General features: G+C 48.2%; 20 protein-coding genes, 1 non-coding gene and 2 pseudogenes across 27 annotated transcripts in view; 12 read left to right on the top strand and 11 right to left on the bottom strand.

Annotated features, from left to right (window-relative positions):
- The window catches only part of LOC121851537, a 6,049-nt gene extending 3,120 nt beyond the window's left edge, over positions 1-2,929 (top strand). The window contains exons 4-5 of the mRNA XM_042345477.1: positions 1,453-1,528; positions 2,460-2,929. Of these exons, the coding sequence (XP_042201411.1) occupies positions 1,453-1,528; positions 2,460-2,927 (544 nt within the window). The 3' untranslated portion in view covers positions 2,928-2,929. The remainder of the gene's footprint in view (positions 1-1,452; positions 1,529-2,459) is intronic.
- A 985-nt stretch (positions 2,930-3,914) lies between these two features.
- LOC121851545 (histone H2A-like) lies at positions 3,915-4,341 on the bottom strand. Its single transcript, XM_042345487.1, has one exon. The coding sequence runs from the start codon at positions 4,315-4,317 to the stop codon at positions 3,931-3,933; it is 387 nt and encodes a 128-aa protein (XP_042201421.1). The 5' UTR covers positions 4,318-4,341; the 3' UTR covers positions 3,915-3,930.
- A 276-nt stretch (positions 4,342-4,617) lies between these two features.
- On the top strand, positions 4,618-5,089 carry LOC121851542 (late histone H2B.L4-like). The gene has a single exon (XM_042345484.1). The coding sequence runs from the start codon at positions 4,640-4,642 to the stop codon at positions 5,042-5,044; it is 405 nt and encodes a 134-aa protein (XP_042201418.1). The 5' UTR covers positions 4,618-4,639; the 3' UTR covers positions 5,045-5,089.
- Positions 5,090-8,682: 3,593 nt separating this feature from the next.
- On the bottom strand, positions 8,683-10,540 carry LOC121851539 (histone H1-like). The gene has a single exon (XM_042345481.1). The coding sequence runs from the start codon at positions 10,504-10,506 to the stop codon at positions 9,856-9,858; it is 651 nt and encodes a 216-aa protein (XP_042201415.1). The 5' UTR covers positions 10,507-10,540; the 3' UTR covers positions 8,683-9,855.
- A 1,954-nt stretch (positions 10,541-12,494) lies between these two features.
- On the top strand, positions 12,495-13,179 carry LOC121851549 (histone H4). The gene has a single exon (XM_042345491.1). It carries the CDS (start codon positions 12,510-12,512, stop codon positions 12,819-12,821), a length of 312 nt encoding a protein of 103 aa, XP_042201425.1. The 5' UTR covers positions 12,495-12,509; the 3' UTR covers positions 12,822-13,179.
- Positions 13,180-34,091: 20,912 nt separating this feature from the next.
- On the top strand, positions 34,092-34,613 carry LOC121851553 (histone H3). Its single transcript, XM_042345495.1, has one exon. The coding sequence runs from the start codon at positions 34,120-34,122 to the stop codon at positions 34,528-34,530; it is 411 nt and encodes a 136-aa protein (XP_042201429.1). The 5' UTR covers positions 34,092-34,119; the 3' UTR covers positions 34,531-34,613.
- Positions 34,614-35,139: 526 nt separating this feature from the next.
- On the bottom strand, positions 35,140-35,647 carry LOC121851556 (histone H2A-like). The gene has a single exon (XM_042345497.1). It carries the CDS (start codon positions 35,580-35,582, stop codon positions 35,196-35,198), a length of 387 nt encoding a protein of 128 aa, XP_042201431.1. The 5' UTR covers positions 35,583-35,647; the 3' UTR covers positions 35,140-35,195.
- A 235-nt stretch (positions 35,648-35,882) lies between these two features.
- LOC121851555 (late histone H2B.L4-like) lies at positions 35,883-36,345 on the top strand. Its single transcript, XM_042345496.1, has one exon. The coding sequence runs from the start codon at positions 35,905-35,907 to the stop codon at positions 36,307-36,309; it is 405 nt and encodes a 134-aa protein (XP_042201430.1). The 5' UTR covers positions 35,883-35,904; the 3' UTR covers positions 36,310-36,345.
- A 7,412-nt stretch (positions 36,346-43,757) lies between these two features.
- LOC121851552 (histone H1-like) lies at positions 43,758-45,533 on the bottom strand. Its single transcript, XM_042345494.1, has one exon. The coding sequence runs from the start codon at positions 45,494-45,496 to the stop codon at positions 44,846-44,848; it is 651 nt and encodes a 216-aa protein (XP_042201428.1). The 5' UTR covers positions 45,497-45,533; the 3' UTR covers positions 43,758-44,845.
- Positions 45,534-47,492: 1,959 nt separating this feature from the next.
- Positions 47,493-66,780, top strand: LOC121851557. The gene is made up of 4 exons (XM_042345498.1): positions 47,493-47,793; positions 55,689-56,061; positions 58,292-58,303; positions 66,462-66,780. Exons 1-4 carry the CDS (start codon positions 47,508-47,510, stop codon positions 66,775-66,777), a joined length of 987 nt encoding a protein of 328 aa, XP_042201432.1. The 5' UTR covers positions 47,493-47,507; the 3' UTR covers positions 66,778-66,780.
- LOC121851550 lies at positions 56,980-57,485 on the bottom strand (annotated as a pseudogene).
- LOC121851554 lies at positions 57,787-58,250 on the top strand (annotated as a pseudogene).
- On the bottom strand, positions 62,712-64,581 carry LOC121851551 (histone H1-like). Its single transcript, XM_042345493.1, has one exon. It carries the CDS (start codon positions 64,542-64,544, stop codon positions 63,894-63,896), a length of 651 nt encoding a protein of 216 aa, XP_042201427.1. The 5' UTR covers positions 64,545-64,581; the 3' UTR covers positions 62,712-63,893.
- Positions 66,781-66,998: 218 nt separating the features above from the next.
- Positions 66,999-77,740, top strand: LOC121851538 (neuronal acetylcholine receptor subunit alpha-7-like). The gene is made up of 8 exons (XM_042345478.1): positions 66,999-67,034; positions 67,503-67,612; positions 68,629-68,708; positions 68,901-69,068; positions 71,798-71,992; positions 73,128-73,214; positions 74,638-74,747; positions 77,176-77,740. The coding sequence occupies exons 1-8, from the start codon at positions 66,999-67,001 to the stop codon at positions 77,581-77,583; spliced, it is 1,194 nt and encodes a 397-aa protein (XP_042201412.1). The 3' UTR covers positions 77,584-77,740.
- Positions 77,741-84,450: 6,710 nt separating this feature from the next.
- LOC103189958 (spectrin repeat containing, nuclear envelope family member 3) lies at positions 84,451-123,439 on the bottom strand. 4 transcript variants are annotated; one of them, XM_007910538.2, is made up of 18 exons: positions 123,337-123,439; positions 121,781-121,941; positions 115,915-116,087; positions 114,294-114,603; positions 112,689-112,850; positions 109,957-110,286; positions 109,565-109,698; positions 108,786-108,960; positions 106,816-106,974; positions 101,256-101,399; positions 98,717-98,839; positions 97,723-97,878; positions 95,673-95,833; positions 92,826-92,898; positions 88,671-88,820; positions 88,106-88,261; positions 86,646-86,684; positions 84,451-85,471 (listed from the first exon to the last, which is right to left on the bottom strand). In XM_007910538.2, the coding sequence occupies exons 2-18, from the start codon at positions 121,925-121,927 to the stop codon at positions 85,274-85,276; spliced, it is 2,790 nt and encodes a 929-aa protein (XP_007908729.1). In that variant the 5' UTR covers positions 121,928-121,941; positions 123,337-123,439; the 3' UTR covers positions 84,451-85,273. The 4 variants fall into 4 exon arrangements, with proteins under 4 accessions (XP_007908729.1, XP_007908730.1, XP_007908731.1 ...); XM_007910539.2 differs by having other exon boundaries at positions 123,332-123,439; XM_007910540.2 differs by lacking the exon at positions 123,337-123,439 and adding an exon at positions 123,277-123,332.
- A 113-nt stretch (positions 123,440-123,552) lies between these two features.
- pomt2 (protein-O-mannosyltransferase 2) lies at positions 123,553-168,539 on the top strand. The gene is made up of 21 exons (XM_042345499.1): positions 123,553-123,719; positions 125,143-125,227; positions 138,480-138,584; positions 139,475-139,583; positions 141,182-141,290; positions 141,617-141,776; positions 142,554-142,660; positions 143,378-143,460; positions 144,989-145,098; positions 145,184-145,250; positions 146,231-146,291; positions 146,376-146,454; positions 148,426-148,577; positions 150,288-150,379; positions 151,236-151,312; positions 151,851-151,922; positions 154,463-154,522; positions 158,992-159,097; positions 161,232-161,372; positions 162,961-163,072; positions 167,089-168,539. The coding sequence occupies exons 1-21, from the start codon at positions 123,559-123,561 to the stop codon at positions 167,192-167,194; spliced, it is 2,154 nt and encodes a 717-aa protein (XP_042201433.1). The 5' UTR covers positions 123,553-123,558; the 3' UTR covers positions 167,195-168,539.
- Positions 161,014-161,086, bottom strand: trnaa-cgc. The gene has a single exon. It is a non-coding gene; the product is annotated as a tRNA-Ala (tRNA).
- Positions 168,540-170,281: 1,742 nt separating the features above from the next.
- On the bottom strand, positions 170,282-198,789 carry tmem63c (transmembrane protein 63C). Of its 2 annotated transcripts, XM_007910544.2 has the most exons (23): positions 198,657-198,789; positions 198,009-198,240; positions 196,951-197,030; positions 196,362-196,449; positions 190,584-190,621; positions 190,365-190,507; positions 190,201-190,252; positions 189,080-189,188; positions 188,923-188,996; positions 188,254-188,334; positions 186,894-187,011; positions 185,772-185,905; positions 184,883-185,005; positions 184,082-184,235; positions 183,073-183,179; positions 182,652-182,738; positions 181,111-181,176; positions 178,177-178,339; positions 175,683-175,788; positions 174,893-175,060; positions 174,504-174,619; positions 171,760-171,834; positions 170,282-171,002 (listed from the first exon to the last, which is right to left on the bottom strand). In XM_007910544.2, exons 2-23 carry the CDS (start codon positions 198,210-198,212, stop codon positions 170,793-170,795), a joined length of 2,496 nt encoding a protein of 831 aa, XP_007908735.1. In that variant the 5' UTR covers positions 198,213-198,240; positions 198,657-198,789; the 3' UTR covers positions 170,282-170,792. The 2 variants fall into 2 exon arrangements, with proteins under 2 accessions (XP_007908735.1, XP_007908737.1); XM_007910546.2 differs by lacking the exons at positions 170,282-171,002; positions 171,760-171,834 and adding an exon at positions 173,030-173,442.
- A 9,214-nt stretch (positions 198,790-208,003) lies between these two features.
- Positions 208,004-217,093, top strand: zdhhc22 (zinc finger DHHC-type palmitoyltransferase 22). Of its 2 annotated transcripts, none has more exons than XR_489111.1 (2): positions 208,004-208,064; positions 212,654-212,735. XR_489111.1 is itself a non-coding variant. In XM_007910542.1 (2 exons), exon 2 carries the CDS (start codon positions 213,822-213,824, stop codon positions 214,620-214,622), a length of 801 nt encoding a protein of 266 aa, XP_007908733.1. In that variant the 5' UTR covers positions 208,004-208,064; positions 213,795-213,821; the 3' UTR covers positions 214,623-217,093. The 2 variants fall into 2 exon arrangements, 1 of the variants encoding a protein (XP_007908733.1); XM_007910542.1 differs by lacking the exon at positions 212,654-212,735 and adding an exon at positions 213,795-217,093.
- A 1,721-nt stretch (positions 217,094-218,814) lies between these two features.
- On the top strand, positions 218,815-224,491 carry eif2b2 (eukaryotic translation initiation factor 2B, subunit 2 beta). Its single transcript, NM_001292848.1, is given in 8 exon segments — positions 218,815-218,983; positions 219,754-219,874; positions 220,593-220,741; positions 221,738-221,901; positions 223,261-223,356; positions 223,808-223,945; positions 224,138-224,204; positions 224,294-224,491. Coding segments are annotated over 8 exon segments (1,050 nt in total). The 5' UTR covers positions 218,815-218,826; the 3' UTR covers positions 224,452-224,491.
- A 91-nt stretch (positions 224,492-224,582) lies between these two features.
- Positions 224,583-240,854, bottom strand: mlh3 (mutL homolog 3 (E. coli)). The gene is made up of 12 exons (XM_042345479.1): positions 237,833-240,854; positions 234,819-234,911; positions 233,702-233,781; positions 233,323-233,427; positions 232,637-232,709; positions 231,653-231,724; positions 230,335-230,434; positions 229,031-229,190; positions 227,820-227,843; positions 227,165-227,243; positions 225,281-225,432; positions 224,583-224,929 (listed from the first exon to the last, which is right to left on the bottom strand). The coding sequence occupies exons 1-12, from the start codon at positions 240,852-240,854 to the stop codon at positions 224,840-224,842; spliced, it is 4,050 nt and encodes a 1,349-aa protein (XP_042201413.1). The 3' UTR covers positions 224,583-224,839.
- A 510-nt stretch (positions 240,855-241,364) lies between these two features.
- On the top strand, positions 241,365-249,600 carry erg28 (ergosterol biosynthesis 28 homolog). 2 transcript variants are annotated; one of them, XM_007910549.1, is made up of 5 exons: positions 241,365-241,413; positions 242,119-242,252; positions 244,500-244,590; positions 248,585-248,703; positions 249,435-249,600. In XM_007910549.1, exons 2-5 carry the CDS (start codon positions 242,120-242,122, stop codon positions 249,527-249,529), a joined length of 438 nt encoding a protein of 145 aa, XP_007908740.1. In that variant the 5' UTR covers positions 241,365-241,413; position 242,119; the 3' UTR covers positions 249,530-249,600. The 2 variants fall into 2 exon arrangements, with proteins under 2 accessions (XP_007908740.1, XP_007908739.1); XM_007910548.1 differs by lacking the exon at positions 241,365-241,413 and adding an exon at positions 241,414-241,463.
- A 950-nt stretch (positions 249,601-250,550) lies between these two features.
- flvcr2a (FLVCR heme transporter 2a) overlaps positions 250,551-260,323 on the bottom strand; it is a 10,076-nt gene continuing 303 nt past the window's right edge. Inside the window, exons 2-9 of the mRNA XM_042345480.1 lie at positions 258,812-258,952; positions 257,797-257,864; positions 255,948-256,051; positions 255,129-255,239; positions 253,932-254,037; positions 253,031-253,142; positions 252,747-252,805; positions 250,551-252,648 (exon numbers count right to left, since the gene is read on the bottom strand). Of these exons, the coding sequence (XP_042201414.1) occupies positions 252,583-252,648; positions 252,747-252,805; positions 253,031-253,142; positions 253,932-254,037; positions 255,129-255,239; positions 255,948-256,051; positions 257,797-257,864; positions 258,812-258,952 (767 nt within the window). The 3' untranslated portion in view covers positions 250,551-252,582. The remainder of the gene's footprint in view (positions 252,649-252,746; positions 252,806-253,030; positions 253,143-253,931; positions 254,038-255,128; positions 255,240-255,947; positions 256,052-257,796; positions 257,865-258,811; positions 258,953-260,323) is intronic.

Below are 260,323 nucleotides of genomic sequence, written 5' to 3' on the forward strand. Positions count from 1 at the left end.
ACACAGAGTGACATTTTGTCAGGAACACCAAATTTGAAAGTTTTTTTTTGAGGAGAGTTATTGTTAAATAAAGCCTGTCAACCTGTGCTGTCAATAGGGTTGGACTGTAGAGTGTCACTAACTGATTGGGTATGTTTAAGGGAAAGCTGGAATCCTAGAAAAGTCCTGCATGTTGTGGGTAATGGAAATTTCCAACAGACAGTGTGTCCGGCCTGACTCAGTGGTTGGTCTCTCGCCGCTGGGTCAGAAGGTTGCTGGTTCAAGCCGTAGTTTGGGACATTGTCTCAACTGACTTTCCAATGCAGTGCTGGGGCAGTGTTGCACTGTCGAAGGTGCCGTCCTTTGGATGAAAAGTTAAACTGAGGTCCCGGCTGCTTGTTCAGTTGGAAGATAAAGATTGCATGGCACTAAACTACTTCCAATGTGGGGCATGAACCCACAACCTACTGGCTCAGAGGTGAGGCTGCTAAAACTGAGCCACACTGACAGACGTACACTTTATTGTCTTTCAGATTAAACTTCAGGACATGAGTAAGGAATGTTGTCCACAGCTGATGATGGATATTTCACTGTTTATCTACAGATTTGTGCTCAAGAGGAATATTTGAACTTTGGGCTTCGAGAGAAACAGATCTGAGTTCAACTCCACTCAACATGTTAAAAAGACAACTTACTCACAGGATAACAGGGAGCTCACATGATTTACCTGCAGATTCAGACAATCAGTGGAGTCCTGTAGCTCAGTGGTTAGAGCACTCGCTTTGCAAGCGAGAGACCTGAGTTCAATTCCAGGCAGAGGGCGAAACCTTGGGCAAATTTCCTTACTCCACACAGAGCCTAATAATAATCCCTCCAAAACAATACAATAATAAATTGGTCACTTTCAATCTACGACTGTATGTGGGAAATTGCTGTGCGCAATTCGCTGCCGCGTTCGCCCACAAATAAACAGCTAATTCACTTTACAATATGTTCTGTGAAGCGCTTTGGGACGTCCTCCCGACGTGAAAAGCGCCAGATCAAATGCAAGGATTATTATTATTATAATCAGATGTTACCCACATGAGAACCAAACACAATATCAGAGGCATAGACCATCTGGAAAAATTCAACATTCAGTAGTATTTATCTTGATGTTGAATATCCTGTTATTGAGTGTAGCCTCAGAGAATCAGTCAAACTTTGTAACAAAAGTCGATTTAAAATTAACACTGGATAAGGAGAAACATTATACCATAGTGTCATGTCTGAACTTTCAATGTTCATATACTTACAGAATTTCAGATCGTGTAAAATTATCATATTGCAAGCAGTGACAGGATTATATGTGATTCCAAGAAAAAAAAGAGTTTGTTTGAGTCAATTAATGAGAAGTTCATTTTTGTCCACAATAAAGTCACAGGCTGTTTGTCCCTGTGTGTGTGCACACGGGTGCCCCCTGTCCTGCCCCAGTGTATCGGCCGCCTGCAGTCACCCGCCGTTCCACACCATTGGAAACCGCACCAAATTCACTCAGATAAAGAAAGGAGTAAATGAGATCCTTCTTCGGATTAAGATTAAATCGGTTTCATTAAAGTGATTGATGTGCTCATGATTATCATTTTAATTGTGTGCATCACCAGGAGGCTTTCTAAGGAATGAATGTAACCTTCAACCGTGTGAAAGTGGGTCAGAGCCTCTGTCGCTTGGGGGGAAGCTGCCAAAGAGGTATCAAAGAGCAGGAAATGGGAAGACACTGTGTGGTGTTGTAACACGGTAGAAAATAATAATAATAATAAGAATAATCCTTGCATTTGATATATCGCCTCATCATATCTTTGACACGACTCAAATCGCTTCACAGAGTACACTGTAAAGCCACTTGACTGCATTTATTTGGTGAGGGAATCGCAGCAGTCAATTTCACACAGCAGTGTTCAACAAACAGTCTGGATTGAGGGACCAAATTCTTCTTTCCTTTTATTGACGGGATTATTACCACCGGAAAAGCGATGCGCCAATCGACTAACAAGCGGGTGCCTAGTTACTGCTCGGTAAACAGAGGCGGGAAGGGTAAGGAAATTTTGCTAACATTTGGCCCCGTCCGGAAACCCTGGCCCAGGTCCTCGCGCTTGCGAGGGTGAGTGTGCCAACCGTCCCACTGCAGGATTCCTGAAGCTGTCGAACGTCTTCAGAATGTTTTCAGACAAACTCGGACACAGAGAAACCGTCAGCATTTCCGTAAATAGGCCTTATTTTTCTAAAAAACAAACAATGGGAGTCACAATGTTTTGATATCATTCTCACATCACTACTTATTTTCAATGTGATTCGTGAGGGTGATTCAGTCCCTGTCTGAAATGCTTGTTGAGAAGCTGGAGGTGGAGCTCGCAGCTCAGAGGCTGATCTCTCTTCCCTGTGTCAGTGACTCTCTCCTCCCCTGACTGCAGCCAATCGTTGCGCTGTGGCCTCTATAAGAGCCGCTGCTCACAGTGCACTCGCCATTCACAGCTCGTCTTGTTTGCGGGAGTCAGAAGATGGCGCGGACAAAGCAGACGGCGCGGAAATCCACCGGCGGCAAAGCTCCCCGCAAACAGTTGGCCACCAAAGCTGCTCGTAAGAGCGCTCCGGCCACGGGGGGCGTGAAGAAGCCGCATCGCTACCGTCCCGGCACCGTGGCTCTCCGGGAGATCCGCCGCTACCAGAAATCCACCGAGCTGCTGATCCGCAAACTGCCCTTCCAGCGCCTGGTGCGGGAAATCGCTCAGGATTTCAAGACGGACCTGCGCTTCCAGAGCTCTGCCGTCATGGCGCTTCAGGAGGCCAGCGAGGCTTACCTGGTGGGGCTGTTTGAGGACACCAACTTGTGCGCTATCCACGCCAAGCGGGTCACCATCATGCCCAAGGACATCCAGCTGGCCCGCCGCATCCGCGGGGAGCGCGCTTAGACCCTCCGTCTCCACACTGTGTAGAACAAAGGCTCTTTTAAGAGCCACCAAATAGTCAAACGGAAAGAGCGGCCTCTCCAGCAAACTGTACACTTGACACTCCTCCTCAGCTTAACGCATCTACAGCCCAAACCACTGTTAAACCGAATGTACAGTAACGGCCGGTGCCGATACAGCGAGATCTGTCTTTCTGTGGATCGTGTCTTGAACCATCCACATGCGTTCATTGTGGGAGGAAAGCGCGTCGACGCTTCGGGTCCACGACCCTGCGTCAGCACGGACCCGAAACGTTGACTCGCTTTCCTTTCTCCATTGATGCTGCCCGACCTGCTGCTGTGCTTTGCTTTCAGATTTCCGGCACCGCAGTATTTTGCAGCGGTGTGTGGCTCACATGCATGCGGCATTATTGCAGCGTCTTCGACGCGACGCACAAAGAGGAACTCTGAACTGCACCCGGACTCCCCAAGTCATCCCAAAGCCCGCAATTATTATATCCGCCCATTCAACTTGATGTGGCGTAAGAGATATATAATAATAATAATAATCCTTGCATTTGATATAGCACTTTTCACGTCGGGAGGACGTCCCAAAGCGCTTCACAGAACACACTGTAAAGTGAATTGACTGTATATTTGTGGGCGAACGCAGCAGCCAATTGCGCACAGCAATGTCCCACAAACAGTCGTAGATTGAAAATGACCAATTTAATTTTTGTTTTTGGTTCTTTGGAGGGGTCATTATTAGGCTCTGTGTGGAGTAAGGAAACTTGCCCAAGGTTTCGCCCTCTGCCTGGAATTGAACTCAGGTCTCTCACTTGCAAAGCGAGTGCTCTAACCACTGAGCTATAGGACTCCACATGGCTGGTGCGGGCCCTGTCTCCGCAACTGCCGAGCGAGCTCCCTGCACTGGAGGTCGCTTTGCTGAAACGGCAAACGGCTCTTTCCTGGACCGTGTGGGTGGCTCTGAAAAGAGCCTTTGGTTGGATAGGAAAACCTCCGATGATTTACTTCTTCTGAGGATGGGAGGAGGTTTTCTTGGGCAGCAGCACAGCCTGGATATTGGGCAGCACGCCGCCCTGAGCGATAGTCACTCCCCCCAGCAGCTTGTTCAGCTCCTCGTCGTTGCGGACGGCCAGCTGCAGGTGCCGGGGGATGATCCTGGTCTTCTTGTTGTCGCGGGCGGCGTTGCCCGCCAGCTCCAGCACCTCAGCGGTCAGATACTCGAGCACCGCGGCCAGATAGACCGGGGCTCCGGCCCCCACGCGATCAGCGTAGTTGCCTTTACGGAGATGTCTGTGGACGCGGCCCACGGGGAACTGCAGTCCGGCCCGGGAGGAGCGGGACTTGGCCTTGGCTCGGGCTTTACCTCCGGTCTTCCCACGTCCTGACATTTTGACTAAGATTCCGACACCAACCAGAGCGGATTCTGTGCTTAAATAGGCTCCGAGCGTCAGGCCCTTCATTTCCTGCCCAATCAGATCTCCTCGCACTGCAGCCCCAGCCCCCTGTCTCTACGTCACATCGGGCTCTCAGCCAATCACAGCACAGAGGCTGGGAGGCTGGGGATTGGTTGCCAACCCCCGGGGTCCCATTGGGGAACCGTTTATGCTAAAGAGGGATGAACAAACTGCTTTGCTGGGATTGGATGGCGATAATATATAAGAAGACATCAGCCACTGCCCGACACTGTGTCGGTGGTATCAAGAGAGCAGAATGGCTGGTGAGGGCAAAACCGATGCCAAAGCCGCTAAATCCGAGGGCAAAGGAGCGCCCAAAAAAGGCAGCAAGAAAGCGATTCGCAAACCGCAGACTGCGGGCAAGAAGCGCAGGAGGTCGAGGAAGGAGAGTTACTCCATCTACGTGTACAAGGTGATGAAGCAGGTCCACCCGGACACCGGCATCTCCTCCAAGGCCATGAGCATCATGAACTCCTTTGTGAATGACATCTTCGAGCGCATCGCGTCCGAGGCTTCCCGCCTGGCGCAGTACAACAAGCGCTCGACCATCACCTCCAGGGAGATCCAGACCGCCGTGCGCCTGCTGCTGCCCGGGGAGCTGGCCAAGCACGCCGTGTCCGAGGGCACCAAGGCCGTCACCAAGTACACCAGCTCCAAGTGAGGGCTCACAGTCACTCCATCTACACACAAAGGCTCTTTTCAGAGCCACACACCACCTCTCCGACAGAGCTGTAGCAAAAGCGCCTTAAACTTGTGTGTGCACTGACGATATCCAGCGCCTTGGCTCGTCGTCCCGACCTGAAAGGCACTGTACCAATTTAGTCTGTAGCTCCACCGGTGCTCATTTCAGCTGCCCTCAGCGCCTAACCCTCTCTTGTCCTTCAATCCCAATGTCCTGAGAATGTCTTAAAGCAATGAGAGTAGTTGTGCGAGTACAAGATATCCCCCTGTTTTATGTCAATTAATTGCGGAGGCTTGTGATTACTGGGGACAAAGGATTTGTTGGGTGGGGAAGAGAGATATATAAGATATTCTACTGAAATTACATCAATCCGTGTAACGAGACAGAGTTGATAATTCACCTGAAGGAGCTTGTGCATGTGTGTGAGTGTGCATGTGTGTGTGTAGGTGTGTGTGTGTATGTGCGTGCGTGTGCATGTGTATGTATGTGTGTGAGTGTATATGTGTTCCCTGATTCTATCTCCAGCAACTGATATATAATATAATATGCAAATAGGAATCCTAATTTTTATTATTACGCAAAAATTGGCCAAGCCTGTTATATGGAGAACAGGTTTATTATAGAGAAACAAGTCCAGTTATACAGAGCACAGGCCTGTTATATGGAAAACAGGTTTATTGTAGAGACCAGACCTGTCACACAGAGACCAGACCTGTCACACAGAGACCAGACCTGTCACACAGAGACCAGACCTGTCACACAGAGACCAGAGCTGTCACACAGAGATCAGAGCTGTCACACAGAGATCAGGCCTGTCACACAGAGACCAGGCCTGTCACACAGAGACCAGGCCTGTCACACAGAGACCAGGCCTGCCACACAGAGACCCGGCCTGCCACACAGAGACCCGGCCTGCCACACAGAGACCCGGCCTGCCACACAGAGACCCGGCCTGCCACACAGAGACCCGGCCTGCCACACAGAGACCCGGCCTGCCACACAGAGACCCGGCCTGCCACACAGAGACCAGGCCTGCCACACAGAGACCAGGCCTGCCACACAGAGACCAGGCCTGCCACACAGAGACCAGGCCTGCCACACAGAGACCAGGCCTGCCACACAGAGACCAGGCCTGCCACACAGAGACCAGGCCTGTCATACAGAGACCAGGCCTGTTATTGCCGCAAATAAAACCAATTGCACAATAACAATCTCTTTGGTCAACATTCATGTGAAGCGAGTGCCAGCTCATGAATAACTTGATAGCTGACAATGCATCCATCAGAAAAGCAGGGACTGGGATGAAGCTCTAAAGAACACTGCTTGTGTGTGTTTGGGAGCAGTAGGAGAAGCTGTTTGAAATGACAGAGGAGCAACTTTGCTGGAATAGGTAAGAGTGAAACGAGTATTGGACAGAATCTTGAAGGTGGAGCAGAGCTGAGAGAAGGATCGTGTGGATAAATGTGGGAGACAACAAAGAGGGTCTGAGAACAAGGTGGCAGAAGAGTCCTGGTTGCAGATAGAGGTCAATGGCAATTTGGACCAGGGCAGTCGGTGCTGCGTACTGAATAGCCATTGCAATGGAGAAGCTCAAGCAGCTTTATAAATGCCTGAAGTTATTTCATGGAGACATTGAACCTGAGTCAAAAGCACCTCACACCCCACACCCCCACCATCCCACTCTGGTTTTATTCTCAGTGAATCACTTTGATACAGACACAGTGCACAGGTGGGTCTTTCATCAAAAGTGAAATGATGTGAAACAAAGTTGATACTTTCAGACATGAAAGGGGCAATATTAAAAGCAAGGTTGTATTTCAATGTGCACTGACTTGAGGGATGCCCTGCTTGGCTTCCTGAGAGGATAAGGAACACACACTGTTAATGCTAGACCAGCCAGCCGAGCTTGACAACAATATTTGGAGGGAACACCAGTCAGTGGGAACAAGGAATCTCCCATTCAGCTCCAGCAATGACCCACAACAAATCATGGATGTTATGAGAAGGATTATTGTCCAGGAAAGCAGGAGTAACTGTGTGCTAATTTCCAATAGTGATCTGGAATCTCCAAACTCCACCTGAACAGGCAAACAGCATAGTTCCTCCCCTTTCGATTGGTGATGGTGAATTCCCCCCCACCTTGTAGCAGGACAGATACCCCAGAGCTGTGGCAGCCACGGCCCCAGAACAAACTGAGGTTCAGTGGGGAGACCACCACTTGGACCAGACCCTGAAACTGCCACGTTGAGGGATTCCACACTGCTGCAGGAACAGGATGTCAGCCTTTACCCTGGACAGATACTGCAGGGCTGAAATACAGCCCAATTTGTTGCAAATGCTGAACACATTCAGGGAACTAACTTTAATCAACATCGCAAAGCTTTAGATTTTACACCAGGATTTCTCCAGGGTTGAAGGAAATGTGCCCAGTGTTTCGCTCTTCCAGGAATCCAAGCCAGGTTCTCTCACTTGCGAGGGGAGTGCTGTGGCCCTGGATTACGGTGGAACTGGAATACGCAATGCAAATTTGTGTGTCATCTGAATATATGTAGAAGAGGACCCCGTAATTTCAGATGACATCCCCAAGAAGGGACCATATTTATGAAAAGAAGGGGGCCAAGGATGGAACCCTGGGGTACACCGCGGGAGGAGAAACCGTTTGCTGAGGCGGGAGGAGAAACCGTTTGCTGAGATGAAATGGAGGCAGTTGGCTGAATAGGGCAGAGCTCTTCAATGTTCAAAAAGTAGCCAAATAATGCTTTGCTATTTGGTAACTCGGTGACATGGGGGAGCAAATATTTTTGCCTTTCAAGGTGAACCCTCAGCGGTTAAGAGAGGATACTTGGAGATATTGTTTGTGCAAATTATGATTGTAGACATTTCTATGTTGGAAAAGAGAACAATATCCACAATGTAACAAAACAGTCTTTGGGAGATTTTTTTAAAAGATTTTATTTTTATATTGAGATATTCTTCAATACGACCATTGCTCTAAACTATAGAATCATGAAAAATGTGAACCATTGAAGGAGGCCTTTCACACAACTGTGCTTGTATTAAACACCTCCTTCAATGACTGTTGCAATGAGTTCCATCACATTCTCCAGCTGCTTCCCCCACAGCCTTTTGTATTACTGTTGCAGATATTTATCAAATGCTCTCATTATGAAATTTGAAACCGCCTCAGCCATGGTTTCATATTGGGCATTCCATGTCCGAACAGATTTCTGTGTTAAATCTCCCATCATTTGTTTCTGTTTTGTGATTCATAGTATGTATGTTTGAATAGTTTTAAGATAGTGGATGGCTTTCCACAATTGTCTGACATCTTTCTGACAAAAGTAAAATTATGCTATTTTGATCAGACACAAAATCTACAACCACAGTGATTTTATTATAATAATGATGACAATAATAATAATAATAATCCTTGCATTTGATATAGCGCTTTTCATGTCTTCTCAATGTCTCAAAGCGCTTCACAGAATATGCTGTAAAGTGAATTAATTGTATATTTGTTGGCGAAACGCGGCAGCCAATTGACCACAGCAGCGTCCCACAAACAGTCATGGATTGAAAATGACCAATTATTGTTTTGTTTTTTGGAGGGATTATTATTAGGTGTGTGGAGTAAGGAAACTTGCCCAAGGTTTCTCCCTGCCTGGATTTGAAGCCAGGGGCAAGGCGAGGGCAATAACCACTGAGCTACAGGACTACAGTTCATCATAACTTCAAAGTTTATCGACATGTATTAATTCACCTGGAATAAAGGTTTTATTTTCTCTGATTTCACATCAGTTAAATTAATTTGCACAAATATTATCTGCCAGTTTCCTCTCTTGCAGGTTTACACCTGAGCTTTCACCCTGAGAGACAGAAATATCTGCTTCCCCTGTGGTCAGCCTCGGTATTGCAGCCCGGAGACTGGCTTCCTTATCTGATGGTAAGATCTTCCAAACCCCACAAGACAGCAGGGCTGTGGAGGACAGCAGGACAGCAGGTTGTGTTGCTTTGAGTTATATAGAGTTAACTCTCAAGTTAATGCTGTATTACTCAAAGCAACACAAAGGCCTGTGAGGATAAAGCACAATAGTGGAAACTTGTTGCATTTATTTACTAATAAATGCTAATGCCAATATATATTTAATGCAACAATGGTTACTGGGCTCATAATTAAGCAGAATAGTCCCAGTAAAGAGAAATCCAATTCAAATACAGTTCAGAATGTCTGTCTTGTCTCTGTATAACAGGTCTGGTCTCGGTAAACTGGCCTGGTCTCCAGATAACTGTCTGTACCGTTTCAGGTAAATTTGATGTACACATAGCGGGCAAATAATATTTTGAGGTGAAAAGCAAAAGATGTTTAGTTGATATTTTTTATGGGGATATTTGCTCTTGACACACTTGGTCTTTGTCTGTTCCAAACAGTTTAGAAGCAGCGTTGGTTACTGGGCAAAGATATCATTGTTGTCTTTTACGAATGCTTGTTTGGTAACTAACACAGAGACGAAAACGACCTCCCTGTCGGCGATTTGAACCCCGGTCTCCCGCGTGACAGGCGGAGATACTAACCACTGGACTAACTCGGATTCACACCGACTCAGGTGCCAAGATGCTGCCATGGACACACGCCAAAGGTCCCAGTACCTGCTGTTTATGTCTATGTTTCTGCTCTCCTGTGACAGACACTCTGCTCACCCCAGAATCATTCGTTAGGTGCAGCTCGTTTGGGAGGGAATGGGTGGCTCTGAGAAGAGCCTTTGGGGGTTAATATCAGCAGAGGGGAGAAGTTACTTCTTTTTGGCTGGTGTTTTCTTAGCCGCCGGCGCTTTGGGGAAACGTTTGGCGGTTTTGCCGCTTGGTCTCTTTGAGGCTGCGGGCTTCTTTACAGCTTTCTTTACCACCGCTTTCTTTACAGGTTTTTTGGCCGATTTGGGCTTCTTACTCACGGCAGCTTTCGGGGTCTTCTTGACAGCGGGAGACTTGGCTTTGTGGACTCTCTTGGGCACAGATGGTTTCTTGGGTGAACTTGGCTTTTTTGTTGCAAGTTTCTTCCGTGGAGAAGCTTTCTTGGCGGCCGCTGCCTTCTTCCCCCGCGGGGTCGGCTTCTTTGCCGCGTTGTCCTTGTTGAGTTTGAAGGAGCCGGTGGCGCCGATGCCCGTGGTCTGGATCAGGATACCTCTGTCTGTCAGTCTCTTCAGAGAAGCCCTGACCTGGTGTTTGTGAGTTTCCGGCTTGTAGCCTTTGGCGTCCAGAGTCTTCTTGATGGCGACCACGGACAAGCCCCTGCGATGCTCAGCGCTCGCCACCATCTGCTTGATCTCCTCCATCAGGTTGAAGCCGGGTTTCTGCTTCGGGGCAACGCGCTTCTTCTTGGCGGCTTTGGGCGAAGCGGTGGCGGCTGCAGGAGGCTGGACGGCGGCGGGAGCAGTTTCAGCCATAGTCCCTGTGAGAGGCTCAGTGTGTGGAGCTGCTCAGGATAGTGAAGCCAGGCGGCGCCACAGCCACTTACAGCCTCCGAGCGGACGCGGCAGAGTCAGCCGCTGCTCAGCTTCCGGGTTTCAAATCTCTGTGTTTCTGTCGTTTCCAAAACTGATCGTTTGTCTCTAAACTCGTTTGTGCTGAGAGTCAACAACAGCCTTTTGCTGAAGTGCACAATCCGCTCTTCACTGAGAGACACTGCACAACTGAACTAAAGGCAGCAGCTTCCAGTTAAAAACGTTTGAATGTGGGATTGCCCGCGGATCAGCGCTGAATCCTGGACATATTGACGGCGACTTGAATGATATTCTCAAACCAAACAGAATCACAGCTTAAATTGTGGCTGTGATGTCAAGCAGAGGGTCGGGGCCATCCCGTCAACAGAAAATATTCTTACTTCTGGTGCTAGGGATTTGGAAATCCCGGGATGAAGCTGGACACACTAGCACAGTGACTGGAATCTGAGTCTGGCGCCTTTTTAACACAGAGCCGCTGACACTATCATTGAATCAGCGCCTTGAACTGGCAAACTATACCCCAGTCATTGAATTCTCAGGAGCGGATTTTCCTCTGTCCATGTTATGTGCTGCAGTCTCCCGGAGTTTGTGACTGTTTGGCAGCGCAGTGAGTGACAGGAGGCTCTGAGATAGGAGCTCGCCACAGTGTCAGTGTTCTCACAGATAGGACAAAGGAGAAAGGATTTCACTGGTTCTGTCTGTGTGCTCCACGGTTAATAGTAATAATAATAATCCTTGCATTTGATATAGCGCTTTTCACGTCAGGAGGACGTCCCAAAGCGCTTCACAGAACACACTGTAAAGTGAATTGACTGTATATTTGTGGGCGAACGCGGCAGCCAATTGCGCACAGCAATGTCCCACAAACAGTCCTGGATTGAAAATGACCAATTTATTATTGTGTTTGGTTTTGGAGGGATTATTATTAGGCTCTGTGTGGAGTAAGGAAACTTGCCCAAGGTTTCGCCCTCTGCCTGGAATTGAACTGATTGTTTAACTACAGAGATATAGATAGCAATAAAAGGCTTACATGGCGATTGAGGTCAAAGGGGAATATTCGCAGGCACATGCCAATCCTCTCCAGCTAGCTGAACAAATCTCGAGCATGTTTCATGACATAAACAGCTGCCTGAAAATAACATGGAATGACTTTGGGCTGAGAGCCATTCATTCTCCGTTTCTCTGCCGAGCACTGAATGTGTTACAGTATCAGCTGTGGCGGTGACTCCCTGTCAGGCCGTGTTACTGTGTGAATCTTTGGTTCACACTGAGACTCGCAGCAAATTCAAAAAGCCCGCCAGTTTCACTACGGTGACTACATTCTCCTTCCCATCAATAGCTACAACAGCGGGAAATATACAGCGGTGGAATGGCAAAACACAGCGTTGATCATTCGGCGAAAAATAGAAAGAAACTGAGAAGTTTCCGAGCTCGAGATTCTGGCTAAAATCTGGCAGTGACACAGACACTGAGCCTCATCTTATACCTTCAACCTCTAATATTCCATGTCTGTGCCTGTAACATGCTGGGAATTAAGGAGCATTTGGGTTATTTTCAGGGAAGCCACATTAACAGTTAACAGTAACTCTTTCTGGTCAGTGAGGTTGAATGGTATTTCCCGCGCACATTCCAGCTGGAGAGCTGCTTTAACATTACTGCTTGATGGGAAACCATGGGGTTTAGAGGTTCACATGGCATTTGAATTGGGGTTCTTTTGGTTTCCGGTTTGCTTTTGCGAAATTGTTTGAACAATTGGCAATTGTGGGAAACTGCGGGAGGAGCTGAGCTGCGGCAGCTGTTGTGTGTCTGTGTGTGTGTGTCACTGTGACCGTCTCCTCCCCTCGGCAGCTCTGCTCTGCCTTCCTCAGCCAGGTCGGGGCGCCCTGTATAAAAGCAGCCAGAAGCTGCGTGTCCGTCATTCGACTGCTGTTGAGTGGAGGAGAGACATGTCTGGCCGAGGCAAAGGAGGCAAAGGTCTGGGGAAAGGCGGCGCTAAGCGTCACCGCAAAGTGCTCCGTGATAACATCCAGGGCATCACCAAACCAGCCATCCGCCGCCTGGCGCGGCGTGGCGGAGTCAAGCGCATCTCCGGCCTGATCTACGAGGAGACCCGCGGGGTGCTGAAGGTTTTCCTGGAGAATGTGATCAGGGATGCGGTCACCTACACGGAGCACGCCAAGCGCAAGACCGTCACCGCCATGGATGTGGTGTACGCTCTGAAACGCCAGGGCCGCACTCTGTACGGATTCGGCGGCTGAACATCTCCTCAACGTCAAGACACAAAGAACAAAGGCTCTTATAAGAGCCGCCCAAGTGCTCATATCAAAGGCTGTAACTTCCAAACGAAACTCGTCTGGCGTCAGGCGTTTGTCCTTCACTATATATAATGTGGTCGCTCCAGCGGGAGCCCGAATAAGATTGTCCACAGACAAACCACAGCTTAGTGTTTCTGTATCCAACTTGTCATGACTTCTGTTACTATGAATCTCACACGGACAGCCTCCATGTTCCCGAAGGTTATGTTGCTAAGGAGCTGGAGAATTGGAAACCTTGAGCCACGTAGAATGAATAGAATAGTACGGCACAGAAGGAGGCCATTCGGCCCATTGTGTCTGCCGGCTGTTTGAAAAGAGCCACCCAAGTCAGTCCCCTGCTCTCTCCCCATCGCCCTGCAAACTGGTTCTCTCCAAATAATGATCGATTTCTCTCATAAAGTGGCCATCGGCGTCCACCAGCCTTTCACACAATGGATTCAAGATCCAAACAACTCCTTGTGTGAAAACATTTCTCCTCACCTCCCCTCTGTTTCTTTTAACTCGGTGTCCTCGGGTTACTGACCCACCCGTCAGTGGGAATAGTTTCTCCTTCTTTACTTTATCAAATCTGCTCCAAATTCTCCGCTTAACCGTCCCTGCTCCAAGGAGAATAATCCGAGCTTCTCAAGCCTCTCCTGATAACTGAAGTCCCTCATTCCTGGTACCATCCTGGTAAATCTCCTTCACTTCCTCTCCAGTATCTCGCAGGTTCCCATTGTTAGTGGGACCAAAGGATCTTGTGTCTCATGCCTCAGCTCTACAGCAACAACAAATGACACGGTCTTCAGACGGGAATTGAAGGAGGCAAGCTTGGGGGTGAAGTGGAGGGATTGTGGGGTAGAGTTCCAGACTGTGGGGGCAGGGATGCTGAATGCCTGACCACCAATGGGATATGATGAAATTGTGTATTGGGGTCTCAATGGCCTGTGGTGAGAGGCAGTGGTGGAGATGGGCAATGTTGCAGAGGTGTGGAAAGATGGAACAGTTCATGGCATGAATGAAGGGTTTGAAGGGTAGCTGAAGATCGAAAAGGACACCGAGGTTTCGGATTGGCTCCGTGAGGTGAAGAGTGCAGACATCAATGGTGGTGTCTGCATTACTGCCGATGTGTCAGCTCATCTTCCATGTTTTCAGTTGTTTTCTGACTTTGTCCCGACAGATAGTCCTGATATATGTTCATTGGCACACATACACACTGACTCACACACGTACATACCCATGCATACACACGTACACACATACTAACGCACTCACACACACATATATATATGCACATATATACCTACAAACGTACATACACACACACACACATGCACACTTACAGACACACACACGAAAACATACACACACACACACATTCACACACACTCACATACACACACATATACACACATGCACATACACACACATGCACACTCACACACACGTACGCACCCACACACATGCACGCTCACACACACACGTACAGGCAAGCAGGGCAATGGGAGAGCAGCACAGAGTGGGAGAAGCAAAGTGTGGGGTTGGGAGCAAGAACATTATCAGGCGTGGACGGCTCGGTTCGGGGCAACAGCCAAAATGTGCCCACAGAGGCCAGGAGCGAGCGATCAGTGGGACACGATCAGCACACGGTCTGTGGGTATATTCACACAACAGAGACACATAAATTTATCAAATCAAAACCCATTTAATATGCTGTTGAGTGATGCAGTATTGACAATTGTACATCTTACATTAAGTGCACATACTCCACACTCAAAAAATGAACACAAGGCAGAAAATCAGGATTCCTGTTTGCATATTATATTTCAGTTGCTGGAGACAGACACAGGGAACACTTCGGCAACAATCATACTCACTCTGGATAACTGGCCTGGTCTCTGTATAACAGGCCTGGTCTCTGTATAACAGCGCTGGTCTCTGTATTAGTGGCCTGGTCTCTGTATAAGAGGCCTAGACTCTGTATAACAGCGCTGGTCTCTGTATAAGAGGTCTGGTCTCTGTATAAATGGCCTGGTCTCTGTATAACAGCGCTGGTCTCTGCATAATAGACCTGGTCTCTGTAAGGCTGCTCTGGTCTCTGTATTACTGGCCTGTTCTCTGTATAAGAGGTCTGGTCTCTGTATAACAGCGCTCGTCTCTGTATTAGAGGCCTGGACTCTGTATAAGAGGCCTAGACTCTGTATAACAGCCTTGGCCTCTGTATAAGAGGCCTGATCTCTGTATAAATGGCCTGGTCTCTGTATAACAGTGCTGGTCTCTGCATAATAGACCTGGTCTCTGTTAGGCTGCTCTGGTCTCTGTATTACTGGCCTGGTCTCTGTATAAGAGGTCGGGTCTCTGTATATCAGGCCTGGTCTTGGAATAACTGGCCTGTTCTCTGTAAAACTGGCCTGGTCTCTGTATAACAGCCCTGGTCTCTGTATAAGTGGCCTGGTCTCAGTGTAACAGGCCTGATCACTGCACAGCTGGCCTGGTCTCTGTATAACAGCTCTGGTCTCTGTAAAACTGACCTGGTCTCTGTATAACAGCCCAGGTCTCTGTATAACAGGCCTGGTCTCTGTTTAACAGGCCTGGTCTCTATAAAGCTTGCCTGGTCTCTGTATAACTGGTCTAGTCTATGTATAAACGGTCTGGTCTCTGTAAACTGGCCTCGTCTCTGTATAACAGCCCTTGTCTCTGTATATGTGGCCTGGTCTCTGTATAACAGGTCTGGTCTCTATATAACTGGCCTGGTCTCTGTGTAACAGGCCTCGTCGCTGTAAAACTGGCCTGGTTTCTGTAAAACTGGCCTGGTCTCTGTATAACAGCTCTGGTCTCTGTAAGGCTGGCCTGGTCTCTGTATTACTGCTCTGGTCTCGGTATGACTGGCCTTTTCTCTGTATTAGAGATCTGGTCTCTGTATAAGAGGACTGGTCTCTTTATAACAGCCCTGGTCTCTGTATAAGTGGCCTGGTCTCTGTATAAGATGCCGTCTCTGTGTAAGAGGCCTGGTCTCTGTGTAAGAGGCCTGGTCTCTGTGTTAATGCTCTAGTCTCTGCATAACTGGCCTGGTCTCTGCATAACAGCCCGGGTCTCTGTACAACAGCACTGGTCTCTGTATAAGAGGCCTGGTCTCTGTATAAGAGTCCTGGTATCTATATTAATGCTCTGGTCTGTGTATAACTGGCCTGGTCTCTGTATAACTCACCTGGTCTTTGTATAACTGGCCGGGTCTCTGTAACACTGGCCTGGTTTCTGTAAAACTGGCATGGTCTCTGCATTACCGCTCTGGTCTCTGTATTACTGGCCTGGTCTCTGTATTACTGGCCTGGTCTCTGTATAAGAGGTCTGGTCTCTGTATAAGAGGCCTGGTCTCTGTATTACTGCCCTGGTCTCTGTATAACAGCCCTGGTCTCTGTATAAGAGGCCTGGTCTCTGGATAAGAGCCCTGGTCTCTATATTAATGCTCTGGTCTCTGTATAACTGGGCTGGTCTCTGTATAACTCACCTGGTCTTTGTATTACTGGCCGGGTCTCTGTAAAACTGGCCTGGTTTCTGTAAAACTGGCATGGTCTCTGTACAACAGCTCTGGTCTCTGTATAACTGGCCTGGTCTCTGTATTACTGCTCCGGTCTCTGTATAACTCACCTGGTCTTTGTATTACTGGCCGGGTCTCTGTAAAACTGGCCTGGTTTCTGTAAAACTGGCATGGTCTCTGTATAACAGCTCTGGTCTCTGTATTACTGCCCTGGTCTCTGTATAACAGCCCTGGTCTCTGTATAACAGCCCTGGTCTCTATATAAGAGGTCTGGTCTCTGTATAACTGGCCGGGTTTCTGTATAACTGGCCTGGTCTCTGTATAACTCACCTGGTCTTTGTATAACTGGCTGGGTCACTGTAAAACTGGCCTGGTCTCTGTATAACTGGCCTGGTCTCTGTATTACTGCTCTGGTCTCTGTATAACTGGCCTGGTCTCTGTATAACTTACCTGTTCTCTGTATAACTGGCCTGGTCTCTGTATAACAGGCATGGTTTCTGTATAACTCGCCTGGTCTCTGTATAACTGGCCGGGTCTCTGTATAACTGGCCTGGTCTCTGTATAAAAGGCCTCGTCTCTGTATAACTAGCCTGGTCTCTGTATTATTGCCCTGGTCTCTGTATAACAGCCCTGGTCTCTGTATAACAGCCCTGGTCTCTATATAAGAGGTCTGGTCTCTGTATAACAGCCCTGGTCTCTGTATAGCATCCCTTGTGTCTGTATTACCGGCCTGGTTTCTGTATTACTGGACTGGCCTCTGTATAACAGCCCTGGTCTCTGTAAAGCTGGCCTGGTCTCTGTATCACCGCTCTGGTCTCTGTATTACTGGCCTGGTCTCTGTATTACTGGCCTGGTCTCTGTATAAGAGGTCTGGTCTCTGTATAAGAGGCCTGGTCTCTGTATTACTGCCCTGGTCTCTGTATAACAGCCCTGGTCTCTGTATAAGAGGCCTGGTCTCTGGATAAGAGCCGTGGTCTCTATATTAATGCTCTGGTTTCTGTATAACTGGCCTGGTCTCTGTATAACTCACCTGTTCTCTGTATAACTGGCCGGGTCTCTGTATAACTGGCCTGGTCTCTGTATAAATCACCTGGTCTTTGTATTACTGGCCGGGTCTCTGTAAAACTGGCCTGGTTTCTGTAAAACTGGCATGGTCTCTGTATAACTGGCCTGGTCTCTGTATTACTGCTCCGGTCTCTGAATAACTTGCCTGGTCTCTGTATAACTCACCTTTTCTCTGTATAACTGGCCTGGTCTCTGTATAGTTCACCTGTTCTCTGTATAACTGGCCGGGTCTCTGTATAACTGGCCTGGTCTCTGTATAACTCACCTGGTCTTTGTATAACTGGCCGGCTCTCTGTAAAACTGGCCTGGTCTCTGTATTACTGCCCTGGTCTCTATATAACAGCCCTGGTCTCTATATAAGAGGTCTGGTCTCTGTATAACAGCCCTGGTCTCTGTATAGCATCCCTTGTGTCTGTATTACCGGCCTGGTTTCTGTATTACTGGACTGGCCTCTGTATAACAGCCCTGGTTTCTGTAAAGCTGGCCTGGTCTCTGTATTACCGCTCTGGTCTCTGTATTACTGGCCTGGTCTCTTTATTACTGGCCTGGTCTCTGTATAAGAGGTCTGGTCTCTGTATAACTGGCCGGGTCTCTGTATAACTGGCCTGGTCTCTGTATAACTCACCTGGTCTTTGTATAACTGGCCGGGTCTCTGTAAAACTGGCCTGGTTTCTGTAAAACTGGCATGGTCTCTGTATAACAGCTCTGGTCTCTGTACAGCATCCCTTGTGTCTGTATTACCGGCCTGGTATTACTGGACTGGCCTCTGTATAACAGCCCTGGTCTCTGTAAAGCTGGCCTGGTCTCTGTATCACCGCTCTGGTCTCTGTATTACTGGCCTGGTCTCTGTATTACTGCCCTGGTCTCTGTATAACAGCCCTGGTCTCTGTATAAGAGGCCTGGTCTCTGGATAAGAGCCGTGGTCTCTATATTAATGCTCTGGTTTCTGTATAACTGGCCTGGTCTCTGTATAACTCACCTGTTCTCTGTATAACTGGCCGGGTCTCTGTATAACTGGCCTGGTCTCTGTATAAATCACCTGGTCTTTGTATTACTCTGCCGGGTCTCTGTAAAACTGGCCTGGTTTCTGTAAAACTGGCATGGTCTCTGTATAACAGCTCTGGTCTCTGTATAACTGGCCTGGTCTCTGTATTACTGCTCCGGTCTCTGAATAACTTGCCTGGTCTCTGTATAACTCACCTTTTCTCTGTATAACTGGCCTGGTCTCTGTATAACTCACCTGTTCTCTGTATAACTGGCCGGGTCTCTGTATAACTGGCCTGGTCTCTGTATAACTCACCTGGTCTTTGTATAACTCACCTGTTCTCTGTATAACTGGCCGGGTCTCTGTATAACTGGCCTGGTCTCTGTATAACTCACCTGGTCTTTGTATAACTGGCCGGGTCTCTGTAAAACTGGCCTGGTTTCTGTAAAACTGGCATGGTCTCTGTATAACAGCTCTGGTCTCTGTACAGCATCCCTTGTGTCTGTATTACCGGCCTGGTATTACTGGACTGGCCTCTGTATAACAGCCCTGGTCTCTGTAAAGCTGGCCTGGTCTCTGTATCACCGCTTTGGTCTCTGTATTACTGGCCTGGTCTCTGTATTACTGCCCTGGTCTCTGTATAACAGCCCTGGTCTCTGTATAAGAGGCCTGGTCTCTGGATAAGAGCCGTGGTCTCTATATTAATGCTCTGGTTTCTGTATAACAGGCCTGGTCTCTGTTTAACAGGCCTGGTCTCTATAAAGCTTGCCTGGTCTCTGTATAACTTGTCTAGTCTATGTATAAACGGTCTGGTCTCTGTAAACTGGCCTCGTCTCTGTATAACAGCCCTTGTCTCTGTATATGTGGCCTGGTCTCTGTATAACAGGTCTGGTCTCTATATAACTGGCCTGGTCTCTGTGTAACAGGCCTCGTCGCTGTAAAACTGGCCTGGTTTCTGTAAAACTGGCCTGGTCTCTGTATAACAGCTCTGGTCTCTGTAAGGCTGGCCTGGTCTCTGTATTACTGCTCTGGTCTCGGTATGACTGGCCTTTTCTCTGTATTAGAGATCTGGTCTCTGTATAAGAGGACTGGTCTCTTTATAACAGCCCTGGTCTCTGTATAAGTGGCCTGGTCTCTGTATAAGATGCCGTCTCTGTGTAAGAGGCCTGGTCTCTGTGTAAGAGGCCTGGTCTCTGTGTTAATGCTCTAGTCTCTGCATAACTGGCCTGGTCTCTGCATAACAGCCCGGGTCTCTGTACAACAGCACTGGTCTCTGTATAAGAGGCCTGGTCTCTGTATAAGAGTCCTGGTATCTATATTAATGCTCTGGTCTGTGTATAACTGGCCTGGTCTCTGTAACACTGGCCTGGTTTCTGTAAAACTGGCATGGTCTCTGCATTACCGCTCTGGTCTCTGTATTACTGGCCTGGTCTCTGTATTACTGGCCTGGTCTCTGTATAAGAGGTCTGGTCTCTGTATAAGAGGCCTGGTCTCTGTATTACTGCCCTGGTCTCTGTATAACAGCCCTGGTCTCTGTATAAGAGGCCTGGTCTCTGGATAAGAGCCCTGGTCTCTATATTAATGCTCTGGTCTCTGTATAACTGGGCTGGTCTCTGTATAACTCACCTGGTCTTTGTATTACTGGCCGGGTCTCTGTAAAACTGGCCTGGTTTCTGTAAAACTGGCATGGTCTCTGTACAACAGCTCTGGTCTCTGTATAACTGGCCTGGTCTCTGTATTACTGCTCCGGTCTCTGTATAACTCACCTGGTCTTTGTATTACTGGCCGGGTCTCTGTAAAACTGGCCTGGTTTCTGTAAAACTGGCATGGTCTCTGTATAACAGCTCTGGTCTCTGTATTACTGCCCTGGTCTCTGTATAACAGCCCTGGTCTCTGTATAACAGCCCTGGTCTCTATATAAGAGGTCTGGTCTCTGTATAACTGGCCGGGTTTCTGTATAACTGGCCTGGTCTCTGTATAACTCACCTGGTCTTTGTATAACTGGCTGGGTCACTGTAAAACTGGCCTGGTCTCTGTATAACTGGCCTGGTCTCTGTATTACTGCTCTGGTCTCTGTATAACTGGCCTGGTCTCTGTATAACTTACCTGTTCTCTGTATAACTGGCCTGGTCTCCGAATAACAGGCATGGTTTCTGTATAACTCGCCTGGTCTCTGTATAACTGGCCGGGTCTCTGTATAACTGGCCTGGTCTCTGTATAAAAGGCCTCGTCTCTGTATAACTAGCCTGGTCTCTGTATTATTGCCCTGGTCTCTGTATAACAGCCCTGGTCTCTGTATAACAGCCCTGGTCTCTATATAAGAGGTCTGGTCTCTGTATAACAGCCCTGGTCTCTGTATAGCATCCCTTGTGTCTGTATTACCGGCCTGATTTCTGTATTACTGGACTGGCCTCTGTATAACAGCCCTGGTCTCTGTAAAGCTGGCCTGGTCTCTGTATCACCGCTCTGGTCTCTGTATTACTGGCCTGGTCTCTGTATTACTGGCCTGGTCTCTGTATAAGAGGTCTGGTCTCTGTATAAGAGGCCTGGTCTCTGTATTACTGCCCTGGTCTCTGTATAACAGCCCTGGTCTCTGTATAAGAGGCCTGGTCTCTGGATAAGAGCCGTGGTCTCTATATTAATGCTCTGGTTTCTGTATAACTGGCCTGGTCTCTGTATAACTCACCTGTTCTCTGTATAACTGGCCGGGTCTCTGTATAACTGGCCTGGTCTCTGTATAAATCACCTGGTCTTTGTATTACTGGCCGGGTCTCTGTAAAACTGGCCTGGTTTCTGTAAAACTGGCCTGGTCTCTGTATTACTGCTCCGGTCTCTGAATAACTTGCCTGGTCTCTGTATAACTCACCTTTTCTCTGTATAACTGGCCTGGTCTCTGTATAGTTCACCTGTTCTCTGTATAACTGGCCGGGTCTCTGTATAACTGGCCTGGTCTCTGTATAACTCACCTGGTCTTTGTATAACTGGCCGGCTCTCTGTAAAACTGGCCTGGTCTCTGTATTACTGCCCTGGTCACTATATAACAGCCTTGGTCTCTATATAAGAGGTCTGGTCTCTGTATAACAGCCCTGGTCTCTGTATAGCATCCCTTGTGTCTGTATTACCGGCCTGGTTCCTGTATTACTGGACTGGCCTCTGTATAACAGCCCTGGTTTCTGTAAAGCTGGCCTGGTCTCTGTATTACCGCTCTGGTCTCTGTATTATTGGCCTGGTCTCTTTATTACTGGCCTGGTCTCTGTATAAGAGGTCTGGTCTCTGTATAACTGGCCGGGTCTCTGTATAACTGGCCTGGTCTCTGTATAACTCACCTGGTCTTTGTATAACTGGCCGGGTCTCTGTAAAACTGGCCTGGTTTCTGTAAAACTGCCCTGGTCTCTATATAACAGCCCTGGTCTCTATATAAGAGGCATGGTCTCTGTATAACAGCTCTGGTCTCTGTACAGCATCCCTTGTGTCTGTATTACCGGCCTGGTATTACTGGACTGGCCTCTGTATAACAGCCCTGGTCTCTGTAAAGCTGGCCTGGTCTCTGTATCACCGCTCTGGTCTCTGTATTACTGGCCTGGTCTCTGTATTACTGCCCTGGTCTCTGTATAACAGCCCTGGTCTCTGTATAAGAGGCCTGGTCTCTGTATAACTGGCCTGGTCTCTGTGTAACTCACCTGTTCTCTGTATAACTGGCCGGGTCTCTGTATAACTGGCCTGGTCTCTGTATAACTCACCTGGTCTTTGTATAACTGGCCGGGTCTCTGTATAACAGCTCTGGTCTCTGTACAGCATCCCTTGTGTCTGTATTACCGGCCTGGTATTACTGGACTGGCCTCTGTATAACAGCCCTGGTCTCTGTAAAGCTGGCCTGGTCTCTGTATCACCGCTTTGGTCTCTGTATTACTGGCCTGGTCTCTGTATTACTGCCCTGGTCTCTGTATAACAGCCCTGGTCTCTGTATAAGAGGCCTGGTCTCTGGATAAGAGCCGTGGTCTCTATATTAATGCTCTGGTTTCTGTATAACAGGCCTGGTCTCTGTTTAACAGGCCTGGTCTCTATAAAGCTTGCCTGGTCTCTGTATAACTGGTCTAGTCTATGTATAAACGGTCTGGTCTCTGTAAACTGGCCTCGTCTCTGTATAACAGCCCTTGTCTCTGTATATGTGGCCTGGTCTCTGTATAACAGGTCTGGTCTCTATATAACTGGCCTGGTCTCTGTGTAACAGGCCTCGTCGCTGTAAAACTGGCCTGGTTTCTGTAAAACTGGCCTGGTCTCTGTATAACAGCTCTGGTCTCTGTAAGGCTGGCCTGGTCTCTGTATTACTGCTCTGGTCTCGGTATGACTGGCCTTTTCTCTGTATTAGAGATCTGGTCTCTGTATAAGAGGACTGGTCTCTTTATAACAGCCCTGGTCTCTGTATAAGTGGCCTGGTCTCTGTATAAGATGCCGTCTCTGTGTAAGAGGCCTGGTCTCTGTGTAAGAGGCCTGGTCTCTGTGTTAATGCTCTAGTCTCTGCATAACTGGCCTGGTCTCTGCATAACAGCCCGGGTCTCTGTACAACAGCACTGGTCTCTGTATAAGAGGCCTGGTCTCTGTATAAGAGTCCTGGTATCTATATTAATGCTCTGGTCTGTGTATAACTGGCCTGGTCTCTGTAACACTGGCCTGGTTTCTGTAAAACTGGCATGGTCTCTGCATTACCGCTCTGGTCTCTGTATTACTGGCCTGGTCTCTGTATTACTGGCCTGGTCTCTGTATAAGAGGTCTGGTCTCTGTATAAGAGGCCTGGTCTCTGTATTACTGCCCTGGTCTCTGTATAACAGCCCTGGTCTCTGTATAAGAGGCCTGGTCTCTGGATAAGAGCCCTGGTCTCTATATTAATGCTCTGGTCTCTGTATAACTGGGCTGGTCTCTGTATAACTCACCTGGTCTTTGTATTACTGGCCGGGTCTCTGTAAAACTGGCCTGGTTTCTGTAAAACTGGCATGGTCTCTGTACAACAGCTCTGGTCTCTGTATAACTGGCCTGGTCTCTGTATTACTGCTCCGGTCTCTGTATAACTCACCTGGTCTTTGTATTACTGGCCGGGTCTCTGTAAAACTGGCCTGGTTTCTGTAAAACTGGCATGGTCTCTGTATAACAGCTCTGGTCTCTGTATTACTGCCCTGGTCTCTGTATAACAGCCCTGGTCTCTGTATAACAGCCCTGGTCTCTATATAAGAGGTCTGGTCTCTGTATAACTGGCCGGGTTTCTGTATAACTGGCCTGGTCTCTGTATAACTCACCTGGTCTTTGTATAACTGGCTGGGTCACTGTAAAACTGGCCTGGTCTCTGTATAACTGGCCTGGTCTCTGTATTACTGCTCTGGTCTCTGTATAACTGGCCTGGTCTCTGTATAACTTACCTGTTCTCTGTATAACTGGCCTGGTCTCTGTATAACAGGCATGGTTTCTGTATAACTCGCCTGGTCTCTGTATAACTGGCCGGGTCTCTGTATAACTGGCCTGGTCTCTGTATAAAAGGCCTCGTCTCTGTATAACTAGCCTGGTCTCTGTATTATTGCCCTGGTCTCTGTATAACAGCCCTGGTCTCTGTATAACAGCCCTGGTCTCTATATAAGAGGTCTGGTCTCTGTATAACAGCCCTGGTCTCTGTATAGCATCCCTTGTGTCTGTATTACCGGCCTGATTTCTGTATTACTGGACTGGCCTCTGTATAACAGCCCTGGTCTCTGTAAAGCTGGCCTGGTCTCTGTATCACCGCTCTGGTCTCTGTATTACTGGCCTGGTCTCTGTATTACTGGCCTGGTCTCTGTATAAGAGGTCTGGTCTCTGTATAAGAGGCCTGGTCTCTGTATTACTGCCCTGGTCTCTGTATAACAGCCCTGGTCTCTGTATAAGAGGCCTGGTCTCTGGATAAGAGCCGTGGTCTCTATATTAATGCTCTGGTTTCTGTATAACTGGCCTGGTCTCTGTATAACTCACCTGTTCTCTGTATAACTGGCCGGGTCTCTGTATAACTGGCCTGGTCTCTGTATAAATCACCTGGTCTTTGTATTACTGGCCGGGTCTGTGTAAAACTGGCCTGGTTTCTGTAAAACTGGCCTGGTCTCTGTATTACTGCTCCGGTCTCTGAATAACTTGCCTGGTCTCTGTATAACTCACCTTTTCTCTGTATAACTGGCCTGGTCTCTGTATAGTTCACCTGTTCTCTGTATAACTGGCCGGGTCTCTGTATAACTGGCCTGGTCTCTGTATAACTCACCTGGTCTTTGTATAACTGGCCGGCTCTCTGTAAAACTGGCCTGGTCTCTGTATTACTGCCCTGGTCTCTATATAACAGCCCTGGTCTCTATATAAGAGGTCTGGTCTCTGTATAACAGCCCTGGTCTCTGTATAGCATCCCTTGTGTCTGTATTACCGGCCTGGTTTCTGTATTACTGGACTGGCCTCTGTATAACAGCCCTGGTTTCTGTAAAGCTGGCCTGGTCTCTGTATTACCGCTCTGGTCTCTGTATTATTGGCCTGGTCTCTTTATTACTGGCCTGGTCTCTGTATAAGAGGTCTGGTCTCTGTATAACTGGCCGGGTCTCTGTATAACTGGCCTGGTCTCTGTATAACTCACCTGGTCTTTGTATAACTGGCCGGGTCTCTGTAAAACTGGCCTGGTTTCTGTAAAACTGGCATGGTCTCTGTATAACAGCTCTGGTCTCTGTACAGCATCCCTTGTGTCTGTATTACCGGCCTGGTATTACTGGACTGGCCTCTGTATAACAGCCCTGGTCTCTGTAAAGCTGGCCTGGTCTCTGTATCACCGCTCTGGTCTCTGTATTACTGGCCTGGTCTCTGTATTACTGCCCTGGTCTCTGTATAACAGCCCTGGTCTCTGTATAAGAGGCCTGGTCTCTGGATAAGAGCCGTGGTCTCTATATTAATGCTCTGGTTTCTGTATAACTGGCCTGGTCTCTGTGTAACTCACCTGTTCTCTGTATAACTGGCCGGGTCTCTGTATAACTGGCCTGGTCTCTGTATAAATCACCTGGTCTTTGTATTACTGGCCGGGTCTCTGTAAAACTGGCCTGGTTTCTGTAAAACTGGCATGGTCTCTGTATAACAGCTCTGGTCTCTGTATAACTGGCCTGGTCTCTCTATTACTGCTCCGGTCTCTGAATAACTTGCCTGGTCTCTGTATAACTCACCTTTTCTCTGTATAACTGGCCTGGTCTCTGTATAACTCACCTGTTCTCTGTATAACTGGCCGGGTCTCTGTATAACTGGCCTGGTCTCTGTATAACTCACCTGGTCTTTGTATAACTGGCCGGCTCTCTGTAAAACTGGCCTGGTCTCTGTATTACTGCCCTGGTCTCTGTATAACAGCCCTGGTCACTGTATAGCATCCCTTGTGTCTGTATTACCGGCCTGGTTTCTGTATTACTGGACTGGCCTCTGTATAACAGCCCTGGTTTCTGTAAAGCTGGCCTGGTCTCTGTATTACCGCTCTGGTCTCTGTATTACTGGCCTGGTCTCTTTATTCCTGGCCTGGTCTCTGTATAAGATGTCTGGTCTCTGTATAACTGGCCGGGTCTCTGTATAACTGGCCTGGTCTCTGTATAACTCACCTGGTCTTTGTATAACTGGCCTGGTTTCTGTAAAACTGGCATGGTCTCTGTATAACAGCTCTGGTCTCTGTATAGCATCCCTTGTGTCTGTATTACCGGCCTGGTTTCTGTATTACTGGACTGGCCTCTGTATAACAGCCCTGGTCTCTGTAAAGCTGGCCTGGTCTCTGTATCACCGCTCTGGTCTCTGTATTACTGGCCTGGTCTCTGTATCACCGCTCTGGTCTCTGTATTACTGGCCTGGTCTCTGTATTACTGGCCTGGTCTCTGTATAAGAGGTCTGGTCTCTCTATAAGAGGCCTGATCTCTGTATTACTGCCCTGGTCTCTGTATAACAGCCCTGGTCTCTGTATAAGAGGCCTGGTCTCTGGATAAGAGCCCTGGTCTCCATATTAATTCTCTGGTCTCTGTATAACTGGCCTGGTCTCTGTATAACTCACCTGTTCTCTGTATAACTGGCCGGGTCTCTGTATAACTGGCCTGGTCTCTGTATAACTCACCTGGTCTTTGTATTACTGGCCGGGTCTCCGTAAAACTGGCCTGGTTTCTGTAAAACTGGCATGGTCTCTGTATAACAGCTCTGGTCTCTGTATAACTGGCCTGGTCTCTGTATTACTGCTCCGGTCTCTGTATAACTCACCTGGTCTTTGTATAACTGGCCGGCTCTCTGTAAAACTGGCCTGGTCTCTGTATTACTGCCCTGGTCACTATATAACAGCCTTGGTCTCTATATAAGAGGTCTGGTCTCTGTATAACAGCCCTGGTCTCTGTATAGCATCCCTTGTGTCTGTATTACCGGCCTGGTTTCTGTATTACTGGACTGGCCTCTGTATAACAGCCCTGGTTTCTGTAAAGCTGGCCTGGTCTCTGTATTACCGCTCTGGTCTCTGTATTATTGGCCTGGTCTCTTTATTACTGGCCTGGTCTCTGTATAAGAGGTCTGGTCTCTGTATAACTGGCCGGGTCTCTGTATAACTGGCCTGGTCTCTGTATAACTCACCTGGTCTTTGTATAACTGGCCGGGTCTCTGTAAAACTGGCCTGGTTTCTGTAAAACTGGCATGGTCTCTGTATAACAGCTCTGGTCTCTGTACAGCATCCCTTGTGTCTGTATTACCGGCCTGGTATTACTGGACTGGCCTCTGTATAACAGCCCTGGTCTCTGTAAAGCTGGCCTGGTCTCTGTATCACCGCTCTGGTCTCTGTATTACTGGCCTGGTCTCTGTATTACTGCCCTGGTCTCTGTATAACAGCCCTGGTCTCTGTATAAGAGGCCTGGTCTCTGGATAAGAGCCGTGGTCTCTATATTAATGCTCTGGTTTCTGTATAACTGGCCTGGTCTCTGTGTAACTCACCTGTTCTCTGTATAACTGGCCGGGTCTCTGTATAACTGGCCTGGTCTCTGTATAAATCACCTGGTCTTTGTATTACTGGCCGGGTCTCTGTAAAACTGGCCTGGTTTCTGTAAAACTGGCATGGTCTCTGTATAACAGCTCTGGTCTCTGTATAACTGGCCTGGTCTCTGTATTACTGCTCCGGTCTCTGAATAACTTGCCTGGTCTCTGTATAACTCACCTTTTCTCTGTATAACTGGCCTGGTCTCTGTATAACTCACCTGTTCTCTGTATAACTGGCCGGGTCTCTGTATAACTGGCCTGGTCTCTGTATAACTCACCTGGTCTTTGTATAACTGGCCGGCTCTCTGTAAAACTGGCCTGGTCTCTGTATTACTGCCCTGGTCTCTGTATAACAGCCCTGGTCTCTGTATAGCATCCCTTGTGTCTGTATTACCGGCCTGGTTTCTGTATTACTGGACTGGCCTCTGTATAACAGCCCTGGTTTCTGTAAAGCTGGCCTGGTCTCTGTATTACCGCTCTGGTCTCTGTATTACTGGCCTGGTCTCTTTATTCCTGGCCTGGTCTCTGTATAAGATGTCTGGTCTCTGTATAACTGGCCGGGTCTCTGTATAACTGGCCTGGTCTCTGTATAACTCACCTGGTCTTTGTATAACTGGCCTGGTTTCTGTAAAACTGGCATGGTCTCTGTATAACAGCTCTGGTCTCTGTATAGCATCCCTTGTGTCTGTATTACCGGCCTGGTTTCTGTATTACTGGACTGGCCTCTGTATAACAGCCCTGGTCTCTGTAAAGCTGGCCTGGTCTCTGTATCACCGCTCTGGTCTCTGTATTACTGGCCTGGTCTCTGTATCACCGCTCTGGTCTCTGTATTACTGGCCTGGTCTCTGTATTACTGGCCTGGTCTCTGTATAAGAGGTCTGGTCTCTCTATAAGAGGCCTGATCTCTGTATTACTGCCCTGGTCTCTGTATAACAGCCCTGGTCTCTGTATAAGAGGCCTGGTCTCTGGATAAGAGCCCTGGTCTCCATATTAATTCTCTGGTCTCTGTATAACTGGCCTGGTCTCTGTATAACTCACCTGTTCTCTGTATAACTGGCCGGGTCTCTGTATAACTGGCCTGGTCTCTGTATAACTCACCTGGTCTTTGTATTACTGGCCGGGTCTCCGTAAAACTGGCCTGGTTTCTGTAAAACTGGCATGGTCTCTGTATAACAGCTCTGGTCTCTGTATAACTGGCCTGGTCTCTGTATTACTGCTCCGGTCTCTGTATAACTCACCTGGTCTTTGTATAACTGGCCGGCTCTCTGTAAAACTGGCCTGGTCTCTGTATTACTGCCCTGGTCTCTATATAACAGCCCTGGTCTCTATATAAGAGGTCTGGTCTCTGTATAACAGCCCTGGTCTCTGTATAGCATCCCTTGTGTCTCAGTATTACCGGCCTGGTTTCTGTATTACTGGACTGGCCTCTGTATAACAGCCCTGGTTTCTGTAAAGCTGGCCTGGTCTCTGTATTACCGCTCTGGTCTCTGTATTACTGGCCTGGTCTCTTTATTACTGGCCTGGTCTCTGTATAAGAGGTCTGGTCTCTGTATAACTGGCCGGGTCTCTGTATAACTGGCATGGTCTCTGTATAACTCACCTGGTCTTTGTATAACTGGCCGGGTCTCTGTAAAACTGGCCTGGTTTCTGTAAAACTGGCATGGTCTCTGTATAACAGCTCTGGTCTCTGTATAGCATCCCTTGTGTCTGTATTACCGGCCTGGTTTCTGTATTACTGGACTGGCCTCTGTATAACAGCCCTGGTCTCTGTAAAGCTGGCCTGGTCTCTGTATCACCGCTCTGGTCTCTGTATTACTGGCCTGGTCTCTGTATTACTGGCCTGGTCGCTGTATAAGAGGTCTGGTCTCTCTATAAGAGGCCTGATCTCTGTATTACTGCCCTGGTCTCTGTATAACAGCCCTGGTCTCTGTATAAGAGGCCTGGTCTCTGGATAAGAGCCCTGGTCTCCATATTAATTCTCTGGTCTCTGTATAACTGGCCTGGTCTCTGTGTAACTCACCTGTTCTCTGTATAACTGGCCGGGTCTCTGTATAACTGGCCTGGTCTCTGTATAACTCACCTGGTCTTTGTATTACTGGCCGGGTCTCTGTAAAACTGGCCTGGTTTCTGTAAAACTGGCATGGTCTCTGTATAACAGCTCTGGTCTCTGTATAACTGACCTGGTCTCTCTATTACTGCTCCGGTCTCTCTATAACTGGCCTGGTCTCTGTATAACTCACCTGTTCTCTGTATAACTGGCCTGGTCTCTGTGTAACTCACCTGTTCTCTGTATAACTGGCCGGGTCTCTGTATAACTGGCCTGGTCTCTGTATAACTCACCTGGTCTTTGTATAACTGGCGGGGTCTCTGTAAAACTGGCCTGTTCTCTGTATTACTGCCCTGGTCTCTGTATAACAGCCCTGGTCTCTGTATAATAGCCCTGGTCTCTATATAAGAGGTCTGGTCTCTGTATAACAGCCCTGGTCTCTGTATAGCATCCCTTGTGCCTGTATTACTGGCCTGGTTTCTGTATTACTGGACTGGCCTCTGTATAACAGCCCTGATCTCTTTAAAGCTGGCCTGGTCTCTGTATTACCGCTCTGGTCTCTGTATTACTGGCCTGGTCTCTGTATTACTGGCCTGGTCTCTGTATAAGAGGTCTGGTCTCTGTATAACTGGCCTGGTCTCTGTATAACTGGCCTGGTCTCTGTATAACTCACCTGGTCTTTGTATAACTGGCCGGGTCTCTGTAAAACTGGCCTGGTTTCTGTAAAACTGGCATGGTCTCTGTATAACAGCTCTGGTCTCTGTATAACTGGACTGGTCTCTGTATTACTGCTCTGGTCTCTGTATAACAGCTCTGGTCTCTGTATAACTGGCCTGGTCTCTGTATTACTGCTCTGGTCTCTGTATAACTGGCCTAGTCTCTGTATAACTCACCTGTTCTCTGTATAACTGGCCGAGTCCCTGTATAACTGGCCTGGTCTCTGTATAACTCACCTGGTCTTTGTATTACTGGCCGGGTCTCTGTAAAACTGGCCTGGTTTCTGTAAAACTGGCATGGTCTCTGTATGACAGCTCTGGTCTCTGTATAACTGGCCTGGTCTCTGTATTACTGCTCCGGTCTCTGTATAACTGGCCTGGTCTTTGTATTACTGCCCTGGTCTCAGTATAACAGCCCTGGTCTCTGTATAACAGCCCCGGTCTCTATATAAGAGGTCTGGTCTCTGTATAACAGCCGTGGTCTCTATATAGCAGCCCTTGTGTCTGTATTACTGGCCTGGTCTCTGTATAAGAAGCTTGTTCTCTGTATAAAAGGCCTGGTCTCTGTATAACTGGACTGTGCTCTGTATAACAGCCCTGGCCTCTATATAAGATGTCTGGTGTCTGTATAACAGCCCTGGTCTCTGTATAGCATCCCTTGTGTCTGTATTACCGGCTGTTTTCTGTATTACTGGAATGGCCTCTGTATAACAGCCCTGGTCTCTGCAAAGCTGGCCTGGTCTCTGTATTACCGCTCTGGTCTCTGTATTACTGGCCTGGTCTCTGTATTACTGGCCTGGTCTCTGTATAAGAGGCCTGGTCTCTGTATTACTGCCCTGGTCTCTGTTTGAGATGGCATCTCAAAGCACTTCACAGAATATGCTGTTAAATGAATTGACTGTATATTTTGTTGGTGAAATCCGGCAGCCAATGGTGCACAGCAGTGTGCCACAAACAGGAGTGGATTGAGTGACCGGATTATTGTTCTTGAAAAGATTTCTTGGTCGGCAATAATACCTTCAAGCAGCAGCAAAACACACAGGCTTTTTCGGATGCACACACACAGCAATATCACTTAGACGTGGAGGGATTATCTATTTGATACTCACATATAGATAGCAAGACATGAACACGGAGTATTGATTCCGTGTTTGTGTACAAGATTAGAGAGCCTCTGAAATGAATTCAAATTAATATGACACACAATCAGTATTCTCACAAATTATCAACTATAGAAACAATCCACAGGCCCACACTTGCAGCAGATACACTGCCACCATCACAAGCAACTCACCTGCAAGCACCCAGTAGCATTCCTAGACATTGCAACACAATACCTTACCAATCAGGATACATTGTTGAAAGGACGTGCACAACCTACAACACAGAGTGACATTTTGTCAGGAACACCAAATTTGAAAGTTTTTTTTTGAGGAGAGTTATTGTTAAATAAAGCCTGTCAACCTGTGCTGTCAATAGGGTTGGACTGTAGAGTGTCACTAACTGATTGGGTATGTTTAAGGGAAAGCTGGAATCCTAGAAAAGTCCTGCATGTTGTGGGTAATGGAAATTTCCAACAGACAGTGTGTCCGGCCTGACTCAGTGGTTGGTCTCTCGCCGCTGGGTCAGAAGGTTGCTGGTTCAAGCCGTAGTTTGGGACATTGTCTCAACTGACTTTCCAATGCAGTGCTGGGGCAGTGTTGCACTATCGAAGGTGCCGTCCTTTGGATGAAAAGTTAAACTGAGGTCCCGGCTGCTTGTTCAGTTGGAAGATAAAGATTGCATGGCACTAAACTACTTCCAATGTGGGGCATGAACCCGCAACCTACTGGCTCAGAGGTGAGGCTGCTAAAACTGAGCCACACTGACAGACGTACACTTTATTGTCTTTCAGATTAAACTTCAGGACATGAGTAAGGAATGTTGTCCACAGCTGATGATGGATATTTCACTGTTTATCTACAGATTTGTGCTCAAGAGGAATATTTGAACTTTGGGCTTCGAGAGAAACAGATCTGAGTTCAACTCCACTCAACATGTTAAAAAGACAACTTACTCACAGGATAACAGGGAGCTCACATGATTTACCTGCAGATTCAGACAATCAGTGGAGTCCTGTAGCTCAGTGGTTAGAGCATTCGCTTTGCAAGCGAGAGACCTGAGTTCAATTCCAGGCAGAGGGCGAAACCTTGGGCAAATTTCCTTACTCCACACAGAGCCTAATAATAATCCCTCCAAAACAATACAATAATAAATTGGTCACTTTCAATCTACGACTGTATGTGGGAAATTGCTGTGCGCAATTCGCTGCCGCGTTCGCCCACAAATACACAGCTAATTCACTTTACAATATGTTCTGTGAAGCGCTTTGGGACGTCCTCCCGACGTGAAAAGCGCCAGATCAAATGCAAGGATTATTATTATTATAATCAGATGTTACCCACATGAGAACCAAACACAATATCAGAGGCATAGACCATCTGGAAAAATTCAACATTCAGTAGTATTTATCTTGATGTTGAATATCCTGTTATTGAGTGTAGCCTCAGAGAATCAGTCAAACTTTGTAACAAAAGTCGATTTAAAATTAACACTGGATAAGGAGAAACATTATACCATAGTGTCATGTCTGAACTTTCAATGTTCATATACTTACAGAATTTCAGATCGTGTAAAATTATCATATTGCAAGCAGTGACAGGATTATATGTGATTCCAAGAAAAAAAAGAGTTTGTTTGAGTCAATTAATGAGAAGTTCATTTTTGTCCACAATAAAGTCACAGGCTGTTTGTCCCTGTGTGTGTGCACACGGGTGCCCCCTGTCCTGCCCCAGTGTATCGGCCGCCTGCAGTCACCCGCCGTTCCACACCATTGGAAACCGCACCAAATTCACTCAGATAAAGAAAGGAGTAAATGAGATCCTTCTTCGGATTAAGATTAAATCGGTTTCATTAAAGTGATTGATGTGCTCATGATTATCATTTTAATTGTGTGCATCACCAGGAGGCTTTCTAAGGAATGAATGTAACCTTCAACCGTGTGAAAGTGGGTCAGAGCCTCTGTCGCTTGGGGGGAAGCTGCCAAAGAGGTATCAAAGAGCAGGAAATGGGAAGACACTGTGTGGTGTTGTAACACGGTAGAAAATAATAATAATAATAAGAATAATCCTTGCATTTGATATATCGCCTCATCATATCTTTGACATGACTCAAATCGCTTCACAGAGTACACTGTAAAGCCACTTGACTGCATTTATTTGGTGAGGGAATCGCAGCAGTCAATTTCACACAGCAGTGTTCAACAAACAGTCTGGATTGAGTGACCAAATTCTTCTTTCCTTTTATTGACGGGATTATTACCACCGGAAAAGCGATGCGCCAATCGACTAACAAGCGGGTGCCTAGTTACTGTTCGGTAAACAGAGGCGGGAAGGGTAAGGAAATTTTGCTAACATTTGGCCCCGTCCGGAAACCTGGCCCAGGTCCTCGCGCTTGCGAGGGTGAGTGTGCCAACCGTCCCACTGCAGGATTCCTGAAGCTGTCTTCAGAATGTTTTCAGACAAACTCGGACACAGAGAAACCGTCAGCATTTCCGTAAATAGGCCTTATTTTTCTAAAAAACAAACAATGGGAGTCACAATGTTTTGATATCATTCTCACATCACTACTTATTTTCAATGTGATTCGTGAGGGTGATTCAGTCCCTGTCTGAAATGCTTGTTGAGAAGCTGGAGGTGGAGCTCGCAGCTCAGAGGCTGATCTCTCTTCCCTGTGTCAGTGACTCTCTCCTCCCCTGACTGCAGCCAATCGTTGCGCTGTGGCCTCTATAAGAGCCGCTGCTCACAGTGCACTCGCCATTCACAGCTCGTCTTGTTTGCGGGAGTCAGAAGATGGCGCGGACAAAGCAGACGGCGCGGAAATCCACCGGCGGCAAAGCTCCCCGCAAACAGTTGGCCACCAAAGCTGCTCGTAAGAGCGCTCCGGCCACGGGGGGCGTGAAGAAGCCGCATCGCTACCGTCCCGGCACCGTGGCTCTCCGGGAGATCCGCCGCTACCAGAAATCCACCGAGCTGCTGATCCGCAAACTGCCCTTCCAGCGCCTGGTGCGGGAAATCGCTCAGGATTTCAAGACGGACCTGCGCTTCCAGAGCTCTGCCGTCATGGCGCTTCAGGAGGCCAGCGAGGCTTACCTGGTGGGGCTGTTTGAGGACACCAACTTGTGCGCTATCCACGCCAAGCGGGTCACCATCATGCCCAAGGACATCCAGCTGGCCCGCCGCATCCGCGGGGAGCGCGCTTAGACCCTCCGTCTCCACACTGTGTAAGAACAAAGGCTCTTTTAAGAGCCACCAAATAGTCAAACGGAAAGAGCGGCCTCTCCAGCAAACTGTACACTTGACACTCCTCCTCAGCTTAACGCATCTACAGCCCAAACCACTGTTAAACCGAATGTACAGTAACGGCCGGTGCCGATACAGCGAGATCTGTCTTTCTGTGGAGAACCATCCACATGCGTTCATTGTGGGAGGAAAGCGCGTCGACGCTTCGGGTCCACGACCCTGCGTCAGCACGGACCCGAAACGTTGACTCGCTTTCCTTTCTCCATTGATGCTGCCCGACCTGCTGCTGTGCTTTGCTTTCAGATTTCCGGCACCGCAGTATTTTGCAGCGGTGTGTGGCTCACATGCATGCGGCATTATTGCAGCGTCTTCGACGCGACGCACAAAGAGGAACTCTGAACTGCACCCGGACTCCCCAAGTCATCCCAAAGCCCGCAATTATTATATCCGCCCATTCAACTTGATGTGGCGTAAGAGATATGGCTGGTGCGGGCCCTGTCTCCGCAACTGCCGAGCGAGCTCCCTGCACTGGAGGTCGCTTTGCTGAAACGGCAAACGGCTCTTTCCTGGACCGTGTGGGTGGCTCTGAAAAGAGCCTTTGGTTGGATAGGAAAACCTCGGATGAGTTACTTCTTCTGAGGATGGGAGGAGGTTTTCTTGGGCAGCAGCACAGCCTGGATATTGGGCAGCACGCCGCCCTGAGCGATAGTCACTCCCCCCAGCAGCTTGTTCAGCTCCTCGTCGTTGCGGACGGCCAGCTGCAGGTGCCGGGGGATGATCCTGGTCTTCTTGTTGTCGCGGGCGGCGTTACCCGCCAGCTCCAGCACCTCAGCGGTCAGATACTCGAGCACCGCGGCCAGATAGACCGGGGCTCCGGCCCCCACGCGATCAGCGTAGTTGCCTTTACGGAGATGTCTGTGGACCCGGCCCACGGGGAACTGCAGTCCGGCCCGGGAGGAGCGGGACTTGGCCTTGGCTCGGGCTTTACCTCCGGTCTTCCCACGTCCTGACATTTTGACTAAGATTCCGACACCAACCAGAGCGGATTCTGTGCTTAAATAGGCTCCGAGCGTCAGGCCCTTCATTTCCTGCCCAATCAGATCTCCTCGCACTGCAGCCCCAGCCCCCTGTCTCTACGTCACATCGGCTCTCAGCCAATCACAGCACAGAGGCTGGGAGGCTGGGGATTGGTTGCCAACCCCCGGGGTCCCATTGGGGAACCGTTTATGCTAAAGAGGGATGAACGGACTGCTTTGCTGGGATTGGATGGCGATAATATATAAGAAGACGTTCAGCCACTGCCCGACACTGTGTCGGTGGTATCAAGAGAGCAGAATGGCTGGTGAGGGCAAAACCGATGCCAAAGCCGCTAAATCCGAGGGCAAAGGAGCGCCCAAAAAAGGCAGCAAGAAAGCGATTCGCAAACCGCAGACTGCGGGCAAGAAGCGCAGGAGGTCGAGGAAGGAGAGTTACTCCATCTACGTGTACAAGGTGATGAAGCAGGTCCACCCGGACACCGGCATCTCCTCCAAGGCCATGAGCATCATGAACTCCTTTGTGAATGACATCTTCGAGCGCATCGCGTCCGAGGCTTCCCGCCTGGCGCAGTACAACAAGCGCTCGACCATCACCTCCAGGGAGATCCAGACCGCCGTGCGCCTGCTGCTGCCCGGGGAGCTGGCCAAGCACGCCGTGTCCGAGGGCACCAAGGCCGTCACCAAGTACACCAGCTCCAAGTGAGGGCTCACAGTCACTCCATCTACACACAAAGGCTCTTTTCAGAGCCACACACCACTTCTCCGACAGAGCTGTAGCAAAAGCGCCTTAAACTTGTGTGTGCACTGACGATATCCAGCGCCTTGGCTCGTCGTCCCGACCTGAAAAGCACTGTACCAGTGTAATCTGTAGCTCCACCGGTGCTCATTTCAGCTGCCCTCAGCGCCTAACCCTCTCTTGTCCTTCAATCCCAATGTCCTGAGGATGTCTTAAAGCAATGAGAGTAGTTGTGCGGGTACAAGATATCCCCATGTTTTATGTCAATTAATTTCGGAGGCTTGTGATTACTGGGGACAAAGGATTTGTTGGGTGGGGAAGAGAGATATATAAGATATTCTACTGAAATTACATCAATCCGTGTAACGAGACAGAGTTGATAATTCACCTGAAGGAGCTTCACATTTACTCTTCTTTGTCTCTGAATTTGGTGCGGTTTTCAATGGTATGGAAAGGCGGGTGTCTGCAGGCTGCAGAGACACTGGGGCAGGACACACACACACGCACACAGGGGACAAATGGCTGTCACTGGCTGGTGGACACAAATGATTGTTTCTTCACATTAATATCTATGGCTTCCAATATTGTCATCTTTTGCTTGCGATCAAATATTCTCTGCTTGCAATATAACAAATTTGCAAGTCACTGAAATTCTGTACATATGTGATTACTTGAGGCAGGCGTCACACTGGGAAAACTTTTATTCTTATTCGGTGTTAATTTAATTTACAATGTAGTTTTGTTACCAATTCTGGTTGCTTCTGTGAACTGAGCCTGTTTGTATTGAAACAGCCAACGCATAAAGATCCTTAAATGTTTGAGGGTTTCTCATAGACCAGATGGAGAGGTATTATTTCCATTGGTTACTCAGGCACATGTGCCAGTAATGACTAATTTCAATATTTTCTGAGAATGAATGTTTGAAAATGAATTTGAGTATAACAAAGTATTTGGTGAGAACTGGTTTTACTGTAACAGAACAACCAGTGCATATTTTCTTCATCTCGATTACAAGCCCATAACGAGGCCAATGAGATTCCATGTATCGAGGCAACAGGCGGCATCTCAGAGCTTAACAATGCTGAAGCCCAAGGCCCGAGCGGGGGGGTAATGTGACTGTAGGCACGGTTGTAAAGGAAGGTCTTCAGGCCTGACCTGAAGGGGGCGAGGCAAAGGGTTTGAGGTAGGGAGGTTAGAGATGAGGCAGTAGCTGGAGTGGAGGGATGGATCCAGGGAAAGTTTTTTCAAGATGAGGGTGATGATGGCTCTTTTTAGGGTGGTGCGAACAGAACCAATGGACAAGGAGAAGTTGATGACATCGTAAAGGAGAGGGGCCACAAGTTGGAGCTGGGAGACGAGGAGAGAGATGGGGATGGGATTGAGGGAGCAGGTGGTGAGTTTGAGTTTGTGGACAGTCGTGATGAGGGAGGAGGGAGAGATAGGGTTGAAGGAGTATAGGGGGGGATGTGTGAGGGTTGGGTGAGTCATGAGGGTGAGGTGATGTGGGGGTGCCTGTGGTCGGGGATGGAGAATACAGGCCCAAATTGGTAAGCCTATCCTCGAAACTCATCCCCTTCATCCCTCGTACTGACCTTGTAAATCTGTGCTGCACCCCCTCCAAGGCAAGTACATCCTTCCTTAAATAAGGAGACCAAAGCTGGACACGTATTCCAGTTGTGGTCTCCCTGGGGCCCTATACAGTTGCAGCAAGACTTCCCTGCACTTATACTCTAATCCTTTCATAATGAATGCTAACTAACTGTTCGTATTCATTATGAAAGAATTGACAATCCACCACTGTTTGTGGGACACTGCTGTGCGCAATTGGTTGCCACGTTTCGCCCACAAATATACGGTCAATTCACTTTATAGTCTATTCTGTGAAGCGCTTTGAGACGTCTAGAAAACGTGAAAATCGCTATATCAAATGCAAGGATTATTATTATTATTACTCTAATCCTTTCATAATGAATGCTAACAAACCGTTTGCCTTCCTAATTGCTTGCTGCACCTACAGACTAACTTTCTGTGATTGGTGTATAAGGACACCGAAGGCCCTCTGGATGCTAACACATTCCAATCTCTCCCCTTCTAAAAAATAACCTGCTCTATTGTTTTTGCTACCTAGGTGAATGACTTTGCACTTCCATACATTATCGTTCATCTGCCACCTACCTGCCCAATCCCCTAGCCTATCTGTGTATCGCTGCATTTTTTGATGTCGTCCTCTGTGTTGACACTTCCTTCTAGTTTTGTGTCATCCGCAAATTTAGATATATTAACTTTGATGTCCTCATCTAGATTGTTGATGTAGATGGTAAATAGCTGAGGCCTAAGGACTGATCCTTGTGGCACTCCACTGGTCACATCACGCCAATCTGAAAAGGACCGTTTATCCCTACTCTTTGTTTCCTACCCGTTAACCATTCCCCAATCCACGTTCATATGCTCCCACCAATTCCATGGGGCCTTATCTTTTGGACCAAGCTTTTATGCGGCACCTTATCGAATGCCTTTTGGAAGTCCAAATAGACCACATCCACTGATTCACCCCTATCTAGTTTACTGGAAATATCCTCAAAAAACTCAATGAGATTTGTCAAACATGACTTCCCTTTTGTAAAGCCATGTTGACTTGGCCTAATTATGTTGTGCTCCCCTAAATATCGCACAACCACATCCATAATCAATGATTCTAAAATTTTTCCGATCACTGATGTGAGACTAACTGGCCTTTAGATCCTCATCTTTTCCTCTCCACCTTTTTTAAATAGTGGGTGACATTTGCGATCTTCCAATCCATAGGGACTTTTCCAGAATCCAAGGAATCTCAGTGTCGCAAGACCATTATCTAAATGACATTGTCTTTTTCAATCTCTCCTATCTTTGCAAATAATATTAATGTTTGTTGATATTTGATCGTGTTTTTATCAGTGGAATTGATGTTGTGCTGACCATGTCAGTATCTGTTATTGCACTTTGAATGTGTGGAAACATATAACTTGTGTCTCACAGAGTGAGTATGATTGTTGCCGACGTGTTCGCTGTGTCTGTCTCCAGCAACTGAAAGATAATATGCAAACAGGAATCCTGATTTTCTGTATTGCGTTTATTTTTTGAGTGTAGAGTATGTGCACTTAATGTAAGGTGTACAGTTGTCAATACTGTATCACTCAATAGCGTGTTTAATGGGTTTTGATTCGATAAATTTATGTGTCTTTGTTGTGTGAGTGTACCCACACCAGGGAAATTTTACTATCCTTCTGCCACCTTGTCCTCCGTTCCCTCCCAGTCTCTGGCACCTAAGCCATGACCGACTGCTCTTCCCTACCCACAGCCCCCACCACAACCCCGACACCACCCAGCGCTATCTCCCATAGCCCGTGTGCTGATCCTGTCCCACTGATCGCTCGCTCCCGGCCTCTGTGGGCACGTTTTGGCTGTCATTCCGATCCGAGAAGTCCACGCCTGAAAATGTTCCTGCCCCCACCCCCCACACCTTGCTACTCCCACTCTGTCCTGCTCTCCCACTGCCCTGCTCGCTTGTGCATGTGTGTGAGTGTGCATGTGTGTGTGTAGGTGTGTGTGTGTATATGTGCGTGTGTGTGTATGTGCGTGCGTGTGCGTGTGTATGTATGTATGTGAGTGTATATGTGTTCCCTGATTCTGTCTCCAGCAACTGATATATAATATAATATGCAAATAGGAATCCAGATTTTTATTATTACGCAAAAATTGGCCAAGCCTGTTATATGGAGAACAGGTTTATTATAGAGAAACAAGTCCAGTTATACAGAGCACAGGACTGTTATATGGAAAACAGGTTTATTGTAGAGACCAGACCTGTCACACAGAGACCAGACCTGTCACACAGAGACCAGACCTGTCACACAGAGACCAGACCTGTCACACAGAGACCAGACCTGTCACACAGAGACCAGACCTGTCACACAGAGACCAGACCTGTCACACAGAGATCAGAGATGTCACACAGAGACCAGGCCTGTTATTGCCGCAAATAAAACCAATTGCACAATAACAATCTCTTTGGTCAACATTCATGTAAAGCGAGTGCCAGCTCATGAATAACTTGATAGCAGACAATGCATCCATCAGAACAGGAGGGACTGGGATGAAGCTCTAAAGAACACTGCTTGTGTATGTTTGGGAGCAGTAGGAGAAGCTGTTTGAAATGACAGAGGAGCAACTTTGCTGGAATAGGTAAGAGTGAAACGAGTATTGGACAGAATCTTGAAGGTGGAGCAGAGCTGAGAGAAGGATCTTGTGGATAAATGTGGGAGACAACAAAGAGGGTCTGAGAACAAGGTGGCAGAAGAGTCCTGGTTGCAGATAGAGGTCAATGGCAATTTGGACCAGGGCAGTCGGTGCTGCGTACTGAATAGCCATTGCAATGGAGAAGCTCAAGCAGCTTTATAAATGCCTGAAGTTATTTCATGGGGACATTGAACCTGAGTCAAAAGCACCTCACACCCCACACCCCCACCATCCCACTCTGGTTTTATTCTCAGTGAATCACTTTGATACAGACACAGTGCACAGGTGGGTCTTTCATCAAAAGTGAAATGATGTGAAACAAAGTTGATACTTTCAGACATGAAAGGGGCAATATTAAAAGCAAGGTTGTATTTCAATGTGCACTGACTTGAGGGATGCCCTGCTTGGCTTCCTGAGAGGATAAGGAACACACACTGTTAATGCTAGACCAGCCAGCCGAGCTTGACAACAATATTTGGAGGGAACACCAGTCAGTGGGAACAAGGAATCTCCCATTCAGCTCCAGCAATGACCCACAACAAATCATGGATGTTATGAGAAGGATTATTGTCCAGGAAAGCAGGAGTAACTGAGTGCTAATTTCCAATAGTGCTCTGGAATCTCCAAACTCCACCTGAACAGGCAAACAGCATAGTTCCTCCCCTTTCGATTGGTGATGGTGAATTCCCCCCCACCTTGTAGCAGGACAGATACCCCAGAGCTGTGGCAGCCACGGCCCCAGAACAAACTGAGGTTCAGTGGGGAGACCACCACTTGGACCAGACCCTGAAACTGCCACGTTGAGGGATTCCACACTGCTGCAGGAACAGGATGTCAGCCTTTACCCTGGACAGATACTGCAGGGCTGAAATACAGCCCAATTTGTTGCAAATGCTGAACACATTCAGGGAACTAACTTTAATCAACATCGCTAAGCTTTAGATTTTACACCAGGATTTCTCCAGGGTTGAAGGAAATGTGCCCAGTGTTTCGCTCTTCCAGGAATCCAAGCCAGGTTCTCTCACTTGCGAGGGGAGTGCTGTGGCCCTGGATTACGGTGGACCTGGAAGATGCAATGCAGATTTGTGTGTCATCTGAATTTATGTAGAAGTGTAACCCATAATTCCAGATGACATCCCCAAGAAGGGACCATACTTAGGAAAAGAAGGGGGCCAAGGATGGAACCCTGGGGTACACCGCAGGTGAAGGCCCGGAGGTGGGAGGAGAAACCGTTTGCTGAGATGAAATGGAGGTAGTTGGCTGAATAGGGCAGAGCTCTTCATGGTTCAAAAAGTAGCCAAATAATACTTTGCTGTTTGGTAACTCGGTGACATGGGGGAGCAAATATTTTTGCCTTTCAAGGTGAAAGCTCAGCGTTTAAGAGAGGAAACTTGGAGATATTGTTGCAAATTATGATTGTAGACATTTCTATGTTGGAAAAGAGGAACAATATCCACAATGCAACAAAACAGTCTTTGGGAGATTTTTTAAAAAGATTTTATTTTTATATTGAGATATTCTTCAATCCGACCATTGCTCTAAACTATAGAATCATGAAAAATGTAAACTGTTGAAGGAGGCCTTTCACACAACTGTTCTTGTATTAAACACCTCCTTCAATGACTGTTGCAATGAGTTCCATCACATTCTCCAGCTGCTTCCCCCACAGCCTTTTGTATTACTGTTGCAGATATTTATCAAATGCTCTCTTATTATGAAATTTGAAACCGCCTCAGCCATGGTTTCATATTGGGCATTCCATGTCCGAACAGATTTCTGTGTTAAATCTCCCATCATTTGTTTCTGTTTTGTGATTCATAGTATGTATGTTTGAATAGTTTTAAGATAGTGGATGGCTTTCCACAATTGTCTGACATCTTTCTGACAAAAGTAAAATTATGCTATTTTGTTCAGACAAAATCTACAACCACAGTGATTATTATCATCATTGTTATAATAATAATAATCCTTGCATTTGATATAGCACTTTTCATGTCTTCTCAACGTCTCAACGCGCTTCACAGAATATGCTGTAAAGTGAATTAATTGTATATTTGTGGGCGAAAAGTGGCAGCCAACTGACCACAGCAGCGTCCCACAAACAGTCATGGATTGAAAATGACCAATTATTGTTTTGTTTTTTGGAGGGATTATTATTAGGTGTGTGGAGTAAGGAAACTTGCCCAAGGTTTCTCCCTGCCTGGATTTGAAGCCAGGGGCAAGGCGAGGGCAATAACCACTGAGCTACAGGACTACAGTTCATCATAACTTCAAAGTTTATCGACATGTATTAATTCACCTGGAATAAAGGTTTTATTTTCTCAGACTTCACGTCAGTTAAATTATTTGCACAAATATTATCTGCCAGTTTCCTCTCTTGCAGGTTTACACCTGAGCTTTCACCCTGAGAGACAGAAATATCTGCTTCCCCTGTGGTCAGCCTCGGTATTGCAGCCCGGAGACTGGCTTCCTTATCTGATGGTAAGATCTTCCAAACCCTACAAGACAGCAGGGCTGTGGAGGACAGCAGGACAGCAGGTTGTGTTGCTTTGAGTTATGTAGAGTTAATAGTTAATGCTGTATTACTCAAAGCAACACAAAGGCCTGTGAGGATAAAGCACAATAGTGGAAACTTGTTATCATTGTTGTCTTTTACGAAGGCTTATAATAGAAACAATGGACATTACAGTTACCCTCCCACAGAGACACAACGTTACAGGAACAGAGATCTAACATTCTAAAAGAATTCTGCCTTCTAGAAACCCCTTCTGTGTCTCAACCTTTCCATCCCCCAGGCTGATTGACATAGTTTCTCTCACCTTTCCTCTCCCCACCATCACCGGCTGCTCCCACCCAGAGCTCTAATGGATGCAACAAACATAATGCTGCAGATTTGGACACATTTTGTCCGTTTTATGTTCCTCGCCATTGGCAAGCGAGCCTTCAGCCACTCTGCCCCCACCCTCTGCTACTCAGTGCCACAGTCCCTCCACCTTGACCGCTCCCTTGTCTCTTTCAAGACCTGTGCCTTCAATCACGCTCCTTCCCCCTTCCCTCCACCCTCCTCAGTCCTGATCCCCAGATCATTGATTGTCCAGCACTTCCCAAGCTGAACAGTGCTATACAAATGTAGATCTGTTGTTGTTGTTGTTTAACATTTACAATATCAGATTCTGTTGAGGACAATGTTTGCTCTCATGATTTACTACGATCCCTAAATTAATTGTTTCTAACAGTGCAGAAGGGGAGGAGCCACTGTTAACCACCATGAAAAAGCAGTGGTCCATCTCACCCAAAGCATTATTTTCATAGTGAACGAAGCCTCGAAGAGAGAGTTTAGCCTCGTTGCAAAACATGGGGTCTATCCAGCAGACTGATAGAGCCGGGGACATGGGACAACCCGCCTGACTCCAGACGTGATGGGAATGCCTGAGTCTCAAGTCCATTCGCTGTGACTGCGCTACAGATGTCTCTGTACAGCAATCGGAACCAGTTCAAAATTCCCTCCCCAAAGCCCATTATGGAAACCGCCTCAAACATATGGTTGTGCGATAATCTGCCGAAGGCTTTGTCCTGGTATCTCTGAGTAGCGCGAGGCTATCAGGGATCCTTCAGCCTGGAACCGTGCAGGTTTGGTCAGGGTGCATCACCCGCTCGATTAGTCTTGATCCGCACAGAGATCACATTGGCCACGTAACTCTGCGTTCATCGCCGCTTCAGGAGAGCCCTGGACGAGCTGTCCAGTGCCCCGTCAGCCCTGGACGATTGTCCACCTGCCTCAATGATGCAGTTGAAATCCCCTCCCAAGATGACAGCCTGGATGTGACCAGTAGCTGTGGGAGCAGCTGAAACATATCCCTGCGCTGGGCTCGGTTTTTGGGGCTGTAACCACCGAGCTACAGGACTCCACTCTCGGTGAATGTTGTTTGGTAACTAACACAGAGACTAAAACGACCTCCCTGTCGGCGATTTGAACCCCGGTCTCCCGCGTGACAGGCGGAGATACTAACCACTGGACTAACTCGGATTCACACCGACTCAGGTGCCAAGATGCTGCCATGGACACACGCCAAAGGTCCCAGTACCTGCTGTTTATGTCTATGTTTCTGCTCTCCTGTGACAGACACTCTGCTCACCCCAGAATCATTCGTTAGGTGCAGCTCGTTTGGGAGGGAATGGGTGGCTCTGAGAAGAGCCTTTGGGGGTTAATATCAGCAGAGGGGAGAAGTTACTTCTTTTTGGCTGGTGTTTTCTTAGCCGCCGGCGCTTTGGGGAAACGTTTGGCGGTTTTGCCGCTTGGTCTCTTTGAGGCTGCGGGCTTCTTTACAGCTTTCTTTACCACCGCTTTCTTTACAGGTTTTTTGGCCGATTTGGGCTTCTTACTCACGGCAGCTTTCGGGGTCTTCTTGACAGCGGGAGACTTGGCTTTGTGGACTCTCTTGGGCACAGATGGTTTCTTGGGTGAACTTGGCTTTTTTGTTGCAAGTTTCTTCCGTGGAGAAGCTTTCTTGGCGGCCGCTGCCTTCTTCCCCCGCGGGGTCGGCTTCTTTGCCGCGTTGTCCTTGTTGAGTTTGAAGGAGCCGGTGGCGCCGATGCCCGTGGTCTGGATCAGGATACCTCTGTCTGCCAGTCTCTTCAGAGAAGCCCTGACCTGGTGTTTGTGAGTTTCCGGCTTGTAGCCTTTGGCGTCCAGAGTCTTCTTGATGGCGACCACGGACAAGCCCCTGCGATGCTCAGCGCTCGCCACCATCTGCTTGATCTCCTCCATCAGGTTGAAGCCGGGTTTCTGCTTCGGGGCAACGCGCTTCTTCTTGGCGGCTTTGGGCGAAGCGGTGGCGGCTGCAGGAGGCTGGACGGCGGCGGGAGCAGTTTCAGCCATAGTCCCTGTGAGAGGCTCAGTGTGTGGAGCTGCTCAGGATAGTGAAGCCAGGCGGCGCCACAGCCACTTACAGCCTCCGAGCGGACGCGGCAGAGTCAGCCGCTGCTCAGCTTCCGGGTTTCAAATCTCTGTGTTTCTGTCGTTTCCAAAACTGATCGTTTGTCTCTAAACTCGTTTGTGCTGAGAGTCAACAACAGCCTTTCGCTGAAGTGCACAATCCGCTCTTCACTGAGAGACACTGCACAACTGAACTAAAGGCAGCAGCTTCCAGTTAAAAACGTTTGAATGTGGGATTGCCCGCGGTTCAGCGCTGAATCCTGGACATATTGACGGCGACTTGAATGATATTCTCAAACCAAACAGAATCACAGCTTAAATTGTGGCTGTGATGTCAAGCAGAGGGTCGGGGCCATCCCGTCAACAGAAAATATTCTTACTTCTGGTGCTAGGGATTTGGAAATCCCGGGATGAAGCTGGACACACTAGCACAGTGACTGGAATCTGAGTCTGGCGCCTTTTTAACACAGAGCCGCTGACACTATCATTGAATCAGCGCCTTGAACTGGCAAACTATACCCCAGTCATTGAATTCTCAGGAGCGGATTTTCCTCTGTCCATGTTATGTGCTGCAGTCTCCCGGAGTTTGTGACTGTTTGGCAGCGCAGTGAGTGACAGGAGGCTCTGAGATAGGAGCTCGCCACAGTGTCAGTGTTCTCACAGATAGGACAAAGGAGAAAGGATTTCACTGGTTCTGTCTGTGTGCTCCACGGTTAATAGTAATAATAATAATAGTAATAATCCTTGCATTTGATATAGCGCTTTTCACGTCAGGAGGACGTCCCAAAGCGCTTCACAGAACACACTGTAAAGTGAATTGACTGTATATTTGTGGGCGAACGCGGCAGCCAATTGCGCACAGCAATGTCCCACAAACAGTCCTGGATTGAAAATGACCAATTTATTATTGTGTTTGGTTTTGGAGGGATTATTATTAGGCTCTGTGTGGAGTAAGGAAACTTGCCCAAGGTTTCGCCCTCTGCCTGGAATTGAACTGATTGTTTAACTACAGAGATATAGATAGCAATAAAAGGCTTACATGGCGATTGAGGTCAAAGGGGAATATTCGCAGGCACATGCCAATCCTCTCCAGCTAGCTGAACAAATCTCGAGCATGTTTCATGACACAAACAGCTGCCTGAAAATAACATGGAATGACTTTGAGCTGAGAGCCATTCATTCTCCGTTTCTCTGCCGAGCACTGAATGTGTTACAGTATCAGCTGTGGCGGTGACTCCCTGTCAGGCCGTGTTACTGTGTGAATCTTTGGTTCACACTGAGACTCGCAGCAAATTCAAAAAGCCCACCAGTTTCACTACGGTGACTACATTCTCCTTCCCATCAATAGCTACAACAGCGGGAAATATACAGCGGTGGAATGGCAAAACACAGCGTTGATCATTCGGCGAAAAATAGAAAGAAACTGAGAAGTTTCCGAGCTCGAGATTCTGGCTAAAATCTGGCAGTGACACAGACACTGAGCCTCATCTTATACCTTCAACCTCTAATATTCCATGTCTGTGCCTGTAACATGCTGGGAATTCAGGAGCATTTGGTTTATTTTGAGGGAAGCCACATTAACAGTTAACAGTAACTCCTTCTGGTCAGTGAGGTTGAATGGTATTTCCCGCGCACATTCCAGCTGGAGAGCTGCTTTAACATTACTGCTTGATGGGAAACCATGGGGTTGGAGGTTCACATGGCATTTGAATTGGGGTTCTTTTGGTTTCCGGTTTGCTTTTGCGAAATTGTTTGAACAATTGGCAATTGTGGGAAACTGCGGGAGGAGCTGAGCTGCGGCAGCTGTTGTGTGTCTGTGTGTGTGTGTCACTGTGACCGTCTCCTCCCCTCGGCAGCTCTGCTCTGCCTTCCTCAGCCAGGTCGGGGCGCCCTGTATAAAAGCAGCCAGAAGCTGCGTGTCCGTCATTCGACTGCTGTTGAGTGGAGGAGAGACATGTCTGGCCGAGGCAAAGGAGGCAAAGGTCTGGGGAAAGGCGGCGCTAAGCGTCACCGCAAAGTGCTCCGTGATAACATCCAGGGCATCACCAAACCAGCCATCCGCCGCCTGGCGCGGCGTGGCGGAGTCAAGCGCATCTCCGGCCTGATCTACGAGGAGACCCGCGGGGTGCTGAAGGTTTTCCTGGAGAATGTGATCAGGGATGCGGTCACCTACACGGAGCACGCCAAGCGCAAGACCGTCACCGCCATGGATGTGGTGTACGCTCTGAAACGCCAGGGCCGCACTCTGTACGGATTCGGCGGCTGAACATCTCCTGAACGTCAAGACACAAAGAACAAAGGCTCTTATAAGAGCCGCCCAAGTGCTCATATCAAAGGCTGTAACTTCCAAACGAAACTCGTCTGCCGTCAGGCGTTTGTCCTTCACTATATATAATGTGGTCGCTCCAGCGGGAGCCCGAATAAGATTGTCCACAGACAAACCACAGCTTAGTGTTTCTGTATCCAACTTGTCATGACTTCTGTTACTATGAATCTCAGACGGACAGCCTCCATGTTCCCGAAGGTTATGTTGCTAAGGAACTGGAGAATTGGAAACCTTGAGCCACGTAGAATGAATAGAATAGTACGGCACAGAAGGAGGCCATTCGGCCCATTGTGTCTGCCGGCTGTTTGAAAAGAGCCACCCAAGTCAGTCCCCTGCTCTCTCCCCATCGCCCTGCAAACTGGTTCTCTCCAAATAATGATCGATTTCTCTCATAAAGTGGCCATCGGCGTCCACCAGCCTTTCACACAATGGATTCAAGATCCAAACAACTCCTTGTGTGAAAACATTTCTCCTCACTTCCCCTCTGTTTCTTTTAACTCGGTGTCCTCGGGTTACTGACCCACCCGCCAGTGGGAATAGTTTCTCCTTTGTCACTCTTATCGAATCCGCACCAAATTCTGAAAACTCTTTTGAAAAAACCCAATAATAAATTGGTCATTTTCAATCCATGACTTTGTGGAACACTGCTGTGCGCAATTGGCTGCCGCGTTCAGTCACAAATGTAGAGTCAATACGCTTTGCAGTATATTCTGTGAAGTGCTTTGGGAAGGCTAGGGATGTGAAAAGCGCTGTATCAAATGCAAGGATTATTATTAGTATTATTAAATCTCCGCTTAACCGTCCCTGCTCCAAGGAGAATAATCCGAGCTTCTCAAGCCTCTCCTGATAACTGAAGTTCCTCATTCCTGGTACCATCCTGGTAAATCTCCTTCACATCCTCTCCAGTATCTCGCAGGTTCCCATTGTTAGTGGGACCAAAGGATCTTGTGTCTCATGCCTCAGCTCTACAGCAACAACAAATGACACGGTCTTCAGACGGGAATTGAAGGAGGCAAGCTTGGGGGTGAAGTGGAGGGATTGTGGGGTAGAGTTCCAGACTGTGGGGGCAGGGATGCTGAATGCCTGACCACCAATGGGATATGATGAAATTGTGTATTGTGGTCTCAATGGCCTGTGGTGAGAGGCAGTGGTGGAGATGGGCAATGTTGCAGAGGTGTGGAAAGACGGAACAGTTCATGGCATGAATGAAGGGTTTGAAGGGTAGCTGAAGATCGAAAAGGACACCGAGGTTTCGGATTGGCTCCGTGAGGTGAAGAGTGCAGCCATGAATGGTGGTGTCTGCATTACTGCCGAAGTGTCAGCTCATCTTCCATGTTTTCAGTTGTTTTGTAACTTTGTCCCAACATAAAGTCCTGATATACGATCACTGGCACAAACACACACAAACACTCACACACGTACATACATATGCATACACACGCATACATACACACACACACATGTACATACATGCACACTCACGCACATACACACACACTTGCACACTTACAGACACACACACAAACACATTAACACACACACACACACACTTACAGACACACACACGAAAACATACACACACACACACATTCACACACACACATATACACACATGCACATACACACACATGCACATTCACACACACGTACGCACCCACACACATGCACACTCACACACACACGTACGGGCAATGGGAAAGCAGGACAGTGTGGGAGAAACAAAGTGTGGGGTTGGGAGCAAGAACATTATCAGGCGTGGATGGCTCGGGTCGGGGCGACAGCCAAAATGTGCCCACAGAGGCCAGGAGCGAGCGATCAGTGGGACACGATCAGCACACGGTCTATGGGTATACTCACACAACAGAGACACATAAATTTATCGAATCAAAACCCATTTAATATGCTGTTGAGTGATGCAGTATTGACAATTGTACATCTAAGTGCACATTAGATTAGAATTAAGTGCACATACTCCACACTCNAAAAATGAACACAAGGCAGAAAATCAGGATTCCTGTTTGCATATTATATTTCATTTGCTGGAGACAGACACAGGGAACACTTCGGCAACAATCATTCTCACTCTGGATAACTAGCCTGGTCTCTGTATAACAGGCCTGGTCTCTGTATAACAGCGCTGGTCTCTGCATAATAGACCTGGTCTCTGTAAGGCTGCTCTGGTCTCTGCATTACTGGCCTGTTCTCTGTATAAGAGGTCTGGTCTCTGAATAACAGGCCTGGTCTTGGAATAATTGGCCTGGTCTCTGTAAAACTGGCCTGGTCTCTGTATAACAGGTCTGGTCTCTGTATAACAGGCCTGGTCTCTGTGTAACAGGCCTGATCACTGTACAGCTGGCCTGGTCTCTGTATAACAGCTCTGGTCTCTGTAAAACTGACCTGCTCTCTGTATAACAGCTCTGGTCTCTGTAAGGCTGGCCTGGTCTCTGTATTACTGCTCTGGTCTCTGTATGACTGGCCTTGTCTCTGTATTAGAGGTCTGGTCTCTGAATAAGAGGCCTGGTCTCCGAATAACTGGCCTGGTCTCTGAAAAACTGGCCTGGTCTCTGTATAACAGGCCTGGTCTCCGAATAACTGGCCTGGTCTCTGTATAACAGCTCTGGTCTCTGTAAAACTGACCTGGTCTCTGTATAACTGGCCTGGTCTCTGTATAACAGGCCTGGTCTCTGTTTAACAGGCCTGGTCTCTGTATAACTCGCCTGGTCTCTGTATAACTGGTCTGGTCTCTGTATAAACGGCCTGGTCTCTGTATAAGTGGCCTGGTCTCTGTATAACAGGTCTGGTCTCTGTATAACTGGCCTGGTTTCTGAGTAGCAGGCCTCGTCGCTGTAAAACTGGCCTGGTTTCTGTAAAACTGGCCTGGTCTCTGTATAACAGCTCTGGTCTCTGTAAGGCTGGCCTGGTCTCTGTATTACTGCTCTGGTCTCGGTATGACTGGCCTTGTCTCTGTATTGGAGGTCTGGTCTCTGTATAAGAGGCCTGGTCTCTGTATAACAGCCCTGGTCTCTGTATAAGTGGCCTGGTCTCTGTATAAGACGCCGTCTCTGTGTAAGACGCCTGGTCTCTGTATTAATGCTCGGGTCCCTGTATAACTGGCCTGGTCTCTGCGTAACAGCCCGGGTCTCTGTACAACAGCTCTGGTCTCTGTATAAGAGGCCTGGTCTCTGTATAAGAGTCCTGGTCTCTATATTAATGCTCTGGTCTCTGTATAACTGGCCTGGTCTCTGTTTAACAGGCCTGGTCTCTGTCTAACAGGCCTGGTCTCTGTATAACTCACCTGTTCTCTGTATAACTGGCCGGGTCTCTGTATAACTGGCCTGGTCTCTGTATAACTGGCCTGGTCTCTGTTTAACAGGCCTGGTCTCTGTCTAACAGGCCTGGTCTCTGTACAACTCGCCTGGTCTATGTCTAACAGGCCTGGGCTCTGTATAACTCACCTGTTCTCTGTATAACTGGCCGGGTCTCTGTATAACTGGCCTGGTCTCTGTATAACTCGCCTGGTCTCTGTATAACTGGCAGGGTCTCTGTATAACTGGCCTGGTCTCTGTATAAAAGGCCTTGTCTCTGTATAACTGGCCTGGTCTCTGTATAACTGGCCTGGTCTCTGTATAAAAGGCCTGGTCTCTGTATAACTGGCCTGGGCTCTGTATAACAGCCCTGGTCTCTATATAAGAGGTCTGGTCTCTGTATAACAGCCCTGGTCTCTGTATAGCATCCCTTGTGTCTGTATTACTGGCCTGGTTTCTGTATTACTGGACTGGCGTCTGTATAACAGCCCTGGTCTCTGTAAAGCTGGCCTGGTCTCTGTATTACCGCTCTGGTCTCTGTATTACTGGCCTGGTCTCTGTATTACTGGCCTGGTCTCTGTATAAGAGGTCTGGTCGCTGTATAAGAGGCCTGGTCTCTGTATTACTGCCCTGGTCTCTGTATAACAGCCGTGGTCTCTATATAAGAGGTCTGGTCTCTGCATAACAGCCCTGGTCTCTGTATAGCAGCCCTTGTGTCTGTATTACTGGCCTGGTCTCTGTACAAGAAGCTTGTTCTCTGTATAAGAGGCATGGTCTCTAGAGGTCTGGTGTATCAAGCTATAATAATAATCCTTGCATTTAATATGTGGTGCACTGTCATGACTTGATGGCATCTCAAAGCGCTTCACAGAATATGCTGTTAAATGAATTGACTGTATATTTTGTTGGTGAAATCCGGCAGCCAATGGTGCACAGCAGTGTGCCACAAACAGGAGTGGAGTGAGTAACCGGATTATTGTTCTTGAAAAGATTTCTTGGTCGGCAATAATACCTTCAAGAAGCAGCAAAATACACAGGCTTTTTCGGATGCACACACACAGCAATATCACTTAGACGTGGAGGTCTCTGGTCTCTGTATAACTCACCTGTTCTCTGTATAACTGGCCGGGTCTCTGTATAACTGGTCTGGTCTCTGTATAACTCGCGTGGTCTCTGTATAACTGGCCGGGTCTCTGTATAACTGGCCTGGTCTCTGTATAAAAGGCCTGGTCTCTGTATAACTGGCCTGGTCTCTGTATAAAAGGCCTGGTCTCTGTATAACTGGCCTGGGCTCTGTATAACAGCCCTGGTCTCTATATAAGAGGTCTGGTCTCTGTATAACAGCCCTGGTCTCTGTATAGCAGCCCTTGTGTCTGTATTACTGGCCTGGTCTCTGTATAAGAAGCTTGTTCTCTGTATAAGAGGCCTGGTCTCTGTATAAGAGGTCTGGTGTATCAAGCTATAATAATAATAATCCTTGCATTTAATATGTAGTGCACTGTCATGACTTGATGGCATCTCAAAGCACTTCACAGAATATGCTGTTAAATGAATTGACTGTATATTTTTTGGTGAAATCCGGCAGCCAATGATGCACAGCAGTGTGTCACAAACAGGAGTGGATTGAGTGACTGGATTATTGTTCTTGAAAAGATTTCTTGGTCGGCAATAATACCTTCAAGCAGCAGCAAAACACACAGGCTTTTTCGGATGCACACACAGCAATATCACTTAGACGTGGAGGGATTATCTATTTGATACTCACATATAGATAGCAAGACATGAACACGGAGTATTGATTCCGTGTTTGTGTACAAGATTAGAGAGCCTCTGAAATGAATTCAAATTAATATGACACACAATCAGTATTCTCACAAATTATCAACATAGAAACAATCCACAGGCCCACACTTACAGCAGATACACTGCCACCATCACAAGCAACTCACCTGCAAGCACCCAGTAGCATTCCTAGACATTGCAACACAATACCTTACCAATCAGGATACATTGTTGAAAGGACGTGCACAACCTACAACACAGAGTGACATTTTGTCAGGAACACCAAATTTGAAAGTTTTTTTTTGAGGAGAGTTATTGTTAAATAAAGCCTGTCAACCTTTGCTGTCAATAGGGTTGGACTGTAGAGTGTCACTAACTGATTGGGTATGTTTAAGGGAAAGCTGGAATCCTAGAAAAGTCCTGCATGTTGTGGGTAATGGAAATTTCCAACAGACAGTGTGTCCGGCCTGACTCAGTGGTTGGTCTCTCGCCGCTGGGTCAGAAGGTTGCTGGTTCAAGCCGTAGTTTGGGACAATATCTCAACTGACTTTCCAATGCAGTGCTGGGGCAGTGTTGCACTGTCGAAGGTGCCGTCCTTTGGATGAAAAGTTAAACTGAGGTCCCGGCTGCTTGTTCAGTTGGAAGATAAAGATTGCATGGCACTAAACTACTTCCAATGTGGGGCATGAACCCACAACCTACTGGCTCAGAGGTGAGGCTGCTAAAACTGAGCCACACTGACAGACGTACACTTTATTGTCTTTCAGATTAAACTTCAGGACATGAGTAAGGAATGTTGTCCACAGCTAATGATGGATATTTCACTGTTTATCTACAGATTTGTGCTCAAGAGGAATATTTGAACTTTGGGCTTCGAGAGAAACAGATCTGAGTTCAACTCCACTCAACATGTTAAAAAGACAACTTACTCACAGGATAACAGGGAGCTCACATGATTTACCTGCAGATTCAGACAATCAGTGGAGTCCTGTAGCTCAGTGGTTAGAGCACTCGCTTTGCAAGCGAGAGACCTGAGTTCAATTCCAGGCAGAGGGCGAAACCTTGGGCAAATTTCCTTACTCCACACAGAGCCTAATAATAATCCCTCCAAAACAATACAATAATAAATTGGTCATTTTCAATCTACGACTGTTTGTGGGACATTGCTGTGCGCAATTGGCTGCCGCGTTCGCCCACAAATACACAGCTAATTCACTTTACAATATGTTCTGTGAAGAGCTTTGGGACGTCCTCCCGACGTGAAAAGTGCTATATCAAATGCAAGGATTATTATTATAATCAGATGTTACCCACATGAGAACCAAACACAATATCAGAGGCATAGACCATCTGGAAAAATTCAACATTCAGTAGTATTTATCTTGATGTTGAATATCCTGTTATTGAGTGTAGCCTCAGAGAATCAGTCAAACTTTGTAACAAAAGTCGATTTAAAATTAACACTGGATAAGGAGAAACATTATACCATAGTGTCATGTCTGAACTTTCAATGTTCATATACTTACAGAATTTCAGATCGTGTAAAATTATCATATTGCAAGCAGTGACAGGATTATATGTGATTCCAAGAAAAAAAGAGTTTGTTTGAGTCAATTAATGAGAAGTTCATTTTTGTCCACAATAAAGTCACAGGCTGTTTGTCCCTGTGTGTGTGCACACGGGTGCCCCCTGTCCTGCCCCAGTGTATCGGCCGCCTGCAGTCACCCGCCGTTCCACACCATTGGAAACCGCACCAAATTCACTCAGATAAAGAAAGGAGTAAATGAGATCCTTCTTCGGGTTAAGATTAAATCGGTTTCATTAAAGTGATTGATGTGCTCATGATTATCATTTTAATTATGTGCATCACCAGGAGGCTTTCTAAGAAATGAATGTAACCTTCAACCGTGTGAAAGTGGGTCAGAGCCTCTGTCGCTTGGGGGGAAGCTGCCAAAGAGGCATCAAAGAGCAGGAAATGGGAAGACACTGTGTGGTGTTGTAACACGGTAGAAAATAATAATAATAATAAGAATAATCCTTGCATTTGATATATCGCCTCATCATATCTTTGACACGACTCAAATCGCTTCACAGAGTACACTGTAAAGCCACTTGACTGCATTTATTTGGTGAGGGAATCGCAGCAGTCAATTTCACACAGCAGTGTTCAACAAACAGTCTGGATTGAGTGACCAAATTCTTCTTTCCTTTTATTGACGGGATTATTACCACCGGAAAAGCGATGCGCCAATCGACTAACAAGCGGGTGCCTAGTTACTGCTCGGTAAACAGAGGCGGGAAGGGTAAGGAAATTTTGCTAACATTTGGCCCCGTCCGGAAACCTGGCCCAGGTCCTCGCGCTTGCGAGGGTGAGTGTGCCAACCGTCCCACTGCAGGATTCCTGAAGCTGTCGAACGTCTTCAGAATGTTTTCAGACAAACTCGGACACAGAGAAACCGTCAGCATTTCCGTAAATAGGCCTTATTTTTCTAAAAAACAAACAATGGGAGTCACAATGTTTTGATATCATTCTCACATCACTACTTATTTTCAATGTGATTCGTGAGGGTGATTCAGTCCCTGTCTGAAATGCTTGTTGAGAAGCTGGAGGTGGAGCTCGCAGCTCAGAGGCTGATCTCTCTTCCCTGTGTCAGTGACTCTCTCCTCCCCTGACTGCAGCCAATCGTTGCGCTGTGGCCTCTATAAGAGCCGCTGCTCACAGTGCACTCGCCATTCACAGCTCGTCTTGTTTGCGGGAGTCAGAAGATGGCGCGGACAAAGCAGACGGCGCGGAAATCCACCGGCGGCAAAGCTCCCCGCAAACAGTTGGCCACCAAAGCTGCTCGTAAGAGCGCTCCGGCCACGGGGGGCGTGAAGAAGCCGCATCGCTACCGTCCCGGCACCGTGGCTCTCCGGGAGATCCGCCGCTACCAGAAATCCACCGAGCTGCTGATCCGCAAACTGCCCTTCCAGCGCCTGGTGCGGGAAATCGCTCAGGATTTCAAGACGGACCTGCGCTTCCAGAGCTCTGCCGTCATGGCGCTTCAGGAGGCCAGCGAGGCTTACCTGGTGGGGCTGTTTGAGGACACCAACTTGTGCGCTATCCACGCCAAGCGGGTCACCATCATGCCCAAGGACATCCAGCTGGCCCGCCGCATCCGCGGGGAGCGCGCTTAGACCCTCCGTCTCCACACTGTGTGAACAAAGGCTCTTTTAAGAGCCACCAAATAGTCAAACGGAAAGAGCGGCCTCTCCAGCAAACTGTACACTTGACACTCCTCCTCAGCTTAACGCATCTACAGCCCAAACCACTGTTAAACCGAATGTACAGTAACGGCCGGTGCCGATACAGCGAGATCTGTCTTTCTGTGGATCGTGTCTTGAACCATCCACATGCGTTCATTGTGGGAGGAAAGCGCGTCGACGCTTCGGGTCCACGACCCTGCGTCAGCACGGACCCGAAACGTTGACTCGCTTTCCTTTCTCCATTGATGCTGCCCGACCTGCTGCTGTGCTTTGCTTTCAGATTTCCGGCACCGCAGTATTTTGCCAGCGGTGTGTGGCTCACATGCATGCGGCATGATTGCAGCGTCTTCGACGCGACGCACAAAGAGGAACTCTGAACTGCACCCGGACTCCCCAAGTCATCCCAAAGCCCGCAATTATTATATCCGCCCATTCAACTTGATGTGGCGTAAGAGATATATAATAATAATAATAATCCTGCATTTGATATAGCACTTTTCACGTCGGGAGGACGTCCCAAAGCGCTTCACAGAACACACTGTAAAGTGAATTGACTGTATATTTGTGGGCGAACGCAGCAGCCAATTGCGCACAGCAATGTCCACAAACAGTCGTAGATTGAAAATGACCAATTTAATTTTTGTTTTGGTTTTTGGAGGGTCATTATTAGGCTCTGTGTGGAGTAAGGAAACTTGCCCAAGGTTTCGCCTCTGCCTGGAATTGAACTCCGGTCTCTCACTTGCAAAGCGAGTGCTCTAACCACTGAGCTACAGGACTCCACATGGCTGGTGCGGGCCCTGTCTTTGCTGAAATGGCAAACGGCTCTTTCCTGGACAGTGTGGGTGGCTCTGAAAAGAGCCTTTGGTTGGATAGGAAAACCTCCGATGATTTACTTCTTCTGAGGATGGAGGAGGTTTTCTTGGCAGCAGCACAGCCTGGATATTGGGCAGCACGCCGCCCTGAGCGATAGTCACTCCCCCAGCAGCTTGTTCAGCTCCTCGTCGTTGCGGACGGCCAGCTGCAGGTGCCGGGGGATGATCCTGGTCTTCTTGTTGTCGCGGGCGGCGTTGCCCGCCAGCTCCAGCACCTCAGCGGTCAGATACTCGAGCACCGCGGCCAGATAGACCGGGGCTCCGGCCCCCACGCGATCAGCGTAGTTGCCTTACGGAGATGTCTGTGGACGCGGACCCACCGGGAACTGCAGTCCGGCCCTGGAGGAGCGGGACTTGGCCTTGGCTCGGGCTTTACCTCCGGTCTTCCCACGTCCTGACATTTTGACTAAGATTCCGACACCAACCAGAGCGGATTCTGTGCTTAAATAGGTTCCGTTCGTCAGGCCCTTCATTTCCTGCCCAATCAGATCTCCTCGCACTGCAGCCCCAGCCCCCTGTCTCTACGTCACATCGGGCTCTCAGCCAATCACAGCACAGAGGCTGGGAGGCTGGGGATTGGTTGCCAACCCCCGGGGTCCCATTGGGGAACCGATTATGCTAAAGAGGGATGAACGGACTGCTTTGTTGGGATTGGATGGCGATAATATATAAGAAGACGTTCAGCCACTGCCCGACACTGTGTCGGTGGTATCAAGAGAGCAGAATGGCTGGTGAGGGCAAAACCGATGCCAAAGCCGCTAAATCCGAGGGCAAAGGAGCGCCCAAAAAAGGCAGCAAGAAAGCGATTCGCAAACCGCAGACTGCGGGCAAGAAGCGCAGGAGGTCGAGGAAGGAGAGTTACTCCATCTACGTGTACAAGGTGATGAAGCAGGTCCACCCGGACACCGGCATCTCCTCCAAGGCCATGAGCATCATGAACTCCTTTGTGAATGACATCTTCGAGCGCATCGCGTCCGAGGCTTCCCGCCTGGCGCAGTACACAAGCGCTCGACCATCACCTCCAGGGAGATCCAGACCGCCGTGCGCCTGCTGCTGCCGGGGAGCTGGCCAAGCACGCCGTGTCCGAGGGCACCAAGGCCGTCACCAAGTACACCAGCTCCAAGTGAGGGCTCACAGTCACTCCATCTACACACAAAGGCTCTTTTCAGAGCCACACACCACTTCTCCGACAGAGCTGTAGCAAAAGCGCCTTAAACTTGTGTGTGCACTGACGATATCCAGCGCCTTGGCTCGTCGTCCCGACCTGAAAGGCACTGTACACCAATGTAATCTGTAGCTCCACCGGTGCTCATTTCAGCTGCCCTCTGCTTGCAATATAACAAATATATCAAATCTTCTCTCTGCTTGCAATATAACAAATATATCAAATCTTCTCTCTGCTTGCAATATAACAAATTTGCAAGTCACTGAAATTCTGTACATATGTGATTACTTGAGGCAGGCGTGACACTGTGTGAAAACTTATTCTTATTCGGTATTAATTTAATTTACAATGTAGTTTTGTTGCCAATTCTGGTTGATTCTGTGAACTGAGCCTGTTTGTATTGAAACAGCCAACGCATAAAGATCCTTAAATGTTTGATGTTTTCTCATAGACCAGATGGAGAGGTATTATTTCCATTGGTTACTCAGGCACATGGGCCAGTAATGACTAATTTCAATATTTTCTGAGAATGAATGTTTGAAAAGGAAGTTGAGTATAACAAAGTATTTGGTGAGAACTGGTTTTACTGAACAGAACAACCAGTGCATATTTTCTTCATCTCGATTACAAGCCCATAACGAGGCCAATGAGATTCCATGTATTGAGGCAACAGGCGGCATCTCAGAGCTTAACAATGCTGGAGCCCAAGGCCCGAGCGGGGGGGAATGTGACTGTAGGCGCGGTTGTAAAGGAAGGTCTTCAGGCCTGACCTAAAGGGGGCGAGGCAAAGGGTTTGAGGTAGGGAGTTTAGAGATGAGGCAGTAGCTGGAGAGGAGGGACGGATCCAGGGATAGTTTTTTCAAGATGAGGGTGATGATGGCTGTTTTTAGGGTGGTGCGAACTGAACCAATGGACAAGGAGAAGTTGATGACATCGGACAGGAGAGGAGCTAGAATTTGGAGCTGGGAGACGGGGATGGGATTGAGGGAGCAGGTGGTGAATTTGAGTTTGTGGACAGTCGTGATGAGGGAGAAGGGAGAGATAGGGTCGTAGGAGTACAGGCGGTGATGTGTGGGGGTTGGGTGTGTCATGCGGGTGAGGTGATGTGGGGGCTGGAGATATATAGGCCCAAATTGGTAAGCCTATCCTCGAAACTCATCCCCTTCATCCCTCGTACTGACCTTGTAAATCTGCGCTGCTCTCCCTCCAAGGCAAGTACATCCTTCCTTAAATAATGAGACCAAAACTGGACACGTATTCCAGGTGTGGTCTCACTGGGGCCCTATACAGTTGCAGCAAGACTTCCCTGCACTTGTACTCTAATCCTTTCATGATGAATGCTAACCTACTGTACGCATTCATTATGAAAGTATTAACAATCCACCACTGTTTGTGGAACAATTGGTTGCCGCTTCGCCCACAAATATACGGTCAAATCACTTTAAACTCTATTCTGTGAAGTGCTTTGAGACTTCCAGAAGATGTGAAAAGCGCTATACCAAATGCCAAGATTATTATTATTATTATTACTCTAATCCTTTCATAATGAATGCTAACATACCGTTCGCCTTCCTAATTGCTGTTGCACCTGCAAACTAACTTTCTGCGATTGGTGTGTAAGGACACCAAAGTCCCTCTGGACGCTAACACATTCCAATCTCTCCCCTTCTAACAAATAACCCGCTCTACTGTTTTTGCTACCTAGGTGGATACATTATACTTCATCTGCCACCTCACCTATCTGTGTATCGCTGCATTTTTTGATGTCATCCTCTGTGTTGACACTTCCTCCTAGTTTTGTGTCATCTGCAAATTTAGACATATTAACTTTGATGTCCTCATCTAGATTGTTGATGTAGATGGTAAATAGCTGAGGCCTATGGACTGAGCCATGTGGCACTCCACTAGTCACATCACGCCAATCTGAACAAGACCGTTTATCCTTACTCTTTGTTTCCTACCCGTTAACCATTCCCCATTCCAAGTTCATATGCTCCCCCCTATTCCATGGGTCCTTATCTTTTGGACTAACCTTTTATGCGGCACCTTATCAAATGCCTTTTGGAAGTCCAAACAGACCACATCCACTGATTCATCCTTATCTAGTTTACTAGAAATATCCTCAAAAAACTCGACTTGGCCTAATTATGTTGTGCTCCCCTAAATATCGCACAACCACATCCTTAATCAATGATTCTAAAATTTTTCCGATCACTGATGTGAGACTAACTGGCCTTTAGATCCTCATCTTTTCCTTTCCACCTTTTTTAAATAGTAGGTGACATTTGCGATCTTCCAATCCATGGGGACTGTTCCAGAATCCAAGGAATCGCAGCATCGCAAGACCATTATCGAAATGACATTGTCTTTTTCAATGTCGTCCAATGAGTTTGAATGGTTCCTTTCTCTAAGCATCAGTGCAGAATTGATTCTTACCTAGCCCTCTCCTCTCTTTGCAAATAATATAAATGTTTGTGGATATTTGGTCCTTCTTTTATCAGTGGAATCGATGTTGTACTGGCCATGTCAGTATGTGTTATTGCACTTTGAATGGGTGGAAACATATAACATGTTGCCGACGTGTTCCCTGAGTCTGTCTCCAGCAACTGATATATAATATGCAAACAGGAATCCTGATTTTTATTGTTACACAAAAATTAGCCAGGCCGGTTACATGGAGAACAGGTTTATTATTGAGTGACTAGTCCAGTTATGCAGAGCCCAGGCCGTTATATGGAAAACAGATGTATTGTAGAGACCAGGCCAGCTATACAGAAACCAGGCCAGTTATACAGAGACAAGGACTGTATTATAGAGAGCAGGCCTGTTATATGGAGAACAGGTTTATTACAGAGGAACAAGTCCAGTTATACAGAGCCCAGGCCGTTATATGGAAAACAGGTTTATTGTAGAGACCAGGCCAGCTATACAGAAACCAGGCCAGTTACACAGATACCAGGCCTTTCATAAAGAGTCCAGGCCTGTAATACAGAGACCAGGCCTATTATATGGAGAACAGGTTTATTGTAGAGAGACCAGTCCAGTTATACAGAGACCAGGCCTGACATACAGAGACAAGGCCTGACATACAGAGACCAGGCCTGTCATACAGAGACCAGGCCTGTCATACAGAGACCAGGCCTATCATACAGAGACCAGGCCTGACATACAGAGACCAGGCCTGTTATTGCCGCAAACAAAATCAATTGCACAATAACAATCTCTTTGGTCAATATTCATGTGAAGCGATTTCCTGCTCATGAATAACTTGATAGCTGACAATGCGTCCATCAGAACAGCAGGAACTGGGATGAAGCTCTAAAGAACACTGCTTGTGAATGTTTGGGAGCAGGAGGAAAAGCTGTTTGAAATGACAGAGGAGCAACTTTGCTGGAATAGGTAAGAGTGAAACTAGTATTGGACAGAATCTTGAAGGTGGAGCAGAGCTGAGAGAAGGATTGTGTGGATAAATGGGAGACAACAAAGAGGTTCTGAGAACAAGGTGGCAGAAGAGTCCTGGTTGCAGATCGAGGTCATTGGCCACTTGGACCAGGGCAGTCGGTGCTGTGTATTGAATAGCCATTGCAATGGAGCAGCTCAATCAGCTTTATAAATGCCTGAGGTTATTTCATGGAGATATTGAACCTGAGTCACATATCCCCCACACCCCACTCTGATTTTATTCTCAGTGAATCACTTCGATACAGACACAGTGCACAGGTGGGTCTTTCATCAAAAGTGAAATGATGTGAAACAAAGTTGATACTTTCAGACATGAAAGGGGCAATATTAAAAGCAAGGTTGTATTTCAATGTGCACTGACTTGAGGGATGCCCTGCTTGGCTTCCTGAGAGGATAAGGAACACACACTGTTAATGCTAGACCAGCCAGCCAAGCTTGACAACAACATTTGGATGTAACACCAGTCACTGGGAACAAGGAATCTCCCATTCAGCTCCAGCAATGACCCACAACAAATCATGGATGTTATGAGAAGGATTATTGTCCAGGAAACCAGGAGTAACTGAGTGCTGATTTCCAATAGTGCCCTGGAATCTCCAAACTCCACCTGAAAGGGCAAACAGCATAGTCTTCCACCTTTCGATCGTTGATGGTGAATTCCCCCCCACCTTGTAGCAGGAATAGTTTGAATAGTTTTAAGATAATGGATGGCTTTCCACAATTGTCTGACATCTTTCTGACAAAAGTAAAATTATGCTATTTTGTTCGTAGACAAAATCTACAAACACAGTGATTATTATCATCATTATTATAATAATAATAATCCTTGCATTTGATATAGCGCTTTTCATGTCATCTCCACATCTCAATGCACTTCACAGAATATGCTGTTAAGTGAATTGACTGTATATTTGTGGGCGAAACCGGGCAGCCAATTGCACACAGCAGCGTCCCACAAACAGTCGTGGATTGAAAATGACCAATTATTGTTTTGTTTTTTGGAGGGATTATTATTAGGTGTGTGGAGTGAGGAAACTTGCCCAAGGTGTCTCCCTGCCTGGATTTGAAGCCAGGGGCAAGGCGAGGGCAATAACCACTGAGCTACAGGACTACAGTTCATCATAACTTCAAAGTTTATCGACATGTATTAATTCACCTGGAATGAAGGTTTTATTTTCTCAGACTTCACGTCAGTTAAATTAATTTGCACAAATATTATCTGCCAGTTTCCTCTCTTGCAGGTTTACACCTGAGCTTTCACCCTGAGAGACAGAAATATCTGCTTCCCCTGTGGTCAGCCTCGGTATTGCAGCCCGGAGACTGGCTTCCTTATCTGATGGTAAGATCTTCCAAACCCCACAAGACAGCAGGGCTGTGGAGGACAGCAGGACAGCAGGTTGTGTTGCTTTGAGTTATATAGAGTTAACTCTCAAGTTAATGCTGTATTACTCAAAGCAACACAAAGGCCTGTGAGGATAAAGCACAATAGTGGAAACTTGTTGCATTTATTTACTAATAAATGCTAATGCCAATATATATTTAATGCAACAATGGTTACTGGGCTCATAATTAAGCAGAATAGTCCCAGTAAAGAGAAATCCAATTCAAATACAGTTCAGAATGTCTGTCTTGTCTCTGTATAACAGGTCTGGTCTCGGTAAACTGGCCTGGTCTCTGTATAACTGTCTGTACCGTTTCAGGTAAATTTGATGTACACATAGCGGGCAAATAATATTTTGAGGTGAAAAGCAAAAGATGTTTAGTTGATGTTTTGTGGGGATATTTGCTCTTGACACACTTGGTCTCAGTGTGTTCCAAACCGTTCAGAAGCAGCGTTGGTTACTGGGCACAGATATCATTGTTGTCTTTTACGAATGCTTGTTTGGTAACTAACAGAGACTAAAGCGACCTCCCTGTCGGCGATTTGAACCCCGGTCTCCCGCGTGACAGGCGGAGATACTAACCACTGGACTAACTCGGATTCATACCGACTCAGGTGCCAAGATGCTGCCATGGACACACGCCAAAGGTCCCAGTACCTGCTGTTTATGTCTATGTTTCTGCTCTCCTGTGACAGACACTCTGCTCACCCCAGAATCATTCGTTAGGTGCAGCTCGTTTGGGAGGGAATGGGTGGCTCTGAGAAGAGCCTTTGGGGGTTAATATCAGCAGAGGGGAGAAGTTACTTCTTTTTGGCTGGTGTTTTCTTAGCCGCCGGCGCTTTGGGGAAACGTTTGGCGGTTTTGCCGCTTGGTCTCTTTGAGGCTGCGGGCTTCTTTACAGCTTTCTTTACCACCGCTTTCTTTACAGGTTTTTTGGCCGATTTGGGCTTCTTACTCACGGCAGCTTTCGGGGTCTTCTTGACAGCGGGAGACTTGGCTTTGTGGACTCTCTTGGGCACAGATGGTTTCTTGGGTGAACTTGGCTTTTTTGTTGCAAGTTTCTTCCGTGGAGAAGCTTTCTTGGCGGCCGCTGCCTTCTTCCCCCGCGGGGTCGGCTTCTTTGCCGCGTTGTCCTTGTTGAGTTTGAAGGAGCCGGTGGCGCCGATGCCCGTGGTCTGGATCAGGATACCTCTGTCTGCCAGTCTCTTCAGAGAAGCCCTGACCTGGTGTTTGTGAGTTTCCGGCTTGTAGCCTTTGGCGTCCAGAGTCTTCTTGATGGCGACCACGGACAAGCCCCTGCGATGCTCAGCGCTCGCCACCATCTGCTTGATCTCCTCCATCAGGTTGAAGCCGGGTTTCTGCTTCGGGGCAACGCGCTTCTTCTTGGCGGCTTTGGGCGAAGCGGTGGCGGCTGCAGGAGGCTGGACGGCGGCGGGAGCAGTTTCAGCCATAGTCCCTGTGAGAGGCTCAGTGTGTGGAGCTGCTCAGGATAGTGAAGCCAGGCGGCGCCACAGCCACTTACAGCCTCCGAGCGGACGCGGCAGAGTCAGCCGCTGCTCAGCTTCCGGGTTTCAAATCTCTGTGTTTCTGTCGTTTCCAAAACTGATCGTTTGTCTCTAAACTCGTTTGTGCTGAGAGTCAACAACAGCCTTTCGCTGAAGTGCACAATCCGCTCTTCACTGAGAGACACTGCACAACTGAACTAAAGGCAGCAGCTTCCAGTTAAAAACGTTTGAATGTGGGATTGCCCGCGGATCAGCGCTGAATCCTGGACATATTGACGGCGACTTGAATGATATTCTCAAACCAAACAGAATCACAGCTTAAATTGTGGCTGTGATGTCAAGCAGAGGGTCGGGGCCATCCCGTCAACAGAAAATATTCTTACGTCTGGTGCTAGGGATTTGGAAATCCCGGGATGAAGCTGGACACACTAGCACAGTGACTGGAATCTGAGTCTGGCGCCTTTTTAACACAGAGCCGCTGACACTATCATTGAATCAGCGCCTTGAACTGGCAAACTATACCCCAGTCATTGAATTCTCAGGAGCGGATTTTCCTCTGTCCATGTTATGTGCTGCAGTCTCCCGGAGTTTGTGACTGTTTGGCAGCGCAGTGAGTGACAGGAGGCTCTGAGATAGGAGCTCGCCACAGTGTCAGTGTTCTCACAGATAGGACAAAGGAGAAAGGATTTCACTGGTTCTGTCTGTGTGCTCCACGGTTAATAGTAATAATAATAATAGTAATCCTTGCATTTGATATAGCGCTTTTCACGTCAGGAGGACGGGACCAAAGCGCTTCACAGAACACACTGTAAAGTGAATTGACTGTATATTTGTGGGCGAACGCGGCAGCCAATTGCGCACAGCAATGTCCCACAAACAGTCCTGGATTGAAAATGACCAATTTATTATTGTGTTTGGTTTTGGAGGGATTATTATTAGGCCTGTGTGGAGTAAGGAAACTTGCCCAAGGTTTCGCCCTCTGCCTGGAATTGAACTGATTGTTTAACTACAGAGATATAGATAGCAATAAAAGGCTTACATGGCGATTGAGGTCAAAGGGAATATTCGCAGGCACATGCCAATCCTCTCCAGCTAGCTGACAAATCTCGAGCATGTTTCATGACACAAACAGCTGCCTGAAAATAACATGGAATGACTTTGGGCTGAGAGCCATTCATTCTCCGTTCTCTGCCGAGCACTGAATGTGTTACAGTATCAGCTGTGGCGGTGACTCCCTGTCAGGCCATGTTACTGTGTGAATCTTTGGTTCACACTGAGACTCGCAGCAAATTCAAAAAGCCCACCAGTTTCACTACGGTGACTACATTCTCCTTCCCATCAATAGCTACAACAGCGGGAATATACAGCGGTGGAATGGCAAAACACAGCGTTGATCATTCGGCGAAAAATAGAAAGAAACTGAGAAGTTTCCGAGCTCGAGATTCTGGCTAAAATAAGGAGCATTTGGGTTATTTTGAGGGAAGCCACATTAACAGTTAACAGTAACTCCTTCTGGTCAGTGAGGTTGAATGGTATTTCCCGCGCACATTCCAGCTGGAGAGCTGCTTTAACATTACTGCTTGATGGGAAACCATGGGGTTTAGAGGTTCACATGGCAATTGAATTGGGGTTCTTTTGGGTTTCCGGTTTGCTTTTGCGAAATTGTTTAACAATTGGCAATTGTGGGAAACTGCGGGAGGAGCTGAGCTGCGGCAGCTGTTGTGTGTCTGTGTGTGTGTGTCACTGTGACCGTCTCCTCCCCTCGGCAGCTCTGCTCTGCCTTCCTCAGCCAGGTCGGGGCGCCCTGTATAAAAGCAGCCAGAAGCTGCGTGTCCGTCATTCGACTGCTGTTGAGTGGAGGAGAGACATGTCTGGCCGAGGCAAAGGAGGCAAAGGTCTGGGGAAAGGCGGCGCTAAGCGTCACCGCAAAGTGCTCCGTGATAACATCCAGGGCATCACCAAACCAGCCATCCGCCGCCTGGCGCGGCGTGGCGGAGTCAAGCGCATCTCCGGCCTGATCTACGAGGAGACCCGCGGGGTGCTGAAGGTTTTCCTGGAGAATGTGATCAGGGATGCGGTCACCTACACGGAGCACGCCAAGCGCAAGACCGTCACCGCCATGGATGTGGTGTACGCTCTGAAACGCCAGGGCCGCACTCTGTACGGATTCGGCGGCTGAACATCTCCTAACGTCAAGACACAAAGAACAAAGGCTCTTATAAGAGCCGCCCAAGTGCTCATATCAAAGGCTGTAACTTCCAAACGAAACTCGTCTGGCGTCAGGCGTTTGTCCTTCACTATATATAATGTGGTCGCTCCAGCGGGAGCCCGAATAAGATTGTCCACAGACAAACCACAGCTTAGTGTTTCTGTATCCAACTTGTCATGACTTCTGTTACTATGAATCTCACACGGACAGCCTCCATGTTCCCGAAGGTTATGTTGCTAAGGAGCTGGAGAATTGGAAACCTTGAGCCACGTAGAATGAATAGAATAGTACGGCACAGAAGGAGGCCATTCGGCCCATTGTGTCTGCCGGCTGTTTGAAAAGAGCCACCCAAGTCAGTCCCCTGCTCTCTCCCCATCGCCCTGCAAACTGGTTCTCTCCAAATAATGATCGATTTCTCTCATAAAGTGGCCATCGGCGTCCACCAGCCTTTCACACAATGGATTCAAGATCCAAACAACTCCTTGTGTGAAAACATTTCTCCTCACTTCCCCTCTTGTTTCTTTTAACTCGGTGTCCTCGGGTTACTGACCCACCCGTCAGTGGGAATAGTTGCCGATGTCATCAGCAGTGAGGGCCCTGGAATACTGCGGCCCCTCCTGGCTCAGGAGCTTTACCACAGGGGAAGAGGGGGGTGGTTTATCAGGAGTTGGTGTGACCAGACTGCTCTGTTGCAGACCTGGTTCGATCACTACCTGCGCTGGAATGAGTCGGAGTTTCCGGGGGTCAAGAACGTGCGATTCCGTGCGGATCAGGTCTGGACACCTGACATCCTGCTCTATAACAGGTAGGGTTCCACAACAGAACAGACAGGGAGCAGCTCAGACTCCTCTGGAACAGGCAACAGCTTCTCTAGAACATGCAATAACTTCTGCTGAACAGATAGTGGCCCCCCCTCACCCTGAGAACAGACAAAATCTACTCTAGAACAGACCCGGCCTACTCAAGAGCAGACAATATCTACCTTAGACCACCGACATGTAATATTTTCTAGAACAGATAAGATCTGCTCTGGAATAAGCAGAGTCTACCCTGGAGGATGGTCTGTCTAAGAACATGTAATATCTACTCTAGAACCGATGTTTACTCCAGAACAGGCAGCATCTACTTCAGAACAGACAGGGTCTCCCCCAGAATAGACAGTATCTCCTGAAGAAAAAGAACAACAACAACAAAATTACACTTGTACAGCACCTTTCAAGTCGGGAGGACGTCCCAAGGTGCTGGACAGGCAGAGTTTCGGACATGTAATAACTACTCTAGAACAGGCAACATCTACTCCAGAATAAGCAACAGCCAGGGACCAGAGTGATGGGGGTGTTGATAGGAACAAGAGATGCTGTGTAACTCAGGGGTTAGAGCGCTCGGCTCACAAGCGAGAGGAAACGGTTAGATTCCAGGCAGTTTAGGGCAAAACGTTAGGCGAGTTTCCTTACTCCACATTTCTCTGTTTATCTAATAAGGTACAGATCAGCCATGTTGAGGTACAGATCAGCCATGTTGAGGTACAGATCAGCCATGACCTTATAGAATGGTGGAACAGGCTTGAGGGGCTGAATGGCCTCCTCCTGTTCCCATGTTTCTATATTCCTACGTCTGGCAAGTTTTCAAGCTTTGGCTTGTCCAGCTAAGACCACCCTACCCGACTTTGGCTGCAGAGTTAACAGAAGCTGAGTGGGATGACTCCCTGCCCACAGTGACTGGTCTGCCCTACGATGAACCAGGCTGGCTGTGGGGGTATTGAGAGAGACAGGAGAGAGAGAACGTAAAAGAGAGAGAGTGACGGAATCTATTCTGTTACAGCGCTGATGATGACTTTGACTCAACATATAAACCCCATGTTCTCGTTAACTCCACCGGTTACTGTACGTTTATGCCTCCAGGTAAGATCTTTCTCTTATGCACTCTCGCAGACTGTCTCTCAAACACACTGTCTCTCACACTCACACACAGTCACTCTCATACCCACTCTTACATTCTCTCATTCTCTCACATTCACACACTCACACTCTCTCACAAACTCATATTCCCTCTCTCATTCTCTCTCACCCACAGACTCTCTGTCTCTCACACAGGTATATTCCGAAGCTCGTGCCAGGTTGATGTGAGGTGGTTTCCCTTTGACACACAGGAATGTGAGCTAAAGTTCGGATCCTGGACCTATGATGGCTGGCTCCTCGATCTGCGAATGTCACCCGCTGATTTATCTGGGTTCATCCCAAACGGGGAGTGGGACCTGCTGGGTGAGAGAGAGGGAGTATGTGAGAAAAAGAGTGTGAGGGAGAGAGTGTGTGTGCAAGAGAGTATGTGAGAGGGAGAGCGTGTGTGTAAGAGAGGGTTGTGAGAGTGTGCGGTAGAGAGTGAGAGGGGGAAAGAGATGGGGAGAGAGAGAGAGAGAGTGAGTGAGAGAGAGGGAAGTGGAACCTTCTGGGTGAGTATCCTGTTGCTCAGTGGTTAGAGCACCCGCTTTGCAAGCGAGAGGACCTGGGTTCAATTCCCGGGCGGGGGCGAAGAGAGAGCGTGTGAGGGACTCATTTAACCAGGTTCAACGGGGAGTGGGACCTGATGGGTGAGAGAGGGACGGTGTGAGAGAGAGAGAGAGAGAGGGGGGTGGGGTGAGGGTGAGAGAGAGAATGTGAGAGAGAGGGGAGAGAGAGTGTGAGAGAGAATGAGAGAGAGAGAGAGGAAATAGAGTGTTTGAGAGAGGGAGAGAGTGTGCTTGAGAGAGAGGGAGTCGGAGGGGGAGATGGATAGAGAGTGTGAGACAGAGGAGTGGGACATTCTGGATGAGAGATGGAGTGTGAGGGAGAGAGAAATACTGCGTGAAGTTAGAGAGAGAGTATCTGAGAGGGAGGGGAGGGAGAGAGTATGTGTGTGAGAGAAGGGGGGGGGGGGGTGGAGAGAGTGTGTGAGAGAGAGTGTGTGAGACATGCTGGATGAGAGAGGGAGGGTAAAAGGAGAGGGAGAGTGTGTGAGATGAGAGTGTAAGAGAGTGAGGGATAGGGGGGAGTGGGACCTGCCGGGTGCATGTGAGAGAGAGGGAGCCATGGGAGAGTGATTCTCTCTGTCTATATGTGTGTCTCTCCCCATCTCTCTTTCACTCTCTCTCTCTCCCCCACCACCCCACCTCCCTCTATTTTTCTCTCGCTCTCTCACACACATTCACACTCTTATTCCCTACCCCTCTCTCTAACACTCTCTCATACTTGGCCTCTCTCCCCGCCCCCTCTCTGTGTCACTCTCTCAGTGTTTTTCTCTCTCTCTCTCTCTCACACATACACATGCTCTCTCTCGGTCTCACTATGTGTAAGACTCCAGGACAGAGCAAGGTGGTGGTGTTGTTGTTTAGATATCCAGTCTAAAAAACAACCATCACACACACTCTCCTCGCACACACTTATTCTCCCTAACACACTCGCTCACTATGCCTATTATCTCTGTCATTCATTCTCTCTGTGTCTCACTCTCTCTCTCACTCCCAGCACAGAGAAACAAGGTGTTCTATGTATGTGTGTCTCTCTTTCTGTGTGTCACTCTCTCTCCCGCCCTCTCTCACTCTGTCTCTCTTCCACACTCCCTCTTTATGTCACTGTATGTGTCTAACCCTCTCTCGCTCACATTCTCTCTGAGTCAGAGAAACAAGGTGTTCTATGATTCTGTGTATGTGTCTCTGTGTCACACTCTCACTCTCTCTGTCTCTTTCTCTGTCACTCTCTCTGAGTCTCTCTCTCACTGTGTGTCACGCACTCACTCTGTTGTCGCTCTCTCTCACACACTCATAAAATCGTAGAATATTACAGCACAGAAGGAGGCCATTCAGCCCATTGTGCCTGCTCTTTGGAAGAGCTTCCAATCAGTCCCCCTTCCCCGCTTTTCCCCATATCCCTGCAATGTTCTTCCTCTTCAAGAACCTAATGAATTCCCTTTTAAAAGTTGTTATTGAATCTGTTCCACCAGCCTTTCAGGAGTGCATTCCAGACTGTAACAACTTTCTGTATAAAATAAATTCTCCTCATCTCCCTCCTGGTTCTTTTACCAATTATCTTAAATCTATGTCTCCTGGTTACTGACCCACCTGCCAATGGAAACAGTTTTTCTCTATTTACTCTATCAAACCCCCTAATAATTTTGAAGACTTATATTAAATCTCACCTTAACCTTCTCTGCTCTAAGAACAACAATCCAAGCCTCTCTAGTCTCTCCACATATCTAAAGTCCCTCATCCCTGGTACAAATCTGGTAAATCTCCTCTGCACCCTCTCCAAAGCCTTAATATCCTTCCTAAAGTGTAGTGCCCAGAATTGGACACAATATTCCAGCTGAGGCCTAACCAATGACCTATAAAGCTTAGCAGAACTTCCTTGCTTTTGTACTCTATTCCTCTATTATAAAGCCAAGGATCCCATATGCTTTTTTAACAGCTCAATCAACCTGTTCTGCCACCTACATACAGCAACAACAAAATGACATGTGTTTAGCGCCTTTCACATCTGGAGGATGTCCCAAGGCACTAGAGATTCAGTGTTTCGGACCCAAGCTGGGGTTTGGGATCGGGGAAGGTGGAGGATGGGGTGGGGGGGGGAGCAGGAAGATTGAAAGCATGGTCGAAGAGGAGGGTCTTGAGACAGGTCTTGAAGGTGGCGAGGGAGGGGGCAAGGTGGAGGGAATGTGGGTTGGAGTTCCAGAGGGTGGCGGCAGAGTTGCAGAAGGCCCGCCCACCAACCGTGGGGCAGGCGAGGCAGGGACGTGAAGTAGGTCGGAGCACGCTGAGCGGAGGGAGCGAACAGGAGGAAGGGAGGAGCAAGATCATGGAGGTCTTTGAAGGTGTCTCTCGCTCTGTGTGTGTCAGTGTGTCTCCCTCACTCTCTCTCGCTGTCTCTCTCTCACTCTCTGAGTCTCTCTCTCTGTCTCTGTCTCTCACTCTCTCTCTCCCTCACTCTGTGTCTCTCTCTCTCTCTATATATATATATAGGAGTCCCAGGACAGAGGCATGAGGTGTTTTATGAGTGTTGTCCGGAACCTTTCCCTGACGTGACGTTCTATGTGACAATTCGCAGACGGACGCTGTACTATGCTCTCAACCTGTTGGTTCCCTGCGTCCTGCTATCCTCCATGACCCTCCTCGTGTTCCTCCTGCCCGCGGACTCGGGAGAAAAGATCTCCCTTGGTCAGTCTCTCCCCCACTTCCCTCATCCCTCACGTCACACACCCCACCTCTCCCTCACACCCCCACCCTCATGCTCTCCTCCACTACACCCCCTTTTTTATGCCCGGAAAGTGATCTGCCAATCGACTAATAACCAGGTTCCTACTTACTGTGAGGTAAACAAAGGCGTGTGTGTAGAATAAGGAAACTTGCCTAAGACTTTCACCCGGCCCAGCAATCAAACTCAGGTCTCTCTCTTGTGAGACGAGCGCTCTAACCACTGAGCTACAGGGCTCCACAAACATTTACATTGACCAGAGAGATGCCTCACAGCATTTCATCACTTAACTTTACACAGCGCCTTTAATGTAAGTGAAGTGTTGCGAGAAGTGTTTCTACTGCACACATGCACGCCTCTGTTTACCTAACAGTAAATAATAATAATAATAATCCTTGCATTTGATATAGTGCTTTTCACGTCGGGAGGACGTCCCAAAGCGCTTCACAGAACACACTGTAAAGTGAATTGACTGTATATTTGTGGGCGAACGCGGCAGCCAATTGCGCACAGCAATGTCCCACAAACAGTCGTAGATTGAAAATGACCAATTTATTATTGTTTTTGGTTTTGGAGGGATTATTATTAGGCTCTGTGTGGAGTAAGGAAACTTGCCCAAGGTTTCGCCCTCTGCCTGGAATTGAACTCAGGTCTCTCACTTGCAAAGCGAGTGCTCTAACCACTGAGCTACACATGTTTTCAACAATGTTTTTAAATGTATATTTTTTTGAATAATAACAATAATTGATCACGCAATCCATGACTATTTGTGGAACCCTCACTGCTGTGCGCAATTGGCTGCCGCATTTCGCCCACAAAATTCACACTAAATTCACTTTACAGTATAGCCTGTGAAGCGCTTTGAGACGCCTAGAAGATGTGGTTAGGCGCTGTATCGAATGCAAGGATTATTATTATTATTCCACCCGTCACACCGCCCTGGCTAGCTTCCTGTGTCTTTGTCTATATTGACCGCACATTTTATATCTTCCCTCCTCTTGTCTCTTCTCCCTCGCTCAGTGTCCCACTTCACCACAGTGTGTGTGCGTGTCTGTATGTGTTTATATTGTGTGTGTGTACGTGTGTTTGTATACACAGGTATCACCGTTCTCCTGTCTCTCACGGTTTTCATGTTACTGGTGGCAGAGATCATGCCTGCAACATCAGACTCCATCCCCCTGATAGGTAAGTATAACCCTCCCTCCCTATTAGCCCCTCCTGTTACCCCTAACCTGGAGTCCTGGAGCTCAGTGGTCAGTGCGCTCAACTCACAAGTAAGCGGATCCGGGTTAAATTCCCGGGCAGGGCGAAAGGTTGGTCAAGTTTCCTTACTCCACACACACACACACACACACACACGCCTCTGTTTACCAGCAGTAAGTAGGAACCTGCTTGTTAGTCGTTTGCCAGATCGCTTTTCCGGGGCTAATAATCTTTTCAAAATAAATAGAAACAATAATTTGGTCACTCAACCCATGACTGTTTGTGGGACACTGCTGTGTGTAATTGGCTGCCTCATTTCACCCACAAAATACACAGACACTACACTTTACAGATTATTATTGTTATAATTGGTAAATATACCCTATTATAACAATAATAATCCTATAGAATATTACAGCCAGAAGGTGGTCATTCGGCCCATCGTGCCTGTGCCTGCTCTTTCGATTAGCTCCCCAAACAGTCCCACTCCCCCGCTCTTTCCCCATATCCCTGCAATTTTCTTCCTCTTCAAGAACCTGTCCAGTTCCTGTCTCAAAGTTGTTATTGAATCTGTTTCCACCGACCCTTTCAGGCAGTGGATCACTTTCCGGAGGCAATAATCCCTTCAAAAATGATAATAATAATAATAATAATTTGTTCACTCAATCCAGGACTGTTTGTGGGACCCTGTTGTGTGCAATTGGCTGCCACATTTCGCCCACAAAATTTACAGTCGATTCACTTAACAGTATATTCTGTGAAGTAAATAGGGCGCTATATCAAATGCAAGGATTATTATTATCATTTACATTGAATAGAGATATCTCACAACACTTCACCACTTACACAGCACCTTATCACGTCTTTGAGATGTCTCAAAGTGTTTCACAAGATATACTGTAAAGTGTAGTGACTGTATTTTGTGAACGGAACTCAGCAACCCATTGTGCACAGCAGTGTCCCACAAAAAGCCATGGTCACGGATTGAGCGACCAAATTATTTTTTTTGCAAAGGAATTATTAACCCTGGAAATCAATCAGCCAATCGACTAACAAGCTGGTTCCTACTTACTGCTGGGTAAACAGATGATTGGGGAGTAAGGAAACTTGCCTAAATTGCCCGGGAATAATCCACGTCAGTGTGTGGGATGTTTTGGTGCGCCAATAGCTGCCGTGTTTCGCCCAAAAATCACACAATCACTACACTACACATCCTGAGAGGCGCTTAGAAACATCTCAACAACATTATTATAAACACACAGTGACTATACTTTGCAGTGAATTCACGTTACAGTATATTCTGTGAAGCGCTTTGAAGCGTCACAAAGACGTGATGAGGTGTTGTGTGATATCAAGGATGATTATTATTATTGGTATTTACTGTCCGCTGTGTGTTCTTTTGTAGGACAGTATTTCGCCAGCACCATGATCATTGTGGGTATGACTGTCATCGCAACTGTCGTCGTTTTACAATATCATCATCACAACCCGACCGGGGGCAAAATACCCAAATGGGTAAGACATCTCTGGGGGTGAAAGCCACTGTGTAAACTGAAATGTAATTCCAAGGCGACATGTTTGGCAACTGAATAACGAGGCAGCCTCTAGGGTCCCAGAGAACTCACGGCTGACCACAGCACAGCCCAGCCTGGCTAATCGGCAGTTGGAAGGGCCAACTGGGGGCAGGGAATCCTCCCCCTCAGCTCCTGTTAACCCTACAGCCAAAGCCCCAACTAATGGGGAGGGGGGTTCTAGCTGAACAAGCAGCAGGAAAGCTGCCAGGCAGTGATATCGATGGCCAAGCTTTGTGTGGGTTTAGCTGGTTAGACTCCAGCAGTTACCCCAACGCAAACTTTGGGCTCCCCCCAAGCCTTGGCTCTCACCCAACCTGCACCTAATACTCTCTGGAATTAGGTAAACAGGGGGCGTCCCTCCAGGGCATTCAATTCCAATAACCTATCTCTGAGGTTTCCAGGTGTAGGTGGGATGTGGGGAATTCTCAGGTGGTATTGGAGACTCTTAAGCAACGGGGATGGGTTTCCATATGTGTCAGATCACTGGGTAAGAGGCCACGCATTCTCTTACAACTCTCTCTCTTCCTCTCCCTCCCCCTTCATCCGCTCTCTGTCCGCCTCTCTTTCACACAATCTCTCTCACACACTGTCTGTCTCTCTTACGCGCTCTCATACACTCTCACTCCCCCTCATCTCTCTATGCCTCCGTTCTCTTTATGCCCCACCCCACCTCTCTCTCCCTCCCTCTCACTGTGTTTCACACAATCTCTCACACACATTCTTCCTGTCTCTCCCCCCTTCTCTATTTTGTTCCCTCCTCTGTCTCACTCTTTCACACTGATGACTGACTGATGTCTGACTGATTCACTGTCTCTCCCCCTCTCTCTCACTCCCTCTCTCCCCCTCTCTCTAACTCGCTCCCTCCCCCCTCACTCCCTCTCTCTCTTTTCCCCCATCTCTCTCCCGCTCCTCTGTCTCATTCTCTTTCCCTCTTTCCTCTCTCCCCCCTTTACTTCACTCCCTCCCTTTCTTGCACTCTCCCACTCCCTCTCCCCCCCTCTCTGTCTCTCTCTCTCTCTCCCTCTTTCATGCAAGGATTAGTTTATTATAATCTGTCTCTCTCTTTCCCCCTCTCCTCCTCCCCTCTCTCTCACCCCTTCTCTCTCCCTGTCCCCCACCCCCTTCTCCTCCACCTCCCTCTCTCTCCCCCCCCTCTCTTTCTTTTCCCCTCCACCTCCCTCTCTCTCTCCCCCACATCTCTCTCTCCCCCTCTCTCTCCCCCACATCTCTCTCTCCCCCTCTTTCTCTCACCCCCCTCTCTCTTTCCCCCTTTTCTCTCCCTCTCTCTCCCCACCTCTCTCTCCTTCCCTCTCTGTCTTACTGTCTCTCTCCCCGCTCCCTCTTCCCCCTCTCCCTCACTCTTATCACTCTCTTTCCCTCCTCTCTCTTCCCCATTCTCTCCCTTCCCCTCCACCTCCCTCTCCCCCCTCTCTCCCTTTCTCTCTTCCCCCACCTCTTTTTCCCCTTCTCTCTCTCCCTCTCTCTCCCCACTCTTTCCCTCCACCTCCCTCTCTCATTTCCCCTCCCTCTCCCCATTCTCCCTCTCCCCTCACTCTCTCCCCTCTCCCGCTCTCATTCCCTTTCCCATCTCTCTGCCACCCTCTCTTTCTTATCCCTCTCTCTCTTTCGCTTCTCTTTCACCTTCTCTCTCCCTCCTCTCTCCCACCCTCGCTCTCTCCCCTCTCCCCCTAACTCTTTCCCCGCTTGCACTCTTCCCCCCTCCCCCTTTCTCTCTCCCCCTCACGCTCACTCTCTCTTTCTCCCCCCGCTCTCCCCCCCCTCTCTCTTTACCTCCCTCTCCTTTGCCCCCTCTCCCTCCCCACTATCTCTCCCGCTCACCCCACCCCCCCTCTCTCTCACCATCTCTTTCCCCCCTCTCTCCCTGCTCTCTCTTGTCCCCCCTCCCTTTCTCTCTGCCCCTCCCTCTTTACCCCTCTCTCTCCCTGCCCCCTTCCCCCCCTATATCTCTCCCCTCTCCCCCCCCTCTGTCTCCCCCCTCTCGCTCCCCCTCTCGCTCCCTTTTTCTCTTCCCTCTCCCCCTCACTCTTCCCTCCCCCTCTCTCTCCTCCCCTCTCTTAACCCCTCTCTCTTCCCTCCTCTCCCTCTCTCTTTTCCCCTCCTCTCTCTCTTCCCCCGCTCTCTCTCTTCCATCGCTCTCTCCTCCTTCACTTCCCCTCTCTCTCCCCCCACCCACATTCTCTCCCTTTCTCTCCCACCTCGCTCTCCCAATCTCTCTCTCCACCTCCCTTTCTCATTACCCCTCCCTCTCCCCATCTCACTTTGCCACTCTGCGCCCCCCTCTCTTTCCCTCTCTCTCCCCCTCTTTCTCTCTCTCCCCCCCCACCCCCTTTTCTCTCTCTTTCCTGCAGACCCGTGTCTTGTTGTTGACCTGGGGAGCTTGGTGTTTACGGATGAAGAAGCCTGGGGGCCCGAGAGAGGACCTCGTCTCCCATCATCCGCCCTGTCAGCGCCGCAGGAGCTCAGCAAGCGAGGGGTACCCGGGGATCTCAGGGGAGGGTTTTCTGGGGCCTGACCCCACCCAGGGGGTCACCGGGGGGCCCGAGCTCACACGCCTGCTGCAGGAGGTGGAGTACCTGACGGAGCGAGAGAGGGAACGAGAGAAGGAGGAGGAGGAGAGGGAGGAATGGAGGTTCGCGGCCGCTGTGATGGACAGAATGTGTCTCGTGGGTTTCTCCATCTTTAACATCCTGTCGACCATCTCCATCCTCATGTCAGCCCCCAGCTTCGGGGACGCACTCGCCAAGGACTTCCTGTGATCCTTCCTCCCTCCCTCCCTGCTTTCCTTGCTCGTTCTCTCACTTTGTTTGCCAGACGGTGATATCGATGGCCAAGCTGTGTGGGTTTAGCTGGTTAGACTCCAGCAGTTACCCCAATACACACTCTGGGCTATTTGCTTTTTTAATGGCTTTGTCCAAGAACAAGACACAAAAGCTGAATTTCTTTAGGGTTAGGACATTAGTGACAGAATGTACCTATGCTTTGATTGGACAAACTAGTCCTAAATCATGGAGTCCTGTAGTGTTTGGAACACTCACCTCGCAAACAAGACAATCCGGGTTCGATTCCCGGGTAGGTCAGGGCAAAACCTTAGGCAAGTTTCCTTACAACATACACACGCCTCTGTTTACCTCGCAGTAAGTAGCAATCCGCTTGTTAGTTAATTGGCAGATCGCTTTTCTGGGGATCTGTTCAAAATAAATAAATACTAATAATAATAACTTGGTCACTCAATTCATGACTGTTTGTAGGACGCTGCTGTGCGCAATTGGCTGCCACGTTTCACCCACAAAATAAAGGCGCTATATCAAATCAAATGCAGGGATTATTATAGTCCTAAACTATGGTTGGATGAAGATCCCAAATTCACCTCTGAATTACAGTCTTCACCTCAAAGACCTGGGTATAAAAGGCGTTTTAGTCAATTTCAATGAAATGCAGATTGGAACATGGGACCCTTCAGCCGCTCAAGCCTGTTCCACCATTCTATAAGATCATGGCTGATGAGACGTGTCATTGCTATGCCAATTGGCTGCGCATTTCGCCCACAAAATACACAGTAACTACACTTTACAGTACATTCTGTGAAGCACTTTGAGGCTGGGATGGGCTGCACCTGAGCAGGGCTGGGACCAAGGTTCTAGCGGAAAGGATAAATAAATAGGACTGTAAAAAAGCTTTAAACCATTAAGGGGGGGAGGGTAGTGGTTGGGGGAGGGTCGGGTGGAAACAACTCAATCATAAGGTAAGGAGAGGATGAGAGCACTGGCCAGAATACAAACAAATAACATAATACTACAGGAAGAAATAAGGTTATCACAAAAGGGTGAATGAATCAAGTCAAGCAGTGTGAGAAGAACACCATCAGGGCATATAGACATGTTGGGGATTACCCACATGAGCGTTACAACAACAACAAGATTCCATTTATAGAGCGCCTTTCGCGTCAGGAGGTCGTCCCAAGGTGCTGTACAGTTGGGTCAGGCCCCGAGCATTGGGGGGAAATGGTCAGGCGGAGGGAGGGAGCGAGGAGGGGGTAGAGAGTTGAGAGGGGAGGTGAAGGCTGAAGGTCAAAGAGAAAGGTCTTGAGACCGGCCTTGAAGGAGGAAAGGGAGGAAGCGGCGAATGCACTGGGGGATAGAGTTCCAGAGCCTCGGGGCTGAAGGCCCGGCCACCAATGGTAGGGCGGTTGGGGCGGGGGAGGTGTAGCAGACCGGAGCCAGAGGAATGGAGGGTACGGGCAGGTGGGTAGGGGGATAGTAGTTATTTACACAAATGAATGGAGCAAAAGAAATAAAACAAGTGAGTTAGAAGCACAAATTCAGCTTAAAGGGTATGATGTAGCGGCTATTACAGGAGCGAGCAGCGGGATGGAGTGTGGAGGATGGCATCGTGATGATGTGACCAAACGTGGATTGCAAAAACAGGGGGAAAAAAACCTTTTTGAAAACCAGGTGAGTGAGAGTTTGATTGGTGTGGAGCCGGGGTGGGGGGGGGGGGGGGGCTCTTGGGCTTGAGGCCTCCCAGTCCAAGGCCATCGCTGGCTCTCCTGGTGGTCAACAGCCAATCAGAGATCGGCTGAAGAAACGTGACATCACCTTTGAGTTTCTGAGCCTGGACTCACTGGGTCTACAACATTATCCACCACCCCCCCCACATTCCCCCCCATCCTCATTCCCCCACCACCCTCCCCCGGCCCATCACCCTAGCCCCATCGCCCCCCACCACCCTCCACCCGTCCCCCAGCCCACCACCCTCCCCCCCAGCCCACCACCCCGTTCCCCTTCCCGTCTCCCCGGCCCCCACACCACCACCCTCTCCCCCCCGGTCCCCCCTCCCCCCGTGCTGTCCCTCACCAGCCGCTAACTCTCAGTGTGTGCATTTTGGTTGCCACCAACCTGAGCTGCTTCCCCAAAGTACTCCCACCCCTGTCCTCTACGCTCCATTGCACCCACTTGTTCCTCCTCTTCCACCACCTTCCCCATCTCCTATCACTGCTCAACTGTCCCACAGCCGCCCTCTGCTCCAGCCTGCGAATCCTCCGTTGGGCCCACATGGCAGACGCCACTGGCTGTTAACAGCAGCCACTCTGACTGCCCTATCCTCTATTCTCGCAGCAAGGCCCACCTGTCCCTGATCATGGAGCCAACCTCTCCTCCCTCATCTGCATCCGCCCCTCCCTGTCAGTCCTCCCCACTCCTCGCCCCCCACATTCCCCCACCAACAGTGCCCTCCGCATCAGCCTACAAAACATCCGCTCCCTCTCCAGCAAAACGCTCACCATCCAAGACCCCATTGACCAATGAGGTATCAAAGTAAAAGAAAAGGCTTCCTCAAATACAAGAAAAAGTGGGAATGCAGAGGACTGGGAAAAGTGGGAATGCAGAGGTCGTGGAGCTGAAGCAGATCCCTTTACTTTGTCCATAGATGCTGAGTTCCCAGTGACTTCTGTTTTTGTTTTCAGATTTCCAGCATCTGCAGTATTTTGTGTTTTGAGTGGCTCATTCCAGCCAAACCATTAGTTTTCATAGCGAATAAAGCATCAATGTTTAGCCTTGCTGCAAAACATCTGTCACTATTCACATATCCTCATTCTTTACCTTCTATCCCCACACCTAATTTATTTTGAACAGTATGGCCAGTTGCACAAATAGCAGGCCTGACCTTAACCTCCACCTACCCAAAAGCCCTTAAATCAACACTAACCCAAACTTAAAACCTACTTCTCGCCCTAATCACCCTAACACTAATTGGCAGGACCTAACTCTAACCTCTGTTACTAACAATTTCTTATCTCAACCTCCAGAGTAAATAGAATTTGGTTCCTCTGTGTTTGGATTTCAGACATCCTGTAGTCCTGTAGCTCAGTGGTCAGAGAACCCGCCTCGCAAGTGAGACCGAGGTTGTTGGCCAGGACACCAGCAGAGAGAAACTCCCTTCTCTTTTCGAATAGCGCCATGGGACCTTTAATGTCCACCTGAACAGGCAGACAGAACCTTGGTTTTAATGTCTTATCTGAAGGACAGATGAGACAACCCCCCAAATAAACAGTTGCTAAAACCACTCTGGTGTTGGGGATAGTGAGAGGGTTGGAGAGAGAAAGGTAGATTTTTAAATTATAACAATCCTCCAACATAGGAACCTCCCCCACCTTTGGTGACTATCCAAGGCAATCTGGCCTCTGAGTCTGAAGGTTGTGGGTTTGAGACCCAGGGTGGGATTTGGAGTCACAGTCTAAGCTGATGCTCCAGGCGATGCTATCGGGAGAGCGTTGTAAGAGAAGCCTTTTGGATGAGACTTTGATAATAATCCTTGCATTTGATATAGCACCTTATCACATTTTCTAGACGTCTTCAAGAACTTCACAGAATATACTGTAAAGTGTAGTGACTGTATATTTTATGGGCAAAACGCAGCAGCCAATTGCGCATAGCATTGTCCCACAAACAGTCATGGATTGAGTGACCAAATTATTATTATTGTTATTATTATTTTAAGCAATTATTACCTGGGAAAACCCAATCGACTAACAACTGGATTTCTGCAGGTAAACAGGTGTGTGTGGAGTAGGGAAACTTGCCTAAGGTTTCGCCCTGCCTGGGAATCAAACCCGGGTCCTCTCGTTTGTGAGGCGAGTGCTCTAACCACTGAGTTATAGGACTCCATGTGAAACTGAGCTCATCTGCCTGTTCAGGTGCACATTAAAGATCTCTCACCTCGCTGATAAAAAAAAGTTTTTCTCTCCCCGTGACCTGGCCAATAAATCCTCCAAATAAAATCGCTCGCTTGCTCAGTGGCTGTTTGCTGGAGTCTTTACCTTTCCTATTACCACATGATGGCCATAGGGTGACGGTGACGCTCTATGCAAACAGTAAATTTATACTGTACTTGAGAGAGACGTGGAAAAGTGAGTGAGAGATGGGGGCGGGGGAGGATGCGTGGCGTGTTGGGGAAAAGCGTCCGGTGGGTGGGGGGAGAGTAGAGAGTGTTGGGGTGAGAGGTCAGTTGGGTTAACAGGAGCTGAGTGGGAGGATTCCCTGCCCCCAATGTCTGGGTGACACTTCCAAGTCCTGCCGATGAGCCAAATACTGTGCTGGGGTACTGTGGACCTGCCTGGCTCAGGCACCAGACTAGAGATCATCACAGAGAGCTGGCTCAGTTCTTACAATCCTAACCCTAAAGCCTAACCACCCCTAACCCTTACTCCCACTCCCCCCCCACCCCATCCTGCCCTAACCCTAAACCCTATTTGGTGTAGACCAAGTCTCCTTAACCCTAATTCACAAACCCTAACCCAATCCCCTGAGTGGTAGAGCCTCCCTCATGCCCCTCAACCCTAATTGTGTCATTTTCACAAGCTTTTGTGGGTCCCACCCTGTGGCCAAAAGAGATCGCACTGGGCTGTCAGAAGCAAAACTCATCTGTACCAATTTTCTCAGGATAGGCGCACACTGCTCACTTCTCAAGTCAAAGGAAAATAAATACTAGACATTTGTTATTAAATATGTCCTTATATATTTTTAATTAATTTCTGTAGAAAATGCTTTAACACATAAATGTTTTATGTGAACATAATGTCTGAAGCTCTGAGTTTTACTTTAAGAATAAAAATGTTTAAATATAAAATACTGCATATACATTGATTATTCGAATTACATTATTTTCATGAATAATTCACCTCTCATCATCTTCATAGCTCAGCTCAAGAATGCCACTTTGTGTTACACAGGAATAGGTTAAAGAGAAGTGTGAGTAAATGCAGTGAACCTTGATAAGTTGTGTTCACAACTATCCTTCATTTTAAGAACCTCAAACTATATATCCAATGTAGCACAACCCTTACATGCCATTAGGTTGTAGCAATGTTATATTGGTGACCATGAACCTCACCCATTCAGAGATGGTCAATAAATAAACATTAAACCAAATTCACGATGTAAACATGATGTTAAAAAAAACAATTTGCACCTAAATAGGAACCTCATTCTGAACTTCTGAGAGAAACATAAGGAGAAGCCACTGAGGAACTTCATCTCTCAGCTGCTCAACAATAATTTTCTGTAGCAAAATATCGTCCCAACAAACACAGTGAGTTTCTTCAAGATGATTAAGCCAATGAAGGATAAGTTCCCAATAGCCATTATCTACCTTGATTTTCAAAACACTTTTGAGAAGGTTCCACACGGTGTTTCCTGAACAATGTAGGAACAGGAACACTGCAGCCACTCAGTGGGGAGCAAACTGGCTGAGCAACAGGAAGCAGAGGCAGCCATGAGTCGAAAAAGATCCTGCAACTAATATAATCCTTTCCATTTTGCTGTATTATTTTTAATATTGATGCGAGGAGATAGTCTGCTGAGGGATTGTGCAGGGTTTCGTATCGAGTCCTCCAGTGTTTATAAACTTATTCAACATAAATAGCACTGGAGACAATTTTGGTTGATCAGCAGGTGCTGCCGGGGGCGGGGTTCCCTCTTTGAGAAATGCCCGCGAGCAGTATAATCAATATTTTTTGTTTCCCCTCCAGAAACATAACATTTACACAGCTCCTTTATCACGTTGGAAGGACATCTCAAAGTGCTCGACCCTAATGCTGACACCTGAGCTGGGGGTGGGAGCTAAGCCGAGGGTGGTGGGGGGAAAAGATGACAAAGCGCAGCCAAAGAGTTAGGTCTTGACATGGCTTGAAATAGAAGGGAGCAAGTTGGAGGAACTCCAGGATGGAGCTCCAGACAGTGGGAGCAACATGGTGATGGTGGGGCATATGGGGTGGGAAAGGACATGAAGCAAGCTGATGTTTGCTGGAAAGAGAGGGAGGGAGGGAGGTGCGAGGGCATGAAGGGATTTGAAGACCAGTGAGAGGATCTTGTAATCGATCTGTTCGGTGATTGGGAGCCAGTGGAGCCTAGCAAGGACTAGGGTGATCAATCACTCCCCTCCACTCCTCCGAATTACTCTCTCGCATGCGCTCTCCCACACTCTGTCTCTCTCACTCTCTCTTCCCATATCTCAATCTCTCCATCTCCAGAGCATGCTCTATCTATCCCATTCTCCCTTAATCACTCTCCCCCCCTTACTCCTTACTCGCTGTGTCCTCCCAACCGTTGGCTCCTACCATTGCCATGAGAGGACTTTTCTTTGTGTGTGTGTGGGGGGGGGTGGGCACAGGAAGGCGGAATGGATGAAATCACCCACTGGGCCTGATGTGGCCCATGAGCCGCCAATTGGATGATCCTGTTCACGAGTATCTAAATCAGACAGTTTCACATACAAATGGATTTCACACTCGGTTCGGGGGGGGGGGGCTGCTTACATAATTCCAGAATGTATTAAGCATAAGTTGGCAGACTTATGAGTCCAGAGTGTGTGTTGGGGTAACTGCTGGAGTCTAACCAGCTAAATCTATATAGCTTGCCATTGAGAACACTGTCTGGCCAGCTTACCCACTGCTAGTCCAGCTAGAAACTCCTGACCCATTAAGTCTTTGGCTTTGCAGAGTTAATAGGAGCTAAGGGGGAAGAATCTCTGCTCTCAGTGACTACCTGCCCTTCCAAGTCCTATTGGCAAGACAGGCTGGCTGATCTGTCATCAGTAGTGCCCTGGAGTAATGCAGATCCATGTGTCTCAGGAACCGGACTACTGAGACTTCCACAGAGGACTGACTCGATTCTGACAATCTATTGGCAGACAGTTCAGCTGCAAGCAGACCTGCTTACTTACCTTCCATAGTCACGAGTTAGTTATTTGACACCCAACCAACACAGGTATGAGGCACGCTCAGTGTATAGCAGATACTAGGACCTCCTGCAAGCCATGTGCCTAATGTAATATTCCAGCACTCCAGTATCCCTTTGCTATTCAAAAACCTATAGATAATGAGTAAAGAGAATCTGTAAAGTTTGATGAATTATTCCTGCATTAGAAGTGACATTAGTATTCCTGTATTGGAACACTGATCCAACTCTTCAAATAATATCATTTATTTCCAGATTAAAGTAAATTTAGAATGGCTGTGACATATTCACCCTCTGGTATGAAGTTATTAGTGCAGAAAAACTGCACTTCAAATTAATTGTATAAACCCACTGATTTCCATGGCCTCCGGACAGACATTGAGACATCACAGCCTGAAAATAGATGAAACATTTGAATTTTTTTGAACAATTTGAAGACTCTAATTAGTTAAAATTCTCTCTGTTGGCTGAACAGTGAAGTTAAAGAAATGCTCTGAAAAGGCAATTTTAAAAACTTTCCAGCAATCTGAAGGAATGTTGGTGTTGGCGGTGATTTTGTGCTTCAGGCTGTTCCTGAGTTGTGACTGAAATCCCTGATACTGTTGCCAATATCCTAAATGCAAAAAAAAATGGTCCACGTTGTACGACTTGGGATCCTGTGCATTGCACCGAGTGACTAGATCAGCTGTGAAAGAGCAGTCTTTGGGAAGCTGAGCTAAGTTGGAGGTGGACCTTGATACCTCAGCATCAGGTAGAAGGAGCGAGCAAAGTTATTGACTAAGCTGCAGCTGTCTTGTTCCTGTATGAGCGGCAGCAAGAAAGCCAGAAGCAGTAAGAAGAGCAGGAAGAGCTGGAGAGGGAGTGCGGCACAACATGCTCGGTACAGGTAGCGACACATTCCTCCAGAAGATTTCTGCAAAAAACATCAGAACACAGAAGGTAAAGAAACCATGAAAGCTTATTGGCTTCAATAATAAAACTGATTCACAGGAATAAATGTTACTTAAGTTAAGCATTTCAAAATTTCAAAAGGCAATTGCACAAAACTATACCTTTCTTTGTAATTAAATAAAAACCTGTACTGTAGGTATACAGCAATAACTTCCATTTATATAGCAGGACAGCATCTCAGAGCTTGGTGCTGAGCCAGGCAGAGAGGAATCGAACAGTTTCGAGGCAAGGGCTGCAGTTTAACGCTGGGAGATGCTACCATGCACGAAGGAGCCATAGAATTGCACTGACTGTTGCGGTTGTTTCGCTTATTGCAGGTGCTCAGCCTCACTTGTTGTAGGCACAGGTTTTTAAAAACTGTAGATTCACAGTTGGTATATTCTGAAGTGATATGCCAGGACAGGTTGGGATATAACAATCATGTTGGGGGAAGGTGACATGACCACTTTTGGCAGGTGGTTGTATCTGTTTGTAAGGAAATGTGTGCCAGAGAAGGGAAATTAATCGGTGCAAACTGTTGAGACGATATAAAAGAGGAAAAACAATTTAGAATTGTTTTAACAACTTACTATAATTTACAACAATCAATAAACAAAGAGTAATGTCACACATTGGAGATTTAGCCAATGCCCAGGTAGACCTACACAATAGGGGAATGTTTAACCCTGCCGTTAAATGATAGAATGTATTTTCTTAGTGGGTAAGAAGAAGACAGTAAAGTTAACCAAACAGAATCGGAAAGTTAATGTAAAGCTACAAGGAAACAATATATGCTGGGAGAAAGATGGTTTGGTGACCTAGAAGGTTGACAGCACAGGAGACTGTGACAATCAGGAAAGACACAATCTGGGACTGTTAGCTGGAGAAGACACTAACAATTAGAAAGAGTTTTATTGACACAATATATATATAGCTGGATTCCATTTTGCCCATTGAATCTGCATCAATCTCATTCAAGCCTCTAACTTTCACTGTCTACTTTCCTCTTGGAACCACAATGGAGTCCGTCTACCATGTTACTTGGTAGAACGTTCCACATCCCAACTGTCTCTCTATGGATATGTTGACTCAAGGCCTCAAACCTAAGATGGAGGAGAAGGAATAAGCAAAAACATAATCAGAATTGACGTTACTACCTTTCTGAATCCAGTTACTTCAGTTTGGCCACCAGAGATCTGTAATAACAAGTTATCAGTATTGAGAACAGTGCCTGGTTTATGTTATTTTCATAGATTCATAGAATGTTACGGCACAGAAGGAGGCCATTCGGCCCATCGAGTCTGTGCGACTGTTTGACAGAGCGTCACTTTCACTAACCCCAATCACCAGCTTTCTCCCCATAACCCTGCAAACTGGTCTTCCCCAGATACCTGTCCAGTTCTCTCTTAAAAGCTGTTATCGAATCGGACTTCACTGCCCTTTCAGGCAGATCATTCCAAATTCCAACAACTCGCTGAGTGAAAACATTTCTTCTAACCTCCCCTCTGCTTCTTTTGGTAAATATCTTAAGACTGTGACCACGGGTCACAGACACACCTACCAGCAGAAACAACTTTTCCTTATCTCGCCTGTCGAAACTTTTCATGATCTTGAAGACCTCTATCAGGTCCCCGCATAACCTTCTCTGCTCTAATGGGAAAAGTCCTAACTTCTCCAGCCTGTCCTCATGGCTAAGGTTCCCCATTCCTGGTTATGTGGAATATTTTAATTTACACAACAATCATGAATATCAGAGATTATCCCCAACTAGTGGAGGAGTTAAGCTAGGTGTCTAAGGTGATCGCTGGGCAATGGAATCATTCATCAACGGTGAGCGAAGTAATCACTTCCTGAGCCAGGTTGTAATAATCCCAAGCACAGTTGATGACAGACAAGGCCAGCCTGGCTCATCACCAGGACACAGAGGGTATATGGTCACTGGGGGCAGAGATTCTTCCAATTCAGATCCTGTTAACCCTGAAAATTAATGCTATAAAGTTAGGGGCAATCCCAGCTGAACAAGCAGCGGAAAGCTTCAAAGACAGTATTTGACAGGCAAGCTGTTTTGCTTTATAAATACCTCAACACACACTCTGGGGACTCTCAACCTTGGTGGTCGCTAACCTACACCTAATACTCTCCAGAATCAGGTAAGCAGAGGGCACCCCTCCAGGGAGTGTCCACATTCCATTCCCTCACAGGGGAAACTTGCATCATAAGGTGATAAGTTTCTGCAAGTGTCGTGTCAAACAGCTGGTTGGCCAAACCCTCCCCCTCAACAAATAACAATAATCATTGCATTTGAGAGGTCAGGAGGACATCCCAAACGCTTCACAGGATTTACTCACTGTATGCTTTGTAGGCAAAATAAGATACTCTTACTTTCACCTACAAAAATAGTCACTGCACTTTTCAGCAAATCTTGTAAAGTGAATTCCTGCCGATGTGAAAGGTGCTGGATCAAAGGCAAGGATTATTATATTCTTTTAAAAATCTTCTATATTAATTTCTAAAACATAACTAACTCCCTTTTCCTGAAGGCAATCCCATTACAACCACAGACTGAAGGATATGGGGAAGCCTCTGTGTTGCAGATGAGACTGAATGCAATGCTTACCGTGAAAGCTTCAGCTGTGGACAGTTTGGATTTATACAACATCCACCGGTACCGCAGATCCTCCAGCTGCTTATCCTCAGTGTTGGAAAACACTGGCGCCACGTCAATGAGCTGCTCAAACAGCTTCTGACCCTGAGTGACACGAGATCGCAGACTCTGTAAAAATGTCACAATTGTTTCAGAGACATCAACGACTTCACACCGCGCCCGCAGTCACCGCGCCCGCAGTCACCGCGCACACCCACTCACGCCCGCAGTCACTGATTGTAAGATGCCTGGTTACCATTACTATTTTTCGTTAAATATTTAGACAGAATAATGTAGGATTGGAGGTGTTTAGCAGAGGCAAAATGGGTAAAACGTGTGTTTGTGAGTGGGTAGGTGTGCGTGTCTGTGATGGGAGAGACACAGGGGGTTGAGTGATGCATGCTTGCTTTATGAGTAGAAAGAAGTTACTCTCATTCCTACAATGCTAGTAACAACAGATTTCATACCTCAGCCACACTTAAAATGCTGGAATTACCAGCTGAATAACGTACTTTCCATTAGATGTGTGACAAATTACCTTCAGACCTTGCTTTTTGCTTTTGATCTCTTTAGTGCTCTGGGAAATGTTGCCAGATAAAAATCTCATCAGCTTTCGATTTTCAGTTTTCAACCACTCTTCAAACATTTTTCTTAGCTGATGATAATCATTTCGAACTTGGCCTTTCACCTGTCAGAAAGTTAATGGGATATTAACAGTGTAACAATCTAAGAGTCGGCAAATGCCAACCTTGAAACGAGTACTAACAAGTATATGCAGCATTGCTGTCTAAAAAGCAAGCATCTCTATTCTCTGTCTGGTGAACACAGCAACTAAATTTGCCTACAGCAACAACCCACAAACAGTCATGAATTGAATGAGCAGTTTTATTTGGGGGATTGCTTGCCAGGACCCTGGGAGAGAGAGAGAAACTCCTTTCTCTTTTTTGAACTTTAACATCCACTTCCAACAAGCAAACATCCTCCCAGCACTTCATTGCAGAGTCTGCATCGACTATGTGAGTTCACCCACAAACTTCTGACGCAGAAGGGAGAGTGTGGTGTGTGATCCCAGCACCTGGCTGCCACCCTGGAGCTCCCCTTCTTCCTTGCTTTTTCTGGTTTTTGTCAGATAATATCAACGATTATTTTTAATTGATTAATTTTTTTGCAATAAGAATTGCTGAACTTGGAGAATACAAAACAGATAATTGTAATAATAGCCTCACATCTGCACTGCAACAGTTAACCACAGTAACAGACACAGAAAACCAGAGGACCACACAGTGGTCACACCAATGGTGGAGCAGAAAGGGTGGGGAACATTTAATAATGTTACTATTATTGAACCATTCTAGTGACCAGCAGGAATCTGTTGCCACAGGAATGTGTAATAATAATAATAACCCTTGCATTTGATATAGCGCTTTTCACGTTGGGAGGACGTCCCAAAGCGCTTCACAGAACACACTGTAAAGTGAATTGACTGTATATTTGTGGGCGAACGCGGCAGCCAATTGCGCACAGGAATGTCCCATAAACAGTCGTAGATTGAAAATGACCAATTTATTATTGTTTTGGTTTTGGAGGGATTATTGTTAGGCTCTGTGTGGAGTAAGGAAACTTGCCCAAGGTTTCGCCCTCTGCCTGGAATTGAACTCAGGTCTCTCACTTGCAAAGCGAGTGCTCTAACCACTGAGCTACAGTACTTCATAAAGTGTGAAGGTCGAGAAGCTAACATCAAATGTAGGGATGTCCTCCTGATGTGAAAGGCGCTATACAAATTTAATTTGTTGTTGTAGTAAAGAAACTAACATCCTTGACAACAAAGCTCAAAGGAGAGATAAAGATGTCCATGGCAAAAAGTCTAGACATTGACAACAGTAACTTCCATAACTTAAAGGGATGAGATCATTAGGTTCTCAGGTTTTTCTAGTAAATTAGTGTCGTGTACAGGAGGGCGTTTTCTAGAATGGTGGGAGCAGAACAGTCAGAGAATCCTGATGTTACCCTTACAATTGTGTAGACTATCACCTATACTTTGTAATAAACTTTGATTCCTATACTCTATGTTTTGAGTACATCTGTTGTTCAACATCGAACTTATAACCCAAGGAAGGGGACGAGGTTGACAGTCTCCTACAACCCTTTACCACTTGGCTGCTCCCTCTGCTCAGCTTCATGTTCCCCACCTTTTCCACTCCACCACTGGTGGCTGAGCTTTGGAACTCCATCCCAGAGTCCCTCCAACTCACTCCTGCCTCCCTCCACCCTACCTCAAGAACGTACCTCTTCGACTGTGCTTTCAGTCATCCCCCCAGGGCTTGGCTGCCCAGCCATTTGTGTAATGTTGTGAGAAACCTAAAGACTTCATAGAATCATACAGCACAGAAGGAGGCTATTCAGTCCATTGTTTCTGTGTCAGCTCTTTGAAAAGAGCTTCCAATTCAACCCCACTCCCCTGCTCTCTCCCCATAGCTCTGCAAACTTGTCCTCCCTAACTAATTATCTGCTTCTCTCTTAAAAGTTGTTATTGAATCAGCTTCCACCAGCCTTTCAGGCAATGATTCCAGATCCCAACAACTGGTTGTGTGAAAATATTTCTCCTCACCTCCCCTCTGTTTCTTTTAACAACTATTTTAACTCGGGTGTCCTCGGGTTACCGACCCACCCACCAGTGGGAATAGTTTCTTCTTGTTCACGCGATCGAATCCCCTCGTCATTTTGAAAACTTCTATCAAGTCTCCTCTTAACCTTCTCTGCTCCAAAGAGAATAATCCAAGCTTCTCGAGCCTCTCCTGATAACTGAAGTCCCTCATTCCTGGTACCATTCTGGTCAACTCCTTTGCACCGTCTCCAATGCCTTGGCATCCTTCCTAACGTGTGGGGCCCAGAACTGAACACAGTCTCTAGCTGAGGCCTAACCAGTGGTTTATATAAAGGCTCTTCATAACTTCTTGACTGTTATATTGTATGCCCCTATTTATAAAGCCGTGTATCCCGGATGCTTTTTTAACCGATGGAAATGATGATCACAATGTAGCTGGGTTTTTGTCAATCTCCTGTCTGTCTCTCTCTCTCTGTAATTGACGTTCTTTCTCCCTCTCTTACATGTGCCAATGCTTTATGACATTCCACAATCTCACTCAAAGCCACAATGTTTCACACATTCCTCATGAAAACAGAATCCAACCTTTTTGTTTCTGACCAAACTCAGGTCTCCATGTATCTGAAGTACAGACTGTGACGATTTGAACAGCCACGGAAATTACTGAGATTCCTTGGTAGTTCTCGAGGTTACACAAAATATCCTGCTGGTCACCCATCAATAGGGATTGCAATCCTGGTACTTTTTCTGAATCCCAAGATGTCGGGATTTTATTGCCCCAAACCCTGGGATCCCAAGATGCTAAATCTCGCTTCAGCTAAGAACACTGACTCTGACTGCCCTGCGCAGCGACATGTCACCCAGCCAGTCACTGACTCACTTCCCTCGACTTCAGCACAGTGGCCTGACAACAAGACACCGACTGAGACAGGGAGAGGGGGGGCTTAATGATGGACAGATTTATTGACAAGAGAGAAAAAGTGGCACATCCAGATACTCCTAATAATAATTCCTCCAAAAACTCAAAACAATAATAAAATGGTCATTTTCAATCTACGACTGTTTGTGGGACATTGCTGTGCGCAATTGGCTGCCGCATTCGCCCACCAATATACAGTTAATTCACTTTACAGTGTGTTCTGTGAAGCGCTTTGGGACGTCTTCCCAACATGAAAAGCGCTATATCAAATGCAAGGATTATTATTATTATACTGAGAGAGAGAGGGATATAAACCAGAAGGACTGAAAGACAGTTAATGGCACAAATGAAGGGGGAAGAGCTAGATCCATACGCGATAGAGATAGATGCACATTTACAAAGAAACTGAACGAGGGTCATTGGTACACATAAGTGAGGGAGAAGGAACATCAATTACAGAGAGAGAGAGACAGACAGGAGATTGACAGAAAGTGAGAAATGAAACAGACAGTGAAATAGATGAACATAAAATCAACAGAAAGAAACTACTGAGACATTTGTGTGTGTGGGGCGGTACAGTAGTTGTGGATGGCAGACAAGAGAGAGAGAGCGCGAGAGAGACAAACAAAATGTAATGGCAAACAGAAAGTGACTTTGCTGCTGTTTTTTCTAATATAGATCTCTATAAATCCCAGGATTTGGGAAGCACTATTATCATTTGGGATCAGGATTCCATCCCAGGATTCCTGGGATTGCCATCCATCAACAATTTCTTGGATTATTGTGGAGCTCCCTGTAAACTCCTCACAATCAGTTCAATTATCCACAAGGTTTATTCCCTTTTACCTCTCCTCCCTCTCTTGTTGGATTCATAAAACTCATTTTATTATCCAAGATTGAAGAGTGAGAGGACCCATCTGGGTTCAAATTCAGAACTTTTCACTCTCAGTTCCAACCCTCAAGCAAGTAGGTTACTAAGAAGACAAGACGCAAGAAACCACATGAAACACCTATTTGACACAACTTTCAATAGCCACAAACTTTAGATTTACCCCAGAGCTCGGGACACCATGAAGATTCACTGACAATTGTTGCTTTAATTTTCTCTTTCTGCTCAATGTCGGGTTTTCAATTTGTTTTATTGAATTATTGAAGGAACTTTCACTTACCTTCACGACAAACTCACTGGCTTTTTCTCCCACCTTAGAGGTGCTTCTGGTGACATTGGTGTTATGTGAAGCTCTGCAGAAACAGTGACATACATGTGTGAGTACTTGACAATGAAAGTCTCCACAGCGAGTACTTACATAGCACCTTCTTGTAAAATAAACATGTTGAATTGGCTTTCACCTGATTTGTCCATCTCTAAAGTCCTGGAATGTGCTGTTCCCACCAAACTTCACTCATACATCTCCCTCCACTCACTACTCCAGCCCCTCCAGTCTGATTTCCATAGGCCAGCCCTCAACAAGGTTAGAGAACTCGCCTCGCAAGTGAGAGACCTGCGATTGATTCCCGGCTGGGCGAAATCTTGGGCAGATTTCCTTACTCCGCACGCTTCTGTTTACCCAGCAGTAAAGTAGGAACCCAGTTGTTAGTCGATTTCCGGGGGCTCCCCCCCCCCTCTGGCTCCCCCCCACTCTGGGCTCCCCCCCTCTGGGCTCCCCCCCCCCCCCACCTCTGGGCTCCCCCCCCCTCTCTCAACCGCTGCCTTGGGATGTTCACCAGCGGGGGAGTGGGTTGGAATGTTGGAAATAGTCTCAGGCCAGATGTGGCCCGCGGGCCGCCAGCTAGCCCACGCTGGATGAGGTCCATGTACCTTTCTTAATAGGGAATGCGGCCCAGGGCAGCCAAAAGGCTGGACCTTCCTGGTTTAGATGGAAGGAACCTGAGAGCAGAGGAGCAAAGAGATCTTAGGATTCAGATCCACAAATCACTGAAAGTAGCTACAGGGGTAGAAAAGGCAAAGATAAGGCCAATAAAATTTGGGACTTTTTATACCCAGAGGGACAAAGCAGAGAAGTGAGGCCATGTTGAATTTGTACAAAACTTTGTTTGCACTATATTTGGAGGTTTTGTCCAGTTCTGGTCTCCACATTATAAAAAGGGTATTGCACAGATGGAAAGAGTACAGAGGAGGGTTTCACTAGGATGATACAATTAAACTTTCCAACTGGGATTTTATCAAGTCTGCTTTCCTCCACAATACCCCTTACTTCAACAATAACAACAAGATTTTATTTATAGAGCGCCTTTCACGTCTGGAGGACGTCCCAAAGCGCTGTACAGTTGGGTCAGGACCCGAGCATTGGGGGGAAATGGTCAGGGTGAGGGGAGGGAAGGAGGGAGCGAGGAGGCGGTAGAGTCGAGAGGGGAGCTAAAGGCACAGTCAAAGAGAAAGGTCTTGAGACCGGCCTTGAAGGAGGAAAGGGAGGAAGCAAGACAAAGGCACTGGGGGATGGAGTTCCAGAGCCTTGGGGCTGAGAGGCTGAAGGCCCGGCCACCGATGGTTGGGGCGGGGGATGTGGAGCAGACCGGAGCCAGAGGAATGGAGGGTACGGGCAGGTAAGTAGGGGGATAGTAGGTTGGAGAGGTAGGAGGGAGCAAGGCCGTGAATGGCCTTGGAGGTGAGGATCTTGAATTTGATCCACTGGAGGATGGGGAGCCAGTGGAGGCGAGCGAGGGCGAGGGTGGGAGTGATGTGGTCGCGAAGCCTGGTGCGGGACAGTACACGAGCTGCAGAGTTCTAAATGACCTGCAGTGTGGAGGGAGGGCCGGAAAGGCCGGCGAAGAGAGAGTTCCCATAGTCCAGCCTTGAGGTGATAAAGGAAAGGACCAGTGTTTCAGCCGCGTGAGGGGTGAGGTAGTGCCGTAGTCTGGCGATGTTTCGGAGGTGATGGAAGGCGGTGCCAGTTGTGGCGCGGATATAAGGGAGAAAGGACAGCTCAGGATTGAACAGAAAGCCGAGGATCCTGGCTGGCTTTGAGAGGTGGAGAGTGCAGCCTTGGATCATCGTGGAGTCCTGAAGCTCAGTGGTTAGAGCACTCGCTTTGCAAGCGAGAGATCTGAGTTCAATTCCAGGCAGGGCCAAACCTTGGGCAAGTTTCCTTACTCCACACGCCTCCAAAAACAATAATAAAATTGGTCATTTTCAATCTACGACTGTTTGTGGGACATTGCTGTGCGCAATTGGCTGCCGCGTTCGCCCACAAATATACAGTCAATTCACTTTACAGTGTATTCTCTGAAGCGCTTTGGGACGTCCTCCCGACGTGAAAAGCGCTATATCAAATTCAAGGATTATTATTATTATTGGATGCTGATGCTGTCAGCGCCTGAGGTGTGAAGGCGCTGAAGTGAGCCAATCAGGAGGGCCTCAGTTTTGTGCACATTGAGCTGAAGAAAGTTGTCTCTCGTCCAGGACTTGATGTCAGACAGGCAGCTGTCAGGACATCAGGGGTCATGGAGTTGAGGGTAGAAGAGGAAAAGTAGAGTTCCACCACGACCTATCCCCGCCACAGCCGAAACCCTCATCTCCCTTTCGTCACCTGAAACCATAGGAAAACAGGAACAGGAGGAGGCCTTCCAGATCATTTATAGCCTGTTCCATAAGTTTCCATGTCTCTTGTGTTACTGCTGTCAGTGAGCTTCGTTGTGTTGCTCGCTAAAACAGGAAGAGTGGAATGGAAATAAAAATGTACAATTTCCTTCATTAGGAAACAACATCTTTACAATTTTTTTTACAATTTCTTTGATTGTATCTGGTTTCTATTTGTTAAATGCTTTGATATAACTTAAAAAAATAAGTTGTCCTGTAATTGATGCCAGTTGCGGCAGCAGAAAATCTGCTGGACTGTTCTAGTTTCATTCTAGGAATGGTTTAGTGAAACTGCACTAAAATCCTAATCCTATTTGATCTACAAATGAACAATTTGGAATTGTGCCAGACAAACAAAATGAGAGAGAATTAAAATAAGGAAACAATAAGAGAGAGAGAGAAGGGAGAGAGAGTATACCTGAAGTGTTTGTTCAGTTCTGTCCACATTCTCTGCAGATGTTCAACTTCATCCTGAATATATTTTCTTCCATCAGGAGAGGTATTTTTCAAAACCGTCTCTGCCTGGACTTCAATCTGATGGAGCTGAATCTCCTTCTCTGTAAGCTCTGCTGTTAGTAACTGATTAAAGAGCAATTCAAATGAATTAACAGCTAAAACCAGCATCTAATTCGGCGTGGTATAAGCAACAGTTCTTTCACCCCGACTCAACTCACTTTATCCTGTGATCATGTGTTGATTATTTTACTTGGGGTGAGCTGGCACCAAGATGACATTTTTAACAAGGAATTAAGTATTGAATCTCCCTTTGTACTCTGACAAATTGGGGTCAAGCCGAATAAGCTTGAACAAGCAACCGAGGCGTTTTCTTGAGGGAGCCAGAGGCAAGGTTTTAGCTGATTAAACTCCAGAAGTTAATCCCAAACTCAGGGATTCTGAAACCTTGGATCTTACCAATTTGTGCCTAATACTCTCTGGATTTGGATAGGCAGGGGGAGTTATTCTGAGTGTGTATTCCAGACACAAGGCAGATTTGGAATTCTGTCCATTATGGATATTCTTGAGAAAGGTGATGAGTTTCTGCATACTTGACACCCGTCTGAACAAATCTCCCCAGCAAGGTTAATGAGTTTCCCTTTCCTACCCCAGTGGACTCTCCTACTCTGCCTCATTCGCCCACAAAATATGCAGTCAATTCACTTTACAGGATATTCTGTGAAGCGCTTTGAGACGTCTCGAAGACGTGATAAAATTAAGACGGGATATCAAATGCAAGAATTATTATTGTTGTTCCTTCTAATTGTAGGTGACATTCCTCCTCCCAACTCCAGTGTAATAACTGTAAGCTCCAGGGAAACAGGATAGACACGTTCTGTAGGTGTGGACATTCAGGAGACTTTCACTTCACAGAGAACAACAATTCTACCTTTACCTGTGTTGCTATCATACTTAGATCTTAAAAATTATGAAGAAGTTAGCAAGTTAGAATCACATAATTATACAGCACAGAACGAGGCCATTCAGCCCATTGTGTCTGTGCTGGCTCTCTTAAAAGATCATCCAAATCAATCCTACTCCCCCACTCTCTCCTCATAGCCCTGGAAACTTGTCCTCCCCAAATAATTATCTACTTCTCTCTTAAAAGTTCTTATGGAATCGGCTTCCACCAGCCTTTCAGGCAATGCATTCCAGATCCCAACAACTCACTGTATGAAAACATTTCTCCTCACATTCCATTTCTTTTAACAACTACTTTAACTCGGTGCCCTCGGGTTACCGACCCACCCGTCAGTGGAAATAGTTTCTCCTTGTTCACCCTAGTGAATCGCCTCATTTTGAAAACTTCTATCAAGTCTCCTCTTAACCTTCTCTGCTCCAAGGAGAATAATCCGAGCTTCTCGAGCCTCTCCTGATAACTGAAGTCCCTCATTCCTGGTACCATTCTGGTCAATCTCCTTTGCACCCTCTCCAATGCCTTGACATCCTTCCTAACGTGTGGGGCCCAGAACTGAACACAGTCTCGAGCTGAGGCCTAACCAGTGTTTTATATAAAGGTTCATCATAACTTCCTGACTGTTGCATTCTATGCCCCTATTTATAAAGCCGTGTATCCTGTATGCTTTTTTTTTAAGCAGCTTTATCTACCTGTCCTGCCACCTTCAAAGATTTACTATATGAACCCCCAGGTCTCTCTGTCCCTTCACCCCCTTTAAGATTGTACCATCAGCTTATATTGCTTCTCCTCATTCTTCCTCCCAAAATGCAGCACTTTGCATTTTTTCACATTAAACTTCATCTGCCACGTGTCTGCCCATTTTCCCAGTCTGTCTATGTCCTCCTGCTATTATCCTCCTCATGTTTACTACTTTTCCTCGCTTAGTATCATCTGCAAACCTGGAAATTGTACTCCGTATACCCAAGTCCAGGTCATTTATATAGTTATTAAACAAGTCATGTATTAGCAAGTTATTAAACAATAATCTGGTCTATTTTTATTGTATAAACCACACCTCAGCTTCGCTGCTCCACCACTGCAGATCTTGGCTGCTGTGACTGTGGGATTGCAGTCTGCGCTGGATACACAGCAGCCAGTGCTGGAGAATAGAGAGGTTCTCGAGATACAGCTGATGCTCCATCACTATCTGCTCACTTGTTCCAAGTGATGTCTGAAAAACAAGCAAATCACAAAACAAAAGTTTTCAGGCACTGGTTAGTTGCAGAAACATTATTATTATGTATTTAGGTGAGCCTGAACAAACTAACAGCAAAAACAATCTTTCTCTACAGATCTTAACTTTTAAACTTAAATATTCAACATTTACAATTCTCCAGACCAGCTCTATCCAGCCTGACCCTGTCCCAGCCTGACCCTCTTAGAAATACATCTTTTCAACCATTTCCTGCTCCATTTATAAGTTCTTAGAGATGCTCTTTCTATGCGAAAGGCATTATAAGTGAAGTTATAATAAAGGTTGAAAGCCTTCATCCGGGCTGTGAAGTACATATGTGACTCCTGCGATACCCTCCCTTTGTGAGATATCTATTATTATATCTTCCTCCCACACATCTGGCCAAACTCCATGTGATAAACATTTAAGCATTTTGAGATGTCCTCCCCTCTTGAAAGGCACAATATAAATGTAAACTGTTCTGATTGTTCTTACGGTCAACTCCCCCCTACCTCTCCCCGTGGCTCAGTGTCAGAGTCCATCACTATGAACCCTCCGCATGACGGGCGCTATATAAATGCAAACTGTTGTTGTAAATTGCATTGTATCCACTTTATTACAAATTGTCTGAATTATGAATTAGGATAAAATTAGGAGAATATAAAGGACCAAAATTGAGCCAAAGCAGCAATGCATAATAAGTGATGTCAGGAGGACGTCTCAAAGTGCTTCCCAGGATTTTTCTGTGAAGTTCAGTGACTTGTGTGTTTTGTGAAGTAATTCCGGGAATGAACTGATACCAAAGGGATGACTTATCTTTACACACTGAGCATACCTGAAGAGATTTGCTTAATGAACGGCTTGTGGCAAGAATCTGGCAACGAAATGGGCTTGAAGCCAATGAAGTGTGCAGATTATTTACTTCAGCTTCAACCTCCAACAAAACCCTCTTAATGAACTGTAACAAAAAATCCAGACACAAATACATGCTAAATTATTCTCAAACTAGAATGCATTTAATACAGATAACCAAGCTCTGATTTCAACTGGATCTAAGTAACTGGAGCAAAATGATACTAAAATTGTAATAATTTCATAGATTCATCTGTCCTGTCTAACAAACGTTCTGCTTGGGTAAAGATTTACTGACTGCTGCTAAACAGACAATTGATAATCTTTACAGCACAATCATCTAAGAGCGTGTAAAATGTCCTCCTTGTAGTTACAATTTAGGTTCAGAGAGTTTAACTATAATTAGAGAATGTATCTGATAATTATCCAGCCTTTCACAATATTTTACTGTTAATGTTTCAGTAGGATTTCCGGCCTCAGCAGAGAGTAGTGAGAATGAGCCTGATGTTGGAGGGATGAGCTTTGCAATTACAATTTGAATTACAAAGCCATTTACATTTGTATAGCTTCTTTCATTTTGGGGACATCTGAAAGCACTTTACAGAGATGATAGCTTGCTCACTGATGGTGGGAAGATAGGGCAGGGGACGTGAAGAGGCCAGTGTTTGCTGAGCAAAAGGAGCAGCCAGATCGGTAGACTTGCAGAAGGTCACAGAGAGGGTGGGACAAGGCTATGGAGGAATTTGAACGTGAGGATCAGCTGGGGAATGGGGAGCTAGTGGAGCCAAGCAAGGATGGAGGTGATAGGCTTGTGCAAGTGAGGACATGTGCTGCAGAGCTATGGATAGTCTGTAGCATGTGCAGGGAGAAGATGGGAATAGTCAAGGCTGCACTTGATAAGTGGTCTCTGCAGCCTTGGGGAGAGCTAGTGGCGAAGGCAGACAATGTTCTGGAAGTGATGAAGAAAAAATAAGCTAAGTTTCTTCATGCATAAAAACATAACAAATAGGAGCAGGAGTAGGCCATTCGGCCCCTCGAGCCTGCCCCACCATTTAATAAGATCATGACTGATCTTCTAACCTAATTCCATTTAGCCGCCCTATCCCCATATCCCTTAATCCTTTTAGTTTTTTTTTAAAAATCTATCGATCTCAATCTTGAATATCTTCAAGGACTGAGCCTTTGGGGAAAGAATTCCATAAATTCACTATCCTCTGAGTGAAGAAATCTTTTCTCAACTCAGTTCTAAAAGGCTGACCATTAATTCTGAGACTATGGCCCTAGTTTTAGATTCTCCAACCAAGGGAAACAGTTTCACACTATCTACCCTGTCAAGACCCTTAAGAATCTTATAGGTTTCTATAAGATCACCTTTAATTCTTCTATATTCTAGAGAATATAGGCTTAGTCTACTCAACCTCTCCTCATAGCTCAACCGCCTCATCCCAGGAACCAACTTAGTGAACCTACGTTGCACCCCCTCTAAGGCGAGTATATCCTTTCTTAGGTAAGGAGACCAAAACTGCAGACAATATTCTAGGTGCGGCCTCACCAATGCCTTATACAATTGCAGCAAGACTTCCCTACTCTTGTATTCTAACCCCTTTGCAACAAACGCTAACATGCTATTAGCCTTTCTATCTAATTGCTTGCTGTACTTGCATACTATCTTTCTGTGATTGGTGTACAAGGACACCCAAAACCCTCTGAATACTAACACTACCTCGTCCCTCCACTCTCGAAAATAATAATAATCTGCTTTTCTTCTTTTCTACCTAGGTGAATAACTTCACACTTCCCTAGATTATACTCATCTGCCACCTTCTTCATTTAACTTGTCTATATCTCTCTGCATCCTCCTTGCGTCCTCCTCACAGCTTACTTTCCCACCGAGCTTTGTATCATCTGTGAATTTAGATACATTAAGCTCTATTTCCTCATCTAAGTTGTTGATATAGACTGTAAACAGCTGAGGCCCAAGCACTGATCCTTGCGGCACTCCACTCGTCACAACCTGCCAATCTGAGAAGGACCCATTTATCCCCACTCCCTGTTTGCCCTATTCTATGCATATTACATTGCACTACAATACAAATTTGTATTTATATCGGGAGGATGTTCCAAGACACTTAGATTATAGAAAATAGAGACAGAATAAAGCTCCCTCTAAATTTTTGTCCAACATTTCCAGGTTGCAGCTTACATCTTGCCCTACATCCCAATATTTCACTTGAATCCCAGACGAGTGCTCCCATATCACACTCACAATAGCAGCTCTGATGTAACCAAGTTAGTGCAAATCTATGGAAAAAAGTTGGAAATTTTTTTTGAGTGCTTGTGCCAAATGGATTGAGATACTTACGCAAACTCTGTTATACAATGAACAGCTTGAGCAATTGAGCTGAGTTGGAAAGTTTGCACTGGAATTCAAAGAATCCCTTTCACTCATAGAAATCTTGCAGAGATTGATGATTTATTGGCTAGCTCTAACAGCATCATAGTCTTATTTGACTCACGATTACCTGAAGCTGTTCAACCTGCTGTCTTTTGGTTTCAAGACTTGGCTGTAATTTCCTGTTTGCCATTAGCTGTACTTTGACCGCAGACAGACGCTCCTGCAACAGTTGGTAAGTAGCAGCAAATTCCTCTGACTGAGACAATGAACTCTGAACAGGATAAATGGAGAGAATTTGTTAAAGTTCTTTTAGGCCCATTCTAAAGTTGTTTTTCTGCTTGATTTTCCTTATTCTGTTTTCTGAGCCGCACTAAGATTGGTTTGCTCTACAGATGTCAAACACTGAGACGCTTTGCACAATACAATACCAAAGATCCACCACTTCACATCCACTTCACTTAGCAGGTAATTGCAGGCCAAGGAGTGCTGTAGCTCAGTGGTTAGAGCACTCGCTTTGCAAGTGAGAGACCCGAGTTCAATTCCAGGCAGAGGGCCAAACCTTGGGCAAGTTGCCTTACTCCACACAGAGCCTAATAATAATCCCTCCAAAACCACAAACAATAATCAATTGTTCATTTTCAATCTACAACTGTTTGTGGGACATTGCTGTGCACAATTGGCTGCCGCGTTCGCCCACAACTATACAGCCAATTCACTTTACAGTGTGTTCTGTGAAGTGCTTTGGGACGTCCTCCCGACGTGAAAAGCGCTATATCAAATGCAAGGATTATTATTATTATTGCATAAAAACCCATAACAAAGTTTATTTTCAAGAGAAAACCCTCATCCCTCATTGTGGAGTCCTGCAGCTCAGTGGTTAGAGCATTCGCCTCGCAAGCGGGAGAGAGAGCTGGGTTCGATTCCTGACAAGGCAAAATGTTGGGCAAGTTTCCTTACTCCATATGCCTGTTTACCTAGCAGTAAGTAGGAACCTGGTTGTTAGTCGATTGGTGGATCGTTTTTCCGGGGGTAATAATTCCTTAAAAAAAATACATTGGTCACTTCAATCCACGTCTGTTTGTGGGACACTGCTGAGAGCAATTCGCTGTTGCATTTCATCCACAAAATATACAGTCAATTCACATTACAGTATTCTGTGAAGCTCTTTGAGACGTCTCAAAGACATGATAAGGTGCTATATCAAATGCAAGGATTATTATTATCCCTGATAATATGGCTGTGAGGCCGCACTGAACCTACTCCGTAGCTTTTACAGCTTTCCTAGAATTGAGTGCCAAAATACGCAATACTGTAACTGTAGCTAGGCCAACATCAAGTTCAACATAATAATAATAATAATCCTTGCATTTGATATAGCGCTTTTCACGTCGGGAGGACGTCCCAAAGCGCTTCACAGAACACACTGTAAAGTGAATTGACTGTATATTTGTGGGCGAACGCGGCAGCCAATTGCGCACAGCAATGTCCCACAAACAGTCGTAGATTGAAAATGACCAATTTATTATTGTTTTTGTTTTGGAGGGTTTATTATTAGGCGTGTGGAGTAAGGAAACTTGCCCAAGGTTTCACCCTGCCTGGAATTGAACCCAGGTCTCTCACTTGCAAAGCGAGTGCTCTAACCACTGAGCTACAGGACATATATTCATATATTCATAAGCAGAGAGCCCAGCAGCGTGAGGAGGGAACTGAGTGAGGTAGAACAGAGTGAGAATTCAGTTAAGGAATTTGGTGAGAGTGGAAATTCAGTGTAAAGAGGGAAAGAGGTGCATAATTATAAAATATATAAGTTATATTAATATAAAACATGTCTGGGAATATGGCAAGGTAGCCGAGACCGGTTGCATGCATGATGTGTGCCATGTGGGACCTCCAGGATGCTTGGTGAAGGGAGTAGACCGGTATTTCTGCAACCAAAGACGCATGGTATGTTGCCTCCCGGGTGCCAGGGTTGAAGATATCACAGAATGGGTGCAAAACATTCTACAGGGGGAAGGAGAACATCAGAAGTTGTGGGATCCATGATGTAGGGAAAAAAGGGCTGAGATCCTACAGGGGGAGTATCAGAAGCTAGGGAGAGCAGTTGATGCAGTTTATATGGATTTTGAAAAGGTGTTTGATAAAATTGCGAGGACGGAAGCATTGCTGGATCTTGCCCTGGGGAATGAAATAGGTCAGATTGAACAGGTTTCGGTAGGGGTGCATCTAGGTAACAGTGACCACAATATTTTAGATTTAGATTACTCATGAACAGGGACAAAGTACAGTCAAGGGTGAAAATGCTTGACTGGAAAAGGGCTAATTTTGATGGGCTAAAAAGGGACCTAGAGTTGGTGGACTGGCAAGTAAGACAAGCAGGTAAAACGACTCATGAGCAATGGGAGATCTTCAAATATATGATAGCTCAAGGTCTAAATAGATATATTCCCACAAAAGGGAAATGTACGACAACCAAGCCAGCCTGGATGACCAGGGATCTTCTGTCTAGGATGAAAAAGAAGAAGACGGTGTACGACAATTGGAAGACGCAAGATACTGAGGATAGCAAAGCGCATTATAGAGAATGCAGGAGTGATCTTAAAAGAGTGATAAGACAGGCAAAAAGATCGCAAGAGGTTAGCGGGTAACATAAAGGGGAATCGTAAAATATTTTACAAGCTCATAAAGGAAAAAAGGTTAGTTAAAGGTAGGGTGGGGCCAATCAAAGACAATGACGGCAATCTTGTTGTGGAGGCAGAGGGCGTGGCTGATGTACTGAACGAGTACTTTGCATCTGTCTTCACAACGGAAATGGATGCCCCAAATGCCGCAGTATTGGATGAGAGGGTAGAGGAAATAGATCAGATTACTATAGACAGAGAGGAAGTTCTGAAAAGATTGACTGGGCTCAAAATTGATAAGTCACCAGGACCAGATGGGTTTCACCCAAGGTTGCTGTGGGAGATACGGGTTCAAATAGCGGAGGCTTTGGCCATTATATTTCAATCTTCATTGGACACAGGAGTGGTGCCAAGAGACTGGAGAGTGGCTAATGTTACCCCCTCTACAAAAAGGGGCAGAAAGACAAGCCCGGAAATTACAGGCCTAACTTCGGTAACAGGAAAACTAATGGAGACCATAATCCGGGACAGAATAAATCTCTACTTAGAGGAACATGAGGTAATTAGAGACCCCCAACATGGATTTGTTAAAGGCAAATCTTGCCTAACAAATCTAATAGAATTTTTTGAAGAGGTGACTGCGAGGGTTGATGAGGGAAATGCGGTGGACATTATTTACATGGATTTCAAAAAGGCTTTTGACACAGTACCGCATAAGAGATTAATAAAAAAATTAGAGGCCCACAGTATTAAGGGGACAGTGGCAGTTTGGATTAAGAACTGACTGAGTGACAGAAAGCAGAGGGTGGTGGTTAATGGGTGTTTCTCGAAATGGAAGGAGGTGTGCAGCGGTGTCCCCCAGGGATCGGTATTGGGACCACTGCTCTTTCTAATATATATTAATGATCTGGACTTGGGCATAGAGAGCACTATTTCCAAGTTTGCAGATGATACAAAGTTAGGTAGGGTAGTAAATAGTGAAGAGGACTGTAACCAACTGCAAGCAGACATACACAGCATGGTGGAATGGGCTGACATGTGGCAGATGGATTTCAATGTGGATAAGTGTGAGGTGATACACTTAGGTAGGAAAAATGATAGGAGGCAATATAGACTTGGTAGCTCAATCTTAAGGGGGGTGAACGTACAGAGAGATCTGGGTGTTCAAGTAAGCGAATCATTAAAGGTAGCGGGGCAGGTAGATAAGGCAGTAAAAAAGGCATTTGGTGTACTGAGCTTTATTAGTAGGGGCATAGAGTATAAGAGTAGGGAGGTTATGGTTAATCTATACAAAACACTGGTTAGGCCTCAGCTGGAGTACTGCGTCCAGTTCTGGGCACCTTACCTCAGGAAGGACATTAAGGCACTGGAAAGGGTGCAGAGGAGATTCACGAGAATGATACCAGGAATGGGGAACCTTAGCTATGAGGACAGGCTGGAGAAGTTAGGACTTTTCCCATTAGAGCAGAGAAGGTTACGCGGGACCTGATAGAGGTCTTCAAGATCATGAAAGGTTTCGACAGGCGAGATAAGGAAAAGCTGTTTCCGCTGGTAGGTGTGTCTGTGACCCGTGGTCACAGTCTTAAGATATCTACCAAAAGAAGCAGAGGGGAGGTTAGAAGAAATGTTTTCACTCAGCGAGTTGTTGGAATTTGGAATGATCTGCCTGAAAGGGCAGTGAAGTTCGATTCGATAACAGCTTTTAAGAGAGAACTGGACAGGTATCGGGGAAGACGGGTTTGCAGGGTTATGGGGAGAAAGCTGGTGATTGGGGTTAGTGAAAGTGACGCTCTGTCAAAGAGCCGCACCGACTCGATGGTCTGAATGGCCTCCTTCTGTGCCGTAACATTCTATGAACCTATGCATGAAAAATAAGAAACTTGTCAGCAAAATAGAAGCCCACGGTATTAAAGGGACAGTGACAGCAGATACAGAACTGTCTGGGAGACAGAAAGCAGAGAGTGGTGGTGAACGTTTATTTTTCTAACTGGAGGGAAGTGTACATTGGTGTCCCCCAGGGATCAGTATTGGGGCCACTGCTGTTCTTGATCTATATAAATGACCTGGACTTGGGTATAGGGAGTACAATTTCCAAGTTTGCAGATGATACTAAGCTGTGAAAGGTAGTAAACATGAGGAGGATAGTAACAGACTGCAAGAGGACATAGACAGAAAGGGAAAATGGGCCGACACGTGGCAGATGAAGTTTAATGTGGAGAAATGCAAAGTGCTGCATTTTGGGAGGAAGAATGAGGAGAGGCAATATAAGCTGATGGTACAATCTTAAAGGGGGTGAAGGAACAGAGAGATGGCACAGACACGATGGGCCGAATGGCCTCCTTCTGTGCTGTATAGTTCTATGATTCTAACTTACTAACTTTTTCATAACTTTTAAGATCTAAGTAGGATAGCAACATAGGTAAAGTCAGAATTGTTGTCCTTTGTGATGTAAAAGTTTTCTGATTGTCTACAAAATGTCTCTATCTTGTTTGCCTGGAGCTTAGTTACTTCGCTGGAGGAGCAGTTGGCAGGAAGTGATGGGCCGAATGGTCTCTTTCTGTTCTGTATGATTCTATAACATCCAGGCTCAACTACGCAAACTCTCGGCTTGTTGACCTCCCCAACTGCTCCCTCCATAGGCTACAGATAATCCAGATCTTTGCAGCTCGTGTCCTCTCCCACAATAGGCTCCGCGACCCTATCACCCCCATCCTTGCCGGACTCCACGGGCTTCCCATCACACAGAGGAGACCGTTGGCAGATGGGCCTTCAGTTAAGTTTCATCTCCTGCAATTTTTCACAATTCTCGTCACAAATTGATATGTTCCCATGTTGGGAACATCAGCAAATTTCTATTTTGTTTCCTTGATTCTCAAATCTTGTAGCAAATCTGGCAATGCCTCAGCAGAAAATATCACAAAATAAATATTCCTTTCACAGGTCAACCTCTCAATGAAGTTGTTTAATATCTACTTTGTCTGATAAAATAATAATTTTGTATTTGATCCAGCACTTCCTATCCACATTGCTGCTTAGTAACGTTGGTTTGTTTGACAGGTCAGACAGTACCTGCAGCTTCTGTCTCAGCTCCAGCAGCCTCTCAGTAAGCAGCTGTGTCTGCTGTAACACATCAGATAAATCTTCACTGGAGTCAATGCCCATTGTTCTCTGCTTCACCTGGGAGCTGCTGAACTGGTTGTGCAGCAGAGAGCTCTGCGACAGGCAATCCTGAGAGAGAGAATGAGAGAAAACATTTTGTTCATTAAACTGAATTAGGGAATGAGTGAAAATGTTTGAGCCTCCAGAATACTGTAAGAAAGGGCCAAACTGAGCATTTACTATCACAATCTCTGTCTCCAATGTGAACATTTTCAGTTGGTAAAGCTGATAACTTTGTAATTCCTGTTTATATCCAACCTGATAAACTTGTGGCTTTAGCTACAAATCCAAGTTCTACCAATAAGTCTACTCAAACAGGATTTGTGACGTAAAAGAACCTAACGCAGTGTCTAATATTCACCCACAGACTGATTTTCCTTTGCCCAGCCGGGGGAGGGGGGGGGCTCCGCAGCCGGGGGGCCTCACCATGTTAAAGAGTATCCAAACTAGACAGAGTTCCATTCATGCCCCTACACATGGAAATTCCCATGTCTGGGTGGGATGCACCCTCTCTCCCTGGAGGGACACACTTTGCTTACCTAATTCCAGAGAGTATTTGGTGCAGGTTGGCAAGGTTTACTCAGGAAACTAGGAATACAGTGGAATCTGCTTTAGGGCAGGGAGTTTTGTCTGACTTATCCGGTATCCAGTAACCAAAGTTCTTACTTTTCTCTTCCCGATGTCTCCTCTGCTGAGCGCCTCTTTCCTCCCATTGCCGTTCGCATTGGGCAGGAAGGGGATCAATTAGCAATGGCTCCGTTAGTTGTCAATCACCTCAGAAACCCACTAATTGATCCCCTCAGAAGCAGTTGCTTTCCCCACCCGCTTGTGAATGGATGGAGTCCACTGTCAATCACAATGTGATTCGTCCCATCTCGTGGCACAGAACGTGGGAGTGAGTACATTAAGCAGAGATCAGTGCAGCATTTTCCCCTGAATTAACAGGTGTTTATAAAACAGGCAAGAATACAAATGGATTGAGACCAGACATTACATCCAATTTACCTGGTGTTAGCTAAAGTGGATTCACTATATGTGTTTTTAACATATAGTGAATCCACTTTAGCTAACGCTAGGTAAATTGGATGTAAAAATATTGGATGTCATAATAAAAATAATCCTTGCATTTGATATAGCGCTTTTCACGTCTTCTAGACGTCCCAAAGCGCTTCACAGAATATATTGTAAAGTGAATTGACTGTATATTTGTGGGCGAACGCGACAGCCAATTGCGCACAGCAATGTCCCACAAACAGTCATGGATTGAAAATGACCAATTTATTATTGTTTTGGAGGGATTATTATTAGGCTCTGTGTGGAGTAAGGAAACTTGCCCAAGGTTTCGCCCTGCTTGGAATAGAATATAACAGCACAGAAGGAAGCCATTTGGCCCATCTTGCAGCGTGCCTATCACGTCATTGAAACGCTTCAAAGTGCTTCACAGAATACTGTAAATTGTAGTGATTGTATATTTTGTGGGCGAAACATTGCAGCCAATTGCGCACAGCAGTGTCCCACAAACAGTCGTGTATTAATTCATCAATTTTTAATTTTTTGGGGAGGATTTTTTTTTGCCTTTTGTTTAGAGATATTTATCTGAAAGCAATCCTCCAATCGTCTAACAACTTCAAGCGCTCTGAGACGCCGTCCGGCGAGGAGGGCACTATACAAATCCAAGTTGTTGTTGGGTTCCTACTTACTGCTAAATAAACAAGAGGCGTGTCCAATAAGGAAATTTGCCTAAGGTTTTGCCCTGCCCGGGAATCAAACCCAGTCCTCTCACTTGCGAAGCGACTGCACTAACCGCTGCGCTTTGGGACTCCATAACCAGTTTGACCATCATGTTTTGCTAAAGCATACAATTATATTCAATAAATTACCTCAATTTGCTGGAGGTAAACACCAAGCAATGTTGTGTCTGTGATGTCCGAGGACAAATCCAGCAATCTGCGAGTCCTGCTCCTCCACTGCTGAAACTCTCCCTGGAGCTGCTGAACATTCTGCCTCATTTTCATCTCTACTTGGTTACACATCACATCTAACCTTCCAGTTACCCTGTCAGAAGGTGAAAGAAAAATATAATGTCCACAGTCAGCAATGAGGAACAATCCAGCCATGGTACTATTCCAGGGACAACATTTAACTAACAGGAAAGAAATCACGTGGAGGGAATAAAATCCAAAAGGGTATCCATTTGCCTTTTGCTTAGTGATATCTATCTATCTGTGCTGTTGCTTATACCTGTGTATATGTGCACACCAAGAAATTACCATTAAGTTAATATTATTACGGTAATATTACATACAATTTACATATTCCTACATCTAAAATGTGTTATTTCACATTGTTCTTCATTGAGTTACATCAGCTAGTAATGTGTCCACCTTGCTGGCCTATATGCCATCCAACAGCTCTCCACAATCACCCTCAGTTTGTCATTTTCTGTTGTGTTATCTGCAAATGTTGACATTCTTCCCTCAATTACTAAATTCTCATTGTTACAATGTGCTGTAACAGAACTTTGAATGCTGCTTGAAAGTAAAAAACACAATTTGCAAATCTTACCCAAATAGACATTTTACATCTTGATGATTAGAAACTTCATTAATACAAGTAGTTCCATATTTTTCAGGTTCAGAGGAAAGTTCCTGAATGTTACCTGTGATACTCTCGAATGGCAAGCAGGACACAGTTGGAGAGATTCTGGTCCTGCGACAAGCTGAAAAGTTCCTTCAGCTCCAACATGAAATGTTCTACATGCGGCTGCTCCTCTAATAGCGTTTTCCTGCTGATCTGTGGCACAGAGTAAAACATGTGCATACAACTGGAGGCAGGAAAAGAGGTTGGAATGTGACCGTTCAAGCGTTCTGGGATCCTACCCTGCGTGAAGGGCACTGTATAACTGCAAGTTGTTGGTATTGACAGTCTCTGCCATTGACCATAGTTAAGAGTTCACTAATGTAATGTTATTATGGTAATATTACCCATGAAGTGAATTAAAATGGGTGCTTGAGGAGGCTGTGTGAACCATGACCTCGTGACTTCACTTACCACATATTTCCTCCAGGTAGTTTCCAGTTCGTCATTGGTGTCATCCACATTTAAAGTCTCCACTTCCACCTTATGTACCAGATTGTTGAACTCGGCCACGTTTTTCTCCAGTTGCTGAGCCCTAGACGTGAACTCCTGCTGTGATTGAAGCAACGCTTCCTTGTCCTGTGTGCAGCTCAGTCGCAATCTTTCCCATTTCTCTCTCAGCTCCTCCAGTTCCCTGGTGATGTGCTCAGCGCCAAGTGGAGATGTATTCCCTGTTACAGCTTTGCCATTATGTTCCAGTTGCAGCAAGTCTTCTTCTTTGCTACTCACTGCATCTGCCAGCTCCTGTGAAGGTCATAGCTTAAATTCTTGAAAAAGTATCTGGCTAACGAACATCAAAGATCTCCTTATTCTTGTGAAAGAACAATGATAGCGGTTGTATCTCTCTCAAGATGAATTTCTATCCTTATTTCTATCCTCGTTATGGATATATTAAACCCAGAGGTTCTGAAAGCCTTTCATAATCAGTAAAAGATTATTTCCACTTATTGGTGAATCGGTCAAATCGTTAATGTAAGTTGTGAACAACAGTAGGTCCCAATACCGATCCTTGTGGAACACCACTTTCTACCTCCTGCCAGTCTGAGTAGCTCCCTTTACCCCTCCTCTGTTTTCTGTCTTGAAGTCAGCTTGCTATTGATTCTGCTATGTTTCCCCTGACTCCACATGCACTGACCTTATTTATTAGTCCAATATGTTTTTTTTTAAATCCAAACATATTACATCTACATTCCCCTTGTCTACTATTTCTGTTTCCTCTTCGAAGAACTCAATGAGGTTGGTCAAGCATGACCTTCCTTTTTGAAATCCGTGCTGACTATTCTTTATTATATTTTCAGTTTCCAGATGTTTTTCTACTACCTCTTTCAGTAAGGATTTCATTATCTTTGTTAATAAAACCCATTATAGTACTAGAACCATAGAATTATATAGCATAGAAGGAAGCCATTCGCCCATCGTATCTGTGCCGCTCTTAAAAAGAGCTTCCAAATCAACCCCACTCCCCCATTCTCTCCCCATAGCCCTGATCAACCCCACTCCCCCACTCTCTCACCATAGCCCTGATCAACCCCACTCCCCCACTCTCTCACCATAGCCCTGATCAATCCCACCCCCCCGCGCTCTCCCCAGAGCCCTGATCAACCTCACTCCCCCACTCTCTCACCATAGCCCTGATCAACCCCACTCCCCCACTCTCTCACCATAGCCCTGATCAATCCCACCCCCCCGCGCTCTCCCCAGAGCCCTGCAAACTTGTCCTCCCCAAATAATTATCTACTTCTATCTTAAAAGTTGTTACCAAATCAGCTTCCACCAACCTTTCAGGCAATGCATTCCAGATCCCAACAACTCACTGTGTGAGAACATTTCTCCTCACCTCTATTTCTTTTAGCAACTATTTTAATTCGGTGCCCACAAATTACCGACCCACTCGCCAGTGGGAAGAGTTTCTTCTTGCTCACCTGAACGAATCCCTTCATAATTTTGAAAATTTCTATTAAGTCTCCTCTTAACCAAGGAGAATAATCCAAGCTTCTCGAGCCTCTTCTGATAACTGAAGTCCCTCATTCCTGGTACCATTCTGGTCAATCTCTTTTGCACCCCCTCCAATGCCTTGACATCCTTCCTAAAATGTGAACTGAACGCAATCCTGCAGCTGAGGTCTAACCAGTGTTTTATAAAGGTTCATCATAACTTCCTGACTGTTGTATTCTATGCCCCTATTTATAAAGCCGTGTATCCCGGAAGCTTTTTTAATAGCTTTATCTACCTGTCCTACCACCATCAAAGATTTACTTAAATGAATCCGCAGGTCTCTCTGTTCCTTCACCACCTTTAAGATTGTACCATTAGCTTATATTGCCTCTCCTCATTCTTCCTCCCATGCCCACTTTACCAGTCTGTCCATGTCCTCTTGCAGTCTGCTACTGTCCTCCTCACTGTTTACTACTTTTCCTAGGTAGTATTGGAAAAGTATAAGTTAATAATAATCCTTGCATATTGTGAAAATGTCTCACAGGATTTACTGTAAAGTGTATTGACTGTGCATTTTAATTATAATAAACCTTGCATTTGCTATAACACCTTACCACAGCATTGAGATGCCTCAAAGCACTTTGCAGGATATACCACAATGTTCCACAGACAGCCATGGAGCAAGTAACCAATTTTATTTGAGGGATTGTTGGCCAGCTGACCAGGAAAACTCCATTCTCTTTTCCAATAGCACCATGGGATTTTCAGATGTCCACCTCAACAGGCAGATAGAACCTCGACTTAATATCTAATCCAAAGGAAGATACCGCCAACAATTCAATAACAAATTATATTTGCATAGCACCTTTCACATCAGGAGGATATCCTAAGGCACTGGACAGTCAGGGATTTGGACCAGAGCTGGGGGTTGGGACCAGGAGAGGTGGAGGGCAGGGAGGATAGTGGTAGGAGGGTGGTCGAAGGCGGGTTTTGAGATGTGCCTTGAAGGAGGCAAGGGAAGGTGCAAGCGAAGGGACATGATTTTTAAACCAGGTTTTGGAGTGAAAGCAGGGGATGTTATACGCTATAGTACCTATTTTAACTTCTCTTGCATTCAAGATTTGATGGAAATTGCGTGTTGTTAGGTCTCGGTTCACAAGTCATGACTTACTTTATTTAACATATTGTCCAGGTGTAAATGGTTGACGTACCCTTAAACCTTTCAGTATTTCCTCAATGGAGCCTGTGTAGTCTTTTGTCGTAATCCCATCATATTTTTCGCTGATGGAGTTCAGCCAGTTTTGGAATTTGTCCAAACTCTCTTGGTATTGCTCATGCTCTTCTGTAATTGCTTCTAAAACATTCACTTTTTCCTGAAACAATCATCAATTCCACAAATGAGGTTTATATGCACTGCCCACCAGAGTTGTTCATCAACACAATATTTAACATCTCCTTTTGAAAGGATGGATATCGGCAAACATCAATGATCTAGACGAGGACATTGAATGTAACGTATCTAAATTCGCGGATGACACTAACCTAGGTGGGAGAGTAAGCTCTGAGGATGATGCAAAAAGATTGCAACGGGATATAGATAGGCTCGGGGAGTGGACGAGTAGGTGGCAGATGGAATTTAATGTGGGGAAGTGTGAAGTTATTCACCTCAGTAGAGAAAATAGAAAAACAGATTATTTTCTAGAGGGGGAGAGAGTAGATAGTGTTAGAGTGCAGAGGGATTTGGGTGTCCTTATACACCAGTCTCAAAAAGTTAGTTTGCAGGTGCAGCAGCAACTAAGAAGGCGAACGGCATGTTAGCGTTCATTGCAAAAGGTTTAGAGTATAAGAGTAGGGAAGTCTTGCTGCAACTGTGTAGAGCCTTGGTGAGACCGCACCTAGAGTATTGTGTGCAGTTTTGGTCTCCTTATTTACTTGCCCCCGAGGGGGTGCAGCGTAGATTCACTCGGTTAGTTCCTGGGATGAGGGGACTGACCTATGAGGAGAGGCTGAATAAACTAGGGCTGTATTCTCCAGAGTACAGAAGAATTAGGGGAGATCTTATTGAAACATATAAGATTCTTAAAGGGCTGATAAAGTAGACACTACTGTTTCCCCTGGTAGGAGAATCTATAACCAGGGGTCACAGTCTGAAAATTAAGGGTCAGCCTTTTAGAACAGAGTTGAGGAAACATTTCTTCACTCAGAGGGTAGCGAATTTATGGAATTCAGTACCCCAGAAGGCTGTAGATGCTCAGTCCTTGAACATCTTCAAGGCTGAGACTGATAGATTTTTAAAAAACAGAGGCATTAGGGGATATCGGGATAGGGCAGATAATTAGAGTTAGGTCTGAAGATCAGCCGTGAACTTATCGAATGGCGGGGCACAGGCTCGAGGGGCCGAATGGCCTACTCCTGCTCCTAATTCTTATGTTCTTAAACTGACATTACTGCTGACAATAACTAAAAGCCATGCAATTTAGTGAGTCTGAATAAAAATTTAAAGATTTGCATTTCAAAATATTGAGCAGAAATCACAGCATCTCAAGTAGGAAGCTGAACAAACTAAGGACATGAGCCTACAAGGTGAGAACACAGCACCACTTGCTAAGAGGAAAACATGACCCACGACAATCTGGATTATTGTGCTCTGCAAATTAACCAGAGTCTCGGGAGCTGTCAGTTGCTTCTGACTAATCCAGTTTTTACATAACCATTCTTCTGGCCAATACCAAACTAAATAATTCTACAAATATACCAGAATCCTCAATCAACACCTTCACCAAATAGCTGGCTAATTTCTCAGCAGATTGTCAAACCTTTGCTTGTCTCTGCAGCTCTTGGTGTTCAGCATTTACTTTCCGCTGAATGTCCTCATGGAGAGTCGGGTCTTTTGTTTTCTCAAACAAGGATCCTCTCTCCTGTGCCAGTCGCTGCAGCAGGGCGGACTGGTTGTGGATGTTACTGAGTAGGATCCGGTGATGGCTAAGTTGTAACTGTTTTTCCTTTAGGTCCAGCTGTAACTCCAGGTTAGGCTCCAACTTCTGCTTCATGTTCAAGAACCAAGAAAAATATTCTCCTTCTGCTTTCAGATACTCGGACCAATGCAGTAAAACCCATTCAATTCGACTAAAGTGCAAAGAGGGAAATATAATCAGTTTCACTCTCAACTCTGAAAAATCAGCTGTTGAAAGGATCAGTAACTCCCTACAAAACAACCACATTCTATTCTCTGGGAACGGGGAGGGGAGAGGTTAATGGGAGCTGAATTTGCTCCAAGATGATAAGCCTAGCCACAGAATGTCAGAACACTCTGTGGCAGGCACTAGCCCAGTTTCTTGAGCCAGGCAGATCTGCAGTACTCCAGGGCACTGCTGATGACACACTAGCCAGCTTGGCTCATTGGCAGGATTTAGGAAGGGTACAAGGGGCAGGGATTATTCCCACTTGGCTCCTGTTAACCCTGCAAGCTAAAGCCCTAATTGGTAGAGTGGACCTAGCTGTACATGCAGCAGGAAGCTCCCTATACAGTGTTCTCAATTGCAAGCTATGCATTTTCAGCTGGTTAAACCCCAGTAGTTACTCCAACGCACACTCTGTAATTCGCCAAAGTTTCGACTTTTGCCAGATATTCTCTGGAATTAGGTAAACTGAGTGTATCACTGCAGGGGATAGGGGAAAAATGTCAGGCACCTTGCTGATAAAAAAAATATTTTCTGAACAATGCCAATATTGGAAAAATATCTCTTCAAGCTTCATGTCCCACACCATCCACAGTCGAGCTTTCAGCCTCTCTGCTCCCACTCTCTGGATCTCCATCCCAGAGTCCCTGCAACTTGCCTTTTCTCTCGCATCCATCAAGGTGCGTCTCGAGACTTTCCTATTTAACCAACCCTTTGGTCATCTTTCTTCCCACATTCCCCCAGCCCCACCTTGTTTTCCGCTGGATGTGCAGATGTCAAGTAAAGGCACACCCAGCTCGGGGGCAAATTATGCACTGCCCAGCATCTTGGGACATCCTCTTGATGTGAAAGGCACTTTACAAATAATAATCCTTGCATTTGATATAGCGCTTTTCACAGCGGAAGGACGTCCCAAAGCGCTTCACAGAACACACTGTAAAGTGAATTGACTGTATATTTGTGGGCGAACGCGGCAGCCAATTGCGCACAGCAATGTCCCACAAACAGTCGTAGATTGAAATGACCAATTTATTATTGTTTTTGGTTTTGGAGGGATTATTATTAGGCGTGTATGTAAATTTGTTGTTGTTATTGATAGATTCATAGTACAAAGAGTGAAACGTCCTCTACACTGTCCATCCAACACTCAGGTCAGCAACCGCACGGTTTGGAGACAGAGTACACTGTCTTTTCACACTCGCAGGTCAAATGCTGAAATAATGCCTTCTGTACTCGGGTGTGAAAGCTGCCTACCTACCTGTGACAATGGATCATGGATATTGTCGTCTCCTCCCACATGGTTTTGATCTCTTTCAGTGCCGCTTGGATCTCATGTTTTTTGTCCCCTTTCCTATTGTGTAGGAGGGACTCGGCTTTCAGCAGCACCATCTGCAGTTTGAGTTTCCCTTCAGGTTCCTCCTTCAAAATATTCTGCGGTAAAATCAATCAGTTACTAATGTTACCTAAACCCATTTTCAATCAGTTTATGAAAATAGGCTAGTATTCTTAATTTACCGTAACTCTACAATATATCCACCAGGTAAGTTACATAGTAACATACATTTCCCATTCCAGGCCATCAGGTGTTAATGTAGAATCTACATAGACTCCAACTTGTTCCTTGCTGGATGTAGAAGTCAAGTGAGGGCAAAATTGTGCTCAATTGTAATGCCCCTCACAGCTGATTGGACTACTTCATGTCTGGGCTCTGTAAGGAATGGCTACTTGGGCAAGTTATTGTGGAACTGCACCCCAGTAAATAATAATCCTGCATTTGATATAGCACTGGAGCACATCATCACAAAGCTCTTCACATGATTTATGGTAAAGTGCAATGACTGTGTAATTTTAGGTGAACATGACAGCCAATTTGCGCACAGCAATATCCCCAAAACAGCCATGAAGCAAATAATACTTATTTATATAGCTCCTTTGCATCAGGAAGTCATCTCAAAGCGCAAAGACTGCAAAATGGAATGATTTTATTGTGTGGGCAACCCAATTTATTGTTGGCCTGGACACCAGGAGAAACCACTCTTTTCAAATAATGCAATGGGATCTTTAATGTCAACGTGAACAGGCAAGTAGGGCCTCAGTTTAAAGTTCCTTCCGACAGAAGACGTCGCTGACAACGGCCAGCACTGCATCGGAGTGTCAGCCCAGACTGTCAGCTCAAAGTCCCAAAGCGGGGCTCAAACTCAAACACCCTATCACCCCCACAACCTCAGAGGTGAGAGTTTTATCAACCGAGATTGGCTGATATACAGTCAGCCTATCCTTGCATCTGATATAGGGCCATAAGAGTCGTCTCAAAGAGCTTCACAGAATATACCGTAAAGTGAATTGACTGTGTAATTTGTGGGCAAAACACGCCAGCCAATTGCGCACAACAGCGCCCACAAACAGTTGTGGATTGAGTGACCAAATTATTATTATTACCGCAGGCCACCAAAACGTTCATACACGCTTTCATTACATCGAGGCTTGACTATGCAAACTCCTTGCTTGTCGGCCTCCCCAACTCCTCCCTCCACAGGCTGCAGATCATCCAGAACTCCAGCCCATGTCCAGGCTCCGTGACCCTATCACCCCCATCCTCACCCGACTCCACTTGCTTCCCATCACACCAAGGATACAGTTCAAGATCCTGGTCCTCACTTTCAAAACCCTCCATGGTCTTGCTCACCCTTACGTCTGTGACCTCCTAACCCCCCACCATCCTGCTCGCTTCCTCTGTTCAGCGGGCTCTGGCCTCACTCGCCTCACTATTGGTGGGTGGGCCAATGGAGTGCCTTGGAGTCCTCTGAACTCCTCTCCCTCTGGCCTTCAACCCTCACCGACCCCTCTTCTCCTCTCTCCCTCCTCCACAATACCCTCTCCTCCACACTCGATACTCTTGCCCCCATCACTTCCCGCACTGTCTCCTACTCCCGCTCCTCCCCCTGGTACACCACCCACCTCCGCTCACTGAAAAGCCAGGTGCGGGCTGCTGAACGCACCTGTGTCAAATCTGGCCTAACGGTCCACCGACAAATCTGGCTGGACCTCCTCAAAATTTACCGCTCCACTCTAGCCTCGGCCAAGTCGTCCTTCTACTCCAGGATAATCCTGGAGGCGAAGAACAACCCCAGGCTACTGTTTTCCACCACAACCCGACTCCTCCGTCCCCCCGCCACCCCGCGCAGGTCATCTCCTCCAACCTTCACTGCGAGGAGATGCTGGATTTCCTTGAATCCAAGATCAAGGGAATCCGCTCCGCGGTCACTTCCCCTCCAACTTCCACCCACCACCCACCCCTTCCCTCCCACACTCCGACTCCTACCCATCCTCCCCTACACACCTTCGTACCCGTTTCCCCACCCTCTGTCACTGAACTCATCCTATCCCTAAAACCAACCACCTGCTCCCTTGACCCCATCCCCACTCCACTCCTTATCTCCCAGCTCCACTTTCTTGCCCCACATATCACTGACATCATCAACCTGTCCCTCTCCTCTGGCTCTGTCCCCATTCCATTAAAAACTGCCATCATCACGCCCACCCTGAAAAAACCCTCCCTTGATGCGTCGCAGCTATCAAGCTACCGGCCCATCTCCAACCTCCCCTTTCTCTCCAAGGTCTTGGAAAGAGTTGTCGCCTCCCAACTGCGCTCTTTCCTTTCCACCCATTCTCTTTTCGAACCCCTTCAGTCAGGTTTCCGTGCTGCCCATAGCACAGAAACTGCCCTGGTCAAGGTCACCAATGATATCCTGACCATCTGTGACCAGGGCTCCCTCTGTCTCCTCGTCCTCCTCGACCTATCGGCAGCATTCGATACGGTCGACCACGCTATCCTACTCCACCGCTTGTCCTCCCACCTCAACCTTCAAGGCACTGTCCTTGAATGGTTTAGGTCGTACCTTTCTCACCGTCTTCACTTTGTCTCGACGAATGGCTTCTCCTCCACCCCCCGTACTGTCTCATGTGGTGTCCCTCAGGGCTCTGTCCTCGGTCCCCTCCTCTTCACCCTCTATATGCTCCCCCTTGGTGACATCATCCGCAGACATGGAGTTAACTTCCACATGTATGCGGATGACACCCAACTCTACCTTTCCTCCTCTACTCTCAACTCCACGACCACCGATGTCCTGACAGCTGCCTGTCCGACATCGAGTCCTGGACGAGAGACAACTTTCTTCAGCTCAACGTGCGAAAAACCGAGGCCCTCCTGATTGGCTCACGTCAGCGCCTCCGCACCTCAGGCGCTGACACCATCAGCATCCAAGGCTGCACTCTCCACCTCTCAAAGCCAGTCAGGAACCTCGGCGTTTTGTTCGACCCTGAGCTGTCCTTTCTCCCTCACATCCGCACCACAACTGGCACCGCCTTCCATCACCTCCGGAACATCGCCAGACTACGGCACTACCTCACCCCTCACGCTGCTGAAACCCTGGTTCACGCCTTTGTCACCTCAAGGCTGGACTATGGGAACTCTCTCCTCGCCGGCCTTCCCGCCACCTCCCTCCACAAGCTGCAGGTCATTCAGAACTCTGCAGCTCGTGTACTGTCCCGCACCAGGCTTCGGACCACATCACTCCCACCCTCGCTCGCCTCCACTGGCTCCCCATCCCCCAGAGGATTGATTTCAAGATCCTCATCCTCACCTACAAGGCCATTCACGGCCTTGCTCCCTCCTACCTCTCCAACCTACTATCCCCCTACCTACCTGCCCGTACCCTCCGTTCCTCTGGCTCCGGTCTGCTCCACGTCCCCCGCCCCAACCGCCCTACCATCGGTGGTCGGGCCTTCAGCCTCTCAGCCCCCAGGCTCTGGAACTCCATCCCCCAGTGCCTTCGCCGCTTCCTCCCTTTCCTCCTTCAAGGCCGGTCTCAAAACCTTTCTCTTTGACCGTGCCTTCAGCTCCCCTCTCGACTCTCTTCCCCTCCTCGCTCCCTCCCTTCCCTCCCCTCACCCTGACCATTTCCCCCTCCTCGCTCCCTCCCTTCCCTCCCCTCACCCTGACCATTTCCCCCCTGCTCGGGTCATGACCCAACTGTGCAGCGCCTTGGGACATCCTCCTGACGTGAAAGGCGCTTTATAAATGGAATCTTGTTGTTGTTGGGCCTTCAGCCACTCTGCCCCACCTTCTAGAACTTCATCCCGCAGTCCCTCCCCCTCGAACCTCCTTCAAGACCCGTCTCAAGACCCTCCACTTCGACCGTGCTTTCGATCACCCAGCGAACCACCAATCCACTAACTGGGTTCCTATTTACTATTTACTGCTGGGCAAATAGAGGCGTGCGGAGTAAGGAAACTTGCACAACATTTCACCCTCCTGGGAATCAAACCCAGGTCCTCTTGCTTGTGAGGTGAGTGCTCTAACCACTAAGCGACATGATTCCATAGATAGGCTGACATACAATCAGTGACCCAAAAGTGGGGAACTTGTTTAAGGAGAATATAGAATCGGACAGCACAAAAAGAGGCCATTCAGCCCATCGAGTCAGTGCCAGCTCTTTGAGAAGAGCAATATAATGTCAATCCCACTCCCCAGCCCTTTCCCCATAACCTGCAAACCCGTCCTCCTCAAATACCCATCCACCGCGTTTTTGAAAAGTAGTTATCGAATCGGCCTCCTTTCCAGCAATGCATTCCAGATTCGAACAACTCGCTGCCTGTAAAAAAAATTCTCACCTTCCCTCGGCTTCTTTTACAAACTATTTTGAATCTGTGACCTCGAGTCACCGACACACCCACCAGTGGAAAGTTTTTCCCTTTCTAACCTATCAAATCCCCTCATGACTTTGAAGACCTCTATTAGATCTCCTCGTAACCTTCTCTGCTCCAATGAGAATAATCCCAGTCTCTCTCGCCTTTCCTCTTCATCAAGGTCCCTCATTCCTGGTACCATTCTTGTAAATCTCCTCTGCACCCTTTCCATTGCCTTAACATCCTTCCTATAGTGTGGTGCCCAGAACTGGTAAGAAAGATAGAACCAGTGTTTTATATAGGTTAATCATAACCTCCTGACTCTTGTACTCTATGCCTCTATTTATAAAGCCCAGTATCCCATTTGCCCTTTTTACAGCTTTATCTACCTGTCCTGCCACCTTCAAGGATTCATTTACCTGCACCCCCCAGGGCTCTCTGCTCTTTTAGGATTGTATTACCAGCCTGTCCTCCCGACGTGAAAGGCGCTCTATAAATGGAATCTTGTTGTTGTTGTATATTGCCTCCCCTCATTCTTTCTACCAAAATGCATTACTTTGCATTTCTCCACATTGAAACTCATCTGCCATGTGTCTGCCCATTTTACCACTCTGTCTATGTCTTCCTGCAGTCGGCTCCTATCCTTCTCACTGTTTACCCCCTCCCTAACTTTGTGTCGTCCGCAAACTTGGAAATGGTACTTGCTATACCCAAGTCCAGATCATTTATGTATATCATTTATGTATACATAAAATACATTTATGTATTCTTAATGTATATTAAGCAGTGGTCCTAATACCGATCCCTGGGGGACGCCACTGTACACTTTCCTCCAGTCAGAAAAGCAGCCGTTCACCACAACTCTCTGCTTTCTGTCTCCCAGTCAGTTCTGGATCCGCTGCCGCTGTCCCTTTTATACCTTTTATATCTTTCTTACAAGTCTTTCACGTGGCACTTTGTCAAATGCCTTTTGAAAGTCCATACAAACTACATCAACTGCACTACCTTTATCCCCTCTCCATCGAAAAATTCTATTAGATTTGTTAGACAAGATTTGCCTTTAACAAATCCGCACTGGCTGTCCCTAATTAACCCATATTCTTTTAAGTGAAGATTTATTCTGTCCCGGATTATAGTTTCCAGGAGTTTCCCCACTACTGAAGTTAGGCTGACTGGCCTGTAGTTCCCAGGTTTGTCCTTCTGAGATGGTCCTGTCTGCCATCCAAGGATGTGGACCACACTTGTATAGCTGGTCCTGCCAGTGTGGTCCACATCCTGAGGAATAAAACTGAGGAAGGAATGGGTGTCTGCAATAAGGATTGAAAACTGAAGAGAAGTTAGCCAGGATGATTTGAGCTTCCAGCTGATGGCTATAGAATGGTGCTGGGGAAAACCCAGAAAAAACTGCTACATTTGCAGCTCGTTTCTCCCCTTACCTCAGATGCTTTTAGCCTGGCCTCCAGGGCAGACCTAGGTCCCAGGATGCTGTCATTGGCTTCCACTTGTTCCTGGATCCAGTGCATCCAGGCTCGAGCATTTTCCAAACTTGTCTCAAATTCTTCTTCTACCTGAAGCTGGATCATTTCACCAGGTACAGCTGGAGCCAAAGGGAAAACAGTCAGACTTCACATAAATGCAGGCAATAATGTTAAATGAAGTGAATGCAAACAATATGCTCGCATTTTGTTTGGTCAGGAGGGTATCTGACACATACAGAAAACCATCATCATGATTAGGTCGGGGGGTGGGGGGGCTGAGGTGGGTAAGATGGAAGTGGGGTCTCCTTCAAAATGAGCTCTCGCCTGTGCCTGTTCAGTTGACTGTTAAAAATCCTGTGGCAATACGTGAAGAGAGATACAAAATTCTTCTGGTGTACTGATTTTAGTCAACATCCAGCCAGCACGACTTTCCGTAAATGTAATAAACTTACAGAACTTTCAGCACATTTAGATAAGAGTAGAACAGACACAGGCCATTCTGCCCATCTAGTCTGTATTCCATACAAGCATCCACCCCTCCTAATCTCCTCTCCCATATCCCTCTATTCCTTTCTTCCTCATGCATTGTTTTCTCATACAGAAGTTGAATCTGTCCTACCTTAGTCCTGGAACTCACTGTTACCACTCAACTTCACTTTCTGCTCGAGCCACCACAGTCCTCCTTTGACCTTGTCCACAGCACTGAGCTTCATGAAAGTACCAATGAAGAACTTTCTCTCAACTTTCTCAATCTCTTCACTGCTTCTGACACTGTCAACCACTCCATCTTCCTCGATCTGCTCTCCTCCCTCAAACACCTCTTTGGGGCAGAGCTCTCCTGGCTCCATTCTTACTTGACCCACCACAGTCATCTTCCAGATGTGTACAGATGACACAATGAACTTTTCCACATCCAGTCATGATCATAGGTCTACTAATGTTATCACTACCTGCCTGATAGCCATCAAAGCCTGGATGAACATCAACTTCCTTTTACTAAATATAGCAAAACAGAAGCTATCCTCTCGCCAATGCCTCCAAACTCCAACCTCATGCACCTCCATAGCCTCACACTCAAACTCACTGTACTTGTGCACTAACTCAGATGTTTTTCCTTCATCACCTTCAGTGCCCGAGACGCTTCCCTGCGTGGAGGGCACTGTATAAGTGCAAGTTGTTGTTGACAAAGACTTCTTTCCCACCTGATTGCATGGCCCCACCTCCAACCCCATCTCACAGCAAAACCTCAGATACCTTCTTATCTATCTCCTGACTCAACTTCTGCCACAGACTCCCCTCAGTCACCAGTCTGCCCACTGCCAACAAGCACGAGCCCATCGGCCACAACCTCACCCGCCCCAGACTCCGAGCCCACTCCTCCCTCTGACTGATGTTGAGGTGCTCACCCTCGCCCCCACCCCCTGACCCTCCGCTCCCCACCATCCCCTCCTCACCCCCGCAGCTCGAGCTGCCTTCCCGGCCGCTTCCGCCAAAAAAACACCTCCTCACCGCACCTGTGTCCCCGCTCGGCCCGACAGTGAGACGTAGCGCCACCACTGACCCGCTGAGGCTGAGGGCGTGTCGCGACTGCTTTGTACTCTGGCCCAGGCCCAGCGCAGGCCTAGGCCGCCGAGGCTCTGCGGCTGCGCGGTCTGGAATGGCCACAAACTACATTTCCCGGCAGGCGGCGCGCGGCGCATGCTCAGTCAGCGAGCTGTGGCCGGGCAGACGGTGCCATGGCTGCGGCGGCCACGGTCCCCGCGCCCCAGCGACACAACAACCCCGAGCCGCCCGGCACCGGAGCCAGGGTCGGGGGGCGCGGCCCCGCTCTGCTGCTGGTCACAGGCCTCGCTTTCCTCACCCGCTTCCACCGCCTGTCAGAGCCCGACCACGTCTGGTGAGTGCCCCCTCCGCCACTCCCCGCCCCCCCACTCCCCCCCACTCTCCCCCACTCTCCCCCACTCTCCCCCCTCACTCCCCCCACTTCCCCTCATCTCCCCCCTCACTCCCCCCACTCTCCCCCCCTCACTCCCCCCCACTCTCTCCCTCACTCTCACCCCTCCACTCCCCCCACTCTACCCTCACTCCCACTCCCCCCACTCTCCCCCCTCACTCCCCCCCACTCTCCCCCACTCCCCCCCACTCTCACCCCCACTCCCCCACTCTCCCCTCACTCTCCCCCATCCCCACCCCACTCTCCCCCACTCCCCCCTCTCCCCATAGCCCTGATCAACCCCACTCCCCCACTCTCCCACCACTCCCTCCCCCACTCCCCCACTCCCCACCATCCCTCATCACTCCCCCCACTCCCCCCCTCACTCCCCCTACTCCCCCCACTCCCCCCTCATCTCACCTCCCTGATCCACCCCACTCCCCCACTCTCACCCACTCCCCCTCACTCTCCCCCACTCACTCCCCCTCCACCTCCCCCCCACTCCTCCCCCTCACTCCCCCTCACTCCCCCACTTCCCCCACTCTCACCCACTCTTCACCCCCCACTCCCCCCACTCTCCCTCACTCCCCCCTCCTCCCCCACTCTCCACTCCCTCACTCTCCCCCACTCTCCCCCACTCCACTCCCCCCACTCTCCCCCTCACTCCCCCCCCACTCTCCCCCCACCTCCCCCACTCTCACCCTCACCCGCCCCCTCACTCTCCCCCACTCTCCCCACTCCCCCCTCACTCCCCCCTCATCCCCCCCACTCTCCCGCCCCTCACTCTCCACCCACTCCCCGCCCCCACACTCCCCCCTCACTCACCCCCCTCACTCCCCCCCACTCCCCGCCCCCACTCCCGCCCCACTCTCCCCCCACTCCCCCCCTACTCTGCCCCCACTCCCCGCCCCCCACGCTCCCCCCCCCACTCTCCCAACTCCCCGCCCCTCTCCCCCCACCTCTCCCCCCCTCACTCTCCCCCCACTACTCCGCCCCACTCTCTCCCTCACTCTCACCCCCTCACTCTCCCACCCCCCACTCTCCCCCCCTCACTCTCCCCGCCTCACACTCTCCCCCTCACACTCTCCCCCCACTCTCCCCCCTCACTCTCCCCCTCATCTCCCGCCCCACTCTCCCCGCCCCACTCTCCCCGCCCACACTCTCCCCCCCCTCTCTCCGCCCTCACTCCCCCACTCCCCCCCACTCTCCCCCCCACTCACTCCCCCCTCACCCCCCCCACTCTCCCGCCCCCACTCTCCCCCGCCACTCTCCCCCGCCACTCTCGCCGCCCCCCATTCCCCACACCCCTTCCCTCTACATATCCCCCCCCCTCCCCAGGCAGCTTGTGAGGATTGAACAGCAACATTACACTTTGTTTCCCCCGCAGCTGGGACGAGACTCACTTTGGGAAGATGGGCAGTTATTACATCAACAGAACCTTCTTCTTCGACGTCCATCCTCCCCTGGGCAAGGTAGGACTGTGCCCTCTCACACTGAGAGCCTGGGCACAGGCTGTGCCGTCTCACACTGAGGGCTCTGTGGCACAGGCTGTGCCCTCTCACACTGAGGGCTCTGTGGCACAGGCTGTGCCCTCTCACACTGAGGGCTCTGTGGCACAGGCTGTGCCCTCTCACACTGAGGGATCTGTGACACAGGCTGTGCCCTCTCACACTGAGGGCTCTGTGGCACAGGCTGTGCCCTCTCACACTGAGGGCTCTGTGGCACAGGCTGTGCCCTCTCACACTGAGGGCTCTGTGGCACAGGGCTGTGCCCTCTCACACTGAGGGCTCTGTGGCACAGGCTGTGCCCTCTCACACTGAGGGCTCTGTGGCACAGGGCTGTGCCCTCTCACACTGACGGCTCTGTGGCACAGGGCTGTGCCCTCTGACACTGAGGGCTGTATGGCACAGGGCTGTGCCCTCTCACACTGAGGGCTCTGTGGCACAGGGCTGTGCCCTCTCACACTGAGGGCTCTATGGCACAGGGCTGTGCCCTCTCACACTGAGGGATCTGTGGCACAGGCTGTGCCCTCTCACACTGAGGGCTCTGTGGCACAGGCTGTGCCCTCTCACACTGAGGGATCTGTGGCACAGGCTGTGCCCTCTCACACTGAGGGCTCTGTGGAACAGGCTGTGCCCTCTCACACTGAGGGCTCTGTGGCACATGACTGTGCCCTCTCCCACTGAGGGCTCTGTGGCACAGGCTGTGCCCTCTCACACTGAGGGCTCTATGGACAGGGCTGTGCCCTCTCACACTGAGGGCTCTATGGCACAGGCTGTGCCCTCTCACACTGACGGCTCTGTGACACAGGCTGTGCCCTCTCACACTGAGGGATCTGTGGCACAGGACTGTGCCCTCTCACACTGAGGGCTCTGTGGCACAGGGCTGTGCCCTCTCACACTGAGAGCTTTGTGGCACAGGCTGTGCCCTCTCACACTGAGGGCTCTGTGGCACAGGCTGTGCCCTCTCACACTGAGGGCTCTATGGCACAGGCTGTGCCCTCTCACACTGAGGGATCTGTGGCACAGGCTGTGCCCTCTCACACTGAGGGCTCTGTGGCACAGGCTGTGCCCTCTCACACTGAGGGATCTGTGGCACAGGCTGTGCCCTCTCACACTGAGGGCTCTGTGGCACAGGCTGTGCCCTCTCACACTGAGGGCTCTATGGCACAGGGCTGTGCCCTCTCACACTGAGGGCTCTGTGGCACAGGCTGTGCCCTCTCACACTGAGGGCTCTGTGGCACAGGGCTGTGCCCTCTCACACTGACGGCTCTGTGACACAGGCTGTGCCCTCTCAAACTGAGGGCTCTGTGGCACAGGGCTGTGCCCTCTCACACTGAGGGCTCTGTGGCACAGGGCTGTGCCCTCTCACACTGAGGGCTCCATGGCACAGGCTGTGCCCTCTCACACTGAGGGCTCTGTGGCACAGGCTGTGCCCTCTCACACTGAGGGCTCTATGGCACAGGGCTGTGCCGTCTCACACTGAGGGATCTGTGGCACAGGCTGTGCCCTCTCACACTGAGGGATCTGTGGCACAGGCTGTGCCCTCTCACACTGAGGGCTCTGTGACACAGGCTGTGCCCTCTCACACTGAATGCTCTGTGGCACAGGCTGTGCCCTCTCACACTGAGGGCTCTGTGGCACAGGCTGAGCCCTATCACACTGAGGGCTCTGTGGCACAGGCTGTGCCCTCTCACACTGAGGGCTCTGTGGCACAGGCTGTGCCCTCTCACACTGAGGGCTCTGTGGCACAGGCTGTGCCCTCTCACACTGAGGGCTCTGTGGCACAGGCTGTGCCCTCTCACACTGAAGGCTCTGTGGCACAGGGCTGTGCCCTCTCACACTGAGGGCTCTGTGGCACAGGCTGTGCCCTCTCACACTGAGGCTCTGTGGCACAGGCTGTGCCCTCTCACACTGAGGGCTCTGTGGCACAGGCTGTGCCCTCTCACACTGAGGGCTCTGTGGCACAGGCTGTGCCCTCTCACACTGAGGGCTCTGTGGCACAGGCTGTGCCCTCTCACACTGAGGGCTCTGTGGCACAGGCTGTGCCCTCTCACACTGAGGGCTCTGTGGCACAGGCTGTGCCCTCTCACACTGAGGGCTCTGTGGCACAGGCTGTGCCCTCTCACACTGAGGGCTCTGTGGCACAGGCTGTGCCCTCTCACACTGAGGGCTCTGTGGCACAGGCTGTGCCCTCTCACACTGAGGCTCTGTGGCACAGGCTGTGCCCTCTCACACTGAGGCTCTGTGGCACAGGCTGTGCCCTCTCACACTGAGGGCTCTGTGGCACAGGCTGTGCCCTCTCACACTGAGGGCTCTGTGGCACAGGCTGTGCCCTCTCACACTGAGGGCTCTGTGGCACAGGCTGTGCCCTCTCACACTGAGGGCTCTGTGGCACAGGCTGTGCCCTCTCACACTGAGGCTCTGTGGCACAGGCTGTGCCCTCTCACACTGAGTGCTCTGTGGCACAGGCTGTGCCCTCTCACACTGAGGGCTCTGTGGCACAGGCTGTGCCCTCTCACACTGAGTGCTCTGTGGCACAGGCTGTGCCCTCTCACACTGAGGGCTCTGTGGCACAGGCTGTGCCCTATCACACTGAGGGCTCTGTGGCACAGGCTGTGCCCTCTCACACTGAGGCTCTGTGGCACAGGCTGTGCCCTCTCACACTGAGGGCTCTGTGGCACAGGCTGTGCGCTCTCACACTGAAGGCTCTGTGGCACAGGCTGTGCCCTCTCACACTGAGGGCTCTGTGGCACAGGCTGTGCCCTCTCACACTGAGGGCTCTGTGGCACAGGCTGTGCCCTCTCACACTGAGGGCTCTGTGGCACAGGCTGTGCCCTCTCACACTGAGGGCTCTGTGGCACAGGCTGTGCCCTCTCACACTGAGGGCTCTGTGGCACAGGCTGTGCCCTCTCACACTGAGGGCTCTGTGGCACAGGCTGTGCCCTCTCACACTGAGGGCTCTGTGGCACAGGCTGTGCCCTCTCACACTGAGGCCTCTGTGGCACAGGCTGTGCCCTCTCACACTGAGGGATCTGTGGCACAGGCTGTGCCCTCTCACACTGAGGGCTCTGTGGCACAGGCTGTGCCCTCTCACACTGAGGGCTCTGTGGCACAGGCTGTGCCCTCTCACACTGAGGGCTCTGTGGCACAGGCTGTGCCCTCTCACACTGAGGGCTCTGTGGCACAGGCTGTGCCCTCTCACACTGAGGGCTCTGTGGCACAGGGCTGTGCCCTCTCACACTGAGGGCTCTGTGGCACAGGCTGTGCCCTCTCACACTGAAGGCTCTGTGGCACAGGCTGTGCCCTCTCACACTGAGGGCTCTGTGGCACAGGCTGTGCCCTCTCACACTGAGGGCTCTATGGCACAGGCTGTGCCCTCTCACACTGAGGGCTCTGTGGCACAGGCTGTGCCCTCTCACACTGAGGGCTCTGTGGCACAGGGCTGTGCCCTCTCACACTGAGGGCTCTGTGGCACAGGCTGTGCCCTCTCACACTGAGGGCTCTGTGGCACAGGCTGTGCGCTCTCACACTGAAGGCTCTGTGGCACAGGCTGTGCCCTCTCACACTGAGGGCTCTGTGGCACAGGGCTGTGCCCTCTCACACTGAGGGCTCTGTGGCACAGGCTGTGCCCTCTCACACTGAGGGCTCTGTGGCACAGGCTGTGCCCTCTCACACTGAGGGCTCTGTGGCACAGGCTGTGCCCTCTCACACTGAGGGCTCTGTGGCACAGGCTGTGCCCTCTCACACTGAGGGCTCTGTGGCACAGGCTGTGCCCTCTCACACTGAGGGCTCTGTGGCACAGGCTGTGCCCTCTCACACTGAGGGCTCTGTGGCACAGGCTGTGCCCTCTCACACTGAGGGCTCTGTGGCACAGGCTGTGCCCTCTCACACTGAGGGCTCTGTGGCACAGGCTGTGCCCTCTCACACTGAGGGCTCTGTGGCACAGGCTGTGCCCTCTCACACTGAGGGCTCTGTGGCACAGGCTGTGCCCTCTCACACTGAGGGCTCTGTGACACAGGCTGTGCCCTCTCACACTGAGGGCTCTGTGGCACAGGCTGTGCCCTCTCACACTGAGGGCTCTGTGGCACAGGCTGTGCCCTCTCACACTGAGGGCTCTGTGGCACAGGCTGTGCCCTCTCACACTGAGGGCTCTGTGGCACAGGCTGTGCCGTCTCACACTGAGGGCTCTGTGGCACAGGCTGTGCCCTCTCACACTGAGGCTCTGTGGCACAGGCTGTGCCCTCTCACACTGAGGGCTCTGTGGCACAGGCTGTGCCCTCTCACACTGAGTGCTCTGTGGCACAGGCTGTGCCCTCTCACACTGAGGGCTCTGTGGCACAGGCTGTGCCCTATCACACTGAGGGCTCTGTGGCACAGGACTGTGCGCTCTCACACTGAAGGCTCTGTGGCACAGGCTGTGCCCTCTCACACTGAGGGCTCTGTGGCACAGGCTGTGCCCTCTCACACTGAGGGCTCTGTGGCACAGGCTGTGCCCTCTCACACTGAGGGCTCTGTGGCACAGGCTGTGCCCTCTCACACTGAGGGCTCCATGGAACAGGCTGTGCCCTCTCACACTGAGGGATCTGTGACACAGGCTGTGCCCTCTCACACTGAGGGATCTGTGGCACAGGCTGTGCCCTCTCACACTGAGGGCTCTGTGGCACATGACTGTGCCCTCTCCCACTGAGGGCTCTGTGGCACAGGCTGTGCCCTCTCACACTGAGGGCTCTATGGCACAGGCTGTGCCCTCTCACACTGAGGGCTCTGTGGCACAGGCTGTGCCCTCTCACACTGAGTGCTCTGTGGCACAAGCTGTGCCCTCTCACACTGAGGGCTCTGTGGCACAGGCTGTGCCCTCTCACACTGAGGGCTCTGTGGCACAGGCTGTGCCCTCTCACACTGAGGGCTCTGTGGCACAGGCTGTGCCCTCTCACACTGAGGGCTCTGTGGCACAGGCTGTGCCCTCTCACACTGAGGGCTCTGTGGCACAGGCTGTGCCCTCTCACACTGAGGGCTCTGTGGCACAGGCTGTGCCCTCTCACACTGAGGGCTCTGTGGCACAGGCTGTGCCCTCTCACACTGAGGGCTCTGTGGCACAGGCTGTGCCCTCTCACACTGAGGGCTCTGTGGCACAGGCTGTGCCCTCTCACACTGAGGGCTCTGTGGCACAGGCTGTGCCCTCTCACACTGAGGGCTCCATGGCACAGGCTGTGCCCTCTCACACTGAGGGCTCTGTGGCACAGGCTGTGCCCTCTCACACTGAGGGCTCTGTGGCACAGGCTGTGCCCTCTCACACTGAGGGCTCTGTGGCACAGGCTGTGCCCTCTCACACTGAGGGCTCTGTGGCACAGGCTGTGCCCTCTCACACTGAGGGCTCTGTGGCACAGGCTGTGCCCTCTCACACTGAGGGCTCTGTGGCACAGGCTGTGCCCTCTCACACTGAGGGCTCTGTGGCACAGGCTGTGCCCTCTCACACTGAGGGCTCTGTGGCACAGGCTGTGCCCTCTCACACTGAGGGCTCTGTGGCACAGGCTGTGCCCTCTCACACTGAGGGCTCTGTGGCACAGGCTGTGCCCTCTCACACTGAGGGCTCTGTGGCACAGGGCTGTGCCCTCTCACACTGAGGGCTCTGTGGCACAGGCTGTGCCCTCTCACACTGAGGGCTCTGTGGCACAGTCTGTGCCCTATCACACTGAGGGCTCTGTGGCACAGGCTGTGCCCTCTCACACTGAGGCTCTGTGGCACAGGCTGTGCCCTCTCACACTGAGGGCTCTGTGGCACAGGCTGTGCCCTCTCACACTGAGGGCTCTGTGGCACAGGCTGTGCCCTCTCACACTGAGGGCTCTGTGGCACAGGCTGTGCCCTCTCACACTGAGGGCTCTGTGGCACAGGCTGTGCCCTCTCACACTGAGGGCTCTGTGGCACAGGCTGTGCCCTCTCACACTGAGGGCTCTGTGGCACAGGCTGTGCCCTCTCACACTGAGGCTCTGTGGCACAGGCTGTGCCCTCTCACACTGAGGCTCTGTGGCACAGGCTGTGCCCTCTCACACTGAGCTCTGTGGCACAGGCTGTGCCCTCTCACACTGAGGCCTTGGGCACAGGGTGTGCCCTCTCACACTGAGGGCTCTGTGGCACAGGCTGTGCCCTCTCACACTGAGGGCTCTGTGGCACAGGCTGTGCCCTCTCACACTGAGGGCTCTGTGGCACAGGCTGTGCCCTCTCACACTGAGGGCTCTGTGGCACAGGCTGTGCCCTCTCACACTGAGGGCTCTGTGGACAGGCTGTGCCCTCTCACACTGAGAGCTCTGTGGCACAGGCTGTGCCCTCTCACACTGAGGGCCTGGGCACAGGGTGTGCCCTCTCACACTGAGGGCTCTGTGGCACAGGCTGTGCCCTCTCACACTGAGGGCTCTGTGGCACAGGCTGTGCCCTCTCACACTGAGGGCTCTGTGGCACAGGCTGTGCCCTCTCACACTGAGGGCTCTGTGGCACAGGCTGTGCCCTCTCACACTGAGGGATCTGTGGCACAGGCTGTGCCCTCTCACACTGAGGGCTCTGTGGCACAGGCTGTGCCCTCTCACACTGAGGGCTCTGTGGCACAGGCTGTGCCCTCTCACACTGAGGGCTCTGTGGCACAGGCTGTGCCCTCTCACACTGAGGGCTCTATGGCACAGGGCTGTGCCCTCTCACACTGAGGGCTCTGTGGCACAGGGCTGTGCCCTCTCACACTGAGGGCTCTGTGGCACAGGCTGTGCCCTCTCACACTGAGGGCTCTGTGGCACAGGCTGTGCCCTCTCACACTGAGGGCTCTATGGCACAGGCTGTGCCCTCTCACACTGAGGGCTCTGTGGCAGGGCTGTGCCCTCTCACACTGAGGGCTCTGTGGCACAGGCTGTGCCCTCTCACACTGAGGGCTCTGGGCACAGGCTGTGCCCTCTCACACTGAGGGCTCTGTGGCACAGGCTGTGCCCTCTCACACTGAGGGCTCTGTGGCACAGGCTGTGCCCTCTCACACTGAGGGCTCTGTGGCACAGGGCTGTGCCCTCTCACACTGAGGGCTCTGTGCACAGGCTGTGCCCTCTCACACTGAGGGCTCTGTGGCACAGGCTGTGCCCTCTCACACTGAGGGCTCTGTGGCACAGGCTGTGCCCTCTCACACTGAGGGCTCTGTGGCACAGGCTGTGCCCTCTCACACTGAGGGCTCTGTGCACAGGCTGTGCCCTCTCCCACTGAGGGCTCTGTGGCACAGGCTGGCCCTCTCACACTGAGGGCTCTGTGGCACAGGGCTGTGCCCTCTCACACTGAGGGCTCTGTGGCACAGGCTGTGCCCTCTCACACTGAGGGCTCTGTGGCACAGGCTGTGCCCTCTCACACTGAGGGCTCTGGGCACAGGCTGTGCCCTCTCACACTGAGGGCTCTGTGGCACAGGGCTGTGCCCTCTCACACTGAGGGCTCCATGGCACAGGCTGTGCCCTCTCACACTGAGGGCTCCATGGCACAGGCTGTGCCCTCTCACACTGAGGGCTCTGTGGCACAGGGCTGTGCCCTCTCCCACTGAGGGCTCTGTGGCACAGGACTGTGCCCTCTCACACTGAGAGCTCTGTGGCACAGCGCTGGACCCTCTCACACTGAGGGCTCTATGGCACAGGGCTGTGCCCTCTCACACTGAGAGCCTGGGCACAGGCTGTGCCCTCTCACACTGAGGGCTCTGTGGCACAGGCTGTGCCCTCTCACACTGAGGGCTCTGTGGCACAGGCTGTGCCCTCTCACACTGAGGGCTCTGTGGCACAGGCTGTGCCCTCTCACACTGAGGGCTCTGTGGCACAGGGCTGTGCCCTCTCACACTGAGGGCTCTGTGGCACAGGCTGTGCCCTCTCACACTGAGGGCTCTGTGGCACAGGCTGTGCCCTCTCACACTGAGGGCTCTATGTCACAGGCTGTGCCCTCTCACACTGAGGGCTCTGTGGCACAGGCTGTGCCCTCTCACACTGAGGGATCTGTGGTACAGGCTGTGCCCTCTCACACTGAGGGCTCTGTGGCACAGGCTGTGCCCTCTCACACTGAGGGCTCTGTGGCACAGGCTGTGCCCTCTCCCACTGAGGGCTCTGTGGCACAGGCTGTGCCCTCTCACACTGAGGGCTCTATGGCACAGGGCTGTGCCCTCTCACACTGAGGGCTCTGTGGCACAGGCTGTGCCCTCTCACACTGAGGGCTCTGTGGCACAGGCTGAGCCCTATCACACTGAGGGCTCTGTGGCACAGGACTGTGCGCTCTCACACTGAAGGCTCTGTGGCACAGGCTGTGCCCTCTCACACTGAGGGCTCTATGGACAGGGCTGTGCCCTCTCACACTGAGAGCTCTGTGGCACAGGCTGTGCCCTCTCACACTGAGGGCCTGGGCACAGGGTGTGCCCTCTCACACTGAGGGCTCTGTGGCACAGGCTGTGCCCTCTCACACTGAGGGCTCTGTGGCACAGGCTGTGCCCTCTCACACTGAGGGCTCTGTGGCACAGGCTGTGCCCTCTCACACTGAGGGCTCTGTGGCACAGGGCTGTGCCCTCTCACACTGAGGGCTCTGTGGACAGGGCTGTGCCCTCTCACACTGAGAGCTCTGTGGCACAGAGCTGTGCCCTCTCACACTGAGAGCCTGGGCACAGGGTGTGCCCTCTCACACTGAGGGCTCTGTGGCACAGGCTGTGCCCTCTCACACTGAGGGCTCTGTGGCACAGGCTGTGCCCTCTCACACTGAGGGCTCTGTGGCACAGGCTGTGCCCTCTCACACTGAGGGCTCTGTGGCACAGGGCTGTGCCCTCTCACACTGAGGGATCTGTGGCACAGGCTGTGCCCTCTCACACTGAGGGCTCTGTGGCACAGGGCTGTGCCCTCTCACACTGAGGGCTCTGTGGCACACGACTGTGCCCTCTCCCACTGAGGGCTCTGTGGCACAGGACTGTGCCCTCTCACACTGAGAGCTCTATGGACAGGGCTGTGCCCTCTCACACTGAGAGCTCTGTGGCACAGGGCTGTGCCCTCTCACACTGAGAGCTCTGTGACACAGGCTGTGCCCTCTCACACTGAGGGCTCTGTGGCACAGGCTGTGCCCTCTCACACTGAGGGCTCTATGGACAGGGCTGTGCCCTCTCACACTGAGGGCTCTGTGGCACAGGCTGTGCCCTCTCACACTGAGGGCTCTGTGGCACAGGCTGTGCCCTCTCACATTGAGGGCTCTGGGCACAGGGCTGTGCCCTCTCACACTGAGGGCTCTGTGGCACAGGCTGTGCCCTCTCACACTGAGGGCTCTATGGCACAGGGCTGTGCCCTCTCACACTGAGGGCTCTGTGGCACAGGGCTGTGCCCTCTTACACTGAGGGCTCTGTGACACAGGCTGTGCCCTCTCACACTGAGGGCTCTGTGGCACAGGGCTGTGCCCTCTCACACTGAGGGCTCTGTGACACAGGCTGTGCCCTCTCACACTGAGGGCTCTGTGGCACAGGCTGTGCCCTCTCACACTGAGGGCTCTGTTGCACACGGCTGTGCCCTCTCCCACTGAGGGCTCTGTGGCACAGCGCTGGACACTCTCACACTGAGGGCTCTATGGCACAGGGCTGTGCCCTCTCACGCTGAGGGCTCTGTGGCACAGGCTGTGCCCTCTCACACTGAGGGCTCTGTGGCACAGGCTGTGCCCTCTCACACTGAGGGCTCTGGGCACAGGCTGTGCCCTCTCACACTGAGGGCTCTGTGGCACAGGGCTGTGTCCTCTCACACTGAGGGTTCCATGGAACAGGCTGTGCCCTCTCACACTGAGGGATCTGTGGCACAGGCTATGCCCTCTCACACTGAGGGCTCCATGGCACAGGCTGTGCCCTCTCCCACTGAGGGCTCTGTGGCTCAGGGCTGTGCCCTCTCCCACTGAGGGCTCTGTGGCACAGGACTGTGCCCTCTCACACTGAGAGCTCTGTGGCACAGCGCTGGACACTCTCACACTGAGGGCTCTATGGCACAGGGCTGTGCCCTCTCACACTGAGAGCCTGGGCACAGGCTGTGCCCTCTCACACTGAGGGCTCTGTGGCACAGGCTGTGCCCTCTCACACTGAGGGCTCTGTGGCACAGGCTGTGCCCTCTCACACTGAGGGCTCTGTGGCACAGCGCTGTGCCCTCTCACACTGAGAGCTCTGTGGCACAGGGCTGTGCCCTCTCACACTGAGGGCTCTGTGGCACAGGCTGTGCCCTCTCACACTGAGGGCTCTGTGGCACAGCGCTGTGCCCTCTCACACTGAGGGCTCTATGTCAGAGGCTGTGCCCTCTCACACTGAGGGCTCTGTGGCACAGGCTGTGCCCTCTCATACTGAGGGATCTGTGGCACAGGCTGTGCCCTCTCACACTGAGGGCTCTGTGGCACAGGCTGTGCCCTCTCCCACTGAGGGCTCTGTGGCACAGGCTGTGCCCTCTCCCACTGAGGGCTCTGTGGCACAGGACTGTGCCCTCTCACACTGAGGGCTCTATGGCACAGGGCTATGCCCTCTCACACTGAGGGCTCTGTGGCACAGGCTGTGCCCTCTCACACTGAGGGCTCTGTGGCACAGGCTGTGCCCTCTCACACTGAGGGATCTGTGGCACAGAACTGTGCCCTCTCACACTGAGGGCTCTGTGGCACAGGGATGTGCCCTCTCATACTGACGGCTCTGTGGCACAGGGCTGTGCCCTCTCACGCTGAGGGATGTGTGGCACAGGCTGTGCCCTCTCACACTGAGGGCTCTGTGGCACAGGACTGTGCCCTCTCACACTGAAGGCTCTGTGGCACAGGACTGTGCCCTCTCACACTGAGGGCTCTGTGGCACAGGGCTGTGCCCTCTCACACTGAGGGCTCTGTGGCACAGGCTGTGCCCTCTGACACTGAGGGCTGTATGGCACAGGGCTGTGCCCTCTCACACTGAGGGCTCTATGGCACAGGACTGTGCCCTCTCACACTGAGGGCTCTGTGGCACAGGGCTGTGCCCTCTCACACTGAGGGCTCCATGGCACAGGCTGTGCCCTCTTACACTGAGGGATCTGTGGCACAGGCTGTGCCCTCTCACACTGAGGGCTTTGGGCACAGGGCTGTGCCCTCTCACACTGAGGGCTCTGTGGCACAGTCTGTGCCCTCTCACACTGAGGGCTCTATGGCACAGGGCTGTGCCCTCTCACGCTGAGGGCTCTGTGGCACAGGCTGTGCCCTCTCACACTGAGAGCTCTGTGGCACAGGACTGTGCCCTCTCACACTGAGGGCTCTGTGGCACAGGGATGTGCCCTCTCATACTGAGGGCTCTATGGCACAGGGCTGTGCCCTCTCACGCTGAGGGATGTGTGGCACAGGCTGTGCCCTTTCACACTGAGGGCTCTGTGGCACAGGACTGTGCCCTCTCACACTGAAGGCTCTGTGGCACAGGCTGTGCCCTCTCACACTGACGGCTCTGTGGCACAGGGCTGTGCCCTCTCACACTGAGGGCTCTGTGGCACAGGGCTGTGCCCTCTGACACTGAGGGCTGTATGGCACAGGGCTGTGCCCTCTCACACTGAGGGCTCAATGGCACAGGACTGTGCCCTCTCACATTGGGGGCTCTGTGGCACAGGCTGTGCCCTCTCACACTGAGGGCTCTGTGGCACAGGCTGTGCCCTCTCACACTGAGGGCTCTGTGGCACAGGACTGTGCCCTCTCACACTGAGGGCTCTGTGGCACAGGGCTGTGCCCTCTCACACTGAGGGCTCCATGGCACAGACTGTGCCCTCTTACACTGAGGGATCTGTGGCACAGGCTGTGCCCTCTCACACTGAGGGCTCTGTGGCACAGGGCTGTGCCCTCTCACACTGAGGGCTCTGGGCACAGGGCTGTGCCCTCTCACACTGAGGGCTCTGGGCACAGGGCTGTGCCCTCTCACGCTGAGGGCTCTGGGCACAGGGCTGTGCCCTCTCACGCTGAGGGCTCTGTGGCACAGGGCTGTGCCCTCTCACACTGAGGGCTCTGGGCACAGGGCTGTGCCCTCTCACGCTGAGGGCTCTGGGCACAGGGCTGTGCCCTCTCACGCTGAGGGCTCTGTGGCACAGGGCTGGACACTCTCACTGATTGTTTCTGGTCGGCCGGGTGTCTGACACATGTGGGAACCCATCACTGTGCTTCAGAGATTTACCCACATGGAAATTCCCCCAACATTTATTGGAATGTAATGCACACTCTACACATCTCACATACCTAATTTTGGAAAGTATTAGGGGTGGATTTGCAAGAACTAAGGCTTGGGGACCGCAGAGTGTGCTTTGGGATAACTGCTGGAGTCTAACCAGCTAAAACCATGTAGGTTGCCATTGATATCGCTTTCTGGCCAGAGAAATGGGTTGGAGAAAGTCTCCGTGGCATCCTGAGATCTCACACTGAACATCCACTGAGCAATGCAGGGCTGTGCACTCTCACGCTTGGCTTCAACTCCCACCTCAAACCCTACCTTGTCCCCTGCTCAGTGACACCCCCTTCACTGTGAAGCGCTCCCAAGATATTATCTTGCATGTAGGTGCTATATTAAATGTAACATACGGTGGACAGACTTTTACCCCTGACTTTCTTTACTGCAACAACAACTTGTATTTATATACGCAGGGTAGTGTCCCTGAGCGCTTAACAATGGCAGAGCATGACCCTGAGCCAGGGGGGAGGGGGAAGTGACCATAGGCACGGTTAAATAGGAAGGTCATTAGGCGCAATCTGAAAATGGGGAAGGAAGGTAATAATCCTTCCAAACAAAATGTAGTCATTAATCCACGGCTGTTTGTGGGACAATACTGTGCTCAATTGGTTGCTGAGTTTTGCCCTCAAAATCTACAGTCTTTACAATATATGCTGTGAAGCGCTTTGCAATGTCTCAAAACGTGACAAGGCTCTATATCAAATGCAAGGATAATAATAATTATTATTACTGGAAATGTTTCAGGAGAGCCTTCCAAATGCAAGTAATATTCTGGTGTTGTCTGTTCGTATGTTGCGAACTCACATTTTAACATTAATATCTCTGAAAAGGTCACAATGTTGTACATGTGGGGAAGCTGCAGGTGGTTATATTCATTTTCTACCACCCCACACATGAAGTATATTTGGAATAGTTTTGCGGAAATTATTATTCAAATTTTTATACTTGGATATGTGACTAGGTTTCAATTTTATTATAAATTGCCTTTTAAAATGTATTTGTTTCCAGATGTTAATCGGATTATCAGGATATCTGACGGGATATGATGGAACCTTTCCCTTTAAAAAACCCGGTGATAAGTACGAGCAGCACCGTTACTATGGAATGAGAGCGGTAAGATGTGTTGGTATGGTGGGATCGACAGGAAAGACAAGCCATCCAAGCTCATCAGCAGGACTTGGAAGAGTTTTAAAACATTTTATCAACAATATAAAATATCCTCCAAACTGACCATAATACAGGTCACTAAACCATTACATTTTGAGGATGATATTGATGAAGAATAGTTATTGTATTTGCCAAATGCGTAGTGCCCTTCACTACCTCCCTAACGATTTATCTCTTCAAATGTAGCTTTTGTCACCTCTAAATTTCTAACACTTCATGCTCATTGCTCACTGCTACGATTGGTAAGTGCTTTGAGAACATCTCTATGATGCATGTTGTGTCCATGTATTAGACTCGTTCTTCCCTCCTGACTTATAACATAATTTACTTTTAAGTAACAAAAAACAAACGTCACCGTGAACAGAGCAATAATAGTGATTCCCTTGAGTAAGCCAGTATTTGAGTGTAAGCTATGATGAGGAGGTGGGCAAGTGCATGGATTGTAACAAGCAGCCCAAATTACTTGTCTCATGTTTTCAAATGTTGTTACATTCACTTAACTGTGAATCAATTATATCAATTCATAATAACAGTAATGATAATAATAATAATCCTTACACTTGCTATAGTGGCGTTTGTCACCCTGCGCCTGGAGAAATAGGTAAACAGGAAGTGTCCCTTCAGGGAGGTTGTGCATTCCATTCCAGACATGGGAATTTCAATGTGTAATTAGAATATTCTTACCATGGTGATAGGTTTCCTTATGTGTCAAGCATCCCACTGACAAACAAAAATGACAGTTTTACTTGCGTTTTTTATTTTTACATCTGTTCAGTTGATCTGTTTAATTCCGTCTACAAACTTCTCTTTCCATGTTGTTTCCAATATCTGTACAGCTCTGTGCAACCTTAGGGTCTTGTCTGATTCCCTTTGCATATCTCATCGTGCTGGAGCTGACTGGTTCAGTTACTGCAGCGCTGCTGTCTGCGGCTATCCTTGTGTTTGGTAAGTTACTTAATAAGATCATCAAGAGATATGAAATGGAGCAAATTTGAGATCTCTGTTATAATGAGATGTGCAGATGGCACATTCTGCAGCATAGGTTCCCCAATTAAAAAAACAACATTCTGGAGTCCTGTAGCTCAGTAGTTAGAGCAAGTGAGAGGACCTGGGTTTGATTCCCAGGCAGGGCAAAACCTTAGGCAAGTTTCCTTACTTCACACACCTCTGTTTACCTAGCAGTAAATACAACAACAACAAGATTTCATTTATAGAGCGCCTTTCACGTCGGGAGGACGTCCCAAGGCGCTGAAAATAGGAATTTAGTTAATTGATTGGCGGATCGCTTTTCCGTAGATAATAATCGCTTAAAAAAAAATGTGGTCACTCAATCACAACTGTTTGTGGGTCACTGTTTGGACATTGACTCCCATGTTTCACCCAAAAAATATTCTGTGAAGCGGTTTGAGATGTCTCGAAGTGATAAGGCGCTATATCAAATGTAAGGATTATTATAGCTTACCATTGAAAGCACTGTCTGGCAAGATTCCCACTGCTTGTCCAGCTAGAGCCACCCTACCCATTAGGGCTTTGACTCGAAGGATTAACAGGAGCTTAATGGGAAGACTCCCCACCCCAGTGACTGGTCTACCCTTCCAAGTCCTGCTGATGAGCTCAGCTGGCTTGTCTTTTATAAGCAGTGCTCTGAAGTACTGCAGGCCCGCCTGGCTCAGGAAACAGACCACCAAGACCGCCACAGAGGATTGACTCTATTCTGATATTCTTGGCTCCAACACAGCCCCCCCCCCCCCCCCACCCTGAGCAGATCACCACAAATTGATTATTTGACCTCTGACACGTGCAGATCTTCCCTCAGTGGGTACTAGGTCTCCCCGTGAGGACCTGGATTAAGCAGCTGCTGCATAGTAAGCCTGGTGCAAGCATCAAGCGCAGACAAATCCAGTCCTACTATAACCAGGAAATCATTCCAGTCTCCCAAGAAATAAGGATGGAAATATACCAAACTGAAATAATTCAAATATTTTATTAAAATAATTAAATACTCACTGAATCAGAGATAGCCCCTTTTATGCCTGGAAGATCTTTCAAAGCACTTCATAGGATTCGCTGTAAAGTGTAGTAACTATAAATTGGCTGCCTCATTCAACAACACATTAGATTTATAAAGCGCCTTTCATGTTGGGAGGATGTCACAATTCATGTGCAAACATACACACAATACAATACCCTACAAACAGCCATGAAGTGAAAGACCAATTGTATCTGGGGAATTGTTGGCTCGACACTGGGAGAAACTCCTTTTTCTAATAGTGCCGTCAGATCTTTCTGAACAGACAGAAGGGACTTGGATTAACATCTCCGCCAATAGACTGCACTTCCAGCAATTCAGTGCACTCCCAGCACTACATTGGAGTGTCAGTGAGTCTAAAGTACCAATGAAGGGCTTGAACCCACAACTTCTGAGTCAGAGGTGAGAGTGCTACTACCTGAGCTAGGTTGAGACTTGTGCTTTACAGCATATCCTTTTGTTAGATGTAAGCTGCAATGCATGTGATGCTCTGTAACCTGTGCTTTATTGGCAGATACTGGATGTATTACTATTTCCCAATATATCCTGTTGGATCCAATTCTCATGTTTTTCATTCTGGGAGCTGTACTGTGCATGCTCAAGTTCAACGTCATGAGGGACAGGTAAAGAAACAATCTGAATTTTCTCTGTTGCTGACACGGTGAGCCCCGGCACTGTCGGGCACGGTGAGCCCCGGCACGGTCGGGCACGGTGAGCCCCGGCACGGTCGGGCACGGTGAGCCCCAGCCCGAGTAAGCGACAGCCAATTAGTGACACAGTGAATGATAGTGACACTCTTCAAATTTCTCTCTTATATTTGCTAAAAGACAGAACACACCTGCTACACCTCAATTAACATTCAATACTATGTTCAAAATTCAAATCGAATCCAGTTTAATCCCAATAAAATCTTCAATTATTCCACTGTGTTTTTTCCTGTTGTCTCCAGGCCTTTCTGTGTGTACTGGTGGCTCTGGCTCACACTGACTGGACTGAATCTTGCTGGAGCGCTTGGGGTGAAGTTTGTTGGAATCTTTGTGATTGTTCTGGTTGGACTTAACACAATGTGTGACCTCTGGCAGCTTCTGGGAAACACTCGTGTTTCGTTGGTGAGCACTTTTTTCTCATTGTAACATAGCTGAGTACAACAAAGCAACTTGCATTTACACAGCGCCTTTCACGCAGGGTAGTGTCCCAGACCTCTTGAGAGTGGTGGAGCACGACGCCAAGCCATGGAGGTGGAGGAGGGAACCGTAGGCACAGTCGAAGAAGAAGGTCTTCAGGCACGCTCTGAAAAGTGGGAAGGAAGGACAAGGTGTAGGATAGTGGACGAGTGTTCCAGAGTTTCAGGGCGAAGTGGCTGAAAGCTCGGCCACCAATGGTGGCAAGAGGGGCATGCAGGAGGCCGGAGCCAGTCGAGCGGAGGCAGTGGATTGTGGGTTGGGGGGGTACCAGGGCGTGAAGGGATTTGAAAATCAGTGTGAGGATCTTGAAATTGATCCTTTTGGCAATAGGGAGCCAGTGGAGCCTGTCTAGAACTGGTGTGATAGGGGTATGGAATTTAATATGGGTAAGTGTGAGGGCAGCAGAGTTTTGAATCAGCTGGGCCGAGGGGAGTGTCTATAGTCTACAGTCACCTCCTATTCACCCCCCACCCCACCCCCCCACCCCCAACTCAGTGTCTGTCCTGTGATTGTAAAGCTGTTATTCTACCTCAAGGTGCTAATAAATGTAAGTTATTATTAACTCCTCCAGGTTTCCCTTTGAAGCCGCAAAACAATGCTGGATGTATTTTATTCTGTGTGTGGCATTGAGTATTGGTGGAGCTAAGTTAGATTTTTTTTTAATTCGTGGATTCTTGTTCACCTTCATTTCTTGTGCTACAGGGTGCGTTTGGAAAGCACTTGCTAGCGAGGATGTTATGCCTCATTCTCCTGCCTCTAGCCTTCTACACAGCATTATTTGGAATTCATTTTTTAGTTTTGAGCAAAAGGTGAGTTTATGACTATCAACTCTATCCAAGTCTCGTATCCTGATCTATGAAAAAACAAAACTAGGGGAATGTGCCCACTGAATTCACCTACGTCCTCTCACCGCTGGGAACTGGGTGCAACTTCAACAACAACATCAGGTGGACGTACCAAGGCACTGGACAGACAGATTTACGGACCCAAGCTGGCGGTCAGAGTGGGGGAGGTTGGAGGGCAGGGGGGAAGCAGGGAGATCGAAAGCACGGTTGAAAAGTAAGATCTTGAGGTGGGTCTTGAAAGTGGCAAGGGAGGGGGTGAGTCAGAGGAACTGCGGGATGGAGTTCCAGAGGTTTTTTTCAGACCCAAATCATGAGATTACCATCTCCATTCTGACTTGGCGGGAGAGAGAGGTCTGGCAATTTGGGGGTGGGGGGGAAGAGAAAACAAAAAGGAGCTGTAAATCCATCCACTTCAGGAGCTGTCTCGCTGCCTCTGAGTTGCCCCCACCTCCCATCTTTTCTCCTACCCCCACCCCAAGATCAGGCTCCCAGTCCAATGTGTGATGTCCTGATATGAAAGGTGGTGTATAAATTTATGTTTTGAGCATTACTAGGCAAATGGTAGGACTAGTGTTTGTCAGGGACTGTAGTTGTTGAATGAGTGTGTGAAGGCCAGCAGCTCTCTACTTTTCTTATTTTGCCAGTGTTTCCAACTCATGTTTTTTTGTCTCTTTCTTGCAGTGGCCCTGGCGATGGATTCTTCAGTTCTGCTTTTCAATCTCGCCTGATTGGCAATAATTTACACAACGCATCAATGCCAGAGCGTATGTATATATACAAGTTGTTGTTGTGTATATAACACAAGCTTGCGATATTTTCTGAATATCTCAAAACCTCTCCCAAAATACCAAGAACTAGGATACAACAACAACAACAACAAGATTCCATTTATAAAGCGCCTTTCACGTCAGGAGGCCGTCCCAAGGCGCTGCACAGTTGGGTCATGACCCGAGCATTGGGGAAATGGTCAGGGTGAGGGAAGGGAGGGAGCGAGGAGGGGGGAAATGGTCAGGGTGAGGGGAGGGAAGGGAGGGAGCAAGGAGGGGGGAAATGGTCAGGGTGAGGGGAGGATAGGGGCTGAAGCTGGAACTGTGATGGGAGTGTGAGGGGTAGATTGTCAGGGTTGCGAATATGAGCTTGCAGTGGGGATGTGTATATGTGTGGGGGAAGAGAGAGTGTGCGCGAGTGTGGATAGCGGAGGGCGGGGAATAGAGTGTGTCCAGCTGTGATACCAAATGCTATAAGGAAAGAGCAGACATCAAAGAAAATATCATAAATACAAATAATACAATTGACACTTATGTAGCACCTTTTATGTTGGGAGGATGTCTAAAGCGCATAACAGTATTGGTTGGGCACCTGAGCTGGGAGTAGGACCTGAGGAGGATGGGGAGTGGAAAGATGACTGAAACTGTGGTCACATAGACAAGTCTGAAGATGAACCTTGAATGAGGTGAGGAGGGGGATGGACTTCCAGAGAGTGGGGCAAAATGGTGGGGTGGATAGGGCGGGGGACATTGAAGTAGCTGGTCTCGCTGAGTGAAGGAAGTGACTGGGTCATTGTAGTTTGAGGAGGTCACAAAGGCAGAATGGGGCGAGACCATAGAGAAACAGGATCTTAAATTCGATGGTGGTAGAGAAGGGGGTAGGAGTTCAGGGAGGTGAAGGTATGATCGGAGATGGCTTTACTGGTGATGATGATGTCCAAGTTGGAGTGACCACAGATCATCATCAGTTCAAGGTGTGGATATGGATGGCAGAGTTGTTGTGGAGGGAGAGATTGCGAAAGGAGAGGAAGGAGAGGCAGAGGTTGAGCAGGTAGGGGTGAAATGGAGATTGCAGTCTCGTCCAGATCAGAGGCTGAGAGAAGAATAGAAGGGAGGAGATGCCGGGAAGAAATGTGCCAATAGTTTTTTGGGGGGATGAACAATAGACTACGAGAATTTTTTGAGAGAGATTGGAGGCCGACATTGTGTGAGGTGCTGGGAGGCAAAACTGACAGATAGTAAGGGGACAATGGCTAAAAAGGTTTGCTCCAGGGGGGCGTGGGACTGGGGGAATGGGGTATTTTAGGACAATCGTCAGTGTGATTAGCAGAGAATTCCCAGGCTTGAGCAGAGGGAGATAGTGGGACAGTTCAGGAGAGCAAGAAGGCAGGGGAGAGCCTTAGTACACTGTGCCGGGCCGGACTGATACACAGTAACTATTCACACTAAGTCTTCTGGTCAATTAAGTCCCAGGCTGTTGATACTCATTTGCACAATGTAATTAATGCTCTTCCATCTCTGATAGACATTGCCTATGGATCCATCATCACAGTAAAAAATGCGCGGACAGCAGGTGGATACTTGCATTCCCACTGGCACCTGTATCCTGAAGGGGTTGGAGTCAGACAGCAACAGGTCAGTTGTAACTGTCTCAAGGTGGTGGTAGCTGAAGGTGTTCGGAAATCACAGTTTTCTAGTGAACCATGTTCTGATTTTCCAGGTTACGACCTATTTACACAAAGATCACAACAACCTCTGGATAATCAAGAAGCCAGAACACAACCCAGGTTAGTGCATTCAGTGATTTGGTGGCTTTCCAAATTTTTCAAACTTTCCAATTTTTTCCTGGATTGTGCTCTGACATTGGAACAGAAACCTCTCCTATTGGGTAGGAGGACCTAGCTAGCTCATGGGTAGGAGGTCCTAGCTAGCTCATGGGTAGGAGGTCCTAGCTAGCTCATGGGTAGGAGGTCCTAGCTAGCTCATGGGTAGGAGGTCCTAGCTAGCTCATGGGTAGGAGGTCCTAGCTAGCTCATGGGTAGGAGGTCCTAGCTAGCTCATGGGTAGGAGGTTCGAGCTTGTCCAGTTGCATGAAGGTAACGTCACAATGTAGAAGTTCTGACTGACAACCTTGCTGTTATGAAGCAGATTAGGAATTGAAGAATCTCAACCATCTTATAACCAGGATCCGTTGTATAACTGAACGTGGAGCCTTGAGACGGAGCATTCTATATTCTCACAATCCTCTGTGTGAAGAAATTGCTTTCTAATTTTTGTTGAGTTCCCTCTACGGGGGAAGAGACCTCTGCTTTCCCTATAGAAAATATACAGAACTGCAAGGTCCAGAGAAATGGAGTCCTGTAGCTCAGTGGTTAGAGCACTTGCTTTGCAAGCGAGAGACCCGAGTTCAATTCCAGGCAGAGGGCGAAACCTTGGGCAAGTTTCCTTACTCCACACAGAGCCTAATAATAATCCTCCAAAACCAAAAACAATAATAAATTGGTCATTTTCAATCTATAACTGTTTGTGGGACATTGCTGTGCGCAATTGACTGCCGCGTTCGCCCACAAATATACAGTCAATTCACTTTACAGTGTGTTCTGTGAAGCGCTTTAGGACGTCCTCCCGCCGTGAAAAGCGCTATATTAAAATGCAAGGATTATTATTATTATTATTATTATAAATGGGTCTTGTAATCTTCCCCTCTATTAATAAAAAGTTAATGTTATGTTAATATTTCTCTTCTTTCTTTCCCTAATCCTTCAAGATCCAGATTGCCCTGTGGAACATGTTCATCATGGTCATGTTATCAGACTTGAGCACAAAGAGTAAGTGTCTGGAGATGCATTCCTTTACCATATGTTGTTTACTGATAGTTCAGCTCCTAACCTTTTCCATGTCTGGTTTTATAGAACGTCTCGTAATATCCACAGTCACCAGCATGAGGCTCCTTTAACAAAGAAACACCAACAAGTCACAGGGTATGGAATGGTAAGGAAAGAGTTCCTCGAGTGTGATGGCATTGTCAAGATGACGGGGAGTTCACTGTAGGGAGAAAGTGCTGTGATGAATTTGTCCTGATGTGTTGGGAATATTGGGCTTCACATAGAGCTGGATTTTATGGGATTAGAAAGCGTGAGATGTTCAAGAACCTTCAGGAAGTTTTGGGGCCAAAATAAAACGAATCCTTGTATTTGATATAATGCCTTATTACATCATCAATGAGTGACAAAGAGCTAAATAGAATTTATTGTAAAGTATAGTCAAATGCAGCAGCAAATTTTGTACACAGAGCAACAGTTTACAACTATGGGTGAATAGCCAATTATGTTACGTGGAGGGCACTAGGAGACTTAATCTGTTAGATTGCATTGGGGATAAAAAAAGGCAAAATTTAAACCAATGCCTGTCTGACATTGAGTCCTGGACGAGAGACAACTTTCTTCAGCTCAATGTGCGTAAAACTGAGGCCCTCCTGATTGGCTCACAGCGCCTCCGCACCTCAGGCGCTGACAGCATCAGCATCCAAGGCTGCACTCTCCACCTCTCAAAGCCATCAGGAACCTCAGGGTTCTGTTCGACCCTGAACTGTCCTTCTTCCCTCATATCCGCGCCATTTCTGGCACCGCCTTCCATCACCTCCGGAACATCACCAAACTACGGCACTACCTCACCCCTCACGCGGCTGAAACTCTGGTCCACGCCTTTATCACCTCAAGGCTGGACTATGGGAACTCTCTCCTCACCGGCCTTCCCGGCCCTCCCTCCACACTGCAGGTCATTCAGAACTCTGCAGCTCGTGTACTGTCCCGCACCAGACACCGCGCCCACATCACTCCCACCCTCGCCCTCGCTCGCCTCCACTGGCTCCCCATCCCCCAGAGGATCGAATTCAAGATCCTCATCCTCACCTACAAGGCCATTCACGGCATCGCTCCCTCCTACCTCTCCGACCTACTCTCCCCTTACCTACCTGCCCGTACCCTCCGTTCCTCTGGCTCCAGTCTGCTCCACATCCTCCGCCCCAACCGCCCTACTATCGGTGGCCTCCAGCCTCTCAGCCCTTAGGCTCTGGAACTCCATCCCCAGTGCGTTCGCCGCTTCCTCCCTTTCCTCTTTCAAGGCCGGTCTCAAGACCTTTCTCTACGACCGAGCCTTCAGCTCCCCTCTCGACTCTCTACCCCCTCCTCACTCCCTCCCCTCACCCTGACCATTTCCCCCCTGCTCGGGTCCTGACCCAACTGTACAGCGCCTTGGGATGTCCTCCCGACGTGAAAAGCGCTCTATAAATGGAATCTTGTTGTTGTTGTATAACTTTCAAAAACCATTGCAGCAAATATGTAACTGTTTGAATTATGTGTTATGTTTAATTCAAAGTTTCTACATATATTTACATCGGAAGCCGGTTAAGATGGACACAGTGGGACTGCTGGCTGCCAGTTTTATTTGTCTTAAGTGGTGGCACCTCCTCCCTCCCATTGCTATTCCCATTGGACAGGGAGGGGGCCAATTAGTGGCTCCCAGGACAGCCTTGGAGCCACTTGTGATTGATTAGAGCTCATACATTCATGCCGATCACAAGTGATTCCAGCAGTCAATCACTCATGATTTGACTCCTCCCATTCCCTCCCTTGTTCCTGCCCCATTCTTCTCCCCCTCCCCCCCCCCCCCATCACTGGGGGGACGGGGGGGAGGGAATGGGAATCACAGCCCAAAGCTGCTTGCGAATGTCTGCTGTCAAACAATCGCGATTTGACTCCTCCATCCTGGAGCTGCACGAGATACAGAAGCCCGAGTGAGGACATTCAGTGCTGATCAGCGCGGCATTTTGTCTGGATTAACCAGATTGTTGTACGAATTAACTGGCATCTTTAAAACAGATAGAAATACAAATGAATCGGGGCCGGGCGTTTGTCCAATTTAGCCGGCGTCCGGTTAAAGCGGCTTCCACTGTATTTACAGAATGGAACTGGGGACTCCAATGATTTCTGGAGGATTGAAGTGGTTGGCGGACAGAATGGGGATCTGATTAAAGTTCTAAGAAGCAAAATTCGATTAACCCATTTAGCAACTGGCTGTGTCCTGTATTCTTCTGGGAAAACATTGCCCAAATGGTGAGTCTATTTCATGCTAACCAAGTCTTTCCTTCATTCACACCCTGCAGCAGCCCTAACAGGAGAATTGGGGAGGTGATTCTTTAAAACTGAGTTTCTAAGTGTCCTTGTTTGACATTGGCACATTGGCACAGTAAGAGTTTGACTCTTGTCAAGGGCACGTGGTAACTGTGTATTGGCTGCTGCTGATTGTCAGCAGATTTCTGTATTTGCAGATGTTGGAAATCTGTCAAATTTCCGGGCCAGGACTGAGCACAGTTTTGAGGCAAAACCGGAAGAATGCAAGAGAATCCTGAATCTAGAAAAGACCATAAATGTTGTTCCCTAAGGGGATTGCGCCTGCATCATAATCCTAGCTACTATGCCTCTTATTAAATCTCTATCCCCTTTCTTAACAGATAGTGAACCATTTGGGACCTCAGCCAGTTTGAGCATCAACCTCGAGACAAAAGGTTCTGGGTTTGAATCCCAGTAGATCCACTCAGCCATTGGGTTAATGGAGTACCATGTCCAAGTAATTATCTTCCAGGAGATTAGTTTTTACCATTATAATAATAATTCTTGCATTTGATATAGCGTTTTTCACGTCTTCTAGACGTCTCAAAGCGCTTCACAGAATATACAGAATGTAAAGTGAATTGATTGTATATTTGTGGGCAAAGCACGGCACCCAATTGCGCCCGCAGTGTCCCACAAACTAGTGGATTCAAGTGGCCCAATTTATATATTTTTCTTCTTGAGGGATTATTATCAAGTGTTTGAAGTGAGTGAAACTTGCCCAAGGTTTTGCTCTGCCAGGAGTTGAAGGCAAGGCGAGCGCTCTTAACCACTGAGCTATTGGACTCCAGTGTTTATAGCTCACCATAATTGATCAGCACTAGGAGTGACACTGCAGTGGATCACCGCGAGAGTGCTGCATTGTGAGAGATGGCTTCCTTATTAATGAGATGTTAAACTGAGAGTCATTCTGCCATGACGCTAATTGAAAAAGAGGGAGTTTCCTTGTGTCCTAGCCAACAACCCTGCAGATCAATTGTTTTTTTCACTTTATGGCTATTTGCAGGACGTTACTGTGTGCAAATTTGGCTGTCATATTTGCCATCAAACACACAGTCGCTGTCGCTGCACTTTAAAGTTGGGAAATACTTTGAAGTTCTAGGTTCTTATATGAAGTGCAAGGTTTATTATTAAGTCGATTACCCTTTGCTTCAAAATGTCCCCCTTTTCCTCCTTTCTCAATTACTGATCTTAACTTAGTCTCCTGATGTTTAATTTCTCTGACACAACAACAACTTTCACTCACTTCATAATCGTGGAAACTTTAATTAAATCTGCTCTAAGTCTCCTATCAAAATTGAACAAGCCCAAATTCCTTAATTTTTCCATAAAGTTTAAGTTCCATCTTATGTGGATTGGCAGTGGTTACTTGGCTCGATCTCTTTTCAAGGGTTAAAGTTTGCTATGATTTGCTACAATACAATTTAGCTTTATATAATATCTTTCACACCAGGAGAATGTCTCAAAGCTCTTGAACATTACAAAGTGCTCAGTTGATACAGACAAGGAGTCTTTCACATGTGTTGGATAGGGCTTCACAGGATATACTGTAAAGTGAATTGATCGTATTGTAGTGAAAGTAATGATAAAATGCCTGAATGCTCTTGAATATTTTTGCATTTTCTAACTCATCTTCTTGAGTTTCTTTTCCAGGGGTTGGGAGCAGGTTGAAGTCAGCTGCAGTCCATACCTCAGAGAAACCCCCAACTCACTTTGGAACATTGAGGATCACATTAATGCAAAGTGTAAGTAATACAATGTAGAACAGCACTCCTGGAACTGCAACGTATTAAATATATGAGCATCATCTCACGTGCATCACACGCACAGCTGTTGGCATGATCCACTGAAGGAGATTAGAGAAGAGGTGATTTTCGTACATGAAGATAGACGAGTTAATATCGAAAATGATCTTTCTGTAGGATATTATTTCTGAAACTCAATATTTGTTTTGAATTACAGTCAAACCTGCTTTCAGCAACCATTTGGGACTGGACCAAAATGGCCTTTATGTAAGGGTGGCCTCTGAGTAAGGGTTTGTTGGTGTATGTAGAATTTCTAAGTGTATAAGTTTATAGCAAAATACAGTGCACATACAAACCCATATATCAAACTGCAAGTAATCTTAATAAATAATATGCATTTAACTGCACCAGTTAGTGTTGTTATTGTATGCCAACATCAAATACATGGTAATATACATATTATAATTAACCATATTCTGGTTAATTTTACACCCTGCAAACTGGCTCCTCAGATTCCACTTTCTTTCATTTGCAATTGAAATGAAATCAAATCCTGATGTAAATGTCTAGCATTATCCTAGACCGACACTACATCCTTCCACAAATGGATTCTACAGAAATCCTGAGCGTGCAGAAATTGGTCACTGGTAAGTAATAATAAGTTCACTTAGAACTGGCCATTGATTTAAAAAGGTACCTGTACACAGACAGGGCTAAAAAAAAGATTGGCCACGTGCGATAGACGGATGGTTGCTAATAGAAGTGATTGCTTTAACAGATTTCACTGTATTGTAAAATGCTAGATGTCAGTCTGTTGTTTGTCACCCGGTGGTTAATAGAGCTCTTCCTTTCCCAGTGCCAAACATCAGCTTGGAGGTGCTCAAACCATCCTTTTCAGAGATACTGATGGAGTCTCATATCGTCATGATCCGGGTCAGTCAATCTGTCCCTTGTGCTATTTGAAAAGCCACCAAGGCTGTAATGATTGGATCAATACCTAATCCTGGAATAACTGTACAATAACTACTCCAATGTACTGCATAGCAAATATTTGAATTAGTTTGATTGTGTTTACAAATAGGAATTGCTTTATAAAAACTAAGAATAATGTGTACTGACTTAAAAGATAGAATTCTTTGCATAAATAACAGAAAATAGATTTTAAAAATCCTATGGATATGGTTTATAAGCAAATAAATGAACTATCGAGGTAGGCAGATAGATGACTACCGCAGTATAATGCTGAAATATGGAAAATGATTTATTTTGGTAGGAAGAATGGAAAAGGAAGTGGATTTTAAATAGATTAGAAAAATACAGGGACTTCGATGTACAGGTCTTTAAAGGTGATCAAAGCCTTAAACCATCATGCCCCATCCTCCAGCGGTCACTCCCAAAACCACTTTGCCTTGTTAGCTCAAACTGATTATCGAGAGATATTTATATTTATATTTTTTAATGTTTCTAACAGAGTAACAGTGGGCTAAAACCAAAGGACAATGAAGTCACTTCCAAACCCTGGCACTGGCCAATTAATTATCAGGTAATTAATCATCAGATTAAGTATCAGGTCTCGGGCACAGTTGCCAATCTATCAACACATGTTTAAGAAACTTGTTTTAGGTCGTCTCTTTGAGTATGTCTAATTTTGTGAATTCAAATTGTTTGCTTATTTAGAGGTTTACTTTCTTGGTCGCTATTAGAAATGTCTGAGAATTGCAAGAGTTATTTTACTGATTTCACTTTCAATTCCTGTTTGTTTGACTATGCAAACGTCCTGCTTGTCGATCTTCCCAACTCTTCCCTCCACAGGCTGCAGATAACCCAGAACTCTGCTGCCCGTGTCCTCTCCCCAACCAAACTCCGTGACCCCATCTCCCCCACTCTCAACTGACTCCATTGGCTCCCTATTCTTCAGAGGATCCAGTTCTAGATCCTGGTACTCACCTACAAAGCCCTCCATGGCCTCGCCCCACCATACCTCTGTGACTTCCTAACCCCCTACCAACCTGCCTGCTCCCTCCGCTCACTCGGCTCTGGCCTGCTCCATGTCCCCCGACCCACCCGCCCCACCATTGGTGGGAAAGCCTTCAGCCACTCTGCCCCCAACCTCTGGAATTCCATCCCCCAATCACTCCTACTCGCCCCCTCCTTAACCTCCTTCAAGTCCCACCTCAAGACCCTCCTCTTCAACCATGCCATCGGTCACCACCCTTCCCCTCCCCTCCCTTCTCCCCTCCCCCCCCACCCCCAGCTCGGGGCTGAAATGCTATATACTATCCAGCGCCTTGGGACGTCCTCCCGAAGTGAAAGGAGCTATACGCATGTCAACTTGTTGTGGTGTTGTTCCCTGGACACTTTATTGGAAAGTGTAAAGTTTGATAATTCTTGCATATGATAATAATAATAATTCTTACATTTGATACAGCGTTTTATCATGTCTTTGAAATGTATTAAAGTGCTTCACAGAATATACTGTAAAGTAAACTCAGTATATATTTTGTAGGCAAAACATTCAGTCAATATGTAAAATTTTATGCAGAGAATTGTGAAGTGATACTTTTTGGGAGGAAGAATGAGGAGAGGCAATATAAACTAAATGATGGTTTTAAAGGGGGTTCAGGAACATGGCGATCTGGGGGTTCACATATACATATCTTTGAAGGTGGCAGGATAATTTAATAACTTGGGACGTTCTCCCCACTTGAAAGGCGCCTTACAAATGTAATTTTGTATTGTGTCCACTGCTCTTTTTGATATACATAAATCACTTGGACTTAGATATAGGAGCAACATTTTAAAGTTTGCAGATGACACGAAACTTGGAAATGTGGCAAACAGTGAGGAAGATGGTAGCAGACTGCAGGAGGACATAGACAGACTGGTGAAATGGGCAGACACATGGTAGATTCAATGTTCAATGCAGAGAAGTGTGATGTGAGGAAGAATGAGGAGAGGCAATATACAATAAATGGTACATTTTTAAAGGGGGTTGTGAAGCAGAGAGACCTCGAGTTTCACATACACATGGCTTTGTAGGTGGCAGAACAGGTTGATTGAGCTGTTAAAAAAGCATATGGGATCCTTGGCTTTATAAATAGAGGAATAGAGTACAAAAGCAAAGAAGTTCTGCTAAACCTTTATAGGTCATTGGTTAGGCCTCAGCTGGAATATTGTGTTCAATTCTGGGCACTACACTTTAGGAAGGATATGAAGGCTTTGGAGAGGGTGCAGAGGAGATTTACCAGATTGGTACCAGGGATGAGCGACTTTAGTTATGTGGAGAGACTAGAGAGGCTTGGATTGTTGTTCTTAGAGCAGAGAAGGTTAAGGGGAGATTTAGTAGAAGTGTTCAAAATTATAAGGAGTTTTGATAGATTAAATTAGGAGAAACTGTTTCCTCTGGCTGGTGGATCAGTAACCAGAGGACACAGATAATTTGGCAAAACAACTAGAGGGTAGATAACAAATATTTTATTGCAGTGAGTTGTTACATTCTGGAATGCACTGCCTGAAAGGGTGGTGGAAGCAGATTCAATAATAACTTTCAAAAAGGAAACTGGATATAAACTTGAAAATTTAAAATTTGCAGGGCTGTGGGGAAAGAGTGGGGGAGTAGAACTAATTGGATAGATCTTTAAAAGAACCGGCACAGGCCTGATGGGCCGATCGGGCCTCCTTCTGTGCTGTTAAGAGTCCATGATTCTATGATTCCATGATATGTGTGGCAGCTATACACATAAATTTCCCTTTGGCTGGAACATGGTGATGAGCTTGTGGGTGTGTCAGACACTGGACAGTCAGGGATCCACAGCTGGTGGTTGGGATCAGGAGGGGAGGAGGGCGGGAAGGGGTGGGGTAGGAGGGTGACCGAAGGCACAGTCAAAGAGGAAGGTCTTGAGGCAGGTCTTGAAGGAGGCAATGGAAGGGGCGAGGCAGAAAAACTGGGTTGGAGTTTCAGAGGATGGGGGCAGAAGACAAATTCTGATGTGGAGATTGATTCTGTTGTATATTTTAGCTTAGTTCCCCAGGCCTCTGCAATGTGGTAAGTGGCGTATAATCTCATGTTGCTTTCTTCTACAGGGCCTTCGTTTCTCTGGAACAAATGAGACCGAATATCGAGTATATTTATTAGGAAATCCTGTAAGTACATGTCTCAGACAGAGAGAATAAACAGCCTCACTTTTAAAGGAGCATGTTCCGATTTCTCTGTACAAACCACCAAACACATAAACAACAACAACTTGCACTTATATAGCGCCCTCCACCCAGGGTAGCGCCTCAGAGCATTTAATAGTGTCGGAGCCTGACTCCGAGCAGGGCTGGGGGAGGTGACCGTAAACACGGTCAAAAAGAAAAATTTTCAAGCAGGACTTGAAAAAGGGAAGAGAGGGGGAAGGCGAAGGTATCGAGGGAGAGTGCTCCAGAGTTTCCATAAAATGAACCTTTCTAAAAATTAAAAAGCGGTCGCATATTCCCTTGCGGAATAAGAGTACCACAGGGAAAGCAATTCATCCATGGCTAACTGGAGCAGTTAGAGAAAGCATCAAATTAAAAGAAAAGGCTTATAAAACTGCCAAGAGAAAAGCGGCAAATCTGAAGATAGGGAGAGTTTTAGAAACCAGCAAAATAAAACTAAAAAACTCATTAAGAGCGAGAAAAAGGAGTATGAGGGTAAGCTCGCTAGGAACACTAAGTCCAATTGTAAAAGTTTTTACAAATATATTAGGAGGAATAGGCTAGTGAGGGTAAATGGAGGTCCACTGCAGTCAGATACGGGAGAAGTTGGAATTGGAGACAAGGACATGGCAGAGTCCCTAAATGGGTACTTTGCATCTGTCTTCACCCGAGAAGACACAACAAGTCTGCCAACAATAAAGATGCACCAAAGGGATAAGGACAGGGAGCAACTTAGGGAAATTTTCATTAGTAGAGAATTGGTGCTAGGGAAACTGTTAGCACTAAAAAGTGACAAATCCCCTGGTCCGGATGGCTTGCATCCCAGGGTTTTAAAAGAGGGAGCTTATGAGATAGTGGAGGCCTTATGTCTGATCTTCCAAAATTCCTTGGATTCTGGAACAGTCCCCATGGATTGGAAGATCGCAAATGTCACACCACTATTTAAAAAAGGTGGAAAGGAAAAGATGGGGAACTATAGGCCAGTTAGTCTCACATCAGTGATAGGAAAAATTTTAGAATCATTGATTAAGGATGTGGTAGTGCGGTATTTAGGGGAGCACAATATAATTAGGCCAAGTCAACATGGCTTTACAAAAGGGAAGTCATGTTTGACAAATCTCATAGAGTTTTTTGAGGATATTTCCAGTAAACTAGATAAGGGTGAATCAGTGGATGTGGTCTATTTGGACTTCCAGAAGGCATTCGATAAGGTGCCACATAAAAGGTTAGTCCAAAAGATAAGGGCCCATGGAATTGGGGGGAGCATATTAACGTGGATTGGGGAATGGTTAACAGGTAGGAAACAAAGAGTAGGGATAAACGGGTCCTTTTCAGATTGGCGGGATGTGACTAGTGGAGTGCCACAAGGATCAGTCCTTGGGCCTCAGCTATTTACCATCTACATCAACAATCTAGATGAGGACATCAAAGTTAATATATCTAAATTCGCGGATGACACAAAACTAGGAGGAAGTGTCAACACAGAGGACGACATCAAAAAAATGCAGCGATACACAGATAGGTTAGGTGGCAGATGAAGTATAATGTATCCACCTGGGTAGCAAAAATAGTAGAGCGGGTTATTTTTTAGAAGGGGAGAGATTGGAACGTGTTGGTGTCCAGAGGGACTTGGGTGTCCTTGTACACCAATCACAGAAAGTTAGTCTGCAGGTGCAGCAGCAATTAGGAAGGCGAACGTATGTTAGCATTCATTATGAAAGGATTAGAGTATAAGAATAGGGAAGTCTTTGCTGCAATTGTATAGGGCCCTGGTGGGACCACACCGGAATACAGTGTGCAGTTTTGGTCTCCTCATTTAAGGAAGGATGTACTTGCCTTGGAGGGGGTGCAGGGTAGATTTACTGGGTTAGTACCAGGGATGAAGGGGTTGAGTTACGAGGATAGGATGACCAATTTGGCCCTATATTCTCTAGAATATAGAAGAAATAGAGGGGATCTTACAGAAACCTATAAGAACATCAAATGGCATGATAGAGTAGATAGTGTGAGATTGTTTCCCCCGGTTGGAGAAACTAAAACCAGGGGTCACAACCTTAAAATCAGAGGCAGCCCTTTCGCACTGAGTTGAGGAAGAACTGAATGTATGAATGTATGGAACTCACTACCCCAGAGGGCTGTTGACGCTCAGTCCTTGAACATATTCAAGACTGAGATAGATAGATTTCTTATTGCAAAAGGGATTAAGGGATATGGGGATAAGGCAGGTCAGGTTATTAGCTGGAGTTAGATTAGAAGATCAGCCATGATTGAATGGCGGGGCAGCCTCGAAGGGCCGAATGGCCTACTCCTGCTCCTGCATGTTATGTTATATGTGTGGTGTTTACTACAGGGACTATTTTGGGACTGTACAGTGCTGGGTTCCACGTATAACAATAATAATAATACTTGCATTTGTTATAGAGGAGTCCTGTAGCTCAGTGGTTAGAGCACTCGCTTTGCAAGTGAGAGACCTGAGTTCAATTCCAGGCAGAGGGCCAAACCTTGGGCAAGTTTCCTTACTCCACACAGAGCCTAATAATAATCCCTCCAAAAACAATAATTAAATTGGTCATTTTCAATCTACGACTGTTTGTGGGACATTGCTGTGTGCAATTGGCTGCCGCATTCGCCCACAAATATACAGTCAATTCACTTTGCAGTGTGTTCTGTGAAGCGCTTTGGGACAACCTCCCGACGTGAAAAGCGCTATATCAAATGCAAGGATTATAGAACCTTATCACGTATTCAAGACGTCTCAAAGCGCTTCACAGAATATACTGCAAAGTGAATTGACTATTTTGTGGCCGAAATGTCCCACAAACAGGCGTGGATTGAAGTGACCAATTTTTTTTTGAAGGAATTATTACCCCCGGAAAAGCGATCCACCAATCTACTAACAACCGGATTCCTACTTATTGCTAGGCAAACAGAAGTGTGTGGAGTAAGGAGACTTAACCAGTATTTCGCCCTGCCGGGAATCGAACCCAGGTCTCTCGCTTGCGAGGCGAGTGCTCTAACCACTGAGCTGCAGGATGTATAGAAATATACAATATTCTGAACTGTATCTGTGCTCTGCACTATTAAACGCCCTGGACACAGAGACCTTTAGGTGCCCTCTGGGTTTTATGTTCATGGGATTTAATAGTGTAGAGATAGGCACACAGAGTAGTTTTGCTTCTCTCAAGAACCATAGAAATTTACAGCACCGAAGACAGCCATTGGCCCATTTGTGCTGCCTCTTTTAAGTCCCATTTACCTGCCCTTTCACCATACCCCTTTTGCTGGATCCACTTTAGATATTCATCCAGTTTGCTTTTGAAAGTTAATATAGATTCTTCCTCAACAACCCACTCTCCGGCCAGCGGATATTCTAAATATCCTGCGCTTGAAAATATTCTTCCTATCATCCCTATTTGCTCGTGGGCCAGCTGTCGTAAATTGACGTCCTCCAGTCACTGACTCACCAACCAGTGGAAATAATTTCTCCCTATTGAATATCAAAACCCCTCATAATTTTAAAGATCTCTTTCAGGTCACCCCTCAACCTTCTTTGATCCAACATAAATTATCCAAGTCCCTCCAGTCTCTGCTTCTAGGCAAAAGCACTCAGCCGTGGAATCATCATCCTTGGAATCACCCGAGTAAAACTCCTCTTCAACCTGCATGTCCTCACACCTCCCAACCAATCTGATTTGCTTACCTCTCACTCCACCACCCGCTGCCTCCACTTGGCCAGCTCCAGCCTCCTGTTCGTCCCCTTGCTCCACCATTGGCTGCCGTGCTTTCAGCCACTATGTCCTGAAGCTCTGAAATCCTCTCCCTCAATCCCTCCGCCTTGCCCCCTCCCTCCCCACTTTTAAATCCTATCTAAAGACCTCGTGAATTGAGTGACCAAATCATATTGAGTATTTCCTGTTTATAAAACCCACAATTCCATTTGCTTCTTGCAGTTTTGTCCATCTGACTTCCCACCTTTAATGATTTATGTATGTTACCCCGCCACTACCCACTCACAGGTCCTTCTGCTTTTCCACTCCTTTTAATATTTTACCACCAAACAAACTTGTTATCCTTGTTCTTCCTCCCATAATGTATAATCTTGCATTTACCTGCATTAAATTACATTTGCCATTTCGCTGCCCAAACAACTAATTTGTCTTCCCCTGAAGTTGCTTACCATCTTCATTGTTAGCTACACTCTCTACTTCTGTGTAATCACAGATCATTTTATATAAATGGATCATTTATATTAATATAAATCTTCTTGAATTTGAGTGTGTAGAGTTTGTGACCATTTTAAACATATCATGAGACATTCAATGGGCAGTGCTCCTAATTGACATTTGTAATATTCAGCTCAGGAGTTAGTCCTGCTGGCTGAGCTAACATAGGGCTGTACTGTTCTATGTTGAAGGTTGTGCTTTATCTGTCAGGTGATCTGGTGGTTGAACTTGGGTAGCCTCCTCCTCTATCTGATCCTCTCCTGCGTCACTGCCGTCTGTTTACAGCGAAGGTGCAAGCTCACTTCTCACATCAAAGGTTAGTGAAATTGGAAGCGACATCAAACTAAGGGAAACACTGTAATGGTAGATAAAGGCACCAGAGAAATGTAAAGTTTGTATTTTGTGAGGAAGAACAAAGAAAGTAAATTTACTATATGATAATGGGGAATTCTGTCCACCAATTTCTGGCTGTGACTTTGACACCCTCAGAGTTTGGGTCTGAAGCCACCAAAGTAATTGATACACGAAGCTGGATTACTGGGAACTGGCACTCAATGTGGGCTGATGAATAGAAAGGCAGCTTCAGGCCTAATCATTGTGGGGATCACTCACACGACCAGGGTATAATATCCTGTGATACAATAATCGCTTTGTATGTCGTAATGTATCCAGCGCAGACTGCAATCCCACAGTCACAGCAGCCGAGACCTTCAGTGGTGGAGAATTGAAGCTAAGGTTTGGTTTATTCGTTAAAAATAGACCAGATTCTTGTTTAATACAAGACTTGTTTAATAACTATATAAATGACCTGAACTTGGGTATAGGGAGTACAATTTGATGATACTAAGCTAGGAAAAGTAGTAAACATGAGGAGGATAGTAGCAGACTGAAAATCGACATAGACAGACTGGGAAAATGGGCAGACACGTGGCAGATGAAGTTTAATGTGGAGAAATGTGAAGTAATGCATTTGGGAGGCAGAATGAGGAGAAACAATATACGCTGATGGTACAATCTTAAAGGGGGTGAAGGGACAGAGAGACCTGGGGGTTCATATGGTAAATCTTTGAAGGTGACCGGACAGGTAGATAAAGCTATTAAAAAAACACCCGGGATACTGGGCTTTATAAATAGGGGCATAGAATACAACAGTCAGGAAGTTATGATGAACCTTCATAAAACACTGGTTAGACCTCAGCTGCAGGATTGCGTTCAGTTCACATTTTAGGAAGGATGTCAAGGCATTGGAGAGGGTGTGAAGGAGATTGACCAGGATGGTACCAGGAATGAGGGGCTTCAGTTATCAGGAGAGGCTCGAGAAGCTCGGATTATTCTCATTGGAGTAGAGAAGGTTAAGAGGAGACTCAATAGAAGTTTTAAACATTATGAGGGGATTCGATAGGGTGAACAAGGAGAAACTATTCCTACTGGCGGGTGGATCAGTAACCCGAGGACACCGAGTTAAAATAGTCGTTAAAAGAAACAGAGAGCAGGTGAGGAGAAATGTTCTCACACAGCGAGTTGTTGGGATCTGGAATGCATTGCCTGAAAGGCCGGTGGAAGTCGATTTGTTAACAGCTTTTAAGAGAGAAGTAGATAATTATTTGGGGAGGACAAGTTTCCAGGGCTATGAGGAGATACCGGGGGAGTGGGATTGAATTAGAAGCTCTTTTAAAAGAGATGGCACAGACACAATGGGCCGAATGGCCTCCTTCTGTGCTGTATAATTTTATGATTCTATGGCTGTGTGCAGAGAAAGCTCTGAAAAACAGAATTAAATTGAGGCATTTAATATAACAGTAAGGAAGTAATTTTTATATTTTATAAGACATTAGTTGGAACATAAAGTTGCTAGTTGGAGATCAACCGCCAATTTTGGATCCCCAATTGTAGAAAAATCCAGAGAGTGGGGTTAGAGTATAGAACTGCATTGGGATAATAATAATTTTTCATTTGATATAGTACCTTTTCATGTCTTCAAGATGTCTCAAAGTGCTTCACAACATATACTGTAAAGTGAATTGACACTATATTTTGTAGGCGAAATGCAGCAGCCAATTGCGCGCAGCAGCGTCCCACAAATATTTGTGGATTGAGTGACCAATTTATTATCATATTTTTTGGATGGAATTATTATCCCTGGAAAAGCAATCTGTCAATCGACTAACAACCAGGTTCCTATTTACTGCTGGTAAACAGAGTCGTGTGGACTAAGGAAACTTGCCTAATGTTTGGCCCTGCCTGGGAATCGAACCCAGGTCTCTCGCTTGCGAGGCGAGTGCTCTCACCACTGAGCTACAGGACTTCCCTAGACAAACACAAGGCAATGGTATCCTTGTGTAAACCTTCAGTGGTTCTGTGCTATGAATTGCTATTGGGGAGGGGGATTTATGTTCTAGTTTAGGAAGATCTGAGTAGTGTGTTAACAGATTGCTATCTGTTGGTTCCAGACCGCAGTCGTACAGTGTTGAATGGTGGTGGTCAAGTGTTGCTTGCTTGGCTACTCCATTATTTACCCTTTTACCTGATGGGTCGAATACTTTATTATCATCATTATTTTCCTGCAATGCTCTTCAGCAGCATGTTAACAGGTATGTGAGATTTCTCTAATAAAAGCCATTTGGTTTCACCCTCGAGCAGAATCCAAGCAGGGTCCGTCCACCTACTTGATTCATTTATCTCGTTGGGCTCTTGCATGTGGGATGGACTAGTTGGGCCAAATGGACTGTTTGCGTGCGGTATCACCCTAAATGTAACTGCAACACTCCTATTTTATGGCTTAAAGAGATTGAGACTCAATGCCATTGTGGCATGGAACCACTCTCATAACTGTGTCCTCATAATTCTTTAACATTTCTGTGGCAATGTAGTGTGTGGGTTCTAACATAGAGACATAGTGTGCCAAGGAGTGAAAAAGACGAATGTAATCCATCTGTGATTTCAAATTTTAAAAAAGTACATATCCCTCAATCAATTTCTGCTCCAAATTGCTATTTAATTTCATTTTGAATATGCTGATTTTATCTACTTCCATCACCTCCCTGTGTGGTCTATTCCATATACAACAACAACAAGATTACATTTGTATAGCGCCTTTCACGTCGGGAGGACGTCCCAATACTCACCTGGGTAATAGTGTGCTGGTGAATAACAATATAGTTTTATAAAGGGCACCATGCAGACAATACATTATTCTTTGATTTGAAGTCTATTAAAGCTCTAATTAAATATTTTCTTTAGTTATCAAGATGTGAGGGTTTTTAGACAATGACTCGAAGATTATGGATTCAATCCCAGACACTTCTAACCCAGAATTGACTGTGTGGTCCATTCCATTGTCTTTAATACACTCACCACTGTCTACAACTGGATCTTATGTCTCCTGCATTAAGAACGGCTATAATTGAGACCGAGCTGGAGTGGGACTGCACATAGTGTAGAGCAGACGGGCCCCAAACTTCAAAAGGATGATTTTGTCTGGCCCCCAAATCATGTCCCACTTCACTGTTTTTCCATCCGGCTCTTCCTCTTCTGGTTGGTCTCTCTGAGGCAACACAGAGAGTGACAGGAAGTGAGCGGAGCAGGAGGTATCCAGCCTTACCCTCCCCTCCCCATCACGTCTACCCACTGCTTCAGCCTGGAGCAGCCCAGTGAGGCACAGCCAAAGCAGCAAGAAGAGGAGGATTTTGCAATTCTAAAACTACAGAACTAGAAGCCTCAGTATGAGATGTGGAAGGTGCAGGATTTTGGCATTGGTGGGAAGTGGATTACTTGTCTGTTGAAAGAAATGAAATTGTCTTGTTTGCTTGTAAGTCAGATCTGTGTTGAAGAAGTTCACAGTTAGTTTTGCAATAGTGGATTAATCTATTTGGGTTTTGTTGAGCATTCTCTGTTTAGCTCTCCCATGTGCTGAGTTATGTTTTTACCCCAATAAAAAAAAATTGCTGCATATATTTCCATTTGAGATGATTATTAAGTGATACAGTATCACAATTCAAAACCTAGGATTTCTATATGATTCTTACACGTTTCTGGAAAGGAAGAACAAAAATATTGGTTTTGTGGCCTGCGGACGTTTCTCAAATAGGGCCTCTGGCCCCCGACACCCAACAGGTTGCCCTCTCCCCTGGTGTAGAGTAAATTTCTGCTGCTTGTCACGAGTTTCCTTTTCTATCCTAGCAATCACTTGGCACATCTTACTGCAGAGCTGTGACACTTTCCTGAGACCTGCAGCTGCTCGAGGGATGTACCTGGGGGGTATGGCTCTCCTTGGCCTTGTCTGTGCCTACAGGTCAGTCACTACATTTTCCTAAAATTCTTTTTGGCCAATTGATGGTTTACGGGGAGCGGCAGCAGGACTGCGCGGGGAGGAGCCTGGGCCTACCTTCTCAAGTAGTATAAAGCACGAGGCGGCAGGGAGTTCAGCTCGAGGTGTGGGGGGGAGGCGGGGAGAGGGCGGAGCGGGGGAACCGCTGACGTCATAGTTTAGTTTCAGGAGTGTGGGCGTACAAAAAAAAAACCTTCTGCGCCCCCCCAGGGCTGGCATCAGGGCCCACAATGGTCCTGTTGGGTTGGCTGCCCCAGCCCCAGCCTATGGGCTAATGCCATCCACCTGACCACTCGCTCCCGGTCCCCGGGTGCGCATTATGGCTGCCGCTCTGACCCAAGGCCCCTCACCCCCTCCCTCCCCCTCCTCTCTCCCCCCAAACCCTCCCCCCTCTGCATCTCTCCCGCTCTGTCCTCCTCTCTCTCCGTCCCTCTCGCCTTCTATCCACACTTGACCCTCCCACAACCTCCCTCAGTTCCAGCCTGGGAATCCTCCGCCGGGCTCACCGCGGCACTCGGCGTTGGCTGTCCAGCAGCAGCCACACCGACTGCTCCATTCCCCACCACACTCGCCAGCCACCCCACACACAGACCCAGGGAGCCAACCTCTCCTCCCTCATATCCATTCCCCCCACCCCTGCCTCACAACCTGGACCCCCCACTCCCTCCCCACACACCCTTCTGTCAACCATTCCCTCCACATCAGACGACAAAACGTCCGCTCCCTCTGTAACAAGGCCCTGGTCATCAACGATCTCATCCTTGATGAGACCGTTGACATCATGGCCTTAACGGAAACCTGGCTCACCCCAGGCGACACCTTCCTCCTCACAGAGGCCACACCACCCGGCTACACCTCCCACCACGTCCCTCGCCCCAACCGCCGTGGCGGTGGTGTAGTCCTTATCTCAAGGACACCACTTGCTCTATCCCCCTACTCCTCTGGCTCTTTCCCCTCTTTTGTGCACCTCGCCCTCTCCCATCCCTCCTTCCTCTCACTCAAAATCCTCCTCCTCTACCGGCCCCCTAAAACCTCTCCCACCTTCATCTCCGATATTTCTACCCTACTTACATCTCTCTGCCTCTGCTCTGATCGCCTCATCATCCTGGGCGACTTCAACCTGCACTTCACCCCCTCCTGCTCCATCTCCTCAGACTTCTCCTCCCTGCTCTCTTCGCTCAACCTCTCCCCCCACATCAACTCCGCCACTCACAGTCACGGCCACCCACTCGATTTGGTGATCACCCGAGGCTTCAGTGTCTCGGATGTCACCATTACCGACAAGGCCGTCTCCGATCACCACTTCATCTCCTTCACCACCTCCACCCCCCTCCCCACCTCCACCAGACCCACCATCATCTTCTACCGCCCCTGGAAGAAGTTACCCCCACAATCCCTAACCGCTGCCTTGGAGTCCTCTGAACTCCTCTCCCTCTGGCCTTCAACCCTCACTGACCCCTTTTCTGCTCTCACCCTCCTCCACAACACCCTCTCCTTCCTGTACTGTCTCCTACTCTCGCTCCTCCCCCTGGTTCACCACCCACCTCCGCTCACTGAAGAGCCAGGTGTGGGCCGCTGAACGCACCTGCCTCAAATCTGGCTGGACCTCCTCAAAATCTACCGCTCCACTCTAGCCTCGGCCAAATCGTCCTTCTACTCCAGGATAATCCTGGAGGCGAAGAACAACCCCAGGCTTCTGTTTTCTCTTTGACCGTACCTTCAGCTCCCCTCTCGACTCTCTACCCCCTCCTCACTCTCCTCCTTCCCTCCCCTCACCATTTCCCCCCTTCTCGCTCCCTCCCTTCCCTCCCCTCACCCTGACCATTTCTCCCCTGCTCAGGTCCCAACCCAACTGTCCAGCGCCTTGGGACGTCCTCCCGACGTGAAAGGCGCTCTATAAATGGAATCTAATTGTTGTTGCATTGAACAAAGTGGCATAGATTCTAACCCAGCAGAATTCAGTTGCATTATTAACAACAATAATCTACATCCACAACAGCAACATGTATTTACACAGCACTTTTAAGAATATGCACAAAATCTGATTCAGTGTCAGTGCAGTTGATCTATCTTAATGCAGTTGGGTAAAAGTGTGCTGGTGAATAACAATATAGTTCCATAAAGGGCACCATGCAGACAATACATTATTTTTTGATTTAAAGTCTATTGAAGCTGTAATTACATTTTCTTTAATTATCAAGATGTGAGCGTTTTCAAACAATTCACTCTCAACTCTGGCTCAGAAGATTATGAATTCAATCCCAGACACTTCTAATCCAGAATTGACTGTCCTTCCATTAAAATATTAAACCCTGGTCCCACTGCCTGTTGTTCAGATAGATATTAAAGGTCCTGTGACATTTCCTGTGAGAAGGAAGCTGCTCCCTATGTCCTGCCAAATATTTCCCCTGATCAGTTGTTCACTTCATTGGCTGTGGGACCTTGTTGTGCACAAAATGGCTGTCATGTTTGCCGATCAAACAGTCACTTCACTTAACATTAATTACTGCAAGTGCTTCAAATTAAGGTTCTTTCCTTTTTTTTCCAGCTCTAGGTCAGGTCCAATGTTAGTACACAAAAAAATTCCCTTTATTGTCACTGTCACATCAGCAGTTTGCGATCAACTACAGCAAAGGGTAGATTCATTGTGTGCTCACTCAGCTCTCCTTCCTGTTGGAGCTGTGATGTGATGCAATAAATGTCAGAATTGAGTCAGTTCTTTGTCAGCAGCTATGGATCCTTCAAGACCATCACAAACAAGTCGGGTTCATTACCAGGGCTTGGGGAGGCAGACAGGTCACTGGGAGTCGGATTCTTCCCACTCACCGTTTATTAGCCCTGAAAACCAAAGCCCTGTGCTTAATATTCTCAATGAATTGTAGGAAACGTAGTCTTAATCTATCAACACATGCACACTAACCAGCTTTAGTGAATTATGCACACTTAGATTATTGATTAAATCGGATTTTATACAACTCCCACAGTTTGCCTGCAATTTGGAGTCACACAAGTCATATGTCCAGGCAGGGCGAAACCTTGGGCAAGTTTCCTTACTCCACACGCCTAATAATAATCCCTCCAAAAACCCAAAACAATAATAAATTGGTCATTTTCAATCTGCGACTGTTTGTGGGACATTGCTGTGCGCAATTGGCTGCCGCGTTCGCCCACAAATATACAGTCAAATCACTTTACAGTGTGTTCTGTGAAGCGCTTTGGGACGTCCTCCTGACGTGAAAAGCGCTATATCAAATGCAAGGATTATTATTATTATTATTATTATTATGTTATGGTCCCGACTGATGTGACTTATAATAATAATAATCCTTGCATTTGATATAGTGCATTATCACAACTTTGAGACGTCGCAAAGCGCTTCGCAGAATATAATGTATAACATAGAATGTAGAATACAATGAATATAAGTGAATTGACTGTATATTTTGAGGCTGAAATGTGAGGTTTACTGTATAAAATAAACCATATATATTGTATTATGTATATATTATACAATACCTCTCTCATATAACAAATATATAATATCTATCTGGATTTCGCCATCAAAATATAATCAATTCACTTTACAGTATATTCTGTGAAGCGTGAACCTAGATGTGATAAGGTGCTATAAAAAATGCAAGGATTGTTATATATATATACAATGATGGGTTTATGCACATATCAGGCAACACAGATGAAAAACCTAATTTTAATTTATTTGCGCTATAAACCTCAGACAATGCACTGAGAAGCTTCCTGCTTATCCAGCTAAAGCCCCTCAGCCTGCAGGGGGTGTTGTCTTACAGCTTGATGAAGCAGATCATAAGGTAGCAGGAACCTTGCCTCTAGTGATCCAATTTCACTGTACCCCCTCCCAGCCCACACACCAGTGTTGACTTCAATCTGATTCATTTACAGTAGTTGTGCAGCAATCTGTCCAACAACTAATCGTTCTCTTCCTGTGGATCCTTTTCCTTCAGCTTCCACTTGTTTCTGCCATTGTCCTATGGTATGGTTGGACCTCTTGCTCACAATCCTCGGAGTCCCATGGCAGGATTGAAGTGGATGGAATCCTGGGAATTTTAGTGGGACAGGGCGGCACTGAGGCTCATTCCTGTTGAGCTCTTTGTTTTTATACTTTGTTAGTTACCACTTTAAATTGGGAAATATCATGATACTGAAATGTTGAGAAACTATTGGGGGCTATTAGGGGCATGGCTGCTCTTTCAAAGGGCATCCCAAAGAGGATCAACAGCACTTACTCAGGGTTTCCAATGCTCTTCAATTTACTTGGGTTAGACAGGTATTAGGTTTAGGATAGGCTTGAGAATGAAACTAAAATATTGAGGCCTCTCTCTGTGAAATGAGTTCCTCAAGTCCACAGCTAGTGATGTTTGGTGATGTTTGGTGACTGGATTCTGAGTTCCACTGGCTGATGGAGCCTCGACCTCTGAGCTACTGTAAACGGCCCCAAACCAGGGGTCGCCACTCAGCCAATGACCGCTGGGGGGCGCTATCGAGCCGGATCAGCAAGATCTGAGGAAGGCAATAGAATTACTTAAATATTTAGTCCAATTGAAAACTAAGCCAGATACACAAGGTATTTAATGAAATTTTAAAAACATTGTTTAAACTGTGGTATATATGTTTTTATTGAACACAGCGAGATGTCACCTCACGGTTAGAGACCCCAAACCATCAGGAGAGTGAACCCAGCTGTGACTGTCTATGACCCACTGGGCAAAAGTAATTATTAGCTTCTAAGCTAATATTCAAATTTTAAAAGATCCTCAGAATAAAAATAAGTTTTGAAATGTTTTCCTTTTTAATTCATGAAACTTGAAGTTACAATTGAGAGCAATTTCTGACACTCCAATCAACACAACTGTTGTTATTCGGTGCTAGACACCAATCCTGTTGGTGAGTACCTCCTGTCAGATCTTAGTCATTTACAGATAATCCTTTTCTTGGGTCAAATTGAAAGAAAGCAGCACATTTTCTTGGGGTCAAATTGAAAGAAAGCAGCACATTTAGTCTTGCTATTGGCATAAATCAGGAGCTTTGAGTAGATGCTTATAATTATGGATTTGTAATCAAATTAATGAGTAGAAATGACTGAAATTACAGAAGCTCCCAAATATAACAACCAGCCTATCAGATCAGCCACCAGACACATTCCTCAATATAATGCCAAATCGTGTGGGAAGCAGCTACTGGTTTGGAGAAATCCTATTTCACAATCTTGTGATAATGTTCAGGGTCTGGAACAGATTTGAAGCAATAATTCCAGGATTGAACAAGTTCTTTGTTTAATTTCACTGTTGATGTCTCACTGACGGTGGTGTTTTTCAGTGTAATGTAATTTTTTGAGCAATGCTGTGGTCCAACCAATGACTAAAGCATATTTAATAATAATGGAGGGTGTCTCTGTTGAAGTGTGTTGCTATTTTATTCCATTCTGAACTACATGAACAATCCAAACATTTCACACATACCATCTTCTCTTATCTTTCCTGGTCGCCCCCACCACCTCCTCACCCCCATAGGGTACCTTGGGATTCTCTCCTCCATTTCCCACCCCCATGGACCACAGTCCATCCTTGGTTTCCTGGGGATGGCTGTGCACCCTGGACATTTCAGCTTCTTCTGGGATCAAACAATATTCCTCATGACAAAAATTCTTTTGATTTAATTTTTATCTAGATAAAGGTCAGGGAGCATCACTGGTTACAAATATTATATTATATTAATAAAGTTATGAGGATATGATATAGAAAAGCCACCTGGCTTGACTAGTAACAGTTTATCTTATTGGCGGGCAGAGAGGAGATAACCACTGGCCACAACTTTCCAAAATGTCGATTGAAACAGAATTGAGCAAAGTACTGCAGGATGATAACGTTACAATCATTTTAAAAGAGGGAACAGGGAATAAATTATAATCCATTTGTTTTACCTCAATTGTAGGGAAACGTCTAGAGACAATAATACAGAATAGAAATTGTGAGGAGTGGATAGAAATCATTGTTTAGAATCAAAAAATCCCGTTGTACAGAAAGATTTCTAGATGACATTAGATAAGGTGCTACATAAGACACAGCTTGAAAAAATAATGTGGAACCCCTGCTGTCTTTTGTTTATCAATGATTTGAAAATTTGGCATCAGTAGAACAAATTCTAAATTAGCTGAAGATCCCAAGTTGGGTGGTAGCGAATACAAGACACTGGAAAACAGACAGCAGAGCAATAACTGCCCCAATCTCCCTGTAACCACAATATTCATAGATTCATAGAATGTTACGGCACAGAAGGAGGCCATTCGGCCCATCGAGTCACTTTCACTGACCCCAATCACCAGCTTTCTCCCCATAACTCTGCAAACCTGTCTTCCCCGATACCTGTGTCCAGTTCTCTTAAAAGCTGTTATCGAATCAGACTTCACTGCCCTTTCAGGCAGATCATTCCAAATTCTAACAACTCGCTGAGTGAAAACATTTCTTCTAACCTCCCCTCTGCTTCTTTTGGTAGGTATCTTAAGACTGTGGCCACGGGTCACAGACACACCTACCAGCAGAAACAGCTTTTCCCTATCTCGCCTGTCGAAACCTTTCATGATCTTGAAGACCTCTATCAGGTCCCTGCGTAACCTTCTCTGCTCTAATGGGAAAAGTCCTAACTTCTCCACTGTCCTCATAGCTAAGGTTCCCCATTCCTGGTATTCTCGTGAATCTCCTCTGCGCCCTTTCCAGTGCCTTAATGTCCTTCCTGAGGTAAGGTGCCCAGAACTGGACGCAGTACTCCAGCTGAGGTCTAACCAGTGATTTGTATAGATTAACCATAACCTCCCTACTCTTATACTCTACGCCCCTATTAATAAAGCTCAGTACACCAAATGCCTTTTTTACTGCCTTATCTACCTGCCCGTGAGTCAGTCATTGTCACTCACAGCTGACCCCAGCTCCCCCACTATCACTAACTGCACTGAGAAGAGCAGAGCGCCTGGCGGTGAGAAGAGCAATGACTGCGGCTCCTACCGATGCCCACATCTCCACAAGCTTAGCGTTTAGTGATCACCTGTTAATGCAGCTCCGAGATTACATGCACCGAGCGCCAAGGAGGAATGCAGCTTCTGTGAAACAGTAACAGTGCAAAAACACAACCAAGGAGCTGGAGCAGAATCGAGCAGCGTGGTATTTATCGAATATTACGTTCAGTTAAAACACAATCGGAACATCAGGTGAGCAGTGAAAAAGGCCACTTAGTTTCATATATTACAGCAAAAAGTAACAGCAGTATGCGACTGACAAGCCCTGTGTATCTATAGATAGGTACAAAGCCGCCTGTGTCAGTGGCTGGTGCAGCTTAGGGTTAAGCGATGGCTCTGGATGCTGTTCAGTGTCTCTGGTTTCTCATTTCTCACCGAGTCTTGGTACCACCACATGCAGCTCCCGAGACAGGCAGAGTAGTCTAAGTGAGCCTTCCATCCAAAGCACGGAGACAGAACAAGTGATGGAAATTGATCTGAACAGCACAGCATTTCCCCCTTGTTGGCAGAGCAACTTGGCAAGTCAGTTAGATTTCAGTATCCATCTCACTCCAGCTCCGGATATAAACAGCTTCTGCTCAGTGACAGGCATCCTGCCAGTTAATGCAACGCTAAATTATGTCCCGTTGATATCTCATGCTAGTGATATTGGATTTCGTTATCCATTAACGATCCTGGTGCCAAATCCTGCTGACGTTCCAGGTCTGATTCCAAACTTTGCATCTGATCCGTGTTTCCCAGTTTAGTCCCTTCCACACGGTTTCCCATTGCTCCATAAGACAGGTGTGCAGGCGAGGCTGCAGGTGTCAGCCCAACCTCAGGATCCTGCAGAACCGCAGCAATGTACATCTACAGCATCAGAGACACAGAGAGATTAGCGATGCACAACTACAGACAGACAGACAGAGAGAGTGATGTACAACTACAGACATAGTGTGATGAACAACTACAGATAGACAGAGATACAGTGACACAGATAGATTAGCAGAAAATAAAATTTCCACCACAACCTCTCCCTCAGTGCAGCTTCTCCCTCAATAGACACAAGGCTAAGAAATGCTTCATATCAATCTTTCCAACTGCCCAGCAAAGCCAGGATCCAACTGTTGTCTATCAACATACCAAGTCTTCGTCAAACCTGAGTGAAGAGGGGCTGAGGGAGGTGAGGAGGGGGTGTCAAGGAGGGGGTATGAGGTGGTTAAGACAGGATGTGGTGAGGACCAACAACTGTGAATTAAAATAGCACCTTCACGTAGGATAGCATCCCGGAACACTTTACAAAGACGAGTCACTCGCAGATGGAGAGAGGCGGCCATAGACATGGTTGAATCATAGATTTATACAGTACACAAGGAGGCCATTCGGCCCATCATGTCTGCGCTGCTCTTTGAAAAGAGTTTCCAATTCAATCCCACTCCCCCGCGCTCTCCCAATAGCAAACTTGTCCTCCCCAAATAATTATCTACAAGTTGTTATTGAATCCACCAGCTTTTGAAGAAATAGGTTTTAAGACAGGATTTAAAAGACAGAAGGGGAGGGAAAGAGTTCCAGAGGTTAAAGATGTAGAGTCCAAAGGTATAGCATTTAATGCCACTGAAATATTTACAGTGGAATTTGGTGTTGAAGATACGCTGGATCTCTCAGTGTCCGTGAAGCCACTCTCTGACTGCTGGTCTGCCATCTGCAAACGAAAGATTAATAAATAAAGGAGATTTACGTATTGAATACAGAAGATTGTGTGTTTGCTGTACAACTGTGAGTCAAGTTAGACCCTATACAGGATTCAGTAGTGTGCTGTGCTGGGGGAGCAGCACTGTCCCAAGGTCTCGTCCTTCAGATCAATAATAATTCAAAGTTCCCTTTACATGTTCAGACGCTTTAAGCTGCTGCGATACTGTTGGGAGATCAGGAGGGAGTTTCTCCCGGAGTCCTGGCCAACATTCCCTCCATTAATGCACCACTTACAGTAAACTCCACACTCACCACTTACACTAAACTCCACACTCATCTCACTAGTCTCCCCATGTGGAAGGCACTATATAAACACAATTTGTTGTTAGTAGTTGGAGATCCGGTCCGGGAAGCAGATTCCCACTGACGGCTAATCCTTACATTTAAAGTAAATAAAAATAAATCCTCCTGAACGTTTAAAATACTCAAAAGAATAATTTTAAATAATAATTCTGGCATTTTCTATAGCGCCTTACCACAGCTTCATGATGTCTCAAAGCGCTTCACAGAATATTCTGTAAAGTGGAGTGACTATATGTATTGTTGGCAAAACATACAATTGACAAAGAAAATAATAATTCTGTGCTCACCACTGGTGCGCCACATTGGCTGGCGGGAGTTTAAAAATGTGAAATGAATTTTTTAGCACACAAAATTTTAGATTCTAAATTGCGGACAAATGGGATCTGGATAGCTGGATACTGTACTTCATAACTGATTCTTTATTAATGTGCAAAATTAACAACCACATTTGCTGCAAATTACTTCCTGTGAAGCACTTTGAGATGCTTCAAAGTTAGACATTTTTTCAAATGGATATTACAATTAGGATTATTAGTAACTTTATTGCCTCAGTGGTTAGAGCACTCGCTTTGCAAGTGAGAGACCTGAGTTCAATTCCAGGCAGAGGGCGAAACCTTGGGCAAGTTTCCTTACTCCACACAGAGCCTAATAATAATCCCTCCAAAACCAAAAACACAATAATAAATTGGTCATTTTCAATCCATGACTGTTTGTGGGACATTGCTGTGCGCAATTGGCTGCCGCGTTCGCCCACAAATATACAGTCAATTCACTTTACAGTGTGTTCTGTGAAGCGCTTTGGGACGTCCTCCGGACGTGAAAAGCGCTATATCAAATGCAAGGATTATTATTATTATTAGTTCAAGAGTTCATTTGTAAAATAACTGATCCACATGAGTGAGTTACAGGCTGGAATTCAATCCAGGAATTTGGGGGTAAATATATAGAATAATGCAACCCTGTACTGAGTTACAGATGGGAATCTAATGCAGGGGTTGAAGAGATATCACACGACATGGATATACATGAGGCAGTCCAGCACGTTAGACATAGTTTGTGTCTCAGCCTCGCTCTAGACTAAGGAGCCAATGGAGTCTGTACATAGCAGTTAATCCAGGAGTCACCAGTAGTAACACCAGGAATCGTTCCAGGAGTTACTCAGGAATAATGCGGCCACAAATCTTTCTTCCTCATAATCTTGTTCTTTCTACCTGTCTTGGGTCTTTCTCTTCTTTCATCCTTGTTGCTGCACATCCTGGTGTCAGAATATAACAAATAAGAGAAACTGATCACACTGTATCTTTGTGTTTCCTCATCTGACCCAATAACAAACCTCACCCTCACTCCAAGAGATAATCAGGAGGTTCTACCTCATGTCTCCATCCCAGAGAACACTGCCGCCAGCCAGGCCCCAGCCGCCAGCCGGGCCCCAGCCACCAGCCGGGCCCCAGCCACCAGCCGGGCCCCAGCCGCCAGCCGGGCCCCAGCCGCCAGCCAGGCCCCAGCCGCCAGCCAGGCCCCAGCCAGGCCCCAGCCACCAGCCGGGCCCCAGCTGCCAGCCCCAGCCGCCAGCCAGGCCCCAGCCAGGCCCCAGCCACCAGCCGGGCCCCAGCCACCAGCCGGGCCCCAGCCGCCAGCCGGGCTCCAGCCACCGGCCGGGCCCCAGCTGCCAGCCAGGCCCCAGCCGCCAGCCAGGCCCCAGCCACCAGCCGGGCCCCAGCCACCAGCCGGGCCCCAGCCACCAGCCGGGCCCCAGCCGCCAGCCAGGCCCCAGCCGCCAGCCAGGCCCCAGCCAGGCCCCAGCCACCAGCCGGGCCCCAGCTGCCAGCCCCAGCCGCCAGCCAGGCCCCAGCCAGGCCCCAGCCACCAGCCGGGCCCCAGCCACCAGCCGGGCCCCAGCCGCCAGCCGGGCTCCAGCCACCGGCCGGGCCCCAGCTGCCAGCCAGGCCCCAGCCGCCAGCCAGGCCCCAGCCACCAGCCGAGCCCCAGCCACCAGCCGGGCCCCAGCCACCAGCCAGGCCCCAGCCAGGCCCCAGCCACCAGCCAGGCCCCAGCCACCAGCCTGGCCCCAGCCACCAGCCGGGCCCCAGCCACCAGCCGGGCCCCAGCCACCAGCCAGGCCCCAGCCAGGCCCCAGCCACCAGCCAGGCCCCAGCCACCAGCCTGGCCCCAGCCAGGCAGTTAGTGAGTGTGGCTTCTGCTTTGAAACCCCAGCGCGGGCAGCTGTGATGATTTCCGAGCTTGTATGAGCTGAGGGAAGGACATGACCATCCTGTAGGATCTGAGCGTCTCACACCTGAAACAGCAGAGTCTCACCTGGTAGCTGGGAACTTGCTGCTTCTTGAATCGTTTGATGCAAGCCCCAAGTATAGAGAAGATAATGCAAAAAAGCAGAGTGATAAACGTGAAGAGAGTGATGGGCTGGACCGGACCTGCAGAGACACAAGGTGGTAAATACCCACAATGCTGAACTCGGGCTTGGGTGGGGGGGGGGGGAACCCAGATAATTAAATACTCTGGCTCCCCCCAGCCATGTGCACTGCTCCCCCATATACATCCACATATCCTCTGTAACAACTGCTGGTCCCAGTGTGTGAGTTGAGCAACAGCAGCAAATCACATCTGTACAGCGCTATTCAGGTTTGAAAGACATCCCAGGGCACTGGAAAGGGCAGATACAGTGGGTGAGATGTAATAATACTTACCCAAGCGCAATACAGAGAAGAAGAGGAGCCAGAACATGCAGAGGATGGGGCCCATGATGACCTGACTGACAGCCGCAGAGTGAATGTGCTGATCCAGTTTGGTCGGGACGCAGGCATAGTAAATGTTGTAGCGATCCACCAGGTGCTTGAGCAGCATGTACACCAGCCCTGCACACAAGGACAGAGGGAGAGAGAGAAGAAAGGACAGGGTTTGAACAAGAAAAAAATGGAGAGAGAGAGAGAAAGAAAACGAGAGAGAGAGAAAACGGGAATGGGAGCGCATGGGAATGTTGTGAGAGAAGGCAGCACAGGATATGAAAGAGGCGCGAGTACAAGAAAATGAAAACACGAGAGAAAGAGTGTGAGAGAGAACATGGAAGAGTGAGAGAGAGAGAACATGGGAGAGAGAGAGAAAATATGGGAGAGAGAGAGAGAAAATATGGGAGAGAGAGAGAGAAAACATGGGAGAGAGAGAGAAAACATGAGAGAGAGAGAAAATATGGAAGGGAGGGAGGGAGGGAGGGAGAGAGAGAGAGAGAGAGAACATGGGAGAGGGCGAGAGGGGGAAACAAGTGAGTGAGAGCAGGAGACCAAGTGAACATGAGAATGAGAGTAAGAGCATAAGGGAAAGAGAGAGTGAAAGTGACAGACGTGTGAGAGCAAGAGTGAGACGGTGAGAGGTTGAATGTGAGTGAGAGGGAGAAGGTAAAAAGTGATTACAAAAGAGAATGGGAGAGGTAAAGAGCAAGAGGGAGAGTGTGCGGGGCAATTGTGATAACTCCACACTCACCAAAGGGGACAATGAGTGGGCATGTGATGCTGTACGTCATCACAACAGCAAAGCTGCACATGGTCCAGGCGTATTCTAACCCGTACTGATACTCATAGGCCTGACTCTGCAGACACAAAGAGATATAAATACTCAGAGAGGAGTGAATCATCCCCTGTTACCAGTGTGTACCCAGCAAACCTTCCCAAACAACTCCATGTCCTGCCCCCACTTCCTCAGGGTTCTACCCTTGTTCCTCTCCCCCTTGGTGACATCAGTCACAGACCATTCACTTCCAGGTGAATATGGATAATGCTCAATTCTCCCTCAACTCCAGTATCTCGGCTGCCCTGAGCCTGACTCACACACCAAGACCTGAACTTCCTTCAACTGAACAAAAATTGACAAAACCGAATGGCTTAAACAAGTCCTAAGTGTTACTTTTGTATTATATACAATCAGGAACTGACACAGAAACACAAGTCAGATAGCACCAAACGGGAATGAATCCTTTTATCGGACGTGTACTGTACACAAGGGAACTAGTACACACACACACACATAATCAGTTGTTAGCATTCTTGCCTCCAAGTCAAAGACTTGTGGATTTAAGCCCGATGTCAGGCCTGGGAACTCAAAGTCTAGGCTGATGCTCTAGTCCGCACCACATGACAGAGACACCGCCCTTCGGATTAAACATTAAATCAAGGACTTGTCTGTGCCTGCTCAGGTGGACGTTAAAGATTCCATTGGCAATACTAGCAACAGTCCCCCACATAAACATGGTCCTTCGCATGGTAATGGCTATTTGTGGGACATTGCTACGTGCAAATTGGCTGCTGCATTCATCTACAAAATACACAGTCACTACACTTTACAGTAAATCCTGCGAAACTCTTTGAGAACTTCTCACAACGTGGAAGGCATTACAATCAAATGCAGAGGGTTAGGAACTAGTAGTGAAATTTTATTCCACATGGGAGTAAATTACTGCCTTTTACCTCAAATTCAAGATCCTCATCCTCACTTTCAAGGCTATCCATGGCCTTGCCCCCTCCTACCTCTCTGACCTGCTGATTCCCTACCAACCTGCCCGCTCCCTCCATTCAGCGGATTCTGGCTGCTCCATGTCTCCCGCCCGACCTGTCATCGGTGGCCGAGATTTCAGCCTCTCTGCCCCCACACTCTGGAACTCCATCCCACGGTCCCTTCGCCTCGCTTCCTCCCTTGCCCCCTTCAAGGCCGGTCTCAAGATCCACTTCTTCAATCGTGCATTTGGTCGCCCTCTCACCTCTCTGCCTTCCCTCACCCCTACACCACCCCTCCCCCATGCTCACATCCTGACCCGATTGTCCAGCGCCTTGGGACGTCCTGCCGACATGAATGGTGCTCTATAAATGTAATTTTGTTGTTGTTGTATTGTACAGTACAATAACAACACAACTTATATAGCACCCTGCACACAGGGTAGCGTCTCAAAGCGCACAGAGTACAGTACACACAGGAGCCAGCATGGGGACACACAGTTTGCATCTAGTCAAGTAAAACAGCAAATGATGGTGAGAAACAGATGAGGGTTTCGGATGATTGATTCCCAAGCTGTCTGATGGCCACTAGTGTAGGCACAGTTGGTGGAATACTTTTTCTCCATGTGAACAGTGGAGGAAAAAAGCATTTTCTGAGTTATCAATCTCCTCAAACAGCAGCCTCACTGCTAATGCAACCCAATTTTCCATCTATCCACTTTCTGCTGTGGAGTGAATCTTTCCCCTGACCAGCACTGTACCCACATCTATTCTAATAATGAACCCTATTCCAATAATAATCACTTACATTTATCCATATTGAACAGCATTTGCCATTTGCTGTCCCAGCAACAAAAATAATCTGACTTCCCAGATTGGCCTCAATATTGATTTCAAACATTTCAGACCATAACAGCTGACCTTCCCCACCCCTGTGAGCATCACTACATCATCTTGGTCCCAGACATACCTTTTCTCTCTCTGGTCTGTTTGTTTTGTTGCAATTTCCACCCCCTGCCCCCCTTTGTTTTGCATCTTTCACCCATCAACCCCTGTTCTCTACCCCATTTTCTCCTTTGTTTTCTTTGCCCAGCCTCCCCGCTCTCTGTTAGTCCTTAAAAGCTTCTCCATCCCAACATGCCCCAGTTCTGGCGAAGGGTTGTGGACTCGAAGGGTTGTCTCACTTTCCTTTCTCCACAGAAGCTGCCTGACCGGCAGAGTGTTCCCAGCCACTTGTGTTTTTGTATTCCCAGATTGTTGGATTTGCTGTCACTCACTGCCACAGACTGAGGCTCTGCGTTAATCAGCTTTCTATTTGTAAGTGATATGATTGATATATTTTGGGACATGATAAGCCCCGACATAAAACACAACGCCTATTATTTATTACAAGTAAAATGTGCTTCCTTAGCACAGCTGAACCCTGGGTAACTTCCATCTGGTTAATCAACAGTCTGAGCCGAGCAAGAAACATTGTGCACAGAACATACCTTCTTCACATGGATCTGCTCAGGTTCTGTTTTAGCAAAGCACAATCGCAAGGCGTAAACGATCAGACCCGGAATCCGCAGAAGTTCCATCGCGGTACCAATTAGACTGGATGTTATGATGTAATTAACAAAGAAAGCGCCATTATCTGGGAGAAAGACACATCTACAACAAAATGTGCAGAATTACATTCTGAACAACAGAGGCAGAGAGAGATATAACAGCGATTTACAGACTGGAATCCAATTCAAGGGTTGGGGGGGGGGGTCATATATAGAATATTGCACCCCACCCCCCCCCCCCCCTCCGAGCTGGAATCTCACCCAGGGATTTGGGGGGGGGATGGGAATACAGAATAACAGACCACACCCCCACCCAAGGAGTGGACAATATAACAATTTACATTTATGTTGCACCTTTCAAATTAGGACGACATCTCAAAACACTTCACAGCCCACTGGGAGCCCAAACTGCGGACAGGGAGAGCTGGGGTGGGGGGAAGGTGCCTAAATCACAGTGCAAAGGTCTTAATGTGGAATTTAAAGGGGTTGTTGGGAGGAGGGTGGGGGGGAGGCAAGGCAGAGGGGCTCTAAGATGGGAGTTCCAGAGTGCGGGCAAAATGGCTAAACGTTCCCCCATTTAGGGGTCCCTTTGCGGGCGACATGGAGCAGTTGAGCAAAGGACATTAATGGCTGGGACATTAGGTAAACAGGTCACAGAAGTTGAGTGGCCAAAGACATGGGGGACTTGAACACGAAGATGAGGAGATTGAATTCAATCCTCTGAGGAGTGTGTGTGAGTGTGGGTGTGAGTGAGTGGCTGTGAGTGTGTGGCCAGAAGCCAGTGGAGCTGAGAGATGGTGTGTGTGAGTCTGTGTATGTGTGGGTGTGAGTGTGAATGTGAGCGTGAGTATGGGTGTGAGTAGGTGTGAGGTGTATGTGTGTGTGTGGGTGTGAGCGGTTGTGTGAATTTGTGGGTGTGAGTAGGTGTGTGTGAATGGGAATATGTGAGTGTGGGTGTGTGTATGAGTGGATGTGTGTGGGTGTTATTGTGGGTGTGAGTGTAGGTGTGATTGTGGGTGTGAGTAATTGTGGGTGTGGTTGTAGGTGTGAGTGTGATTATAGGTGTGATTGTGAGTGAGTGTGATTGTGTGTATTAGTGCGATTGTGGGTGATTGTGGGTGAGTGAGTGTGGGTGTGTGAGTGCGAGTGTGTGAGTGCGAGTGTGGGTGTGTGAGTGTGGGTGTGGGTGTGTGAGTGAGTGAGTGTGGGTGTGTGAGTGCGAGTGTGGGTGTGTGAGTGAGTGTGGGTGTGTGAGTGAATGTGGGTGTGTGAGTGATTCTGGGTGTGTGAGTGTGGGTGTGTGAGTGATTCTGGGTGTGTGAGTGTGGGTGTGTGAGTGAGTGTGGGTGTGTGAGTGCGAGTGTGGGTGTGTGATTCTGGGTGTGTGAGTGTGGGTGTGTGAGTGAGTGTGGGTGTGTGAGTGCGAGTGTGGGTGTGTGATTCTGGGTGTGTGAGTGTGGGTGTGTGAGTGCGAGTGTGGGTGTGTGATTCTGGGTGTGTGAGTGTGGGTGTGTGACTGAGTGTGGGTGTGTGAGTGCGAGTGTGGGTGTGTGATTCTGGGTGTGTGAGTGTGGGTGTGTGAGTGAGTGTGGGTGTGTGAGTGCGAGTGTGGGTGTGTGATTCTGGGTGTGTGAGTGTGAGTGAGTGTGGGTGTTATTGTGGGTGTGAGTGTAGGTGTGATTGTGGGTGTGAGTAATTGTGGGTGTGGTTGTAGGTGTGAGTGTGATTATAGGTGTGATTGTGAGTGAGTGTGATTGTGTGTATTAGTGCGATTGTGGGTGATTGTGGGTGAGTGAGTGTGGGTGTGTGAGTGCGAGTGTGGGTGTGTGAGTGTGGGTGTGTGAGTGTGGGTGTGGGTGTGTGAGTGAGTGTGGGTGTGTGAGTGCGAGTGTGGGTGTGTGAGTGAGTGTGGGTGTGTGAGTGAGTGTGGGTGTGTGAGTGATTCTGGGTGTGTGAGTGTGGGTGTGTGAGTGATTCTGGGTGTGTGAGTGTGGGTGTGTGAGTGAGTGTGGGTGTGTGAGTGCGAGTGTGGGTGTGTGATTCTGGGTGTGTGAGTGTGGGTGTGTGAGTGAGTGTGGGTGTGTGAGTGCGAGTGTGGGTGTGTGATTCTGGGTGTGTGAGTGTGGGTGTGTGAGTGCGAGTGTGGGTGTGTGATTCTGGGTGTGTGAGTGTGGGTGTGTGACTGAGTGTGGGTGTGTGAGTGCGAGTGTGGGTGTGTGATTCTGGGTGTGTGAGTGTGGGTGTGTGAGTGAGTGTGGGTGTGTGATTCTGGGTGTGTGAGTGTGGGTGTGTGAGTGAGTGTGGGTGTGTGAGTGCGAGTGTGGGTGTGTGATTCTGGGTGTGTGAGTGTGGGTGTGAGTGAGTGTGGGTGTGTGATTCTGGGTGTGTGAGTGTGGGTGTGTGAGTGAGTGTGGGTGTGTGAGTGCGAGTGTGGGTGTGTGATTCTGGGTGTGTGAGTGTGGGTGTGTGAGTGAGTGTGGGTGTGTGATTCTGGGTGTGTGAGTGTGGGTGTGTGAGTGAGTGTGGGTGTGTGAGTGCGAGTGTGGGTGTGTGATTCTGGGTGTGTGAGTGTGGGTGTGTGAGTGAGTGTGGGTGTGTGAGTGCGAGTGTGGGTGTGTGATTCTGGGTGTGTGAGTGTGGGTGTGAGTGAGTGTGGGTGTGTGATTCTGGGTGTGTGAGTGTGGGTGTGTGAGTGAGTGTGGGTGTGTGAGTGCGAGTGTGGGTGTGTGATTCTGGGTGTGTGAGTGTGGGTGTGTGAGTGAGTGTGGGTGTGTGAGTGCGAGTGTGGGTGTGTGATTCTGGGTGTGTGAGTGTGGGTGTGTGAAAAACAACATTTTGCTCATTGCTACAAACAACCAGAAAAGCAAAACTCACTGAAATTTAATGTTGGCTTGATCAAGAAAGTGGATGTCAAACAACCATCGGAAAAAGACGTCGAGGCTGGAATAGAGAAGCAGAGTTTCACACACATGAAAAGATCGCCCTAACTGCAGAGTTAGGACGGTGCCAGGGGTGGGGGGAGCAGGCAGAGCCAGGTGATAATAATAATCCTTGCATTTGATACAGTGCCTCATCACGTCTTCGAGACGTCTCAAAGTGCTTCACAGGATACACTGTAAAGTGAATTAACTGTATATTTTGTGGGCGAAATGAGGCAGCCGATTGCATACAGCAGCGTCCCACAAACAGCCGTGGATTAAGTAACCAAATTATATTTTATTTTGAAGGGATTATTACACCCAGAAAAGCGATCTGACTAACAACCAGGTTTCTACTTACTGTTAGGTAAACAGAGACGTGTGGAGTAAGGAAACTTGCTCAACATTTTGTCCTGGCCGGGATTCAAACTTGCAGGACTTCACAATACAATACAGTGAGTTATGTGTCAAATCTCTTCAATAATAATAATCCTTGCATTTGATACAGTGCCTTTTAGGTCAGGAGAACGTTCCAAAGTGCTTCACAGGGTATTCTGTAAAGTGCAGTGTTTTGGAAACGAATGGATGGAGTGGGCGGCTGAGCATCGTGTGGGGGGGGCTACCTAGAAGTGGGGGATACCCGAAGAGGTCAAGAGATAGGTTGTTAGAATGAAAATGGAGAGAGGGGTGGTGGGGGGGCAGGTCGGTTATCACAGTGACAAGAGTGGATCTGGGCAGTGTGATCCCAGAGCTGGGGTAGGGTAACGACCCGGAGCTTTTCAAAATGACATTAACAACAACAACAACATGACATGTGTATCACGCCTTTCATGTCGGGAGGACGTCCCAAGGCACTGGACAATGTATAACATTTCAGACCCGAGCTGGGGTCGGGGGGGGTGGGGAGAAGGGAGGGGAGGGGAAGGGGGGTGACCGATGGCATGGTCGAATAATGATCTTAAAGTCAATCCGCTGGGGGAGAGGAAACCCTTGGTGCTGGTGAGGATGTGAGTGATGAGCTTGGGATGATGTATAATCTGGAGAAGTACATTGTACGAGGCAAGTGTAGGAAATGTACCATTATAAAGATACAAAATGAACTTGGTGAACACCAGGATCAGACGATAGGCATCTGGCAAATGGGGCAGAATCTCCACCAAACTTCACCATGATCCAGGAGGTTGGTGTGTGTGTCTGGTTACTAATTTATAATAATCATCTTTGCATTGCTTATAACGTTTTATTATCTCAAAACACTTCACAGGGAATTCCTGGGAAATGTAGTGATTTTATTTGTAGGGAATCAAACAACCAATGTGCAAATGACAAGGTCTCCCACCAGCCGTGAGGGAAACAATCAATTCATCTGGAGAATCGTAATCACGTGATTGGAGCCCACAGCATTTGTGACAGTTTCTTATATAAAGTTCCCAACCTCAAGGATATTTTTTCAAGTGAAAGCAGAGGATTGTCAGGAGGATAGTAAATAGTCAATACCTGGTCAGGCCCAGAGAGGGCAGAATAATCACCATGAAAACCAGGAAGAAATAACATTTGTGCATCGTCACTTGGTTCTCAGTGGATCTGAAACAAATCACATGAAAATACTGAAACACTTTTATCGTTTGCAGGTGTGTTTAGGACGGACAGGATCATAAACTGGAGGGAATCCGAGCTCATGATGTGTCTGTGAATCATCAGCTTTGTATTTGATGCGATGTCTCACATCAGGAGCTTCTCTCAAAATGCTTCAAAGAATTTTACTGTAAAGTGAAGCGAATTGTGTTTCGTGGGGAAACGTGACAGACAATCTGCAGCAATCAGCATCCCATAACAGCGAGCAAGTGAATGATAAACATGAGAATGTGAGTGGGGAAGGGGGCAGCTGTGTGTGGGGTGGGGGGGTGGTGGTTAATACCGTGTCCAGTGACACTCGAAGAATGCTGAGCGGTAAACGATGAACGGCAAAACGTGAGAGAAACCCCAGAGCAGCAGCGTCGGGAAGAACTGAGTCACAATTGGATTCTGCAAAGAAATAAAAGCATCTGAGGAGACATTCCTGCTCCGTAACCTCCACACACACAACCCCCTCAGCACGCGCGCACACACACACACACACACCCCTCAGCACGCACACACACCACTCAGCCCACACACACACCACTCAGCGCGCGCGCACACACACACACAGCCCTCAGCACACACACACACCCCTCAGCACGCACACACACACACACACACCCCTCAGCACGCACACACACCACTCAGCCCCCACACACACACACCCCCCTCAGCGCGCGCGCACACACACACAGCCCTCAGCGCGCGCGCACACACACACACAGCCCTCAGCACACACACACACCCCTCAGCACGCACACACACCACTCAGCCCCCACACACACACACCCCCCTCAGCGCGCGCGCACACACACACAGCCCTCAGCGCGCGCGCACACACACACACAGCCCTCAGCACACACACACACCCCTCAGCACGCACACACACACACACACACCCCTCAGCACGCACACACACCACTCAGCCCACACACACACACACACAGCCCTCAGCGCGCGCGCGCACACACAGCCCTCAGCGCACACACACACACAGCCCTCAGCACACACACACACAGCCCTCAGCACACACACAGCCCTCAGCACACACACACATACCCCTCAGTGCACACACACACACACACAGCCCTCAGCGCACACACACACACAGCCCTCAGCGCACACACACACACACAGCCCTCAGTGCACACACACACAGCCCTCAGTGCACACACACACACACACAACCCTCAGCATACACACAGCCCTCAGCACACACACCTAAACACAGGCTGTCACAAGCAGAGTAGAGATATGGAGGAGGGAGAGGTACGGGGTGGGGGGGAGAGTTTAGGATGAAGAGTTACCTTGAGGCTCTGGATGGGATTGGTGACATTGAACCTGTCCATGGTGTTGACAATAATGGCCGGCGTGGTGAGGAAGAAGAGTAGGATGAAGAGGAAGGTGTTGAGGACGATGCAGCGAATCCACCACTCGGTGCTCTGAACAGACAGATTCTCCCTGAACCGACAGGAAAATGGGATAGTTACAAACAGAGACTGTTTGGTGACTGTGTAATGACTGGTTTGATACACACTCTCAGGGCTCAGGAGGTGGAGGTGTTTACAGATCAGTGTAGTGACTGTACAGAGTCTGTAAGGCAAACACAGCAGGAATTTTACACACAATTTTGCTAAAGAGTCTCCAAACCAAACAAAGTATTGGAAACCCACCACCGGGAAACGCTCCCCAGTGTCGGGAAACTGGCCAACAATCTCGAAAATAATATTGCTTCTCACTTCCAGGCTGTTTTTTGGGGATATTGGTGTGTGCTGATTGGCTGCCACGTTCGCCTACAATAAACACAGTCACTACACTTCACAGTAGAATCCTGTAGACAATCCTCCGTGTAAATATCTACATGTGTAAATAGGTGAAGCCGATCAGCAGCTCGTCTCCCCGTGTCAGATAATAATAATCCTTGTTGTGTTGATGAAAACAGAACAATTGGTTCTAGTTTTGTTTGTGATCTCAGCCGAGAGGCTCTGCCCCCGCCCGGCCTCCCCTCCTGACAACCCGAATATTAATCACAGGACATTGTTCCCAGAGCCTGAGCTGCCACCTGAACCCTGGCTCCTGGCCCCACCATCTCTCGCTGACATTCCTACCAGATGATGTTGTTGGGAGCTGGTGCGTAGCTCACGTTCCACTGGTGGGACTTCACCACAGTGGTGATGCTGGATTGCTGCGGCCGTCGCTGGCACCGCGTCCGTCTGTAATCCTTCACTATACTGGAGAGTGCGAGAGAGTCACAGAACGTGTGAGAGAGAGAGAGAGAAAGACAGAGGATGTGAGAGAGAGAGAGAGAGAGACAGAGCGTGTGAGAGAGAGACAGAGGGTGTGTGTGAGAGAGAGAGAGAGAGAGAGAGACAGGAGGGTGTGTGAGAGAGAGAGAGAGACAGAGCGTGTGAGAGAGACAGAGCGTGTGAGAGAGAGAGACAGAGCGTGTGAGAGAGAGAGAGCGTGTGTGAGAGAGAGAGAGAGAGAGAGCGTGTGAAAGAGAGAGAGAGACAGAGCGTGTGAGAGAGAGAGACAGAGCGTGTGAGAGAGAGAGAGCGTGTGAGAGAGCGAGAGACAGAGCGTGTGAGAGAGAGAGAGACAGAGCGTGTGAGAGAGAGAGAGACAGAGCGTGTGAGAGAGAGAGAGACAGAGCGTGTAAGAAACCGTGAGAGATACAGAGAGAATGTGTGAGGCGGAGGTGTGAGAAACCAAAAGGGACACACAGACAGAGGCTGTGATGTGCAGAGCTGTACAGACCCACCACAGCACAGTGCTGCCTAATTGAAGCCATGCCTTTTATTCTGGAATATTGTAAATGGCAGAAAAACATCTCAATAATAATAATAATCATTATCATGTCTTCAAGACGCGTGTGTGTGTGTGTATGAGGGTGTGAGTGTGTGAGGATTTGGGTGCGTGTGGGCATGTGGTGTTGTGTGGGCGCGTGCGGGCGTGAGGGGGTGTGTGAGGGTGTGCGTGAGTTGCAGACACACTTACACTGCTGTCATCCGATCATCTTGGAATGTTACGAATCCCATTCCTAAACGTTTTAAGGAGATGCGGTTCAGTTCGGCATAAAACTCGTCTGTAAGTTTTTCTTCCAACTCACTGTAATACTGCTCAGCATCCACCTGAGGGTCAGAGAGAGGCAGTACAGTGAGCTATAGCCCATGGTGTCTGTGCTGGGGCTCGCTCCCCCACTGGAGCTCTCTAATCCCATTTGCTTGTTATTTCCTCATATCTGTTAATTTTGTAGATAAATTAGACATTTGCCTCATGTTTGTGGGATATTGCTGGGCACTATGTTTGCCTACATACAGTCACTATACTTGACTGTAATTTCCTGTGAAACGCTTTAGACATGTCTGTGTTCGAGGGGCTGTATGAAATGCGAGGCTTGGTTTACTTATTATTGCTCCCGTATATAAAATATATATTTGCGTTTTTATTGACTTTGGGTGGGGATTCTGAAAGAATAAGATCAAATGGACTGAAGAAATACCTTTCTTTTTTGAGGAATGTATTATTAAAGTCAATTCACTTTACAATATATTCTGTGAAGAGCTTTGAGACATCTCAAAGACTTGATATCAAATGCAATGATTATTGTTATTACTTAGGGTATATTTATTTCTCTCATCTATTCCCCTAATGGGGGAGAAATTCCATCTTGGTCCAGAGTTACTTTGTTTATGAAGCATTTCAAAATCTCCAGAATTTTCAAGACTGAGGTGGATAGATGTGTGTTAGGTCAGGGTATCAAGGGATGTGGGGCAAAGGCATCTAAATTGAGTCAATGTATAGATCAACCATGACCTAATAGAATTGTGGAACAGGCTAGAGGGGCTGAATGACCTCCTCCTGTTCCTATATTCCTATAATGGCCTCTGAATGAAGGCTGCTTAAGTGTTGAGCGAATCGTAAATATTCTGAAATGTTGCATAAAACCAGATCCAGGTGAGAGCACTCAAGGCCTCTTCCCATCATCAGTTGATGGGACTGTGTTCACCCCGTGGCCAGGAAAAGCCAAGACAACCTTAAACCTCTCTAATGGGAGGGAGTCATCGAGCCTCAAGCCCAGATCCTGGAAGTGAAATGCCACCTCCCCACCCCACTCACCTTCGCAAAACCACACTCACAGCAGCAAATTCGAGCACAGGAGTTTGTCCTGATCATTATCTTCCCCTCTTTCTGGGCCTTGGCTGTGAAATACAATCGACCTCTCATTGCCTTATGCCTGAGAGAGAAATTATACAATATTAATGAACCTTTAAAGCATTTCATAGAACACCATTCACGTCATATCTCAAAGTGCTTGACAGGATTTACTGTAAAGTGTAGTAATTGTGTGTTTTGTAGGCAAACTCATAAGAGAGCAACCCCAGTGTGTGTGTCTGCATGCCTGTGTACATTCATGTCTGTGATGTCTGTGTGAGCATGCACATCTTTGTAGCTTGTGTACACGTCTGGGTGTGTGTCTGTCCCACCCACTGGTCAAAGTCACTAACGACACCCTTTGTGTGTCCCTATTTGTCACTCCTACCTAGTCCCAGGTCTTCCTGCCTCACACAGTTAGATATGATGCTCCTCAGGGCTCTACCCTCAGTCTCACTAGATCTAAATCCACCCCCCTCCCCACTCCACTTGCTGACAACATGGGATCCACATGAACATGTCATGATCTAAACTCCCTGCTCCACTCCCAGGCAGCAGACAGTCAGACATCAAATCCTGGACAATATCCTCCATCAGGTACTCTCATCACATTAACATCATATGTGGAGCCTGTAGCTCAGTGGTTAGAGCACTCGCCTCACAAGTAAAAGCACCTGGGTTCGATTCCCGGGCAGAGCAAAATGTTGGGCAAGTTTCCTTACTCCACACGCCTGTTTACCTAGCATTAAGTAGGTTGTTAGTTGATTGGTGGATCGCCTATCCAGAGGGTGATAATTCTTTCCGAAAAAATAACGTGCGCAATTGGCTGCCGCATTTTAATATACGTCAATTCACTTTAGTATATTGTGTGAAGCGCTTTGATACGTCTTGAAGATGTGATATCAAATGCAAGGATTATTAATATTATATGACTCCAAATCACCAACTCTATGCTGAGTCTCAAGAGTTTTATTCATTCCTCAACTCCCCTTCAAACCTTCCATCTGGTATCTGACCAGGTTCTCTTTCCTCCACATCACCCCTGACCTGCACCACAACCAATGCAGCTGAGATCCTCAAATTAATTAACCTCCAGACTCGATACTGTTAAATGCCGCACTAACCAGCCTCCCAGCTCAACCCTCCACCAGCGCCAGACTATCAGCAGCCAGGAGTCGCCATCAACCTCGTCCTCAACTGTCTCCAAAGGCTTCTCAGCCTCATCTTCAACCTTCTCCATGATCTCACCACACCACCCACAACCCCAACTCCCCCCCACATCACCCCTGTGATCTGCTCCCCGTCTGTGTGTGTGATTTCTTACCTCTCAGATTCCAGTTTCATGAGTCTTCGAACATCAAAGCAGAACTGAATGTCACTGACAGTGCAGCCAGGATACGCCTCACTGTAACACACACACACACTCAGCCTCACTGTAACACACACACACACACACACACACACATTGGATCCAAGGTGGATTTGCCCGGCAATAGAATTAGTACAGTGTGAGGCCTGACCGGCCGGGGGCGCGGGCCTCAGCCTCTGCCATGGGGTACTCCATGCGCCTCCCCTACAACCAGGATCCAGCCCCCTCCCACACGAGTCCCGCCTGCCAGTCAGGCCCCGCCCCCGACCGGTCAGGCCCCGCGCCCCCGGCCGGTCAGGCCCCGCGCCCCCGGCCGGTCAAGCCTCACACTGTACTAATTCTATTGCCAGGCAGGTCCACCTTGAATCCAGTTCAGCTGGAAGCGTCCACGCCCCCAACCACACCCCCATCACCTAATTACTGAGCATTTACTGTAGAATTATCCATTATAATCCACCATTCTTTGACGGTAGATCGCCCTCCCCCTCCCCAGCCCCTCCCCTAACCCAGCACCACACACTCCTCCGCCCACCGCCACCCACACCCCTGCTCCTCCCCAGCCCCTACCCAAGCCCTCCACTCGCCCTCCTGCTCCACAGGCCCTCCCGCTCCCCGGCCACTCACTGGAAGTGCTTGGTGAGGAGACCAGGGTCAGAGATTTCCTTTGGAATCTGTGCAATCATCAGCGTCCTCGCCACCTGCTTGAGAAAGAGACATGAGCTGATCATCACTGGCACTGCCCCCCCCCCCCCCACCCCCGCGTGCTCTAACTGTGACCCACCTTCTCATTCTCCTGATATTCCAGCTGCAGCGAGTGATGGGTCATACAGCTCACTGTCATCAGGAAATAAATCAGTGCAAAGATACTGTGCAGCCAGAGCAGCCCATCCCTGCAAACCAGAGAACATCAGTCTCAATGTTACTGCCTTACAGCCTCACACAGCAGCGTCAGTGTCACTGCTGTCCTGTCAGACATCAAGTCCTGGATGAGAGAGAGAGCTGACTTTCTACAGTTAAACGTCAACAAGACCGAGGATCCTGACTGGCTCCCGTCAGCGCCTCCTCACCTCAGACGCTGACAGTATCATCATCCATGGGGCTCACTCCCCCTCACTGAGCTAGTCCCGAACCTTGGGGTCTCATTTGTCCCTCAACTACCCCATATCTGCGCCATGACCCGCTCTGCCTTCCCCACCTCCGCAACATCACCCGGCTCCGCCACTGTCTAACTCCATAGGCCCCCGAGACCCTCACACCCGCCTTCATTACATCCAAGCTCTATTACGCAAACTCCCTGCTTGTCAGCCTCCTCCCTCCATAGGCTGCAGATCATCCAGAACTCTGCAGCTATGTGTCCTCTCCCGCACCAGCCTCCGTGACCCTATCACGCCCCTCTTCGCTCAACTCCACTGCCTTCCCAACACTAGGAGGATACAGTTCAAGATCCTGACCCTCACTTTCAGAGGCCTCCATGGTCTTGCTCACCCCTACCTCTGCCACCTCCTAACCCCCTACCATCCTGCCCACTCCCTCCGCTCAGCAGGCTCCGCCTGCTTCACGTCCCCCACCTCGCCTGCTCCACCATTGGCGGGCAGGCTTTCTGCCACTCCTCCAGTCCCTCCATCTCACCACCTCCCTTGCCTCCTTCAAGACTTGTTTCAAGATCCTCCTCTTCTACCATTACTCTGGTCACTCTCCTTCCCCGCCTACCCTCCACCCTCCCTGATCTTGACCCCCAGCTCGGGTCCAAAACACTGATTGTTTAGCCCCTTGTGACGTCCTCCTGACATGAAGGGCATTGTACACATGTAATATTGTTGTTATTAGTGTTGCAGCCTCACACAGCAGAGTTACAACAAACACAGGAGTGAAGCGCTCCTCCCTCTTCTTCACTTCACTTACTCAGCTGGTACATTTGCAATCGTTGTGCGTCCGAAATGCTGTGGACTTGAACCTGCAATAGAAATATTCACAATGTAACTACCCCTCCCCCACTGCCCCCCTCCCCCAAACACGGCCCCCCACCCCCTCAGCCCCTCTCCCCCTCAGCCCCCTCCCCCTCTTACCCAGTAGATCACCAGAGAAGTTGACCGGGAGGATGATCCCAATGGACAGGACACAGATCAGTGTGAGCAGCACCAGGATGTGGCGCTGGAACGAGAGGTAGATGGTGGCATCGATGCCGCTCTTACACTGAATCTCCGAATCCCTGGAAACAAACAGAAATAACATCATCTCCAAACGGCAGCACATGTACAAACGGTGCCTGACAGACTGGTGCTTACCTCATGTAATAGAGAGACGAGAGCCAGGAGCAGAACCCCTGCGAGGGAAAGAGAACAGACGGAAATTCAATACAAATAACAATAACAATGCTCTTGGCACAGAGTAGGTACAGCCTGCAGACAGTCTGTGGGCAATTTTCACTAATGGAATTAGTCCACAACTTGTATCAGATATCATCATATCTTCTGGTCCAGCGTACAATAATGTTTTGGCATGTCATGAGCTGTCCTGTAATGGTCCTCCCACCATCCTGAAGGCAGCTGCCTGCCAGATTGCTGTTGAGGAAATCTGAGACAACAGCTGCCGGAAAGGGTTAGTGACACATATGTAAGTCCAGCGCCTGGAATCCACCGTGATCGGCCTGTGGAGACGCCAGCAGCTGCTGCTTAAACTCCACACGGGCAAATGGTGGAAGCATCACTCAATGGGAAGGGTTGTGCCCGAGCTGTGATGGTGGAAGATGGTGCTCTCACACATTTCATGCTGAGCCGTGTTGCCCACAAGGAAATTTGCCATCCAAAATTAGCTCAAAGCTGCACTTCATAAAATTATAAACCACAGAAGGAGCTTCCAATTCAACCCCACTCCCCCGCTCTCTCCCCATTGCCCTGATCAACTCCACTCCCCCGCGCTCTCCCCATCGCCCTGATCAACCCCACTCCCTTGCGCTCTTCCCATAGCCCTGATCAACCCCACTCCCCCCGCTCTCTCCCCATAGCCCTGATCAACCCCACTCCCCCCGCTCTCTCCCCATAGCCCTGATCAACCCCACTCCCCCCGCTCTCTCCCCATAGCTCTGATCAACCCCACTCCCCCGCTCTCTCCCCATAGCCCTGATCAACCCCACTCCCCCCTGCTCTCCCCATAGCCCTGATCAACCCCACTCCCCCGCGCTCTTCCCATAGCCCTGATCAACCCCACTCCCCCCGCTCTCTCCCCTGCGCTCTTCCCATAGCCCTGATCAACCCCACTCCCCCCGCTCTCTCCCCATAACTCTGAACAACCCCACTCCCCCGCTCTCTCCCCATAACTCTGAACAACCCCACTCGCCCGCTCTCTCCCCATAACCCTGATCAACCCCACTCCCCTGCTCTCTCCTCATAGCCCTGATCAACCCCACTCCCCCCGCTCTCTCCCCATAGCCCTGATCAACCCTACTCCCCCGCTCTCTCCCCATAATCCTGATCAACCCCACTCCCCTGCTCTCCCCCCATAGCCCTGATCAACCCCACTCCCCCGCGCTCTACCCATAGCCCTGATCAACCCCACTCCCCCGCGCTCTACCCATAGCCCTGATCAACCCCACTCCCCCGCGCTCTACCCATAGCCCTGCATACTTGTCCTCCCCAAATAATAATCTATTTCTCTCTTAAAAGCTTTTATCGAATCAGCTTCCACCGGCCTTTCAGGCAATGGATTCCAGATCCCAACAACTCACCGTGTGAAAACATTTCTCCTCACCTCCCCTCTGTTTCTTTTAACAACTATTTTAACTCGGTGCCCTCGGGTTACTGACCCACCCGCCAGTGGAAATAGTTTCTCCTTGTTCTCCCTATCGAATCCCCTCATCATTTTGAAAACTTCTATTAAGTCTCCTCTTAACCTTCTCTGCTCCAAGGAGAATAATCCGAGCTTCTCGAGCCTCTCCTGATAACTGAAGTCTCTCATTCCTGGTACCATTCTGGTCAATCTCCTTCACACCCTTTCCAATGCCTTGACATCCTTCCTAAAGTGTGGGCCCAGAACTGAGCACAGTCTGTAGCTGAGGCCTAACCCGTGTTTTATATAAAGGTTCATCATAACTTCCTGACTGTTTTATTCTATGCCCCTATTTATAAAGCCGTGTATCCCGGATGCTTTTTTTTAACAGCTTTATCTACCTGTTGTGCGACCTTCAAAGATTTACTTAAATGAACCCCCAGGTCTCTCTGTTCATTCAACCCCTTTAAGATTGTAGCAAATATACGGTCAATTCACTTTACAGTATATTCTGTGAAGCTCTTTGAGACGTCTAGAAGACGTGAATAGTGTTATATCAAATGCAAGGATTATTATTATTATTATCTAACTTATATTGCCTCTCCTCAGTCTTCCTCCCAAAATGCATCACTTCACATTTCTCCACATTAAACATCATCTGCCACGTGTCTGCCCAGTTTCCCAGTCTGTCTATGTCCTCTTGCAGTCTGTTACTATCCTCCTCACTGTTTACTACTTTCCTCGCTTAGTATCATCTGCAAACTTGGAAATTGTCCTCCCTATACCCAAGTCCAGATCATTTATATAGATCACAAACAGCAGTGGTCCCAATACTGATCCCTGGGGGACACCACTGCACACTTCCTCCTGTCAGAGAAACAACTGTTCACCACCACTCTCTGCTTTCTGTCTCCCAGACAGTTCTGTATCCACTGCCACTGTCCCTTTAATACCGGGGGCTTCCATTTTGCTGACAAGTTTCTTATGTGGCACATCATCAAACACCTTTTGAAAATCCATATAAACTACATCAACTGCACTATCTTCATCCACCCTCTCCGTTACTTCATCAAAAACCTCTATCAGGTTTGTTAGACACAATTTACCTTTAACAAACCCATGTTGCCTGTCCTTTATTAACCCATATTTTTCAAAGTGAAAATTAATTGTGTCCCAGATTATAGTCTCTTGAAGTTCCCCCACTACTGACGTCAGGCTGACTGGCCTGTAGTTCCCGGGTTTATCCTTCTGTCCCATTTTGTACAGATGAGTAATCTTTGCAACCCTCCATACCTCTGGAACCACCCTAATGTCCAAGGAGGATTGTGACATTGGCTGCATCCTTTTCTTTTGTGAAGACAGATGCAAAGTACATCAGCCATGCCCTCTGCCTCCAAAAGAAGATTTCCTCTTTGGTCCCTACCTATCCTACCTTTGACTAACCTTTTATTCTTTATGCTTACAAAATACCTTTACTTTTATGATACCCACTAATCTTTTCTCATACAATAATTCCTTTCTCAGTTCTCCTCTGTACTTTCTATATTCTATTTGATTATCTTCTGTATTTTGAACCTGTCATTTATCATAAACCTCCTTTTTCGGTTTTATTTTAATACCAATTTCCTTATTCATCCAGGGAGGTTTGGATGCCCTACCTTTACCCTATGTGGGAATGTATTTGTTCTGTCCTTGAAGACTTCCCATTGCTCATTATAATAATAATAATCCTTGCATTTGATATAGCGCTTTTCACGTCGGGAGGACGTCCCAAAGCGCTTCACAGAACACACTGTAAAGTGAATTGACTGTATATTTGTGGGTGAACGCGGCAGCCAATTGCACACAGCAATGTCTCACAAATAGTCGTAGATTGAAAATTACCAATTTATTATTGCTTTTGGTTTTGGAGGGATTATTATTAGGCTCTGTGTGGAGTAAGGAAACTTGCCCAAGGTTTCACCCTCTACCTGGAATTGAACTCAGGTCTCTCACTTGCAAAGCGAGTGCTCTAACCACTGAGCTACAGGACTCCATTAGCTGTTTTATCTACCAATCTTTCTTTCGAGTCCACCTTGGCTACATCCCTTTTTAACTCACTGAAATTAGCCTCTTCCAGTTGAGTATCTTCATCTTTGAATGTTCCTTGTCCCTTTCCATAGTACTCTAAACCTAATGGTGTTGTGATCACTGTTGTCCAGATGCTCTCCTACTGACACCTGCTCTACTTGCACCACTTCATTCTCTAGCACTAGATCCAGCACTGCTTCCTTCCTCGTTGGGCTGGAAACGTACTGATCCAGAAAGTTATCCTGCACACATTTCAGGAATCCTTCCCCCTCCTTGCCCTTTACACTGTTATTTTGCCAGTCTATGTTTGGATAATTGAAGTCTCCCATTATCACTATTCTATTGGTTTTGCATCTTTCTGAAATCTGCTGCAGATTTTCTTGTCTATCTCCTTCCCACTATTTGGTGGTCTATAGTACATACCTAACAGAGTAACAGCTCCTTTTCTGCTCCTTAACACTAACCAAATAGATTCTGTTTTTGAACCCTCTAGCACATCATTCTTTTCCAGGGCCGTAACAACGTCTTTAATCAATATTGCCCCCCGCACCATCCTTCCTTTTTTTCCTTCCCTATCCCTCCTGAATACATTGTAGCCAGGAATATTCAGCTCCCATTCCTGCCCTTGTTTGAGCCAGGTCTCCACAATTGCCACTACATTATAACCCCATTTGGCAATCTGAGCCGCAGCTCACCAACCTTATTTGTCACACTCCAAACATTTATGTACATGCACTCCAAGACCAACCGAGTCTGTTCTGCATTTTTTCCCCCGTCTAATCCCTCCTTTTTCTAGATTACTCATTACATTGCTATTCGTCTCTCCCAATCCTCTACGTAAGGTGTTTGTCCACTCTAATGCTACATCTTGATTCCCTTTCCCCCTCAAAATTCCCCCTTCCCCACAGCACTAGTTGACCTCCCTGCAAGGACATTGGTCCCAGCCCTGTTCAGGTGTAACCCATTCACCTTGTACAGGTCCCATTTGCCCCAGAACTGGTCCCAATGATCCAGGAACCTGAAGCCCTCCTTTCTGCACCATTTGTCTGCTGTTTTGATATTCACTTGCACAAGGCACTGGGAGTAATCCAGAGATCATCATCTTTGTTTAGCTTTTTCCCTAGTTTCTGATACTCTTTGTAGGATCTCAGCCCTTTTTTTCTCTACGTCATGAATCCCAACATGGACCACGACTTCTGGATTCCCTTCCCCCTGTAGAATGTTTTGTACCCATTCTGTGATGTCTTCAACTCTGGCACCAGGGAGGCAACATACCAGGCGTCTTTGGTTGCAGAAACATCTGTCCACTCCCTTCACCATTGCACTGACTCTTCCCTGTGTCCCCCTGTGCATCTGTTTATTTTTGACTCCCCTCCCCAGAGGTGTCATCACCCTCACCGGGATTCAGTACAGAGAACTGGTTTGTGAGTGCCACACTCTCAGGGGATTTCTGCACTGCCCATCCCCGCTTCCTGCCATGCCGGGTGGTCACCCATTCACTCTCTTTCCAAACCCTCTGTGGCTGTGGGGTGACCACCTCCTGAAACGTTCGATCCATGAACTCTTCAGCCTCCCGTGTGCTATGTAGTTACTCCAGCCTCTCCTCGAGCTCAACCCTGAGCTCCAGCTCGAGCAGCCGGAGGCACTTCCTACACATGTTTGTCCAGAACACATAAAGCATCCTGGAGTTCCCGCATTAAACACATTGTGCATGCAACTGGTCTCCTGCCGTATTCCCAGACATGTTTTATATTAATATAACTTATATATTTTATAATTATGCACCAAGATCCCCCCCTGCGCCAAGTTCTCCCCCTGCACCAAGTTCCCACTCTCAGCAAATTCCCACTCTGTTCCACCTCACTCAGTTAACCTCCTCACACTGCTGGGCTCTCTGTTGAGACATCTTAAAGCGCATCACAGGATATACTGTAAAGTGGATTTGACTGTGTATTTTGGTGGGTGAATCACAGCAGCCAGTCCCATAAACAGCCATGGAATGAGTGACCATTTTGTTTTATTGACCAGGACACTGGGGAGAAACTCCCTTCGCTTTTCAAATAGTGCCATGGGAGCTCTAATGTCCATCTGAACAGGCAGAAGTAACCTCAGTTTAATCTCTCATCCGAAGGATGGCATCTCTGACAGTGGAGCCAAAACCATGACATTGACATTTGTTACCTGAACTTCTGTCCATTGTTACTTATAGCAACAGGAACCCAACTTACCACATCCTTACTCTCCACATCTGAGGGGCTGGATTCAGATGGAGATTTCTCTTTATCCGTCTGCTCCCCATAGAATAGAGACGTTACACTGGGAACAACAGAGAATAGCAGTGAACGTCCACCTGCCTACACTAAACCTCACACCCTGAGCCTGTCCCTCTTATTCTGCTGCCTGGGAACATCTGAAATACCCTAAGATTATCTCATTTTTCCTTGTAGTTCATCCCCCCAGCCCTGTAACCAACCACAATATACTCAGTTCTCCAGATATGTTCTGCCCAGAGCTGAACTGATTTAAGCCAGACTCAGGATCTGATTTGATTGTAATCTAGGATCCTGCTGCATCAACCAAGGAGGAGCAGGTGATCAGAGGGTTAATTCAGGACGGATATTAAAATTTGTGTGAGAGAGGCTGGTGTTGGCCTTTTTCTGAGATCAGCCAAACAGGATTATATTGTCTGGCTCCAGGATATTCAAATGTCAGATCAGAAAGCGCGACACCCCAGATTCCAAGAAAAGTCCAGCCCTCGGGGAAAAGACATGATAAAGCAAACCCGACACCAAATTCTATATTTTCTCAGGCTCCAACCTGTCATTATCCATCAACAGAGCCAAGCGCCCATAATCCCAGGCCGCCTTCCTCAGGCAGGAGAACACCAGCAGCAGCACCTGGGAACAGACACCATCAGACACCATCATTATCTCCCCTTAATTACAATCACTATCTGTCATTAAATGTACTGAACATCTATTAAACTGAATGCTGAAATACAGAATAAAGCTCCCTCTACACTGTGCGTCCACACTCCCAGGTCAGGGGTAGAGACACAGTAAAGCTCCTCTACACTGTGCGTCCACACTCCCAGGTCAGGGGTAGAGACACAGTAAAGCTCCCTCTACACTGTGCGTCCACACTCCCAGGTCAGGGTTAGAGACACAGTAAAGCTCCCTCTACACTGTAAGTCCGTCCACACACTGAGGTCAGAGTTGGAGACACAGTAAAGCTCCCTCTGCACTGTCTGTCCACAATCCAGGTCAGTGACAGCTGGGAGTTGAGTTCTCTCTGTGGTGTCAGTGTGACTGTTAGCTCAGAGCTGAGTCACACATGTTGATGGAGGGAGCTGGGATGTGACTGAGGCAGTGCCAGACACTGGGGCTTATCAATGGGAGTAGATTTGTAATTTAAGGTTGCAATTCTTTACACTTGGATTTAGACGATAATAATCCTTGAATTTGGTATAACACCTTTCACATCGGGAGGAGGTCTTAAAGCCTTTCACTGTAAAATGTAGTGACTATTATCTGCAGGTGAATGCATCAGCCCGACTGCAGACAGCGATGACCCACAAACAGCCATGAAAGGAATGACTAATTTTATTTGAGGGATTGTTGGCCAGGAAACTGGGAGATAAGATTGGTTTCTCATTTCGAGTAGTACCAGGGTTATTTGAGTAATAACCGAGTTCCAAGATGGTTAAAGAGGTCCCAGCGGGACAAAGAGCAGGAAGCTAACCAGCAAGACTGTGAGAGGGGCTGTGATTGTGAGAGGGGCTGTGAGAGGGGCTGTGATTGTGAGAGGGGCTGTGAGAGGGGCTGGAAACTTTAACAAGCAGTAACACACAACAAGCTGACAGTTCAAACCCTTACCATCCACAGGACAACATTAGTGGCCAGGACAGTGGGGATCCCGCCAAAGGGTAGCCCCTGAAGTACAGTGCTGCGGGCCTGCGAATTATAACAGTGTCCGACCGTTACATTGTTTATTGTGGTGAGAAACTTAATAACATTGAATTGCATTTTATGCCCATGAATGGAGAACGACGTGTGATTGTCAAACTGAGTGGTCTCCATCGTGTCTATCTGGTCTTAGCGTCTCCTCCTGTACACAGATAAACACACAGGATAATCCCGAGTTACTCCATGTCCCAGAGGATAAACTCCATATAATGTCACTCTAGATAACATCATTAATGTCTGACAGAGGTTGAGAGTAGTTAAGTGCAATTATGAATAGAAGTTGGGCATCTTACAAACTCATTCACACGCACATATTCACATACTCAAATCTACACACACACACATGCAGATTTGTGTAGGAATACACACATTCTCTCACCCACAAATTTACATAAACATTCACTGGTGTAAACACCACAAACACTCATTCAGACCAGGGTGCACTCCCATGCATCCACATCCACTCACAAGCATCTCCTTAGACTCTCCCAGGTATATAAGTGCAGTATACTTGTGTTCATGTGCTCAGGTAACCCCAAACCCAGTCCCAGCATTTACCTGAACAGAGTAATAGAATTGTTGGGTGACAGTAGCTGGATCCTGGGTTTAGGATGGAATCTGGGCCCAGAGTTGCAGCACAGAATTCCCTTCCCCACAGAACAGAGGAACAGCTTTTGTATTGCTTCCCTTAGCAGGAATTGCTCAGCATTTGCTGGGATTGCAGAGGCTGCAGCAGTCGCTGGGATCAAGACAACAGCAGGCAGATACCAGGCACTGAAACAAGAGAACAGCTCAGTTTGAGGGCTGCACAAAGCAGCAGATTCCATTAGTGCAATCAATACAACTCTGTGTTTCTCCAGAGTATAAACCAAAGCTACTGCAATCACCTCACTCACCCTTACACATCTCACACCCACACTCACTTGCACACACACACACACATATATACTAATAACAAAGTACATCTTCACACAGAGGTTTGCATAATAACAATAGCAACTTGCATTTATACAGCGCCCTCCGTGCCAGACAGTGTCTTTGAGCGCTTAATTGTTACACAGTTTTGCATAGACACGGAAACACACCAACACACCAATTGGCCCAAACAAACCAGAGAGTGTTTCACATGTTTGCCACCCACCATAGAAACTGCCTTGGAACTTAATATACATTCTCTCCCTGGAGGGATGGACCCTGGCTACTGAACTCTAGAGTTTAGGTGAAGGTTGGGGAGAGCTGGCACTGCTGGACACCAACCAGCTAAAACATGGTTTGCTTAGGGGGCTCTCAGTGAACAGGTAACAGGTCAGCTGGTTTCAAGGCTTGAATGGTTTGAAAAGAAAGTTATAGTTAAGGTCTTCTGGTTCTAGGTGTGGTCAGATGTCTCCATTTACCAAGTTTAGTGCTGACTTCCCCTCCCCTCGCTGATGTCACTGAAATTCTCATGGGCTTTATGGTGCTCCAGGAGAGGCCCGATCTCAGCAGAGGCCTGGTTCCAGGAGCCAGCACAAGGTTTCCCTGCCCCTCCTGCTGCCCCAACATCCACTCTCGACCATCGCCACAGTGCAGAGCATTCCTGAGTCACATCACCTGTTATACACAGACGATGGGAGCACGAGGAGTGGGTAAGCTCCATTCTCAGCTTGGGTTACAGCAATGTATCACTTCTGTGCTACAAACTAAAGCAAATGGAGGTGAGGGAGGAAAGTCAGATACTCCAGTTGGACCCTGCTATGTTATATATATAACATACACAGATATCTCAGCACGTTTTACAGGTGGAGTCCAATTGTACTCAGGCCCGACACCACCAGGTGGGAGATTTATTTTGAAATCAATAATTAAACATCACTGAAAGCACAAACATAGAAATGCACTAAACAAGTTGCACAAACTCAATTTAATTAGAACCAGAGGCAGGCTGTGCCCTGTGCGCAACACACACGGACACACACACACACACAGGCGCTGATAATTCCCTTCCCTATACAGATTGTTTGCAAACTTATCCTACAATGGAATTCTTTTCTTACACCTTCTCTCATGAAAACAAGGCCTATGAGCGTATCGCTCCCGTTCTTGCCTGGCTTCACTGACTTCCCAGAGATCAAGATCTTCGACCTCACTTTTAAATCTTTCCAGTTCTACTTCTGGACCCTGTAAAACCCTCCCACCCCCCAACTCTGCTCAGCAGGCCCCGCCCTGCCTACCCCACCAATGGTGGTCAAGCCTTCAGCCTTTCTATTCCCCATCCTCTGGTAACCATCCCGAAGTCCCTTTACCTCGCCCCTTCCCTCAAGTTCTGCCTCAAGACCTTCCTCTTTGACCTCGCTTTCGATCAACACTGCTGCTCGATCAACACCAATTGGCTGCTGTGTCTCGCCCACAAAATACACAGTCACTCCACTTTACAGTATATTCTGTGAAGCGCTTTGCAACGTCTCAACTTGATAAGGCACTATATCAAATGCAAGCATTATTATTATCTTCCCATCAACCCACCCACCCCCTTGGCTCCCCACCCCTCTTAATCCATCCTCCAGCTTTGGTACAAACCTCACTGTCCAACACATTGGAACTCCCTCCCAATGTGAAAGGCGCTAAATAAATGCAATTTGTTGTTGTTGTGAGACTGGAAGCAAGTGTCAGTATTGCAGATGAGCAGAATTCTATCCTCGTTGAGGCCTTAAATTTCTCAGATTTGTGGACTGATGACCATCATCATAAAAAGGGAGATTGTGCTAAATTTTGAAAAAGTTTTAAATTCAGGATGTTTTTCTAGTTTTTTTTAACGATGGAAACGCCCTTCAAATTAACAACAGCATTACATGTGTAAAGCGCCTTTGACGTTGGGAGGACGTCCCAAATAGTCAGAATTTCGGATCCAAGCTGGGGGTCAGGATCAGGGAGGGTGGAGGCCAGCGGGGGAAGCAGGGTGATCGAAGGCAAGGTCTTGAAATGGGTCTTGAAGGAGGCAAGGGAGGGGGCGAGGCGGAGGGACTGCGGGATGGAGTTCCAAAATTTAACACTGAAAAATTCATTTGCAAAATTAGGTATTTTTAAAGCATTTGCTTAAGCCTAAAACAGAGAATTTGGGACCCTGAGGGCCACACGTGCACCTTCCAGCAGTTTCTGGTTAATGATCAGGAGTGGAATCCAAAGCCCAGACAGAGATCAGTCGAGATCCCATCTTGTGATCACCTGCACTGGGAGCTCACTCAGCATTCACTGAGCTGAGACACACCACATAACAGTAACTTACCCCCTGAGCCACCCAAGGCCTGGCAAACACTGAGCAAAATTCTACAGCAGCGGCCTGGGGGCAAGTGGTACATTGTAGGGTGGGGAGAGGTAAAGGGGGGGATAAGGAAAGGCTGGTAGCAAAGCATGGGAGCGAAGGAGTGGGAGAGAGAATGTGGGGGAGGAAGGAGAAAATATATAAAAACACAAGCTTTTGGGCCACAGCTGACAAGCCCTCACTCACACGCCTTCTGAATAAAGAGAAAGTGTGAGATGTGCTGCAGCTCCAGCACTGACTGAGGAACATGCACTCCCTGTACTCACACCAACAGTCAGCCTCGGCCAGGAACACACACAGGGATCAGGGAATGCGCGGAGTCTCGAAGGGTCTGACGATGCAGGAACACTGTATAGACTCCGCTCCTGACTGCTCTCTCCTCAGCACTGCACAGATGTCTGTTGGTTCAGTAATAAGCAAAGGACCTCCCCACTGCTGATTTCTCACAGCTTGTGTGGCTGCAGGCAAAGTGCTGCCAATCGCTGATTCACCCGCAGGCTACTACAGTACAGTGGTGAGTAATGATCCTGTCACTGCAAATGTACTGCACAGTGTACCTCTGAGTGCAAGTGAGTCAGCAAGACACAAGCTGCAGAGCAAAGCAATTAGTTGTAATTGCCTCTCCACCACTGCAGGCAAACCTGGGATCCTGATCAGCTCTGAGTTGCTATTCAGTGGTTTGGAACCAACCCTGGAGCTCTCACACCAAATGATGAACAAACAGCAAAATGCAGATCCAAAAAAACACAGCCCTGAACACAAACAGCACATACAACAGGGAAACAGGCCAATTGGCCCAACTTGAAGGCAACATTATTTGTATTCCACTGTGTCAGCCTCAATCAGTTGGTAGCACTCTTGCCTGAGGTTGTAGGCTCAAACCCCACATTGGGACTTAGAACTCACATAATATCTGGGGAAGACAGGTTTGCAGGGTTATGGGGAGAAAACTGGTGATTGGGGTTAGTGAAAGTGACGCTCTGTCAAAGAGCCAGCACAGACTCGATGGGCCGAATGGCCTCCTTCTGTGCTGTAACATTCTATGAATCTATGAAATCTATAATCCAGGCTGACACTCCAGTGCAAAGCTGCCTTGTGCTGCATTATCAGAGGTGCCTTCCTTTGGATGAGATGTTAAACCAAACTGTTGTTAGTTGGACGTTGAAAATCCTTCGGAACAATGCAAAAGGAGTTGGGAATTGTTCTTTTCTGATATCGCGCCTTTCACATCAGGATGTCCCAATGTGCAGGACAGTACAAGGTTCACCTACAAAATACACAGTTACTTCACTAAAGAGTAAATCCTGTGAAACGCTTTGAAACGTCCTCCCAATGAAAGGTGTTGTATCAAACACAAGGAATTAATATCATGAGCTTCCACCCTTTCCATAATATATGATCAGCAATGATCTTATTCATCTCAAGATACAAGAAACTAATTAAATTCTACTCGATCAGAGTGAGAAAAACACAAGCAAAAAAGTACATGGTGAGTGGCTGGTGATGATGATAGTGATGATGATGGTGATGAAGATGGTTATGGTGATGATGATGGTTATGGTGATGATGTTGATATTGCTGATTGTCATGATGACAATGGTTATAGTGATGATGATGGTTATGGTGATGATGGTGAGGGACTGGTGGTGATGATGGTAAGGGGCTGGTGATGATGGTTATGATGGTGAGGGGCTGGTGATGGTGGTGATGATGGTGAGGTGCTGGTGATGGTGATGATGATGGTGAGGGGCTGGTGATGATGATGGTGATGATGATGGTGATGAAGATGGTTATGGTGATGAAGATGGTTATGCTGATGATGATGCTGATTGTGATGATGACAATGGTTCTAGTGATGATAATGGTTATGGTGATGATGGTGAGGGACTGGTGGTGATGATGGTAGGGGCTGGTGATGATGGTGATGATGGTGAGCGGCTGGTGATGATGGTGATGATGATGGTGAGGGGCTGGTGATGATGGTGAGGAGCTGGTGATGATGGTGATGATGATGGTGAGGGGCGGGTGATGATGGTGAGGAGCTGGTGATGATGATGGTGAGGGGCTGGTGATGATGGTGATGATGGTGAGCGGCTGGTGATGATGGTAATGATGGTGAGGGGCTGGTGATGATTGTGAAGGGCTGGTGATGATGGTGAGGGGCTGGTGATGATGGTGAAGGGCTGGTGAGGATGGTGAGGGGTTGGTGATGATGGTGATGGGCTGGTGATGATGGTGAGGGGCTGGTGATGATGGTGAAGGGCTGGTGATGATGGTGATGGGCTGGTGATGATGGTGAAGGGCTAGTGATGATGGTGAAGGGCTGGTGATGATGGTGAGGGGCTGGTGAGGATGGTGAGGGGTTGGTGATGATGGTGAAGGGCTGGTGATGATGGTGAGGGGCTGGTGATGATGGTGAAGGGCTGGTGATGATGGTGATGGGCTGGTGATGATGGTGAAGGGCTAGTGATGATGGTGAAGGGCTGGTGATGATGGTGAGGGGCTGGTGATGATGGTGAAGGGCTGGTGATGATGGTGAGGGGCTGGTGATGATGGTGAAGGGCTGGTGATGATGGTGAAGGGCTGGTGATGATGGTGAGGGGCTGGTGATGATGGTGAGGGGCTGGTGATGATGGTGAAGGGCTGGTGATGATGGTGAGGGGCTGGTGATGATGGTGAGGGGCTGGTGATGATGGTGAGGGGCTGGTGATGATGGTGAGGGGCTGGTGATGATGGTGAAGGGCTGGTGATGATGGTGAAGGGCTGATGATGATGGTGAGGGGCTGGTGATGATGGTGAAGGGCTGGTGATGATGGTGAAGGGCTGATGATGATGGTGAGGGGCTGGTGATGATGGTGAGGGGCTGGTGATGATGGTGAAGGGCTGGTGATGATGGTGAGGGGCTGGTGATGATGGTGAAGGGCTGCTGCATTCTTTTTTGCTTCCTTGGCACAACTGTTCTGAGACTCTGCCCTGTGTGGAGGGCGCTATATAAGTGCAAGTTACTGTTGTAACCTACAGGGTGGGACTAGTTGGGCTGAACGCCTGTTCATACGCCATATCATTGTGTAATTCCACGGAGGAGACCCTGATTCTGGCTCCAGCACACACCAACAACACCAACAATAACAACAAAAAATTACATTTCTTTGGCCCCTTCCACATTGGGAGGACGTCCCAGAACAAAGCAATGGGACAGCTTTGAGAGGATGACAATAAGAATCTGCAGATTTCGTAGGAATAGCAGTAAAGCAAAGTACAAGTAACAAATTGTTGCAGTGGGAAATGTTTGACCATTCTGTTTGCAGATACAAATAACAGTGTGAAAACAAGCCCTAACTTATATAATAATATATTATTTGCATTTGATATAGCGCTTTTCACGTCTTCTCGACGTCTCAAAGCGCTTCACAGAATATGCTGTAAAGTGAATTGACTGTATATTTGTGGGCAAAACGCAGCAGCCAATCGCGCACAGCAGCGTCCGACAAACAGTCGTGGATTGAAGCGACCAAACTGTTATTTTTTTTTGAAGGATTATTATCAGTCGTGTAGAGTAAGGAAACTTGCCCAAGGTTTCTCCCTGCCGGGAATCGAACCAAGGTCTCGCTTGCAAACTACAGGACTCCACAGTCCTGGTTACATCTAATTCATTTGAGACTGGTTCCTCTAATCACTGGATATAAAGCACCTATGGAATGAATTCAGAGTATCTTATCAAATGATTTTTCGCCTATTCTTTCCATTGCCTTATATAATAATACTATATTACAATAAATGAGATTAGAAGAGAGAGCTTCACTGGGGGAGTGTGGGGGGGGGAGCTAGTAACACTCAATTCTCCCTGTGAGCACCAGTGGGTGTGTGGATGGCACCAGCCATTCTGATATCCACATATTCACTGCTGCTCACAGGGAGAATGTTGTTGGGTCCATACTGAAGCTGAGGGGAAGGCAAGTGGTTCTCCTGCCGCTGCCAACATAGCGAGGCAGGCAGCGCGGGGCCATCAGAGCAGTCTCCCCTGGTGAGTGGCTGCTTTGCCAGATAATGAGCTGCCCATCCGGGGCGCCCTCCCTCCCGCCGGGACTGCCTCCCTACCACTCACCCGGGGCTCCCTCCCTCCTTCCCTCCCAACCACCGGGACTCCCTCCCTCCCACCCGCGGGGACTCCCTCCCTCCCTCCTGGGGCACTTTGAGACGTCCTTCCAACGTGATAAAGGAGCTGTGTAAATGTTATGTTTCTGGAGGGGAAACAAAAAATATTGATTATGCTGCTCGCGGACATTTCTCAAATAGGGAACCCGGCAGCCAGAAGGTTGGATCCACTGCTGTAAGGCATCAGTGTCCACCTCCTCCTCTAAGTGACAATAAAAGGGATGTGAATTTTGTGGACAAACGCAGCTATCAATTTTGCTACCCCACATGAAGGGCTGCTGTATAAATCCAAGTTGTTATTCAAAACCCTCTGTGGCGTTTCCCCACCGACCTCTATGAACACCGGCAACCCTGCTGCATCCGCTACCCAACTAACATGGGCCTGCTCCATGTCTTCCACCCCAGCCAATCCCCATCATGGCAAACTTTCCACCAATTCCCTTTCTCTGGAACTGCATCTGGGAGTTCCTCCGCCCTGCCCTCGCCCTCAGCCTCCCCTCCTTTAAAGCCTGTCTAAAGAACTACCTTTCCTACCGGTCACCTTCCTCCCACCAGCTCAGCTCCCAGTCAGCTGTCTGAAGTGATTAGAGATGTCGTCTTGATGGGAAAGTTGCTACATAACTGTAGATTGTTCTAATAGCTCCATTCACCTAATGACACTCAGAGGAGCTCTGGCTCCGTGAACAGACACTGCACATTAGCCACTCACAATCTGCCTGATTGTGACACCACAGCTCGCCCCTCATCTCCTGCATCACTGATTGTCAGCCCCACTACATAGCAGAGAGTCGCAGTAATATTCTCACATATTCAGGACAAGGTATAATTGTTCCTGAGATCCCCATTGTATTCTGTTTGGTCAGCTAACACACGCAGAACCCATCTTCAAGCTGAGTATCCCAACCAAACTGAGAGCTCCATTCTTCCCACCTGTGCAAAGAAATTCCTGGATTGGAATATAATGTATACCTGGAGGAATGCATCCTGTTTACCAAACTCCTGCGAATATTGGCACAGGTTGGCAAGAGCCAAAGCTTGGGGACCCCAGAGTGTATGTTAGGGAAACTGATGGAACCTAACGGCTAAACCCACATAACTTGGCATTGATATCGCTGTCTGGCAAGCTTTCCCGCTTCATGTCCAGGTAGAACCACTCTACCCGTGAGGGCTTTGACTTGCAGGATTAACAGGAGTTGAGTGGGAGGATTCCCTCCTCCCAGTGACTGCTCTGCTCTTCCAAGTCCTACTGATGTGCCAGGCTGGGCTGTGCTGTCATCAGCAGTGAGTGCCCTGGAATACTATGGACCCACCTGGCTCAGAAACTGAACTACAGAGACTGCCACAGAGGCTGGGCTCAATTCTGACATTCCATTATAAAAACAATGACATTGCATTTGTATAGCGCCTTTCACGTCGGGAGGACATCCCAAGGCACTGGACATTGCATAGCATTTCAGACCCGAGCTGGGGTCAGGGAGGGAGAAAGGAGGGGAGGGTGAGGGGGGTGGCTGATGGCATGGTCGAAGAGGAAGGACTTGAAGGAGGCTAAGGAGGGGGCAAGGCGGAGTGATGGGGGATGGAATTCCAGAGGTTGGGGGCAGAGTGGCTGAAGGCTCTCCTGCCAATAGTGGGGTGGGTGGGTTGGGGGACGTGGAGCAGCCGGAGCCAGCTGAGCGGAGGGAGTGGGCGGATTGGTAGGGGGTTAGGAGGTCGCAGAGGTAGGGTGGGGCGAGACCATGGAGGGCTTTGTAGGTGAGGACCAGGATCTTGAATGGATCCTCTGAAGGATAGGGAGCCAATGGAGTCGGGCGAGAGTAGGGGAGATGGAGTCATGGAGTTTGGTGCGGGAGAGGACACGGGCTGCAGAGTTCTGGATTATCTACAGTCTGTGGAGTGAGGATTTGGGAAGGCCGACAAGAGGGCGTTTGCATAGTCGAGCCTGGAGGTGATGAAGGCATGAACAAGAGTTTCAGCGGCCTGAGGGGTGAGGTAGTGGCGGAGTCAGGCGATGTTACGGAGGTGAGGGAAGGCAGAGCGGGTCAGGGCTTAGATGTGGGGAAGTGATATAAACCATGTCACTTAGGAGCCAGTTCAGCCTCGAGGTGACCCTGTACCTTCTTGTCTCATTGGTGTGAGCGTAATATGACAGTAATTGTAACACAGGGCAGTCAGTTTGTGTTGGTGCCAACTCGGGGATGTACTGCACAGGTGGAGATGAGACTTTAATCCTTCTCCATAGTGCTGCGGCTGCTCCCCCACTGAGCTCTGTACTCCAACCCATTCCCTGCTCTCTCTCTCTCTCTCTCTAAAGCCTTTCCCATTAGTCTACAAGTTTCTATCCAATCCCACTTGAAGGCAGTGACAGGGGCTGTCAGTGGAGGCGGCAGCAGTCTGTCTGTCTGTCTGTCTGTGTGAGATCTCCCCCCCCCCCCCCCCCCCCGGACTGCGGCTCAGACACGAGGAGCGGAGGCGGCGGAGAGGAGCGGAGCCGCAGTCTGTGATCCAGACACCGAGTTAAGCTCTTTATACATTTCTACTGTATGGCGTCGTGATTGGAGGCACAATCTGTGTCTGTGTCCCTCAGTGTGTGGATGGGTCTCTCTCTATGTGTGTGTGTATATCTATGCCTGTGTGTGTGTGTGTGTCTGTGTGTGTCTATGTGTGTGTGTCTGTCTGTGTGTATAGGTATGTGTGTGTGTGTCTGTGTGTGTGTGTGTGTATAGGTATGTGTGTGTGTCTCTGTGTGTGTGTGTGTGTGTATAGGTATGTGTGTGTGTGTGTCTGTGTGTGTGTGTCTCTGTGTGTGTGTCTCTGTGTGTGTGTGTGTGTATAGGTATGTGTGTGTGTGTGTGTCTGTGTGTGTGTGTCTCTGTGTGTGTGTCTCTGTGTGTATAGGTGTGTGTGTGTGTGTCACTCACTGTGTGTTGGTCTCTCGCACTGAGTGCCTCTCAGTGTATCGGGTACCTGATGCCGAGGGTCGTATTGAAAGCTCCGCATCTCCCGTAGGTGGTCCGCTCTGTGGTTCGGGCTGTGGAGCCCCCTCCCCTCCCCCCCCACAGGCTGTGACAGCGGGGCCGGGGAGTCGGGAGGCGGGGAGGCGGGTCTGGGCTGCAGTTAAAAGCAGAGCCTCTGGACCCGGTACAGGAGGCCACACCGTCACTGTGACAGTCCGGTCCGGGGATCTCACACTGACAGCCGAGCGCCTCCATCTCACAAACCTCCTGATGTGTGTGCGCGAAGGTCAGCCATAGACAGACTGACAGACAGACAGACTGACTGACAGACTGACTGACTGACTGACTGATAGACAGACCGACCGACCGACAGATAGATAGACAGACAGACAGACAGACAGACTGATAGACAGACCGACTGACTGACATGGAGCTGCACACACAACAGAGAGTAACACAGCACAAATATACCGAGAACTGACGCGAGAACATGGTTTGAGGGTAAAGCTGATCGTTGGGGCTGAAGGGCTTTGCTGTTTCAGACACAGTGTTTAGTCCTTTGGTTCCTCTGATGATCAGAGAGAGAGGGAGAGGCGGAGGTTAACGCGCAGTGATGGAGCGGATTTCACAAAGAACATCAACGCGGAGACCCCAAACCCCGGGACGGAGACCCCAATCCGTAAGGGGCGCGGCGGCGGCGGCGGCGGCTGTTGTTGTTGTTGTTGTTGAGCCATGAAGATGGCCGCTGTGCGGGGGTCCGCCACACACCGGGAGGTTGCGGTTTAAGGCTAATGTTGATGGGGTAAAGCAGAGGGTTGTGTGACAGGCGGTGGGGGGTGGGGGGGGAGAAGCTATTGGGGGGCAGACAGACCCCGTGAAACTAAGGGGGGAGAGAGGGGGAGAAATTGAGAGATATTCTTTGTTTGATTTCCAAATCATAAATAGACAAATATTGTCCAGAGAGAGAGAGAGAGAGTGCGAGAGAGAGGCTGTGTATTATATTGTCTATTTATGATGTGTTAGTGCCTCCCACATTGGTTGGTAATACCACACTGGGGAGTAGCAAAATAACGGTGAATGACTGAGCAAATCTGAATAGATGAGGGAATTGGGCTGAGAAGTGACCCACCGCTCAGTTTGGACAAACACAGAGTGATGAGACAGAGGAACAAAAAATAGTGGGAATAAAAACTTTGTTTTCAGGAGAGGTTTGGTGCAACTGATCCATGTTTACCTGATAGTGCCAATCAATTGGCTGCCGTGTTTCACCCACAAATATACACTCAATTCACCTTACAATATATTCTGTGAAGCGCCTTGAGACGTCTCGAAGACGTGATAAGGCGCTATATTAAATGCAAGGATTGTTATTACTATCCGCAATAAGCAACAATTTAGTATTTAATCATCGCCTTTCACATTGGGAGGACATCTCAAAGTCTCACAGAGTCAACTGGGAACAGCTGAAAGCTCGCTGCTGGTGATGGAACAGGTTTTCTGAAGGAAATGAAGCAGCTGTGTTTACTGAATGGTGGGAGCAGGTGGGGTAACAGCAGAGGGAGAGAGGGAGAAACCATGGGGGGACTGCAATGTGAGGACGAGAATGTTGGTTTTGATCTACTGGGAAACGGGGGGCGGGGGGTCAGAGGCTCACAGAGTTTGATGCAGCACAAGACACAGACTGCCTCATTCTGAATGTTGCCAACCTATGGAGGGAGAAGCTGGACATGATAATGTTGTGAATTTGGTCTTGGCTGCCTGAGGATGGGGAGGAAACGTGAAGCTCAGTATAAGGCTTGGGGAGTGAACTGGACTCTGAGGTTTAGCATTGTCTGTGAGATGAAGTATGAATCCATCCAGATCAATGCTATCAGTGCCTGAAATGAGAAGGGTTTAACAGAACAGCAATGCAACTAGGTATCTGAGCTCTGAGGAAACACTGGGAATGTTGGTTTCTGGAGAAGAGATTAAGGCGAGTATTGTTACTTAAATATTCAAGATCATATAGATAACCCTAATATGTTTAATGCAGTCACTGACTCTATAGCCAGGGAGCAGAGTCGAACTCAGAAGAGGGAAGGTGAACAGATAGTTCAAATGTAATTATTTGTAATTACTTGTAATTACTTACTAATAATAATAAATAATAATAATCCTTTCATTTGATATAGCACTTTTCACGTCTTCTTGACATCTCAAAGCGCTTCACAGAACACACTGCAAAGTGAATTGACTGTATATTTGTGGGCGAACGCGGCAGCCAATTGCGCACAGCAATGTCCCACTAACAGTCGTGGATTGAAAATGACCAATTTATTATTGTTTTATTTTGGAGGGATTATTATTAGTCGTGCGGAGTAAGGAAACTTGCCCAAGGTTTCGCCCTAAGGGTGTGGAATAGACTAACCAGAGCTGCAGACTATGTCAACAACTTCTCAGAGGGAATTAGATATTTGGTAAAGAAATGGATTGAGGGATATGAGAAGTGCAATGTGAGAAGTGAATTGTTGAGTTGGTCAGTGGTTAGAGCACTCGCCTCGCATGCTAGAGGACCTGGGTTCGATTTCCAGGCAGGGCGAAACATTGGGCAAGTTTTCTTACTCCACATGCTCTGTTTACTTAGCAGTAAGTAGGAACCTGGTTGTTAGTCGATTAGCGGATCGCTTTTCTGGGGATAATAATCTCTTAAAAAATAATAATTGGGTCACTCAATCCACGACTATTTGTGGGACACTATTGTGTGCAATTGGCTGCCACGTTTCACTCTCAAAATTAATTCACTTTGCAGTATATTCTGTGAAGCGCTTTGAGAAATCTCAAACACGTGATAAGGCGCTGTATCAAATGCAAGGATTATTATTATTATTAACAGGTCATAATAATGGGAGATTAAATTTAGCCAAAGCATGGATACAGAACTCTCTGGGAGACAGAAAGCAGAGAGTGGTGGTGAACGGTTTTTTTTCTGACTGGAGGGAAGTGTGCAGTGGTGTCCCACAGGGATCAGTATTGGGACCACTTAATCTATATAAATGACCTGGACTTGGGTACAGGGAGGACAATTTCCAGGTTTGGAGATGATACTAAGCGAGGAAAGTAGTAAACATGAGGAGGATAGCAGCAGACTGCAAGACGACATAGAGAGATTGAGAAAATGGACCGACACGTGGCAGATGATGTTTAATGTGGAGAAATGTGAAGTAATATATAATAATAATAATAATCCTTGCATTTGATATAGCGCTTTTCACGTCGGGAGGACGTCCCAAAGCGCTTCACAGAACACACTGTAAAGTGAATTGACTGTATATTTGTGGGCGAACGCGGCAGCCAATTGCGCACAGCAATGTCCCACAAACAGTCGTAGATTGAAAATGACCAATTTAATTATTGTTTTTTTTTTTTTGGAGGGATTATTATTAGGCGTGTGGAGTAAGGAAACTTGCCCAAGGTTTCGCCCTCTGCCTGGAATTGAACTCAGGTCTCTCACTTGCAAAGCGAGTGCTCTAACCACTGAGCTACAGGACTCCACAGAAGTGATGAATTTTGGGAGGAAGAATGAGAGGCAATATAAGCTGATGGTACAATCTTAAAGGGGGTGAAGGAACAGAGAGACCTGGGGGTTCATATAGTAAATCTTTGAAGGTGGCCGGACAGGTAGATACAGCTGTTAAAAAAGCATCCGGGATACACGGCTTTATAAATAGGGGCATAGAATACAACAGTCAGGAAGTTATGATGAACCTTTATATAAACCACTGGTTACGCCTCAGTTAGAGACTGTGTTCAGTTCTGGGCCCCACACCTTAGGAAGGATGTCAAGGCATTGGAGAGGGTGCAAAGGAGATTGACCAGAATGGTACCAGGAATGAGGGACTTCAGTTATCAGGAGAGGCTCGAGAAGCTCGGATTATTCTCCTTGGAACAGAGAAGGTTAAGAGGAGATTTAATAATAATAATAATAATCCTTGCATTTTATATAGCGCTTTTCACGTCTTCTAGATGTCCCAAAGCGCTTCACAGAATATACTGTAAAGTGTATTGACTGTATATTTGTGAGCGAACGTGGCAGCCAATTGCGCACAGCAGTGTCCCACAAACAGTCATGGATTGAAAATGACCAATTTATTATTGTTTTTTTTTAATAGAGTTTTCAGAATTTGGAGCAGATTCGATAGAGTGAAGAAGGAGAAACTATTCCCACTGATGGGTGGGTCAGTAACCCGAGGACGCCGAGTTAAAATAGTTGTTAAAAATAACAGGGGAGGTGAGGAGAAATGTTTTCATGCAGTGAGTTGTTGGGCATTGCCTGAAAGGCTGGTGGAATATGATTCCATAACAACTTTTAAGAGAGTAGATAATTATTGGGGAAAACAAGTTTGCAGGACTATGGGGAGAGAGTGGGGGGTGGGATTGATTTGGAAGCTCTTTTCAAAAAGCCGGCTTTTCAAAAAAGGCCAAATGGCCTCCTTCTGTGCTGTATTTGCCCGGCTCCGCCATTGTCTCACACCGCAGGCCGTCAAAACCCTCATACATGCTTTCAATTCCATCGAGGCTTGACTATGCAAGCTCATTGCTTATCGGCCTCCCCAACTCTCCCTCCGCAGGCTGCAGATCATCCAGAACTCTGCAGCCCTTGTCCTCTCCTGCACCAGGCTCCGTGACCCTATCACCCCCATCCTTGCCCGACTCCACTGGCTTCCCATCACACAGAGGATACAGTTCAAGATCCTGGTCCTCACTTTCAAAGCCCTCCGTGGTCTTGCTCCCCCTACCTCTCCGATCTCCTAACCCCCTACCATCTTGCTCGCTCCCTCCACAGCGGGCTCCGGCCTGCTTCAAGTCTCCGCCTCACTCACCCTACTATTGGCGGGCAGGCCTTCTGCCACTCTGCCCCCGCCATTTGGAACTCCATCCTGCAGTCCCTCTGCCTCACCCCCTCCTTTGCCCTTCAAGGCTAATCTTAAGACCCTCCTCTTCAACCGTGCTTTCGATCTCCCTGCTTCTCCACCTGCCCTACACCCTCCCCGACCCCCAGCTCAGGTCTGTAACCTTGTCTGTCCAGCGCCTTGGGACGTCCTCCCGACATGAAAGGCGCTTTACATATGTCATTTTGTTGTTGTTGTATGATTCTATGAAAGATGCACTGAGATACAGAGCTACCTCCATATCCTGCGGTGGATCCAGGCTAGACACAGAGCTGGGGACGTGCCCCACCCTGGGGTCCATGATCCAGACTGAAGGCTTTAGCTGCAATGTGCTCTGATGATTGGCATTTGCTTGTTGCAGGCGGCCTGACTGACTGACTGACTGAAGATGCTGAGACTGAGGATCCTGAATGCTGTCGCTCCCTCCTATTTCCTGGGTGTCTCTGGTACCACCATGGTGCTGCAGCTTTCCCTCTTCATTCCCACCCTGTTTGAAGCTCCTGCCTCTCAGGTGCTCTGCTCCCGCGCCGCTCACATCTGTTTCTTCCTCTACATATCTGCCAATGTGCTGGGAAACTACTTCCTGATCCTGTGGTTCCCTTCTGAGTGTTTGCAGAGCAGTATCCGGGGCTGCCCTGAAGGAGGGGAGAGACAGCCTGGCAGCCACTTCTGTAAACTCTGCAGTAAGCTCATACTGCGGCGGGATCACCACTGCTTCTTCACCGCCAACTGCATCGGCGACAGGAACATGCGCTACTTCCTGATGTTCGGGCTGTACACCTCGCTGGTCTGCCTGTACTCCCTGGTGCTGGGTGTGGCTTACCTGAGTGTCGAATACCAGCTCTCCTTCCACAACCCGCTCACCTTCCTCACTCTCCTTCCTCTCTCCTTCGTCTACTTCTTCTTTGGCACCATCCCCTCCTTCCAGCTCTTCCTGGTCCTGATGCTCTATATCTGGTTAGGGATCGGATTGACCTGCACCGGGTTCTGCTGCCAGCAGCTGTTGTTGGTCGCTCGGGGGCACACCTGGTATCAAGTGAGGAAAGGTCTTGTGGTGCGCCGCACACCCTGGGGTGCCAACCTGCATGACGTGTTCGGCAGCCACTGGCTCCTCGGCCTCTTCCTCCCTGTGCCCACCGTGGTGCAGGAGCTCACGCCCCCCAGCACGGAGAAAGGTAAAGGCAGCTGACGTGGGGAGCTGTGTGTACAGCTGGAGGGTGCAGATAGCCTGGGCCTGGCCTGGGACAGCGAGCGCTTGTCATACTCGCGATGCCAGAAGAAATGTTTTCACAGAAAATTGTTAATTGTGAAATGCTTTACCACAAATGACTATTGTAACCAATGGCGAATTGGATAAATTCTAAAATCAAAGGGTTCGGAGAAAGAGTAGGGGAATAGGATTTAGATCAGAGCTACAGTTAGCACCACAGAAATGTACAACACATAAGAAGGCCATTGTGTCTGTGCTACTCTTTGAGAGAAAATCCATTCAGTCCCATTTACCTGCCTCCTCCCCACCATATCCCTACAATTTACTGCTGTTTAGATATCTATCTTGTTCCTTCTTGAAAGCTGACATGGATCCTCGACCATCGCCCACGTAAGGGCATTCCACATCCTAACAACCCTCGGTGTGAAAAACATTCCTCAGAATCTTCCTCCTTTGCTAATATCTTAAAATGACGCCCTCTAGTCTGATCTTTTGACCGGTGGAAATAATTTATACCTATTGACAATAAAAACACAAATCATTTAAAAAATCTCTCGTCAACCAGTACAGACACAAAAGAGCAGGGAATGAAATTCCAATAGCGGAGTGAGTCCTTCAGATAGGATAACACCTCAGAGTGCTTTACAAAGACAGGATGGGATGGCAAGCATGGGGGAGCGTAGGATGGTGGAGGAGTTGACCATAGTTGCCGTTAAGGTAGGATTTTAGACAGGATTTAAAGTAATGGAGAGGGAACTAGACTGATGGGGAGAGGGAGTCCTGGAGGTTAGGGGTACAGAATCTGAATGCTTGGCTGATGAAGACGTGAGGGGGTGGGAGACACGCAGCAATGGAGGGGTCGAGCATAATAGTGGGGTTATTGAAGATCAGAGATGCGAAGATTTGCATAAGGCTGAGTACACCAGTACAGCTATGATGGGGAAAGAATAGGAGAATGAGATTAAAGTAGGCAGCTCCAATTGGGTGGCAAGACAAGAACCACCATCAACACGATGGAGAAAGAGCAGGAAAATGGGATTAGAGAGTTCCAATGGGGAGCAAGCACCAGTACAGTACTGGGGAAACAGTAGGGAAATGGGATTTGAGTAGAGAGCTCCATTGGTGAAGCAAGCACCAGTACAGACATGATGGCTGAATGGTATCCACTTATGCTGTAATCATTTTGATTCTATTTGATAAATTTAAGATTTCCATTACTCATTTTTTTTAAACATATGATCATTTTTTTCCTCCATGCATCACTCTAGATTTCTCTATACTAAAATCCAGTCACCAATACTCCACACACACATCCTCCAGTACCATTCCTAGCCAGTCTCCCTGTGTTGCTTTTAAGAAGTTAATGGAACATCAACTGATTTTGTTAGCTGTAGTGTTGCTGTAGGATTCTGAAGGTTAAACCTGTGTCTCTCATTCTGCTCTCACCATCTTCATTAAAACAGCTTTTTCATGGGCAGCATCATTTTTACAACTCAACATTTCTAAGATCTGGATCATGTTCTCTTCTATATTTGTCGTAATGAGAACAAGTGCAGTTCTGTGATCCTCTACCCAAAAGTTAAAGTCCAAGTTCCAGAATCAACTTTATTGTTCTTCTCCAAACACCTGAATATCCCTTTGAAGGTAAACGGCCCAAGACTTCTCCTAATATCCCATGCGTTGCTCCCGGGCAACTACACAAAATTAGAATAGTGTATGCCTTTCACTATCTGGTTCAAAATTTTAAAATACAACCACAGCAACTTGTTTAACTCTTTCTGAGATACTCCCACAGGCAACACATGTCTCCAGTACTTTGGCCATTCTTCAAATGAGCTTCCTTCAACTTAAGTTATTTAACCATGGAGGATGAGCCCCAATCCTGTTTTCAAACATCTACACAGGAGCACTTTAGGAAGAGGGAACACTACCTGATTTTCCCCCCTCCCCTCTTTAATCCAGGGGCCCTGACTGCTGCCCTCACTGAAACCAACACAGATGGAGAATCGAATTGTCATCCTGGTCCTTCAGTACTGCTGCAATGAGTAGTGTGTTTATTCTTCAGGGCCAGTGAGGAAGCAAAGATTTGTCACTCAAAGGGGCTGTTGGGTTGCCTGGTAAATATGTTTTATTGCCATTGCCATTCATATCAAGGCAGTTTTTGATTCCTTCTCCGGGCAGCTGATCACCATGTCCCAATATTATTGTGAAGCTTGCTGCTTTTTATAAAGCTCATTAATCAGCTCATGTTTAACTAGAAATCATCCAACTGGATCCAACTTTTGTATAAACTGCTGATAAGCCCAGTGCCACCGCAGCCTTAGAACTGAAATATATGCTTTCATTACATCGAGGTCTGACTTGCAAACTCCTTGCTCGTCGGCCTCCCAATTGCTCCCACCATAGGCTGCAGATCATCCAGAATTCTGCAGCCCGCATCCTCTCCCGCACCAGGCTCCGTGACCCTATCACCCCCATCCTCACCCGACTCCACTGGCTTCCCATCACATAGAGGATACAATTCAAGATCCTGGTCCTTCAAAGCCCTCCATGGTCCTGCTCCCCCCTACCTCTGAGACGTCCTAACCCCCTACCGTTCTGCTCCATCCCTCCGCTCAGTGGGCTCCAGCCGGCTTCATGTCCCCTGCCTCGCTCACCCCACTATTGGCGGGCGGGCCTTCCGACACTCTGCCCCCATCCTCTGGAACTCCATCCCGCAGTCCCTCCACCTTGCCCCCTCGCCTCCTTCAAGATCCATCTCAAGACTCCCCCCTTTGACCATGCTTTCGATCTCCCTGCTTTCCCACCTGTGATCCACCCTCCCCGATCCCAACCCCCAGCTTGGATCTGAAACTCTGCCTGTGCAGCACCTTGGGATGTCCTCCCGACGTGAATTACAAATGTAATTTTGTTATTGTTGTTGTTGTTGAAATGCCACTCTCAGTGCCTGTTGTCTGCAGTGCTTTCATCAAACAGAACAAATAACTGGAGGCATCTGATACCAGTCTGTACACACCCATACCACAGCCTCACACCTGAGCCACAGCCTGTACACACTGGAACTATCTGACATGTATTGCTTGTATTTCTCAGTTTATTGAGTCAAAACTGTGATGGACATCTGTATAAGACTTTTCGAAAAGTGGTTTTGTAGCTACTTTGTGTTTTGTAACCAATAATAAAATGTTAACTAAGAAGTAGTGTTCAGTTTCCTTACATTTTTTAAATTCTGTGTGTCATCAACTTAGATTTATACAGATCCTTTCACAGAAAGAACCTTCTCAAAGCAAATGGTCAATGAAGGGTGGACGCAAAGCAAGAGATCAAAAACACTTTGCTCTTTATTCCTGGGCAGGGAGGTAGGCAGAGGCTCCTTGGAACTGAACTGGCTCCAAGGTGACGTATTTGGGGTCAGAATGTTAAGTCGAACCACTCCTCTCTGGTAATCTCTTGTCCGTCTCCTGAGCCTTGAGGGTCCGCAGTAGTCCAGGACACTCACTGCTGATGGCAGCACAGCACAGGCCGTCAGGACAGGGAAGGGCCGACCTGTCACTGGCAACAGGGAATCCTCTCCTGTTGACCCGGCAGCCAATGCCAATGCCGGTAGGGTGGCCGAGCAGCGGGAAAGCTTGTCACACAGTGACAGCAATGATGTTTAAAATGTTTCTAACGTCAACGGAAAGGCAGAAAGACAAGTGATTTGGAGGAGAGTTTGTATGGGCTCTGGTGATGGGCCATCAACGGCAGAAAGGAAGAGAGTGAGAATAGAGCTCAGGGAGGAGGGCCTCGATGACTTTCATTCCCATAGCGGCGGGGAATATACAAACTAAACCCATCTCCATCACCCAGTCAGTCCTGATCTGGTCTGACTTTACCGACTGGTCTTCGTGCAAATAACTGCCCACTCTGCACACGGAAACTCTTCCCTCACCAACATGGCGCCCCCTCACTAACATGGCGCTCCTTCACTAACATGGCGCCCCCTCACCAACATGGCGCCCCCTCACTAACAAGGCGCCCCCTCACTAACATGGCGCCCCCCCACCAACATGGCGCCCCCTCACTAACATGGCGCCCCCTCACCAACATGGCGCTCCTTCACTAACATGGCGCCCCCTCACCAACATGGCGCTCCAGTGTTTCCGGTGGGGACGGTGGTGTTACCGGTCTGTTTTGGGGCGCGATGCCGTCCGCGGATAAGGAGTCCGATGTGTCGGAGCGAATCGAGGCGTTTGTGTTGGGTCTGAAACGCGGGCAACTGCGCGGCTCCGCGGAGGTGGCCAACAGCAGCGCGGGGCTTCTCCGCAAGATCGTCTCTCAGAGCAGATGGAGTAACGCAGGTACCATCCCGACCGCCAGCGGCGGAGAGGCCGAGGCTGCGCGGCCTGGCGGCGGGGGGTGGGGGGGCACTCACCCTGGGGGTGGGGGGAGGGGGCGCTGACCCTGGGGGTGGGGGGAGGGGGCGCTGACCCTGGGGGGAGGGGGTGGGGGGAGGGGGCGCTGACCCTGGGGGGAGGGGGTGGGGGGAGGGGCACTGACCCTGGGGGGAGGGGGTGGGGGGAGGTGCGCTGACCCTGGGGGGGAGGGGGTGGGGGGAGGGGGCACTGACCCTGGGGGAGGGGGTGGGGGGAGGTGCGCTGACCCTGGGGGGGAGGGGGTGGGGGAGGGGGCACTGACCCTGGGGGGGAGAAGTGGGGGGGGAGGGGGCGCTGACCCTGGGGGGAGGGGGTGGGGGGAGGGGGCGCTGACCATGGGGGGAGAGGGTGGGGGGAGGGGGCGCTGACCCTGGGGGGGAGAAGTGGGGGGGGAGGGGGCGCTGACCCTGGGGGGAGGGGGTGGGGGGAGGGGGCGCTGACCATGGGGGGGAGAGGGTGGGGGGAGGGGGCGCTGACCCTGGGGGGGAGAAGTGGGGGGGGAGGGGGCGCTGACCCTGGGGGGAGGGGGTGGGGGAGGGGCGCTGACCATGGGGGGAGAGGGTGGGGGGAGGGGGCGCTGACCCTGGGGGGAGGGGGTGGGGGGAGGGGGTGCTGACCATGGGGGGGGAAGAGGGCGCTGACCCTGGTGTGGGGGACGCTGACCTCGGTGATGACCTCAATTTCTTGTGCTTTAGGTGAATTACTGGAGCTGATCCGGAAAGAGGGTGGGAGGATGGCGGCTGCTCAGCCCTCGGAGACCACGGTGGGAAACATGGTCCGACGCGTGATGAAGATTATCCGAGAGGAATACAACCGGTTAGACAGCCCTGACCTGGGAGTGTGGACGCACAGTGTAGAGGAGCGTTACTGTGTCTCTAACCCTGACCTGGGAGTGTGGACGCACAGTGTAGAGGAGCGTTACTGTGTCTCTAACCCTGACCTGGGAGTGTGGACGCACAGTGTAGAGGAGCGTTACTGTGTCTCTAACCCTGACCTGGGAGTGTGGACACACCGTGTAGAGGAGCTTTACTGTGTCTCTAACCCTGACCTGGGAGTGTGGACACACAGTGTAGAGGAGCGTTACTGTGTCTCTAACCCTGACCTGGGAGTGTGGACGCACAGTGTAGAGGAGCGTTACTGTGTCTCTAACCCTGACCTGGGAGTGTGGACACACAGTGTAGAGGGAGCGTTACTGTGTCTCTAACCCTGACCTGGGAGTGTGGAGTGATATGGTCTTTGTAGCTAACCTGTCGCTGCATTCTGCCCCTACACCCCACAAAAATGTGTTGCAGAGATCCAAATGATTAGAAGTTCACGATCCTGGATGAGTCAGTGTGTGTGTTTGTGAGTTATTTGTGTGTGTGAATCCTGTTGTACAGAGTTAGTGAGTTAGTTATAAGTGAGGCCTACAGTCTATGAGGATTGAGACTGTGTAAAGAGCTCTATGGTCTTGTGTTTCTGCCGCTGCACCTGCTCTGGACTAGTACTGAACAGCCCACATAACTATTCACTGTTACTATTTGTTTGTGCACAGGCTGCGAGGCCGCAGTGAGGAGAGCGACCAGCAGGAGTCACTGCACCGGCTGCTGACATCAGGAGGACTGAGTGAGGATTTTAGTATGAACTTTCCACCACTCAAAACCAACGTCATTGAAGCCATTAACGAACTTCTAACTGAACTTGGTACGTGAGTGGAAACCAAGCGCCAAACGTTTATACTGTCCAGCTCCATGTTACTAAATCAATTAGTGGGCAATCGTATCTGCTTCCCTTCAGTGTTCTGTTGACCCCCATGTCATGTACATCACTGTCTTTTGACATATTGCTTGTCTCGATATCCACATCTCACAAAATTCCCTCAAATCCTCGATCACATCTTTGTTGCCTCCTGACTTGACTTCTCTAATACAATCCTCCCCAGTTCCATTGAGCTATAGCTCATTCAGTTGCCACTTGAACCAACCTGCATGCCCATCCTCCCGGTCTTCGTCAGCTTCCACTGTCTCCCAACAGATCAATTTCAAGGTCCTCACCCGCGAATAAAAAACACTTTACACCCCAAGCCCCTCCCCCCTCCTCCCCCATCTCTTTGATCTTCTTGTACCTCCTCTGTTCGCTCCTTCCACTCGGATAATCAGGGCTTGCTGCGTGTCCTCCATTGGTGAACAAGTGAATAAGTACATCGCTCACCTCTGGAACTTCCTCTCATCTATCAATGTCCCATCTCTGTCTTTAAATCCTACTTTAAAACATACCTCTCTCACACCTACGATGAGTCCCCTTGCTCAGTTATGTTGTTTACGTCAGGAATATTGGCCACTCAACCCTTTACCTCACCTTTTTTCTGTCAAATCTCCTTTATGCTTTGGTCACCTCAGAGCTCGATTCTCCCAAAGCTGAGTTTTATCCAGACCGCCTTTGTCCATGATCCATTAATTCTCTGCAGTTCCCTTCTCTTTGTCTCACTTACTCTTTTTCTGTGTTTTTGTCCACTGACCATGCCTTTGTTAACCATCCATCAATAATGCTTCCTTTTCCTGCTCTTTATCTGTGATGCTCATCCCTCATGAAAGGCACTATTGTGTGTGGGTGGGTGGGTTGGTCGGTCGGTGTGGTTGATGCTGTTGGATGATGGCAGAGCTCCACTCCCCCAGCATTCTGTTGTTTCCTGTTTTTCAGAGGGGACAACGGATAACATTGCGATGCAGGCCCTTGAGCACATCCACTCAAACGAGGTGATCATGACGTTGGGAAGGTCCTGCACAGTCGAGGCATTTCTGAAAGATGCAGCACGGAAACGCAAGTTTCATGTCATCGTCGCTGAATGTGCACCGTTCTGTCAGGTGGGTATCAGGAGTCGTCCTAATGTGGGGATTGTAAGCTGTGACCTGGACCCGCATTCAGGCACTTGGCTTTCCCAGTGTTATCCTGTACATGTCAACTTGGTAGCTTCTGGGTCAGAAAGTTGTGGTGTTGGATACTTTTGAGTCTGGTGTCCAGTGCTGGGGAGCTGTGCATTGGCAAAGGTGACACCATCACATGACATCTCAAACTTAGATGCTGTCTAAGATGCTGGAATGGGAGTGTCTCCCAGAATCCTGCCCAACAATACACCAGCTATGTTGGTTATTCACTTTATGGCTCCCTCCCTCCCCGCTTTCAAGGCACTAAAAATGCCCTTTACTGAGGTTTGGTTAATCTTTCTGCTCCCCAGCTCAGGTGGCCAACATTATGAATGCGCTTTGGTACATCTGGCGTGGAGTCCTGTAGCTCAGTGGTTAGAGCACTCGCTTTGCAAGTGAGAGACCTGAGTTCAATTCCAGGCAGAGGGCGAAACCTTGGGCAAGTTTCCTTACTCCACACAGAGCCTAATAATAATCCCTCCAAAAACAATAATTAAATTGGTCATTTTCAATCTACGACTGTTTGTGGGACATTGCTGTGCGCAATTGGCTGCCGCGTTCGCCCACAAATATACAGTCAATTCACTTTACAGTGTGTTCTGTGAAGCGCTTTGGGACGTCCTCCCGACGTGAAAAGCGCTATATCAAATGCAAGGATTATTATTATTATTATTATTATTATCTGCCTGGCATGACAGGCTGTATATAATAATAATAATCCTTGATTTAGATATAGCTCCTTATCATGTTGTTGAGATGAATCAAACCACAGAATATACTGTAAAGTGAACAGCAGTGTTTGGGGACACTGCAATTCACAGCAGAGCTGCACAGCAGTGTCCCCAAACAGTTGTGGATTGAGTGACCAAATTATTATTATTTTTTAGAAGAGATTATTACCCCTGAAAGTGATCCACCAATTGACTTAACAAATGAGTTCCTACTTACTGCTAGGTAAACAGGGTTATGTGGAGCAAGGAACCTTGCCTAAGGTTTCGCTCTGTCTGGTAATTGAACCTGGATCCTCTCACTTGTGAGGTGAGTTCCCTAACCACTGAACTACAGGACTCTGCTCCCGTAGCTCCACTCCAATACTTAAGACTTATATACAAATTGTATAAGTGTAAGTTATATTCTGTGACTTTTTCTAGGACATTTGATGTGTGTAAATTGGTTGCTTTGTTTGCCTACAAATGCAGTCACTACACTGACAATGCTTGGATCCTTTGAATTCTCCTGCCTAGTGTTGCGTGTGCCGTTACCTTAACTCTGTGTTGCACTTTCTTGATGTCTCTATAGGGGCACGAGATGGCTGTCACTCTCTCCAAGGCTGGCATTGAAACCAGTGTCATCACTGATGCTGCCATCTTTGCTGTCATGTCACGTGTTAATAAGGTGAGAAAGGGGTGGGTGAGTGTGTGCAGGTATGAAGTGGGTGTAAGGTGTATGTATGGGGGTGTATGAATTTATCAGAGTGTGGGGTGTAGGTTTAGGAATGAGTCTGTGTGTCAGTTGTGTATATGGGAGTGAGTGAATAAGTGCTCTGAGACGCTACCACACACGCTACCCCACACGATATAGATGCAAGTTGATGTTTAATAGGGATGTCTGTTTTGGGGGAATGTAGAGCATGGGGGGGGCACTGAATGGGGATGTCTGTATGGGGGGGTATCTGTATGGAGGTGGTGTCAGCATGGGGGGTGTGGGGGGTTGCCTGCATGTGGGGGTTTGACTGTAGAGGGGTGTTGTCTGTATGGGGGGGGGGTTGTCTGTATGGGGGGGGGGGGAGTGATTGGCGGTTTGTATGAGGGGGTGAATTTCTGGCACTGATATCCTCTTTCTCCAGGTGATTATTGGAACAAAGACGATCCTAGCTAACGGGGGGTTGCGAGCAGTGAATGGGGCACACACCCTGGCTCTAGCAGCCAGACACCACTCTACCCCTGTTATTGTCTGCGCCCCCATGTTCAAACTCTCCCCACAGGTAGGAACATACAACGTCACCGGTAGCTTCAGTGTCTCTTTTCTCTGCTCCCTCCATCTCTGTTCCTGGACACTTTATATCTTTGCCTCGCTCAGTCTCTCTTCACTTCACTCCCTTGCCCTATCAACTCTCCTCTCTCATTGTGATAGTGGTGTCTGTGCTGATGTTTGATTGATATATTCCTTGTTGCAGTTCCCCGACGAAGAGAACACGTTCCACAAGTTTGTGTCTCCACAGGAGGTTCTGCCATTCACAGAAGGTACTTCTGCTCACTCCTCCCCACTCACCCCAGCCAAACCCAGACTCCCGTTTCTCTAACTGTCTCTGCCTCTGTTCCCATCTCTGCAGGTGAGATTCTCTCTAAAGTGAATGTGCACGCTCCAGTCTTTGATTATGTGCCTCCAGAACTAATTACGCTATTTATCTCCAACATCGGCGGGAACGCCCCGTCCTACATCTACCGGCTGATGAGTGAGCTTTACCATCCCGACGATCATGAAATGTAACCTGTCATCGACCTGAAACAATAAACCCCCTGAAATCGCCACATTAGTGTCTCACTGTGTGGAGTTGCATGGTTTACTGTGCTTCCTGTGTGCCAGCCTAAGACAGGATAATTACCTTTGCACAATAGATATAGCAGGTCCCAAATATTTTAATAAATTAATATAAAATGTCGTGAATTGATGAAACAGAATTCGAAGCAATCGATTGGTGTACAAACACAATCCATACCGCAGCTCAGCCTCCGCCAGTGAAGATGTTCAGGGCAGCACTGCCTCAGTCCAGCTCCTGTCGAGGGAAGGTTCCACTTCACACCATCTCAGTGCTCGCTCGCCCGCCCCAAGGGGACAGGATCCTAGCTGTAGGTTCCCTGCTCCCTGTGCCGCAGCCTCAGCTGTGATATTCCAGATTAAGCAGTTCCTGTGCTCCATGTTTCTGCTGCATCGTCCTCAACTTGTGTAGATTGGGCTTCAGGTGAATCTAGGATTAAAAGGCCAACAACAACAGATCTTACAGTTACAGGTTGCAAACAAATTAATTTGGGGGTTTATTCATAGAACAACGTCTCTTGCAAACACACAGACACACAGTGTATCTCCCCTCACCTCTGTCTCACGCAAACAATCTTTTTCCCCCCACCATCATCACCCGTCTCCCTCACGCACACAGTCTCTCTCCCCCTCTCCTGTCGCTTCTCCCCCCCCCCCCCCCAACCCATTTCACACACAGGCGCAGTCTCTCTTCCCCCACCTGCCATCTCTCACACATACTGACTGCAGAGCACGCACTGGTGACAAAACTCCATGTGCAGCACTGATACTGAGCAGGTACCTGTGTTTCTGTGTCCAGATGGTCCAGGTTTGCCAGAGGCAAGATGGAGGGCCTGCCGTGCGCACACTGAAACGGCAGGTCGCAGGCCGCCAGCGCCTGGATCAGGCTCCGACATTCCTCTACTCGCAGCCCATCCCCAAACTTCACAGCACCTGTCAGAGTCAGGCAGCATCAGTCAGACAGACAGTTTGTCCTTGTTTCTTATATCTTATCCTCTATGCTGCCTGTGGCAAACCTGGACACCCTGGGCTATGCCGCCCACCCGGATATATCAAACGAGGGCAGTCTGACTGACAACAACAAACATATCAATACAGCACCCCACGTGCAGGGTAGTGTCCCAGCGTGATTGACAGTGGCGGAGCACGACTCCGAGCCGAGGGGAGGGAGGTGACCGTAGGTCTTTCGAATAGGAAGGTCTTCAGATGCGACCTGAGAATGAGAAAGGAAGGAGCAAAGCGGAGGGATAGACGAAGAATGTTCTAGAGTTTCGAGGCGTAGTGGTTGAAAGCGCAGCCACCGATGGTGGAATGGGCATGAGGGACAACAGTGGGTTGGAAGGCGAGCAGGTCGGAGAGGTTGGGAGGTGCCAGGTATGAAGGGATTTGAAAATGAGTGAGGAACTTGAAAGTGATGGGGAGCAAGTGGAGTTTGGCTAAAACTGGTGAGATGGGGGTACAGAGTTTGGTACGGGTGAATATGCTGGCGGCTGAGTTTTGGATCAGCTGGATCCTGTGCATGATGGAGTGTCCCTCAGGGCTCTGTCCTTGGTCCCCTCCTCTTCACCCTCTATATGCTCCCCCTGTGGTGACATCATCCGCAGACATGGAGTTAACTCCCACATGTATGCGGATGACACCCAACTCTACCTTTCCTCCTCTACTCTCAACTCCACGACCACCGATGTCCTGACAGCTGTCTGTCCGACATCGAGTCCTGGACGAGAGACAACTTTCTTCAGCTCAACGTGTGCAATACTGAGGCCCTCCTGATTGGCTCACGTCAGCGCCTCCGCACCTCAGGCGCTGACACCATCAGCTCCGCACTCTCCACCTCTCAAAGCCAGTCAGGAACCTCGGCGTTTTGTTCGACCCTGAGCTGTCCTTTCTCCCTCACATCCGCACCACAACTGGCACCGCCTTCCATCACCTCCGGAACATGGCCAGACTACGGCACTACCTCACCCCTCACGCGGCTGAAACACTGGTCCACACCTTTGTCACCTCAAGGCTGGACTATGGGAACTCTCTCCTCGCCGGCCTTCCCGCCACCTCCCTCCACACTGCAGGTCATTCAGAACTCTGCAGCTTGTGTACTGTCCCGCACCAGACACCGCTCCCACATCACTCCCACCCTCGCCCTCACCCTCGCCCTCGCTCGCCTCCACTGGCTCCCCATCCCCCAGAGGATTGATTTCAAGATCCTCATCCTCACCTACAAGGCCATTCACGGCCTCGCTCCCTCCTACCTCTCCAACCTACTATCCCCCTACCTACCTGCCCGTACCCTCCGTTCCTCTGGCTCCGGTCTGCTCCACATCCCCCGCCCCAACCGCCCTACCATCGGTGGTCGGGCCTTCAGCCTCTCAGCCCCCAGGCTCTGAAACTCCATCCCCCAGTGCCTTCGCCGCTTCCTCCCTTTCCTCCTTCAAGGCCGGTCTCAAAACCTTTCTCTTTGACCGTGTCTTCAGCTCCCCTCTCGACTCTCTTCCCCCTCCTCGCTCCCTCCCTTCCCTCCCCTCACCCTGACCATTCCCCCCTGCTCGGGTCATGACCCAACTGTGCAGCGCCTTGGGACGTCCTCCTGACGTGAAAGGCGCTTTATAAATGGAATCTTGTTGTTGTGGGGAGACCGGCAAAGAGGGCATTTGAGAAGTCCCCTCACCGTGACAAGCCTGTGATGCTAACACCTTCAGGACTGTGCGTGGCAGCATACTCTGGGCCCCGCCTGTGGACTGAAGTACCTGCAAAAGAAGCAACAACAACAACTTGCATTTATACAGCGCCCCTCACCTCAGGGTAGCATCCTAGGACGCTCGATAGGGGCGGAGCAGGGCATCAGCCCTCATACTGGGGACCTTACAGTTGTTCACAAGGTTATTAGGCCCGTGAGTGACCTGCACCACAGGTCATTACTGTCAAGTGTTTGTAGGCAAATTCAGCAGTTGTTATGAATGCGCACAGTAAATCCCAAACACAGTCATGAAGGGAATGACCAATTTACCTGGAGAATTGTTCGCAAAAACTCCAGAAAAAACTCCCTTCTGTTTTACAATACTGTCACCAGATTTTTATCTTTTCATCTCCATCTACCTTTTTTTTCATATCCATTAGTCCCCTTATCTATTTGCCTTTTAAACGAATCAATTGTATACAAAGTCCCCTTGTAATAAAGTCAAGCTTCCCATTAGGTTTTGTGATTGCTTTCTGCACCTAAAAGCAGATGTTCATGATTTATAGACTTGGAGCCAAGATCCCACAATGTCTTCCCATCAGCTATTGTCATAGTGAAGATAGAGAACTGTGTAAACAGAACTCACCTCAATCTGCTCTCGAACAAACTCCTGTAGGAACAAAACCAGAGGATGAGCTCAGAGGCAGAAATCGATGCCCTTCACACAAGTGTAAATAGATGGAGATGATGAAGGACCTTCTCAATAAGGGATTGGGAATCTCAGGTTCTGGTTTAGAAGATTATATCTGTGCAGACAAAGGATTACAATCTCAGGAATCCCAACCCTGCATGTCAATGGTGCTCCCACATTCCCAGCATTCAATGAAGAGAATCCTGGGATTTCGCAGAACCCCCTGTCCCCACTCCACCCACCACAGTGAGATCCTCTCCACGCAGAGGACGCTCTCTCGGAGGTGTCCACTGGTGCGGAGAATGACCACATCCAATTCAAAATAAGATTTAAGATCCGGGATTTGAGACATTATAATCCCCCAAATCCCAAGATTCCAAAAAAGCACTGTGATTGCAACCCCAGCACAGACACAGAGAAAGGGTTGGAGTATGTGAGAGAAAGAGGTTACCGTGGAACCTCAGGAACTCTGCCTCCCACTGCCCCCCCCGCCACTGCCTCCCCCACTCCCACTGCCTCCCCCCCCTCCGCCACTGCCTCCCCCACTCCCACTGCCTCCCCCCCCTTGCCACTGCCTCCCCCACCTGCCACTGCCTCTCCCCTCCCACTGCTACTCCCCTCCCACTGCCTCCCACCCTGCCACTGTCTCCCCTCCTGCCACTGCCTCCCCCTCCCCTTGCCCTCCCTGTACCTCCCCCTCCCCCTGCCTTCCCCTCCCCCTGCCTTCCCCTCCCACTACCACCTCCTTCCACCGCTTCCCCCTCCCTCTCCTCTCAGTCAAGACCCGTTTTGCCCTCATTTTAAGGATGAATTTAAATGGAAATTATCTGTCATCCCATCAGGGAGCTCCTGTCCCAGGAGATCATGGGGTCAGGGAATTCTCGCCCCAGGTGGTGGCGGGGTCAGGTTTAGGGTGCCTTCAGCTCCCCTCTCGACTCTCTTCCCCCTCCTCGCTCCCTCCCTTCCTTCCCCTCACCCTGACCATTTCCCCCCTGCTCGGGTCATGACCCAACTGTGCAGCGCCTTGGGACGTCCTCCTGACGTGAAAGGCGCTTTATAAATGGAATCTTGTTGTTGTTGTTGTTGTAGGGTCAGAGCCTAAGAATAACACCTCTGAAGTGACGTTTCAGACACTAACTGACGATGTTGTGTTTGGAGACTTTTACCTCCACAAGTTCCTGAGCGATGGTCTGTCGTCCCCTCCGAATTTCATTGGCTTCTCTTTCGATGAAACAAGCTGGTACCTTCCTGACCAAGACCTGAGGGTAATCTGTGTCTCGGATCTGTAGCTGTAGCCCCGCCTTCTCCACATGCTGCAAACAGGTCCTGCGCACAACACAAACATCCCATTACCATTGGCACCAGGGCCTAATAAAGGGCAGATCAAATGTCAGCAGAACTCCATCACTAACCCAAACTAGTCTGCCTGTTTTGTTGCAATTTCCACTCTCACTTTGTTTTGTATCATTATCACCTCTTTAACTCATCATCCCCTGTCCTCTACCCCATTTTCTCTGTTGTTTTCGTTGCTCTTGTCAAGTCTTCTTCTGTTAAGTCTTCAAAAGCCTCTTCCTCACCAACATGCCCCAGTTCTGATGAAGGGTCATGGACCTGAAACATTGACTTACTTTACTTTCTCCACAGACGCTGCTGACTTGCTGAGTGTTCCCAGCAATTTCTATTTTCGTTCCACATTTATGTCACCTACACATGAAAATTTCCCTAGACTGGAATGCGTACTCTCCCCCGGAGGGATATTTTCCTGCTTACCCAGTTCCACAAGTTGTCAAGAACTAAAGCTTGGAGACCCCAGAGTGCATACTGGGGTGACTGCTGTAGGTTAAGCAATCCCAACCACATAGTTTGCATTGAGAGCACTGTTTCGTGAGCTTTCCTGCTGCTTGTCCAGCTATGAGCACTGTTACAGCTTTGGCTCGCAGGGTTAACAGGAACGGAGTTAAAAGATACACACATTTAATACTTGCATAAACACATGTAATAATATAATAATAATCCTTGCATCTGATATAGTGTCTCAAAGTACTTCACAGAATACACTGTAAAGTATAGTGACTGTATATTTTGTGGGCGAAACACAACATCCAATTGCGAAAATAGTGTTCCACAAACACTCGTGGATTGAGTGACCAAATTATTATTTTTTTCAAGTAATTATTAAAACGCAATCCGCCAATTGACTAACAACCAGGTTCCTACTGCTGGGTAAACAGAGGAGTGTGGAACAAGGAAATTTGTCTTAAGGTTTCGCCCTGCCGGGAATCAAACCCAGGTCCTCTCGCTTGTGTGTGCTAACCACTACACTACGGGACTCGACTCCACTATCTATGTCAGTACAACCTATGTCAGTTTTTCACAGTCACACACAAACCCCAGGATTCATCGTCCGGCTTTAAACAACCATCCACCCATCACACATATTGCTGTGGTTGCCTTCAGCTGTGCGACTGACCGTAGTAATCTGGCCTCCTCCTGGCTGACGTGGACCTGCACTGGGGGACACACTGTCGAGGTGCACAGTCTCCGACACCCCAGCACCAGCTCATAGGAATCTGCAGACAAAGATTAAAGGTAAGTACAGGAGCCAGAGGCAACTACAGGGGACGAGCCGAAGCTGCATTGTGTTGCTATAATACCCAGTCCCCACACAAGGTGGCACCCTAACATGTCCCAACACAGGTTTCATTTTTGGCCGCTGGATGTCGGATACACACGGAAAATCAAAACCAAATTGCTGAGAATTCCACATGTTTGGTTTGCTTATAGAATACACACTCTCTCCCTAGACACACACCTGGCTGATTTAACCCCAGAAAGTTTAGGCAAGAGCCAACCCCAATATGTTCAGAGTATTACTGGTTTAATAATAATAATAATCCTTGCATTTGATATAGCGCTTTTCACATTGGGAGGACGTCCCAAAGCGCTTCACAGAACACACTGTAAAGTGATTTGACTGTATACTTGTGGGCGAACGCGGCAGCCAATTGCGCACAGCAATGTCCTATAAACAGTCGTAGATTGAAAATGACCAATTTATTATTGTTTTTGGTTTTGGAGGGATTATTATTAGGCTCTGTGTGGAGTAAGGAAACTTGCCCAAGGTTTCGCCCTCTGCCTGGAATTGAACTCAGGTCTCGCACTTGCAAAGCGAGTGCTCTAACCACTGAGCTACAGTCACGATAAAACCAAAACTTGTCATTATGAACACTGTCTGGCAGATCTCCTGTCAGCCTCTGACTTGCAGTTAACAGGAGCTGAGAAGGAACAATTCCATTTCTGAGCTTCTCCAAGTTCTGCCTGGCTCAGCAACCTTACAATCAAGGTTGACTTGATTCCAACATCTCGCTGCTGATCGTTATACCTTAGAACCATATTAGATACAGAGTAAAGTTCCATCTACTCTAAATCCCAGGGAACAGCATTAATTGAAGACACAGTAAAGCTCCCTCTACACTGTGCGTCCACACTCCCAGGTCAGGGTTAGAGACACAGTAAAGCTCCTCTACACTGTGCGTCCACACTTCCAGGTCAGGGGTAGAGACACAGTAACGCTCCTCCACACTGTGCGTCCACACTCCCGGGTCAGGGTTAGAGACACAGTAAAGCTCCTGTACACTGTGCGTCCACACTCCCAGGTCAGGGTTAGAGACACAGTAAAGCTCCCTCTACACTGTGCGTCCACACTCCCAGGTCAGGGTTAGAGACACAGTAAAGCTCCCTCTACACTGTGCGCCCACACTCCCAGGTCTCTCTCGCCCACCTCTTACCTGCAATAAGCTGCTCCAGTCGGACCCGCTCATGAGCCGCATGCTGATCCACCAACACCAGCAGGTTACCCCCTGGGCAGAGAACAGAGAGTTAGACTCACGACTACAGCAGCTCACAATGCTCCTCAGTCACACATGTACATATTACATATACAGCACACAGGCACACATACACTCAACAAAACAATCATGTCCAAATGTACTGAAACCCCAACACAAGGCATAAATGAAATCCTGACCAATGGACTTGGAACTTGCTGCAGCAATTTAGCTAACGCATCCTGCTCACCCAATTTGGAGATTATTAGGCGCAACTTGACAAGAGCCAAGGCCTGGGGTCCCAGAGTGTGTGTTGGGTACAGCTAGCATCTAACCACCACAAACCGTACAGCTTGGAATTGCAGCCGCTGTCCAGCAAGCTTTCCCACTGCTTCTCCAGCTAGGAACACCCTATCTGTTAGGACTTTGGTTTGCAGGATTAACAGGAGTTTAGCCTAAGAATCCCTGTCCCCAGTGACTGGTGTGCCCTTCCAGATCCTGCCAATGAGCCAGTCTCAGAGAGCTGAACTATGCAACAACTCCTTATATTACATTGGAGTGACGGCACAGGACCCAATACAATGAACTCCCAATACATGGCACATTGCAACCCTGGTCACATACATCACAGCTCCAATACACAGCAAAAATAAACATCTGCCTTTGCATTGCTGCTTTACCTTACACCAACATTACTGAAATACATTCCAACTTCTGAAAGTCAAAATTAGATAGGCTGGAAATTAAACTCACCCGCATCTCACCAGATAAACTAAACTTTACCAACATCAACAACAGTAGATAATTATTTGGGGCGGACAAGTTTGTAGGGCTATGGGGAGAGCGCGGGGAATGGGATTGATTTGGAAGCTCTTTTCAAAGAGCTGGCACAGACATGATGGGCCGAATGGCCTCCTTGTGCTGTATAATTCTATGATCACTCACCTGGTGTGGAGTCTTTCCCATCCCTTGTGTTCATCAAACATGCAACAAACTTATTATCCACCTGGTTAAGTACCTGGGGATTACAATTCATATTATCAGAGATTGAAATAATGGATTTCTACATTCCTATGAGCAAGAAGCTTCACAACTTGAAATTCAATTTAGAATTATCTCAGAACTGGAGAGCAGAGCGAGGCTGTGGGGAGTAAGGCTATAAAGCTTGGCTCACGATATTTCTAATTTCAAAAGCAACAAATTAAAATATTTAATAATCCTGGCATTTGAAGTGCCACGCCACATCAGCACCAACAAATGACATTTGTGTAGTGCCTTTTATGTCGTGAGGACCATATTCTGTACTGTAAATTTTGACTCGAGCAGGGGGTTGGGATCAGGAGAGGTGGAGGGCAGGGAGGGTAGGGGGAGGGTGACCGAAGATGTGGTTGGAGAGGAGACAGGCCTTGAAGGAGGCAAGGAAAGGAGCAAGGTTGAGGGACTGTAGATGGAGTTCCAAAGGGTAGGGGCAAAGAGGCTGAACGCAGATGAGGCTTGCCGGGCAGGGGACATCGTCAAAATGTCTCAAAGTGCTGCACAGGATTTTAATGTTAAGTGTCTTTATATAAAAATAGTACTTTATTGAAGCTTTGTTGTGCTCAGGGCAATGCTGGATGTCGTGTGCGTCTCACCTGCATTGAGCTGACCATCTCCTTGGAGAAACGGTATGGATACAGAATGTTGTGGATCTTCACTGCCAACCCAACAGCATTGCTGCTACTTACATCAACAGCCACCTGAAACACAGCCAGCATCAGCGCATGCTGAGAATCTGACAGTACTAAGCTCAGAGGCCACTGATGAACAATTTCAGGGCTCTCTGGACAAGAATCCTTCAATTGCCGTTCACTTGCGCACACGTCCATCATGTTTTACATTCTCTGTCAGTGTAGACAGCGTTTCATCACAATCTGTAGACTGGTGCCCAAACCAGTATCCAGCCTCCCATCATCCAGGGAATTCAAGCCACAGATTAATATACAGTATCCATCCATATTCCCTGCTCCTTACCTCTGGGCATCGGGGAAACACTGGATTCTTCCATTCCACAAACAAGGATTGCAGCAGGTCACCACAGGCGACCGGAACACCTGCAAAAGGCAAAATATTTGTAAATAAGAGTCAGCAACAATAACCGCATCAGCTATGTAGACACAACAACAAATTATATTTGTACAGCACCATTCATGTCAGGAGGACGTCACAAGGCCAGGGATCCGCACCCTGACTGGTTGGGATCAGGAGGGGTAGAGGGTGGGCAGTGTGACCGAAAGCATGGTCGAAGAGGAGGGTCTTGAGATGGGTCTCGAAGGAGGCAAGGGAGGGGGCGAGGCAGAGGGACTATGGGATGGAGTTCCAGAGGGTGAGGGCAGAGAGGTTGAAGACCCACCCGCCAATAGTGGGGTGGGTAAGGCGTGAGATGTGAAGCAGGTTGGAGCCCGCTGAGCGAAGGGAGTGGACAGCTTGGTAAAGAGTTAGGAGGTAACAGAGGTAGGGAGGAGCAAGACTTGGAGGACTTTGAAGGTGAAGACCAGGATCTTGAACTGTATCCTCTGTCTGATGGGAAGCCAGTGGAGTCGAGCGAGGATGGAGGTGAAAGGGTTGAGAAAAACAGTGAGGGAGAGGACACCGAGTGCAGAGTTGTATGATCTGCAGACTTTGGAGGGAGGAGTTGGGGAGGCCGACAAGCAGGGAGTTTACGTAGTTGAGCCTGGGTGCTTGGATGAGGATTTCAGCTGTTTGCTGTGAGGGACAATGGCAGAGCCGAGCGATGTTGCTGAGGTGGGGGAAGACAGACACAATAACTACATCAGTTGCACAGACATCAGAGGGCAGCAAAGCTGCAACAAGGCAAGTAATGACAGCAGCAGTCGAATCCTGCACCCAGTGACTCTCAACCCTGGCACTGCCTCTCCATCCTCTGCCTCTCCATCCTCTGCCTCTCTATCCTCTTCCTCTCAGCCCTGGCACTGCCTCTCCATCCTCTGCCTCTCTATCCTCTTCCTCTCAGCCCTGGCACTGCCTCTCTATCCTCTTCCTCTCAGCCCTGGCACTGCCTCTCCATCCTGTCTCTCTATCCTCTTCCTCTCAGCCCTGGCACTGCCTCTCCATCCTCTGCCACTCTCACCTTTATTATCAAGTCTTAGCGTCTGTCTCTCATCACGAGGGAGGAAGGGGAGTACATTATCAGTGCGGAACGGATGGCATTGATACTGGAATCCTGTAATAAAATAATAAATAATCCTGTAATAATAAAGCAAAGAGCCATTTACACTCTGCAGGCAAACTAACAAACTGATCATAACAAAGCAAGTTTAATTGGAGGGTGATAAATGTGTATAAGTCGTGACAGGGAACAAACGGGCCAATAAAGGGGGTTACTTAAGGGATATCCTCCTGACGTGAAAGGGGCTTTACAAATGCAATTTTGTTGTTGTCTATAATATTTGTTGTTCTGAGGATTATTCCAAGGTGTTGGGCAATGGAACATTGGAGTCAAGTCGATCCCGTGTAATGGTCTCAATAGCTCAGTTCCTGAGCTAGACAGGTTCACAGTACCCCAAAGCACTGACAGACTAGCCAACCTTGTTCATCGACGGGACCTGGAAGAGCAGACCAGTCAGTCACTGGGAGCAGGGATTTTTTATTCAGGTTCTGTTAACCCTGAAAGCTCAGTTCTAACTGATAGGGTGGTCTTAGCTGGAGAGGCAACAAGCAACTTTCCAGAAAGTGTTCACAATACATGCTTTGAGCTGGATAAACTCCAGTCGTATCCCAACACACACTCTGACTTTGAGTCACAACAACTTGCATCAAATACTATGCAGGCCTTTGAATAAAGCACACATTCCATTTGTGACACAGGGATATTTTCATGCACAAATGATATATGCATATATTCTCCCAGTCTGGTTTGTATACCCTTATATCTACCTATTCCTGCATACTCTCCAATACTGCTCGCAAGTGGATATCAATTTTATTCTTAAGGAGTTAGTTAACCTCTGCAGCATTAACTGATTTTGTTGGAATCAATTTTGCACAGCCACTGCTTTGTAGAGAAATTTGTTTGATCTGCCATATCACTTTAGACTAATCAGTTTGAAACCCACTATCCTTCAATTATGTAATCAGTATGAATCAAGTCTGCTCACATCAACAACTTGCATTTATATAGTGCCCTTCACACAGGGTAGCGTTTCATAGCACTTTGGACAACGCGCCAGGGGGAGAGAGAGGGCTGTAAGCACGATCAAAAAGGAAGGTCTTTAGGTGGAATTTCAAAATGGGAAGGGAGGGGGCAAGGTGGAGGGCACTGAGGGAGAGTTCCAGAGTTTCAGGATGTAATGGCTGATGGCACAGCCACCGAAGGTGGAGCGCAGGTGACGAGGGACAAATAGGAGGCTGGAGTCAGCCGAGCAGAGGCAGCGGGTGGGGGGAAGCATTTCAGAGAGATAGGGAGGTGCGAGGCATTAAGGGATTTGAAAACAAGCGAGAGGATCTTGAAATCAATCGGTTCGGTGATTGGGAGCCAGTGGACCCTGGCAAGGATTGTTGTCAAGGGGGTATGGAGTTTTGAATAATTCTATTGAATTAACCTTTTCTAACATTAAGACATCATTGTAGGCAATACGAGATCATTGGTGATACCACATGTGGAATCGAGTGCAGTTTTGGGGTTCTCTATATAATAATAATACTAATCCTTGCATTTGATATTTATGACCTGATGGAAAGAGGTCTAAGAAAGACAATTCCTTGGCGTATGTTTTAAGTTCTGTGACGAGGTTCACAGGCTAGACTTAAATGATTGAGGTGTTTAATTCAATTCTTTAAAGTGATGAGAAGCATATAACATGCAAGCAGACTATTTTGTTCAGACCACAAGAGGTTCCCCATAATTGAAAAATGTATAATATAATGGCAATCCTTGCATTTGATATAGTATAATGTTTAGACCCATTGGGAATAAATGACAATATATTAAACTGCTAGTTATTTAATAGAAAGCCACAGGTAGAGGGGCATGGATAGATACAATAATAATTTTTGAATTTAGAGTTTTATCATTGTCAAGATGTCCAACAGCGCTTCACATTATATACTGTAAAATTGATTATTTGCATTTGTATCTGCGAAAACACAGCAGCCAATTTGTGCCCAGTAATGTCCCACAGACATTCATGGGGCATCCTACCGACGTGATAGATGCTATACAAATGTAATTTTGTTGCTGCTGTTGTTGTGAGTGACCAATTTTATTTGGGGGATTGTTGATCTGGATACCAGGGGAGAGAAATTCCCATCTATTTTCAAATAGTGCCATGGGATCTTTGATGTCCACCTGAACAGGCTGACGGGACCTCAGTTTGAAGCCTCATCCAAAGGACAGTACCTCCAACAACGCAATACCACCCCCCAACACTGTATTGGAAGGTCAGCCTAGACAATGTAATTCCAAGTCCCAACTCAGGGCTTGAAACCTTCTGACTCAGAGGTGAGAGAGGGCCACTTAGCCAGGCTGACTCAATGGGGGTCAGATGTCAGTGGTATGCTAGCCACATTGATCAGTACTAAAAACACTAATGTTTATCATTTTTACAAATATTTGGTTGCCTGATCAAATCAAAGGAGTCTAAACGCATGGAATGCATGAAATTAGGGGCAGTGGTAAATTATGAAAACCAATGGGCACTAATTCAGTGATCTGGAGAAGCTGAGGTGCAGTGTTTCCAGATACTTAAAAGCAAAAAGAAATGTAAAGCGGGTAGCTAATGGTGTCATATATGAGTTGAGACGATTTTAAAATTTCACATGACTTTGGTGAGACAATTATCAGTCCTTGTCTAATTGAATGAAATGGTGTACCAAATGCTCATTTCAAGATCTTGTAATTATAATTCCGTTTGTAACTGAGAAGTTTAGAGAAGGGTCAGGGCCATAGTGCAAGACTTTATCATGGTTCAAGAACACCAGGATGAGATGATATCAATATTGGGCTTTGTAAATTGTAGACAGCCAATGTGGCCACACATGCTCCACTGAAGTTCCTGTGTATAGCAGTACAAATCCAATTTATTGCCGTTTCTATACGCTACACGACCTATAACGATCCTATGTGTTCAGTTGCAGTGCACTCACCAGTCCTAGTGATGACATTGACTGCCATTGTTGTGAAGTCCTTTGTGCAGGCAGTCTGTGTCTCACATTCTGGGGGAGCTTCGTAACTACTTAATCCGGTTAACGTGTTCACGTACACCATCCTCCCAAGAGTAGCATCAAAATACTGCAGCCAGTCTGAGGCACAATCTTTAAAAACATCACTCTGGGATACACAAAGCGAGGTCTCAATAGCTTCTTTGGTAAAGTGAACACCAAGGGTTTCAGTCCACGTGGCTCTAAAAGAACCTCTCACACACTCACTCAAATGCCCTTCACTGGCACCATCAATCATACTATCATCTGGGGGTTGAATTCGAGCATCTTCCGAACGCTGGTGGGGAACAGCTTCACCTCCTGAGCCCCGGTGGGGGGCAGGGTCACAGCCGTGGTGGTCAGTTCCAATCTCTATTGCTTCTCCAGCACAAGATGGGTTAGGAAAATTGTTCTCAATAATTGCACACCGGTTTTCAGGTATTGCATGCCCAATGGCCAAGTTATTCATTTCAGGACACTGATCTTCCTCCACCGTGCCCTGCAGGTCAAAGCTTCCTGAAATCAGTTTGCCTGCTGGACAGGTTTCTGGAGAGACATGTTTACATGAAGGCTGCAGATGTTGTAGCTGTTCACACTGTGCCAAATCAGTACTGGTGTCAGTGCCTTTCTTAAACCCCTTCATCACTGACAACTTTGCTGCCAGGGTTCGATGGGACTTAGTAGCAGACAAAAACGTTCTGGATTGTGAATAACCCTTCAGTGTAATGGGATTCTGCCTTTCAGTGAGTATTGAATCATTGGCTTTAGAAATCCATCTCTTCAAATACCTATCGTTCCCCTGGTAACTTTCTAAGCTGTCACTGTGGGAGCAGTGTCCAGGGGCACTAGGGTCTGCAGATGCTGATCTGTCCTTTGCATTCCCATCATTTATTGAATGTCCCAAACTAACTGGAACTCTTATATCATTGTCAATGCCTGTGGAACCCTCAGCACAAGGCTCCTGTTTCTCACTGCTACTGTCCTTTCTGCCAAACTTTCTTCTAAATACATCCAGAGATCCAGTCATGAGAGAAAGACTCAGTTTCCTGTGAAACCTGGATTGTGGGTAGGTGGCTGTGCTGGAAGCAGTAACACATCCCCCGCTAACCTTTAGGTCAACCTGCTCCCAGGTTTTGAAGAGCTTTGGGAGGTTAACCTCCCTTCCCAGCCCAGTGCGGTTCCAGGATGCTCTGCCATTTTGACTTCTCCTGTTGCTGGTGACAAAGTCTCTCACCCCTGATGCTGTAATCCTTTTGGCTGAATTTCCAGGCCGCACCTCAGCCTCTCCCTCTTGGGCAGTTACGGATCCGAAGAGACCAGACCGAGGAGTTTTGCGTAGATAAATTTTCTTTCTTTTGCCTGGTTCTATCTTCTGGGGCAGGAGATGAGGAAAGTCACAGTGGAGCCCTGGCAGTTCAGGAATGCTCCTGGTTTGCCTTTGGTTCTTTAACCCTGTGTTCTGCCCGTTCAGGTCCAATGCCTGTTCTGCTTTATATCCAATTGCATTGAAGCATCTGTTACCCCCCAACTTCCCCAAGGATTGACACTGAGCCTCAAGGCTGGTGTCGGAGTCTGACTCGCTATCTGTTGCGCCCTGGCCCCCCGAAGCTGGTGTTGAGTGCTGCTGACCATCTATTGGGCAAAGGTCTAAAGCCTGTCCTTCATCTGGAGAGGGGCAGTGAACAGCCACTTCAGGATCCTGTGCAAAGCTATCAGACCAGCAGTCTGGGGGTACAGAGGGGCTGACAGGCCCGGGCTCGGGTACACAGGGGCTGACAGGCTCTGGCACACAGACATCTGTCCGGTACACGGCCCGAGATTGCAGCGCGGTGTTGCCATAGGCTGCCCCCGGCCCAGCCTCCCCCTGAGACACCGGGAGCTGCTCAGGCTCCGCGGGGAGGAGACCCTCCCGCTGTAGGAAATCCTGAACCGCGGCCTCCAGGCAGCTGAGCACCGGCTCCCAGGCCAGGAACTCGATCAGAGTCCTGCCCGGCTCCCAGCACGCGTCATAGGCCGCCTCCTCACAGCCGAGGTTCAGCACATAGACGGGGTGTAAAGCGGCGGCGGCGCGGGGTTTGGGGCCTCCCGCCTCGGGCCTCAGCCGCCCCCGGAGCAGCGTGTCGAGCAGCCGGTGGAGCCGTGTCTTCAGCACCAGCCGCTCGTTCACAAACACCAGCTGCCGGGCTTTGCTGCTGTGGCCGCACCGCCCGATGAAGCCGCTGACCCGGAGGCCGTCGGGGCCGCGCTGCTGGACGGGCACCAGCGAGGCGGCGGCCACGGGGCCGTGCAGCTGCGCGAAGCGGGGCTGGAGGCCTCCGGCCCGGGGCAGCCGCACCACCAGCGCCCCCGTCCCGCCGCCGCCGCCCGCCTCGTCCCGCAGCGTGAAGGAGACGCGCGGGTGCAGCAGCGCCAGGGCCTCGAGGCCGCGCCGCAGCCGCTCCCACTCCAGGGCGCGGGCCAGGCGGCGGCGCCGGACCGGCAGGCGGTGGAAGAGGCCGCTGAGGGTGACGGTGGTGCCGGAGCTCGGGCGGCCGCTCAGGGCGGGGCTGACGGGCCGGGCCCGGCCGTTGCGGAAGACCTTGGCCCAGGTGTCGGCCTGGCCTCGAGCCCGGGACTCGATTAGCAGCAGCGCGGCCAGGTGGGCCAGGCTGGCCAACGCCTCCCCGCGGGGCCCGGCCCCGAGCCCGAGCCCGGCCCGCGCGGCCCCGCTGTGGTAGCGCGCGCCCGCCAGCTCCAGCGCCGCGCGCGACAGACCCCGGCCGTTGTCGGCCACCTGCACGCGACCGGCCGCCGCGTGCACCCGCACCGCCGCGCACGCGCACCCGGCCTGCAGGCTGTTCAGCAGCAGCTCCTCCACGCAGCGGCCCAGCGAGGCCACGCCCAGCCCCGAGCGCAGCGCCGCCCGCGCCGCCTCCGGCAGCCCGCGCACCGGCAACGCCTCCGGGCCCGGGCCCCGGGCCGCCGCCATTACGTACTGCGCCACTCGGGCCCCGTTGCTCTGGAGCGAAAGATGGGGCGGGGGAGGGGGGGATAAGCGACGCTATTGCGCATGCGCAGTAACGGTCAGCTCGCGCGTGGAATAAGTCGTCACGTGAACTACGTTTCCCAAAGTGCCGCGCGCGGCACTTTGGGAAACGTAGTTCACGTGGCGACTTATTCCACGCGCGCGGCACTTCGGGAAACGTAGTTCGCGTGGCGACTTATTCCGCGCGGCACGCGCTGCTTGGCCCAGGGCTGGGACACGTGACTGGGGAGGGTGATGCGTCACGTGGCCTGGGCCCGGAGCCCCCCACCTCGGAGGCCAGGGGACGCCCTTCCCGCATCCAACCCTCAGCAACCAACCGCCCCCTCCCCGCTTTGGGTCAAAGGTCCGCCGAGCCACGACCAATCAGAGAGCCTTCCCTGAACCCCCAGCCTCCCGCGCCCATTGGTTGAAACTGCGTCACTCAGCAGCCGCTGGCTTCCCATTGGTCAATAGGTTCGTTGAGGGCGGGAGGTGCGGCGCCGCGTGACCCGGAGATTGACAGGTGAGAAGCTGCTGCAAAAGCACCCGTGCATGGGGGTGTGGGGCTGCAATGTACTCGTGCATGAAATGGGGGGGGGGGGGGTCTGCGATGCCCTCGTGCATGGAGTGTGCATGTGTGGGGGAGAGGGCTCCGATGCATCCTTGCATGGAGTTGGGGGGGGGGGCTGCAGTGCACCCGTGCATGGAATGGGGTGGGGGGGGGTGCTGCACTACACTCGTGCATGGAATGGGGTGGGGGGGGCTGCACTGCACTCGTGCATGGAGTGGGAGGGAGGCAGGTGCAATATACATGTGCATGAAGTGTGCGGGTGCTGCAATGCGCTCGTACATGAAATGCGGGGGGTCTGCAATGCCCCTGAGCATGTGTGTGTGGTGAAGGGGTGGGGGAGCTGCACTGTATTTGTGCATAGAGTGAGGGTGGAGAAGGGACTCCAATGCCCCCGTGCATGGAGTGGGGGGGAGGGATCAATGCACTCTGGCATGGAGTGGGGGGTGCGTGGGCCTGCAATGCATCTGTGGATGAGGTAGGGGGGGTGCTGGGGTGGGGGGAAGGGTGTACGGTACAGGTGGGGGGTGGTGTTGAAGAGGGAGCAGGTCCTGCCCTTACAAGTCCCAGTTCTGCCGTGTTGCTACTCAGGGAGGTTGGAATACGAAGGTTGGAATGTGCCCAGTGGTATTTGTGCAAGATCTTGTCTCTTTCCCCCAGGATGAGTCGTTTTCTGAATGTGCTTCGCAGTTGGCTTGTCATGGTGGCTGTCATCGGCATTGGAAACACAATACAGAGCTTTAGAGATCACAGCTTCTTGTCAGAGAAAATCTACACTGGCCAACCAGCACTGGGTACGCACCAGATTGGCAGCACTGCCCAACACAAAGTGACTAGCGCAGAGACAGCAGAGTGACTGCAATGACAGCAGCAAATTACATGTATAAAGTGAGGGAGGACTGGGGTGATGGGTGCAGATTTGGTGTGGGTGAGGGTGCGGGTAGCAGAGATTTGGATGAGTTAGACTTGTGAATAGTACACCTACAGAGACCAGCATTGGAGTGCATTGCATTGTCACTAAACTCGCTCACACCTCTCCACTCACTTCAGTCCAGTTTCTATGCTGCCCACAGCACTGAGCCAGCGCTCTGGAAAGTCACAAATGACCTCTCTCTCTGCGATCTGGATTTGATCTGCCTCCTTTGTCCTCCTGGACTTCTCTGTTGCTTTGGACACTGTTGATCATGCCATTTTCTTCGACCGCTTCTCCTCCCTCATCCACCTCAGTGAGATTACACTCCAGGTTCTAATTCTACTGCAACCAACACCATTATGGCTCATCAAATGGCTTCTCCTCATGATCCCACCAGGTCACCTGTGGCATATCTTTGGCCCTCTCTTTGCCTCAGTACACCAACGTCCTGCAGCTAAATGTTGACAAGATAGTAGTCATCCTCCCATCAGCATCTTCTCATCTGTGGCTCTGACTTCCCTCCTGCCTTCTACACATCCCTCATCCACTCCACTGACAGTGGCCATGCTTTCAGCCACTATGCTCACTCTCTCACTCAGCCTGTGAGACTCCTCCTTTCCCATCTTCATATCAGATCTTTGGATCACATCTGAAGACCTTCCTCTTTGACCTACGGTCACCTCCTCCCTCTCCCCAGCTTGACGTGAACCTCCGCAACTATTAAGTGCTCCAAGACACAGCCCCCATGTGAAGAGCGCTATGTAAATGCCAGACAGTGCTTTCAATGGAGTTTTATCTGATTAAACTCCACAAAAACCCAACAGACACTCTGGGGTTGTCAAGATTTCTCAATCTGTTCCTAACATTCTTTGTAATTAGGAAAACAAGGTGCATCCATTCAGGAAGAGTGTGTACATTTGTGGAGTCCTGTAGCTCAGTGGTTAGAACACTCGCTTTCCAAGCGAGAGACCCGAGTTCAATTCCAGGCAGAGGGCGAAACCTTGGGCAAGTTTCCTTACTCCACACACAGCCTAATAATAATCCCTCCAAAAAACCCAAAACAATAATAAATTGGTCATTTTCAATCTACGACTGTTTGTGGGACATTGCTGTGCGCAATTGATGGCGCGTTCGCCCACAAATATACAGTCAATTCACTTTACAGTGTGTTCTGTGAAGCGCTTTGGGACATCCTCCCGACGTGAAAAGCACTATATCAAATGCAAGGATTATTATTATTATTACATTCTATATGATAGAATTACAGAATTATACAGCACAGAAGGAGACCATTTGGCCCATCGTGTCTGTGCCGGCTCTTTGAAATCAATCCCATTCCCCCGCGCTCTCCCCACAGCCCTGCAAACTTGTCCTCCCCAAATAATTGTCTACTTCTCTTTTAAAAGTTGTTATTGAATCGCTTCCACCAGCCTTTCAGGCACTGCATTGCACCGTTTACTACTATTCCCAGCTTTGTATCATTTGCAAACTTGGAAATTGTACTCCCTATCCCCAAGTCCAGTCATTTGCCCACAAATATACAGTCAATTCACTTTACAGTATATTCTGTGAAGCACTTTGAGACGTCGAGAAGAAAAGCGCTATTTGAAATGCAAAGATTATTATTATTGTTTACATAGATCAAAAACAGCAGTGGTCACAATACTGACCCCTGGGAAACACCACTGCACACTTCCCTCCAGTCAAAAAAACAATGGTTCACCACCACGTTCTGCTTTCTCCCCGCCAGTTCTGTATTCGCTGCCACTGTCCCCTTAATTCCTGAGCTTCAATTTTGCTTACATCCATACATCAACTGCACTACCTTCATCCATTACTTCATCAAAACACGATCAGACGGAAATTTCCATGGGTACATTTAGGACTTCTGTCAAGTTTGAATACTCTTAAGCACTGTGATGGCCTAACACATCCAGTTGTCTAATTCAAAAAACATGTAGAGGAAGTGTTACTCTGTCTCTAACGAGTACTGTCGCTGGAGTGCTTCCCCCCCAAAAAAGGGGAGGTCCTCCCGACATGAACCGCTCTATATAAATGTAATTTGTTGTTGTTGGATGGACAGGGTAGAAGGAGCCTGTGTAATGCTGTGTGTTTCTTCCCTGTACAGTGAATGGGCTGCAGGCCCGGACGTTTGGCACCTGGGTTCTTCTCGCCTCCATCATTCGCTGCAGCTGTGCGATGGATATTCACAATACCACGTAAGTTTTACAGCTGTTACCCAGGCTCAGATCTGTCCATCCATCAGCCTCATTTAGTTGCATCTGGATCAGAAGGTTGTGGGTTCAAATCCCACATCAGCACAGCCTCACAGTCTCGGCTGCCTATAGTTGTAGGTGAACAAGGCACCTAATGTACACATAGGGAAGTTTCACAAACAGCTGGGAGGTGAATGACTTAGTATCCCGGATGCTTTTTTAACAGCTTTATCTACCTGTCCTGCCACCTTCAAACATTTACTTATACGAACCCCCCAGGTCTCTCTGTTCCTTCACCCCCTTTAAGATTGTACCATCAGCGTATAATAATAATAATAATAATCCTTGCATTTGATATAGCGCTTTTCACGTCGGGAGGACGTCCCAAAGCGCTTCACAGAACACACTGTAAAGTGAATTGACTGTATATTTGTGGGCGAATGCGGCAGCCAATTGCGCACAGCAATGTCCCACAAATAGTCATGGATTGAAAGTTTATCATTGTTTTGTTTTGGAGAGATTATTATTAGGCTCTGTGTGGAGTAAGGAAACTTGCCCAAGGTTTCGCCCTCTGCCTGGAATTGAACTCAGGTCTCTCGCTTGCAAAGCAAGTGCTCTAACCACTGAACTACAGGACTCCACGTATATTGCCTCTTCTTATGCTTTCTCTCAAAATGGATTGTTGCCGAGGACATCAGCAAAAAATCGATTCACTTTTTGAATAGTGTCATGGATTCTTTAAAGTCCACCTGAACAAGCAGACGGGGACCTTGGTTTAAGGACCATTTGAAGGACGGCCCCTCTGACAATGCAGCGCTCCAGGTGTACTGGAGTGCCAGCTGGTATTACAGTTTTCATTTCTTCTATCACGAGACTGAATCATCTGATTCAGAAATCAGAGCACTATCAGCTGAGTAGGCTCTCCCCTCATAGCAAATTCTGATTTGCAATGAAGTCATTTATTTAGATTTTAAACCTTTAGCAAGTTTGCTTACTCCACACACCTGTTTACCTAGTATGTAATAATAATAATAATAATAATAACATTCCTTGCATTTGATATAGCGCTTTTCACGTCGGGAGGACGTCCCAAAGCGCTTCACAGAACACACTGTAAAGTGAATTGACTGTATATTTGTGGGCGAACGCGGCAGCCAATTGCGCACAGCAATGTCCCACAAACAGTCGTGGATTGAAAATGACCAATTTATTATTGTTTTTGGTTTTGGAGGGATTATTATTAGGCTCTGTGTGGAGTAAGGAAACTTGCCCAAGGTTTGGCCCTCTGCCTGGAATTGAACTCAGGTTTCTCACTTGCAAAGTGAGTGCTCTAACCACTGAGCTACAGGACTTATCACGCCTTAGAGATGCCTCAAAGTGCTTCACAGGATATAAAGTGAATTGACTGTATACTTTGTGGGTGAAAGGCGGCAGCCAATTGCGCACAGCAGCGGCCCTGGCGCTGTATCAAATGCCAGGATTAATATTATTATTTACAGTATCTGTGAGGCTCTTTGAGATGTCTAAAAGATGTTATCAAATGCAACAACAACAACAACAAGATTCCATTTATAGAGCGCCTTTCACGTCAGGAGGACGTCCCAAGGCGCTGCACATTTGGGTCATGACCCGAGCAGGGGGGAAATGGTCAGGGTGAGGGGAGGGAAGGGAGGGATAGAGGAGGGGGGAAATGGTCAGGGTGAGGGGAGGGAAGGGAGGGAGCGAGGAGGAGGAAGAGAGTCGAGAGGGGAGCTGAAGGCACGGTCAAAGAGAAAGGTTTTGAGACCGGCCTTGAAGGAGGAAAGGGAGGAAGCGGCGAAGGCACTGGGGGATGGAGTTCCAGAGCCTCGGGGCTGAGAGGCTGAAGGCCCGGCCACCGATGGTAGGGCGGTTGGGGCGGGGGACGTGGAGCAGACCGGAGCCAGAGGAACGGAGGGTACGGGCAGGTAGGTAGGGGGATAGTAGGTTGGAGAGGTAGGAGGGAGCAAGGCCGTGAATGGCCTTGTAGGTGAGGATGAGGATCTTGAAATCAATCCTCTGGGGGATGGGGAGCCAGTGGAGGCGAGCGAGGGTGGGAGTGATGTGGTCCCGAAGCCTGGTGCGGGACAGTACACGAGCTGCAGAGTTCTGAATGACCTGCAGCTTGTGGAGGGAGGTGGCGGGAAGGCCGGCGAGGAGAGAGTTCCCATAGTCCAGCCTTGAGGTGACAAAGGCGTGAACCAGGGTTTCAGCAGCGTGAGGGGTGAGGTAGTGCCGTAGTCTGGCGATATTCCGGAGGTGATGGAAGGCGGTGCCAGTTGTGGTGCGGATGTGAGGGAGAAAGGACAGCTCAGGGTCGAACAAAACGCCGAGGTTCCTGACTGGCTTTGAGAGGTGGAGAGTGCAGCCTTGGATGCTGATGGTGTCAGCGCCTGAGGTGCGGAGGCGCTGACGTGAGCCAATCAGGAGGGCCTCGGTTTTTCGCACGTTGAGCTGAAGAAAGTTGTCTCTCGTCCAGGACTCGATGTCGGACAGGCAGCTGTCAGGACATCGGTGGTCGTGGAGTTGAGAGTAGAGGAGGAAAGGTAGAGTTGGGTGTCATCCGCATACATGTGGAAGTTAACCCCATGTTTGCGGATGATGTCACCAAGGGGGAGCATATAGAGGGTGAAGAGGAGGGGACCGAGGACAGAGCCCTGAGGGACACCACATGAGACAGTACGGGGGGTGGAGGAGAAGCCATTCGTTGAGACGAAGTGAAGACGGTGGGAAAGGTAAGAGCTAAACCATTCAAGGACAGTGCCTTGAAGGTTGAGGTGGGAGGACAAGCGGTGGAGTAGGATAGCGTGGTCGACCGTATCGAATGCTGCCGATAGGTCGAGGAGGACGAGGAGACAGAGGGAGCCCTGGTCACAGATGGTCAGGATATCATTGGTGACCTTGACCAGGGCAGTTTCTGTGCTATGGCAGCACGGAAACCTGACTGAAGGGGTTCGAAAAGAGAATGGGTGGAGAGGAAAGAGCGCAGTTGGGAGGCGACAACTCTTTCCAAGACCTTGGAGAGAAAGGGGAGGTTGGAGATGGGCCGGTAGCTTGATAGCTGCGACGCATCAAGGGAGGGTTTTTTCAGGGTGGGCGTGATGATGGCAGTTTTTAATGGAATGGGGACAGAGCCAGAGGAGAGGGACAGGTTTATGATGTCAGTGATGTGTGGGGCAAGAAAATGGAGCTGGGAGATAAGGAGTGGAGTGGGGATGGGGTCAAGGGAGCAGGTGGTTGGTTTTAGGGATAGGATGAGTTCAGTGACAGAGGGTGGGGAAACGGGTACGAAGGTGTGTAGGGGAGGATGGGTAGGAGTCGGAGTGTGGGAGGGAAGGGGTGGGTGGTGGGTGGAAGTTGGAGGGGAAGTGACCGCGGAGCGGATTCCCTTGATCTTGGATTCAAGGAAATCCAGCATCTCCTCGCAGTGAAGGTTGGAGGATATGACCTGCGCGGGGTGGCGGGGGGGACGGAGGAGTCGGGTTGTGGTGGAAAACAGTAGCCTGGGGTTGTTCTTCGCCTCCAGGATTATCCAAATGCAAGGATTATTATTAATTATTATTAATTTAATTTAGTCAGGAATTCAATAAGATGCTACATAAGAGACCCGTCTCCAACATTAAGATACATGGGTAGATGGAAAGCGGAGATGGAGAGAGGTTGGCTGAAGGACTGGTGGCAGAGAGCAGGTATTAATGGATGTTTTTCTGATTGGCTGAGAGTAATTTGTTTGGTGTCTGAGGGATCGGTGTTAGGCCTCTCATTGCTCATCTAGATGCTAAAGTTGGTGAATAATATCTAAATTTACAGTGGATAGTAAATTAGGAGATCTTGTCAGCAGTGATGAAGAGTGCAGAAAGCCTCAGGCAGTGAGCAGGTTTATAATGTGTCACGTGTCACAAGAAATGTGTGGACCCCACCCCCAGGCTGTACCTGCCCCAGTACCTGACGGTTCTGAGCTGCTGTTTTTTCTCAACAGATTATATCACATCACGCTATGGACCTTTGTATTAGCTCTGGGCTACTTCCTGTCAGAAGCCTTTGTCTACGGCACAGCTCCCATTGCAATCGGCGTCCTGGCCCCACTCCTCGTGGCAAGTAAGTGAGAGGTCCACGACATTCAGCCTGAAGGTACATTAGGTGCTGCTGCGGGAAGTGGAGGCTAGGAATGACCACTATGGGGTGGTGGTGGGGGGAACAGACTGGGTGCCATGACTTACTCTGCCTTTCACCACCTCTACAACATCGCTCGTCTCAACCACTGCCTCTCCCCTCAGACCACCAAAGCCTTCATCCACCCATTTATCACATCCAGACTCGACTACGCCAACTCCCTGCTTGTTGGCCTCCCCAACCCTTCCCTCCACAGGCTGCAGATCATCCAGAACTCTGCAGCCCATGCACCAGGCTCCGTGACCCTATCACCCCCATCCTCGCCCAACTCCACTGGCTCTCCATCCCTCAGAGTTCAAAATCCTCATCCTCGCTTTCAAGCCCTCCACAGCCTCCTTTAAGGCACATCAAGACCCTTCTCTTCGACCATACCTTCGCTCACCCTTCTACCCCCACCCTCCACCCCTCCTGATCCCAACCCCCAGTTCAGGTTGAAATCTCTGACTGTCCAGCGCCTTAGGCCGTTCTCCCGATGTGAAAGGCACTGTGTAAATGTCATTTTGTTGTTGTTGAGGGGGGAGGAGAAAGGGCAAAATGACTACTGTGGGTGTGGGTGTGGGGTTGGAGAGACAAGACGTATCAATGGGAAGGGTGGGGGGGGGGGAGGGTTTACTGCACAGCTGCTTTGGGTGACACTCTGTGCCTCTGTCCTTTAGGTTTCTCTATTCTGGTAATGCTGATCGGGCTACAGTTTCTGCAGAAACAGGAATCATCAGCTGGAAGTTCCGTAAGACACAAAAAAAGGATCTAGATGTATTGCCCCTGAGCTACACACTCACTTATCCAGGGTCTTGCTCACCCCATAATAAAGACTAAAATATATTTGTTTCACATTTGGTCATTTTTTTACGCTGCTATGTCTGAACTGTGGGTAGGGACAGGACTGAAGTAGAGAGCTCTAGTGGGGGAGCGAGCACCAACAGACACAATGGAGAGAGAGAGAGAAGGGAATGGGGTTAGAGCTCTCCAGTGGGGGAGAAGACATTAATCTTGATTTTTTAACCCAATTTCACCAATGATTTTTACATCTCTCTTCATAGCGTCCGCTCAGCCTCCCTCATGCCACAAGCTCCAGCCATCCAACCATCTGCAGTACAGATGTCCCCACTCTCTGGAGCTCCAGCCTGGAGTCCCTTCGACTGACACCTTCCTTCACCACCGCCAAGGTCCCCCAAGAGAGCTTCTTCTCTTGACAGCGCTTTCATTATATTGAACACAGATCACTCCTCAAACTCTTTAACTTGAGGAATATTCCCCAAAACTACCTGGCGTCTCATCAGAACTGAAATCCTTCATCCCAATTATTAATCTCTAGTCATTGCTTGACACTAGGTTAGTACAACAGAACATATTATAATGCGGTTTGTTTGCAGTGTGGATCCTATTGTTACTTACCAAACAAATCCAAAAGGCAGTATGAAAAAACAGCTGTCTTACTCCAAACACTGGCTGGTTTTCTGCGCCAGACATCAATGTTTGCAGGAAGTGATACCAGTTGAGACCTACACAAGTGCTAATGACAAATATGCCCCATTTTATGGAGCCTAGATACCAGGAACAACAACTACTTGTACTTATGTAGAGCTCTTCACGCAGGATAGCATCCCGGAGTGATAGCTACCAGGAATAGGGTCCACTGCATTTCCTTCCTATAGTTCAGTCCCTGAAACAGAACGCAATAAATACTCTGGCACAACAGAATCTTGGGAGTATTGTAATTGCAGAGTGATATGTGATAAGCCAGTACTGATGATAATGATAGCCAAACAAGATTACTAACAAGTGATTTTTATTCAAAATTTACTTCACTTGACAGAGATCCACAAAAATAAAAGCAGATTATTGCTACATTATCATTGATGGCCTTGTATGGGGACCTGATCCCAAACTCCTGCTAATCAGTCATAATGATTAAGGATTGATTCTGCTGCTAAAAACCTCTCACATCACAGGTTGAGTCAATTAGCTAAAACATAGTGATTTAATTGTACTGCTTTTCTGTGCAGTACAGTGGTGCTGCCATTGCACCAATAACATTCAGTGTCAGATATTGTCCATTCAGGGACAGTCCTGGATTCCCTACACTTTCAGTTACTGTCTAGCCAGTTGACATGTCACACAAAGGGAAGTAGGGCTGACAGTTGCTGAGCTAACATTATACGGAAGCACTCTGTGCAAAGCCTGGATGGTAAATGCAAAGAAATATCAACCTGGAAGATGAACCACATTTTAAGACTTATACCCGGATCTAAACCAAGTCCACTGTCCTTCATCTCTGGAACATCACCTTATTAACTCACAAACCCTCCTGCTCACTTGTGTCACCTCCACACTTGACTTCTGCAATCCTCCCCTCACCTGCTTCCTTAAAGTTTAACCCTCCAAGGGCTGTAGCTCACCCAAAATTTCACAGTCCGTATCATCAACTTTACATTTATATAGCACCTTTCACACTGAGACGACGTTTCAGAATTGGGGTAGTTAAGGTGGGTGAGAAACATAACCCAAAGGAAAGTTGAAAAGACTTAAGGTGGGCTTTAAAGGTGGAAAGGGAGGTTGCCTCGCACCATCACCAGCTCTGCTTGCTCCTTATTCCCCAACAGATCAATAAGGTCCTAGTTCTAATTTGTCTCGCACCATTGGCCCACTCCACTTTTGTGAATTGTGCTCCTACTCCCCCCACCATTCCTTCACTTTTACCAACTTGTGACTGTTTCATGCTCCCCCCAACCAATCGATGGGCCAGTCTTCATCTGTCTTCTCCCCGCTGTCCCAATCTCTCACCCTGCTTTGGCCCCTGTAAAGTGCTTTGACATATTAAACTACCTGAAGTTGCAATGCTGTACTGCATCTGAAGAGGGAAAGGGATACAGGATTCCTGCTGAATGAACTAAGCAGGCAGTGCACTGATGAAGCTTCCACACTAGGGCTGAGCTGCTCTACATTGGAAGAACAAGAGCCTACACCTAACCTCAGCTTCTACCACTGCACAACTATCCTGGGGGTGGGTGAGAGGGTTTCGTTAAAGAAGAGCTGGCTCTAAGGAGAGGTGTTTTGCAACAGAATGTCTCTGTGGCTCAGTTGTCCGGTTGCTGAGCCAGCTGGGTCTGCAGCACACCGCGTGAGGGGCAGAGCCATCACTGGAAGCTCCACTCAGCACCTGTTAACCTTGCAAGCCGAAGCCCTAATGGGTAGGGTGGTTCTAGCTGGACAAGCAGCAGGAAGCTGGCCAAACAGTGTTTCCAATGGCAAGCTGTGTGGTTTTAGCTGGTTAGACTCCAGCAGTTACCCTGATGCATACTTTGGGGTCATCAGGTCTCGACTCTTCAAGCCTAATACTCTCCGGAATTTGGTAAGCAAGGTGTATCCCTCAAGGGAGAGTGTGCATTGTATTCCAGCCATGGGAATTTGCACATGTAGGTGTCATACATGTGAGGCAATCTTAGGCTGGTTTGGATTCTCTTGAGCACAGTGATGGGTTTATATGTATGTCGGACACTTGGTGAACAGAAAAAAAAATCACTGCACCGACAGCAGTTCAGAACCAGAATTGAACTCAACATTCTAAGCTGCTTCTGAAAACTTTGTGACCAGAGACAGGTCCTACATATAACCCACTGCGCTGAGGGCACAGACTGACTGACTGACCCCACCCGAGGAGCTGGCAGCACCACCAGAGCCATTGATTCTGCTTCATGAGGTGAAGTGATGATTAGAAAATGTAAAGAAAATAATCCCGAAGGGAAGTGACAGCAGTTCCATTGCTGAGGGTTAGAACTGGAGCTGAGCTGACAATCCCCATCCTCACAGTGAGGATTGATGTAAGATTTGGGGAACAGAGTTGTCCTCCAGGGCTTTGGTGCCTTGATGCTGCAGATGTGGAAAAAAGGCACAAAAAGATTAGAACATTTTATGTAAAAGAAGGAAAATGAAGAGAAAGCAAAAAATAAAGAGAGAAATGTAGTCACCGTCGTCTGTAAATCCCTGCTGTTTGCCTGCTGCCTCCGAAGCTCTGACTTGATGAGAGCTGTAACACATAGAGTAACATAACAATCAGCATCAATAGCATACACCTCCTGCCTCTCTCCCCTCAGCATTAGGTCTAACAAATAGAAGTACGTGGTTAGATGTGGAGCAAACTCTGCAGTAATGTAAGACTGACCCAACAAAAGGCAGAGCCCAAGTAAATCTTCAACTACACCCTCCCCCTTCCCTCCCTCCATGCCCCGCAGCACAGTGTATAATCACTGACCTGTCAGAACGCAGCCCACCAGGAGAAAGGCAGAGATGAAGATGTTTCCTGGCACGGTCCCATGGTAATCGATGATTTTACCCTGACTGATGGTGAACATGATCCCAAACACCTGGAATGGAGGAAACAAACAGAGTTTTCCCAAACAGTCAGCACTGGCAGAGACAACAGATGAGCAGACTTGGCAGTATACGTGGACATTAGGCACTGGAATGAAGAGACAACACTAGCTCCTGGGGTTGGGGGAAGCAGACAGGGAGCCACAAGAATCTTGAATATCTGCACATTCTGGGATGGACAAATAGACAGTCGGAACAGGGTACTGGCAAGATGGGGGACACAACACTGGCAGGATAGACGATGGAGGAGTGGATGTTGGTGGGACAGATGGGGAGGGCGGGGGGGCGCTAGTGGTGGGGGGTGGTGGTGACACATAGACCAATGAGAGTGCTGGCTGATAAAAGCAAGTGCCTCCTGGAGTTCCTGAGCTTCAGTGAAATTGTGCGACACTGTACTTAGTGTGTGCTATTTCAGTTTGTCATTTGAAATTATTTTTTAGGCTCTGAAACTCCCATACACAAGATTTCTGAGTCTCTTGTTTTCTGGCCCAGAGTTACAGAGTGTATTTAATTAGTCTGCACTGTAAACCGGCAGATTGTGGTTTGATTGCTAGGATGTGCAGGTGTTTGTACAATACAAAATGACATTTGTATAGCCGCTCTCACGTCGGGAGGATGACCCAAGGTAAGTAGGCACGGGTGTGTGGGTAATTGTCCATGTATGAGTATGTGTGTGTGTGAAATTACATAAATAATACAGTACAGAAAAGCATCCTTACACAAACATACATAATTGTGAGTGTGCACACAGGTGTATATGCTTCACTGTTTGGCAGTTATACCTGGGCAGCCTCGTTAAGCAGACCTGAGGATGTGCCTTCAGACTCTGGGTAGGTAATTTCTGCACCAAACTCAAAGCCGACCGGCAGGTAACCCGTCATAAAAAACCTGTTCATGAACAGAAAGAAAGAAAATTCACAAATCCCACAAGGAACAGCACATTACAGAAGGCTATTTGATGGCCTTGCAGTTCACTTTCCCACTGGAGCACTTTAATAATTATAATAATAACAATCCTTGCATTTGATGTAGCGCTTTTCACGTCTTCTCGATGTCTCAAAGCACTTCACAGAATAGACTGTAAAGTGAATTGACTGTATATTTGTGGGCGAAACGCAGCAGCCAATTGCGCACAGCAGCGTCCTACAAATAGTCATGGATTGAAAGTTTATCATTGTTTTGTTTTGGAGGGATTATTATCAGGTGTGTGGAGTAAGAAAACTTGCCCAAGGTTTCGCCCTCTGCCTGGAATTGAACCCAGGTGTCTCACTTGCAAGGCGAGTGCTCTAACCACTGAGCCACAGAACTCCACAATCCCCTTAATCCCCTTATCCTGCTTTTCCCCAAATACTTGAGTATTATTTTTTCTCTGTTTTTTTATCCAGTTTCCCTTTAAAAGTTGTATGTTTCAAGGGACACGAAGAAACATGATCAGTGTGTGACTGCCACTCTGTCTCCGTGGCACTAGTGTACAGGATTATCCAGTAGTAAGTAGGCCCTTTGGCTCCCGGAAGCTAACACATACCATATTGTTCCAAATTAAATATAAGATTTTGCCCCCTGTATTACGGTAAACAAAATGCTACTTGACTTTTATTTGTGAACTAATCAAAACTAGTACAATGCTGTCACTAAAAATGGCAACAAAAAAAAGCCAGTTGTGTGGAAGAAGCATTAGCCGAAGCTGCTACAGAAATTCTCTGCACAGGGCAGGGCAGTCACTAATCCCAGTAATAGCCCAGCACAATTCAGCTACTAAAGCCTGGGCCAATAGAAAAGTGCAGGGTGGGAATTATGGGCTGGTCGGAGGGGCTGAGAGGGAAGCTGGCAGTATCTTTCCTTAGGTTGAACATGGAATAAAACTCTCTCGCCAATTCTGGTTTCACGTTTCATATTGTTAAGACCATCTTTGTGCTATTTAGTTCCCTCCCCTCTCCCACCTCGTGCCCCTCAATACAAACCCCCATCACATTACTCACCCCATTATTCCAGCGGTGATGAACACCACCCAGATCAACCCCACGTTCAGGGTGAAGCTGAAGACGAGCATCCCAGCAAAGGACAAGAAGTAAACAACCAGCGTAGTCTGTCTGAGGAAAGAAGAGTTCATATGCAGACAGTGCGGGTCAGTAGTGCATGCCGGGGTGCAGCAATGTGTGCAGCAATTTGTATATTACATTGAAACGTGGCAAAGTGCTTCACAAGTAATAACATCTATACTAATAAAGTGTCTGCTGAGTATCTGTGTATCTGACAATCATGCAATATTGGGTATTTTTGGGGAGAACGCAGCAGCCAATTTGTACACCGCAATATCCAGAATGACTCATTTTATGTGAGATAGATTGTCAGTTGGGACATTGAGAGAAACCGTGCTGTTACATCACCCCAGATCACATTCAGCTTCAAATCACTTCATGCACCAGCAACTCTCTCAAATCTCTCTCCACCCCATTCCTCTACCGCACCCTTTGCTCAGCCAACTCTTGCCTCCTGCTTGTCCTTGGTCCCCTCTACTCCACCATCATTAGCCAGATATTCAGCCACATGGGCAAGTACTGGCGGGAGTCAAGGTCCTTGTGGGACCCTCTTCCTGAACCAGCCTATGGTACAACAAGGGACTCAGCTCTACTGCACCATACTTCTCGTCTCAGTGGGAAAGCCTTGGAGAAATCCCTGATTGTCCAGAGCCTTGGGACGTCCTCCCGACATGAAAGGCGCTATACAAATGTAATATGTTATTTTTGTTGCTTTCCCTCAGCTAACCTGTACATAGCAGCTGCCTGGGGGTAACTTACTTGTATGTTTTGGTCCTGTCCAGCCAGAATCCACAGATGATGGAGCCAACCATTCCTGCAACCACAATGGTCAGACCAATCCTCCCAGCATTCACCTCCTCACCCTACAACAAACACAATAACCCATGAGCTCCACTGGTAAATATACATCTTCTTTGGGAGGGGAGAGGGGCAAGGAGTCAGTTGGTGGGGGCAAGTACCAACACAAAACAGGATAGGGGAAAAGAGAGAAATGGGATAAGGGTAATAATCAGATCACTTCATCAAAACATCTCAATCGCTTCCCAGGATTTATAATAAATGTAGTGACTGCATTTTTAAGGACTCTGGGATGCCAGCCCACATGAAGGACCTTTGCATAAATTCAAGTTATATTGGGTTAGTCAGGCAAATAAGCAGCTGATTTGTACATAGCAATATCCCACAAACAGCCAAGTAAGCAAATGAACAAGTGTTTTTGTTCAGGAATCTGGGAGAAACTCCCTTTTTGTTTGGAATGGTGCCACAGGATTTTAATGTTCACCTGAACCGGTAGACATAGGACGTCAATCTAAGTTTTCTTGCGAAGGACAATAGCTCCAACAATCCAGCCCAATCCCCCAGCAGAGAGTGGACCTAGACTGTGATCTGAAAGCCCTGAAATGCAACTCGAACCCATAAATTTCTGGCTCAATGGTGAAAGTGCCGACAGAGCGAGGTGACACCAGTAGGGAGCTGCAGTGGGGGAGTGAGCATTAGCACAGACATGTTTGGAAAAAGAACAGAAGAATGGGATTAGAGTAGAGAGCTACAGAAGAGCGAGCACCAGCACAGACATGAAAGTTAATATGCAGGTACAGTAAGCAATAAGAAAGGCTAATAGCATGTTAGCGTTTATTGCAAAGGGGTTAGAATACAAGAGTAGGCAAGTCTTGCTGCAATTGTATAGGGCCCTGGTGAGACTGCACCTAGAATATTGTGTGCAGTTTTGGTCTTATCTAAGAAAGGATATACTCGCCTTAGGTATACAATATAGGTTTACTAGGTTGGCTCCTGGGATGAGGAGGTTGACCTATGAGGAGAGGCCTATATTCTCTAGAATATAGAAAAATTAGAGGTGATCTTATAGAAACATATAAGATTTTTAAGGGTCTTGAAAGGGTAGACAGTGTGAAACTGTTTGCCCTGGTTGGAGAAACTAAAACTAGGGAGTCATACTCTCAGGATTAAAGGTCAGCCTTTTAGAACTGAGTTGAGAAACGATTTCTTCACTCAGAGGATAGTGAATTTATGGAGTTCTTTAGCCCAGAGGCTGTGGATGCTCAGTCCTTGAACATATTCATGACTGAGATCAGCAGATGTTTTAAAAACTAAAGGGATTAAGGGATATGGGGATAGGGCGGCTGAATGGAATTAGGTTAGAAGATCAGCCATGATCTTATTAAATGGTGGAGCAGGCTTGAGGGGCCGAATGGATATGAAGCAAATGAACATTTTTTGACCTGTGTTCTAATTTCTGTGGATCTCTAAGCAAACAGCTCACTTTTGTGACTGGTCAATGTGTAGGCAAATGACCTGGACAGGGAGACATGATGGGAATTACATCTCTGAGAATTACATCAGAGGTTAGATTGCAAATCCTTTTACATTTTACTAACTGGAACAGAATTTGGATTTATGGACAGATTTACCTGCCCCATTACTGGAAACAGAATTCCATATGGGATTCATTAACTTTAAACAGGAACAATTATTATTTATATAGCAGCTTTCACTTACAAAAACATTTAACAATTCTCAGGAGGAGGGGAAATACAATGGAGGGAGAAAGGAGCAATGGAGGGGGAGGTGGGAAAACAGGTATACCTACTGGATAATGGATCAGTACCATCTTGTTAAGCAGGGTCGAGACAGAGTAGTAGGAGCCTGTGTTAATGCCTGCAGAGAAAGACAAGAAAAGGTTTGCACATCAGCTTGCCATTGAGAGCCCTGTCTAGCAAGTTTCCTGCTAGTTGCAGTTTCCGTCTCAAGTGGCTAAGCACCTAACTATAGCAGAGCTCAGGCTGAAATACACAGTGACCGTCACACCCCACGCACGCGCACACACACGCACACACATACAGCATCTCACCAACGAGGAGACATGTGGCTCTTGCCCAGGGCTGCACTGAAGCTGAAAGTCCTGGTTGCGGCTTCAACCCACAACCTTCTGACTCAATGGTAAGGATGCTTGGCAATGGAATGTCGGATTTGAGTTCAACCCTCTGTGGTGACCTGAGTTGTCCAGTTCCTAAGTTTGCGGTACTCCGGGGCACTCCTGATGGCTGACCAATCAGCTAGGCTCATCAGCAGGGATTTGAAGGGCAGAGTAGTAGCTGGGAGCAGGAATTCTTCCCAATCGACTCCCATTAATCCTGCAAGTCCTAGCCGAACAACTAGCAGGAAACTTGCTAGACGGGGCTCTCAATGGCAAGCTATGTGTCGTTAACTGATTAAACTCCAGCAGTTACCCTATCGCACACTCAAATCTCCAAATCTTGACTTTTGCCAACCTACACCTTGTGCTATGGAATCAGGTAAGCAGGAAAGTCCTTCCAGGGAGAGTGTGCATTCCATTCCAGATACACGGAAATGTTTCTGTGTAGACGACATGCATGTGTGGAACCTTCAACCTGATTTACAATACTCAAGCATGGTGATGAGTATCGCTGTGTGTCAGATACCCAGCTGACCCAAAAAATAACTACATTTTGTGTATATTTCATAAAATCACAAAAATTACAGCACAAGAGCCGTTCCTACTACTTTAATGCCATTTAGGATATAGATCCAACATGGGAGGAGATCTAGACAGAATCACCAAGGTGCAGAGCAAAGAGACATACCATAGCTGACAACCAGAAGAAGAAAGGGCACACTTTTGATGAGTTGGTAGACAGACTGAAGGTAGGAGTAGTCCTGGGAAGGAGAGGCATGGATTGCAGCCTGTGCCTGGCTCGGAGGCACCTCCGGTTCATCCTGAAATACTGAAAACACACAAACTGTTCAGCTGCACAAGTACCCAATGTTGTCTTTTATTGACAATTTTAAGAAATTATATTAAACAAATTTCTTTATAAAGGACATGGACACAGATGATGCCCAGCAGTCAGGAGCAGTTAATAAAGCAGTCAGATTGGTAGGTGTAGAGTTTAACTGTTTCAAAGTCAGGTTAATAATACCAAACCTGTAGAAGGTGTCTGAGAACATAACTATTATTGTTCTCTGCCCAACCTTAACTTTAACCTCGTTCCACCTTCTGTTGTTCATTACCTGCACCTTGACAAAAGCAGCAGAAGATTCACCAGGGATATTAGTTTATTACTATTTCAAGGTCTACCAGTTTTATGAGGTTCAAATAAAAGTAAAATTTCACATCTCACGATTGAAATCAGAATGAGTGGGCAGTGCAGAGTGGGAATGACTTTGGAAATACAGAGAAATAATAAGCCTGGTGGAGGGCAAGGATGAGAAGGAATAAAAAAAGGTAAATGGATCAAAGTTGAGGCTAAGTCAGTTTGCTCCTTCATAATAACACAGGACATATTATTTTTTTTCGGGGGGGGGATGGGGGAGAGAGGAAAAAGGGTGAAAAGAATTTCTACGAAAATATGCAGGAGTGGAGTAGGCAAGGCACACACCTGGGTTGAAGATTTGAGGATGTCTGAAGGTAAACATGTGCATCGCAGTGATGCAAAGAAACAGGAAGCAGACAAGGTCCCAGACCCTATTCCACATGAAGGAACTATATAAATGTAAGTTGTCGTTGTTGTTAAAGGTTTTCATTGATGAGCAGATTTCTCTTGTAGGTACAGGAGTGTGATTGCATTATTCAAATATCTGCTCCTTTGGCTCCTCAGTCTTCAGAGGACTCCATTATTTTACTGTCTAATTCGAGTACCGAGTGAAGGTTTGGGGTACTCAGTTAGGCATTAAAGGTTGACATGGATCAGCTCCTCAGGCAACATGTGTGCCAATGGAGGAACATGAACTGGTATTTGCCATGCTGCAAATCAGTCCTCAATAATTCTGCTCACTTCCTGTGGAATGATTAATCCGATGATCAATGTTGTGAGTTTGCCGCTGTAGTTAATCACAGGTGTAACCGTGGTATGCTGGCATGTGTCTGCTGGAAGGAGTGAGTTGGGTAACCCATCTCCGCCCCTGGGGAACTCATTACAGAGCAAAGGCTCTCGTGGCTTTTCAGCACTGTGCCAAAATAGCTCAGATCTTCATTGAGTTGTTTGATTTCCTTCCTCAAGGCAGCATTTTCTTTCTCCAATTGTTCACTTTCCTGGAAAGCAGATATACATAAATATGTTACAGCTACTTTTCTGCGTGTGTTAGCATTCAGTCAG

This window comes from Callorhinchus milii, unplaced genomic scaffold, assembly GCF_018977255.1.
Source record: "Callorhinchus milii isolate IMCB2004 unplaced genomic scaffold, IMCB_Cmil_1.0 Scaffold54, whole genome shotgun sequence".
NCBI lineage: Eukaryota > Metazoa > Chordata > Chondrichthyes > Chimaeriformes > Callorhinchidae > Callorhinchus > Callorhinchus milii.

What these genes read in the sequence shown, in the direction of transcription:
- LOC121851549 (XM_042345491.1), top strand. Translation starts at nt 12,510, where the DNA reads ATGTCTGGCCGAGGCAAAGGAGGCAAAGGTCTGGGGAAAGGCGGCGCT.
- LOC121851555 (XM_042345496.1), top strand. Translation starts at nt 35,905, where the DNA reads ATGGCTGGTGAGGGCAAAACCGATGCCAAAGCCGCTAAATCCGAGGGC.
- LOC121851556 (XM_042345497.1), bottom strand. Translation starts at nt 35,582, where the DNA reads ATGTCAGGACGTGGGAAGACCGGAGGTAAAGCCCGAGCCAAGGCCAAG.
- LOC121851557 (XM_042345498.1), top strand. Translation starts at nt 47,508, where the DNA reads ATGTCTGGCCGAGGCAAAGGAGGCAAAGGTCTGGGGAAAGGCGGCGCT. An exon ending in CGCTCTGAAACGCCAGGGCC is followed by an intron (nt 47,794 to 55,688) that starts GCACTCTGTACG and finishes CGCTGCTCACAG; the next exon opens with TGCACTCGCCATTCACAGCT.
- pomt2 (XM_042345499.1), top strand. Translation starts at nt 123,559, where the DNA reads ATGGCTGCGGCGGCCACGGTCCCCGCGCCCCAGCGACACAACAACCCC. An exon ending in TATATTTATTAGGAAATCCT is followed by an intron (nt 154,523 to 158,991) that starts GTAAGTACATGT and finishes TTTATCTGTCAG; the next exon opens with GTGATCTGGTGGTTGAACTT. An exon ending in GCTCACTTCTCACATCAAAG is followed by an intron (nt 159,098 to 161,231) that starts GTTAGTGAAATT and finishes TGTTGGTTCCAG; the next exon opens with ACCGCAGTCGTACAGTGTTG.
- LOC121851545 (XM_042345487.1), bottom strand. Translation starts at nt 4,317, where the DNA reads ATGTCAGGACGTGGGAAGACCGGAGGTAAAGCCCGAGCCAAGGCCAAG.
- LOC121851538 (XM_042345478.1), top strand. Translation starts at nt 66,999, where the DNA reads ATGAATCTCACACGGACAGCCTCCATGTTCCCGAAG. An exon ending in GGGAGAAAAGATCTCCCTTG is followed by an intron (nt 71,993 to 73,127) that starts GTCAGTCTCTCC and finishes TTGTATACACAG; the next exon opens with GTATCACCGTTCTCCTGTCT. An exon ending in AGACTCCATCCCCCTGATAG is followed by an intron (nt 73,215 to 74,637) that starts GTAAGTATAACC and finishes GTTCTTTTGTAG; the next exon opens with GACAGTATTTCGCCAGCACC.
- erg28 (XM_007910548.1), top strand. An exon ending in CACTGGCCAACCAGCACTGG is followed by an intron (nt 242,253 to 244,499) that starts GTACGCACCAGA and finishes TTCCCTGTACAG; the next exon opens with TGAATGGGCTGCAGGCCCGG. An exon ending in ATGGATATTCACAATACCAC is followed by an intron (nt 244,591 to 248,584) that starts GTAAGTTTTACA and finishes TTTTCTCAACAG; the next exon opens with ATTATATCACATCACGCTAT.
- LOC121851542 (XM_042345484.1), top strand. Translation starts at nt 4,640, where the DNA reads ATGGCTGGTGAGGGCAAAACCGATGCCAAAGCCGCTAAATCCGAGGGC.
- mlh3 (XM_042345479.1), bottom strand. Translation starts at nt 240,854, where the DNA reads ATGGCGGCGGCCCGGGGCCCGGGCCCGGAGGCGTTGCCGGTGCGCGGG. An exon ending in TGGGAAAGACTCCACACCAG is followed by an intron (nt 231,725 to 232,636) that starts GTGAGTGATCAT and finishes TTCTCTGCCCAG; the next exon opens with GGGGTAACCTGCTGGTGTTG. An exon ending in TCGCTCAGGAACTTGTGGAG is followed by an intron (nt 227,844 to 229,030) that starts GTAAAAGTCTCC and finishes TTGTTCCTACAG; the next exon opens with GAGTTTGTTCGAGAGCAGAT.
- LOC121851539 (XM_042345481.1), bottom strand. Translation starts at nt 10,506, where the DNA reads ATGGCTGAAACTGCTCCCGCCGCCGTCCAGCCTCCTGCAGCCGCCACC.
- tmem63c (XM_007910544.2), bottom strand. Translation starts at nt 198,212, where the DNA reads ATGGAGACCACTCAGTTTGACAATCACACGTCGTTCTCCATTCATGGG. An exon ending in TCGTCTCTCTATTACATGAG is followed by an intron (nt 190,508 to 190,583) that starts GTAAGCACCAGT and finishes GTTTGTTTCCAG; the next exon opens with GGATTCGGAGATTCAGTGTA. An exon ending in CTCCTCACCAAGCACTTCCA is followed by an intron (nt 188,335 to 188,922) that starts GTGAGTGGCCGG and finishes TGTGTGTTACAG; the next exon opens with TGAGGCGTATCCTGGCTGCA.
- LOC121851553 (XM_042345495.1), top strand. Translation starts at nt 34,120, where the DNA reads ATGGCGCGGACAAAGCAGACGGCGCGGAAATCCACCGGCGGCAAAGCT.
- LOC121851552 (XM_042345494.1), bottom strand. Translation starts at nt 45,496, where the DNA reads ATGGCTGAAACTGCTCCCGCCGCCGTCCAGCCTCCTGCAGCCGCCACC.
- zdhhc22 (XM_007910542.1), top strand. Translation starts at nt 213,822, where the DNA reads ATGCTGAGACTGAGGATCCTGAATGCTGTCGCTCCCTCCTATTTCCTG.
- LOC121851551 (XM_042345493.1), bottom strand. Translation starts at nt 64,544, where the DNA reads ATGGCTGAAACTGCTCCCGCCGCCGTCCAGCCTCCTGCAGCCGCCACC.
- LOC103189958 (XM_007910538.2), bottom strand. Translation starts at nt 121,927, where the DNA reads ATGATCCAGCTTCAGGTAGAAGAAGAATTTGAGACAAGTTTGGAAAAT. An exon ending in GAACTGAACAAACACTTCAG is followed by an intron (nt 92,899 to 95,672) that starts GTATACTCTCTC and finishes CTGTTTCTGCAG; the next exon opens with AGCTTCACATAACACCAATG. An exon ending in CCAGTGAGTTTGTCGTGAAG is followed by an intron (nt 88,821 to 92,825) that starts GTAAGTGAAAGT and finishes ACTTTCTGACAG; the next exon opens with GTGAAAGGCCAAGTTCGAAA.